Source organism: Staurois parvus, unplaced genomic scaffold, assembly GCF_062004578.1.
Source record: "Staurois parvus isolate SC_StPar_1 unplaced genomic scaffold, SC_StPar_1.0 ptg000155l, whole genome shotgun sequence".
NCBI lineage: Eukaryota > Metazoa > Chordata > Amphibia > Anura > Ranidae > Staurois > Staurois parvus.
In genome coordinates, this window is record NW_028317951.1 from 23,946,460 (window position 1) to 24,211,479 (window position 265,020).

Below are 265,020 nucleotides of genomic sequence, written 5' to 3' on the forward strand. Positions count from 1 at the left end.
AGCCTAAGGCTGGCCATACACTATACAAATTTCTGTCCAATTTCCTTTAGATTTACCTTCAACTATGTAGTGCAAGGGCCTGCCCAATTGGATACTGCTGAAAGTGTTGTTTAGGTTTGACCTCATATTATGTGGTTTTTGGTAAATGTAAAGAAAAATTCTCAAGAAAATTGTACAATGTATGGCCAGCCTTAGGCTACGTTCACACTAGCTTTGTCAGCAGGCATCAGACAGGCGTTTGGGAAGCGTTTTTAACGCTTCTCAAATGCCTATGAAAATTCTGCACATGGCAGCACACAGTGCTGTTCACACTGCAGTGTCGCGGCAAAACTGACACCTCATGTCCAGTCAGGAGTTCAAGTATATGGTGCCGCTCCTCAAATGCCTGACAGGCATTTGTGATGCGGTTGTGAGGCGTTTGGAGAGCCTTAATACCATTTAACTTCATTATAGGCGTTTGTGGTGCGGTTTTAACGCTTGGCAACACCTATCATCTGCCTCAAAACCGCGCATAGGGCATTTTGGGAGCATTTGAGGAGCGTTGAAAACGCTTCCCAAATGTCTGTCAAACACTATAGGGGCATTTGGCAATTGTTAGAAATAAAGTCAAGTGTGAACACATCCTTTGGTGTACCAGAGAAATGGCAGAATTCGCCTGAGGGGCAAATGGTTATAAAGGAGGCAGGATGTCATATCTCGGTCTATAAGGCAACACAATTATTTTCAGAGCAGAAATTCCAATAGTGACAGTACATGGAATCTCTGCGGCCTCCATTTCCATGGAAAACAGGTTTTCCTGGGTTCTAGACGTGAAGTCACCAAGATGGAGGCGGGGACGGAAATGGGGTGACCGGTTTGCCTCTTGTAACCAGACCAGAGAGCTGTGCGTGAAACACACCTCCTGTTCTGATTGGCTGGGCGCAGATCAGGTTCCCAGGGGTCAAGACGCCGGCTAGGTGTGAGTTCAACTTGTGACCGTGGGCCGGGGCGGCGGAGGAAGGTAATGTGTGTAGTGGGAGCAGAGGCCGGGTCTCCTGTTCTGTATATAGGGAGGACAGTACAGGCGTTCCTGCATGTCAGAGGAGGAGAGCCGTGCTCCTGTCATATGTACTACATCATGGGCGGAGGACTTCCTGGCATTACTTGGAGCTGCAGAGAACATGAAACTGAAAGACTGATGCAGTGCAGTGAGGGCTGAGGTGTGGATGAACGCCTGCTATCTGACTAGGGGGTTCCAATGGGGTCCTGCATATCTGCCTTCCATCACAAGGCCACCAATCAGGAGGGGTATTCCTTCTTATTTTGGTTAGGAGGTGGAGCCGTGCGATTTATTCCATCAGGTTTTTGACCATTTGTACCTCCAGGACCGGTGATTTCTAGTACAGATATTTCCTAAGGCTGCTTTCACACTGATCCACTTCTGCATTAAAAAAAGCAAAGAAAACCGTGTATTCCTATGGAACTCTTCGCACTAATCCATTGCGGGTCCAGTGCGTTTTTAAATATCCTGCTTGCTGCATTTTTGGTGCGGTAAAAAAAAGCAACTCCCTGAAATAAATGGAAAATGCTGCTAAAACACCTGTGTTGCATCTTTTGTGCGTTTTTTTTTTTTTAGTCACTTCAATCGTGGTAAAAATACATATGCATTCTTGCCTTGGATCAATGTAAAAGTAGCCTAACACTCCGGTCACATCAAGTCTGGCTTACAGTGAAGTCGCGCCATTTCAAAGTTGGGGGGCATGCCGATTTCAGGTGCAATTTGCAAGACATCTGACACAGATATCTATGCAAATCGCACCAAAAGTAGTGCATGTACTACTTTAGAGATCTGCGTGGCTCCGACCAAGTCAGAACCGCACTGATATGACCGCTGTAATTGAGGTCACTAGGGTGCAATTTGGCATGCGATTTGCAATTCACATGACATGCAAATCACATGCCAAATTGCAACCAGGGTCTAAGGCTAGGTCACACTTGTACATGTGCACCTTGCAGGTAAAACGAACCAATCATATAAAAGGAATGCTGTTCCCATGAAAAACGTGAGGGAAGAAGTCCCTGTCCCTTTTTTAACCACTTGCCCTCCAGAGGATTTCCCCCCCCCCCTTCCTGACCAGGCTATTTTTTTTTTTGGCAATACGCTCTGCGTTACTTTAACTGACAATTGCACGGTCATGCAACGCTGCACTCAAATGAAATTTACATCTTCCTCCCCCCACAAATAGAGCTTTCTTTTGGTGGTATTTGATCGCCTGTGCAATTTTTTTTTTGTGCTATAAACAAAAAAAGGCCGACAATTTTGGGAAAACAGTTTTTTTTTACTTTTTGCTATTAAAAATGTCCAGTAAAAAAATTTAAAAAATCAAATTTCATCATAAATTTAGGCCAAAATGTATTTTGCTACATGTCTTTGCTAAAAAAAATCCCAATACGTTTAAATTAATTTTTTACGTGAAAGTTATAGCATTTACAAATGGTCGTGTATATATACTGGAATTTTTTTTTTTTTTTTTTCCCTAGTAATGGCGGCGATCTGCGACTTATATTGGGACTGCGGTGGGCATTCTTCCACTGGGGGGAACTGACTTGGTGTCACTGACATCCCCAGTGACCCCAATACAGTGGTCAGTGCTAATAAAAAGCACTGACATTGTACTAATGGCACTGGGCAGAAAGGGGTTAACATGAGGGGCGATCAAAGGGTTAACCGTGTGCTTTATACCGTAAGCACACTGCTTTATATGGCTCTGCTATGTAGAGAGGAGTGTGAAGTAGCTGTCAGTGTACTGGGCCAATCATAAGTGGCTGAGGCATTCCCTGCCCCACAGCTGCATGTATATACACTCCTTGTACATGTGGCTTAGCTGGGTTTGGACCATCCTTACTCTAAGAAGAGCTTTACTCTAAAAAAATAAAGAGTTCCTTCTTTTTAGGGTATAGATTCATGATGGAAGGGAGGCATATGGATACCCAATGGGAACTTTATTAAAACTGGAGCAGCTGTGCATGGCTGGCTACCAATAAATAAGGTTGTAAAGCTCAGACATGAAATATGAACAAAGCATATCCCTCTATAGTCTGTGCTTGTCTCAATTAAGAGCACTAAGTGTCATTTCTGTCTGCTGCTTTGTTCCTCTGCTTTCAGCACGAATCACTTTTGACAAGTTTTCCTGACACCAAGAGAAAAATGGTGACGGGGAGGGAGCTCCAGCATAAGCCTGTGTTTGCTGTATGAAGGGTGTGTGTTTCTTCCCTCCAATCAGCTCTCAGAGCTCTCCTCACTGTGCTCTGAAATGTGTAATTTCAGCTCTCCACCCCCTTTTTCTGAACTTTTCAGACAAGCTTTATAAATTCAGCACTTTGGTTGTAGAGGTGAGAATACTGCAGGTAAACAGGTACAACTTATGTAGGAGGATTTGTTTCATCTCTGTGTGTCACCTGAGGCCAGTCATTTCACTGGGTGTATGTAAGGGTTTACCACCACATTAAGGGCTTGTTCACACCATGGGGCAGAGATGTCAGTTTTTCTGGACGGGCACAGAAAAACAATTGTTCTCTATATGCCCTGTTCACACCTCAGCAATAGCACAATTTTCATATTTTTTTTCTGTGCAGAAATCTGCAACTTGTATAAAGCTTACTGAAAGACCCATGAAAACTGATGTGTCTGCAAGTGAAATCTGCACATCAGTTTCCATCAGTTTTTCTACACATATGGTGTGAATGAGGCCTAAAGTAGAAGTCCCAGATAGAAGTAATTAAGCGTAACTCCTTCACACTGACCATACACAAATATGGAGCCCCGCTGGACTGGGCTGTTTTTCGTGGGGCCACATACTTGCATACCTGTCTTTGTGCTGGTAGCACGCCGCACCGTGTGCTCCCAGCACAGAGACCAGGGTCTCACTTAAAGCCCTGGGTCCCATTCTAACTATCAGGACTCGGATTTCCCGAATCTGGGTCACCTGATTGCTGTGTTATCCTCTGATTGGCTGTCGCAGTGATCAGTCACTTTGAAGCCTTCCCCGTGTTTTCTGTCTCTGAACATAGGAGAGAGATACATTGTATGTCTCTGTCCTTTTCAGAGAGGAAAAAAAAGTGTGTGTAAAAAAAAAAAAAAAAAAAAAAACAAATAAAAAAAAAATATCTAAATCAAGGTTTGATCTAGGTTAGTGTTTGGGTCAGGGTCAGTATTTTTTTTTTTTTTTGTTCAGGATCTTTTCTTTACATTTTTAAATTAGCATCTGTGTCAGTTAGTGGCAGGATAACAAAAACAAAGTGCACATCATTGTTTCTGGGCCAAACAACAACTAAGGCTACTTTCACACTGATGAATTTTTTAAGCATTTTTGCATTAAAAAAAGTGCTTGAAAAGCTCAAGAAAAATGCTTCTCTGTGTTGTCTGTGTATGTTTTCACACTGGGGTGTTGCACTTCCATTGCTGTGTAAAAACACCTGCTTGCAGCATCTTTGGAGTATGTTTGTTTATTTAAAAAAAAAAAAATGCCCCAAAAACACCTCTTCCCATTGAAATCAATGGAAAAGCGCCTCAAATACACCTCTGAGAAGCATTTTTGGTGCAGTTTTTAAACACTCAGAAAGCATGGCAAAAGCACAGTAAAAACTCCTATGCGTTTTTGTGGCAGACCAGTAGCCTAACTCACGTGGTATCGCTGCGATCGTCAGCAGCAGGAGAAATTCCTTTTGGTTATTCTTTGGTGGTAGGTTATGGGTAGTAGCAAGAAATATACAGCTACATTTTGGGCCAGTTTTCCTTTGAAAATAAAAAAAATCCATTTACCACAAAATTAAAAGCCCAATTTGTCCTGAAAAATAACGAGGTATAATCCATCTGGATGTACAAAGTAGTTGTGATGATATGTACAGTTTTGCTAACACATGTCAAAGTTGCAAAATTGTGCTTAGGCGTTAGGATTTGTTTACGCTTAGGCGTGAAGGGGTTAAAATGCTCCCACCCACCTCCTAACTCCTACACTAACTACCCTGTAGAAGGAAGGATATAAGGCTATACTTACCTATTCTTAGGGTGCTCTGGTCAGCTCACATGATCTCCTCAGTGGCCGGCTTAAAGGGGTAGAGGGACAGCTAACAACATATGGAATGTCTGGGTAGTGACGTCACCCAAAGGCTTACATTGGGTAATCTGCTGTTGGCAGTCCCTCCTCTCCTCTGAATCCAGCTGCTGGGAGCTGATCATGTGCCCACACTAGAGCACCATGAGAAAAGGCAAGCATAATCATCTTCCTTCTACAGGGGAGTTAGAAGGGGGTGGGAGCAATTTTAAGCATAGGCCTCCAGTTTTCTGACAAGAAGCTTGTAAGGGCAAGAAAGCTGGAGGATGTGTCTGCAGGAGCCTGACATTGCACCAGTGATCCATTGATTGTGGGTACAATGCTTTGGAGGCTCTTTGGGGAAAAATAATAAATGCACTTTTTTTTCCTGCCAAAATATGTGCATTTGTTATTTTGTACCCCAAAGGTCAACTTAGTTTTTTATTATGGTCAAGCACTGCAAATATGTCAACCGATAGCATTCCCCTTTTGTTACCCTTCAGTGTTCACAATATCATTATTAGGCTTCTCTACTGATCTCGATTCCTGCCATCCACCATCACTGACTGTATAGCCAACTATGAAGGATGCCAATATCAATGAGAATCAAGTATTTATAAGTGTACAGGAACATTATAGCTCATTTTGCTTACAACTGAACTCCATGAATTCAGCCACTTTATATAATGTTCTGGATTACTAGGGGTTCAGTCCAACAAAGTGCATGCCACCTCATTTACTTATTCCAATAAACATGCAGGTGCAGCGCTACAGTATCAAGGTTATCACAATAATGTATAATGCACAAAATGATAAATAAAATTATTAGACAAGTCATAAGTGATAAAGTGCAAATAATCACAATAAATGCTAATAAAGTGACAATGGTGAGCACACAATGGTGCTAATGAATCGATCAATATTGCACAAGCATCCACAAATGAACAGTGAACACCCAAAATTGGTCTCAAATAAGTGCTCCAAGGTGATCATCCAGGTGGTGTGTTGTGAATGTGTTAAGATTACGCACTCACCAGATGCGCAATCAGAATAAGCATTTGTGTATATAATATCAGCCGAAGGTCCCTCCTAAGGGTATGCTCAGCCAGGTCTGGTCAGAAAACCTCACTTCCCCTGGGTCATCTGCTTCCACTCAGTTGTCCTCCGGAATGGGCTCTGTGATGGTATTGGCTCATATAGAACCAGAAAGAAGGATGCCCATAGTGTAGTATTCTTTAAAAGTGCTCATTTATTCAGGTTAACATAAGTATAAACACATATCACACTGACCATCTGAGAATCCAAAAAGATGGCTGCCGGACCTCCTCGTGTTCTCGGTGGCGTGACATCACTGTGTACGGCTCCTCCTTTTTGGAAGGTTATTTTTGGTTGCCTTTATTGGTGCAATAGCTGCTGGTGGTTTTAGCACTTGCTTTTCTTCTTTTAGATATTTTGTGGACTTATTGCTTTTTTTTTTTTTTGCAATTTTTATTTTTACTGAGTGCTGGAAGTACAACTGCCGTTATACATCTGTCACTCTGAAGCTGGACCTTCTGGTCTCAGCTCCAGAAGCTGCAGGGTCACATACAGCCGCTATACCTGCCCAATCACAAAGAACTCATTCACAAAATACAAAGTCTTCTGTGCATGGACAGTGGAGGAGAGGGGCGGGTATGAGAAGACCGTGCCCCTCTTGTCAGAGCCCCAGAATAGCTTTACTCCCAGCAGTCAGTAAAGATGTCATTTGTAAATAGGAGAGACGTCCATGAGGTGGCATGTATCTCACTGGGTTTAACTCCTAGTAAGCCAGCAGGTGTTACAAAATGGCTAAATTCCTGGAGTTCAATTTAAATCTATCTGCAATATTCAATTTGTATTCACCTTTTCATCAAGATGATACATGTGAACATTTGCAGCAGTATATGAATTGTCTGTGACAACCAAGTGATCCCTAGTTTGTATATGCCTGAGGGCCTGTGATTGGGATTTTGTGATTGTAATCTACTGCATAAGTAGCAATTATATGGAGGGTGTAGTCAATGGAAGGCATTTTCTAGCATGCTGGAAATAGTTTATGCATAGGAGAATAGTAATTCCCTCTAACGGTGCATGTAGCACCCAGCAAAGCATGGGGCAATTTTTTATACACACATTATCAGGGTTATATGTTTTCACTTTAGCAAATGGAAAGCTAGTTACTAGGAAAAATCGCACAAAAAAACATTTTTCAGGTGCTCACTTTGACGCCCAAAAAATGCAGCACTTTTTGCATATTTGTGCTCTCAATCTTCAAGTGACACGACACTAAGGTGTGAACAGGCACCATAGAATACAATATGAATTCACATTAGACATTGAAGTGCTCCTAGAAAATTATTTGAAACTACTCAGGAGTGAGCTGAGCCTAACATTTTAATGATTTTGCAGGACAGCCTTCATTTTATTGCATTTGCTACTGTCTGCTTTTTTATTTGCATGATAATTCTGCTATGCCTGCGTAGCAAAGTAAAATACTACTTTGCTTTACTGTATGTTTACCAGTTCTTCTGAAGCATTTCCCTGATCCAGTTACTGTGTAATGTCAAGCAGTAAGTTATGTACAAACACAGATATGTGGGAATGTTACCAGGAAGTAAGTGACACCACTTGTCTGTCCTTGCCAAGGACAACCACTTGTGGAATATGCTAGCTGGTAAACAAAATCAACTGATGTTTGTGGTACCAAAACACACTACTCTGAATTGTAGTTTATGCTTTGCTTTATTGCCATTGGATTTTTGCAGACTCATTAAGAATCTTGTGCAGTTGATGATATGAATTACGCTTACATGTAGTAAGAACGAAATCTGGAAACTGCTATGTGGGAGGAATGTCCACTTCACTGTTCATTCATGCAGACATAGGACACTGCGTAGTTCATGGCAGCGTTTCAGTGAAATAGAAGATTATTATTATACAGGATTTATATAGCACCAACAGTTTGCGCAGCGATTTACTAAATGAAGGTAGGCATAAAATAGTTACAATACAATTTGGTACAAGAGGAAACAGAGGGCCCTGCTCCTTAGAGCGTACAATCTAAGAGGAAGGGTTGAGTGATACAAAAGGTAATAGCTGTGGGGGGGGATGAGCTGATGGTGGAAATAAAAGGCAGTTTACTAGATAGAAGCAGGATAGACGTTTTTTAAAGAGGACTCTTTCAGGTATCATCTAAAGGTGGATTAGGAGATAGGTGTCCGTTTATGACTCAACAGATCTCAGCTATTCTCTGGTCATTCACAGTTTATGACACTCAGGAGATCATGTCAGCCCTTCTCTGGAGATCTGTGTTCTCCCTCCAGATTCTCCAGCCCAGAGCTGGAGAATCAGAGGGACCGAAAACTAAGCAGAGATAGTTTACCTCTGTTTAGTAAACTGATCTTTTACTATAATCTCGAGAGATTATAGTAAAATGAGCCATTTTTCAGAGTTTGTAGACCGTTTTCCAGCGTTTGGAGACCGTTCTCCCTTTGTTCGGAGAACTGCTTCATAAACTGCATTCACAGGAGAACTGTGTTCTCCGAGAATGCCGGAGAACTGAGCAGCGATCTATTACCGCTGGTTCACAAACGGACACCATAGTCGGACAGATTGAGGTAGGGAGTTCCATGGGATGGGAGAAGCTCGGGAGAAGTACTGGAGGCAAGCATGGGAGGAGGTTACGCGGGAACTAGAGATTAGAAGGTCTTGAGAGGATCGAAGAGAGCGGTTTGGTAGATATTTTGAGACCAGGGTGGTGATGTAGCTGGGGGCAGAGTTGTGCATGGCTTTGTAAGTTTTTGTTAGTATTTTGAATTTTATTTGTTGGGCGAGTGGAAGCCAGTGGAGGGATTGGCAGAGAGGGGTAGCAGACACTGAACGGTTGGTAAGGTGGATGAGCCTGGCAGCAGTATTCATGATGGAAAGCAGGATAAGCGAGCGCTAAGGACCAAAAGCAGCCAATGCAACAAAAGGTAACCAAAACAACCTCCAAGGTAATCAAAATCAGAAAAAGGTGCAGCGCTAAAAAGAAAATGATAAATCAATAAAATGCGATATTATATATATCTCTGTATAAATGTACAACTCACATATAAGTGATAAAGTGACAAAGTGCAGATATAATGCGAATAAATAAGTAAAAAGTTTACATCAAAGTGCTGATAGTGACAATGGTGAGCACTTGATGGTGCTAAATGTCTATCAGAATATATAATCAGATATATAATCGTAGGAAAGTTCATGAAATTGCTAATCATGAAGATCCATCAAATGATTTCAGGTAAGTGCTCCATATACTCAATAGTTATCCAGGTGAGGTGCCATGAATATGTTAAGATTATGCACTCACCAGATGCGTAATCATAATACGCATTTGTATATATGGTGTTGTCTGCCGGAGGTCCCTTTAAGGAAATGAGCAGCCTGGTCTGGTCAGAGAGCCAGACACAGCGAGTCCAGGGAGGTGGCGGCGGCGGCCAGAGAAGCGTTTCTGAGATTAGAATTCAAGGTTCTGGAGGACGGCTTGGAGTGCTGCAGACTACCCAGGGGAAGGGGATATATCTCTCTCTGACCAGACCAGGCTGCTCATTTCCTTAAAGGGACCTCCGACAGACAACACCATATATACAAATGCGTATTATGATTACACATCTGATGAGTGCGTAATCTTAACATATTAAGGGCACCTCACCTGGATAATTATTGAGCATACGGAGCACTTACCTGAGATTATTTGATGGATCTTCACGATTAGCAATTTTATGAACTTTCCTACGATTATATATCTGATTATATTTTCTGATAGACATTTAGCACCATCAAGTGCTCACCATTGTCACTCTAACAGCACTTTGATGTATAATTTTTACTTATTTATTCGCATTATATCTGCACTTTGTCACTTATATGTGAGTTGGATATATATATATATATATATATATATATATATATATATATATATATATATATATATATTCGCATTTTATTGATTTATCATTGGTTTTTAGCGCTGCACCTTTTTCTTATTTTGCGTATTCATGATGGACTGGAGGGGGCATAGCCTATATAAAGGTAAGCCAATGAGGAGCGAGTTGCAGTAGTCAAGGTGAGAGATAACCAAGGAGTGAATTTGGAGTTTTGGGGTATCATTGGTTAAAAAGGGGTGTATTCTGGAGATGTTGCAGAGGTTGAGGCTGCATGATTTTGACAGGAATTGTATATGGGCCTGAAAAGATCAGAATCCAAGGTTACCCCTGGCATGCAGGGATGGGTTGATAGTGGTGCTTTTGATCCTGACCGAGAAATCAAAAAAAAATTTGTAAATGCATTGAAAACCAATTAATCCGTTCCGGGGTTTAGAAAAAAAGTTAAAAAGTCTTATCTGTTCAAAACTCTTTATAAAGTGCACTTTAAAGGCACGGGGCCAGCACTAAATACTCTGTGTATACACAGAACATCTCACCAGTAATAAGCTTTTTTGACTTTAAAGCTCTAAAGGCTAGGAGTCCATCATATCTGGTGAGGATTGGGATATAGATTTCTTTTTGGACTTTCTTCTTTTGCACGGATTTCTTTTTTCTTTTATTGTATCACTTAATCACGGATTATTTCAGATTGTGGACTAATATATATATATATTTTTTTTTTTTTACGGCTTTGCTAATTTATAACTGAAGGAAAAACTTTTTCTTTTAGGTTTTAGATTAGAGTGGAGAGGGATTAAAACCCCTTTTGGGTTTTTATTGCTGTCTGTGTCCCCATTAGGAAGATTCACCCTCTCTATATGTTCTGTTGACCATTATCACAAAAGGTAAAAGAGAAAAAAAATCTGATTTTGAGTGGTCATAAAATAGGAATGGAGGGGAGATCTTTCATTGAGGATGCTGGTTCTGATGACCCTGGTGAGTACCAGGGATTTTCCTTACTTTGGAGGGATTTTGTCTCAATTCCTGTTTTGGCTGTGAGACAGGAAGTTAAAGGAAGATTCCTAAACTAGGTACAGATGGCAAAACCCCCTCAGAAAACTGACAGGAGTTATAAACCTTACCTTACTATATTTAAATGAAAAAAAAAAGTTTTTCCTTCAGTTCTACCCTAATTTTATTAATATTGTTGTTTTATATTTTTGTAGAAATAACCCTACTATTGTGTGCTTAATTAGCAGTCTATTTGTTTTCTGCACAGGAAAAGACATGGAAGAAACAAGTGTGTCCCCGTTAAAGCACTTTGTGCAGGCAAAGAAGGCCATTACATCTATTTTTGACCAGCTAGTGGGATATATCGGTGATGGAGTTACCTTTGTAGAAGGTAAGAGTGGGTACTTGTTCAAAAGCCCATGTATGGAATAACTTTCAAGCAATAATTTTATAAGAACATTTTAAACAAATTTAAAAGGACCAACCCCCCCCCCCCTCAAATAAATAATAATAATTATTGAAAAAAAATAAATATATATACACACACACACATTATATTGCCAAAATGTATTGGGTGTTCCAATCACCTCCATGGCCACAGGTGTATAGCAAGCACCTGAGCTTGCAAACTGCTTCTACAAACATTTGTGAAAGAATGGGTCACTCTCAGGAGCTCAGTGAATTCAAGCATGGTATCGTGATAAGTTGCCACCTGTGCAATAAGTCCATCCTTGAAATTTCTTGCTACTAAATATTCCACACTCAACTGTTAGTGGTATTATAACAAAGTGGAAGCAACTGGGAACAACAGCAACTCCGCCATGAAGTGGTAGGCCACGTAAAATGACAGAACGGGGTCAGCGCATGCTGAAGCACACGGTGCATATAAGTTGCCAGCTGTCTGCAGAGTCAATAGTTAAATACCTCCAAACTTCATGTGGCCTTCAGATTAGCATAACAACAGTGCATAGAGAACTTCATGGAATGGGTTTCCATGGCCGAGCAGCTGCATCCAAGCTTTACATCACCAAGTGCAATGCAAAGCGTTGGATGCAGTGCTGTAAAGCACGCCGCCATTGGACTCTAGAGCAGTGGAGACATGTTCTCTGGAGTGACGAATCATGCTTCTCTGTCTGGCAATCTGATGGATGTATCTGGGTTTGGCAGTTGCCAGAAGAACAGTACTTGCCTGACTGCATTGTGCCAAGTGTAAAGTTTGGTAGAGGGGGGATTATGGTGTGAGGTTGTTATTCAGGGGGTGGGCTTGGCCCCTTAGTTCCCATGAAGGGAACTCTTAAGACGTCAGCATACCAAGACATTTTGGACAATTTCATGCACCCAACTTTGTGGGAACAGTTTGGGGATGGCCCCTTCCTGTTCCAACATGACTGCACCCCAGTGCACAAAGCAAAGTCTATAAAGACATGGATGAGCGAGTTTGGGGTGGAAGAACTTGACTGGCCTGCACAGAGTCCTGACCTCAACCCGATAGAACACCTTTGGGATGAATTAGAGTGGAGACTGCGAGCCAGGCCTTCTTGTCCCTGACACCAGTGCCTGACCTCACAAATGCGCTTCTGGAAGAATGGTCAAACATTCCCATAGACACACTCCTAAACCTTGTGGACAGCCTTCCCAGAAGCGTTAAAGCTGTTATAGCTGCAAAGGGTGGGCCAACTCAATATTGAACCTTACGGACTAAGACTGGGATGCCATTAAAGATCATGTGTGTTTAAAGGTAGGCGTCCCAATACTTTTGGCAAGTATGTGTGTGATTTTTTTTTTTTTTTTTTTTTTTTCCTTCAGAATGTAGTCAGACTCCCTTCACTTTTTTCAATTTTGTTATGTTGCAGCCTGATACTACACTGGTTTAAATTCATTTTTTTCTCATTAATCTACACTTGGTACCACATAACAACAAAGCAAAAACAGAGTATTGGAAATGTCTGTGAATTTATTAAAAATAAAAACAAAAATATTAAAATTTCATAAGTATTCAAACCCTTTGCAACAGAACTTGAAATTTAGCTCAGGTGCCTCCCATTTCTCTTGATCGTTACTGAGATTATTTTAGACCTTGATTGGAGTTTACTGGTGGTAACTTAAATTGATTGAACATGATTTGGAAAGGCACAAACCTCTCTTTAAAAGGCCTCACAGCTGACATTGCATACTCTATCAGAGCAAAAGCCATGTCGAAGGAACTGCCTGCAGAGCTCAGAGACAGGATTATTGCAAGGCCCAGATCTGGGGAAGGCTACAAAAAATTTCTGCTGCACTGAAGGTTCCCAAGAGCACTGTGGTCTCCATAATTCTCAAATAGAAGTTATTTCGCACAACCAGGATTCTTCGAAGAGCTGGTCACCCAGCCAAACCGAGCAATCGGTGAATAAGGGCTTTAGTAAGAAAGGTGACCAAGAACCTGATGAGACTGAGATTCAGAGTTTCTGTGTGGAGATCGGACAAAGTTCCAGAAGGACAACCATAACTGCAGCCCTCCACCCATATGGGCTTTGACAGAGTGGCTAGACAGAAGCCTCTCCTCAGTGCAAAACATATGAAAGCCCGCTTGGAGTTTGCAAACATATGTGGTCTGTTTGTACCCTCATCTCAGTGATTGGCAGCTATTTGTTCCTCTATGATCTCATCCATATCCCCATCCATTTTGTCACCTAATAGAACATCTAAGCCCAAGAAAAACAAAAAGGAAACAAATGTAGCCACCACATCGAAGTACATTTTCTACAAGTACAAAAAAATTCCAGTTGATCCTACTGTGCTTGTAACTTCTGTGAATTGTGCATTGAACTGAAATCTCAAACAATGTCATCTGCCTTCCCTTGTATCTTCTGTAAACTACAAAACAACTTCCTTCTATGTAATGGAGATGAAGAGAGGGTAAGGTGTTTGTAGCCCAAATCATGAGAGCAGCCTAAAATACCAGTGCTACTCCTCCATAGATATATTACGTACAGTCAGCGTTGTCATCATTGGATAGGAAGTATTTTAATGGCCAAATCACCAAGTGAAAATAAGGGGGTTTGGAAGCCTGAAAAAAGAAAACTTGCTACACATGCATTCCTAGTGATTTCATATGTCCACATTTCTTTGTGTTCTTACAGACACCTCTCAGAATTTAGAATTAAAAAACATAACCAATGAATATGACCTCAAGGAAATTCAGAGTTTCAAGAAAAATCTGGCTGGCATTGGTGAGGTTTTGTCACGGAGGCACATGAAGGTAGCGTTCTTTGGCAGGTAAGCAGTAGCTTGTAATTGTTCTTTTGTAAATGTTGTCAGGACACGGGGAAATGCTCGACATTCAGCTTGCCTAACCACAATTGTGCTATGGTTAGTAGGATCCATGGAGAGCTCCTAAGCCATGCTTGCAGTTGGAGTATATCCTACTCTAGTAGCAGTGCCGCTCATTGTACCACAGTCGTTCCGCTGTGTGATTGCAGAAATAGCAGCATTACTGATACCTGACTGAGGACAGCTTTGGCAGACAGTGGAATACTTCTCAATGCCATGGTGTAATACCCACCATGGTGAATGAATTGAATTTCCTCCACCGTGATTTAATGTTTTTTCTGTAAAAATTAATTGTCCTGTTAAAATATACTGAGCTGTAAGTTCCAGCGCCATGTAATGGTAACAATAATGGTGCTTCTGATTACAAAACCTGCAGGAGGACTCCTTGGAATTAACAAGTATAAAAATATCATGATATTTTCTTTATATATATTTTAGGACAAGCAGTGGAAAAAGTACAGTGATAAACTCCATGTTGTGGGACAGGGTGTTGCCCAGTGGCATTGGACACACTACCAACTGCTTCCTGAGTGTGGAGGGAACAGATGGAGATAAGGCATATTTGATGACTGAAGGCTCTGAAGAAAAGAAAAGTGTTAAGGTATTTATTTTCTTCCGTAAACCTGTGACTAACCTGGGCTAATCATACTGAGCATATAATAAATGCGATAGCCGGGTTTACCTGCTGGCAAAACAAAAAGCTGTGTGTAGATCCAGAGATGAAAAGCAACTGAAGTTCTAGTTTATGCAAATCTCACTTTCTAGGGCAGTCATTGTAAATCGTGAACTGCTAAGAATGAATAGGAAGTGGTAGTGTGCAGGTTCAAGCTGTGCATTTACAGAAAAGCTGAGATATAACTTAACTTCTCTCGTTTCTTTGGTAGATGAGGTGAAAATCTACCCCAGTGAGATAAAGTCAACAAGCAAAACCCTGACGGGTTTTAACCCCTGCCTATTGTAACCAAAACTGACAAAAGAAAAAAAAATTATTCTCCAGATCTATTGACTGTAGAACATTTATGTATAGATATTAAAAAAAAAACAAAAAAAAAAAAACATTATAAATACTTTTTTTTTTCCCCTTTTGTCATAAGTGATCACATTTCCTCTATTCCTTGCTGCATAAGAGCTGGGGGAAAAGAAACCACAGTAGACTGATCTTCCCAGTGATAGGCTGTGTGTGCGTGTTATAGGCTGTGTGTGGCTGGGGTTGTCAGGACATGTCTGATTATTAGAGGAGAGCACACTGAGTTCCCAGCATAGCTAGAGAACTGACCACTCTGTGCTCTCCTGCTTAGTGTAGTCAGTTTTTAATAGGAAAGCAGGGGGACTGGCAGGAACACCAGGAATTTCAAACAAGGGAAGCAATACAAAGAGAACAGGATACTTTTTTAAACAAGTGCATGGTACAGCAGTCACATATCAGGAATATGAAATGCTGGGTTTACATATTCTTTAACCTGTTGGATACTTGATCATAAGAAATCAGAGTTGAGTCCGGAATGAGCCCTGCAACTAGTATTTTCAGAAGGAGATTAGCAATGGCATTATATTTATCTTTCAGGACAGATTTCTACTACAAATGTTCTGTCCACCTTTGTACTGCTCAGGCAACTGCTGTTCATTTCTTTAACATCTGTTTACATCCTGCTGCTCAGTCCAGTGTGGTTTTAAACAAATAGGCTGTGTTGTTTTTATGCATTAATATTCTGAATGGTTCAGGTCCATAGCAATTATACAAATTCATAATGACATGTATATATTCACATTTTTTTTGCGTGCTTTTAGCAGTGATTGTTTCTTTTATGTGCCTTGTGTCAGACACATAAGACAATACATAATTTTGGTTAATTCAAACTGAATAGTCCGCGGTACATAGTGTTTAGGGCAATATGTTGGTAATTGTTTTATGCTGTAGCTCCTTCTTTTTTTTTTCTTCTTTGCTATTTGTACAGTTTCAAACTGTTGTCGGAATGGGTGGTATAGAAGGTAGCAATTTACATGAAAAGTATCAGTATTAAGCACCCCAGAGTATCCAGAAATACGCTTTTTGCTCATAGACTCCAGGGTGGTCTTGGGGTGCCCAATGTAACAAAGTGTTATCAGGCGAGCCAGATTGCCCCACTGTCTATGCTGCACGCCTCTTCCGACATCCCCCTTTGGGTCCTGTTGGAACTACCTAATTGTGCCCCTATCGCAACGTCGACGCTTCTATGGCTTCCCCCTGCCCTGCGCCCTATGGCACTGAGTCCGATGTTACTTCATGGCTTACAAGTCTGGGACTCGGTACGTTACTCTGGTGGCCTGATGTCACCTTTTTTGCCTTTGCTCCCAATTATTAACAACCCTCTTTTCCCACCGGGTTTAGACCATCCGGAGGCGTTTTCTTGGTGGGTGACTAATGGTTTTTCGCAGGTGCGACACTTTTTGATTTCTCGGTCCTTTCCCGCCTGGAACTCTCTTCGGGAATCGCGGAATGTCCCCCCGGCGGAATTCTTTCGAAACCTTCAATTGCGACACTGGCTGCTCTTGCTGCGGGGCACTTCTGCTTTCCCGTACCAGAAATATGCCTTTGAACAGCTTTGCCAACAGCGCCCGGGCGCTCCGGGCCTTATATCCCTTCTTTATGCAGCTCTGAACAGACGCTCGTCGCATAATTCTCTTTCATATGTTGTTCAGTGGGAACGCAATCTGGGAGTGGCTGTGGATCCGGAGGACTGGAATAAGGCCTGGTCATTCATAGCTAAATGCTCATTTAATATGACCACACTGGAGGCAGCCTATAAGGTATTGTTTCGTTGGTATTGGGTTCCGGCTCGGTTGGCCCGGGCTAACCCTGCCTGTAGTGATCAATGTTTTCGGGGTTGTGGCCATCGTGGAGATGTATTGCATATCTGGTGGTCATGCCCGAGACTGTTTCGCTTTTGGTCTCGTGTGTTTGGCCTCCTTTTCACCTTGTTTCATCTCTCCATACACCGGGATGCCCGGTATGCCTTGCTTCATTGCCCCATACCGGGCTTCTTGGCTCACCAGCAGAAGTTGGCTTCTTATTTGTTTTTATTGGCCACTAGAACAATTGCTCAGGCCTGGAAGAGTCCGTTTGTCCCTATTCAGGGGGTGCGGGATCGTATGACTACTATGATGCTCAACGAACAGATGTTGAGTATCCGCAACGGCTCCCACCGTAAATTTTTGAAAATATGGGAGCCGTGGCTGCAATATGCCTTTCCCATGCTCCCCCTGGCTAGCCTGGGGATGTAATGGCGTTCGATACTGGTGCTCTTGGACCCCTGCTTTTTGCCCCCCCCCCTTTCTCTCTCTCTCTCTCTCTCTCTCTCTCTCGACTGGACAGCTGCCTTTAGTTGTTAGTCAGTTGCATTAATGTTTTGTACCTTATGTGCCATTGATAGCCCCAGCGTGGGCGTACCTTTTGCCCTGTTGGCGTTAGAGCACTGTTTTTCTTTTTATTTTGCACATTTTTTTTTCTTTTCTCTCTGTGCAATTGATAGCCCCTGCGTGGGCGTGTTTTATTGCCTCTGTTTTATAAAATGTTTAAAAATTAATAAAAACCATTGGAATATATAAAAAAAAAAAAGTATCAGTATGACTATTCATGTTTGTTTGAACAGGTACAGCTAACACATTGCTTTTTTTATGTTTTCAGTAGTAACATTTGATTCGGTGTGGCTATATATGTACTGTCATTTCCTATGTTAATACAGTGCTCCTATATTAGCTGTATATGATCTTTCTAGGCTGTCGTCCTATTTTTCTTTCCGTTTGTAAGGTTTTGTAGACATTGCTCTCCTGCCTTTGTTTTACTAACTTTTAAATAAAGATGTGTTTTTTATTTTTAAAATTAAGTACTAGAGATTTCAATCGCTTTGTAAAATATAAGCATTAGTGGTTCACCAAAGTTAAAATTCTGGACTAAATCTGAAAATTTGGGATGCATTTTGCCAAAAACCCAATCTGAAACTCGCAGTTTTTAAAAAAAAATAAATATATCTTTTTATGTATAATTGTATTCAACTTTTTAATAGAGAAGGGATTTCCTTTTCTTTTTTTTTTTTAAATCCTATTTACCTAGGTGGATGCAGCATCAGTCCCCCACTGGCTCTAAGAGTGTGAACTCGGCAATCACATGACCGCTGATCACTCAGTTTTCACAGGCGCTCTGAGCAGAGACCGGTGACTTTCAGTCACCGCTGTCTGCTCGGCTCCTCCCCCACTCCCCCACACTCACTGGAGTGCTGGGCTATGGAGGGGGATTAAGCAGCTGGCTCAGGCTCTTGGCAGCTCTCTGAGAGGTTGAGCCAGGTGCTGCTCCAGACTCTGGAAGGAATCCCAACTTTAAAGTCGGGATGTTTCCCCAGCCTGGACCGGCTTCAGCCCATTGTCACTGAAAATGGGTCACAGGAGTGCAGAACTAACTGCACTCCTGTGATCCACTGGAGCAGTACAGCCAAAAGAGCTTTGGCTGTACTTCTCCTTTTTAATATCATGAACTTAAATGAATATGAATTAAAACTTTTTTAATGAATATAAATTTATGCATTGAAGTCGATGGGGGGGTCGCAATTTGCATTGAAGTCGATGGGGGGATGTGATTTCGCACTAAAGACCATTATTATTATTGCCACTTTTTTTTTCAGCAGCAAAATGCCGATAACCCTATTTTCGGTCGATATATTGGTGCATCACTAATAGGCATCATAATAATTTTGGTTGTGATGTGTAAGTTTGAGGTGGTAGTAAGGCAGATGTGGCTGTTATCCGTTTACAGTGTCATTCCTGGGAACTAAAAAGAGATGACATTACCTGTGCTTTATAATTCATCCTGATCACCTATAGGAGACAGTGTAATAATTACATTCAGTTGAAGAGATGTTTGTGGGCATCTACTCTTAACAGTATTTTTACAATTTTATATAATAACATTTCTGTATGCAGACTGTGAATCAGCTGGCTCATGCCCTTCATATGGATAAGGATTTGGAAGTGGGATGCCTTGTGCATGTTTTCTGGCCAAAGACAAAGTGTGCCCTTCTGAGAGATGACCTGGTCCTGGTAGACAGGTATGTGCTGAAAATACTGCCGCGGAGCTAGTTTGGTTAAAGATGAGGTTGGTGCATTTTGAGCATAACAGAACAAAATACATTCAAAGCTCTATACATAATGGATTCTATGCTCAATGGATTTATTGAATGGTGTTCCTGTACATGATCAGTCTATAACCACTTTCCAGGGTATTGATTTCTATTGAAAACTATTTTGTTTATATAGGCCAAACAAATGATAATTCACTGCTTTTGCTTTCAGAATGTGCATAATGCTAGTAAAGGAAAGCCTAAATACCAGTCATCTGTTACAAGTATAGACACTTATGGTAGTATCAGATGCTGTTCTCTTTTACTCCTGTTGGCCCATTAGAAGGATAAGCCACACTGCTGCTTTTAAGTCTGGTCTCAGCATGTTTCTAATTTCTGATTTAGAGAATTCAGAGGTTCAGTTTAACAACTCTAAATTTTAATTTATAAAAAAATATTTACAGAAAAATATTACAGTACATAGTAAAATGGGATTAAAAGTGAAAGTGTATTTGGCAAAGTTTTCCTGGTCTTTAGTTCTGTAAAGTAGATCTAATTTAATCTATCAGTCTCTGGCTCTCGTAACTAACACTTAGCATTCCTTGATAGTTCAAAGGTACTCAAAAGCTGAAACATGTTACACCCTAAATATGAGTGTAACATTTTCCAAAGGTAGCCTTTAATGTCTGTTTCTCTGCTGGGGATGTTCACCCTCTCTATTAGTGCTGGAGACAGTTGTTACTGGAACAGAAATGATAAGAAATGTAAAATGTTAAAGTTCAGGAGGTGAGGGGAAATCTTCTTCCAGTGGATACTTGTTCAGGTGTCAAAGAGGGGGTTTCCCAGTTATGAGCTGATTTATTTAACAACGGTCATACCTTATGATATTAAAGTGATTTGTATGCATGTAGGAGAACAAACAAGCATTTTTATTTGTTGGTTTGGTCTTTCCAAAAGTGTTTAATTTTCATATATACTGTAAAGAAGGGAACAAAATGTAAAAATGTTTTTGCAGTATGACCACTGATTGTTTTAAAACGGCTAATTTAACTATACATATATAGTAATAGTTTTCATTCTGCAATTTGCATGTATCATGATGTTAAAATAAATTTCAAATACAATTTTAAACCCAAACAGTTCTCATACAAACAATATACTGGAGCTGGGGATAGCATTTACATTTTGAGGGCATAAGGTACACCAAGATCCCCTGGTTAAACATTATTATAGAAGGTATTTGGTACATCAGAGTTTAACCACTTCCTGATCATGCTATAGCCAAATGACAGCTACAGTGCAGTTGTCCAGTTCTGGGAGAGTGCCTGTAGATGCCCTCCCAGAACCATGGCCCCAGGGGTGTGCATCTTGCAAGCTTTGTGATCTCTGTGTCCTTTGAACACAGCTGATCACATATCATGGTAAAGGGCAAATAACAGTGGCCCTTTTACAATGTGATCATCTGTGTCCAATCACAGCTGATCACATTGTAAACAGACTTGCTGGTTATCGGCAGTCCTTTCCTCATGCGTTGTCACAACGTGAGGAGAGCCAGCAACCATCAATTCTGACGGGACATTTACACTGATTATCAGGGCACTGATAAGTGCAGCCCAATCAGTGCTGCCTATTAGTGCTGATCAGTGTAGCCTCATCAGCGCACTTCACTGAAGGAGAAAAATTACTTATTTGAAAATCTTTCATTTCTTAAGCAAACAATTAAAATAACAAAGTGGTAATTATATATGACCAAAAGAAAGCTCTATCTGTCTAATAAAAACCACGCAGTTGTCATTCAAAATGCTACAGTGATCAAAGCTGAAAAATGGCCTGGGCAAGAACAGGGTGAAAGTGCCCAGTATTGACGTGGTTAAAAGATTTCTATCTTTTATAAAGCTCAAATATAGTGTTTTCCAACTCAGCAGTGCAGCAGACTCAACAGTGCTGTCATTGGTAAGACCTATTCATATAGCAAAGTGCAGCGCTAAAACAATCACGAAAGTGCCCATTTATGTGACCCAATATAATATATAAATAAATAGTAATAAATGATAAAAGTTCATAAGGTGTCAATCTGTGCTTAACATGCCAACTGCAATAATGCTTCAGTGCTTGTGCTTGTAGGTGTAGTGAAATTGCGCACTCACCAGATGCGCAATGGAAATGCGCATATAAATATATAGTCAAAGGTCCTCTTAAGGAAACCAAGGTAAGCCGGGTACTGGATTATCCTCCCTCTAGGTGGCGGGCAGCACAGCAAATACTCCTGGGTTATACGACAATCCAATCAGCCAGAGGTCCCCTTTAAGGGATGGATGGGTGTTGCAGCCTGAGTTTACAGGGTCTCCCTTCTCTGGATACTGCTGCTTTTGCTGCCAGAACACCACAATGTTCAGTAGAAATCTTCTTCCAAGGTCCACAGGGAAACCAGCACTTCTCAGACTGTTGATCTCCTGGGTCCCCCGCAGCTCTCACTAGCTACTTCTTCTGAACTCCGCTCATTACAGAATCGTTCTCCCCCGGCCTCTCCATCCGCTGTCTTCCTCCCCCTCTCACTGCCAGGCAGTCACACCGCCAGAATTCTATCCATTGGTCATTGATGTAAGATGAGAGCAATGATGGAACTCACAGAATGGGCTGCAGTATCTTTGCCATGATGTGTACATGTTACTCTGTGTCTACCAATTCCAATAGCTTAAAAGAGGAACTAATTGTTCTTCTACAATGTATCGGTGTTCTGTGCTGTGGAGTGTGCAGGGTCCTGTGATGCTTAACAGAGTAAAAGTGTCAGTTTTACCTCTTACCCTACAGGCCCCAGCGAAAATGAAATGGGGTTTTAATTCAGAGTTCTATGGCCTTTCTAATAAATGCTGCCCTCTTGATGGCAATAGTCGAGATAATGATGTTTTCTGGATGATCAATAATTATTTTAGAAGAAATAGTTTTTATAGGATACCTAGCCAATGTCAGTAACATGTTTTGTTTTTTTTTGTACCTTGTGCAGTCCAGGAACAGATGTGACCACGGAACTTGACAGCTGGATTGATAAGTTCTGCTTGGATGCTGATGTTTTTGTCTTGGTGGCCAACTCTGAATCCACGCTTATGAACACGGTAACTTACTAGTAGTGGTGTGCTTTGTGTTTGTTTTTTGATAAAGCAAAACTTTAGATAAACTGCAAATTACACAGATGATGCTTGCCATTAGAGTGTAAGCCCTGTCAAGATTTGAGTGGTCATGTACTATAAATTTACGACTACATTAATTATAAAGCTTGACAGTCAGTTAATGGTTTTTCTTTCTCTTATTTTAGGAAAAACACTTTTTCCATAAAGTAAATGAAAAACTTTCTAAACCCAATATTTTTATTTTAAATAATCGATGGGATGCATCTGCATCAGAACCGGAGTACATGGAAGATGTAAGTACACCCTTGTTTCTCTTATCCACCTTGAAATTGAGAACATGCCTTTACTTTGATTAAAAATTTCCCCTACCTAATATAGACATATATTATATATTTAATTTCAGTAATTTCATGCTTGACCAAAGAAAATGTGTTGCTTTTTTAAATAAACCAGCTTGAACGGTTTGTTTGCTGCCTTCTGATTATAATATATTAAGAAATTATTTTTGAATGGCGGATTTGATCCATTACATCTCCATGTACAGGTACGAAAACAACATACTGAGAGGTGTCAGTCTTTCCTGGTGGATGAGCTCAAAGTTGTAAATAGTACTGAGGCACAAAACCGTATATTTTTTGTCTCTGCCAAAGAAGTTCTAAATGCCAGAATGCACAAAGCACAAGGAATGCCTGAGGCTGGTAGGTGAAACGCAAGTATTTGTTAAAAATGTCTTACTTTACGTTCTGTGTTGGCAAGAGTGTGAGACCTTATCAGAGAACAGCCATACTTAGGCCAGACTACTTGTTAGGGCAAGTGTTGTTTTCTGTATGGCTATACAGGCCCCTGAATCATTATGGCAGTGCCATCTGATCTTAGAAAAGGGGCTGAGACTTAAGACAGTCCTCAGCTCTCCTGGGCTAATGTTCCACTTGCAACAATCCTGTTTCTGGCAATAACTCAGTGGCAGGATCACTTTTGAGGACACACACAGGCAATGAAACACTCACCTGCTTGCATGTGTCACTCCCTGTCTGGCTGAATGAGTAAGGCGTTGCTTTCTTTCCATCCTGTTTGTTTCAAAGCATTTGAAATAGTGAGCAATAGACACCTCGCTACCAAACCTTTCTAGAGAGCGACACAGAATACTCTGTGATCAAGCCTGTATTGGGGGACATTTTTAGAGTGGAGAGGTCCAAGGCAGAGCTGTAGTGTGCTGTCTGGGTTTAATAAAGTTGAATGTGGCACGATGTCATCAACATGCGACTTCCTGCTTTCCTGTTGAGTTCATAGAAAGCAGGTAAGTTTCTCTCCGCATTTTGTAGCAATTCTGTTGCTGGCAGTTTCTTGCTTGTGAACGGGTTTGAAATTTGATGTTAACCTTAACAGCCTACTTGAGTGTGTGCAAAGAATTTAATTTTCTCTGGAGAATCTCTGTAACAGTAGCTTCATTAACATATATTAGCATCTATCATTTCATAAGTCTCCCTTTTATATTGTCCTTTCTGAACATTAAGACTCTCCCGCCCCCCAACCAAAGTGCTGGATTACATTTGACCCAAGAAAAGCCTCTGCTTGTTGATATTCACACAACATTTCATGTTGCATTCACAATGTTTTCTGTTGTTTAAAAGGTGGTGCTCTTGCCGAAGGATTTCAGACCAGGTTTCTGGAATTTCAGAGGTTCGAGAAGTTGTTTGAGGTACAGTGAGCTCTACCTGGTTATCGTAGACTTCAGCTAAGTGTATGGTGTTATCAGGCCAGAAGTGGACCTGCGCTTTATTTTAAACTCTTAAAAGTTGCCATAGAGCAAACGAGCCTTATCTGTGCTTTCCTGTGATGTAGTTTCACTGGGTCCTGGCTGCAAGGCTAAAACCTGCAAACAGCCATCCCCCATCCAATGAAAAGGTGCCCTTATGGTTGGTCACTGAGGTAGTGGCATTGCAGTGGACAGAGCTTGGCAATGAAGTTAGGGGAAGACTGGCCTTAGAAACAAATTAGGAGGGACACAGAAGAAACTTTATTGATAATATTGCTAATAGTGTTCACCTTGTGGTGTCTCCCCTGAGGCAGGATGTTTACTTTTGAAGGTCTAAAATAAATGACAGGTTCACTTTAAAATTGTATTCTTTTTACCCCCTCCCCCTGGGTGTGCCAGCTACAGTCCTTGACAAAAAGTTAACCAGCATCCTAACCAACATACATATGCTTTCGGAATTTGTTGTAGTGTAAAACAATATCCGATAAAGGGATTTCACATCTCCATTTTACACAGCTCTGTATCCCTCTTTCCATCTTGTTAGTGCTCCTGCCACAATCCCATCCTTTCTCACAACTCACATCCCTGTGCTTAGGGCTGGTTGCTCATGATGCAAGGCCTATGTAGATATACGTTCCATATCTGCAAGTATATGGTTCTTCTTGGGGCTGAATCAGCCATGTAGTTGGACATGGGAACAGAAGGTTTTCACTGTGCTTTTGTCATCTGTGTGCATCCAGAAGAAATGTAAATTGTAAAAGTATCCCTATCTTAACAAAATGAAGAGACACATACCTGGTAATCAGATTGCATTTTAATATTAAACTACAGTGATTTTTCTCATGCCACATTGAACGAATACAAAAATAGAGTTTGTAGACTGAAGAATATCTAGTCCAAACCAAAAAACAAACCACACTTTATGGGCTCAGCATAGAAGACCCATACATTTATAAAATACAGTAAATTAATACATATTTAAAATCATAGCAAAGGCATTTAAGTTGCTGGACTGGTGTGCTTGCTTTCATTTAAAAAAAATAACTTCACAAAGTTCTATTTGTGGCTAAAATGGTAGCATCATATAACACCATCGTAGTTTTATGAAGATTACAAAGCTTTCCATTAAAGGAAAAATGTGTGGGGTTACAATACTTCCAGCAGCCAGAACCACTTGGTCAGGTTGGCAATAGAGAAAATGTTGCTGAGACTAAAAATGCATTATTATGTTTTGTAAATGCTAAATTATTTGGAGCTGTGCTTGGTACTATAAATACAGACAAACAACATTTGGTAAACGCTAAGTGCTCACAGCAGTTCCCCCACAACTGTTTAATCCATGCATTCTAAAATATAAAGCTAGCCATACACTAGTTGAAAAATCTTTTGAATGAGTCTTCGAAACACGAACACATGGTCATGAGAGCACATTATATTGCCATCATGTAATGACCAAATTTTGAACGATAAATCGTTCAATAGTAATAAAATCAGTTTTTGTCTGTTTTTTGCTTCTGGGTCACATATGCGCAGTACCAAGAGTTTGATTTTTAATTGACAAGAAACAAATTTACCGTCTGTTCGGCAGCAGTTTTTTTTGCCAAAAAAGTTACTATTTTCGAATTGTGCCCATTAACTGGACAAAAAAACGAGCAAACAGTCCAAATGACAGATTTTTGAACAATTTTTCATCTAGTGCATGACTACCATAACAGCTGCCAACTCCCTGTTTTATTTCTAATTTTGACAATGGTCAGCGCTTTTTTTTTCTTTTTTTTTTTTTTTTTTTTTTTTTTTTTTTTACATTTGATCTTTAAGGTAACCGGGTAGTGCCACATTTCACAAATTCCCGCTTTAGTCACATGACCCATAGAATGGGTGACACACATGTAATGCCCTAGTTATAAAGAATGAGGGATTGTATTCATTTTGCAGCCTAAAAAGGTTAAATTAAAAGAAATTAACTTAAAGCTGATCTCGAGCTTAGTCCTTACAAGCTATTTAAAGTGGAACTTCACTCTCTGTCATCACTGACTATTTGTAATCCTTATCCTGCTAGCATTAGTAAATAAATAAGGAAGTATATCATATTTACTTGCTTTACACTTTTTTTTTTTATTTACATTTCTTTAGTTACGTTCCTGGTTATCATGTGTAGGCAAATGATGTCATAAATCCCTAGGAGTCTTCAGGAGAGGAGGGAGGGTTCTCAGTTCAGCCTATGCTTGACCTAAGAGCAGATGGATTCCAGGAAGTAAATGCTACATGAACCATCTGCCCTTAAATGCCAGGGGGTGTTTTTCAAAGTGATTTCTCAGCAAAATAAATCATGGAGACAGACTGATGGGGGAGTTTGCTTTGAATATTAAAAGTAAATGAAATAGAATTTTGGTTTGTGCTGATCAGGTGCAGTGCAGTTCCACTTAAATCTTCACTAAAACATGGAGATCAGTCTTAACACCCCCCCAATTGAATATTTTGGACAAAAACTCTGACAATCAAATTGAAAAGTCACCATTAAAAAAAAAAAACAGTGTTGAAAAGCCAAACGTTAAAATGGGCAAATGATTTCTAAATGACTAAAATGTTGAGAAAAAAAAAGTTATTGGACTATAAATTGGTCTTTGTACGTTGCTGGTAATTAAAATGTGTAATTTCATCCTTCCTGCTATAAAATGTAGTTTTCCTCCTATGTGAGACGTTTCTTAGCAATTAATGTAGACGTTCTCTGAACTAACCTGTGACTTTCCCTGCTGTGCAGTTACTAACCTCTTTCCTGTTTTAGTCCCGTCTGAATGTCTGCTCCTTTCTAATCTAGCTCCCACAGTGTGCGGTCACTTTCCAAGCTCTTGTTCGTCATTGCTGACCTCTAGATTCACTTCTTTGGGGAACAATAATTTTTGCTTTTTCTGTGCTTCTTCCTTTTTATGTCTTTTACTTTAACATTCCATTACATACTGTAAATTTAATTTTAAAAGTTACCCTGCATTAATCTAGATTTTGGCTTTATTTTAAAGAGATTTCCACTTTTAAAGTAAGCATGTGGCAAAGCAGGTAATATATACTAAGCACTTGGTGAAACAAGTTTACCTTCAGTGAAAACTGTCAGGCTCCATTCACACTACGGCATTTTCAAATCGCGAATGGAATCAGGCGATTTGAAAACTTTAAAAAAAGGTTTGAGAACCGATTTTGGGAGGCCCGTGATTTTGTTTGCGTGATCGCGACGCCTTTGTCATGTGGAAAACCACGCCGCTATTGCGCCAAAATACCCCCCCCCCGCGCGGTTTCAGGTGCCATTAAAATTAATAGCACCTGAACACGCGAATGCAAGTTTTCACATTTTGATAGCGGGTTTTCAAATCGCGGGCCGAATCACTCCGATTCTGCCCGCAATTTGAAACGCCCTAGTGTGAATGGAGCCTCAAAGATTTAGAGATGCAGTTAGCTGATAGCAAATACAAATATAAAAGCAGAAAAGGTTATTTTTGGGCACCTCACAATAGCTGATCTCTAGGGAATAATAAATAACCCTTGCAGTGGGCATCCCTACTCAGTGCAAGGGTTTAACACTGATTTTGGGTAGGGGGGAACAGAAAAAGCAACTATACTTGCCTTGTCCCTCATTTCCCTCTAAGACGTGAAGGGTGTGATAACTAGTAGTGTGAAGAACATTGTCTGAAATGGCTTTGCTGTAGGTGATGGTGGTATATAACATCCCATCCTTCTTTTTGTTCTATTGATCTGTATGTCAAAAAGCGATTTACAGTTCCTCACTGAAACTCCACAATTTGTACTTCACTTGCTTGCACACCACCAGTAAATCATCAGTACAATATAGCAAGACTGTGATGTGATGCCAATAGACGTACACACTTCAGTCTCCCACCTATGGATGTACAGATATTTGTATTTCCATGAACTCCAAGACTGTCCTTGGCAATGCAACTGCTTAAATACAGTACGTGCCCTGAATGGCAGAACGCTTTCTAAAGTGTAAAATTGTGTGACTTTTGGTGCTTGCCTGAGAATTTATTTTACTAGAAAATCTAAAGCTTATTTACTAACCTTGTGTGGAATCGGCTTCTATAGCTATTTCTCAATCCCCCCCCCCCCCCATCAGCAGGCTGTCTGGGTCCATACCAACCTGTGCTGCATGCAGATCTTGACTACAGTTAAAAGTTTAATCTGGTCATGCTTGTGCTACCACTTTAGCCTCCTATTGGTCATTCAATGTGAGGTGTGGCCAAACTGACTAACAGGTCAGCTCAGAAAGCAGAATGCAGCCTTTCACAAAAAAGTCAAGATTTGCATATAGCTTCATGTGCCTGTATTTCTGGCTGTGAAGGTTTTGCGTGCGATTTTTTTTCCCCTGAAGCTAACCTTTTTTTTTTTTTCAGCATGTGCTAAGTTTGAATATCCTGTTTTACTTTAATTTTACTTTAGGTGAAATATGGGGCATCCACCTATTCCCATACCTGATGACCAGATTTACAGAAAATATATGAAGCGGGGTTTATAATGGTCCGCCTCATATTTAAACTGCATTTATCCCTGATTTTGTAGAATACAAATGAAAGAACAAGAAGGAAGAATACTAAAAAGTATTTTTATACATGGACCATAATGTAATAGATCTGAATTCCATACCAAGTTAAAGATGGCTATACAGAAAAACATTTTAGTTTAGCATCTAATATTTGTTATGTATCTTATTTGAAACAATTGTTTTGTAATTCTAGATCAAGCTAATGTATGTTTTTGGCTCTGCCATTGTTGCCACTAGCTTCAGAACAGCGTAGTCATTCAACAAACTAGGTTATTCTGTATTAGATCTATCTGAGCATGTTAGGCAAGATGCGCTACAATATTGCAATATCTTTTAATTGCTTTGATGCTCTGGAATCTTATCGCACGTCTCATACACCTTCCTTTCTCTCACAGTAATAGCATACCCTATTAATTTAATTGTCTCCCCTGCTTTGTTTTTTTTATTCACATCACTAATGCACATTACTGTGCTATGCAGACTGTAGGGAGGACACAGGCCTGCTGCTGCATTATTCCGTCTTATTTTTCAGTTTTAGTCACTTTTATGTTAATTTACGTTTCATTTGAGCAGCAGCAAGGCCTCTCCTCTGGTGCTGCTCGATGCCATCTACTCGTTTGTTATTCCTGACTGGTTTGGAGGGGATCACAGTAATGTGTTATGACTTGGACCCCACAGGAGTGTATCTCGCAGTCAGCAGTGAAAACAAAGTTTCAACATCACACTATCAGAGCTAAACAAATAACAGATACTGTGAAAGCCATAATGGATTCCATAAACATCCAGTCTGCTGATAAGAGGTAGGATTGCATGCACTTTATTCATTAATAAATACCATATTTTTATTTTGGTTGAATATATTCTATTTTACATTTCAACAATAAACCTTAGTGCTCTGTATCTTTTTTTGCAGTATATCTAAAATAACAAACACCTTTTAAAATTCAGTGTTCATCAACTATGATCTATAGTATTACATATGAATCAGATATGATACTATACCGGTTGTACACTATCATCCGTTGACTTGTATTGTTTGGGCATTTTCAGAGTGAGTGCAATAGAATACAGGGAGTATGAAATGGACAGGCTGGAGTTTATCCAGTGTCAGATGCAAATCCTCAGTGAAGATGTCAGGAAACGGATAATGCACATCACAGAGGTGGTAAATGCACAGGTGAGGATTACATTCTGCTGCAAGAGTAGCCACAGGCTTGCATGTTTGTTTGTTTTTTGTTTTTTTCAATTTAGTAGTGTGTATATACTGATTATTTTTCAGCTGATTAGCCTGTTTTTTTTTCAAGGTTACCCTATTATGCGGGGGGAATAATGAATGCAAAGGAGTGCTTAGTTCACTCTCCTTTCTGTGATACACAGGTTCACTGTGTTGGCTGTCACATGCCTGCAGCATTACATATTACAGGGCCTGTGTGTTATAATCAGCATGCTTTGACTGGCTGCTGGTGGCATATTGCCATTCTGAATCATCAGTGTGTCAGTAATTGTGGTCATCTGTGCACATTTATTCACAGCCAACATGCAAGCAAACCACTTTGGCTGGCATACTAGTCTGAAGGGTTTACATTATTTTCTTTGACAGGTCCTGTATGGGTGAATAACAGCTGACTGCTGAAAGCAAAGTATCTGATATATACATGTTATGTCTTCTGGAAGAGTAAGCTCTTGTTTTGTGTTTACAGGTTTCCAATGCCATGACTGATGAGATCTGCCATCTTTCCCTCCTGGTGGACAAGTTTGATGGGGACTTTCACCCATTAGCACAGTTCCTGAAACATTATAAAAATGTAAGCTGGATATTACAAGCAGGTTCTTTACTATTGTCTGTGATTATTGTAAGCATATTTTGTTATTTTTGCTCACTGATGATTTACCAGTAGTAGAGATAAATAAATGTTATTAAGGCTGCTGTTTCTAATCAAAGATAGCTTGGCTATTCTGCCAATATAACATATGGTTACGGGGCATGTAGATACCGCCGCACAATCTTAGCTCCAATGTAGGGTGAATAAAAACTGGCTTCAACTCAAATCCTAGATACAATTAAGCCCAATGTGGGTGAAACATGTCCAAGGGGTGTGACTTATGGGCTGAGATTTGAGCTGAAGGCAGTTTTCCATTCACCTTACATTGGTGCTCAATAGAGTGTGCGGCAGGTACCTCCATGCTATGTTATATTTTGGAGAAAGATGTGCTCTATTTCTGCCAGCACCTGAATATTGAGTGTAAACCTGGAAGACTGACACTGCAGGCTTGGAGCAGCACCGATCTGTTATGGTATATGATTATGGGTCTCCGATTAATATGAATATGTAAAACTTTCTGCATGATGGATGATTTTCCCTTTCAGATGCCAATGCCTCTAAAATTGCCATGGAGTGTGTGATTAAAAATTCTGTTGATAAAATATACATTCCATCTCATATATTCAGTTACTGCATGTGCGATTGTTTGATTGTTTAAATAACAGACAAGAGGCAGATTCTTCTTCTGTGTGTTTGTGTTGGGCATTGCTTATTTCTTATGTCTATACAGTGGAGAAAATAATTATTTGATCCCCTGCAGATGTTGTGAGTTTGCCCACTTACAAAGAAATGAAGGGTCTATAGTTTTATCATAGGTGTATTTTAAATGATAGAATATCAACCAAAAATCCAGAAAAAACACACGATACAAATGTTATTTTACTCACTGAACTGCAACTCAATTTATAACTATTTGATCCCCAAGCAAAACATGATTTAATACTTGGTGGAGAAACGTTTGTTGGCAAGCACAGAGGTAAGAGATTTCTTGTAGTTGGTTACCAGGTTTACACACATCTCAGGAGGGATTTTTGTCCACTCTTCTTTACAGATCTTCTCTAAATCCTTAAGGTTTCTCAGCTGTTGCTTGGCAACTCGAAGTTTCAGCTCCCTCCATACATTTTCTATTGGATTAAGGTCTGGAGACTAGCTAGGGCCACTCCATGACCTTTTAATGTGTTTCTTCTTGAGTCACCCTTTTGTAGCCTTGGCGGTATGTTTTGGGTCATTGTCATACTGGAAGACCTATCCATGACCCATCTTCAGTGTTCTGGCTGAGGGAAAAAAGTTGTCACCCAAGATTTCACAATACATGGCCTCGTCCATTGACCCCTCAATGTGGTAAAGTCAGCCTGTACCTTTAGCAGAGAAACAGCCCCAAAGCATAATGTTTCCACCTCCATGCTTGACTGTAGGGATGGTGTTCTTAGGTCATAGTCAGCATTTCAATCCATGGCGGCATATTGTGTTACCAGTGGTTTGTTTGGTGACTGAAGTCTCATTAACAAGCTCCTCCCGTGTAGTTCTGGGCTGATCCCTCACTTTTCTCATGATCACCCTTACCCCATGAGGCAAAATCTTGCATGGAGCTCCAGACCGAGGGCGATTGATGGTTAATTTGTATTTTTTCCATCTGTGAATAATCACTCCAACAGTTGTCTCCTTCTCTCCAAGCTTCTTGCTGATGGTCTTGTAGCCCATTCCAGCCTTGTGCAGGTCTACAATCTAGTCCCTGACTTCCTTTGACCGTTTTGGTCTTGCCCATGGTGTTGAGCTTTAAATGGAAACATTTGTATTGTGTGTTTTCTGGATTTTGGTTGATATTCTGTCTCTATCATTTAAAATACATTTATGATAAAAATTATAAACCCTTCATTTCTTTGAAAGTGGGCAAACTTACAAAATCTGCAGGGGATCAAATTATGTTCACCACTGTATCTGTTTACTCTTGTTCTTTGTAGGAGCTGAATTCACACATAGAGAAGGGGATGGGAAGAAAGCTGGCTGATCGCTGTTCTGCCGCAGTGAATACATCTATACAGAAAGCACAAGAGGACATCATAGGTAACAGTCACTAGTCACTGAAATGACACCTGGTGAACACTGTGAACATATGTTAGATACTGCTCAATATAATGTCTTAAAATGATGAAATGGCTGTCATTTAATCCATGTCCTGCTTCACCTGGACCTGTTGAACGGTATTGGATATAATATGGTGTCCTTTTATGGATCATTCATCAGCCAGACAGTGCAGCATGTATGAAGAAGATTCCAGTCAGTACAAGCTTTTCTATCAGATGTGTGGAGTTGAAAAAAACCTGTTTTGTGATGACTACATCTGCTCCTGTGACCCTGCAACTCTGGGGTAGAAAATCAAAGTCTTTGTGGATCTAGCCATGCTTTTCACTGGGCATTGATATGTGGATCACCTGAACCCTAACACTAAGCCTGATCTGTCAGCCTATTCTTAGCTGCTTCCCAGCAAGGTGGTAACCAGCCATGAAAGTGAAGTTACATTTTTCACTTAAGGCTCTTTAATACAGGCTTACTGCCCTCTGAAAATTGATCCATGGGTGATTTCTCTTCACGGGGCATTATGCTACTGCTTCCTACCTCCTGTGCTTTTTTTTTTTTTTCCTCTTCTTTTTTTTTTTCCTTTTTTTTTTTTTTTTTTTATTTACTGAATGTCAATTTTACATTGTGGTAGATTGACTGGTGATGGTGCATGTCAAGCTCTGCAGCCTGAGTTAAAATTGCTGTGGCACATGTACAGCCCTGCGAGGCTGTAATGTTATGTTACAATTGTACATGACACACTTTTTTTTTTTGCAATTGTTTTTTTCCATGAAAGTGGAGTTACCCTTTAAGCCTATATGTATGTCTTCTACTTGTAATCTCATGAACTGTTTCTGTCATAGCATATAGGATTTGGCAGCATTTTATGTTGGTTTATAAAGCGCTTGAAGCCTCATTTGTGAAAAGAAAATAAATTTGTGCTGTGCTCATAGAAACACTACCCTGCTATACTAGAAAAATACAATAGAAAGTGCAGGTTTCAGTTGCTGTGTTCCTCCTGGTGTCATGAGACCCTTTATTTCTGTATCTGGACAGAACACAGCCAACTCATAAAGTACTGTGGACTTAAAGTATAACTAAAGGCAAAACTTTGTTTTTGTTTTGGATGAAGAGAGATTAGAACACCTGTCAGTTTTTATTGGTGTCTGTAAGCAGATTCATCCTATTAGTCTTCTTTACCATTATCAATGGAAGAGAAAGTAAAATAAAATTCCAAATTTTGGGTTGTCTGCAGAACAGGATTAAAGGGATATTTACCAACGGGGTCACTAGTTCTGGTGACAACCAGGGATTCCCTTACTTTAGAGGGATTTTCTCTAATTTCCTGTTTTGGCTATGGGACAGGAAGTGAAGGGGAATTAACACAATGAGAGACTGATGGCAAAAACGTAACAGGTTTCTAAACCTCCCTTATTCTTCGTTATCGATATCTTTAGTTCTGATTTAACTACCGTATGTTTTTGTGTTAACAAAATTGAGTTTTACAATTGCAGAAAGCTTAAAACCATTGCTGCCATCTGCTGTTCAAAAGGAATATGGCACAGCCCTGCCATGCAAGAAATTTGACCTCAGCTACAATCTGAATTGTGAGAAGCTGTGCAGTGATTTCCAGGAAGACATTGAGTTTCGCTTTTCATTTGGTTGGACGTCACTTGTTAATCGGTATTTGGGTGCCCAAAATGCTCGCCTCCTATTAGGTTTTGCAGAACCAGTTTTTCAGGTGTGTATAGCATTCAGGATACATCAGTTCAAATTAACTTGTTGGTGAACAGTACAGCCATTATTGATTACTTTGCAGTACCAGTAATACAGTAATGGGAGCCAAGAAGGTTCAAATTCACAAAAGTCCAGCTATTATTCTACATTCTCGCTCATGGCACTGTTAGTGCTCCATACCATTAACTAGATTTTCAGTTAAGTGATTTAAAAAAGAATCACAAATATAGTCATGTACTTCATTTACTGAACATGTGTTCTGAGAGAAATACAAAGGTTATTGTTACATTATTAAAATGCTGCTAGCCTGACATTTGTGCTATTCCAATAGTTACAGTACTCTGAGTAACTGCCTTGGAACAAGTATGCATTTCGAGAGTTATGTCTTTAATGGCTGCATCTATGTTTTGGATTATAAAATGCCCTGTGGCCATTGTTATGCACTTTTTTTTTTTAATCAGATAGTTTTTATTAAAGTTTTAAAAAAAATGTTTATACATCATAAAACTAACAAATCAAAACCTTCCACAACAATTGTCTGTTATGCACTTTTAGACACTTTTAGCACACTTTGCATTGAAACAGAGATTCTTGGGTTTGCATATTTTGTAATACGTTTTCAAGCTGGCCAGTTGCTTTCTGTTGTCAGTCCCTGCTCTACCGTACAAGGTGCCAAATGCTTCCATGCACATATTGTACTTTAATGGACACTTAGGGGTTGATCTACTAGAATTGGAGAGTGCAAAATCTGGTGCAGCTATGCATGGTAGCTAATCGGCTTCTAATGTCAGCTTGTTCAGTTTTAAAGGATAGCTAAACACAAGAATAAAAATATAATATATCTTTAAACGTGGCTGCATTCATTTTAATTTTCGGGCTAAGAATATTTTCAGCATTTACAGAAAATAGCTGTTGCTAATGCCAGATATGCAGTCACCTTCTGTTAGGCTGTTATAACATTGTTGCTTTCAGTAAAAGATGGGAGAGGCCTATATTGTGTAGTATTTGGTTTTTCATAAATATGATAGTAGAATATTATGTACCACCTGGATAGGTTGCAGTAGACAACTGAAATGGTATGCTACCTTGTCATACTTCTGACCAGGCACATAAATCCGTCTCTATGCAGATAATTCTTTTGGTGGGTGGGCACACTCTATGCATAAGGAGAACCAGACCTTATTCCCTTAGGGTGGGCTATGTCTGGAGTGGCTGGTAGGAGAAGAGATGCACTAAAAAAGTCCAACAATGCTTGTGTTGCTGAAGCACTCAGCGCTGGTGGATTTTCCAATAGAGCAGGCAATCGTAAAGCCTGTGTCCAGAATAAAATCAATTTTATTTTTGTAGTTGCATTAACATTTTTTTATGTCCGTACAACAGTAAAATAGATTTCTTTTTGCCTGCTCCATTTGCAGAATCCACCAACACCAAGTGCCTCTGCAACACAAGCTGGCCAACTTTTTGGACCTTTTTCAGTACATACTTTTATATGAACGGAAAGTGGAAACGATTTTCTCTTTCTTCTGTAAACTACTAATCCTCCCACCTCTTGATGTAATGAAGAGAGGAAGACGTGTCTGAAGTCCCTACTGGGCAACAACCATGTCTCCCTTCATAGATGCAGTGGAGTGAGTGAGCATAGCTATCCAGGGCAGGAAGTGTTGTTTTTTAGATTACCAGGTGAAAATAAAGGAAAAGTGTGACTGAAAATGATTGTTGCCACTGCACCTAAGTACTCAGATTAAATGCATTTAAAAAAAATGTGCACCATTCCCAACACGTATAACATTTGAAGTGCTAGAGAGGTGTGGCCTCGTTGACACCTTAAGATTCTCTATTCACCTTTTGTGCACTGCTCTACACCCTTTAAGGATAAGTTCAGCTCTAATAACATGTTACACTTGTATTTAGGGTGTGACATTTTACTAATGCAGCAGCAACAATCCTGCATTGTCTTTCTGTACCCACGGTCACAATTAAAAACAGCATGGCTGTGCAGAGCTTCCCCCAAACAGCTGTCATTCAGGCAGATGGCTTATAGTTCTACATGAACTGTGAGGACACCATTTGGTGTCCTCATAGTTCTTTGTTCCTGTACTGAGTGCCTGCAGGAGCCTGACATTGCACCCATGATCTACTGATCGCGGGTGCAATGATTTGCAGGCCCCTAAGAAAAAAAAAATGCACATTTTTTCTTTAACTGCAAAAAATTAGCAGTGAAACATAACTTCTAGCAAACGTTGCACATAAACCGGATTTCTTGTTTGGTATGTATTGCAGTACATATTCAAGCTGGCCAACTTTAGAATGATCCCTCTTAAGTGGTAACGTTTTAAAGAGAATCACTTGACGTAATTCTGCCTATAGACTTTCAACACTTCTGCTTGTTATCCACTTGCCAATTCGTAATGGTTAGTAGTAGTAGTATGATGGGTAGTGTGGTGCACTGGGCAGAGGTCTGTCTGCTAGATGATCCTAAAATATTATGTGCTTTGCCCACTCCTTCTGAGCAGCACATTACTTTCCATTAATCTATAAATCTTTCCATTAATCTATAATGCTTCATTCTCCTGACTATACGGATTGGTGGCGAAACATGTTGGGTGGGGCCTAGCTAGTGATGTCATATACATGCTGATACTCGAGGCTTTGGTGTCTGTTTTTTTATGTGCTCCTATACTTAATGTTGTAAGTATATTTCTGTTTTATTTTAAATACAAAATTGTTTTACGATCTAACACTTTTGCGGTCCTTTGCTCTTCTTCTCTGGAGGGAATGTCTGTTTATTGCACAAGAAGATTCCTTCTGGTGTCTGTCATATTATGCTGAGGGGGTGATGAAAGCATCCCATCAGTGAGATGAGTACTGAGTACGATCACACAAGCATGTATTGATCTCTGGAAAGTGAGATCAATATTTTTGGTAAGAGGCTAATCATTTATTTGGTGGAGGAATCACTTTTGCTCACCACCTTTCAACATTTGATTGAATCTCGGAGAATATTTGTTGGACTGAGCACTTTCACTTTTTATATGGCTGGTTTCACTTTTCATATTGCAGATTGCACTTATTTATTATAAAGTTATGGTTTGTTAGCCTTTTTGTATTGTGAAGGTTCATAAGTGTATGTTGTATTGCTATAAATGTAGAGATGTGCATCAAGTGTACATTTAAATAACTTTCCATTTCTCCACTACCACTCTGTTCATCTGTGGGAAGTGAGAAAAATACCCTTCTTATCACGTGAGAGTGTTGTCAAATAGGAATGGGGAGAAACTCATCAGCCCTGTGATTCTGAACATACACAACTCCTCACTTCTGGCAGCTGGACAGAATGGTTGGAGAATGAAGGAAAGGTAAGTATGTGCTGCTATTGAGGGAGGCAAGAGCAAAGCACAAGTTTCCATTTAAGCTGGAAATTTGTTTGAAAGATTATTTCTTTCCCTGGGGATAACAAACCAGTGTTTTACATTTGATGATAGGTCACATAATTCAGACAGCAGCTTTAGGTATTTTCAGAAATCCCTGACTAAGCCTTCCCATCCAAGGCCTACTTTACTTGGCAATGAATCTCACATTTGTTTTGTTTTTTTTAATCAAATGTGCACATTGGCTTTCTTCTGTTTTAACATGTTTGCAAATTATATGGTTTCAAGTTTAGTACATATCAACTCTTCTTTTCTCAAGGTTCCCCGGCCTGTCTGCACACCAACCACAAGTGCTAACCCAGGGCAGACTCCAGATTCCAAATCACAAGATGAGATCATGGTTACAGTAATGTCTGGATTGGCATCCTTGACCTCAAGAGGTTCTATGGGAGTGATTATTATCGGAGGAATGGTAAGATGATTTCTGGTTGAGAGGTTTACTAAATTCATTGTTTTAAAGGATTTCACACCATCTGGAAATGTTTTTTTCATAAAGTAATTTTTTATTGTTAATATTCTACATCTAATAACAAAAATAGTGCCAGAAGAGGCAAATAAGGGGACAGTCATTATTCCTTGATCCCAGGCTCCAAACACCAACAGTACTATCCCTTAATTTGCAATGACAGGATGCATTAACACTTAGTACAGATACATTACAGCAAGGGTGCTTAACCCATGGCCTACGGAGCCCTCTGATGTGGTCCGCGACCTCAAACCAGGGAAGGACATGCTTGGGATCATCAAACCAGTAATCATGATCTGGGATTGCCAGTCCTCCATTCCAGAGCATCAGAGTGCAGTGAGCTGGCACCAGCAGTGGAGGGAGCAGGGCAGCTGTACCACTAGCTCCTGTCCCAGGCAGAATGATACCAAGTGCACTTCACCTGGGGCTTTTCTAGCAGCCTGAAGAGTACCACATCACTTAAGTGGCCCGCACTCTTCAAAAGGTTGAGCACTTCTGCATTATAGTGTACTACAGTAATTTGCTCCCTGGGTTCCCTGTATGATGAATTTATGGAATTCAACTTACTGTGTTGTCGCAATATACAAATTGTGGCGTAATGTAGGTTAGCCTTGTCTTTTTGTCTCCATGTCAAATAAAGTCATACGCTTTCATTTTCATCCATTGGGGCATACAGGGAAGCCATATGCTGTCAGGTTATACTGACACCTACAAGAGGATTGGATATTGGCAAGCAAAAAAATCTATAGTCCAGCCCAGGATAACCCCTTTTGTTTCCAACATGCCTCGGTGTTTTGGTGTCCTGGGAGGATGGACATGTTCTTCTGTTCTGCTGGAAAAAGTCTATAATCTAATTTTTTTTTCTAGCCTTTTATTCTTCAATCAAGTTTCTTCTCTCCATTGCTGCTTGATCTGGTCTCTTCATGGCAGCTGTCCAGAGCAGCTTTTTCTCAGCTGAGCTTTGCAATGCTGTACTCATCAGACCTTCTTGACTTGATGTTGTGGGGCTTGCCTGGAAGTGACCTTTTTGAGTATTTCTTAAGGCTTTTTTTTGAGTATTGTGCTTAAGGCTTTTTCTAGGCCCTGTTCTAGTTACTAATTAGCAGCGGAACTATCTCATTGTTGGGACTGTTTTGCAGCTCTAATTTTCCTGCTTGCCAGGTGTTTTTACCAAGGAATAGGTTAACACTAATGGACTGAGTGCAGACATCATCTGTTTGGAAGAGTATTTCACATGCATACTCTATGCTCTTTCCTACCATTCAGTGCCAAGGAAGCATCGCTATGCTGCTGCTTTTGCTTTACAAATAGCCACTTGGAGCTTCGATCTCCAGCCCATTCCTGCTGCCTGCCTACAGCGCTCTTGGTCACCTCCAGCTAACTGACCCTCATGAGCTACCAGCTGCGATAGTTTTTGTAAGTACCTGAGATCTTGTCTCATTCCCTGAACTTTCACAACCACATGGTCAAAACATGTCTGTATCTAGACACAGAGGGGACAGTCCTGCTGCAACAAGTGACCCTAGCTCACGCTGGTTCTTCAAAAGTTTGCTGTATGCCTTCTGAAAGCATTTCATAATCAATGTTCTCCCTAACGATACTGGTTAAAATGAAGTTCCCTGCTTCATCATCCAGGTTTTCTAATACAATCACACAATACTTTTTGGCCAAATTCACCCAGTTCCTCGCTGATCGGAAAGGCTGCAAACATGCTTCTGTGCCTTCTCCTGCAGAGTCTGTTTCTGATCTGCCCACAGAATTTAAGGCTGCTGGGCCACCAATTGTACTGTTTGACTTTTGATAAGAGGTTCTCTCAATCTTTCCCTAATGAGATTGTTTTTGGGAATCAAAGTCTTCTGCTGTTATATAAGATTTTAGAGACTGTTTTGGTTCTTATTGATGCAGTCCATACTTTTCTGCATTTGGCGGATAAGCCTGCTGTCTCCAGTTTTACAAAGCCCTTCTTATAACACTCATTCTAGGTATTACTCTGTGGGGATTAGAAGCTTCCTGACGGGTCCCTCATATTTCCCAGATTCTTACTGGACCTGTTTCCATTTGTGAAGGATTGTTAAATGGTGTTCTTTATCCACTGTGGATTTGCCAGTGACCCATCTTAACAGGAAAACCACTAGACCATTAGAGGGCATTCTCACATTGAAGATTCTACTGACCAACATTTAGATTCCCTCATTGAAATACAGTATCTCATTTTGTGGCCATTCTGACTGTAAGCTTAATTTGCCAAGTTGTGGCAGAATGGTTAAAATCTGTCAGAAGAGATCTCTCTACTACAGCAGTGGATCCTTTCATTATAGGTGTATAATAGAGGAGCCCTATGCTTTAGCTGTGATGGCCTACTGGAAGTATCCTAACGCTTGTCTCTCTCATGGGCCAGAAATCTGTAAAAATACACAGCACTCAAATTGAAGTTCTTGGATGTGGACACTACATCCACATCCATGGGGTGTCTCATCCACTTATTCTTTTAAAGGAGGATGTCTGTTTGAACCTACTCTTGACATTATCATCAAGAATATATCTTGAGGACTGAGCATCCACCTGCATCAGCGTAACTCTAAGGAGAGGTTGGCCAAGTCTTCTTCCTCTCCTTCACCTACTTCATGTGCAAGGTCTGGGCTAAGAAACCTGATAAAGGAAACCTTCAGCATGAATGTGTGCCCCCACTTTTTCAAGTGTGGAGATGTTTGTTAAGCCTTGTGGGTTTTTGGGTATTTTCCCTTCGGGTGTGTCGGTGCAAAGAGTGTCCTTTCAGGTTTGCAGATTGATCCCTCGCTTTCAACCCTCTCTTCAGCTTCTCGCCCTGTATCTTCCTGTGCCACCACACAAATTAGCAGACCTACCTCTGCCCCATTGGTGTCTCCAGGATGAAAGGAACCTTGCACTGGTTCCTTTTGCCAGTTTGGTCACAGGAACTGTATCCCAACCTGACCACTGCTGTATTCCCTAGAGAGAGGGACTTGTGAGGCCAACAAGAGGGACCCTCTGACTTGAGCTTGTCAGGAAGGACAAGTTCTTGCTGATCAGAGCCCTAAAGGATGAAACTCTGACTCCTCAGTCTCAACCCTGCACACTGAGCGTTCTTCAGTGGGTGAGTCTCAGTGTTTGCCCTGGGGTCTTCAAATGGCATCTGCATTGTGGGACATTTAGATAACCACCTGTGTAGAAAAATGTCAATGTAGGCCTTGGTAAATAGTTTTCCTGATGGTTCAAATCCCTCCTGCCTAATTTTCATATTGGAGTCTCCCATGTATCTTACCATATTGGTCATGCTGACTCTGTAGGATCAAACCTTGGTTCTGTAAGGAGGATTAGGGGAATGCAGAGTAATATTTTGGCATGGGGAAGAGATGGCTGCAGAAGGGAAGTGGAGGCTCCCTTTTTTTCAAGGCCTTCTTTAATGGTTTGTTTATTTACCTGGTTTGCTCTTTGAAGCTGTAGAGGTTTGATGTAGATGGTTCAAATTTTACCCCATAAACTGTTGAGCAGACTTCTTTAGGTTGGAGCTACAACACTATAACTGGTTGGAGTAAATGTATTAATTTAAAAAACGTTGACACCCTTCTGTATAATTGTCACATCTGCACACTTGTGATATTTTAAGTAATAATTTTTTTATTTTTGTGCAGATCTGGAGAACCGTAGGCTGGAAGCTGATTGCATGCTCTTTGCTGGCATATGGAAGTTTGTACGTGTATGAGAGGCTAACATGGACCACAAGAGCCAAGGAGAGGGCTTTCAAGAAACAGTTTGTAAACTATGCGGCAGACAAACTGCAGATGATTGTTAGCATCACCAGTGCAAACTGCAGTCACCAAGTGCAAAAGTAAGTTAATCTACAAAAAAAGGTTTACAATGTATGCCCTCTAAGCCCTTGTTCACACTGGATCTGACTTTGAAATCATGCGACTTTACAAAGTCACACGATATCAAAGTTGGATGGCAGTGCGACTTGATAGACTTCTGTGTGACTTTATGCAAAGATTTCTATGCCAGTCGCAACCCCAAATCCACAAAAGTAGCGCAGGAACTACTTTTCTAATTGGTGTGACTCCATCGAAGTCTCTAGTCTCATCGATTTGAACAGTTCTATTGCCAATCATTGCATGTGATTTGTCATGCTGTTTGAATGGTCAGCATGCATCAAAACAGAACCGTGAGCAACTAAAAGAAAGATAAAAGTTGCAACTGAAAGTCTGTTAATGTTTCACTCTTTATTAGTGTCACTTTATATTACTTTCTCTCTCCTTCAGGGAGCTGGACAACATTTTTACCCGACTTTGCCAGCAGGTTGATATCACTCAAAGAGATCTAATGGAGTCCATCAACAAACGGTCAGAGGAAATAAAACAGCTAGAGAAAGTTCAAAACCAAGCCAAACTTTTCAGGTAATCAATATGTAGATTTTTGCAAAAATAGTGTATCGTTCTGAGTATTTAATGATGGGGGCATTTAATGGATGAAAGGGTGTTTCAGTTCATCTCAGTTCATGAAAAGTCTCTCTTCCATCTCTTTGTTGGTTAATCTATTTGGCAGATGTGGCTTTCTATTTGGAACAGTGCATTAACCCCATAAAGACACAGTAACATATATGTGGCATTCAGGAGGATGGGCTTTAAACCTGGGTGGTGCATATACATGTTCCCATGTTTGTGCTGGGAACGTGTTTCACAGAGTGCTCCCAGAACAGAGACTGGGCTCTCACTGAGAGCCCTAGGTTTCGTAGTAGCAATGAAGACCTGGGACTTTGGGTTCCCAGTCACCTGATTGCTGTGATAGCTCCTGATTTGATCAATTACCATGCAGCCCACCCATGTGTTTTCTTTCTCCTCTGAATGGAAAGATTTATTGTATCTTTCTATCCTTGCAGGATGTAAACAAATGTGTGTGTAAAGAAAAAAATGGCTAGATTGAAGTTTGATCTAGGTCAGTGGCAGGGTTAGTGCTGGGGTCAACATTAAGGGTCAAAGGTCCAGGTCATTAAATGTTAGGATTTAAAAAAACTCCTTTTTTAAAAATTAGTATCCGTGTCTGACCAATTGAATGCGTTAACGCCCAAATGCTTTAGACAGCGTTTAAATGCGTTAAATGCATTTACAAGTGTCAAGCATTTTTTTTGCCAAAATGCCACTGCCAGGAGGAAAGGTGTCTAAAAAAGATATAGAAACGTCCAGTTTGCATGAGGCCTTAATCTAGACCTAAGATCAAATCCTACCTGCCGGGACATAGTATTCTGATGGCGGCACCTCCTGCAGATAGAAAACACTGATTGGTGGCTGCAGCAGAGGTGTGTAATGTTGTTGGCAATAAAAACAGCTCCCTTGTATATATTTAATGTGTGCAAGTAGCTCTTTGCCTTGCATTCAGCTTTAATGGAGAAATATGGGATTAAAAAAATAACAAACATACATACTCATCACCATGCTACAGCATCTGTGTGAGTGAGAACTACAGTGAAGGAAATAAGTATTTGATCCCCTGCTGATTTTGAATGTTTGCCCACTCACAAAGAAATGATCAGTTTAAAATTCGAATGTTCGGTGTATTGTAATACTGAGAGACAGAATAGCAACAAAAAATTCAAAAGAAATGCATATCTAACAAATTATGCACTGATTTGCATGTTCATGAGGGAAATAAGTATTTGATCCCCTTCACAAAACATGACTTAGTACTTGGTGGCAAATCCCTTGTTGGCAATCACAGAGGTCAGACGTTTCCTGTAGTCTCACATCTCAGGAGGGATTTTGGCCCACTCCTCTTGGCAGATCCTCTCCAAGTCATTAAGGTTTGGTGGCTGACGTTTGGCAACTCGAACTTTCAGCTCCCTCCACAGATTTTCAATTGGATTAAGGTCTGGAGACTGGCTAGGCCACTCCAAGACCTTAATGTGATTCTTCTTGAGCCACTCCTTTGTTGTCTTGGCCTTGTGTTTTGGGTCATTGTCATGCTGGAACACCCATCCACAACCCATTTTCAATGCCCTGGCTGAGGGAAGAAGGTTCTCACCCAAGATTTGACGGTACATTGCCCTGTCCATCTTCCCTTTGATGCGGTGCAGTTGTCCCGTCCCCTTAGCAGAAAAACCACCCCCAAAGCAGAATGTTTCCACCATGTTTGACAGTTGGGATGGTGTTCTTGGGGTCATAGGCAGCATTCTTCCTCTTCCAAACAAGGCGAGTTGAGTTAATGCCAAAGCGCTTGATTTTGGTCTCATCTGACAACAACACTTTCAACCAATCGTCCTCTGCATCATTCAGATGTTCAGTGGCAAACTTCAGACGGGCCTGGACATGTGCTCTCTTGAGCAGAGGGACCTTGCGGGCACTGCAGGATTTCAATCCTTGTTGGTGTAGTGTGTAACCAATTGTTTTCTTGGTGACTGTGGTCCCAGCTGCCTGGAGATCATTGACAAGATCCTCACCTGTAGTTCTGGGATGATTCCTCACTGTTCTCATGATCATTGACACTCCACAAGGTCAGATCTTGAATGGTGCACTAGACTTAGGGAGACTGACAGTTGTTTTGTGTTTCTTCCATTTGTAAATGATTGCACCAACTGTTGTCACCTTCTCACCAAGCTGCTTGGCGATAGTTTGGTAGCCCAGTCCAGCCTTGTGTAGGTTTACAGTCTTGTCCCTGACATCCTTGGACAGCTCTTTGGTATTTGCCATGGTGGAGAGTTTGGAGTCTGATTGTTTGATTGCTCCTGTGGACAGGTGCCTTTTATACAGGTAACAAAATGAGATTAGCAGCACTCCCTTTAAGAGACTGCTTCTAATCTCAGCTTGTTACCTGTATGAAAGACACCTGGTAGCCAGAAATCCTGCTGAATGATAGGGGATCAAATACTTATTTCCCTCATGAACATGCAAATCAGTGCATCATTTGTTAGACGTGCATTTCTTTTGACTTTTTGTTGCTATTCTGTCTCTGTGTTACCATACACCTACCATTCGATTTTTAGACTGATCAGCAGGGGATAAAATACTTATTTCCTTCACTGTAAACGATCATATGATGGCTGATCACTCAGCTCTCAGTCTGCTCCAAGTGGAAAGCAGTAATTATAGGCAGGCCATAGATGAGCGATTTTTCTTTTCTGCAGTTCCTCTCATGCAGCTATTGTGTTCTATCAGCAGGCAAGGCTCCCTGCTGGTAGAACACAATAATAACTGCTAGCGGCTATAGCCCCTTGCAGTAATCGCATCCAAAAAATCTGGCAGGCTGGCTGTTTAGAAGTTGATTGATAGATCGACTTCAGTACAACCAGCCTGCCCATACATGATTCAAATCTCAGCCGATCCCTGCTGAACCAGCCAAGGTTCAATCCATCTCTGGCTGGCTTTAGTCACTGCTCTCTACTCTGCTCTTCAAGTGCTCGCTGGAGCACCAGGCTTGGGAGGTACTGGCTCTGGCTCCAAGTTGCATGCTGAAAGGATATGGAGCTGTCAGTTGGGCAGCTGGGTGGATCCTGACAATATTGATTATACTGTTTAGTTTTAGCTCTGTCACAGGAAAACAAAAGTGAATGTACTCCTCTGACCCTCAAAGGAAGCACGGCCAGAAAGCTCTGGCCATACTTCTATTTTAAATATATTTCACGTGTTCTTCATTGTTTTGCCAATTTCTACGGCCTGTAAATGCTGTGAATGTTTGTTTGTACATTTTCAAATAAAAATATATTCAACCATAAATATATTTGACACCTTGTGTAGTTTATTTCTACTTGCTATATCTGAATAGGTCACAACAATTTTTGTCTAAATAATTTAGGGCAACTATGTCTATAATTTAGCTTTTCACTTTTGTTTAAGCTGCAATTTATCTTTTTTTTTTTCCAGAAACAAAGCGGTTCATCTTGAAAATGAGCTGGATCATTTCACAAAGATGTTCCTTAACCAGGACAAGTGAAAATGTTAATAGAAAGTTTCTGAACTATGTAGAGATGAGTAATATCAAGCTTTTCACTGGGCTCCACCTAACTAATGGTTACATCACTTACCAGCTGGGCCTGGAAAACAGTGTGACACTTGCCGATCAATGAGAGAGCTGCTCACTGGATACTGTACAGCGCTTTCAGGACTACCAGTGTTGGTATTACACAGTTACAGGTCAGCCAGCTGGCACACAGGTTACGTGTTAGTCATTGCTACCAGAATCTCTTTCACTCTTCTTCACCTTTTTTCTAAAGACAATTTTGGAAGTTCGTCTAAATTTAAAGTATGATTAAGCAGCATTTGAACGTAAAACATATATATTTATTTTAATATATAAAAAATATGGACACACTGTTGAATGCAAAATGCAATATTTTGGTACAATGTTTGTAACACGTTTGCTAATGGCAGATAAATCCAATATGTATTTCTGCTTCACTACACCCCACCTTGTGCCTACTTGGGTAAATATCATTTGGGATTTTTACATGTATGAGCAGCTAATTTCCATTTGTGTATTTAAACTATCTGAGGACTTTGAAGAGCAACTGTTAAGAAGGACATTGCTGAACCTTTGGAAATTCTAGGTGCTTGGCTGTTGTGATGACCTTCCAACCTTAAAGTATAACTAAAGGCAGAACTTCTTTTTTGTTTGTTTTGGATAGAGTGGAGAAGGATTTGACCTGTCAGTTTTTTTTTTTTTTTTTTATTGCTACCGGTATCCCCTTTGGGGGGATACGCCCTCTGTGTAATACCAACTTTTCTGTTCTCTTTGAAAAGTGAAAGTAAAAGAAAACCTCAAATTTGGGGTTGTCCCCAGAACAGTAAGAGGGGAAATCTTCCAATGAGGACACTAGTTCTGGTGACAACCAGGGATTCCCTTATTTTGGATATGGCTGTGCGACAGGAAGTGAAGGGAAATCTCCTTAGTCAAACACATGTGTAAAAAAAAAAAACAAAAACTGGTTTTATTACCTCCCCAAAATGTGGGGAAAAAGTTTTGCCTACAGTATACATTGAGTCCCTAAACCAGGTCATGTATGCATATCAGAAAAGTGAAGGTAAAGTCAGGTCTATATTTGTATTCTTGTTTTAGGTCAGGAATCTAGGGCCCATTCACATTCATGTGTGCTGATGTTTTTGTCACAACTTGCAGTGTTAGGTATCCATTTTTAAGGGTCCTCTGTGTGTGTATTCATGGGCTGACAAATATATCTGCATAATGTTTTCCAGTGCACTGCAAGGCACTGTTCTTGTGAATTGCTGATGGCCAGTTATGTGTATTTGGTTGGTGTAAGCACATTGGAGTGTCATTAAAATTATTGGCAATACACAAAGCAAGATACAATAGGAGACAGAATCTGGAGCAGCTGTACATGGCAACTAATCAGCTTTCATTTCCAAAGCTTAACTTGGAAGGTGATTGGTAACTATGCATGGCTGCACCAGATTGTGTGTGTGCTCCAGTTGCAGAATATTCCACCCAGTGTGAATGTACTCTTAAAGTATTAACAGAAGAAAGTCTGCATGACCAGTAGATCTTCAGATGTACAGTCAGTAGTGATGACTTTCTAATTTCTCTCATGACAGGTTTCTTTTAAAGGGTAATGAAACTTTCGAACACCTGGGATAAGTTCTTCCAGCAGTTTGTAGTCTGTTTCTCAAGCGATTACACATGTTCAGTGCAGCAGTTTATAGGTGTACTAAAAGCTGCCCCGCACAGGAATGTAGACTAGATGCCTTCATTTTTCACTGGCCTGATATGTAGCTACAGTGCAGACAGGCTAAATGTAATCAAGATAAATGGGTATGTGATGGCAGTCCTCAAAGCAGAGGTAGCTGGTATTTTTTTCAATGATGTGTAGTATACATGAATAATGTAGAAGTACCGCTATCCTTAATTGTGATTTTGTGTGCAGATAGATGGTGCTGATATGATGCTTTATTAAGTGGCGAGACGCTTTTCAGAGCATTTCACAGGTAGTGAGGGGGCGATATGTTGCCCGTTTTAAGCCTAAACAAGCTACACAGCCCCGCCATGCATTGCACAGAGTTGAGGCACAGTCCAATTCAGTTCATGCCGAATGCAACAGAGGGGATCGTTTTTGCTGTGCCATGTGTACACCCTGTCTGCTGCCTTTGCAGCTTAAGGGTGAGCAGTTGGAGGGTGGTAAAAACAGGCGGCTCAGTTGTGTAAACAGTCTTATAGTTTACATAGATGACAACTAAGGAACAGGTATGTTGGATGTTGCTCCAGTTGGAGGCCTGTTGTAGGGCTCATTTAGCCTTTTGTTCCTGACTTGATTTTTGCCCCATATAAAAATAAAAACAACTCTAAAGCACCTGAAGCATTTTACATGCTTCTGAATCATTCTGCTTCAATAGTTTGTCACTGTCCTGAAACAAGCATGTAGATTAGGACTCCTAGCTTTCTATGACTTTCTTCATCTTCACATCGGGTCATTCACTGGAAAGCATGCCTCTCGAATAGAAGTTTCTGCAGGAAGTCAGCAGTAACAGCCTCTGTGGCAGGTTTTACTTGGGATGTGAACTCTTAGATCTTGGTCTACACCTTCGCAAAGATTATCAGTTCTTATGATCACCCCCTTTAGGCAAGGCAGCTAATGTGCTGTGACTATTCATTATGAGGGTTTACCAGAAAGATGGTAGGATGACATCCTGGATAAGGTGAAATGAGGACACCACTTTGGCCAAAAAAAAAAAAAAAAAAGCTGTGGTTCTCAGGACTTTTGTATAATGCCAGCTCCGATACTCATATAGCAGAAGTGATGTCTATTATTACACATCGATTCCTGATAATTACTGCAAAAATTATAGATTTTTTTTTTTTTTAGATAAGCCACACAGAGAAACTGTTATCTGGACGGAAAATCTGGAAAGAGCTTGAATTCATAATGCATAATATACTCCATTAGACACCCTCCTAGTCTGTTCGCTTTCTTGTACATGGATCAATATAAGATATGGCTACTGTGGAAAGCCAAAAAGGTCCATGGGTAGTATGGAGCAATGCATTCCTTCCCATGGAAAAAACAAAGTTAAACTTAGATGAGCAAAAAGTTGGAAGGGCTACAAATAGTTATTCAGGTTTGATACATGTTTACAATTTCCTTTCCGTTCCTGGTATATTTAAGATGAAGGTGTCATTTTTCGATACAGTAATATATGTGTATAAATCTGTTTGTGAGCCAAAACAATAAAGTGAAGATATGTATTTCCCACATTTGTTTCTGTGTTATTGCAAAGGCGTGTTCTAATTACCGGGATTTCAATAAACTGATTTTCTGTGGTCACAAATCTCTAACTTCTTTTGGGGGGGGGGGTTGTCACCAAGGCTTGAGCTACAGCTATATAAATTTGAACAAATGACACTTAAAATTGACATGGTGTATTCTTTCTCATAATCTAAATTGGCCTTTCCCAATCTTTTTATGCCTGAGGAACCCCTGAAATAACTTTCATACCTACGGCTCATGGGACATTAGCGCGATTAGTTAGATGTAAGTCTAAAAATAAAAATAACACAAACCCGAAATGTGCATTGGGGCTCGGTAGAAACACTATGGATACTAGTGGAAAATACATATGAACAGTGTCGCAGAACCCTAGTTTAAATGCCCTTATCTATGTCTAGGAGGTGCTAAATGTGAGACTCCCTGTACAGAGTAGAAAGAAATATACAATTCCCCATGGGCCTTCAACGACCAGGAGCAATACCAAGTATATACAGTGAGGGAAATAAGTATTTGATCCCCTGCTGATTTTGAATCTGCCCACTCACAAAGAAATTATCAGTCTAAAAATTGAATGGTAGGTGTATTGTAACAATGAGAAACAGAATAGCAACAAAAAATTCTAAAGAAATGCATGTCTATCAAATTATGCACTGATTTGCATGTTCATGAGGGAAATAAGTATTTGATCCCCATCATTCAGCAGGATTTGTGGCTACCAGGTGTCTTTCATACAGGTAACAAGCTGAGATTAGAAGCAGTCTCTTAAAGGGAGTGCTGCTAATCATTTTGTTACCTGTATAAAAGACACCTGTCCACAGGAGCAATCAAACAATCAGATTCCAAACTCTCCACCATGGCAAAGAGCTGTCCAAGGATGTCAGGGGCAAGATTATAGACCTACACATGGCTGGACTGGGCTACCAAACTATCGCCAAGCAGCTTGGTGAGAAGGTGCCAACAGTTGGTGCAATCATTCCAAATGGAAGAAACACAAAACAACTATCTGTCTCCCTAGGTCTGGTGCACCATGCAAGATCTCACCTCGTGGAGTGTCAATGATCATGAGAACAGTGAGGAATCATCCCAGAACTACACGTGAGGACTTTGTCAATGATCTCCAGGAAGCTGGGACCACAGTCACCAAGAAAACAATTGGTAACACACTATGCCGACAAGGACTAAAATCCTGCAAGGTCCCTCTGCTCAAGAAAGCACATGTCCAGGCCCATCTGAAGTTTGCCACTGACCATCTGAATGATGCAGAGAAGGACTGGTTGAAAGTGTTGTGGTCAGATGAGACCAAAATCGAGCTCTTTGGCATCAACTCACCGCGTTTGGAAGAGGAGGAATGCTGCCTATGACCCCAAGAACACCATCCCAACTGTCAAACATGGTGGTGGAAACATTCTGCTTTGGGGGTGTTTTTCTGCTAAGGGGTCAGGACAACTGCACCGCATCAAAGGGACGATGGATGGGGCAATGTACCGTCAAATCTTGGGTGAGAACCTTCTTCCCTCAGCCAGGGAATTGAAAATGGGTTGTGGATGGGTGTTCCAGCATGACAATGACCCAAAACACACGGCCAAGGCAACAAAGGAGTGGCTCAAGAAGAAACACATTAAGGTCCTGGAGTGTAGCCAGTCTCTAGACCTTAATCCGAATGAAAATCTTTGGAGGGAGCTGAAAGTTCAAGTTGCCAAACAGCCACCAAACCTTAATGACTTGGAGAGGATCTGCCAAGAGGAGTGGGCCAAAATCCCTCCTGAGATGTGTGCAAACCTGGTGGCCAACTACAGGAAATGTCTGACCTCTGTGATTACCAACAAGGGATTTGCCACCAAGTACTAAGTCATGTTTTGTGAAGGGGATCAAATACTTATTTCCCTCATGAACATGCAGATCAGTGCATCATTTGTTAGATATGCATTTCTTTTGAATTTTTTGTTGCTATTCTGTCTCTGTGTTACAATACACCTACCTTTCAATTTTTTTCTTTGTGAGTGGGCAAACATTCAAAATCAGCAGGGGATCAAATACTTATCTCCTTCACTGTACCTATCTATTCACATTGTACAACATGCTACCAATTTTCCCAAGGACATACACTAGGGGACATTGTATTAGATTTATTGCTTGTATGCACTACACAACAGTCCCCATTAAAAAAAACATACACTATATTGCCATAAGTATTAGGACACCCCTCCGATCACTGGATTCAGGTGTTCCAATCACCTCCATGGCCACAGGTATATAAAAGCAAGCACCTAGGCATGCAGACTGCTTCTACAAACATTTGTGAAAGAATAGTTTGCTCTCAGTTCAGTAAATTCAAGCATGGTACTGTGATTGCCACCTGTGCAATAAGTCCATCCGTGAAATTTCCTTGCTACTAAATATTCCACAGTCAACCTAATGGTATAACAAAGTGGAAACTGGGAACAGCAGCAACTCAGCCAAAGTGGTAGGCCATATAAAATGACAGAGTGGGTCAGCGCATGCTGAATCGCGCAGAAGTCGCCAGCTCTTTGCAGGGTAAATAGCTAAAGAACTCCAAACTTAAAAAGAGAACAGTACTTGTCTGACTGCATTGTGCCAAGTTTGGTGGAAGGAGGATTATGGTGAGGGGTTGGGCTTGGCCCCTTAGTTCCAGTGAAGGGAGCTCTTAAATCATCAGCATACCAAGACATTTTGGACAATTTCATGCTCCTAGCTTTGTGGGAACAGTTTCCAACATGATTGTGCACCTGCACAAAGGACCATAAAGACATGGATGAGCAAGTTTGGGGTGGAGGAACTTGACTGTCCTGCACAAAGTCCTGACCTCAACCTGATAGAACACCTTGGGGATGAATTAGTGCTGAGATTGTGAGCCAGGCCTTCTCATCCGACATCAGTGCCTCACAAATGCACTTCTGGAAAAATGGTCAAACATTCCCATACACACTCCTAAACCTTGTGGACAGCCTTCCCAGAAGAGTTGAAGCTGTTATACAGGGTGCATCAACATAACTTCCTTTTTTTGAAATGCGTGCCATTCAGGCTGTAGCGGCCATAGCGGGGCGGGAGTGGTCTCAGGCGACAGGCGTAGTTCTAAAGTTTTTGTTCTCTTCCAGGTCAGTCATCATCATGCGTTGGAACAGTGAGCAGCGTGACAGTGAATTCAGACCAGTATGTGAACATGTTGGAGGAATTTGTTTTTCCACGACTTGATGAATTGGACTTAGGGGACGTTTGGTTCCAACAGGACGGAACAACGGCTCACACTTCAAGAGCATCAATGGCTGTTTTAAGGGAACACTTCCCAGAGCGACTCATCTCAATAAGGGGCGATTTAGAGTGGCCAGCCCTCTGCCCCGATTTGGCCACTTGAGACTTTTTTGAAATCCCGCGTTTATGTAAACCGTCCAAGGACCCTACAAGACCTGAAGGCCAACATCCGTGCAGAAATTGCCAACATACCCACTGCTATGCTGGTAATGGTCATGAAAAACGCCAGCAATTGGCTTATTCAGTGTATGGACAATGGGGGGCGTCACTTACCTGATATGATTTTCAAAACAGAACTTTACATATGTACCTACATTATTAAAGACAAAAACAATTCTGATTCATAAAATGGGTTTTATTGCATTTTGAAAAAAGGAAGTTATGTTGCCGCACGCTGTAGCTGCAAAGGGTGGGCCAACTCAATATTGAACCCTACGGATTAAGACTGGAATGCCATTAAAGTTCATGTGCATGTAAAGGCAGGCATCCCAGTACTTTTGGCAATATAGCGTATACACTTTTTCTGAGAGCTCTACAAGCTTTCAAAATTCAGCACTTTGAACAGATGTAGAAAAGAGAAAACTGCAACCAGACAGGTACAACTTATGTATGAGGATTTGTTTAATCCCTGTGTATCAAAGGGGCCAGTCACTTCACTGGGTATACAGTTAGGTCCATATATATTTGGACACAGGCACAATTTGTTTTTTTCAGGTATTTACCAGAACATATTCAAGCTATAGTTATAGAACGGATATGGGCTGAAAGTGCACACTCTCAGGTTTAATTTTAGGCTATATACATCCAAATTGGAGGAATGGTTTAGGAATTACAGCTCTTAAAGATTAGCCATCTCCCCTCTTTTCCAAAGGACCAAAAATAATTGGACAAATGAATATAATCAAATAAAATTTTCATTTTTAATATTTTGTTGAGAATCCTTTACTGGCAATGACTGCCTGGGGTCTGGAAACCATGGACATTACCAAAGACTAAGTTTCCTCCTTTCTGATGCTTTGCCAGGCTCTAAATGCAGCTGTCTTTGTTTGTGGGTCTTTCTGCCTTTAGTTTTATTTCCAGCAAGTGAAATATATGCTCAATTGGTTTGAGATCAGGTGATCAACTCAGCCATTGTAGAATATTCCACTTTTCCTTCAAAAGCTCCTGGGTTGCTTTTGCAGTGTGTTTTGGATCATTGTCCATCTGTACTGTGAAGCGCCGTCCAATCAACTTTGCTGCATTTGGCTGAATCTGGGCTGACAGTATATCTCTAAACACTGCAGAATTCATCCGGCTGCTTCTGTCACATCATCAATAAACACCAATGACTCATGCCATCACACTGCCTTTGCCATGTTTTACAGAGGATGTTGTGTGCTTTGGATCATGAGCCGTTCCAAGCCTTGTCCACACTTTTTTTCTTCCCGTCATTCTGGTACAGATTAATCCTAGTTTCTTCCATCCAAAGAATGCTTTTTCCATGCCTTTTTATGTTGCTGAGCTCACCAGTGAGTTCTTTCCTCAGAATGTACTAAACTGTTGATTTGGCCACTCCTAATGTTGCTGCTGTCTCTCTGATGGATTTGTTTCATTTTTGAAGCCTTAAAATGTCCTGTTTCACTTGCATGGACAGCTCCTTTGAACACATGATGTAGGTTCACAGCAATAGATTCCAAATGCAAATACCACACTTAGAATCAACTCAGACCTTTTACCTGCTTAAATGATGAAGAAATAATGGGGTAGCCCACACCTGGCCATGAAACAGCTTTTGATTCAACTGTCCAATTACTTTTGGTCCCTTGAAAAAGGGATGGTGGCTATTAAGAGCTGTAATTTCTAAACCCTTCCTCCAATTTGGATGTACATACCCTCAATGTAAACCTGAGAGTGTACACTTTCAGCCCATATCCATTATATAACTATAGCATGAATGTTTTTTGGTAAATATCTGGAAAAAAAAACTAAAATTGTGCCTGTGTCCAAATATATACTGTATGGACCTAACTGTATGTAAGGGATTTACAGCTTTTGATGCACTCCCTGCATTAAGGTAAAAAATGTCCCAGTATTTGTATCACACCCCCCCCCCCAAAAAAAACAAAACAAAAACCAACTCACTACTACAGTGCTGTGACCATCTGTAGCAGCCCTCTTCTCTCTCTCCTTGAATTCACAGAACAGATGCAGCAGCAGGAGCCATTGGCACCTGCTGCTGTCAATCAAATGCTTTGAGAAGGGAGAGGGGGGCAGATCCATGCCGCTTTGTGTGCGTCTATAGACGAACACAGTCCAGCTGGGGAGCGAGCCGGCAGGCGCCACAGGAAGCAGAAGAGTAGGAGCACCAGCAGGGGATCTCAAAAGAGGAGATTCAAGGCTGCTCTCTTCAATTACATTGCACAGAGCAGGTAAGTATAAACTTGTTTTTTTAAGACTTTACAATCACTTTAAGTTTTGGATGGAGTGAAAGGAGTTTTTATTAGAAATTCAGGTTTTATTGCTCTATGTATCCCCGTGTGACCTGAAGACATTGTAGTGTACAGAAATTGGACTCTCCTCTCTTCTGCAGAGTTCTTCTCTCTGTCTTAACCACGGTCATCCCAAAATGTTATAGTTGTCATCACAATAGGTATCAATACCTGGCTTTTGTACTTGGCCTATTCACACATCATTTTCCTGCTGCAAAGTTTCCCATGGGCGGGTTCGCACTTGCATACTCTGCTTTAGTATGGTTTTTTTTAAAGGAAAACTCTAAGAACATGTTTCCACATGTGTGTGCGTGGGTTACCATGTGCATGTATAGCCATCAACTAGCTCTAAAAGTTCAGGCCAACTTTGCCTTATTTACCGTTTTAAAGCAAGAAAGTAAACAAGCACAAAACTGCATGATTTTTCAGGAGCAAGAATGTACAACAGCCATCTGGTTAAAAGCACTTGTTTATTGGTTACAATATCAATTCATGGCAACATATTGGTTTCACTGAGCCACTGTACAAATACAAAGAAAAGAAATCAAATGTGGAAAAATATAAACAAAACGTTTATAGCAAGTGATTTCACAGGGAATTTTTTTTTTGTTTATACAACAGCGACCGTTAAAGGAGAACAGAATAAAAGAAATGGGAAACAAAAAAAACAAACAAAAAAAAAAAAGCATGGCATGTCCATGGTTTTTAATTGGCTTAAAACCTTTAAGACAGATTTGAATACATACACAATCCAAAAGGCAGTGCAGAATTAATTCAGAATCGATATTTATAAAGCCTTTTGTCAAAGTCAGCAACACATGAGTAAAAATGTTATAAAATGAATGTGCTAGAATTGTCAAATTGTTAAAAGTGTATATTACAGCAACCAAACAATGTTTCTTTAAAAGCAACTAAACCCTGGACTTTCAATGGATATAAAGTGTATAACTCACATGTTAGAAGATTTTTTTTTTTCCATATATATATTTTCTTTTTATTTATTTTTTTTTCTTTTTGCCTTTATTCCCCCAGAATGGAGAAACACACAGGATTAAGCACCACTATGTAAAGAAAGCAATAAAAGGCTGCAAAGTTCTAGAACTAGTCTCCACTGAAGTCCATAATATTCGAACCCTATCATACTGTGTGGTAGAAGAATTGGTGAGGCACATGTAAATGTGTTATTAGGTTATATCAATCAGTAACACTGTTTGCACATATTACCATACAACACGGCATTAAACATTCTGCATGTATTTTATACAACCAGCAATTGGATAAAAAGAGAAAAGAGACAAGGCCAGTGGTGCCTCTGAACTTCAGGAAGATATTTCACTAGCATGCATGCCAGAGAGTAGACAAGGTGCTCTATGAACCATGCTTCATTACTTGCACATGAAACGCACTCACATATTCTGTCACTCTTCTGGAAAACCTCATTGCCAATACAAATGTTTGGGGTGGAAAGGAGCCTGAGCTTCGCTTACACAGGCACGAGGATACAGTATATGAGGCCTGTAGTGGCTACAGTCCTTTATTACACCATAGTGTTGGAATGTACTGAATGGAGAGCAGGTTGTGGCAGGAGAAAGCACACTACAGTATATAGTCCTGCTCAAGGCCAAAAGTGATGGCCTGCCCCACTAGAGACTAGGAGAAGCACACACTTGTCCAATACAGATGGCTGGGTCTTATCCTCTGTAGGATCGTTCTAAATGGCTGGGTCTTATCCTCTGTAGGATCGTTCTAAATGGCTGGGTCTTATCCTCTGTAGGATCGTTCTAAATGGCTGGGTCTTATCCTCTGTAGGATCGTTCTAAATGGCTGGGTCTTATCCTACAGAGGATCTTTCTAAATAGTTGGGTCTCATCCTAGAGGATCTTTCTAAATGGTTGGGTCTCATCCTAGAGGATCTTTCTAAATGGTTGGGTCTCATCCTAGAGGATCTTTCTAAATGGTTGGGTCTTATCCTACAGAGGATCTTTCTAAATGGCTGGGTCTTATCCTACAGAGGATCTTTCTAAATGGCTGGGTCTTATCCTACAGAGGATCTTTCTAAATGGCTGGGTCTTATCCTACAGAGGATCATTCTAAAGGGCTGGGTCTTATCCTACAAAGGATCTTTCTAAAGCTAGTGCAGGCTGAAAAGAGGTCAGTTTCTGTGCTTTCCATATTGTGGCAAAGTCCAATTTATAGCTCACAGCTGCGCATTTACTATTCTGTGAAAAGTGGCCTATTTTTCAGAAACTGCTTTTCACCAGCCCCAGATTAGTCTCTCTTTAGTATACTGGCACAACACACAGACACTTGTGTATGAATGTTTCAATTCTAGTGCAGAAAGCCTCCTATACACCTAACACCCATGACTGTGCATATATAACAAAGCTGCCTTTATATGCACATTTGAAGTGTCAGAGGCTGTCATTTTATAGAATTTGGCAAAGTGAAACCCCATCTCTGGTGCACATTGAGAGGTGTGGGGGGCAACCACGTTGGCAGCATCTGCCCCCAAAATAGCTGCCACAAATGTCAGGAGTGAAACGCCCTTAGAAAAAAAGTCAGTCACTACAGTTGGCATCTTAACAGATTTCAGATATTGGCACGTTGTGGATTCCTCATCGGAAGAACCAAACTAACATGAGCTACAAATATATGAATGATTCTTAGGCATCACCATGTCACAAAACCAGTATGTGGGCACCCTGGAGATCAGGGAAGTACAATCTATCAAGGATGCAATACCTGACATATACTACACAACTGGCACAGTTAGTGTATAGAGAAATTATGAATTCAATGCTTTTTACCATAACCGTTATTTTGTGTCGAATGTCTATTCATAGTAAACTTCACATGTACTCTTATAAAATACTAGAAAATCCTGCTTACTACTCTCAATCATTTCACAGCAACACAAGCCAAAAACGCATATATTTATAGTGCTCTGGATATTCCAATTAGCACTGCACAAAGCCCAGCCAGACTGACACCCAGATATCCTGGTACTACAACAGAAACACAGCCACTGTTTTATGTAAGAAATCTTGAAGGTTGGGGACTAAAAGGATGAGGCAATGGCACGGCAGTGTGGTTAGGTATACTTAAAACCACAGAGTAAAATGCCAAAAAACACTAAATGCACAGCTCACATACAAATCGGTCAACTGTTTTACCTGCCCAAATAGGTTTCATTTTGTTCAGCCCACCTTGTGGTTTACAGCCTTGTACCGCGCTGCACAGCCAAGGAGGAGACCACTATTTCAGCTCTGCACGTTCCACTATAGCCTGTTAGACAGCATCAAAGTCATCGTATGTCTGATTAACTGTCCTATAGGTGGACTGCAATAGAGAGCTCACATAACTGGCAGTCCCTGTGCATCAGGTGTCTGTTTCAGAAGATTGGATGAGACAGATTTGTATATCTGTATGTCAGCCATGCATTTAGTGGTTTATTCCGCTTTAAAGGATTATAATCATTATGCCTAGTCAGTTTTGTGCTCAAAGGGGATCTTAAAGCTGAAGTCCAAGTTTGCAGTCACTGTTTGCCTAGGCCAGCTTTTCTACACCAACAGATGCACCTGCTGGGAACGGAACGCTGTATAAACTGAATTTACACAATTTCTTGTCTCAAACCTGGACTTCAGGGCTGAGTCGGGCTGAGTGGTACTCAGCCATTCATAGAATAAATACACCGCTTCATGTGATCAGCTTAAGTGGGCGCATGACGTCACGATCTTCAACTCAGCCAATCAAAAGGAAACTATTCATTCAGAGAATACAAAGCTGCCTATGAATGGATGAGCAGTGCTCAGACCAAATCTATTTTGTTTCAGAAGTAGGAGAGAAGTTCCCATCCCACTGCCGGAACAGTGCTGTATATGTTATGTAAGACTACATACGCTTTATACAGTGTGCCCAGTGTGGCAAACCTGTTAGTGCAGATGATAGTTTGTCTGGGCCAGCTTGGCCAAAACTAACTAAATGGACTGTAAATCTGGAACTCAGCTTTAAGAATAATTTATAATCTATTCAACAGACATTTTCAGTGGCATTGGCAGATCTAGATCAAACATGCAAAGAAAAAAAAAAAAAAAAAGCTGTGAGCTAGAAGGGGAGGTGACACTACCAGTGCACTACAATATTATGACCATTACCTATTGGTCCCTTTACAATGAATTAGAATACTTGGGCAGAAAAGTGCTCTAGAATGTAGAGGTCTGTCTGGCTGCTTGGCACTTTCTTCATTAGAAACATGGTGAGAGGCACAGTAATAATAATAAAAACAAAACAATCATTGTTTAACAAATCACACAAGAATACAAGAAAGGTAGATGTTTTGTTGGCTCAAACATTATCAAAAAGAAAACTTCATTAAAAACCAGTGACATCATTGAGGTACAGACAAATTAACATTGATGTCACAACATGCCTTCACAATACTGGTGGTTCTGCCCGCTCTGACCATGTACTGGGAGCAAAGGGCAAGCTGTTTTGGCACTGGGCAGCTTCTTCCCACCCATTGACAACTAGGTGCTTTACAACCAACGTGCTTATTCATTAATGAGGCGTAAAGAGAAATTATGATGTGTACAGTATTGGAACCTCACAGTAGCATTCAGTAATCACCTTTCATTTCTGTGATTTCTTACAAACGTCTGCACTCAACACATCATCCTCATACCTCTTTGCTGAAAAAACCCAATACAAGTCAATGTTTTTACCAGGGGTCTCCAAACTTTCTAAACAAAAAGGGCCAGTCTATTGTCCTTTCAGATACCTGGGGGGGCCAGACTATGGCCAGCGGGATTGGAAGCTTTCCTGGCATCAGCGAGTGTACATCTCCACATTTCCTATTAGGGGGAGGAATAATGCCCCAATGCTGGTGCCAGTGGGGGAAATGGTGTCCCATTGTTGGCAGAAGTCTTGTATCAATGAGAGGAAAACTGTCCCGAGGGCCAGATAAAGACAAGCAAAGGGAGTCATCTGGCCCTGGTTTGGAGACCTCTGTTTTTACTATGGTTTATTTCCAATACCAAGCTACATACCTAAATCATCTTTCAAAAAAAAACAAAAAAAAAAAAAACACTGTACCTATTTTACAGTAGTTTTGGCTCTTAGACCTTCATTTCCGGAAAAGGCTACACTTCATTTTTGGCAGATATAAGGGGTGCTGGGGAATCAGCTGTCAGTCCACTGTGCTCAGGTTTGCAGATTAACACTCTTTGCACCTTCTGAACTTTTGCTCTGGACATGCTAGAAGGACCATATAGAGGAATGTGAACAAGAACCCTGAAGCATATACCATTGGCACATAACAGGAGGGGGCCATGGTGGAGCCCCCCTCAAGCAAGCGCTCAAGCACAAAGTTGATAAAGTGAATTACTCCTGGAATGTAAGCTGAAATGGCCATCTAATAGTAACTGTGATCTTCAACATTATGGTCTTTCGCAAGCAACTCACAACGTAATAGTTTGTTTTTACAACATTTTACCAGAATGTAAAGTATATAGTAAACCTTAAAAGGTTATATATTATTATGACACAAAGCCAGCTTTAAAGTCTTAAAGATGTAAAACACCATCATACGGATCTCTGGGCATTTTGTTGCCTTTTCTATTATGGCTAATCTAAGCCAGTGCTTATGACCATACTACTCCGCTCTGCTTTATAGGAATGAAATGCATGCTTGTGACAGAAGTATTTAACATTAAAAAAGTGCACATCTACCTGACATCTAATATCTGAAGTACCTGCACATCTGTCATGAGAAAAAGCCCCTCACTGGCTGTTCAACTTAAACAATGGATGAACATGTCTATGCAATACCACCATGCTTTTCAATGGATTAGCAGGCATATATGAACAATGATAAATGGTCACACTAAAATCTAACTCCCTGGGGTGTAGGCAGCAGACAAAGGTCACCCACATTCATTAGAATAGGGTAAAGATTATCAACTGTCCAAGGGTACCACCTAGCTGAGGTTAGACCTCTATGGCAGCTAAATGCAGAAGATGATCATTTGGCACCCATGCTTGGCCTGCATCCCATCTCCACTTGGAATGCATTACCCTGAGCAGGGTGGGGTGGTGGTTGGTGGTCAATGATGAGGTCACTAGAATGTAAGTCAATGAGTTATTCTATGGTCTATCCTAAACTGGTGCAAACATGGAAGTGCACTGAGTGGAACGTATGTCACCTTTAAGAAACTAGCTTAAAATGCTTGTGTTTGGAGAAGACAGGTCTAAAATGTCATAACAGGGTACTAGAGTCTATAGATAGTCTAGGTGCAAAGGCCCGAATTCAAACCCTAATAGCAGCTTTTCAGCAAGGCAAGTAAGACCGGCCCACTGTCCTGACACCACAATACAATATCCTTAGAGGTGCTATTACAATTTATACAATTCTATTTCAATTAACCAATGGAAACAGCCCCAATACAGCTAACTGATGAACTTTATTCTTACTGAAAAAGTGCACTTTAACTTGGCCACATCAATTCAGATTTAGAAATCTTCATATTCCTTTAATCTAAAAATCCTACTGCCTTACACTGCACATACACTCCAATATCCAAAAGTGTTACAGAAGGCAAGTCAAAAACAAAAATGACAATTACAAAAAGGTTAGGTGATTTCACATCGACGTGTGCTGCTACTGCATACTAAGCAACTGTGCAGAAATGCAGTAGTTCTAATAATTATCTGGCCAGCTTTCATGAAGCCATGACAATTTAATATTAGAAATGAAGAGTTAAGGGTCATCTAGGATAGAATTTTTACATAAAAATTGTTAATAGGTGTAAACTGATTTGTTCATCTATGATTGTCACGTGAGAAGGTGAAAAAAGAAAATCACTAAAATGTATGAGTTGCTTTGAAAAAAGGACCCAAAAAAAAAAAAAAAAAAAGAAGAAGTTCAAGTCTTTTTTCAGTGCAGGTAGATGGGGATTTTAGCAATTTACATTTAGTGCATTCGAGACAGGAATTAGACTAGTGGGGTACACATTTCCTGCATATGTACTGCACAATGGGATCAGTACAGCAAATTATCATGGCCAATATGCCGCATGAAGGAAAGGGTGAGGGAACAGTGTGAAAGGATATACAAACTGGCCTGTCTAAATGTGAAGATACACTACAACTTTATGGATACAAACACAGAGCAATGATTCATCTCATCCACATCAAGTTCACAAAGAATAAAAAAAAAAAAAAATACAACAATCAAGTATATTTATCACTAAACTATTGTGGCGTACAATTCGTATTCTTTAAATAAAAAAAGGCAATATTTCTTTTTTTCTGTTTTTCTGTATTTTTTTTTGTTTTTTTTTACATACAAACATTACATGATCGGCTGCTATAGTGTGTACATTCAGGTATGTACAAAAATAATAATAAAAAAAAATAGGTACAGACTCAGCAGACTTTGAGCACAAAGCAGAAATCCTTTAACCGTGTGGCTGCTGTAAAGGTCTACAATGCAAAACTGACTTTTCTAGCAGCAAAAGGGTTAAAACAACTTAACCAAGCCACAAAATAAAGACTGGCTCCTAGGCTCTCAGTCACCATGATCCTGTGTGCTAGCCCCTTTGAAATAGTCACCAGTGCTCTTTACCCCCTTTGAACCCTTTATGACCTCAACTTGATTTTTTTTTACTAGTTTAAAGAAAGCCTTTTTTGTGTAATAATAATCAGTGAATAGAAAAACTTCACCTGCAAATACAAGGTAGAAATGTTATTTCACAGCTATAGGCTGCAGCATTGACCTCTCCAGATCTCAGTGGAGAATTAACAAGATCAGCTATCTTTGCCCAAGTTAATTCCAGATTCTGAGAAAACTGTCCCAAGACCCTGTAGCTACAGCCATGCCATCGTCGGTTACACCTAAACAGCTCACTCGGTTATCATGACCAGCAAGGACTCCTGTAGGCAAAAAAAGAAACAAAAAAGAAAAGGTATAATTCCATTGAAATAGAATTCAGCTATATACATGTGGATAGAATTGAGCAAAAGCGTCCACCACTATCCAACTCGATAATCGTAAAAGCCAACTCAAAGTTTTTTGTGAGAAATACTACACTATAGGACAGCAAGCAAAACATGCCTGTTTATTGAGTGGTGTATAGAAAGCCTTTTCTTTGTTTGGAGAAAGTAAGGAAGGTTTAGACCCATTCTCAAATTGATTTCCCTGTGTCTCTGTCAGGAAAACCACTGTCACAGATATAGAAACCGAGGTAAAATTCAGAGTTGTTAACAGAGCAAGAGGTGAAGGAAAACCCTCCTATGGGGCACCCATTCCTGAGACAAATATCATCGGAATTCAACTCACTTTGGGATTTTCTGTCATGTTCTGAAGGGAGTAAAATATACCCCACAAGACACAGGCAGCAAAAAGAAAAAAAAAAAAAAAACCTAATCACGTTATAGAGTAATTTTCCTTAGAAAAATAAAAACAAGTTTTGGCTCTACATATATTGTACTTTAAGACCTACAAAATTCCTAGCTGGAGAAAAAAAAGTTTTTTTTAAAATTTCCATGATTAGCCGTTCCAAAGTGAACATGCTCTATTCCTTTAGTATATCAATCCCACGGTATCCGTAAACTGAACACTCACCTGCTCTTTCACCTTTCAAAGTGTCCCATACGTTGCAGTTGAAGTCATCATATCCCGCTAGTAACAAACGACCACTTTTAGAGAACGCTACCGATGTGATACCGCAAATTATGTTGTCATGCGAATACATCATCAACTCCTGGTCTGCACGCAGGTCAAACAGCCTACATGTTGCATCATCAGAGCCGGTAGCAAAGGCATGCCCATTGGGGAAAAACTGAAACAAAATGAAATGGACATCATCATAATAACAGAGCTAATACATGCTTTCCTTCCCCTTATTACTGACAGAGCTCCTTAACCATCTAGATCCGCAACACAACTTATGGCCTGGTTCACACGGGTGTATGCAAGCATTACAGCTGTGCGAGGACTGTTTGCCTGCATTGAATGTAGAGGTGTTCTGCATATCCACCTGGAGGCAGTCCTATTCATGTCAACTGGAACATAGTGGCTGCACAAACAAAGCCGCTGCTCCCAGTTTGACCTTCTCTTGGGTGTGTGTCCTCGGACGCAGTGTGCGAGTTCAGGGGCACGCACCAGCACAGATGTCAATTTGGGGCAGGCAGTTTCACACTGACCAGAAGAATCAATAAGCAACCAAACCAGAGTGCTCAACAGCGTTCTGGTAGTTCATTGAGAACTACAAGGGACTTGTAGTTCATGCATTCATAGAACATTGTGAATGAATGACGCGGTCAGGCATCCGGAGCCCCGCCCACCTGCTTTTTTAAAAAATTGTGACAGCTAGAGTGGGTGGGGGAGAAGATCCCCCGCTCGCTGTCACAATGGGGGGTTGAGGGGCCGTTTTGGGGGGTTCTGTGTGTGGGGACCAGTGTTATAGTAACAGATTACACCCTGAATATGGGTGTAACTTGTTACAAAAGGTGAACTGATCATTTAATTGAACAAGCCGAAGTTAGAAGCTAATTGGGTACCATGCACAGCTGCACCAGATTTTGCACCCTTAAGTGTTAGTGTATGATCCCGTGTTTTGAAAGATCGGTAGGTAGCCAATACCAAACTACTGCTTTTTAGCATTATACTAAGAAAGATCACACCATTATCGCTCAAAGTGCCAAACTACTGCATTTTTTGTTCTAGCACAGGAAGCATTACACCCGGGTGACTGCTTGGTACAGTTGTGTATGTTATTACCTCTACCAATGTGACATCTTTACCGAATTATTAATAATGCCCAAATCCTCACCTGTTAAAATCAGACTGGGCCGATACAGATAGCCTTAACTATCTGACCCACATTGATCATTGAAGGACACAGCTTACTTCTACATAGATGGATTTGATGTCCCCACCTTCAGGAGCAGGATGCTGTGTCCATCAATCTCACAGAAAAGGAGTTTACTGTAAGTACAAAAAAATCTCATTTTCTCTACAGTTCATTGAAGGGCACAGTTTACTTTTTCCTGGATTGGATGTCTCAAAGCAGTGGCAGAAAGGCAGAGAAAAAGGGGTGGACCCAAAACAGAACAGGGACCCGAGCAGAACTCAGACTGCCACCTGCAAAACATTCCGGCCAAGCTGGTACCTGCTGAGGCAGCTACGTCAACCTTGAAAAACTAGGTAAAAGTTAACAGACGACCGAGTAGCCACCTTGCAAACTTGAACAGAAGTAGAAAGACAGACAAAAAGTCCAGCATGTTCTGAGCACCGTAAAATATTCCGTAATTGGGAATAGAGCCTTGCAGCCCAAAGGAGAATAGGCTTGGTTCACCGTAATATGAATCCAGCTGGAAAGAGTGGAAGACGAGGCAGCTTGACCTTGTTCAGAACCCTCTGGAATGATGAGCAAAGGAAGGCAAAATGGTATTCAGGATGAAAGGCTGACACCACCTGTGGCCAAAAAAAAAATTAAAAATTGCCACATGCAGCATAAAAAGGGGATGCTTACAGAAGAGAGCTTTGACCATGGGCACACGAGTAGAAGAAATGGCCTCCAAGGAGCCACAGAGTTGATAAGAGCGATATCCTGTATATTCCTAAAAGAAAACATTGCAAGGCCAACATAACTAGATTCAGGTCCCGAGGTGATAGAGTTACAGAGAAAGGAACCACCAAGTGACCCCCTGGATAAAAGGAGCAAACCAGGGAAAAAGGAGGCCAAAAGGACCCTGCAAAAAAAAAAATAAAAAATAAAAAATGGCCAAGCAGGAACCTGGCCATTAACTGTACTGAGTGCAAGGCAACAATCCACATCCCACTGAAGGAAAACCAGAATGTGGGCAACCAAAAACTTGCAGGGATGGTACCCAAAGTAGACCTACCAGGTGCGATAATAGACAAGTCGAGAAGTAAACTTTGGAGCCCAAGCAACAGCTGAGGGTATGCCCTTGTCCAACAACTGGCTCTCAACAGCCATGCCAATTAAGCCAGTGACTAAGTAGGGAGAAATATCAGATCTTAAAAGAATGTCCAGGAGAAGCAGAAGCAGCCAAGGTGCAAACAGCCAAACAAGATCCGCAAACCAAGCACTGCATAACCAAGGAAGGAAATTTCAGGGGAGGGAAGACAAAATTATGGAGTATTTGTGCCAAGGAACAAATCCAGATCCTTGGACTCTGCCATGAACCTGAGGAACTTCCAAATGTACTTCCACGAGAGGTCAACGTCTGAGGAATCCCAACACCAGCAACTCTGAAAATTACTGCAGGGTGCAAAGACCATTCTCTTGGTCCAGACTTTGGCGACTAAGAGTCTGCCTGCCAGAAGTCCGCTCCCAGAGTGTGAATTACTGAAAAGGACCAGGACACAAAGCCCAATCGAGAATTCAAGACACCCCCCCAGGACTATCAACCAAACAATTGACGTAAGCCACATGCTGTGGCAGTATCAAACTGCACCCTCTTGGGGCAACCCTCAAGATGAGTAGTCCAATGAACGAGAAAGAAATGGACCACTTGGAGACCAAGGCAATCGACGAGGAAGCTGGACTCCAAGGACCAGTGATCCTGAATGGATCTGCAACTAAAACCACCAAGTTAGCGACGCCTTGGTCAGGACAGACAGGCAAATGAAGATCCAGTGACCCTGGAACTCTGTTCCACTTGGCCAGGATCTCCTGCTAAAGAGGTCTGGTGTGATGGTGTGCATATGGGACCGCATTGAAGGATGCCACCTCCCTGCCAATCTTCTTGTAAAAGTGAATGAACGCTGTCCATAGAGAGGGGAGGAGACGACGTGTCCAGAAGGAGTCAAGTACTTCAGATTGGGAGAAGGAGCCAAGACCAACTTGAGCAGATGGAGGAACCAGTCTAGGTCCTCCAAAGTTTTTATAATGGACAGGTTGTGCATATATGACCGCGTTGAAGGAAACTGTCATATGGTCCAGAAATCTCATGCAAAAATAGATGGATGTGGTCTACATTGAAGGTTGGTGAAGCACATGAAGATGCAACTTTCAAAATTTTTCCTACGGGAACGAGAATGAGAGCCAGGTGCCCCAAATAAGAAGAAGGAAACTAAGACTGACTTGCGTAGATCCAGAGTTCATCCAAGATCTCCCAGGATCTTAACGATGACGGGTAGATTGTGTTCCAAGGCCGATGAAGACCATGCTCACAGGAGCATGTAGTCTAGGTAACCAACAATTGAAAACCAGCATAGGAGTAGAAGAGCCAAGACCACAGTTAGACTTGGTGAGACTTGTGTCAATTATGGCTGGCCAAAGGTGGGGCTACGAACTGGGACTGAAGTTCTCCTACAGCAAACCGCAGGTGGATGCAGCAAATGGGAACTTGGAGATAAGAGTCCTTGATGGTGAATGAGGCTAGAAGATAGTCCTCTAAACGTAGGGAACGATCACGAAGTGCACCATCTATGTGTGAAACTCACGCCTCACATGGTCTTGAAAATGGAGAAGAGGCCAGTTTACGACAAGTCTCCTTACTTTTCAGAGCATGAGGTGGAAAATGCGCAGTTTCCATCTTAATGCTCTTTGTTATCTCATCCAGAGTCACGCTAAATGGGAGGGGGAACGACAACCTGCAAGGGCACATCATTAAGTATCTTTGGAAATCAGATCCACAGATCAGCTCCAGTAGGTCAGCAGCCAAGGTGGATGAAACGGGTGAGTAAAGGCTCACAAACCACGTCCATATAATTACGATTCTCTCCATCTGTCTGACTGATGGGTCCAGAAAGAAGACAGACACCCACTATTGGAGAGGTAGATCACAAATTGATTAACGCATCCTTGAAAAGCTAGCCTTGGGGATGGTGGCCCCTTTAACCCCCAAAAGATGGCAAATGGACTGTTTGTCAACCCCATGAGTGCAGTATAGTAGGTATAGAATGCATATCTGTGCACGAGGAACAGAAAAGGGAAGGGGAGAAGGGGGGGGGGGAAGCTGTATACCTGCCGGTGCAGGGGAGGACAGTGAAAATTAAAGCAGGAGCAGTACTGCGTACTGTCTGGAGCCCATGACAATCACTCTCAGGCAGTGACCGACCAGCAAGACCACCCTCTCAGAGGCAGGCTCAACACTCAAAACTCAGCACCTCATCAAAAAGACCAGGAACAACTCCCCTCAGACGAAAGCCCCAGTCACATGTTCCAGCAGCTTGCTACTCCCACTGGGTGAAGGGGAAAGACTGCCCTCCCATACTGCAGGGGATGCCACTCTCGGCAGTAAGTTACAAAAGGCAGATGCCCACAATTAAAATGGTAGCTGCAGGGCTGGTAAACAGGCCACTTGTAGCTGCAAACAGGAGGGCTGTATGATTAGTGCAAATAATGGTCAGCGCACCTCAGCCCTGCACTCTTATTCCAAAGGTCCTGCAGAACCAGGGACTACCTGGAGCAACTGACTGGCAGGCCCTTTCCCCCCCTGGAACCATACCAGGCCAAATGCTTTCAACATTAGGAGGGTTACCTTGTCAGGGAGGACCCTCCTGATCTCTGGAAAGAATCTTGTCACCATGTTGATGCAATACCACCCCCTCCTCCCTTTGAGAATTATTAGGAGTATTGTGTATCCCTTACCCATTCATTAAGAAAATTCAAAAGTACATAAACACACACATTTTTGACAAGTCCTTTAGTGCCGGTTTACACATATCCGGATTGAATGTGGTTTCAATGACGTGAAAAAAAACATTGTTTCCTATGGTGCCTGTTCACATATGTCCAGTGCACTGGCTGTGCAGATTCAGTGTGGATTGAAAGAGTCCTGTACAATTTCTGAGCAGTATGGTCCAGTTCAGGTGCAGATTACAGTCTATTGACTTCTATGGGAACCATTTCTAAACCACACGTCATCAGTTGTGAACAAGATAAAATCCTAACCTGAACCTGATGTAAACCTGACCTGAACAAATACTGTATCAATTAGTTGTATTATGGATCCCCCTTTACAGGAAAATAAAGTTTTTGGCTTTTTTAAAGGTGAACTAACCCTTTTAAATGTGATGGCAGCATTTGTTTTCTATTTTCAGGCTTGCATTTTTTCCCCCCTTTTTGTTTTTGATACCGATTTAATATTCATCTGTGTTCTTACAGTTATGTTCAACTTACACAGACTGCATTAATATCAGACACATGTCCAGTAAATGACTGCCTGCACATTCCATCACGGATGTCCCACAGCTTAGAAGAAGCATCACAAGCGCCAGAGACAAAAGTCCTCATGTCGGGGCTGAGAGACAAGCTCATCACATCTCCAGTGTGTCCTGTGAAGGTTGTGGTCTGCTGCCCTGTTTCTATATCCCACAGCGCACTGAAAAAAAAAAAAAAGTCAACATTCATCACATTGTAAAACTACAATCTTTACATTTCAATTTCGTTTGTCTATTAAAAAAAATACCAATCATGACCAAGCCTATGCAAAATAATGATTACTATAGCATTTAAAAGTGGTTCTAAAGGCAGGTGTTTTTTTTTTCTACTCTAATGTATCCTATGACATACAGACTGAAAATTCCTCTTTAGTTAAAATTAGGAATGGGAACCTCCCAAAGAGATATGAGGGGACTCTACATCTGGGTCTCTGGACCTCACATGAATAAACTAATTTTGGTCCTGTGCATGGTGTGTGCTGGTCCTCTCTCCTCGTCTCATTTCCCTTCTGTCTGCCATCTTTCATGAGGGTGCCGAAAATCCCATGTGGGGTACTTACAAAGTTATGCACAAGAGATTTTTGCTGCTGTTGGGGAAAGAAGGATACTGGGTGTGAGAGGGTTGGGGGAGACCCCACAGGGGAAGGGGTAAAGCTCCAGACTCCCCACACTAGAATATAGGCAGCTTCACAGGGGAAAGACCACTAAAGATAGAAATTCTCCACTTTGCCCACACTAGAAGGAAATATCCATTCAGCCACGGAGAGGGTCTTCTGGGACTTGAACTACCAAATTTGGATGAGCATTGCTCTGGACCTGTGGATCTTCTGCTTTGCAGCTAGCTACACCATGCTGTAGCAATGTACTGAGGGTGAATGCCAAAACAGTGTACAGTACAAAAGGCAACTTTACAGGTTGGCCCAGTGTCTTCCCTGCAGCAAGCTCTGGGTACTGAGAAAGTGCATTGCTGGGTAAGATAGGGTCTAGGAGCTATCCCAACAACTTTATATGCCAGTGCTTTCATCTGAATGTGGCAGCATATAACCATAGTCAAGAATTAAAAAGGAGCTTGTGTCCTGTACTTTCCAATTAGGAAAATGTAACTATTTCATCTTCAAACACAGAAAACCAAGTATTGTCCAAAATTAAATCAGTTAGTAGGCAGCCAAAAATATTAAAAAAGTTACAAGATTTTAGGAACACGAGGCTTCTTCCAGCACTGGACAATCTCTTCTTTAAAACCCTCTGTTGTAAGCACCATGGAGTGGAGGAAGTGGCTGTACAGCACTAAGCAAGCCACATAGTGAAGATCTCAACAGAACAGACAAGTGAATACATAAACGGTCAGGGTTGACACCCACCAAGTGGAGAGTAAAAGCGTTTTTACCCTTGGGTACTGCAAGAATCCAGCCCCCCCCCACCTCTGATCAAGAAAACACCCAGAAGCATACCTTGCTCCCTATGTACAGTACTATGATTGGGGTTTTAAGAATTGTGCTTTAATGAGTAGTAAATGGTTTGTACTGGTTTACATGAGCAAGCAAGTAGTTACATGATCTGCAATGCTGAAACACTGGTAACTATTCTATTATACAAACAAAAATAATGCAATGCAATTAGATTTTAATGTTTATTAAAAAGTAAACAGGTTCACTTACCAAGTCGTGTCTCCAGAGCTTGTAACAATTTGGTTGTCATCTAGAAAACGGCAGCATGAAAGGTAGCCTGAGAACAAAAAAGAAAAAAAGTGTAAAAATAAAGGACCCAGAGAAGCAGATGTTACAAAACAATGACAAGCACTACTAATAATAAAAAAAAAAAAATATTACACACACCACATTTTGTGTCTACACAGCCACGTAGTCTACAGTTTGAACTGATCCATAGTTAAAAAAAACGCATAAACCAACACACATACTTGGCCTATCACGCTTTGTTACAAACACTGTATTCACAGAAGGTATTTTCCCGGGTGCTTCCTATTTCAGACTGGGGCTTTTCTCTTTAATTACTACTTCTTGCAGAAGTGTTGTGTCCAAGGTAATAAAATGGGTTTAGTGACAGAGCAGCAAACATGTTGCATTAAGTGGAAGGGTTCTGTACACTGTGACAGGAGAGCTATGTGACATGAATCTAAATGATAGTGTATTGCCCAAGCATAGCACAACAGAACCTGAAGATGTAAATGAAGCTCAGCAAGTACAAAGTATCAGAATTATACTGCTCTGCCTTGGACTGACATCCTAATGAATAGCAAACAAGGCCTATTTGAGATGAACGGGGTCCCAGTGAAGTCTCTCTCAAGCACAATTTAAAAAAACAAACAAACTGGAATTTATAGCAACAGTAGGGAAAGGGAGGGTGGACATAGTTGATGGGGTCAAGGTTACAGCATAATAATTCCAAGCAGACATGTAAGGGAAAAAAAAACAAAAAAACCCCACAGATTTAAGTACCAGCTGTAATTGGGTTATACTGCCGCCTTCAGGAGGAAGTACTGTAGACACTAGCAAACAAGAGACGCCACAAGCTAGTCAGGTATTACACCCCCGCCCACACACACTCCCAGGATGCTTCAGTTTTGTAGAAAAGCAGCATTAGCAGTATATCAAACACAGAGGAATGGTACCTGTGCCCATTTTAATAAACTTAAAGAAACAGATTTTACAACAAAAAAAGAATTCTGACTTAGATGTAAATTCCATATTTTAAATCATACAGGACACGGGCAACTTATTCAAACACAATGGGTTAAAAGCTTGTACCTCCATGTGACTGAACACTGGCAAGCTCTGGAAGACATGTCACGAGTCGCCTTCCCCTATAACCGTATTCCATTCAGTGAGTCCTCAGTTTTGTAGGAAGTAATGCAGAGTAACAAGGAATGTTTAGGGAGGTTGGCTTGTGTCCTGTAGTGTACTTCAAGATATGGCATTTACAGGTCAAAAGTCAAAATTCTTCCGGTTTTAAAATATTAAAAGAAAAAAAAAAGCCCAAAAAAAAAAAAAAACATAATGTCATACTTACCTGCTCTGTGCAGTGGTTAAGCACAGAGCAGCCCCGAGCCTCGTCTTCTCAGATCCCCTGCCAGCGCTCCTGGCCCTTCCCACCTGCCGAGTGCTCCTAGAGCAAGCAGCTTGCTATGGGGGCACCTAAGCATGCTCTCTCCCAAGCTGCTGCTCTGCATGTCCATTCACACACAGAGTCGTGGCTCAGCCCCACCCCCTCTCCCTTTCCTCACTGGATGATGATTTACAGCAGCAGGAGCCATGGGTCAGAGCTGAGGCTCTCGTGCACATTACTGGATCACGAAGGGGCTCAGGTAAGTATTGGGGGGGCTGCCGCACACCGGTTTTTTCATGCATAGAATTTATAACCACTTTAATCATACAGTACAAGACACAACCAACTTTTTCATACACCATGGCACCTCCCCAAGTAATGAATACAAAGTGTGAGCAACAACTAGGCAAACATAACTGTGCCAACAAAAAACAAGAGGAGGTAAAAGACCAAAGTTCACTTTGCCGCTCCAAGAACCTTACAGCCAAAAGATGCATCTGCAGAATATTTGAGAAAGTCTGGACAGAAGACAAGGTGATGGACTTGCACAGTAGAGCAACAGAGGCTTGGTACCTAAAGGTCCAAGACACTCAAACTGATCTTGTGGAGTGGGTACGCAACAGTGCAAGAGGAGGTGCGTTTTTTTTTTTTGTTTCAGTTTTCTAAGAGCATAGGGTTTTGTAACCATGTTCCTTATCTATCATGCAAAAGTGGATTTTACAGCAGGGTGTTTAGTAGAAGGTCAGAGCACAACATCCACCTGGGCCAGTTTGGTGTAATAAAAAACAAACAAAAATAATCTATCTATATTTTTCTTTCTTACTTAAATGTCCTCAGTCCCCATCCTGCGGAAGAGAGGAAACGAGCATCAGAGGAACAACAGCATAGATCAGTCTGTACGTATTCCAAGGATCCACCAGAGCATCCATGCTAAAGAATCTCTGCTTCTGGATACAAACTTGCTCAGTTTGTTACTGAATCTGGAGGCCAGGAGGCCCACATTTGCTGTCTCCCCACCTTTAGCAGAAGAAACGTCTGAATCCAAATGCTGTTGGCTCCGAAAGTCAGCTTGCCAATTGTCCACACCTGGACCATGAACAGTGGAGAAGGCTGGATCATGAAGTTTTTCTTACCACAGAATTCTTTCTGCTACGCCTTCTGCAGCAGGACCCCTGGTTCCTTCCTTATGAATGATATACAGTGAGGAACAGAAGTATTTGAACACCCTGCGATTTTGCAAGTTCTCCCACTTAGAAATCATGGAGGGGTCTGAAATTCACATTGTAGGTGCATTCCCACTCAGAGACAGAATTTAAAAAAAAAATTCAGGAAATCACATTGTATGACTTTTAAAGAATTTATTTGTCTTGCACTGCTGAACATAAGTATTTGAACACCTGAGAAAATCAGTGTTAATATTTGGTACAGAAGCCTTTGTTTGCAATTACAGAGGTCAAACGTTTCCTGTAGTTCTTGACCAGGTTTGCACACACTTCAACAGGGATTTTGGCCCACTCCTCCACATAGATCTCCTCTAGATCTGTCAGGTTTCAGGGCTGTCACTGAGCAACACGGAGTTTCAGCTCCCTCCAAAGATGTTCTATTGGATTTAGGTCTGGAGACTGGCTAGGCCACTCCAGAACGTTGATATGCTTCTTACGGAGCCACTCCTTGGTTATCCTGGCTGTGTGCTTTGGGTCGTTGCCATGTTGGAAGAACCAGCCACGACCCATCTTCAATGCTCTGACTGAGGGAAGGAGGTTGTTGCTCAAAATCTCACAATAAATGGCCCCATTCATCCTCTCATTAATACAGTGCAGTCGTCCTGTCCCCTTCGCAGAAAAGCACCCACAAAGCATGATGTTACCACCCCCATGCTTCACAGTAGGGATGGTGTTCTTGGAATGCAACTCATCCTTTTTCCTCCAAACACGAAGAGTGAAGTTTAGACCAAAAAGTTCTACTTTGGTCTCATATGACCACATGACTTTCTCCCATGCCTCCTCTGGATCATCGGCAAACTTCAGACGGGCCTGGACATGTGATGACTTGAGCAGGGGAACCTTCCGTGCAATGCATGATTTGAAACCATGACGGCGTAGTGTTCTACCGACAGTGACCTTTGAAACTGTGGTCCCAGCTCTCTTCATGTCATTGACCAGCTCCTCCCTTTTAGTTCTGGGCTGATTCCTCACATTTTTTTTTTTATCATCAGTGATACCCCACGAGGTGAGATCTTGCATGGAGCCCCAGTCCATTTTCTAACAATTGCTTCAACAGTTGATCTATTTTCACCAAGCTGCTTGGCAATTGCCCCGTAGCCCTTTCCAGCCTTGTGAAGGTCCACAATTTCGTCTATGGTGTCTTTTGACAGCTCTTTAGTCTTGCCCATGGTAGTAGTTGGCGTCTGAATGACTGTGGGGTGGACAGGTGTCTTTAAAGAGCTCAGACAGCTATTAAGTTAGATTAAGGAGTGGAGTAGAGGTGGACTTTTTAAAAGGCACAATAACAGGTCTTTGAGAGCCAGAATCCTTGCTGTTTCTTAGGTGTTCAAATACTTATGTTCAGCAGTGCAAGCCAAATAAATTCTTTAAAAACCATACAATGGGATTTCCTGATTTTTTTTTTAAATTCTGTCTCTCAGAGTGGGAATGCACCTACAATGCGAATTTCAGACCCTTCCATGATTTCTAAGTGGGAGAACTTGCAAAATCGCAGGGTGTTCAAATACTTCTGTTCCTCACTGTATGCCACTTATGTGGCATTGTCCAACTGAACCCTGATCAGATGGCCCTGCAGGAGAGAGGCGCAGTGTTAAAAAGGACAGCCAGAAACTGTTCAGAGCTCCAGGAAGTTGAAAAGAAGATGAGCTTCCACCAACGATCAAGTCCCTTTCACTGTCAGGATGGAAGACAGACTCCTCCACATTGTGTCATCCATCGTGTGAATCTTCCAGAACAGAAGGAAGAATGTTTGACCTTGGGTTTCAGACACATTGACTCCGAGATTGCGCGTTCTTGTCCCAAGCAGCCAGAATTTAAAAATTGCAACATGGAGCAAAATTAGGCAAATGCAACCATCTTGAATGAGACCACCAGAAGGTTGAGAACTCTCATGAAGAAGTGAAGAAATCGGGGCGATTCTTGGACTGTAGAGTCAGAATCTGAAGTCTGTCTGGGAAGTAAAAATTCCAGACTAAGCAGTATCAAGAAAGAAACCCAAATAACTCCAAGCCATGTGTCTGTTAAAGCAGCTGTACCAACTGTTCTTCAAACAGAAGGTTGTCTCGGTATGTTACTATGAAAATGCCTGGGAGCGCAGAAGGGCTAACACCTTGGTCAATATTCGGGACTTGGAAGACACACCAAATGGAAAGGCTTCAAAAAATGGTAGCTTTGTGTGGCCACAGCAAAAAGCAGGTAGCACTGATAAGACAGGGACATGCTAGCAAGCATCCTTGATATCCAAAGAGGCTAGAAAGTCTCTTTGATGAAGGGAGACAATCACAGTCCTAGTGGATGCCACGCAAGTACTTCTCCTATGGATCACAGGAGTGCAGTTCAGTGACTGACAGTCACAGCTCTCTGCTCACAGCGACTGTGAACTCAGCAGTCATGTGATCGCTGAGTTCTCACCCTTCGAGCCAGCGGGGTACAGATACAGCATCAGACTGATGCAGATTTAATTAAAATGTTGAGTGACTTCAGATCCAAGAGTGGTCAAAAGCCCATCTGACGGAGAACGGTGAAGAGGTTGGAGTTGAAACCATTAAACTTTTTTGCTTCTGGAACAGTAGAGGTTAGTCTTTGTGAAGACACAGGCAGGTTGGAGGACGTGAAACAGGATGGAGGCAGAGAGCGAGACTCAAGCATTTAGCTTCTAGACCGCATGTCTTTTACCCATCCATATGAGATGCATTCAAGTCCAGGTGTTCATTAATAACTTGCCTACTGGGCACTTATATTCCCTTCCTGCCCAGGCCAATTTTCAGCTTTCAGCGTTGTCGCATTTTGAATGACAATTGCGCGGTCATGGAACACTGTACCCGTATGAATTTTTAAATTTTTTTCACACAAATAAAGCTCTTTTGGTGGTATTTAATCACCACTGGATGTTTTATTTTTTGTGCTATAAACAAAAAAAGAGCAAAAAAAAGTTTTTTTTTGTTTCTATTATAAAATTTTGCAAAGAGGTAATTTTTTTCCTTCACTAATGTGCATTAATGAGGCAGCACTGATGGCCACGGATAGGCAGCACTGACTGACGGCACTACTGGGCAGCGCTGATGGGTGGCACTGATGAGGGGCACCGCTGGGCACAGGTGGGCGGCACTGCTCATCAGGTCACTGATAATCAGTCCCGATCTGTTCGCTGACAATTGCTGGTTCTCGGAAGTACTTTCCTCATGCTGTGACAGCGAAAGGAAAGTGCAGCTGATAACCGGCAACTGTATTTACCTGGTTATCTGCTGTGTCATTGGACAAAGCTGATCACGTGGTAAAAGGTCGCTGTGATTAGCCTTTTACGATATCACATGATCAGCTGTGTTCGTAGGACACAGCGATCACGGAGGTCGCTGGGTGCGTGCCCTGGGGGCACGCGGGAGGGCGTGTTTTGGGAAGACGACATGACGCCCTCCCAGAACTGGACAACCGCGGTGTAGCCATCAGTCTGCTATAGAGCAGTTGGCAAGTGGTTAAATCCAAAAGAGTCTCCCCCATTTTGGAAAGTGGGGGTGTCCCTTCATTGCAAAAAGGATTTGTCTGTAGGTTAGGAAATCCAGGATCTGAGATTGCCATGAGTCCTGGACTTGAAGGCCTGAGAAAAAACAAACTTCTTGGCTTCAGATGCAGTTTTGCTTGTTTGTGGCTTAAGTTTGCTGGGGCAAAAAGAGTACCACAAACACATTTCCATTGTATATTTAGCCAACTGATGGCAGACCAACTTGAATTCAGGTATACTAGAGAACGTCTATATTTTTATAAAAGTCAAATCCGTGATGCCCATGTGGAAGACCCAGGTAATTTACTTTAGTATCAGATTACCTGTTTAAACGTAGTTGTTACCTAGCTTGATATATCTTACCGGTGTGTCCTGGCAGCTCTCTGCTCACTCGTACGTTGCCTTCTCTCGTCTTCAAATTGTAAATGGAACAGATGTTGTCTAGACCTCCACAAGCTACGTAATTTCCAGATGGAGCATAAGCACAAGTCATTACCCAGGAGGACCGTAGAGGAATAGCATGCATCTACCGGTACAAAAAGTAGACAACAGCATTAACATCTTTACATTGTACCCTCCAGAAAGGACATTACATTGCCTGATCCTGCAGGGGCAATGCTTAATACCTTCTATAAGTGCATATCAGAGCCCTCTAGATGTGCACAGAACTTTTGACTACAGGGCTCTGTTTGACCACAATATTCAAAGTTTGCAGAGCTAGGCAGCTGACAGGACAGCAACTGTCAGAAATTAGGTGACCTCTGACTAAATAGTCAGAGAAGCACACTCCTAACAGTACTGTGTAAATTCTGCATGAACTACTACGATCATCATTTTTTAAATGGCAAGACAGAAGAGCCAGCTGCACCAGACACCTTCCCAGTAGAAGAAGCTGCTTCACATGCTAGACAGTTCTAAAAAAAGGCTGAAAATTAATTGGTGGTGATGATGACCAATTGTATGTATTCTCATTTACAAAATTAGCTGCCACAGCTATGTACAGGTGAGTAAAAACTGCATCACTGTTCGCTACACACAAATCATAGTACTCAATCATCTAAAGATTTATAAAGCAACCATTAAAAAGAAAAAAAATCAGTCTGAAATCTGGCAAGTACTTTACCTTATTTGTTGTATAGCTGTCCCAGATAATTAATTTTCCATCTTGGGATGCACTGACTAATAGCCTAAAGACAAAAGGAAACACGTTTCAAGAATATACACAATTAAAACTAAAAAGGGGATACAGGGGAGTTTAATAAGTAGAACTTAAATAAGTATAAAAGTAAAAATGAGCTATATGGGAAATCTCTGTTTTTCAAAACAAAATCACTGACTCAACTGAGATCAGTACTGAGAAGCATTATCATACATCCTGCAACAGGCACTGAAGGGTCATGGTATCTGTAGTTCTACTTTCAGATAGAAAACTACGGAACAGTCAAATGCTACCCGGTAAACTTCCTGTATGACCAATTTTGGGAAAACGTCATCAGTCTATTAAGAAGAAGAAGAAGAAGAAGAAAAAAAAAAAAAGGATGGTCTACAGTGTCATCGTAAGAAAATGCTAGGCATCTGCCCCTTCATAGTTACCTCAGATATAAGGATATGCATGCTGTAAGTGTGTCTAGAAACACTGAATTACCAGGCAGAGCAAAAGTTTATAAGATACTGTAGCATGAGACAAGATAGGATTTGATGCTACATAATAATAAAAAAAAAAAAAAAATTGTGCTCAGCAGCAATGCTATTCTAACAGCAGGAATATGAAAGCATAGCCTGATAGCAGGCTTATACTTGGATGGCAAAAAAATATATATATACATTTATTTCAAGATGATAAAATCTGAAAATTAGATACAAATCTTCTAACTGCCTGTGGAAATATATCCAAGGGTAAAATCAACAAGTTTCCTGCGAGACAGTTCGATAAGAAAATCAAACTGTAATTTTGTCATCCTCAAAGCTCAATCAATATGCCCATTCATTAAATCCAACTATTGCACAACCATCTCTTTGATTTAATGTTAACCTTTAAAAAAAAAAGTACTTCTATAGTGTCTGTCTTCCTCCTCTATTAGCTTCTGGAGTCCACCAATGACCCCTTCCAAACGTTTGTGCTTGCACAAGGCTATAAACATCTTTAAACTAGCATTTTAAACCCCTTTAAAGCTGAAATCAAGTCCCCAAAATGTAAACTTTCCTTCAACGGTTCAACGTCCCTCGCCGTCTTCATTGGCCAGTGTGGGATGACGTTACTCCAGTACATGCACAGGAGCTCAGTCATGATCACATGATCTGTGCCAGAATAAACTGAGCTGCACTGCAACTAAGCAAGGTTGGTCTTGCAACAATTTTTTTTTTCACAATCCTAAGACAATATAAAAAGGAACAAAACTCACTTTTTTAACTAGTGTTAGTTTAAAAATGAATAGTATTTTTGCATATAAAAAGTGTACATTTTATTCTGTAATTTGTCCTTTTTAAAATGACACTAAAATTATGATTCTGGTACAAAGCATTGCAAAGATGTTTACAAATGAAAAACTTTTTTAAATTTTGCGTGCTTTTAAAATGTGAAATGTGTAAATATAATGTTTAAAAATAATAAAGAACAAAATAAACATAAGATAAATATAAATGTTTAATAAAATAGAAACGAAAAAAAAAAAAACATTAGCAAAAAAATAATTGAATGGATGAGAAGGAGTGATTAACGTGAACTAAGGATTAATAAGGGGTTAAACAGAAAAACATTTTATTAAAAAAAAAAAAAAAAAACTTTTTACTTGTCAGGTTGCTTTATCATGAGCAGAGTTTTTCCCTTTGATCAGAGGTTAAATGATACAAAAGTATCAACAAGTTACAGTGTATCCTACCTGAGCAAGTGTTACTTACAAACACTGTCAGGCTGATTATTTTTTTTTATAGCTATAGCCACACCTTCTCTGTGTACGCTGCAGTGCTGGCTTTGCTTCACAAAAATGTGGGTTTTTTTTGTTTGTTCTTTTTTTAAAGTTTTACAGACAATGCAAGAGAAATGAAGGTATTACACAAAATGGAATGATAAACTGAGGCAGGAATATTAAATTCAGCTCCACCAAGGTACCCATACGTTGCTGGAGTTTGAGCCCTTATACCAGTAGCAGCCAACCGTTGGCTTTCTTGTAATAGCAATCTGAGTGGCTAACTTGATTGCTATTACAAACAGAGGGAGGGGACGCCCCCCTCTCTCGCCACTTTGACAGGATCTCCCGTCCTACCAGGACTCCCTATTGACCAGCTGATGCTACCACCAGCTCGTCTTTGTTTGGCTCCGTTATATACACTGCTCAAAAAAATTAAAGGAACACTTTGAAAACACATTAGATCCCAATGCGGAAAAATCTCATGCTGGATATCTATCCTGATATGGACTGGGTAATGTGTTAGGAATGTAAGGATGCCCCATCGTTTGATGGAAATAAAATGATCAACCTACAGAGGACTGAATTCAAAGACAGCCTGAAAGTAAGTGGAAAAATGATGTAGCAGGCTAGTCCATTTTGCTGAAATTTCATTGCAGCAACTCAAAATGGTACTCAGTTTGTATGGCCTCCACATGCTTGTATGCATGCCTGACAATGTTGGGACATGCTCCTAATGAGACGACGGATGGTGTCCTGGGGTATTTCCTCCCAGACCTGGACCAGGGCATCACTGAGCTCCTGGACAGTCTGAGGTGCAACGTGGCTGCGCCGGATGGACCGAAACATGATATCCCAGAGGTGTTCTACTGGATTTAGGTCAGGCAAGCGTGGGGGCCATTCAGTGGTATCAATTCCTTCATCCTCCAGGAACTGCCTGCATATGCTCGCCACATGAGGCCGGGCATGGTCGTGCACCAGGAGGAACCCAGGACCCATTGCACCAGCGTAGGGTCTGACAATGGGTCCAAGGATTTCATCCCGATACCTAATGGTAGTCAGGGTGCCATTGTCTAGTCTGTACAAGTCTGTGCATCCCTCCATGGATATGCCTCCCCAGACCATCACTGGCCCACCACCAAAACGGTCATGCTGAACGATGTTACAAGCAGTATAACATTCTCCACAGCTTCTCCAGACCCTTTCACGTCTGTCACATGTGCTCAGGGTGAACCTGCTCTCATCTGTGAAAAAGAAAAGGGCACCAGTGGCGGACCTGCCAATTCTGAAGTTCAATGTCAAATGCCAATTGAGCTCTATGGTGCTGGGCAGACAGCACAGATCCCACTAGGAGGACTTTGGGCCCTCAGGCCACCCTCATGAAGTCTGTTTCCAGTGGCCTGCTGGGGGTCATTTTGTAGGGCTCTGGCAGTGCTCCTCCTGTTCCTCTTTGCATAAAGGAGCAGATAATGGTCCTACTGATGGGTTAAGGACCTTCTACAGCCCTGTCCAGCTCTTGAGACTGTGCTGGGAGACACAGCAAACCTTCTGGTCTCATGCTACCAGTAGTGACACTGACCCTAGCCAAATGCAAAACTAGTGAAAAACAGTCAGAAAAGAAGAGTAGGGAAAAAAATGTCAGTGGCTTCCACCTGTACAACCATTCCTGTTTTGGGGTCTATGTCATTGTTGCACATCTAGTGCACCTGTTAATTTCATTAACACCAAAGCAGCTGAAACGGATTAACAATCCCCTCTGCTACTTAACTGACCAGATTAATATCCCAGGAGTTTAATTGACTTGATACTAAACTCTGATTAAAAAAAGTGTTCCTTTAATTTTTTTGAGCAGCGTAGTAACCCGGAAGCGATGACCTTACATCACGTCCGGTTTTCTCAGAAAACTGAAGTTTTTTTTCTGAACACTTACCTGTAAAATCTATTTCCTGGCGTAGATCACAGGACACAGAGCAGGCTTTAATCATTACTATTTGATTTTGCACCACCTATAGGTGAATGGACACTGGCAGACCAGAACAGGAAATCCCCCTCAATATAACCCCTCCCACACAGAAAGTAGCTCAGTTTTGTAGCAAGCAATGTAATCCCAGAAAGAGTGAAGGGACCTCTCTGTCCGGTGATGTACTCCAAGAAATTGATTTTACAGGCAAGTATGTAGAAAAAAATCCAATTTTCTTTATTGTACATCATGGGACACAGAGCAGGCTATAATCAGTACTATCTGGGATGTCCCAAAGCAATATACTTAAGGGGAGGGAGGCACAATCACAAAAACCACCATCAGACAAGGCCGTATCCTATGCATCCCTAACATCCACCTTGTAGAACCTTGTGAATGTATGTACCGAAGACCAAGCAGCGGCCTTGCAAACCTGAGCCACCTACGCCTCATGACAAAACACCCAAGAGGCTCCAACACCTCTAGCAGAGTGTCCCCTAACCCGAATGGGGGGAGCTGTAGGCTTGAATGATTAACTGACAGATCCAATGAGAAATAGTTGCTATAGGCGCCGCTTGCCCTCTCCTCAGCCCTTCCGACAGCACAGATAAAGAATTGGATCTTCTGATCTGTGCAGACATTGTCAGATAGAACCTGACAGCTCGTACAACATTCAGAGAATGCAGCAATCTCACTGCTGCAGATCAAGGATTCAGGGAAAAAAAAGGAGGGTAGGACAATGTCCTGATTGAAGTGAAAGCTAGAAACCACTTTAGGCAAAAAAGATGGATTAGGACGCAACACCATCTTATCATGGTGTACAATTAAAAATGTCTCCGTGCAAGAAAGTGCTGTCAACTCCAACACCCTTCTTACTGAAGTGACTGTGATAAAGAAAAAAAAACACTTTCTGGGTAAAAATAACCAGTGGAATATCTCAAAAAGGTTCAAAAGGCTGCTTCTTCAAAGACATCCAACACTAAATTTAGGTCCCAAGGACCTAAAATACAGACAAAGCTGAAAACCGACCCTTAATAGTGCCCAAGGCCAATTTCATCTCCACACCAGAATGCAAAAGGGAGGAATTCTCTCAATGACATATTTCCGAGGACACCATTTCCTGGCCTCACACCAGAAATGTAAGCCTTTCAGACCCTTTAATAGATTTTTCTAGAAACAGCAGAGTAGAAATAACCCCCCCCCCCGATCTTTCAAGACTCGGGCTTCAATAGTCAACCCGTCAAATTTAGCGACCGTAAAAGCAGGGTGGAATATTGGACCCTTGGAGAGCAGGTCCGGCTTTACTGGAAGTGTCCACAGACCATTTTTACTATATTGGCATATCAAGACCTTCTGGGCCAAGTGGGGGCTACCAATATCACTGGTGTTGATTCCTCTTGGATCCTGCGCAAGACACTAGGTAGAAGCTGAACCAGAGGGAAGGCATAGATCATGGAGAAATGGTCCCACAAGGAGTCACCAGAGCATCTACACCACTCACATGCGGGTCCCTTGTTATGGACACCAACCTGTCCACCTTCATCGCACTGAAATACAACTTGTGATCCAAAAAAAAAATAAAAAAACTTACTCTGCCAGCTCAGCATTATGCAAGTTGTAATCCAGCAATCAGCAGCTGTCACAGCCTAGAGAGCATGCTGCAACACTTAAGCTAGGTCAAAGCACACACTGGCTGCCTGTAACCACATCCCCCCCACCCACCAAGGACTCGTGTGCCCAGAAGGACATCCTGCTCTGTGTCCCTTGCTGCTGCCTAACAGGAGCTCCATGTAGAGAGAACTATCCACCTAAGCAACATGGCTGCCCACGGTCTTCCAGCACACAACCTCATGCTGCTGGAACCATAATGGAGGTTAAAAGCTCACTCTTTCTGCCAACATATATAGGCGTTATGCAGTTGGCAATAGGTTAAACAAGCTTCCATTAAACAAGCAGCCTCTAAACAAGGAAACAGCACTACAGCAGCTTCATATAAACACATACCTTGAGTCTGAACCCCAGTGCATGGCATAAATTTTAGCTAAGTGACCTCGCAATGTGCGTCGAGTTCGCATCTGGATCCGACCTACGGAGTCCAAACTGGTTGTGATCTAATGTAAAGAGTAATGTACAATGTTAGAGGGGAAAGGTTTAGAGAGCTCACATAAACAAATTACAGTGTTTTATTCATTTATGTACCTGAACAAGAGTTGTGTCGCTGCATGCCTTCCTGGCATCCTAACAGAAAAGAAAAAGAGGATCTATGATTAAGAGTTGTTAATGGACATCATTTGCTTATCCAAAGGAATAATGCTGCCTAACAGAAGAACCATGCAAACAGATGACTCACCTAACATCTCAACAGTCAAATATTTATGTTGCACAAAGTACTGACATTTTCAGTGGTTTTTAATTACCCTTTGAACTGCACACAGCAAAGCATCAATATTATTTAGGAGAAACACACTTCGAGAACACCACTAAAAGATTATCCACTTGAAGACCGCAATATATATATATATATATATATAAAGGCTGCGGTTTTCAAGTGGTTTACCGTGGCTATGGCTGAAGTTATCAGCCATAAACCTAGTATCTTTTTTTTTTTTTCAGCCAATGGCTGGCTGATGAAAGCTGTTTGAGCGCCTAATTACCGTATTTTTCGCTCCATAAGACGCACTTTTTTCCCCCCAAAAAAGGGGGGAAAACGTCAGTGCGTCTTATGGAGCGAATATAAAGCGTCCGGTCCGGTATTTCTGCCGCCACCATGTCAGAATACCGGGCCGGCCGCTCAGCTGTTCTCTCCTGCAGGGCCTTACCTGTTCCTCGCTCCAGAGCTGCACAGTCTTCCTGCGCTGGCTTCTGTGACAGCCGGGTGCCCACTGCGCATGCGCTGCACTTTGTGAATGGTCCAGTGTTTTCTGGGACACGACAGGTCCCAGAAGGCGCCGGGCCATTCACAAAGCGCAGCGCTTCTCGCGCATGCGCAGTGGGCACCCGGCTGTCACAGAAGCAGGCGCGGGAAGAAGAGGGAAAGACAACGCCGCGGAAGTGGGAGCGGGTACCTGTCAAATTCAGGTACCCGCTCCCCCTCCCTCCCCAAAGGTCAGCAGTCTCTGGTCATCCCCTGCACTGTCTGCAGTCTCTGGTTATTCCCTTCACTGTCTGCAGTCTCTGGTCATCTGTACTGTGTCCCTGGTATTTTCCCTGTACTGTGTCCGCAGTGTCTGGTCATCTCCTGTACTGTGTCCGCAGTCTCTGGCCATCTTCTGTACTGTGTCCGCAGTCTCTGGCCATCTCCTGTACTGTGTCCGCAGTCTCTGGTCATCTCCTGTACTGTGTCCGCAGTCTCTGGTCATCTCCTGTACTGTGTCCGCAGTCTCTGGTCATCTCCTGTACTGTGTCCGCAGTCTCTGGTCATCTGTACTGTGTCCGCAGTCTCTGATCATCTCCTGTACTGTGTCCGCAGTCTCTGGTCATCTCCTGTACTGTGTCCGCAGTCTCTGGTCATCTCCTGTACTGTGTCCGCAGTCTCTGGTCATCTCCTGTACTGTGTCCGCAGTCTCTGACCATCTCCTGTACTGTGTCCGCAGTCTCTGACCATTTCCTGTACTATGTCCGCAGTCTCTGGTCATCTCCTGTACTATGTCCGCAGTCTCTGGTCATCTCCTGTACTATGTCCGCAGTCTCTGGTCATCTCCTGTACTATGTCCGCAGTCTCTGGTCATCTCCTGTACTGTGTCCGCAGTCTCTGGTCATCTCCTGTACTGTGTCCGCAGTCTCTGGTCATCTCCTGTACTGTGTCCGCAGTCTCTGGTCATCTCCTGTACTATGTCCGCAGTCTCTGGTCATCTCCTGTATTATGTCCGCAGTCTCTGGTCATCTCCTGTAGTATGTCCGCAGTCTCTGGTCATCTCCTGTACTGTGTCTGCAGTCTCTGATCATTCCCTGTACTATGTCTGCAGTCTCTGGTCATTCCCTGTACTATGTCTGCAGTCTCTGGTCATTCCCTGTACTATGTCTGCAGTCTATTGGTTCAGAATATTTTTTTTTCTTGTTTTTCGCCTCTAAAACCTAGGTGCGTCTTATGGTCAGGTGCGTCTTATGGAGCGAAAAATACGGTAGCTACTGGAACACTGGTGTTTCTCAGGCTTACCAATAAACCTGGCGAACCCGAGAAATAATCTGACAGTGTGGAAGATAGATGAAAGACTCTAAATTGTCTCTGATCACCTCTATCATCATGGAGGTATGGAGCAATGTCAGATCCGGTCAGGGCAGGAAGTAAATTTATTTATTTATTTTTTTTTAAGCAAGATTTTAAAAAAATAAATCTGGGGTCTTTTTGACCCCAAATCTCTCGTTAAAGAGGACCTGCCATACTCATTTCTATTACAGAGAATATTTACATTGCTTGTAATAGGAATAAAGATGATAAAAAAAAAAAGGGACAGTGTAAAAAATAAATAAAAATTTTAATGCGCCCACATCCCTCTGAGCTTGTTCACTGAAGTGAATGCATGTGTAAACTGTGTTTTTGCAGCACACGAGGTATCACTGCGAACGTTAGAGCAAGCAATAATTCTAGTGCTAGACCCCCTCTGTAACTCTAAACCGGTATCCTGTAAAAATTTTTAAGTGTCGCCTATGAAGATTTTTTTTTTTTTTTTTTTTTTTTAAGTATTGTAGTTTGTCGCCATTCCACGAGCATACACTATTTTAAAACGGGATATGTTAGGATACCTAGCATTTACTCACCGTAACATCCTCTTTCATATTTTAAAAAACAATTGGGGTATACATTGGGTTGTTTACATTTGTGCATTTTTTCCAAAAAAATTGCATTTGAAAAACCGCAGCACAAATACCATGCGACATAAAAAAAAAAAAATAAAATGACTGCCAATTCATTCTTTGGGTGAAGACCAGAAAATGCTTGGTCTTCAAGTGGTTATAGAAGTTTGATATTTCAATTTTAATTAAGGTCCTTTTACACTTGTGCATATTTCAATATTTGCCTAATTTTAGTTTCACTTTTGAGGGGTGGTTTTGATGAATCTTCTGTTTTCCAGGAGAGGATATTACAGTGAGTAAGAATGGGGAAAAGAATCACCCCCTTTAAAATAATCACACTGTGCTGCTTTGCAGCCTGAAATGAAGACAGACACAGTTTTTGTTTTATCCATCTGTATATACTTATAACATCCAAGTAAAAGAGATAACACAAATATGCCAGAAAAAAAAAACTGCCTTTTTGTTCTGCATAAAAAAATGCATTGGTAGTAGGTTACATGGTTTTCAAAGGAATAGTTCACACCAGTGTGGTCAGTTTCAGTGCGTTCCAGAAAAAAAGCAAAGTTACACTTACAGTAACGCTTTTTCCAAGAGTCTTTCAGGACAGCACCTCGAGAGACCTCTGTTCCTCCCCACCTGAGGAAACACCTCCACCCAGAATAAAAATACGGCCTCCCCACTCAGACCTCATTTCTTGATTTAGCACCTCTGGCCACCTGGGGGAGACACAATACAAGACACACACAAAAAAAAAAAAAAGTACCATATACCCAAATGGTACAAAGGGTGAGTAACTGGCGCTGTCCTGAAAGACTCCTGGAAAAGGCATTACCGTAAGTGTAACTTTGCTTTTTCCCCTCCCAGTCTTTCAGGACAGCACCTCGAGAGGATAAACGAGCACTCACCACTAGGGCAGGACCACTGCTTGTAGAACCTTGCGTCCGAAGGCCTGCTCTTCTACCAAGACCAGGTCAAATCTGTAATGCTCAATGAAGGTGCTGTAATTGCACCAGGTAAAAGCCCTACAGATCTGTCCCGAGGTTGCACCAGTCAGCTCAGCATACGTGGCTGCCATGGCCCAGATGCCCTCCGGGACTTCCAGACCCTCAGTCAGATACACCTAATTGCCAGTCTCAGCCACCTAGCTAAAGCGCGTCTAGAAGCTTTACAACCCTTGCTTGTTCCTGAAAATGAAACAAAAAAGGGAATCCGACTTCCTGATCCCTTTAGTCCTACGTAAATAAAGAACACATCTTCTAACATCCAACGTGTGAAATTTATTTTCCTGGTCACACAAGGGGTTAGAACAAAACAAAGGTAAAGTAATTTCTTGGCCTCAATGAAATCTCAAGACTATCTCGGGTAAGAAGACCGAGTCCATCCTAAATGTCACCCTATCCGCAAAAATCTGGAGGCAGGGGGCTCTGATTGACAGGGCTTCCAACTCACTAACTGTTCTCGCTGTAGTAACTGCTACCATGAATACGGTCTTGAGGGTCAGGGTCCTGAGGGAGCTTGAATCCAGAGGTTCAAACGGGGGGCCTGTCAGCACATTAAGTACTGTAGTCAGGTTCCATTTTGGAAAGTGTCTCTCTTACAGGTCTCGGTCTGGTCAAGGAATTAAAGAATCTCACCACTGTAACATAAATGTAAGATTCGGGTAGCCTAGACGTGATCTGTAGAAATATGTAATCGTAGGTCTAGTTTAATCTCATGTTATTACAGATATTTTTATTATTATTATACAGAATTTATTTAGTGCCAACAGTTTGCGCAGCGCTTTACAATAGAATAAGTGTTTAGTATTCAGTCAGAGACATATGTTCACCAATTAGCTTCTGAAAGGACAGAACAGCTTCTAGGCTAGAGGTGACACCTGGATGTCAATAAAACCCTGTCACCTATGTAGCCAGAGTTTGCCACCTTCTTGAAATCTAAAAGAAGAGCTCTAGCCATTTCAGCTTCGGGAAGCAGCAGGAGACCAGGAGTGGCTCCGAAATGTCTGCCAGCTATGATTTATATCCACAGATCAGAGGAATATATTTCATCTCTCATAAAAGCTAAAATATTGGTTGCAGGGAGATAAAAATACTTCCTTCTGATTGGACACACTGTAGGCTCCATCTACAAGTAAAACTGAATTTGTAGCCTCTGTAGAATCCCAGAGAAATGCAGAAAACAGTTATATGGCGCCTGATTGCGACAGCTGAACCGTGATTGGTACTGTTGTGATTGGACTGATGCGCTGGTGTCGGAAATTCTATCCCTGACTTGGTAATTCAAACTGTTCCTGGTCCAATCAACTTTGGGCACTTCAGAACCCAGAACGTCCTGTGGGCTGGTACAGGAACACCCCCAGGGTTGATTGGCCAAGGGCTAATGTCCGGCCCACGTCCATATTTCAATAAATTGAGGACCCCGAGATATGGACAGTGTGATTCGTATGGAGCTGGTTCTATTTGACTGGCGAATCTCTGACTTTCTCCAGTCGCAGGATAACTCTAAATAAAAGTTTTATTTCTGTTTTTATTCCCTTTTATTTTATAGTGAATAGCCAATTGTGTGTCTTTTTGCATTTTCTGTAATTGTTTTTTCTTTGTACATGTTTTATGCACTGCCCACTTTGAGGATATTATATCATAAAATTAATAAGAGACTTCTGGGTACTTAAGCTCAGGCTCATTTCTCCGGAGAGATTGTTTTATTGCAGTGTCTATATATGCTCTGTCAAGTTCATTGCCAATCTGTATGCATTGCACTGCATGTTGGAAGATTGCATACAGATTGTAAAGTAGCAGATCTGCGAGATGGAGATCTGTGTGTGTGTGTGTGGTGGCCCAGCAGACCAGTCTGCGGACAAACTGTTGGGTGGTGGCAAGCTACCGTTTGTTGTGTGTCTGGTGTTGGGGTGTGTGGACAGTGGAAGAGTGATTAACACTGGGGTTCCAGCTTGTAGGATAGCTGGAGGAATCCTAGAAGGGTGTGCCAATTGCTAGACTGCTCCCCAACCCTTAGAGTGCACCAGACTGTATATAAGATTTGTATCTGCCTGTGTGTGGTCAGCCAGCTGGATTGGAGTCCCCCTCTTGTGGTGGCCAGTGGCAGTGCGGGCTGTGAAAGTGTATCACGGCCAGTCTTATATGCTCAAAGTAAGTCCCCCTCATTCCCTCCTTACCCCAAGTCACGGCCGAAAGTGCACGCCTCGGGTAGCTAGTCACTGTGGGCGTGTGCGTGGGTTTGGATCCGTGACAGCCACCAGCTCCTTTCTGCCTAAGGAAGACTAGGAAAACGCCAAGAGCTGACACTTGGCCCTTCAGTGTACTCACCGCTAGCCCCTTGTCATCCCCCGCCTGCAAAAATTCCAGGACTGAAACTAAGCTATATGTTTCCAAGAAAGTCTGAGCACACCATTTGTTAAAAAGTTTCCAGACCTTAAAAGGTAGATAGAACGGGTCTCCTCTTTTCTACTATTTAGGAGAGTGGATACTACCCTAGCTGAGAACTTCTTGGCTCCTCAGCAGTTGTTCCTCAGAAACCAGGCCGCTAGGTTCCACCTGTCTACCTGGGGACACAGAACCAGACCCTAAGACAGCAAGCCCTTTCGGCACGGCAATATCCAAGGAGGGTAGATGGCTAGGGAAGTTTGCTCGGATCTGAATTTCCTCAGAACTGCTGACAATAAGGAGACTGGGAGGGAAGGCGCAACACAGTGGAAAGTCCCACCGCTGTGTTAGTGCATCCACTGCCAATGCCCCGTCCCACCTATTTAGAGAGAAGAAAACTGAAACTTTGATATTTTGGCCCGACGCAAAAAAGTCTATGGATGGAGACCCCCACTCCCTTATGATGGCTTGGTAGATCTCCCCATTGAGCACTCATTCGGATTCCCTCAGCAGCCTCCTGCTGAGAAAGTCTGCCATCTGGCTCAGAACCCAATTCCTGTCTCAAGGCGATCCCAGACATTCAAAATGAACAGCTGCAGGGGCCGCAAGTGCAAACCTGCCCATTGTGCCGCCGGGATGGATGAGGTTAGCAGGCCCAATACTGACATGGATTCTCTTAGGGACACGGCTTGGTTCCCTAGCAGCTGCCTGATTCCCCTATCCAACTTTAGGATTTTCTCCTGGGGCAGAAAGGTTTTTTGAACGGTGGAATCCAGTTCGTAGCCCAGGTACACCATCCTTTGGGCTGGGCCCAAATTTGACTTGGATAAGTTCACTAGCCAGCCCAGATTCTCCAGCAGGTACTCGAATTTGACAGGTACCCACTCCCACTTCCGTTGCAATCGCCTAGGCACAGCCAGGTGCCCACACTAAAGATGCTGGCGCCTGGAATACAGGACGGCTAGTGAAACGAACTGAAACGGGGGCACCGCGGGATCGTGGGACAGGTGAGTGACAGTTTTTGTAGCTGCTGACTTATTTTTTTTTTTTTTTTTTTTACAGAGTGAGTGGAACTCCTCTTTAAGGGGAAAGTCTTTTTTCTTGTCTGCGGTGTGATCCAGCACCATCTCAAGACCCGGGCTGAAAAGGAAGTCTCCTGTGAACGGGATGCAACAAAGCTTAAACTTGGGAGGCAATGTCCCCTGCCATGTCTTGCCACAGGGCTCTGCGGGCATAGTTAGGGCTGCTGACCTAGCTGTCATCCTCTCTCCGCTGAGGCGTCTGCAATATAGCCCACCCCCTGCAGTAAAGTCTGGAAGGAAGCTAATATTTTGTCCTGCGGGGATCCCGCCACGATATGGGCCTGTGGCTGTGTAAGCCAATACTCCATGTTCCGAGCCAGCACTGTAATGGCTATGGCGGGCTTTAAAGTTGGATAGTGTAGAGTCCCAGGATTTTTTAAGAAGGGAATCTGCCCTTCTATCCATGGTCTCAGACAAGACCCCCCATGTCCTCAAAGGCAAGGTATATCTTCCTGGCTACCTGAGAAAAAGCTGCGTCCAGCTTGGGGCTTTTATTCCACACTGCGGACGAGTCTTCGTCAAACGGGAACCTGCACTTGAGAGATTTGGCAAAGAAGGGCTCTCTCTCCGGCTCCTGCCACTTCCTCTTTATGGTTTCTACGAGTACTTCCTCTGCCAATTCGCCTCTTGGACCCCCCGCCTCCCTACTGGTCGCCGGGGCACCATCGATCCACTGGGGGCGGGGGGCGCAGTCGGTGTCTGGGGCAGAGCTAAATTCTCGACTAGAGACCTAAAGGAATCAAAAAGGTAGCCGTCAGGTCCCTAACCAACTTAACCAGGTCCCCCTGAGAGGGAACTTCCTCCCTGATCACCGCCTCAATACAGGACTCACACAGCACCTTCGTCCAAGAGTCTTTGAGGGCCACCTTGCATGAGGGGCACTTCCTTTTAGCCCCGTGGTGAGGCTTGGGTTTCTCTCTGGCCTTTACCTGTAATATGCAAACAGAACCGGGGTTCCCATTAACCACAGGGACTGGCTGACCGCCCCCCCCCCCTCCTCCTGGCAGGGTGTGGAAGACTACTGAGACCCCTCCCCCCCCCAGCCCCTCCAACCACCCGGAGGGCTGGGGACACCCCCTTGGAGCTAGGGGCACAACAAGTAGGGAAACAAGGCTCCTCTGAGCCACCTACCTGAGGCAAGCTGGTGCCGCCTGGTCCGGAGCGCTCCACACCACCGAACTCCGGTCCGCGCTTCCAAGGGACACGCACGGAAGACACGTCCCAGGAGAAAGTCCCGCTCTTCCGCCGGAAGTCCCCTGTCATCCGGCCCGGCCTCTACTGCCGGAACATCGTGGGGCAGCGGTACCTCTCCCTCGGTCCCCCTGGACACTGTAGTGTAGGCGCCCCAGACTTCCCACCATTTGGGGCCAGGGCGGAGCGAGATGCAGGTAAGGGATACCCCCCAGCGCCAAGGGGTGAGCACCCTTTCTGCAAAGTGTGTGTGTGTGTGGGGGGGTGCACCTGAACAGACCGTACCCCGTCTATACGCCACCCTATTCCCCATCTTCCAGGCACAGAGCAATCCTCTGACCACCCCCGGGAGGAGTTCTAAGCCCATGTCTGCCCACCGGAGGAAACACCGTTACTGAGGTCGAAGTGGGGAGGCCGTACTTTTATTCTGGGTGGAGATGTTTCCTCAGGTGGGAAGGAGCTGAGGGCTCTCAAGGTGCTGTCCTGAAAGATGGGGGGGGGGGGGGGGGGGGGAGTAGAACATGCTGCATTTTTCGATTAACTGTACTGGAATGCAGTAAAATGCATCAAAATCACAACGGAATGCACATGTCCGTATTTAAGTTGAAGAAAAAGACAGAGGAACAAAATAAACCAGAATGCATAAAAACAGCACCAGAATGTGTCAAACACGCACACAGAAAACGCATCTGGAACACATCCGGACTGCATTTCTATGGTGTGAAGCGGCCCTGAGTTAAAAAACGGATCACCCCCCTTCTAAAAATGACATGTAAACTCAATCATGTGTAGCTAATCACCTTCTCAATGGCACAAGAAGCCATTTGACTTTCAACTGTGATCAGCTGTGGTCATTTTGATTAACACAGCATGAAAAAAACTTGAGTAAATACAGCTGGATAAAACGAAAACTGTGCCTGTCTTCATTTCAGGCTGCAAAGCAACAAAATGCAATTATTTTAAAGGGGAGTGATTCTTTTCTAAACCCACTGTATGTGTGAATGTCTATTCATAGCTATCAGCTGGCTGATCGTTTTCATTGGTGAAATCTTCTGACGCATTTTAAATGGGTAATATAATCTTCAGCACACTGCAGCAACAGGGCAGCTAAGGTAATAAACACTCAATCCCCCAAAAAAACTTCCCTTCTACCCAAAATGCTGTAAATCCCAAGCCCACTCCCCTTTCATTTGTAACAGAGTGCTGCAACACACTCAGTCACACATGGCAAAAACTTACTCTTATTTGATTCCGCAGCTGCTCCGCTTCTTGCCGTAACTGCTCCAACTCACTCATTATGATGATGTGCAACTACTACACACCTTGGCCACCAACTGCAAGAACGGGTCTAAAAAAGAAAATAAAACCAGCATGAATCTTAACTGTAATGGTTGCAAGACAAAAATAGATTTGACAACAGACCTGCACAACACTGGTCTAAAAGCACGCCAGACTTTTTTTTTGGCAAGGGAGGCATTATTGGGTACTATATTGTGCCTAATTTAGAATCCTACTGTCTATACAAAGTTAGAAGTAACCAATTTATTGAGAAAGACTACATTAATGTTAATCAAAGAAAGACGACGAGAGGAAATTAAAGGCCAAATCCAGGCACAAGAAATACCTACCGTTGCCCACCCCACCCACAAAGGTTACTTAAAATGGTAATTTTTGCCAAGGGGTAGAGAAATATATATGATGCTGGGTTAACAGCCCTGTATTGTAAGCAATGATGCAGAAGGACCACCCACAGTGCTGGAGGGAGAAGACATAGTGCAGCCTTTTCATCTTCTCCTAGATGTAAGGAGAATTTAACCCTCGCAGTGCAGAAACACTGCAGCTCATACTAGGAGTATTTCAGCAACAGAAGCAGTGCAGTCAATCCAGAATTCAGTGGGTAGGTTTTGATTCATGATGTCATTTGCTTCCACCATTTTTTTTCATAATGCACATTACACTGGCTGAGGGACTGATCTGCAAACAGTATACGACTAGGTGGCACAGTGGCTTAGTGGTTTGCACGTCTGCCTTGCAGTAAATGGGTTGTGGGTTCAATTCCCGACCATGGTGCCTCCTGCATGGAGTTTGCATGTTCTCCCTGTGCTTGCGTGGGTTTCCTCCAGGTGCTCCGGTTTCCTCCCACACTCCAAAGACATGCTGGTAGGTTAATTGGATCCTGTCTAAATTGGCCCTAGTAAGTGTATGTATGAACGTAAGTTAGGGACCTTAGATTGTACACCCCTTGAGGGTTAGATACTGATGTGAATGTGCAATATATATATATATATATATATATATATATATATATATATATATATATATATATGTATATGTAAAGTGCTGCATAAATTGACGGCACTATATAAGTACCTGAATTAAACTGCATGTGCCCAAACAGCAGAAGATGTAATGTGTTCAAATTCTTATCTATAAGCAAATCATGACCCAATTTGAGAACTACAAAATGCTCAGGCCATAAGGCCCATTTACAGTTTGTAATGCTGTATGAACACAATGTGCACAGCAGCAGAAGCCTCCTGCAGCTGCATCTAACTCTCAAGTCCAGTACACTGTGTCCAGCGGCCATGCATCCGTTCATGCATGAAGGCTGTCGAGCTTTGACATGCAGCAGTGTTTGTGCACCTGCTACATCTACTTTAACCACTTGCCCTCCTGAAGATTTTCCTGACCAGGCCACTGCGTTACTGCAACTGACAATTGCGCGGTCATGCAATGCTTCTTTCGGTGGTATTTGATCACCTGTGCGTTATTCATTTTCTGCGCAAAAAAAAAAAAAAAAAAAAGACCAACAATTTTGAAAAAAAAAACACCAATACAGTGATGAGTGCTGATCTAAAGCACTGACACTGTACTAATGGCACTGGGCAAGAAGGGGTTAACATGTGGGGCGATCAAAGGGTTAACTGTGTGCTGTTTTACACTGTGTGGCTGTGTTTGTGCTTCACTGTAAGCACACTGCTTTGCATGGCTGTTCCATGCATAGCCAAGCAAAGCAGTGTACAGGAGCTGACAGGGGAGAGAACGGTTTTGTTTACAACAGTTCTCCCCCGTCTGAGATGCTCAACGATCACCCGGCACCGATGAGTAATCACCGGCTGACTGACAGCAGCGAATGGCGGCACGGGTAGGGCGCATGCGCGTCCCCTACCTGGAAATGCAAAATCACGTATATATAAGTGATTTTCCGCTGCATGCAGCCCTGTAGCAGTACTTCTGCTCAGGGAGATGCAGATGTCAAATTACAGGTAGACTGCATGCAGTACAAGTGCTAGCCTCCATCTGAATGAGATCTTCGCAAAATGCATCATTAAGGGGTAACTCCACTCTCATGCGGAAAAAAAAGCAAATAAAAAAATATATAACATATACAATTGCGACAAGTCATATTGTAGTTGAATGTTATTTAAAAAATTACCTTTCCTTTTCATTCTACAGCACTGCAATTTTCTGTAAATTGCAATGCAATATGGTTACCTGGAGGTGTTCTGTATACAGAATGCGTACAGAACACCCCCAGAAACAACATTTCCTGCTTGAGTGATTGGCTCACTGATTTTGCAATTTGAAATTTGCACCAAGATAGATTTCAGGTATCCCCTGCAACAAAAATGTAATTTTTTGGAGACATACTTCCAATAGGAAATCAGGTCTAAAGGGATGCAGACCCTGCAATTTTCCTCATTAGAACCATGCAAGTGCAGCAGCTGATTAATAATTATGAAACCACTCCCATTAGATTCACTTTCCACATGGACAAAACAGCTCTTTTTCTTCAGAATACCAAAAGGTAGGGATGTGCAAACAAAAGGTTGGTAAAATCCTTGCAATGTACATAGATCACCCAGAGTGTAGCTACTATTTAATGTCTTATGCACAGTTTTAATACAGGTGGACTAGATAACAAAAAAAGTTGCCTCAATAACTAGGCTAGTGGGGCCCACTGGCCAAAAAATTAAAAAAAAAAAAAAAAAACCCAAAAAAACACATTCATATTACTACATACACAAAAATTTATCGATGTTGGTTTACAAAGTAGATTTATAAAAAATCATAATCATAAATGTTATTCCATAATTTGCCCTATTTAAAAATTATACTTCGGGTCTATCCGCACCAACGAGGCAGCTGGTGTGTGGTGCAATGCGGAGGGACAATTGTAGTGTCAATTTCTGCACGTGTCCCAACTGACACACATGGAGATGCACGGGTGTTCCAGGAAAGAGGGGATGATTCAGGGTTTTCCAGTCAAACACAGCCCTCCCTTGGGTGTACATTTAAGTGCATCAAGGTATACTGAGAGCAGAGAAACCCATGGGGAACCCCAAGGAGAGAAAGCTGCAGCGATGCTCCACATTCTGCACTGTAGAAGCAAGAAAGCAGCAGGAATTCAAATTCCTGCGGCTTTCTCTCCTCTCCTTGCAGGGATAACAGTACAGGCTAGACGGCTTCTGATTAGTCAGCACCATGACAGTGCTGACCAACCAAAAGTGGTTTAGCCTATACTGTGTTCCCTGCAAGGAGAGAAGAGAAAGCCACAAGGATTTCAAATCCTACTGATTTCTCTCTTCTCCTACAGCGGAGAATCTGGGGCATTGCCGCAGCTTTCTCTCCTCTCCTACTGCTGAGAATCTGGAGAATCTGCCTCCATCCTCCAATGGCCGACACCAAGGTATATATCCCCACATACCCTTCTCTCCCACTCTGCTCAGGTGGGATTGGGTGCAGGGAGGTTTCCTGTACCGCTTTTGTGTGAACTCAGGCTATGGACAGAAATAGCATTCCTGTTCAAATTGTATGCTATTCTTTGCAGTGCAATTTGCATCCATAAATTTTGTATTGGCGCAAATCGCATCCCAAAATATTGGTACTTTGTATCGGTGAGTACTTGACCAAAAGTATTGGTACTCTTACTCGCTGATCAAAAAATGGTATCAGTGCATCCCTACATTTCCCCATTCCACTTCTCCGTTTAGCCATCAGGACCTGAAAAACGGGATTTTTTGTTGCTCATCATAAAATCCCTTTCTCCGAGTTCACTGACTGACACAGCCTCTTCATATTCTTGATCATAGAGTTATACTGCCCCCTACATGAGGAGGACACTAGGCAGAAAAAAAAGAAGCTGAGCACCGCCCATGGGCAGTCCCAGCTAGTAGTAAACCTCCTCCCTGCTACAGGCAGCTCAGTTAGCCACAAATAAGTAACAGACAAGAAAAGAGGGGTGGGTGCTGTGTCCATCAATTAACTCAGAGAAAGGGATTTAACAGTGAGAACAAAAAAAAAAACTTGGTTTTCCCTTTTGTTCATTGATGGATACAGCTGCCAAACCCCGCATCGGACGATGCCCAAAACAGCAACTTCACAAAACATGGCAAAAATGTACATAGGTGACTAGCTAGCCGCCTACAGGCTCGAGACACAGATGCCTGAAATCGCACATCCAAGCATTATCCCATAGCTGGATGCGCTGTAGCAAGGAAGGGAAGAGCCCAGCTCTTAATGGTGAAAACCAAATGACCGTCTGCCTTATCCAGTGGGAATCATGGCAGATGGAGGTCACAAGGCCCTATCAGAGCCATTGCAGGCACAAAAAGAAACTCCAATCTCTGGAAGAAACTGCAACAGACCGGTAAAAACAGACCACATCAACAGGGCACGGTGCAACCTCATTAGGATCTGGAGGGTGGGGAGACAAGGGAAGCAGGACAATGTCTTCAGCAAAAGGAGATCCCAAACATTCCTATAAAGGAGACTTCCACTCAAGGCCAAATTTCAGATCCCCACCCCAAAGGAGAACAACAAAATCCAAGGCACTGAGAAGGTACGCGGTGCAGAACTTCAGCTACACACCGTGAAATGAATACCTTCCAAATACAAAAGGAAAGGCTTCTTAGAAGTGAGAATACGCACACTCAACATGGCAGGAAGCACAAGTCAGGCAACCCGGTCTCTCAGAACCCTGCTGTTAACAACCAGGCTAACAAGGCCAGTGACAGTATCCAGGAGGGAAGAGCGGTCCCTGCGACAAAAAAATCATCATGCAGAGGGAGCCGCATCGGAATTTCTGCGAGCAGATGCACCACGTTGGTGTACCAGGATCGCGGAGGTCAATCCAGAGCCACCAGAATGACTAGATACCCTTTGGCCCCTAACCTGCACAGCAAATAAGGGAGACGGTAGAGAGGTAAAGGTATAAAAATGAGGCACTAATGGCACCATCGGAGCATGCGGTATATCCTCCAGGGTATCAAACGCCTCACCAGGAATCTCAACCGCTTCCCACTGAGACCAGAGGCCAGCAGACCCATGTGCAGTCAATTCCACCACAAGCAAGTTTGAAGAAGCCATCTGGGTGCAGAGACCACCTGCCAGTTGGCTATGCAAAGAATGTAAATGATGAAGGGAGGCAGCACGAGAAAATACACCCACTGAAAAATGAATGTGGTCTCCAGTGCCACTGCCAAGCTCATGTCCTGCCCTAGCAAATAACCAAGGCCAATGCTGAGGCCATACCCGACAGGATCCTGACCGGGAGCCCTCAAAAAAGCTCCATCCAAGGACTTAAACAGTGATAGGCAGCAGAAACTCCTGCGGCGTTCAACAGCTCAGGGCCACTTTGGAACCCAGAAGTCAGCCATTCCAGCTGGAGAGGCCGGCAGCTGTAGGGACTACTGCCCGATGAAAAGGGAAAGGACTTTTTTGGAGAAAGAAGCCAAGAAAGAAAAAAGGCCGCAGGCAAGTGTCCCATGTGGATCTGGTTGGCCAAGGACACAGAAGGTTTACCCAGCTTGACTAAGATTCCAGTCTGCAGGACCATACTCAACGTGCATGGAGGCAAGAATCCTCCCTGGAGAAGGAAGGACACCACAGAGTGGACTGAGGTCATCTTGAACTTCTGCTTGTGAAAGGCAATGTAGGGCTTAGAGATCTGGATCAGACGGACTCCTGCCCTCTGCGGAACCAACAGGCAACAGCCCCGGATCTTCTCCAGCTCTGGAAGCGGAGGTATTATGCCCCAAAGGTGCAAAACCTGCACCACCCCCTAAATCACCTGCAGATGGGGGGGGGGGGGGGAGAGAAGCAAGCAGCAGACTGAAAGGAAGGAAATACCAGCTAGTAGCCAGGCAGAAACAGGCTGAGGACCCATCAGAAAGTGATGGGGGTCATGGTCCATGAGCCAGCAGAGGCAACCACCCAACCCTTGAAAACGGAGGGTCCAAGCCCACATGCAGAGGAGAAATAATACATAAACTGAGCAGCCTCAGAGACCAGGAGCGCTTGTGCCACCCATGGGAGCCTTGACAGGCTAGGATCCCCAGGAACCCCGCGTATAAGGAGCTTTCCTCGTCCTGAGTGAAAAAGGGAGAAACTCCTCCCACCTGTAAGATCCTTAAGGATGTTGTCCAGGTAGGCACCAAGGGGCCACTCACCTTGCAAGAGTAAGAGGCCAGGGCCATCTTAAGTGTTTGGTCCAGAAACTAAAACAGAGATCAAAAAGCCCGTTGAGGAACTACAGGTAAGATGGAAGGTCCAGAAGCATTGGAGCTGCATCCAAGAATGCAATACACTCGGCACTGGAGGTCCTGAACCAGATGGCCTGCCAGTTCCACAAAACCTTGGGAGACCTGGACTTCGGCAACCATAAAACACAAAGTGTTGTACTTGCCCTATGCAGTGAGAGTGCAAACAGGTATTGCAGGAATCCCCAACACAGAGATGGCAAGATGCCTGGCATGACCTCAGTATGGTGCAATTGCCCAACAGCAGGTCCACCCATGCAGAAAACAGGGGCTGGAAGATGCACAATGGAGGCAGAAAATTTTGCCACCCTAGGGGAAAATGCCCACAGAAAAGAACCAGGACCCACAAGCCATAGCCCAAAAGCATGGCAGAGCGAGAGTGGGAGCCCAGCATGTGTCCCTAATTGTCAGGGGGTAGAGCTGCAGCAAACCATAACTGAGGCTATCAAAGGGGCTGCAGGTGCCCTACAAAGACAGGGCAAGTACTTTGGGGAAGAAAGCACCCTACTGCTGCTGCTACTTCAGGTCAGCAGCTGCAGCGTAAAATCTGTTACATACTCACCACCCACTGGAGCCCTCTCAGCGTTGCACTCAGAAGAACAGGAGTCCACATTGCACTAGAACCCCCCAAGTTCCAGCAGCATGGTGATGTGCCCAACATGGAGTCATCACATCAGGCGGCCGCACGGCATCCTCAATGGCACCGGTGATGACTTGCATCAAAAATGGCCACTGGTGGCACTAGCCATCCACCTGTGCTCTCATCCAAAATGAAGCCATGCCAGACAGAAGTAAAGGCAGATGAGGCAACTAGGTGCACACACCCACATGTGCACCCAGGATCAGCACCCAACATGAGCCAGGGAAACCCCACAGCCACCAGAATGCACCACAGTGTAGGGGGAAGGCTCAGCCTGATGGGACTCGCTCACACAAAAGGGGTTGCCTATCGGACCATGTCAATATGCCAGTAGAGTGGCAGGAGACCAAAGTAATGTAGTGAGGCCTCCGGCTGTCCAGACATCCGAATACCCAGACGAGCCCTGCAGGAGGTGGGCGCTAGGCTGATCAGGAATGGCACAGAGGGGAAACAGAAGGTACCCACGCACCACACCAGTCGCTCATGGAAGAGAAAGGAGGGTGTACCATGCTACTTACCCCTAGGCAGGAAGGTACCTACCCGACAGAACACCTCTCTGCCAGAAACGGGTGCGGTTTGCCCAGTGAGACACTGTGACTGAGCTATGGGGCACTCAGTTATGTGTGTCCCCCATGAGGAACACGCACGGGCTGCCCAATAGCCATTCTGTCACCGGCGACTCACATCGTGTTTAGTGAGGGAGGGGGGCATCTACTTATCAATCCAGGCAGGCAGCGTGTGGGTAAGGCTTCCGAGACAGATCCTCCTCTCCACTGAGGTGGAGGGGGGGGCCTGTCGGCAAGGGTAGCACTGGGACAAAGACTGTAGGCACTCTGTCATATGTGTCCCCGCAAGACTTTTGAAGGGATGGACGCTGCTCAACTGACACCAGGAGTCCATTGTTAACGAATGGCCTCAGCCACCGCACTGGCCACTCCCTGATGCGTTTCACCCCGGCCATCGAGGTTTGGTCACAGAGGTAGGTCATTACCTTGGTGACCAAGCCCCGGTGGGAGGGGCAAAATGCATCAGAGGGCGTGGCCAGTGCAGGGGCTGAGGTCATTCATTAACGTTGGACTCCTGGGGTAGGTCAAGCAGCATCCATCCCTTCACTTGTATTGGCCAACACTGAAATTGCTCAGACCCATGCTCCCCTCTTCTCACTTGCCGGTGGGGTGATCCTTTTCCTTCCATAGCTTTGAGTGGTGCCATAGGGTATACTTTTCACCCCGCAATACTTCTAACTTGCTAGCCGCCCCAGGACAGGATGGGGCATGTCACAGTCGATCCAGCGTTTAGCTAAAGGTCTACGCAAGCTTGCTGGTCAGACTGGGGTGACCACTAGATCTAAGTTAAGCCCAGCCCAGCTGTTAATTGAAGATCTCTGCAGGAAAAAAATCCCAGGATAAAGGAGAAAAATTAAAAAAGCCTATGGAACCAGAGGTCCCAGCAAGGAACTAGGTCCTTACTCTTCACTAGGCAGGAAAAAAAAAAGGTTTACTACCAGCTGGGACTGCTTAGATTTTTTTATCTGCTTAGTGTCCTACGTCTGTAGTGGGCAGTATAACCCTATGGTCAAGAATATGAAGAGTCTGTGTCTGTCAATGAATAAAAGAGAAACAAAGTCCTGTGTAAAATCCAGAATGACTTGTCAGAGTTTACACAGAGCTAGAGACTCTCTCCACAAGGTGCATGTGACAGCATTGTGCCAATCAGATGGAACCTAGTGGTGCCATATGGGAAATTGCTGGGTATTCAACTTTGCTCCTTGAAGCTGAATAAATAGGGTGTGGGAGCAAAGAAAAGGCGAATGCATCCTGGTGGGGGTGGAGTGTAGGCAAACAAACCAATTATTTTACCTGACATGGACAAAGAAAAGGTTTATGTTAAGCTATTATGTTGACACAGATCCAAGTGGTATGGGTGACATTCTGGCCAATCTTTCTGCTCACTCCATGCTCAGTACAGTGCAAGGCAACAATTTCTGTGCAATTAGTGAAACATTCTTCTGGTAACCCTGCCCATAAGATGGCCAACAGCTGAAGAATTATGGGAAATGTAGTTCTGGGTTAGCACAGACTGCATAAGGATTTGATATATGTGTTAAAGAAAAGGTCTTGACCCATTTGCTAGCTCTTTGTGAAGAGGACTGCTGGAGGTGGGAGAATAGAGGCATTAGAAATATTTTTTGGAAATTAATGCAGAAAGTGAACCTTACTGTGCCTTGAAAGAAGTGACAAAAATCATACTCTAGCATTTCCCTTGAGTTAAGCTTTAAGACCATGCAAATACAAGGCTTTAAAAAGGTTAACACATACTGGTACGATTCTTTTCAAAAGGCCACCTTTCACATGTGTATCTATATTTTTTTTTTGTTAACTTCCACAATACTTTGTAATAAAACGAAACTGAAATGACTGTCCCAAAAAAAAAAAAAAAAGAAGTGTCTTTACGATTTCAAACAAAAGGTTTTTTAAGTATACACTTTTTAGAAGAGTTGCTCAAGCACATGTACAAGAACATCCCCATCAAGAGGCAAAACAGGAAACGATCTTAGGTGCAACCTTGATCTGAGGTCATTCAGCTATTGTCTCCCCCCTTCTGCAACTCTGGAAGTGTTTAAAACAGAGGTGCCTCCATTAGACATCTAGCACAAAAACAGGAAACAGTCTACCACGCCTCTGTTAAGGAAGTAAATGTTAGTTTACCCTTCACTTCCAGAGGCTCCACAAAAGGGTTACTTAGTAATACATTGTTGACACATATGTCAGCGATATGACAACTGCAAAGCAAACTCTCTTGCTGATCTACAAACTCTGAAATGAATTTCCTTAAAATCTATAGTCAATGACACAATAATAAAAGATAATCAAATGTTATAAGACTGGCACAGTTTGATACAATACTTAAGCTACTGTATATGATCTGCATCTTTACCCATGAATACTGGACAGAAAGGGCTAGATATCCCCCTCAGTTTGTCCTCCTGGCACATGCCTACCTGAATGCAGTGGCCAGCTACTGGAGACCACTTTGCTTGCCTCTGCCAACCTTGTACATGCAGTTTAGGAGCCATGCTAGTCAGCCCAGGACCACTAAAATCATTGTATTTTGAGAACATTATGTTAATACCGGTGACCTCCCTCCTAGATTGTAAGCTCCAAGGAGCAGGGCCCTCGAACCCCTCGTGTATCACACTGTATTGTTATTGTACTGTCTCATGTATTGTCTCCCATTGTAATGTACAGCGCTGAGCAAACTGTTGGTGCTATATAAATACTGTATAATAATGAAGGTATATGCTGTATTGAATCTTATGCTATTTCATGAGCATTTATTTATATATTTCAACACATTGGCATGTAAACTAAACTGACCAGCAAGTGTGACAGTAACCGGGGTTGGGATAAAATAGAACGCTGCAAGGGCTGTCACTTATCTCCACATTATGAAATATTGCTGCAACTGCTCAAGTACCTCAGTGTTTTACTATTATACAGGATTTATATGGCACCAACAGTTTGCTCAGCGCTTTACAATATAACGGGAGACAATACAGCAACAATACAGTTCGATACAAGAGGGATAGGAGGGCCCTGATCCTTGGAGCTTACAATCTAAGATAGATTGCCCGATTTGTGCACAGCTGTATTTACATAATGTTGAAAATATAAAAGCCATGAGCAAAAAAAAAAAAAAAAAAAAGATTCTTCCTCATTATGCAGTTAATGCTACACAACATAGAAAGAAGGAAGTTTCTTTTATTCCTTTCACCCATTGGTTTCTTTGTTCAGTCCCCTATGTTACTGCAGGTTTTTGCAGTGATGTAGGGGGTCCGAGGAAAGAACCAATGTCTGGTGGGGTGGACACAGGCATTCAAGGCTCGCAGAAGTTTCAAATGCCAAAACAGGTACTATTAAAGTTTCAGCACTGACATGGAGGAGAGGTAGAAGGGACAAAGCCACTGGTGGGGTATGCATGTGGTGAAGCACACTGGGCTTAAAAAATGCTGCTTCTACAGGAGTTTTGCATTTTGCCTATAGAAGCAGCTCAATGTTATCCTATGGGTCTATCCACATTAGGACATTTAGAGGCATATTTTAAGCTCAGCGCTTAAAATAAAAAAAAAAACCCCTTCTGGTTTGCGTTTTTCAGAATTTCCGGCAGAAAAAAAATGCTGAACGCTCCTAAACACCTGTACAAAAACATGCTATACAGGGGGGGACTGACAACTCAGGGGGCCCCCGGGCAATAGGGGATCATGGGGCCCCTGTGTCCTTGCCCAAACTCAAAAAAGCCTATGAAAAAAAACTACCAGGGGCATCTCATGGGGCCCCCTACTGACCCCGGGCAGTGCCCGAGTTTCCAAATGGTCAGTCCGCCCCTGATGCTATATGAGCATTTTGTTCTGCCAAAAGAACCGGTGTTTTTTAAAATGAAAGTAAATGCCTTTTTTCATATTTTACCTACAGGTAAGCATTTAATAAGGCATACCTGTAGGTACTGTCAATATCTCCTAAGTGCCAGTTACATCACCGGCGCATGTGTACTGCGCTCTCAACGGATTAAAAACCAATAGAGTAAAATACAAATAAAGCATAGAGATTGTTACAGTGTTACATAAACAGCCGTTGCCAACCCGGAATCGTGCAGCGGCGTGAAGTCAGCACTGTAAACTCCTCCCCCCCCTTGGTTTTTAATAAATACTACACTATTGGAAGTCTATTTGCTCCTGGTGAACTTTATTTTACTACAGCCTGGCTAGACAGAATGATACCCACCAACAGTCTCATGTCAAGATACATGTGCCTTTGGATCTTTGTTTAAACATATGGGTGTTTCTGCTGTTGTAGTGGCAGCCATCATTTCTGGTGAGTCTTCAATTCACTGGGAGACAGCGATGGCAATTTTGAATTGAATTGTTTTGCTGCAATCAAGAGCACTTTATGGTGGTGGATGGACATTATTTAAAAAATATTTTTTTGCACCATTTTCTTTTGATATCACGGACATATATTTGTTTTGACACATTTCAGTTTCACTATGATATGTTTGGCACTACACTTTGGGGGGGAGGGAATTGCCAGTCCCTGCCGGGAGAACGCAGTGATTATTGCTAGTGGCTATGGCCGCTGGCAATAATCACATAAAAACAAAAACCAAACAAACATTCTGGTTGTACTCAAGTCGTACAACAATCAAATTGGGTACAATCAGCCTGCCCATGGATGGTTCGAATCTCAGCCAGTCCCTGCTGAACCTGCCGAGATTTGAAAGATTGCAGCCACAAATGCCAAAATTGCTTGGGGTACAAAGAAAAACCCACAGGTAAGCTCAGGAGAAATAAAGGCTACTGTATTTTTTTTTCTTCCCAGTGTGGTTGTCTCAAGGAGCACAATATGACTACACTTGAACAAAAATGAGCTGCATTGTCGAGTTGCCAGAAAGAAGCCAATGCCACCAAACAGCCCAGTCACAATATGTCTGACAACACCTTGACAGCCTCACAGCTGCTGGCACACAAATCTGGAGTGACAAGACTAAAATAGAGCTTTATAGTCACATGGAGAGAAGTCAACAAAGCCTATATCGACAAGAATACCATCCCCGCTGTGAAGCATGGTGGTGGCTCACTGATGTTTTGGGGGGGAGCTCTAAAGGCAAGGGGAATCTTGTGAAAATTGATAGCAAGATGAATGCAGCCTGTTATCAGAAAATACTGGCAGATAATTTGCATTCTTCTGCACAAAAGCTGTGCATGGGATGCTCTTCCAGCAGGACAATGACCCTAAGCACAACACAAGGCCAAGTTGACCCTGCAGTGGTTACAGCACAAAACGGTGAAAGTTCTGGAGTGGCCATCAGCCTCCTGACATGAATATAATCAAGCCACTCTGGGGAGATCTCAAACGTGCAGTTCATGCAAGATCAAAGACTCTGCATTACCTAGAGGCATTTTGCCAAGACGAATGGGCAGCTATACCACCTGCAAGAGTTCAGGGCCTCAGACAGCTATTACAAAACAATGCACGCTGTTATTGATGCTAAAGGGGGCAATACACAGTATTAAGAAGCAAAAATATGAAGACCTCTGGGTTCATTTCATTTGTTTACTTGTTGCCAGGTTTTGTTTTAGGATTGTGCCATTGTGTTATGACCTACAGTTGACTATGAATTCCATAGGAAATCAAAGAAATGTGGTTTGCCTCCTAACAATTCTCCAAGGGTATGCACAAATGCATAACAAAAACACTTCCAAGAGAAGTTCATTGCTAGGATTTACATACACCAGGAACAGGCAACTGAAGGCATAGGCGGCAGTGCAGGCATATGCCATTTTCAGTGGCACCTTGAAGTTAGTCATGTGGCATGCATGCACACCTGAACTGGATCGTCTGGTAGGGCCTTGTTCTCTACAAATACAGAACTGATGCCATAGGCTATTACAAAGTCTGGCCTGCCACTCTCGTTCATCCACCTCCATGACGTTCAGCTGCCTCCCCTCCTCCCAGTAATAGCATAGGCATAGTGTTTTTGATAATGTAAGGACTGTGGCTGTTCTGAGGTCCAAAGGTGCAGGAACTGGGGCTGCTCTGAGGTCCAAAGGTGCAGGAACTGGGGCTGCTCTGAGGTCCAAAGGTGCAGGAACTGGGGCTGCTCTGAGGTCCAAAGGTGCAGGAACTGGGGCTGCTCTGAGGTCCAAAGGTGCAGGAACTGGGGCTGCTCTGAGGTCCAAAGGTGCAGGAACTGGGGCTGCTCTGAGGTCCAAAGGTGCAGGAACTGGGGCTGCTCTAAGGTCCAAAGGTGCAGGAACTGGGGCTGCTCTGAGGTCCAAAGGTGCAGGAACTGGGGCTGCTCTAAGGTCCAAAGGTGCAGGAACTCGGGCTGCTCTGAGGTCCAAAGGTGCAGGAACTGGGGCTGCTCTAAGGTCCAAAGGTGCAGGAACTGGGGCTGCTCTAAGGTCCAAAGGTGCAGGAACTGGGGCTGCTCTAAGGTCCAAAGGTGCAGGAACTGGGGCTGCTCTAAGGTCCAAAGGTGCAGGAACTGGGGCTGCTCTAAGGTCCAAAGGTGCAGGAACTGGGGCTGCTCTAAGGTCCAAAGGTGCAGGAACTGGGGCTGCTCTAAGGTCCAAAGGTGCAGGAACTGGGGCTGCTCTAAGGTCCAAAGGTGCAGGAACTGGGGCTGCTCTAAGGTCCAAAGGTGCAGGAACTGGGGCTGCTCTAAGGTCCAAAGGTGCAGGAACTGGGGCTGCTCTAAGGTCCAAAGGTGCAGGAACTGGGGCTGCTCTAAGGTCCAAAGGTGCAGGAACTGGGGCTGCTCTAAGGTCCAAAGGTGCAGGAACTGGGGCTGCTCTAAGGTCCAAAGGTGCAGGAACTGGGGCTGCTCTAAGGTCCAAAGGTGCAGGAACTGGGGCTGCTCTAAGGTCCAAAGGTGCAGGAACTGGGGCTGCTCTAAGGTCCAAAGGTGCAGGAACTGGGGCTGCTCTAAGGTCCAAAGGTGCAGGAACTGGGGCTGCTCTAAGGCCCAAAAGTGCAGGAACTGGGGCTGCTCTAAGGCCCAAAGGTGCAGGAACTGGGGCTGCTCTAAGGCCCAAAGGTGCAGGAACTGGGGCTGCTCTAAGGTCCAAAGGTGCAGGAACTGGGGCTGCTCTATGGTCCAAAGGTGCAGGAACTGGGGCTGCTCTATGGTCCAAAGGTGCAGGAACTGGGGCTGCTCTATGGTCCAAAGGTGCAGGAACTGGGGCTGCTCTATGGTCCAAAGGAGCAGGAACTTGGGCTGATCTAAGGTCTGAAAATGTAAAAATTGTGGTTGATCTAAGATCTGTAGGTGCAGAAATTGGGGATGAATTCCCCATGTTGAACAAATGTTCACTGTAAGATTAGTTGTCTAATGCTTGTAAACTGACACTTGGAAAAGGTTCCTAAAAACTGACATACTGTACACTTGAAACATTTTGGCTGGGGTTACACATCAATACCTTTGTTCCTATTCAGCTACCACTGTAATTACAATCCGGTAACAAGCCCAGTAGGTAGATAAGAACATAGGATCTCACTACCTTCCATGCAGAAGACAAGACTTTGCTAAATGAATTGCCCACCAAAGCATTGAAGATGCAATTGGACCTTTGACAATTTCTATGGTGTAACTGAATGAATTCCATATTCATTCCATTACACATGGCAATTAAACTGGCCACAAAGCTGGAGAAGCATCCAAAGTTGTAAAACCGATAGCAGTTCTTTCACTTACACCATGTAAACCGTTATTAAGTTTGTGCTGCAGTAATGTATGCATTACTGCAATGCACCATTCAAATGAACACACTAAAGCAATGCACCTGTGTTACAGTGCAGCACAATGCAAATTGCGATGCATTACATCAGAAAAAAACAGTGCATGTGTCGGTCCATGCTGGTGCATTGGCAGTCCATTCAAATTAATGGACTGCCTGCCTTAACTATCATGCTTCAACCCAAAGCACAGATGTGAGTAGGACCTAAATGGCAACCTACAACTGTTAGAAGAAAATCCACCTAAAAGTAAGAAAGCTGCGGTTGGGTAGAAGTACATTGGAATACCAGACAATCACTAAAATATTTTCCATAAACAGGATCTATGAGAAAGCTAACAAGAATAAATTTGCCTCCGTTTAATTAGGGGTAATTTAGGATACAGCATGCCCATATACACCCATAATACATGGTTGCAGAGTAGGTTGCCCAACCTGCCTGATGCAGGTTGGTTTGATACAAACGTCACACATAGTAATGATAAAATCTCAATATTTAGCACACTTATGACTAAGACTATAATGGTGAAACTGGTCAGAGAGGGATAATCTCCAGGTGGGCATGAGCGGTTTTGCTTGACTGGCTGAATAAAAATTTACTGAGCCAAGTGACATTATCAATCCTTTATGTATCAATATTTGGGACATTTAACACAAGGTGAACTTATGGATCAAAGGACAAAAGAGGACTTAAAGTGATACAACACACACCGTTTAATTGAAGATATCCCCTCTCTTTCTGAATGTAGATGGTGGCACTATCATTTTAATAAAAATAAAAAAAAAAAGTACCTTTTTCCTAATCAATATACAGCTGTCATACGACCCAGCTCTTACCCTTCCTCCCACTGACCCCAACGACGGGGCACCCTTCCTCCCACTGACCCCAACGACGGGGCACCCTTCCTCCCACTGATACCTGAAATGGGGTACCCTTCCTCTCACTGATACCTGAAACAGGGAACTAATTACCTCACTGGCACCAACGATGGGGCACTGTTCCTCCCACTGGCCACCAAGCCTAGGATATTGTTTACTCCCACTGCTGCCCGGGCATTTTCTACTCCCACTGGCCACAATCCGGCCCCCCTAAAGTTTGAAGGGCAGTAAACTGGCCCTTTGTTTTAAAAGTTTGGAGACCCCTGTACTAGTGTATGGCCAGCTTAATAACTAAAATACAGCTACACTCTTTAAATGTCATGTTTGGTACCCAAAATCCCTATGGGCACAACTGGAAACTACTGCTGAGCAGTGGCGTACACCCACTAAGGTCAGCTGACAATTTCCTGCTGGTTTGTACTTCAGTTTACTTTTGTTTCCAGTGAGGTATCTGTAATCAACACAACAGCTCGAGCCTGTGGCCTAAATTTATGATGAAATTTGATTTAATTTTTTTTACTGAATGTTTTATAGCAGAAAGTAAAAAATAATGCAAAATGTTTTCAAAATTTACTGTCTTTTTTTATATTTAATAAATTAAAAACCCCGTTGTGATCGAATACTACCAAAAGAAAGCTCTATTTGTGTGAAAAATTATATAGCAATTGGGCAGTCATGCAACACTGCACCTAAGTGAAATTTAAAGTAACAGTGCTGAATAGCAAAAAATGGCTGGGTCATGGAGGTGGTAAAGTCTTCTGAAGCTTAAGCAATCAACTGTAAGGCCACTTGCAATCAGAGCATCTAACTGCTATGCATACAATGCCATCATTTTAGTACACCTGAGAGGCATAGGTGCAGCATCCAGCATCGCTGTCTGCAGTCTGTTAAAGTCAGCAGCACAGTGGCAGCACTGCGGCTGGACAGGGCTGAATGAGTGGAACTTTAGACTATACATTCAGGGATGAATGCCCACAGTGCAAAATATCTGAAAAGATCAAATTTAGGTTGAGATTGTACAGAGATGATTCCAAGGTAGGCACTTTGAAGTGATCAAGGATTTCACAGAAGACACATTGTGAAAGAGAAGATGAAGGTGCCTTAGAAGGGGAATGATGATGCAGAGCACGTTTTCCAGGGAGGAAATAAGGCACCAGTGCTAAGGACAGGTTTGGGGTAAAAACAGATTTTGTAAAGTCAATAAACCATCCCAAAAATAACGCAATCATTTTATATTTCTGCCAAGATAAAAACTCATAGGATCTGGGAAAGAAGGAGAGGTGTTGTTAGAGATTCAGATCTGGAGACGGATGGAACATCTAAAACATTTATTTTGCTCTGCTTTATATAAAAGGTCACACACAATATATGTGGCACTTGCTGCATCTGACTGCAAATACAGACAGGTGATACAATCTGTATGGCACAAAGTCTTACCACCGGCTGGCTATGTGCTTATTGCCAAGCGAATGAAGTTTGCTGGAATGTCTGATTTGTAGGCGATGATGAAAAAAAAGGGGCAAATATGGTAAACGCCAGAATCAGAGTATAGTCTGTTCCTCTGCTGGATCATACTAATCTAAAAGGCAACCACACACAGGTCTAAGACTGAAACAATTGGATGGTTTTTCCCCGACATGAACATTCAGTGGAAGCTGCACTACTTTGTTTTGCAGAATCAGTAGAGAAGAGAAAGTAGGAAAAAAGGAAAACTGCCTAAATTTTCCAAGACCTCCAGTCAACATCTTAAAGTGGCACTAAACCCCCCTGTCTTTTACAGCCAAGGAAGCTCTTATAAATCACCTCTCCCCCTGCCCATGGCTTTTACCTTACAGTGCTGCAATCTCTGTAAGATTCTTCTACACTGACACTTCTGGAAGTGTCAGATGCTTGTGTCTCACACCATATGCCGTGATTCCATCCTTTGACTCCTATGTCAATACAGGACTCAGCAATGCTGCTCCATCCTCTATGGAACACAACAGTGGCAGGACAGACTTAAGAATATTTTGGTTAACTCATTAACACCACCTCCCAGCAGCCCTTTAAGTGGGATTTAAAGCCGTTGTAAAGGCTCAAGGTTTTTTTTACCTTCAGGCAATATATGCCTGAAGGTAAAAACCTTCTGTGTGCAGTAGTGCCCCCAGCCCCCTCAATACTTACCTGAGCCCCATCGAGATCCAGCGATGTGCACGACAGCCTCTGCTGTCACAGGTCTCTGCCTCCTCATTGACTCCCGCTGTCGATCACAGCCAGTCAAGCAATGAGGAGAGAGAGGGAAGGGGCCAAGCTGCAGCTGTGTGTGCGAATGGACACACAGAGCAGTGGGTGCCCCCCATAGCAAGCTGCTTGCTGTGGGGGTGCCCGACAGACAGGAGGAGCCAGGAGAGCCTGCGGGGACCAAAGAAGAGGAGGATCTGTGCAAAACCACTGCACACAGTAGGTAAGTATAGACATGTTTGTTATTTTACAAAAAAAATAAAAAATTAACCTTTAATGTCCGATGGGTGGTGCAGTTTCTATATCATATGAAAGGCTCTCACAGTGGTCACATTATCAGGTGCCCATCCCACTAGCTCTCAATCAGTAACTCTGACTGAAATCTGGTAGTGATAGTTCGGCCAGTGTGCTGAGAGCACACTGTCAGCTGACAGCCTCAAACGATGTGGACATGTGCAGCAACTGGGCAAAGACTGGTCCCCCGCTCCCCATTAAGGACTGGCACCTTTGGAGGTGAGGGGGGAGAGGGTACTTGAATTTGATAGGTACCCGCTCCCACTTCCGGTCCGATCGCCTAAGCGATTGGAAGTGGAAGGTGTCCTCCCTCCCTTCCTAAAGTCTTTTGGGACATGTGACAGGTCCCAGAAGACTACAGGACCATTCAGGAAGCGCAGCGCTACTCGCGCATGCACAGTGGGTACCCGGCTGTGAAGCTGTAAGCTGACACAGCCGGGTACCCACACTGAAGATGCCGGCGCTAAGGGAGAGAAGACAGCCGGTAAAACGGACTGCAGGGGACACACCGCGGGACAGGTGAGTGTGTTTTTAAAGCTGCTGACTTATTTTTTGACAGCGTGAGTGGAACTCCGCTTTAAAGATCACTTCTTTTGCCTATATGGTTTAAAAAGGGTAACAAAAAGTTCACATTTCCTGGAAGAGTCAGAGCTTTGCCAGTCAGAACAGCCAATTATTCTGACGTGGCAAAGATTAGGAGGCTGCTGCAGGTATATTATACAAAGCACCACTAGGCCCAGCAATTCATACCTAAACATCTGCACTGATCCTTTCCCCCTCCCAATAACAGTCTATTTAAGCATTCCAGCTTAGTCACGTCCCTGCCTGCAGCCTGTGATTGGGCAGTGAATGCACAGCAGGAGCACAGTCATAAGTCCTCTCTCTGTTCATTCCACTCTTGGCAGCACATGAATGCTGCTGCATCGCTGACTGACCCTGACTAGCCCTAGGTATGACCACCTTTATTCTATTTTAATATCTGTCTGGAGTTCTGATTGAACCCTTTTGCTGTCATGTATAATGATTGCATCCGTGGCAGTATATCCCTGTAAATCTATTTAAGGTGCAATATTGTTACCAAGCACCATGCACCCCCACCGTGACAGCATGCAGGGATTCCTCTTCCCCGCAGCAACGGTCTCTTTTAAAAGAGGTGCAGTTGTCCTGGGCTCCACACACACAGCCACATCATTTACTCAGAGACCTATGAATGAACGAACTACAAGTCCAATCTGTCACTGTAGCAGACAGCCTTCTTGTTCTCAGTGGAACAAAAAAAGTATGGTAATTATCGCACTCAATGGTCACTGACACTTCCTCCAGCTCTCCAACTAAAAGACTGCACAGAGGTACAAAGAGCAGGAGCCTGGCATTGCACCTGTGATCCACTGATTGCCGGTGTAATGCTTTGCAGAATCCTCTGAAAAAAAATTACAAAAATATTGTATTTGTTTTCAAAAATATGTGCTTTTTTTTTTCTTATAAAAAGTGAGCTTATCCTTTAATACATAATTACATTTATTTTTTTTTTTAAACACAAGTAATGCAAGTGCCTGATGGTGACCTAGTATCAGCCTTTTGTGGTCCCCATATAAGTGCTGGAGTGGGAGAGGAATAAGCAGTGCAAGGAGCCAATCTGTTCATTTGCTGACAAGCTGCATTACAGACAGTAGAAAGTGACAGAGAGATGAGCTCATCACCTTGCTGCTTCTTCTTTCACTGTCCAGTCAAAGACAGGAGGTGTGTCCAGGATGGTCTGGCCTCAGAGAAAGTGGACAGACTGTGGACATCTACTGGTAGAAAACAAGTACTGCAGAGGATATATCTGCTCTGTAGGTGAATATTGCAGCAAAAGCCAATTTTATTGCATCTTTTAATTAGCTATTCGCGCTATCTGGAGTTCTGCTTTACAGGTTTTTTTTTTGGTTTTTTTTTAAAAGGTGGACTATGGCTCTAAGTGAACCTCCAGACTGATTCAGTGTACATCTCCTATGTCATAGGACCAATGCACTAGAATTGATTCCATGTACACCTCCTCTGATCAGACTGATGTCCTGGGACTACTTCAGTGTACACCTATGATGAGACTGATGTCATGGGACTAATTCAGTGTACACCTATGTTCCAAAATTAATTCTGTGTACACCTCCACTGATCAGGCTGATGTCCCAGGACTGATTCAGTGTACACATCCTATGACCTGGGACTGATTCAGTGCACACCTCCTATTATTCTGGGACTGATCCAGTATACACCTCCTATGTCATAGGATTAATTCAGTGTACACCTCCTCTGATCAGCCTGATGTCCAAGGATTGATTTAATATACACCTCCTATGACCTGGGACTGATTCAGTGTACACCTACTATTATCCTGGGATTGATTGATCCAGTGTACACCTCCTATATCCTAGGATTGATTGATCCAGTGTACACCTCCTATGTCCTAGGATTGATTGATTCAGTGTACACCTCCTATGTCCTAGGATTGATTGATCCAGTGTACACCTCCTATGTCCTAGGATTGATTGATCCAGTGTACACCTCCTATGTCCTAGGATTGATTGATCCAGTGTACACCTCCTATGTCCTAGGACTGATTAAATGTACATCTCCTATATCCTAGGACAGATGGTCTAGGACTGGTTCGGTGGACGCCTCCTCCGATCCGACCGCCTCGGCCTGGTTCGGTGGACGCCTCCTCCGATCCGACCGCGACGGCCTCGGCCTGGTTCGGTGGACGCCTCCTCCGATCCGACCGCGACGGCCTCGGCCTGGTTCGGTGGACGCCTCCTCCGATCCGACGGCCTCGGGCTGGTTCGGTGGACGCCTCCTCCGATCCGACGGCCTCGGGCTGGTTCGGTGGATGCCTCCTCCGATCCGACCGCAACGGCCTCGGGCTGGTTCGGTGGACGCCTCCTCCAATCCGACGGCCTCGGGCTGGTTCGGTGGACGCCTCCTCCGATCCGACCGCGACGGCCTCGGCCTGGTTCGGTGGACGCCTCCTCCGATCCGACCGCCTCGGCCTGGTTCGGTAGACGCCTCCTCCGATCCGACCGCGACGGCCTCGGCCTGGTTCGGTGGACGCCTCCTCCGATCCGACCGCCTCGGGCTGGTTCGGCGGACGCCTCCTCCGATCCGACCGCCTCGGGCTGGTTCGGCGGACGCCTCCTCCGATCCGACCGCCTCGGGCTGGTTCGGCGGACGCCTCCTCCGATCCGACCGCCTCGGGCTGGTTCGGCGGACGCCTCCTCCGATCCGACCGACCGCCTCGGGCTGGTTCGGCGGACGCCTCCTCCGATCCGACCGACCGCCTCGGGCTGGTTCGGCGGACGCCTCCTCCGATCCGACCGACCGCCTCGGGCTGGTTCGGCGGACGCCTCCTCCGATCCGACCGACCGCCTCGGGCTGGTTCGGCGGACGCCTCCTCCGATCCGACCGACCGCCTCGGGCTGGTTCGGCGGACGCCTCCTCCGATCCGACCGCCTCGGGCTGGTTCGGCGGACGCCTCCTCCGATCCGACCGCCTCGGGCTGGTTCGGCGGACGCCTCCTCCGATCCGACCGCCTCGGGCTGGTTCGGCGGACGCCTCCTCCGATCCGACCGCCTCGGGCTGGTTCGGCGGACGCCTCCTCCGATCCGACCGCCTCGGGCTGGTTCGGTGGACGCCTCCTCCGATCCGACCGCCTCGGGCTGGTTCGGTGGACGCCTCCTCCGATCCGACCGCCTCGGGCTGGTTCGGTGGACGCCTCCTCCGATCCGACCGCCTCGGGCTGGTTCGGTGGACGCCTCCTCCGATCCGACCGCCTCGGGCTGGTTCGGTGGACGCCTCCTCCGATCCGACCGCCTCGGGCTGGTTCGGTGGACGCCTCCTCCGATCCGACCGCCTCGGGCTGGTTCGGTGGACGCCTCCTCCGATCCGACCGCCTCGGGCTGGTTCGGTGGACGCCTCCTCCGATCCGACCGCCTCGGGCTGGTTCGGTGGACGCCTCCTCCGATCCGACCGCCTCGGGCTGGTTCGGTGGACGCCTCCTCCGATCCGACCGCCTCGGGCTGGTTCGGTGGACGCCTCCTCCGATCCGACCGCGACGGCCTCGGGCTGGTTCGGTGGACGCCTCCTCCGATCTGACCGCGACGGCCTCGGGCTGGTTCGGTGGACGCCTCCTCCGATCCGACCGCGACGGCCTCGGGCTGGTTCGGTGGACGCCTCCTCCGATCCGACCGCGACGGCCTCGGGCTGGTTCGGTGGACGCCTCCTCCGATCCGATGGCTTCGGACTAGTTCGGCGGACGCCTCCTCCGATCCGACCGATGGCCTCGGGCTGGTTCGGCGGACGCCTCCTCCGATCCGACCGACCGCCTCGGGCTGGTTCGGCGGACGCCTCCTCCGATCCGACCGACCGCCTCGGGCTGGTTCGGCGGACGCCTCCTCCGATCCGACCGACCGCCTCGGGCTGGTTCGGCGGACGCCTCCTCCGATCCGACCGCCTCGGGCTGGTTCGGCGGACGCCTCCTCCGATCCGACCGCCTCGGGCTGGTTCGGCGGACGCCTCCTCCGATCCGACCGCCTCGGGCTGGTTCGGCGGACGCCTCCTCCGATCCGACCGCCTCGGGCTGGTTCGGCGGACGCCTCCTCCGATCCGACCGCCTCGGGCTGGTTCGGCGGACGCCTCCTCCGATCCGACCGCCTCGGGCTGGTTCGGCGGACGCCTCCTCCGATCCGACCGCCTCGGGCTGGTTCGGCGGACGCCTCCTCCGATCCGACCGCCTCGGGCTGGTTCGGTGGACGCCTCCTCCGATCCGACCGCCTCGGGCTGGTTCGGTGGACGCCTCCTCCGACCGCGACCGCCTCGGGCTGGTTCGGTGGACGCCTCCTCCGATCCGACCGCGACGGCCTCGGGCTGGTTCGGTGGACGCCTCCTCCGATCCGACCGCGACGGCCTCGGGCTGGTTCGGTGGACGCCTCCTCCGATCCGACCGCGACGGCCTCGGGCTGGTTCGGTGGACGCCTCCTCCGATCCGATGGCTTCGGACTAGTTCGGTGGACGCCTCCTCCGATCCGACCGCCTCGGGCTGGTTCGGTGGACGCCTCCTCCGATCCGACCGCCTCGGGCTGGTTCGGTGGACGCCTCCTCCGATCCGACCGCGACCGCCTCGGGCTGGTTCGGTGGACGCCTCCTCCGATCCGACCGCCTCGGGCTGGTTCGGCGGACGCCTCCTCCGATCCGACCGCCTCGGGCTGGTTCGGCGGACGCCTCCTCCGATCCGACCGCCTCGGGCTGGTTCGGCGGACGCCTCCTCCGATCCGACCGCCTCGGGCTGGTTCGGCGGACGCCTCCTCCGATCCGACCGCCTCGGGCTGGTTCGGCGGACGCCTCCTCCGATCCGACCGCCTCGGGCTGGTTCGGCGGACGCCTCCTCCGATCCGACCGCCTCGGGCTGGTTCGGCGGACGCCTCCTCCGATCCGACCGCCTCGGGCTGGTTCGGCGGACGCCTCCTCCGATCCGACCGCCTCGGGCTGGTTCGGCGGACGCCTCCTCCGATCCGACCGCCTCGGGCTGGTTCGGTGGACGCCTCCTCCGATCCGACCGCCTCGGGCTGGTTCGGTGGACGCCTCCTCCGACCGCGACCGCCTCGGGCTGGTTCGGTGGACGCCTCCTCCGATCCGACCGCGACGGCCTCGGGCTGGTTCGGTGGACGCCTCCTCCGATCCGACCGCGACGGCCTCGGGCTGGTTCGGTGGACGCCTCCTCCGATCCGATGGCTTCGGACTAGTTCGGTGGACGCCTCCTCCGATCCGACCGCCTCGGGCTGGTTCGGTGGACGCCTCCTCCGATCCGACCGCCTCGGGCTGGTTCGGTGGACGCCTCCTCCGATCCGACCGCCTCGGGCTGGTTCGGTGGACGCCTCCTCCGATCCGACCGCGACCGCCTCGGGCTGGTTCGGTGGACGCCTCCTCCGATCCGACCGCGACCGCCTCGGGCTGGTTCGGTGGACGCCTCCACCGATCCGACCGCGACCGCCTCGGGCTGGTTCGGTGGACGCCTCCTCCGATCCGACCGCGACCGCCTCGGGCTGGTTCGGTGGACGCCTCCTCCGATCCGACCGCGACCGCCTCGGGCTGGTTCGGTGGACGCCTCCTCCGATCCGACCGCGACCGCCTCGGGCTGGTTCGGTGGACGCCTCCTCCGATCCGACCGCGACCGCCTCGGGCTGGTTCGGTGGACGCCTCCTCCGATCCGACCGCGACGGCCTCGGGCTGGTTCGGTGGACGCCTCCTCCGATCCGACCGCGACCGCCTCGGGCTGGTTCGGTGGACGCCTCCTCCGATCCGACCGCGACGGCCTCGGGCTGGTTCGGTGGACGCCTCCTCCGATCCGACCGCAACGGCCTCGGGCTGGTTCGGTGGACGCCTCCTCCGATCCGACTGACGGCCTCGGGCTGGTTTGGTGGACGCCTCCTCCCATCCGATGGCCTCGGACTGGTTCGGTGGACGCCTCCTCTGATCGAACGGCTTCGGACTGGTTCGGTGGACGCCTCCTCCGATCCGACCGATGGCCTCGGCTGGTTCGGCGGACGCCTCCTCTGATCAAACTGCTGAGATGTGTACTATGCCAGGCCAGGGGTCAGATGGAGGAAGGAAAGTTTGAGGGAGACAGGAGAGGAGCAGCCCAGTGCAGGCAGGGATGTCAGGCTGGAGGAGGTGGATGATGAGGGGATGTGGAGGAGGAGGAGGATGGTGGGAAGAGGCAGGGTGCAGCAGTGAGGAGGAAGATGATGGAGGAGGAGGAATGGCTGGATATACGAGGCCTATGTTGACCAGCACAGGGTCACATTACCGTTCCTGGCCCGCGGCCTCGTCTGTCCTCCGCTCTCGCTGCCTCTTGAGCCCGGATCACGTTAGTAGCGGCGGCCTCCGTCAGCCTGTATCACACGGCCCCGCGATCCGCCACACCCAGACCCCAACCAACGGCACCGGGGAAAAGGGGGGATCTCTTCCAATGGTTCGCTATAGGAAATCTCAGCCTCGCCCTCCCAGTCCGCACATCTCGGCTCTGCAGCCTTCTCCGAACCGTCCGTGATCCGCCACCTCCACCGCTCCCAACCCGAGTGCAGACAGGCGACGCGAGTGCCTGACGTCTCAACACCCCTCTGCGTACCAATGGTATCGTCCGTACCAAGAGCAGGACGCTACCAAGTAATGCGGAGTGGAGGAGAACATACACTACACAGCGCTTCCTTTATCAGCTCGTCCTGCCTGCCGAGGAAGACGTGTGCTCATAGCAACTGCTACAAGGGGGATTAGTCCGAATGCCATGTATTACATGAACATATATTCATGTCACTCAGCTCCGAGAGGATGCAGAATAAGCCCCAAATCACACATCAGCGGAGCTGGGCGAGATTGGCCATTTTTGTTTCAAGCGTTTCTGCTAGTCAAGCCCAGGGCAGCGCAATTCACTTGAATACAACCCGAAAAATGCCCCAAAGAAGCTCTAGAACCTTTTTAAGGCTACGTTCACACTAGCCTTGTGTGCAGGCGGCAGAGAGGCGTTTGGGAAGCGTTTTTACCGCTTCCCAAACGCCTCTGCCAATTCTGCACATTACAGCACATGGTGCTGTTCTAACGGGAGCGTTTGCGTCGCGGCAAAACGGATGCCTCTGGTCGAGTCAGGAGGCTTTGAAGCCTCCTATTCTCGTCTATGGTGCCGCTCCGCAAACGTCCAGCCGGCGTTTGCGGTGCGGTTGTGACGCGGTTGCGGGGCGTTTGCGGAGCGGTAACACCACTCAAACTGCATTATAGGCGTTTGTGGGGCGTTATTAACGCTCAGCAAACGCCTAGCAACCGCCACTAAACCGCGCATGCGGCGTTTGCCGAGCGTTAAAAAACGCTCCGCAAACGCCAGACCAACGCTTGCCAAACGCTATAGGGGCGTTTGGCAAGCGTTGGTAAAACAGCCAAGTGTGAACGAGCCCTAAGGCTCCATGCACACTAGTGTTTTTTTAACCACTTGCCCTCCAGAGGATTTCCTGACCAGGCAATGTTTTGACCATGCTGCATTACTTTAACTGACAATTGTGCGGTCGTGCAACGCTGCACCCAAATGAAATTTATGTCCTTTTTTTCCCCACAAATAGAGCTTTCTTCGGTGGTATTTGATCGCCTGTGTGGTTTTTATTTTTTACGCTATAAAAAAAAAAAGCCCACCAAATTTGAGAAAAAATTTTTTTGTAGACTTTTTGCTATTAACTACCTGCCGACCGCAGATAGCCGAATGACGGCTACACTGAGGCCGGCCAGTTCTGGGTGGACGTCATATGACGTCCTCCCAGAACGCGCTCTCCTGCGCGCCCCAAGGGGGCGCGCACCCGGCGATCTCCGTGATCGCTGTGTCCTACGGATACAGCTGATCACGTGATGTGGTAAAAGGCCAATCACAGCGGCCTTTTACCACGTGATCAGCGGTGTCCAATGACACGCTGATCAGAGGAAAATGCAAGTGCCGGTTCTCGGCTGCACTTTCCTCACGCTGTCAGATCGTGAGGAAAGTACTGCCGAAAACCGGCAGTTGTCAGAGCGGGGATCGGCACCGATCATCAGGGCACTGATGATCAGTGCCCTGATGATCGGTGCCCAGCAGTGCCACCCGCAAGCTCCGCCCACCTGTGTCCAGCAGTGCGCCCACTAGCCCCGCCCACCTGTGCCCAGCAGTGCACCCACCTGTGCCCAGCAGTGCACCCACCTGTGCCACTCTGCAGTGTCACACACCTGTGCCCAGAAGTGCCACCCACCTGTGCCCAGCAGTGCCACCCACCTGTGCCCACCCACCAGTGCCACCCACCAGTGCTGCCAGTCAGTGCCACCAGTCAGTGCCCAGGGGTTGTGCCAGTCAGTGCCACCAGTCAGTGCCCAGGGGTTGTGCCAGTCAGTGCAGCCAGTCAGTGCCCAGCAGTGATGCCAGTCAGTGCCGTCTATCAGTACCCATCATCAGTGTCACCTATCAGTGCCGCCTATCAGTGCTGCATATTAGTGCCGCCTATCCGTGACACCTCATTAGTGCTGTCTATCAGTGCCGCCCATCCGTGCCACCTCATTAGTACTGCCTATCAGTGCCCTTTAGTGCTGCCTATCAGTGCTGCCTATCAGTGCCCATCAGTGCTGCCTCATCAACGCACATCAGTGGAGAAAAATTACCTGTTTGAAAAATTTTATAATAGAAACAAAGAAACTTTTTTTTTTTTCAAATTTTTTGCATTTTTGTATTTATAGCGCAAAACGTAAAGCGCCCAGTGGCGATTAAATACCACCAAAAGAAAGCTCTATTTGTGAGGAAAAAAATGATCAAAATTTCATATGGGTACAATGTTGCATGACCGCGCAATTGTCAATCAAAGTGCGGCAGCTGAAAGCTGAAAATTGACCTGGTAAGGAAGGGGGTATAAGTGCCTGGTAGGCAAGTGGTTAAACATGTCCAGTATAAAACAATTTTCAAAAATCACATTTAATAAATTTAGGCCAAAATATATTCTGCTACATGTCTTTGCTAAAAAAAAATCCCAATACATGTAAATTAATTGGTTTACGTGAATGGTATAGTGTTTACAAATGGCGGAATATATACTGGGATTTTATATATATTTTTATATATGAGATAGACTCATTACATGCAAAGCAAGATAGTTCAAGCCGTGATTTGTCATAATTGTGATGATTATGGCTTACAGCTCATGAAAACCCCAAATCCACAATCTCAGAAAATTAGAATATTACATGCAATCAATAAAACAAGGATTGTACATAGAACAATATCGGACCTCTGAAAAGTATAAGCATGCATATGTACTCAGTACTTGGTTTGGGCCCATTTTGCAGCAATTACTGCCTCAATGCGGCGTGGTATGGAAGCTATCAGCCTGTGGCACTGCTGAGGTGTTATGGAAGACCAGGATGCTTCAATAGTGGCCTTCGGCTCTTCTGCATTGTTCGGTCTCATGTCTCTCATCTTTCTCTTGGCAATGTCCCATAGATTCTCTATGGGGTTCAGGTCAGGCGAGTTTGCTGGCCAATCAAGCACAGTAATCCCACGGTCATTAAACCAGGTTTTGGTGCTTTTGGCAGTGTGGGCAGGTGCCAAGATCTGCTGGAAAATGAAGTCAGCATTCCCATAAAGCTCGTCTGCAGAAGGAAGCATGAAGTGCTCCAAAATCTCCTGGTAGACGGCTGAGTTGACCCTGGACTTAATGAAGCACATTGGACCAACACCAGCAGATGACATGGCTCCCCAAATCAACACAGACTATGGAAACTTCACACTGGACTTCAAGCATCTTGCAGTGTGTGCCTCTCTATTCTTCCTCCATACTCTGGGTCCTTGGTTTCCAAATGAGATACAAAAGTTGCTCTCATCAGAAAAGAGGACTTTGGACCACTGAGCAACAGACGAAGTCTGTTTTTCTTTAGCCCGGGTAAGACGCTTCTGACGTTGTTTGTTGTTCAGGAGCGGCTTGACAAGAGGAATACGACATTTGAAGCCCATGTCCAGGATCCGTCTGTGTGTGGTAGCTCTTGATGCACTGACTCCAGCCTCAGTCCACTCCTTGTGAAAGTCCCCAACACTTTTGAATGGCCTTTTCCTGACAATCCTCTCCAGGCTGCTGTCATCCCTGCTGCTTGTGCACCTTTTTCTTTCACACTTTTCCCTTCCACATAACTTTCTATTAATGTGCTTTCATACAGCACTTTGGGAACATCCAACTTCTTTTGCAATTACCTTTTGAGGCTTTCCCTCCTTATGGAGGGTGTCAATGATGGTTTTCTGCACAACTGTGAGGTCAGCAGTCTTTCCCGTGATTGTGATTCCTACTGAACCAGACTGAGAGACCATTTAAAGGCTCAGGAACCCTTTGCAGGTGTTATGGCTTAATTAGCTGATTAGAGTGGGACACTTTGAGCCTAGAATATTGCACCTTTTCACAATATTCTAATTTTCTGAGATTGTGGATTTGGGGTTTTCATGAGCTGTAAGCCATAATCACAATTCTGACAAATCTATCTTGAACTATCCTGCTTTGCATGTAATGAGTCTATCTCATATATTAGTTTCACTTTTAAAGTTGCATTATTGAAATAAATTAACTTTTGCACGATATTCTAATTTTTCGAGTCACTGACACACGGACATCCCCAGTGACACCAATACAGTGATCAATGCTAATAAAAAAGCATTGACACTGTCCTAATGGCACTGGGCAGGAAGGGGTTAACATCTGGGGCGATCAAAGGGTTAACTGTGTGCTTTACACTCTAAGCATACTGCTTTGTATGGCTCTGCTATGCTATTCCCAATGCCATTAGTACAGTGTCAGTGTTTTTTTTTTTTAGCACTGATCACTGTATTGGTGTCAGTGACACCAAGTCAGTTCCCCCCAGTGTCAGAATGCCCACCGCAGTCCCGTTATAAGTCACCGATCGCTGCAATTAGTAGTAAGAATAAGAACTTTTTTTTTTAAATCCCAGTATATATACCACCATTTGTAAACACAAAATACATTTTGGTCTAAATTTCTGACAAAATTTTATTTTTTAAATTTTTTTTACTGGACATTTTTAATAGCAAAATTTAAACAATATTGTTTATTTTCTCAAAATTGTTGGGCTATTTTTTCTATAGCACAAAAAATTTAAATCACACAGGCCATTAAATACCGCCAAATGAAAGCTCTATGTGGGGGAAAAAAGGATGTAAATTTCATTTGGGTGCAGCATTGCATGACCGCGCAATTGTCAGTTAAAGTAATGCAGCGCTGTAACGCAAAAAAATGGCCTGGTCAGGAAGGGGGGTAAATCCTTTAGGAGGGCAAGTGGTTAACAGTTTCAAAAAACAGTTCCACTCCCAGCACGTTCCGAGAATGGAACTGACACATTTGCTTGTGTTCTCAACCACACTGTCAAACCATCAAATGGCTGGTGTCATGTGCAGCATCATGGCAACTGCAGATCAAACAGAGGCCAAGATGGCAGCTTCCTTTGCTGAAAACAATAGGAGGGATTAGTTCTGCTTAACCACTTCCAGTCCGGACACGTTTACCCCCTTCCTGTCCAGGCCAATTTTCAGCTTTCAGCGCTATCACACTTTGAAAGACAATTGCGCGGTCATGCAACACTGTACCCATATGAATTTTTTACCATTTTTTTGAGACAGATAAAGCTTTATTTTGGTGGTATTTATACACCGCTGGGATTTTTATTTTTTTTGCTATGTAAATGAAAAAGTCCAAAAATTTAGAAAAAAAGTTTCTTATAAAATTTTGCAAACATTTCATCATAAATCTTGGCCGCAATTTATTCCGTTATCTTTTTAGTAAAAAAAAAAAAAAAAAAAGCCAAATTAGTTTATAACCAAAAATTATAATTTTTAAACATTTTTTTTACATTTTTTTTTTTTTTTTATATATTATTATTTATGTTTCTTTTTTTTTTTTACATACTGTCACCCTAGCAGTAGTGTCAGCATGGTGACACTGTACTACTTGTGGGGGGTGATGAAGATTTTTTTTTTTTTTAAACACTGATTGCTTATACACTCATATCTTTCTCTCTGTCTGCATTCTTGCAGCCATTGAGAACTACTGAGTGAGCAGACAGACGGGCAGACGGGAGGTGGTTAAAGTGGTGGTAAAGGCTCAAGAATGCATGAAGGTGAAAAACCTGTGTGCAGCAGCCTCTCAAGCCCCCTCGCAAACATTGGCTGAGACAGCAGCGGGAGCCATTGGGTCAGCAGTGCCCCCAGCCCCTTCAATACCGATCCATTGATGTGCACAACAGCCTTGGCTGTCCCGGGTCTCTGCCTCCTCATTGGCTCCTGCTGCTGTCAATCACAGCCAGTGAGCCAATGAGGAGAGAGAGGGGCTGGACTTTGTGTGAATGGACATGCAGAGCAGCGGCTTGAGAGTGAGCCTGCTTGGGTGCCCCAATAGCAAGCTGCTTGCTGTGGGGGCACTTGGCAGGAGGGAGGGGCCAGGAGAGAAGGATCGGGGCTGCTCTGTGCAAAACCACTACAAAAGCAGGTAAGTATTATTAGTTTGCCTTTAAAGAGATACTAAAGGTTAATTTTTTTTTGTAAAATAACAAACATTCTTACCTGCTGTGTGCAGTGGTTTTGCACAGTGCAGCCTGGATCCTCCGCTTCTCGAGTCCCTGTTGGCACTCCTGACTGCTCCTTTCTGTCAGGTGCCTCCATAGCAAGGCAGCTTGCTATGGGGGTACCCAAGCAGGTGCGTTCCCAATCCGCTGCTCTATGTGTTCATTCACTGCTGCTGCTTGGCCCTGCCCCTCTCTCTCATTAGCTGACTGGCTGTGATTGACAGCAGCAGGAGCCAATGAGGAGGCAGAGACCCGGGACAGCCAAGGCTGTTGTGCATATCAATGGATCGGTATTGAAGGGGCTGGGGGCACTGCTGTACACAGAATGTTTTTACCTTCATGCATAGAATGCATCTAGTGCATTTTTGCTACATTTTTTGTTTTAAATCTGCCCAGCAACAAGAAAAAAAAAGAAAAGCAAACGCATCAAAAACGCTGCAAAAATGCAATACGCAATGCAGAAACGGGTCAAACGCAAACTGCATAGGTGTGAACCTAGCCTAAATGTTGGTAGAAAACTGGGAATAAAATAGAGTTTAAGGCCCCCTTCACACGGAGGTTTACGCACATACCTCAGCATCTGACTGCATCCAACACCTCTTGGTGTGCGGCTACACAGCTGCAGTCTGCCTGTCATTACTTTCTACCTGTCCTCTCCCTGACGTGTCTTTCGGAGACCATCCTCATTCAATGTCATACGAATATTTGTTGTCCATTATTCAATGTAGTGCATTTTGCAAGTGTTTGAGCAAACAGCTTTTTATTCACATATTTTTAAAGTGATATTATGTTGTTCATATTTGTTTGATATGTCTCCTAGATTGTAAGCTCGAAAGAGCAGGGCCCTCAATCCCCTCATGTTTTGCATTGTATTGGTATTGTTCTGTCCCCCTTTGTAATGTACAGCGCTGAGCGAACTATTGGCGCTTTATAAATACTGTATAATAATAATAATAAATGTTGTTATGTTCTAGACCTGACATATTTATTCCCTGAAGAGGAAAACATGAGTTCCGAAACGCGTTGGATTTATCTGGACAATATCACTGTACAAGCTCCTTTGGGTTGTTAGCCCATTTGTCAGTTGACGTAATACAGACTGTCAGGTCTTATGCACTTATAAATGTATATGTTATGTATGTGAAGTATAAATCATTGTATTGCAAATTTACATTGAATCTTTTGATTTGTTTTATCGCAACGATTTTTTGTAATAAACATTCTTTTATGCTTCTGTAAACTCCCTGTGTTTTTTGCCATACAAAGTCCCAGGGGGATATTTCTAAATTTTTTCTTGGTCTCTATATGTTGGGATGTTGGTAAAAACAGTATGAATGGTGGGACATTTTACCATTTTTTCCAATATTGTATCATTACTTTCTACAGGCTGAGCGGCCCCTGCTATTTGCATGCACCTGTGATTCCAGCCGCAAGATTCCATGCATTCCTACTGCTGTAATCTGGTGTATGCGTGTTGGGTAAGTGCAGCGGCCAGGCAAAACACAGAGTCCCGATTTGCCAGAAACAGTGCATTGTAAAAATAGTAAAATCAATACAAACAACCCGCTGGGGAGGTTCACCCGACCAAGGGAACTCACAACAGTTTAGAGTAGAGATAGATGGATGCAGGTTCTGAGTTGCAGACAGCATCCTTCATGAGGATCAGGGTGGGACCTGGCCGGTCCACCCCAATGGGGAGCCCCCTGAGAAGGTAGCATAGTCCCTGCTCTTTCCCTACTACACCAGAACGTTTCCCTGACACACGGGAGACCTGTCCCTACACTCCCCACTCAAGAACACCAAAACCAGGGATCAGAGTCTTAAATAGAATCTGCCTGAACCAAGATGGCCACCAGGGTCACATGGGACCAGATCATCCAACCGGATCACTGCCCTATGTGACCGAGGTAGACTCATAGAAACCCAGTTTCCCTCCAATTCCTCTCCACACTGCCATGCCGCTGTGGTCCAGCGCCACCCGCAGTGGGGAAAACAGACTGCACCTGCATACATGCAGGTAAATGCTCCTGTGAAGGCCTTAAGCTCAGTTCACACTTGCGATAAGGGGCAGACTAGAAATTCCTGCTGCAGGCGTTAAGCTCTATACAAATTAATGAGAGGCTGACAGCATCTACAGCTGTACGCAAGTAATTGGACATGCAACTATTACCCAAAAAATGACTGAGCTTGGACACAAAGGGGGAGATATACTAAAACTGGTGCAGCTGTGCATGGTAGCCAACCATTTTTTAACTTCAGCTTGTTCATGTAAGCTTTGGCAATAAAAATTGGAAGCTGGCTGGTTACTATGCAGAGTTGCACCAGATTTTGCACTCTCCGGTTTAAGTAAAAAACCCCCAAGCTAGTCAGCTGCAGGAAATTGCTGCGCATCCGATTACATACGAACAGACGCAAATTGCTGCAGACACTCTCAGCCCCTCATTGCTTTGTATAGGGCTTCCCACTTGCAACTGTCACATAAACCCCACTGAGCCTCTTGCACAAATTCATAGTCTGCCCCTAATAGCAAGTGTGATTGGGGCCTGGAAGAGAGAAAGAAAAAAAAAACACTACTGATATGAAAATAAATGAAAATACTGTAAATCACTAACATCAGAGAGAATCACAACAGCACAAAAATACAGAAAACAAAAAAATATTGAGATTTGTAACCAACAAGATTCATTTTTTTGGTTTATTTGCCTGACCAGTATGGTGACTTTTTTTTTTTCTTTTAACAATCAATCGTTAGAACAGCAGCTATCAAATTTTCTACTGATTGCTAGTCTGCCATGTCTTGCCAGGATCATCTGCCATTACTCTGATACTACTGCGCAATGCTGCAGTTGAGTCTAATTAGTTGCAGACAATCTTGGCAACACATAAGTGTCTCGTGATTTTTATAGAAGGCAACAGCTGCTATATTTAGTGATTGATTGCCGAAATCCATAATCAAACAAGAGTGATTTTCCGTCACACGCACCCAGAGTTGTATTTAGACATTATGTTGTCCTTTGTACACATGAATGACACCCCTCTATGCAAGCCCCACCCCTTGTGTTCAGCATTAGGTTAGTAAATACTAACGGTAGCCAATTGCTTTACTGTATATATTCACAGCTACATTAGAGAGCAACAAACAATGGAAAGAAGAAATGGTTTTATATTTCTTGAGCTATTGTGAAACTTCAGACTCCTCCAAAAATCATAACAACACAATTATCCCTGAAATTAATTTGCTGAATCCATCCTCAAATGTCCAGAAGAATAAACTAGACTTTTTGAACTTTGACGCTGCCGCCCCTTTCCCTGCAAACCTAGACATTGGCCCATTTGAAATGAACTAAGCCAGTGCCAGAAACTTCTGTTTGGCTGCCTCCTCTCTGATTTGCAACCACTTTGGCCAACTAAAGGGCCCAAATCACTCGTACTCATTTTAGCACGTTAATATACACATGTTGGCAAATTTTTTTAACATGATGCTAGCTATCATCTTTGTAATGCTTTATTGTGTATTGTCCTTTTTTGTTGATACACATTATAGGGCCTGATGAGGACAACGGCAGTGATTAAAATGCAGTGAAAAAATGCATTCTCTGTTTTATCCGTTTTATCTGTTCATTATCTGAATGGACCTTCCTAAAACGACTGCACTGAATACAACCCTCCCTGCTGACCTGTTTGAGCGCATATAGGTACAGTTCCCAAACCATTGGGCATCCCATTCTATAGATTACTTGGGAATTAAACCAACTACCTTATACATTCAAACTACAAGGTGGTTTGGGAGTTCCTAATGTTTCCTAATATTATTTGGCAGCCCAAATCTTCCAACTGTCCATGCTCCATCTGATATCCCACTATGGGTACTCCTGGAACTGCCCAACTGCTCCCCGATTTCCTTGCATGCCTTGTTTTGGCTTACACATGAATTGCACCGCTGGACATTGAGCCCTATCATGCTTCACAGTCTGTGGACGTGGGATTCTGTTAGGTATTCAGGCAACCCTTTGTTTCCTTTTCTATCCCTTCTGCCAATTACTCATAATCCCTTTTACCCCCAGGATTAGACCATCCTCACTCCTCCTGGTGGACTTCATGAAGGTGCACAGTTTCCTAACCACCCATTTGTTCTCATCTTTGAAAGTCCTCCAGGAGACACATGAGATCCCACAAGGGGAACATTATCGGCAATTGTGGCATTGGATTTCATCTCTCCACCACACTTCCACACATCCATATCGCAAGACACCTTTTGAGCACACTTGCCAACATTTGCTGGAGACTCCTGGTCTCATCTGGACACCTTATGCCTCTCTGAACAGCACTACTTCCTTAACATCCTTTTCCTATATGGCTCAATAGGAGCGAGATATTGGTTCATCTATTAAGGGAGAGGACTGCAGCAAGGCCTAGAAGATGGTGGCGAAATGCTCCTTCAACACTACTACCCTTGATGCCACCTATAAAGTTCTCCTGCAGTTGTACTGGGTCCTGGCTTGGATTGCTCATGCCGATCTAGGCAACAGTGCTAGGGGTTTGAGGATTTGCAGTCAGCTTGGGGATGTTCTGCACATTTGGTGGTTGTGCCCACAACAAATAGGCTTTTAATCTAGAGTTTTTGGCCTGCTGCAGACTTTGGTTGATGTGATGGTGTGCAAGGATGCCAGGTGGGCCCTTCTGCATTGCCCCAGAACAGGAATCCCAACAGAAATTGGCTTCCTATCATGTTATCTTTGCCAACCGTACTATAGCTCAAGCCTGGAAGACTCCTTTGGTTGCCTTCCAGGGTGTGAAAACCCGGATGAATGACATGGTGATCAATGAGCAGGTATCCAGTATTCTTAAGGACTCAAACCCAAAAGTTCCTTAAAGTAAAACCCTGATCCTTACCTCCAACTAGATATGGTTTCCTATTCCCTCTGGAGAAGTCCAGAATGGAAAAGGATCTGGGGGTCCCAGTAGATGCTAAGCTGCAGCAAGCAAATCTAGTAGAATATTAGCATGAATAAAAATGGGTATTTACTTCAGAGATAAAACTATAATCCTGCCACTTTATATAACTCTGGCTCGACCACATCTGGAATATGCCATCCAGTTCTGGTCACCAGTACTCAGGAAGGATGTGCTTGAGCTGGAGAGAGTTCAGTGAAGGTCAACAAAGTTAATAAGGGAGCTGGAGGACCTCATTTACAAGGAACAACTACAAACATTAAACTTAATCTCCCTGGAAAAGAGATGCTTGAGAGGAGATGTGTTAGCAATATACAAATACCTCAATGGTGATTCTAACATAAGGAATAAACTATTCAGACTCAGGCAGTATAAGATGACACAGGGCCATTCAATGAAATTGGAGGAAAACGGTTTACCCTTAAACTGCGTAGAGGGGTTTTTCCACCATCAGGGTGGTAAGGATGTGGAACTCACTTCCACAAGCAGTAGTGTTTGCATGAAATATTGATAGTTTCAAAAAACTCTTAGATGGGCACCTTAACGAGCACAATATACAGGGATATGGGATTGGCCTTTTGATGTGATCATACCCACATACTGTATGTTGAACTGGATGGACTGGTGTCTTTAATCAACCTTACTAACTACGTAACTAGTTCTTGACTTTTTCTTTCTTCCTTGTTTCTCTCTCCTCTACGTTTCCCTTTCCTCCTTTTTCAATCTTTGTTCTTCCCTTTTTCTTTGACAGATACTGGTCAGCGGGGAGTGTTACCTCAGAGGACAGCTTGGCAATGATAGCAATATTGGCATTGACCTTCTTACTAGTCCTCCTTGGTTATGGCTAGAACGCTGCTTATTTAATATTATACATCACCTACTTATACTAGTTTTTACATGTGACTGTTTAGCTCCACTCCTGCGAGGGTGAACTGTGAGCTTGACATGTTTGCTCTGTAAACTTCAATATATTGAAAGAAAAAGAAAAAAAGTGCATGTTATAACGTGTGAGGATTCTGTCATTCAGCTGTTGGATATCAAAAGCTTCTTAGCTTTAGGATTTGTGAGCTGCCAAAACATGAACTGGTTATTGGCAGGAAAGATCTAAAACAAGTTGCTGAGCACGAGTAGCCATGACTGTGTTTACGTTAGTTCTGTCCTGAGTACATTATGCCTCATCTCTAAGGTACCAATCAGATATCACATTGTGGCAACAAGTGTTCCTGCTTGCGATTCTGAAAGCACAATTTACACGCATTTACACATGTCGCGCATAGGGCACCCCATTCACTTGAATGGGCTTCCCTTATGTGCATTTGTTGCCCAAAAGAAGCTCCTGCTCCTTTTTGGGCGACAGTCTTAGCACAATATTTAAACACTCATTTTGCTTTCCTATTCTGCTGCATGACGATCACGGCAGAATCATACCACATTTGGGGAGCTATTAAGAATAATGGTACCCAAACACACTTTATGCGTTTTGCCGCGTTTGAACTCGCCTGATGTGAATGAGGCCTAAGAGCTACTGCAGACAAAATCAAACACTTTTCCCATTGCAACCAGAGGCTAATTTCCTATAGCAAATTAAAAGAATAAAAATGTTACAGTGGACCAATTTCAGAAAATATTTGGTGCTTGCTTTTAGTGGTATTAAACCCAAAACCAAAAATGTAATATATTGCAGCTTACCAATCATTAGATGTGGTGGCTAGATTATTTTTTTTTAGGCTTTTCTCACTTGGTGATCTGACCAGTAATACTACTGCCTCCTGTAGTATTAGAGTGCCTACTCTATGGATGAAGGAGCAACAGGGACACATTTGGACAGTAGGAGATTTAAACTAGCAGATTTAAATACAGTAACAAATTGAAGTAGAACTCCAGCTAACACCAGAAGTTGCGGCAAACATATTTTTTGTGATAAACGTTTTACATAAATAAAAGCTGATCATTGTAAGTACCCTGTCAATGGTAAATGGTTTGTCCCAGCCCTCTGCTACATCTGCAGGACAGCTTGTTATTTTGAAAAACAACAAACTACTGACTAGAAAAGACACAGGAGGGCACCAGACTAAGTGCAGCATAAAAACACCAATTTATTAAAAAGTGTGACAATTGGCAACTCACATATAGATGGAGATAAGCAGGTATGTAAAAAAAATCCACAGCTGATTGTGAACAGTTCCTGGTATTGTCCTTAGTTGTCATTGGTGCTGGCGAAGCAGGGCGGCTTAGACATGGTGACCAGGAAGGATAAATGGTGCTATCCTAAATGTCTGCTTTAGGACTTAATACCACTTTAATGTGCATCTTTACCCCATTCACTAAGAACCGCGTCAGCATGCAGCTCTCCATGCCGATACAAAGTGATCTTATAGTGATTTGCTGAATTAATTTTTTTTTTTCAGTTACTTACTTTTAATGTGATCCCACTTTCCGGTTTCTTGAGGCTTTGGTGACATTAGACCCAGCCTCACAGATGCACCCTGGGAAGGTTATCTCACTGGTGCCTTCCATAGAGATCTAGTCTCTAAACTGCGAGATATTACAAGACATTGGAAAATGTCATGAAAACTCGGAAAGGGCTTATTCCACTGTTTATTCCACTGATCTCAAAACTGCAGCCCTTTGGCTTGTCTTTATCCAGCCCTTGGAGCACTAGTCCTCTCGCTTGTACATGGCATGAGTCTTTCCACTGATACCAAAGAGTGGGACATAATTCCTCCCTTTGAGACCAACAGTGGGGCTCTTACATGCATAATTCCACTCACCAACACCAACAATTGGGCACGGTTCCTTCCAATGACACCAACAATGGGACACTATTCCTCCCACTAATACCTGTGATGGGGCATTATTTCTCCCCCTACTGACCACGGCTGAGAGCGGAAGTAGTATTGATCTGCAGATTTGGAACGCAGATGTTTTTATCGATGTGAGTGTAATGATCTTTTACTTAATAAACCTTATCTTTATTACTACACTATGGGTGTCCATCTCTTCACTATCTTTTCTTTGGAGCATCCATTGACCTATATGAAGGACTGTTTTTGCCATCCGATTGGGAAGTGTATAAGAGGGGAGAGTCTGTTACCCAGATTGAGGGGCCTTATTTCAGGAGCATTTGACCTGTATGTGAATATGGGTCCCGCCTTAAGGTGAGCAGCCAATTTGCACATACGGTGGAGCACAATTTCCTTGATGACACAATTGGTGATATCGCTCTGGGACCAAGATATTGTACAGCACAGATTTGATTTGAATGTGGACTGGTTGCAAATGTATATTTTTATTTAAGTATACAGTTTGACAGCATGGATCCTTGTGCACCTATATGGACTTTATATTGTCTGGATCACTCATGATTACACACCTTTATTTTTATGTTTTCCAACATTGATGGTTTTCTCTCATATACTACATAATGTAGGTTATCAATTGTGATTTTATTTGATCATGCACTGTTGTGATGTTTGAGTTGTATTTACATGGTGCAGTGTGTGATGTGTATGGTATATTTAGCATTACTTTTTTTATAAATTCTATACTAGGATTGCGCTGCATCACTTTTACTTTATTTACACCCAGTGAAAATCTTTGTAAAACTACTGAAAGAAATCATTCATCTGCATGAAACACATTTAAAACAAGTAATTTGAGATTTCTGGTACATTAGAGCTACCAGGAGAAAAGCGGTGTGCACAAGTATCTGCCAAACCACTAACCTGTCCCTTATACTAGCTATACTGGAAGTCATTTTGTGGTCATTTGATGATTAAAAGTTAGCTTTTATTTATAATCACTTCCCAGTCTCCAGCAAACAAATAAAGATGGTGTGAGAGCCGACTGAAATAACCTTATTGGCATTTTAAAACTTTTATAGATGCTACCTGAACAAGAGGTCAGCAGACATTGTTCATTAGGCACACCTGTTTCCAGCTGTGTCTCTGAAATAGGAAGTGAAGTAATATCTTCCCAATGGGACAGAGACTGCCCAAAAAAAAATCAATATAGTATATAAAATAACCTTTTCAATCTCTTAAATGGTCTTTTTTAAGACTGTCAATGCAGTATAGAAGCATTCCATACAGTAATTTCATTGTTGCTGAGAGACCGCCTAAAGTTTGTCTGCTAAAGGGATGCAGAACTGCAGCTTTATTAGAACACCGAGATTTGCTTAGGTGATTATAATGAAGGCTGACCCTTCCTGGAAAGGACATGGTAAAAACAGGCGGTTGAGCTACAGTTTAGCACTCCCCTGGGTCGGAAGGGGTTGTTCACCTGCCATGGCACATTTGTCATGACATGTCGAGCCAACAGGAGGCACCAAAAAGCTCAGCCATTCAAGTCAATGGAGTCAAACGTGGTTGCAGTGTATTAGTCTCATTAACCGCTTCCCGACTGCCCTATAGCAGATATACTGCTACAGGGAGGCACAGGTGCGCAAGAGCAAGATCACACATTATATATATATATATATATATATATATATATATATATAGTGATTTTGCATTTCCGAGTAGGGGGCACGTGCACCCTACCTGCGCCAGTGATTACTCGTCGGCGCCTGGTGATCACTGAGCATTTCCGACGGGGAGGAGAACTGTTTGTAAACAAAACAGTTCTCCTACCTGTCAGCTCATGCACACTGCACAACACAGCCATCTGAAGCAGTGTGCTTACAATGAAACACTAACACACGGCCCCATAGTAAAAAAAAACACCCCCAACACAGTTAATCCTTTGATTGTTCCTCATGTTAACCTCTTCCTGCCCAGTGCCATTAGTACAGTGTCAGTGCTTTTTTTTTTAGCGCTGATCACTGTATTGGTGTCACCGGGGATGTCAGTGACACCAAGTCAGCTCCCACCCAGTGTTAGAATGCCCGCCACAGTCCCTCTATAAGTCGCTGATTGCCGCCATTTCCAGTAAACAATACAAATCTCTCCCCTGTCAGCTCCTGCACACTGCTTTGTATGGCTCTGCATAGCAGAGCCATACAAAGCAGTGCACTTACAGTGTAAAGCACACACACAGCACACAGTAAAACAGCATACAGTTAACCCTTTGATTGCCCCAGATGTTAACCCTTTCCTGCTCAGTGTCATTAATGAAGTGTCAGTGCTTTTTATTAGCACTGATCACTGTATTGGTGTCAGTCAGTTGCCCCCCAGTGTTAGAATGCCCGCAGCAGTCCCGCTATAACTTGCTGATCGCCACCATTACTAGTATTAAAAGAAAAGAGTTCCAGTATCTATACCGCCATTTGTAAATGCTATAACTTTCATGTAAACCAATTAATTTACACCTATTGGGATTTTTTTTAGCAAAGACATGCAGCAGAATACATTTTGGCCTAAATTTATGATGAAATTTGAATTTTTACTGGACATGTTTAATAGCAAAAAGTCAAACACTTAGTTTTTTCCTTAAAATTGTCGGTCTTTTCTTTCATAGCCCACAAAACATAAATCGCACAGGCAATCAAATACTTCAAAGAAAGCTCAATTCGTGTGATAAAAGGACAGAAATTTAATTTGTGTGCAGCGTTGCATGACCGCACAATTGTCAGTTCAAGTAACGCAGCGCGGTAACACAAAAAATGGCCTGGTCAGCAAGGGGGGTAAATCCTCAGGAGGGCAAGTGGTTAAAAATTGACATTCAACAAAAAATAAATAAAAACAGGCATTCAGAGGGCAATAGGATCCTCTCCTGAACACCTTCTAGCGACTGCTTAGGTGCTCAGATCCACCGCGGATCACTTTTTACAGAACGAACCAGTGTGTAGTAATCTGGGTGAGCACCAAAAAGTAATGAAAACCATTGACACAATGAGAACTAACATTTTCAGTAAAAGAGCTCAGCAATGGCAGCTCACATAAAACTCTATTTCCTTGAAATTTAACCACCACCTGATCCCAATCTGGTGAGTCACTGACCCATGACAAGCAAGGAAGGATAAGGATGATAGCTTCAGAGCCTAAAGCTGGCTATACACAATTAGATTTCTTTCGGAAAGAAAGAAATTTAAACATATTCTTCATCCAACAGCACAGATGAATGATTCTCCCCTGCAGGGTGTTGTATTGTGACAACTCAGGTTATCAGAATACCTGAACAGTGCCTATATCGGATAGGATGCAGGGACTGTTCAGCCAATAATCTTCTGATAAGCCCCTTCAACAAAAGTCGATTGAACTATCAACTTCTGTCAAATAGAGCACTGACAGCAGAGCCATACACTGTTCGAATTGTGGCCGAGCCAGCAGGAACACTATGAGGTCTGCCTGTACCCAGGGGGAGACTGACCGATTGGAAACTAGGGCACTGCCCGAGGGCCCAGGGTCAGTAGGGGGCCCCATGAGATACCCCTGGTACCTTTTTCATAGGCTTTTATGAGTTTGGGCAAGGACACAGGGGCCCATAATCCTCTATTGCCCGGTGGGCCCCATGAGTTGTCAGTCCGCCCCTGCCTGTACCATTAGTTGAGCACTGTGGATCTAGAGGTGGTCTTGTTCACGTAATTTTATACGCTAGTTCATGTCATGCATTTGTAAGGATATTACTTGTAAGATTTGTAATAAATTTGTGTTATGGTACGCCCTCGCTTTGTTGTTTTCTGGTACGTGAAGGGATACGATTTGTGCAATACCTACGATTTGTGCTATTCATCAAATACGCAAGCGCCACACACAGGAGGCTATTCTTTGGTTCTTCTACTAAGTATACCTAAACCTACTCCCACCCCCACTCTAAGTGTCAGGGATGCGGGTGTGACCAGAAGTGTGTGGACTGACACAGGGAAACGCAAGCTTCAGATATGGTATAAATAAGACAATTTATTAAAGACTAACAATACAAACATAAACGCAGTGCACCAAACCCCAAGCTAACACAAATACATACAACAAGGTGAAACAAACCCAAACCTAAACTGATACAGATACACAGGTACATACACATATAGAGCACAACGTAATCAGGCAGGCCAGGTCGATAACTATCGGGCAGGTAGGTACAGGAGGAGCAGGCGGAGAGAATGGTCGGGGTCACAAGCCAGGGATCAAAACAGGAGAAGTCAGCAGAGGTCAGGATCAGGCAGGGTCGGCAACAAGTCAGGCAGAGGCAGAAACAGGAACAGAAACAGGAACGCAGGTTACAAGATACAGGGGTCCATGGAAAAACACACACCAAGGCCCAGACTGCAGGTCTGGCCATCCCTTAAATACACCTGCAATCAGCCCCAGGTGATGGCTAATTGCCGAAGTGAACCTCTGGTTGTTGAGAGCACCCGCTGGCCAGCCCTGGTACTGCAGCTCACAAGGCAGGTGAGTCCCACCACTATTAGCAAGTCCATTCCTGACACTAAGCCTATTCTATCTACCCCGATATGTCTATACGCACCTATTCTGAGGGCTCTCCAGTCCGGTCACATGATAAACTCTTCAGTGACAGTCGACAACAGATGGTGATTATCTCTTATTTTCACTGAAGCCGGCGCTGGAGAGATCATGTGACTGGACCGGAGTGCCCTCGGAATAAGTATAGGCATTCTTTCTTTACAGAATAGTTAGAATATGCTTAGAATGGAGGTGGGAGCAGGTTTAGGTATAGTTCGTATTTGCCGTGAATTTTACCCCCCTTCCTGACCAGGCCATTTTTTGCAATACGGCGCAGTGTTACATTGTCAATTGCACGGTCATGCAAAGCTGCACCCACATGAAATTTATGTTCTTTTTTTCCCCACAAATGGAGCTTTCTTTCAGTGGTATTTGATCAAATTTTTTATTTTTTGTGCTATAAGAAAAAAAAAGACTGCCAATTTTGAGAAAAAAAGAACAATAGTTTTGACTTTTTGCTATTAAACATGTCCAGTAAAAAAAAAAAAAATATCAAATTTCGTCATAAATTTAGGCAAAAATGTATTCTGTTACGTCTTTGCTAAAGAAAAAATCCCAATACGTGTAAATTAATTGGTTTACGTGAAAGTTATAGCATCTGCAAATGGCGGTATAGATACTGGAACGTTGTTTTTTAATACTAGTAATGGCGGTGATCAGCGACTTCTAGCGGGACTGCAGTGGGCATTCTGACACTGGGAGGGAACTATCACTGACATCCCAACTGACGCCAATACAGTGATCAGTGCTAATAAACACTAACACTGTACTGACACTGGGCAGGAAGGGGTTAACATCTGGGGCTATCAAAGGGTTAACTGTGTGCTGTTTTACTGTGTGCACTTTACACTGTAAGCACACTGCTTTGTACATACAAAGCAGTGTGCAGGAGCTGACAGGGGAGAGATTTGTATTGTTTACATACAGGTCTCTCCCTCGTCGGTGATACACGGTGATTGCCAGTTGCCAGCGGGGAATCACCGGCCGGGACCCGGTGATTGACAGGTGAGGCTGCCAGTGGCGGCATGGGTAGGGCTCGTGCGTGCCCCCTACACAGAATTGCAAAATCATGTATATATACACACTGATTTTGTGGACCCCTGCTGCCCTGAAACAGTATTTCTGCTATAGGGCGGTGGGAAAAGTGGTTAAGATCAGGCTGTATAGTATACACCAAAGTGCAGACTTATCCAAGCAGCATTTCTTCTAAGTGCTGCCCACAAGACCTTGTGCATTTACTGGGTTTTTGAAAGCCAGTATTTGCATAGGCTTAGGCATTCTCCCTCCCACCTCCATGTGATATTGCTCGAACTAGAACCATAAAGTTTCAAAAAAGATCAAAAACTCAGTTACCTAGGCGCATATTCTTAAAGCAACAAATAATCACTGCTTCAATTCCGGTTTAAAAATGTTGGTAGCGTTAGCTGTATAAAATCCCGTTAAAAATGAGAGTTTTTCCGCATTTGCGTTTTTTAGCGTTTTTTTTTTACACACACAAACAAAACGCCAGTTTGACACATTTTTCAGTGTTTACCATTGTTAGAGCATTTTTACAGCTTTATCGGCTTTAGCAGACAGAAGTGAGGGGAAAATCTGCAGTAGGGACACAGTCCACAATAAAAAGTTGACAGGAGTTCTAGCGTTCCGCTACTTAAAGAGTAGGTTACCCCAAAATTTCCTATTCCTGATATACCTCTGTTGTACTATGTGCTAAAAAAGTATCCTGTTGTTTTGTATTGCTTCCTTTGTGTGAAATTCCTGCCAGTCCCCCTGATTTCCTAGTTCAAACTGACCACACTAGATTTGAGAGTACATCCATCCCAGTGTGGTTAGTTTTCTGGTTGTGCTGGGAAAACGGCCTGCCTGTCCTCCAATGGCCTAGGCCTGTGCTGACACCCCCCCCCCTCCCCGGTATGGATTGGGGGTGTATCTGCCTTGGATTTTTAATTTTGAAATGCAGGCAATTTTTTTGTTTACATTCTGCTGACAGCAGATGAGTCATGGTTGTTAAGGATGCCTTGGTCGCCTGCTCCTTCACAACCATGATATTTACAGGTTATTAAGGCCACTGGCGGCCGCCTGTTCCCTAATTACCATGTTGTTTACTGGTTGTTAAGGATGCCAGCTACTGCCAGCGTTAAAATACAGCTAGTTTCCTCTACTAAAATACTGTACCACTTCATAAAATAGCTCAGCTGGTATTTTAGTAACGTTTTTTAGTGAATTGCAAAAACATTTTTGAAAAACCCTAAGAGATACACTATATTGCCAAAAGTATTGGGACGCCTGCCTTTATATGTACATGAACTTTAATGGCATCCCAGTCTTTGTCCGTAGGGTTCAATATTGAGTTGGCCCTCCCTTTGCAGCTATAAAAGCTTCAGCTCTTCTGGGAAGACTGTCCACAAGGTTTAGGAGTGTGTGGATTTGTAAGGTCAGGCACTAATGTCATACGGGAAGGCCGGGCTCGCAGTCTCCGCTCTAATTCATCCCAAAGGTGTTCTATCGGGTTGAGGTCAGGACTCTGCAGGCCAGTCAAGTTCCTCCACCCCAAACTCGCTCATCCACATCTTTAGGGACCTTGCTTTTTGCACTGATGCACAGTCATGTTGGAACAGGAAGGGGCCATCCCCAAACCGTTCCCACAAAGTTGGGTGCATGAAATTGTCAAAAATGTCTTAATATGCTGACACCTTAAGAGTTCCCTTCACTGGAACTAAGAGGCCAAGTCCAGCCCCTGAAAAACACCCCCACATCATAATCCCCCTCCACCAAACTTTACACTTGGCACAAAGTAGTCTGGGAAGTACCGTTCTCCAGGCAACCGCCAAACACAGACATGTCCATCCAATTGCTAAACAGAGAAGCACGATTCATCACTCCAGAGAACACGTCTTCACTGCTGTAGAGTCCAGTGGCGGCATGCTTTACACCACTGCATCCGACGCTTTGCATTGCACTTGGTCATGTAAGGCTTGAATGCAGCTGCTCGGCCATGGAAACCCATTCCATGAAGCTCTCTAAGTAATGTTGTGCTAATCTGATGGCCACACTAAGTTTGGAGGTCTTTAGCTATTGACACTGCAGACAGTTGGAGACTTCTGCGCACTGTGCGCTTCAGCATGCACTGACCCCACTCTGTCATTTTATGTGGCCTACCACTTCGTGGCTGAGTTGCTGTTCCCAGTTGCTTCCACTTATAATACCACTAACAGTTAACCGTGGAATATTTAGTAGCAAGGAAATTTCATGGATGGAATTATTACACAGGTGGCAACCTATCATGGTACCACACTTGAATTCACTGAGCTCCTGAGAGTGACCCATTCTTTCACAAATGTTTATAGAAGCAGTCTGCATGCCTAGGTGCTTGATTTTATACACCTGTGGCCATGGAGGTGATTGGAACACCTGAATCCAATGATTTGGAGGGCTGTCCCAATACTTTTGGCAATATAGTGTATTTCACCACAGTTCTTAAAGAGGTAGATACTGCTTTGTGCATTAAGCCCATTCCCTGAAATTCATAAAGGCTGGTACAGAGAGATTTTGCAAAAGTGTCTCTCGTTTTCTAAAAGTGGTACAGCATGTGTCAAATTCATTCACCTGTTTAGAATTTGCACTTGAATTTGGCTTATGCTGCCCCACTTTTAGAATGCACATGAGACACTTTGGTACTGTTCTTTTTTTGAAGGTTTACACCAATTTTTTACCACTTGCCCTCCTGAGGATTTATCCCCCCTTCCTGACCAGCCCATTTTTTGCGATACGGTGCTGCATTAATTTAACTGACAATTGCGCAGTCATGCAATGCTGCACCCACATTAAATTTACGTTCTTTTTTTCCCACAAATAGAGCTTTCTTTTGGTGGTATTTGATCATCTGTGCGTTTTTATTTTTTGCGCTATAAAAAAAAAAAAAAAAAAAGCACTGACAATTTTAAGGACTGATAAATTTAGGCCAAACTGTATTCTTCTACATGTCTTTGCTAAAAAAAAATCCCAATACGTGTAAATTAATTGGTTTACGTGAAAGTTATAGAGTTTACAAATGACGGTATATATACTGGGATTTTTTAAAATTTTTACTAGTAATGTCAGCAATCAACGACATATATCTGGACTGCGGCAGGAATTCTGACACTGGAGTGAACTGACTTGGTGTCACTGACATACCCAGTGACACCAATACAGTGGTCAGTGCTAAGAAAAAGCACTGACACTGTACTAATAGCACTGGGCAGGAAGGGGTTAACATGTGGGGCGATCAAAGGGTTAACTGTGTCCTGTTTTACATTATGTGCTGTGTGTGCTTCACTGTAAGCACACTGCTTTGCATGGCTCTGCTATGCAGAGCCATGTAAAGCAGTGTGCAGGAGCTGGCAGGGGAGAAAACTGTATTGTTTACAAACCTTTCTCCCCCCCGTCGGAGATGCTCGGCAATCTCCAGCGCCAGCAAGTAATCACCGGCCGGGACCCGGTGATTGACAGCTGAGGCTACGAATGGCGGTGCAGGACCCCTACTTGGAATTGCAAAAGTGTTCTCTTCACTTCTTGTCGTAAAGGGAAAGGAAGCGAGGGGAAACCTCTATAACAGAGCCCTGGATGACAAATCGTGACAGGGGTTCTAATCCTTCTCCACGGTGTCCAAAACTAAAAGAAACTATAAATACAATAAAATCTTTAACATGGTAATGTAATGCTAACGTAGATGCTTCTAAACCTACAGATTTAATTAGTGCTCAGGCACTTCGTGTTAGAAAACTATAATGCTGTCTCCCAATTGCTCTCTTGTGTAGTCACTCTGTCACATGCCCTTCCAGTGAGGATTATAACAGCTACATTGATGACATACAGGGGAAAAAAAATCTCCTTAGCACCAACCATTAAAAAAATGCTTTAGCTATACATACAATAGCTCTAAAAATGGAGTGCCTATGGGGTTCCAAAGTATCAGTGCCAAATCCATGCAATTTCGTGTTTAGTAGTATGTACACAAGAACCTCTACACTTAAGGTTTATAAGTTTATGTTTGTATAGAAATGTACATACATTATGTTAGACCAAAATCATATGAGAACAATGTAAAATGTAATTCTTGTAGTAAGTTATATTTTACCATTTGCTGCTCAGGCCAATTCTGACACTCCTCACATACAATACATGTAAAAATCACTATTTTTTTTTTTTTGCTAGATTATCACTTAGAACCCCCAAACATGATATTTTCTGAATGCAAAGGCCCTGGAGAAAGAAAAGGTGGTGCTGCTTTTTTTAAATATCACAGTATGTTTGTGCAGCGCTTTATCAAACTCTAAGCTGTCACACTTTAAAACTGTGCACACCATGTGTGTGTAGCACAAGGGCACCATACATATTTTTTTAATTATTTTATTAAAAAATTATTTGTGACACTATCTCTAATGTTTTTTAAATTAACTTTACTGCCATCACAAAAGATGAGCATCATATGTAAGAAAGCTTTCAAAATTAATTCTATGAGACATACAGTTGTGCTCAAAAGTTTGCATACCCTTGGAGAATTGGTAATTATTATTATTACAGGTACTTATATAGCGCCTTCAATTTACGCAGCACTTATATTGTACAATAACATATTCCTAACCCTCAAGGAGCATACATTCTACAGGTCCCTAACTCACATTCATACATACAAACACTAGGGCCAATTTAGACAGGAGTCAGCAAACCTTCTAGCATGTCTTTGGTATGTGTGAGGAAACTGGAGTACCCAGAGGAAACCCATGCAGGCACAGGGAGAACATGCAAACGCCATGCAGGTAGTACTGTGGTTGGGATTCAAACAGATAGCCCTAGTGCTGCCAGGTGGAAGTGCTAACAAATTAGCCACTGTGCTGCCCATCACTTTCTTTTTTTTTTTTATTTCTTATGGGATTCATATTCAAGTGTAGGTCATAGCAGAATGGCACAATTCTAAAACAAAACATGGCAACAAATAAACATACGAAAAATGACCCCTGTTCAAAAGTCTGCATACCCTTAGTTCTTGATACTGTGTATTGCCCCCTTTATCATCAATGACAGTGTGTAGTCTTTTGTAATAGTGGTCTATGAGACCCCCTATTCTTGAAGGTGGTATAGCTGCCCATTCGTCTTGGCAAAATGCCTCCAGGTCATGCAGAGTCTTTGGTCATCTTGTATGAACTGCACGTTTGAGATTTCCCCAGAGTAGCTTAATGATGATTCTAAGGTCAGCAGACTATGATAGCCACTCCAGAACCTTCACTTTGTTCTGCTGTAACCACTGGAAGGGTCAACTTGGCCTTCTGCTTAGGGTTGTTGTCGAGCTGGAAACTCCAAGAGTGTCCCATGCGCAGCCTTGGTGCAGAAGAATGCAAATTGTCTGCCAATATGTTCTGATAACATGCTGCATTCATCTTGCCATCAAATTTCACAAGATTCCCTGTGCCTTTAGAGCTCACACACCCCCAAAAATTTCAGTGAGCCTTCACCATGCTTCATAGTGGGTATGGTATTCTTGTCACTATAGCCCTTGTTGACCCCTCTTCAAACATAGTGCTTATGGTTGTAACCATAAACCTCTATTATGGTCTTGTCACTCCAGATTACAGTGTGCCAGAAGCTGTGAGGCATGTCAAGGCGCTTTTTTGTGGCATTGGCGCAGTAAAGGCTTCTTTTTGGCAACTTGACCATGCATCTCATTTTTGTTCAAGTATTGTTGTATTTTATTCCTTGAAACAACCACATCATCTTGTGGTTTCTCCTGAGGTTATCTGTGGGTTTTCCTTTGTATGCCGAACAATTCTTCTGGCAATTGTGGCTGCAATCTTTGTCTACCTGACCTTGGCTTGGTATCAAGGGATTCCTGAAATTTCCATTTCTTAAGTGATTGAACAGTACTGACTGGCATATTCAAGGCTTTGGATAACGGTTTATATCCTTTTCCATCTTTATAAAAAGTTCCATTACCTTGTTACGCAGGTCTTTGACAGTTCTTTTCTGCTCCCCATGGCTCAGTGTCTAGCCTGCTCAATGCATCCATGTGAGAGCTAACAAACTCATTATACACATTTTTATACACAGACACTAATTGCAATTTAAAAAGCTACAGATGTGGGAAATTATCCTTTAATTGCCATTTTAACCTGTGTCTGCACCAAAGCCAAATATTCCAGGGTATGTAAACTTTTGATCAGGGCCATTTAGGTAATTTCTGTTATCAATATGATTTACAAAGGAACAAAACAACTATGTGATACTAAATGGCTTCATATGATCACTATCCTTGAATAAAAAGACAGTTTTTGACATGATCAGTCATATTTTCATTATCAATGCCAAAATTTCACGACTTGTGCCAGGGTATGCAAACTTTGGAGCACAACTGAGCATGCCTTCATCTTCCAAATTTGAATGGTTATTTAAACTTTTCAATTGTGACCTTTTTTTTTTTCACATATCAAAACATTATTTACATCTAAATAAATCAAAATAGAGTGTGTCAGAGTACCCATTGGACACCCAATACAAAGCTCTCAAAAGCATAGTAAGATCAATCAACCTATGTGTGAATAAAGTCCTCAAATAATGTGAAAAGCAGGACCCCAATGGTGCACAAACAGTAGTACCCACAAAAAATGCTCTCTTCCTACAACTTCTCCCATTGACATAGCTTGTACTACCTCTGCAGAGAGACCACTGCTTTCATGACAAGAGCAAGGGTCCTTTTCTGCAGGCATTGGACAGGCTTTTCTACTCCATTTGTGACTGCCTTTTGTAGAAAATGAACTATGAGACTTTACAAACCTTTTGTTTTGATGCAACTGGAATGTATACAGCAAATTTAAGTTGTAAGTTAAGTTTGGCTTTAAATTAGTATAAGTGAATTTTCAAAAATAAGCATGACTGCAATGTTTGTCGGTTTGCATTAGTAGCTTATTGATAGGTTTCACTTGTTGCCTGTAATTGATATTTAACATGCTGTTACTTTACATCAGTCCTCTGAAAACAAAGTTTAGCAGCAAATGCATCACTGAGAACATGTTCTACCATAGCCGACATCCATTTATTCTTTTAAAACGTTTTATTTCAGGGAACAACTATAAAAGATACTGTCACTTCCCCATTTAAAGTGAAAATGTGTTTCTAACGGGTCCCCCCTGGCCCCAGTCAAATTCATATCACCAACAATACAGGTAGTCTGGGGTGTGCTTGAATCTATGGGCCTCCAGTATAGTATGCAGTTTCTACTGGAAATGTATCTGCTCTTGATTGCTATGCAGAGTAAAAGAGATTGTAGGCATCGAGAAATTCAAGTAAGAATGAAATGCTGCTAGTTACTCCTGTGAGCCCTTCCAAATAAAACTGTCTATGCATGTCAGCCACACCACTATCTGGATGAGAAACATAGGATTTGTGTGAACAAAGGTACTTTCAAAATCGGCAATAGAAGGAGTCAAAGCAGGTCTACATCTAGAGTCTGCAGAGGGGTTGATATTTGATTTCACAGTCTGTATTTGTAAGCAATCTAGAAATGGCATATTCTGCAATATAAGAATCAAATGGGTTTTTATTTCTGTATTTGAAAATACTGTAGATCACGTAATACCCTTCCCCATCCTTAGAGGGATCAAGGCCTGCATTCTCTAAAAGGCCCATCATTCATGATCAGATATTGCTTCAGATCAACAAAATTGAATTTGTGTAAAGTGTGTGTGTGTGTGTGTGTGTGTGGGGTGTTAACAGGGGAGGAGATGGGGTAACAAATACCAATTTGATCTCTCAGAAATTAAAAAAATTGAAAATTGAAACAAGATTTTAAGCAAGTCAACACAAGAAAGGCTGCACACTAATGATATCAGTCCTCAAAGATAAGTTTATTCAGGACAGGTACACTGGCATGACGGCATGAGGGACCATTTACCAAATATTAGGACATCACATACTATAATGAATGAGACCTTCTCTCCTTTTTTCTTTCTTGCTTCCTTTTCTCCACCCCCCCCCCCCATTTTTGTCTTTTCTTCGCTCTTTTTTCCCGTTTCAGTATTTTCTACTGCCTTTAGGAATGTGAGCAATATAGTATGATGTGGGAAATATAGCAAGCATTGTATATTGTAATTAATTACCACCACCTGGCCCCCCCATCTCTATAACCGAGCTCAACCAGGAAGAAACATCAGAAGGGCATGGCTACAGGCAAGGACTGCAAGGGTAAATGTTCTGAATAAATTCGGGTTCACATCATTAGTGTATGGCCTTACTTCTTGTATTGACATACAACACACCACAACAAGGGCTCCAACAGCCAGCACCTTTTTCAGCCAGGACCAAGGAAGCTGAGCAGAGATTGGAGCTGCGATCTACACAGAGAATGCTGAAAAAAATAAAAGATTCTCTGCAATTTTGAACCCAAATAGTGGACAAATCAACTTGATGTGTCAGATGACAAGTAAGTAACATTGACAGTAATTGTACCTTGATCCCATGTTTTGGTTTTACAAAATAGAAAAATTCTCACGATTTGTAGCTAGTTTATATATTTGTGATTTAGTGCATGTGGTATGCACATGACAAATCCTTATGGTTTTCTTTCAGCTATTCTATTCCTAACTATCCTTTGGTAAAATGAAACTAAGTTATGTAGGTACCTGATCGGACTGGTGATGAAGATAATTTTTACACTCTGGCCAAGAGGAGATTATTGGCAATTCAAAGAGAAATTTGGGATTTAAAATAAAAAGCAAACATTTATACTCACCTACAGTAGGTGGATGCAACTTCAATCCCATGCTGCATCTGTTCCCCACTGCCTCTACACTGAGAACCAAGTGATCAAAGACCGCTGATCTTCAGAGAACAGAGAGTTGATGACTGTCAGTGCCAGCTCTCTGCTCTGCCCCTACAGCATTCACTGTGGTGGGGGTGGGAATGGCTTGCTGAGAGGCTGAGCCTGCTGCTGGTCTTAACATTACTGTCAGGAACTCTCCAGAGTCTCGACCAGCTGAGTGACATAAGCCAACAGTGGGCTTTAGCCCGCTGTTGACTGAATACGGGTCACAGGAGTGCAGAACGAAGTGGAGTCCCGTGATCCCCAGGATAAGTAGGGCCAAAAAAGCTTTGTCCCTACTTCTCCTTTTATTTAGGGGTGTAAAAGAAAAAACACATGAAAACGGAAGTTTAATCTTTTTAATCCTGCTTATATTTTGCCTTCCCTGGTCCCTTCCTTCCCCTTCAACTGGCTAATGAAATGTATAAATAAAACCTTCCCAGTTTCATTACGTACCCTATCTTAGTCCCAATTATATCATCATTATGTCTCTCTCTTCTTCCTTGCAATCCACCAAGCTATGCAAACCTATTCATAGCAGATTTTGAAAGTACCATTGTGCACACTCATCCTGTGTATCTTAGCCATGTACTGGCATGGCTCAGGTACAAAAACAACATATTCTTTATTTGACAGGGCTCGCAGGAGGAACTAGAATCATTTTATTCCTATTTAAATTCCTGTATGTCTGCAATCTTTTACTCTGGATAGCAGTCAAGAACAGATACATTTCCTTGATGTTGAAATTAGCCAACACAATGGGTGCCTTCCAACTGAATTATTTTGCAAGTTGATGAACAGAAATAACCATCTAGTTGCTGACAGCTTTCCCAACTTTCTGAGAAGGGAAAGGGGGACACCTATTAGCAAAAAAGTATTTAGGCAAAAGACATACCCCTGCAACACCACTTCACATGGAGAATTATTATACAAAAAAAGATCAGTTAACCCCCAAATGCTTTTTTTACCACTACCCTTAATACTGTTTTTTGTACTATTGCAACAATTTAGAAGTTGGATGAAAGATTTAGCATTGAAAAACACTTATAGTTAAATAGTAAATGTTCTCTAGAGATTCATGCATCAGACCAAAATAAGGGACAATGAGGAGGAAAGCGGGACAGAGGCACTTTGTTCCAAAAGAGGGACAGTGTCAGAGCCTGGAATTGAACCTGGGCCTTCTGCGGTGGGAGATGGTGTTTCTTCTCGCTGAGCCACCTGGAATGCTGTACAGCTCCCTTGACAATTCTTTGGATGATCCTGCCTTTTCCCTGTTTTGTCTTGAACCTTGAACTCCTTGCTCCTCCCATGAACTTCCTATAAAAGCCATGTCTCTGCACTTCCTGGTTGCCAGATTATTGTGCCTTACCAGCCAATATCCTGCTTACTGTTCCTGCTGCCGTCTTCATCTACGTTACCGACCTTTGGCTTGCTACTGACTACGATTCTGCCTCATCCTATCTACTACCATTGGTGACCGACCCTTGGCTTGTGACTGACTCCGCTTCTGTTTGATCCCTGAACCATTTGATCCGCTTTTGGTTTCCAGCCTACTCATTCCCTGGTGGGGTGATCCTGAGATCTGCGACCTGGCATTCACACGCAGCCAAATCCATCTCCACCATTAGGAGCTCTGAGGTAGACCGGTGGATGCTTAGACCCCGCACCTCAGGTGAGCCTGCGTCATTCCCAGGGTGGGCCGCTGGTGTACCAATCCTGCTGGTTTCAGGTAAGCCTTATAACTGCTGTAGCAACTGGTCTCTGAACCTGACCCAGATCGTGACAGACAGTTCTTCCACATTAGTGACAGCTAGGACCAATGGTTTTCCTCCAGCCCCTCTCATACATCCATATAGTCAGTTTTTTGTCTATATTAAGACAATATATAGAGCTCAAAGGACCAATATGAAAAGAGTTCAAGACAGCTGCTCTTTTGTCAAAGAGCTACCCTAGGAATACATTAGAAAGGGCAGCAAATAAAGCTAGGTCATGTGAAAGAGAAAACTTGTTGGAATTTAAGCATAAGAAACATACTGACCACATACCTGTTGCTTTAACGTTCACTGCACGTTCTAGGAAAGTCTATTCTAAGTAGTGATGGGCTTTATGTTCGAGTAGAATGTAAGTTCGACTCAAACTTGGGCTGTTCCTGTGTTTGTTGAACACAAGAACGGCAAGGGCGTTCGGCAGGCTGTTCGCCCGCCACACCCCACAGTGCACTGAGCTCTGACAGTGCATTGTGATTGGCCAAAGCAATGCACCAACAGGGGTTGTCCAGTGATAGTTCCACCACACACATTGGCCTAGACAAAAGGCAGTTTGAGTGTGCTGTGCATGCATACCATCTCTTTGCCAAGGCCTTCCTGGATGTGCTTGTGCATACCAGATTGATTGGCAAAACTGGCTTAACAGGTAACCCCTCCAGTTGTACGTATAGTTAATTTCCCCTGCCTATGGCACAGTCACCCAACAGGTTAGTAAGGTGAAAGTCCTGGTGTATGGCACAGTGGAACAGAACCTTTTTTTTTTTTTCTTTACTAAAAACTGTGGGAGCATATGAGAAGTGCTCTGTATAGCCCTGCGAGAAAATTGTCCCCAGTTCCTGCAGATTATGAGAACAATGCAGAAATACAGACACAAAACGTATGATGACGATGACGACAACATTCCAGGCCTGCAGACAGAGTTGACCTTTAGGGGCAGAGGAATGTTTTCTGCAACAAAGTATATATGAACCCTCACAACCCATTCATTTTAAAATAGAAATGAAAGGCAAAACGTGTATGTATAAATATCATACATACATACATACAGTTGTTTTCAAAATAATAGCAGTGTTGAAAAAAAGTGAATAAAGCTTAAAATCCTTCTAATAGCTTTTATTTCCATACACATAAATGCATTGGGAACACTACACATTCTATTCCAAATCAAAACAGAAGAAAAATATATCAAAATTTGTGTTGTTCCTCTAAAAAAATTGAAGAAAAGTGAATATTAGACTGTTCAAAAAAATAGCAGTGTTTGTTTTCTTCTTTACAAACTCAAACATTCACTATATAAACTGAAAAATGTTTGAAGATTTTGCTTTCCTTTGAATCACTTAATTAATATTTAGTTGTATAAGCACTGTTTCTGAGAACTGCTGTACATCTGTGTTGCATGGAGTCAACCAACTTCTGGCACCTGTGAACAGGTATTCCAGCCCAGGATGATTGGACTACATTCCACAGTTCTTCTCCATTTATTGGTTTTGCCTCAGAAACTTTGATGTCACAACCACAAGTTTTCTATTGGATTAAGATCCGGGGATTGGGCTGGCCACTCCATAACGTCAATCTTGTTGGTCTGGAACCAAGATGTTGAACGTTTACTGGTGTGTTTGGGGTCATTGTCTTGTTGGAACACCCATTTCAAGGGCATTTCCTCTTCAGCATAAGGCAGCATGACCTCTTCAAGTATTCTAATGTATTCAAACTGATCCATGATCCCTGGTATGCGATAAATAGGCCCAACACCGTAGTATGAGAAACATCCCCATATCATGATGCTTACGCAACCATGCTTCACTGTCTTCACAGTGTACTGTGGCTTGAATTCAGTGTTTGGGGGTCGTCTGACAAACTGTCTCCGGCCACTAGACCCAAAAAGAACAATCTTACTTTCATCAGTCCACAAAATGTTGCGCCATTTCTCTTTAGGCCAGTCAATGTGCTCTTTGGCAAATTGTAACCTCTTCAGCACACGTCTTTTTTTCACCAGTGGGACTTTGCGGGGGCTTCTTGCAGATAGCTTGGCTTCACATAGGCATCTTCTAATTGTAACAGTACTCACAGGTAACTTTAGACCTTCTTTGATCTTCCTGGAGCTGATTGATGGCTGAGTCCTTGTCATTTTGGCTATTCTTCTATCCATTTGAATGGTAGTTTTTCGCTTTCTTCCACGTCTTTCAGGTTTTGGTTGCCATTTTAAAGCATTTGCGATCATTTCAGCTGAGCAGCCTATCATTTTCTGCACTTCTTTATATGTTTTCCCCTCTCCAATCAACTTTTTAATCAAGGTATGCTGTTCTTCTGAACAATGTCTGGAACGACCCATTTTCCTCAGAATTTCAGAGAGAAATGCACTGTAACCAGCATGTACAACATTTGCTGCCTTCCTTCCTTAAATAAGGGCAATAATTGCCACCTGTTTTTCAAAGAATGAATGACCTCACTAACAGAACTCCACACTGCTATTATTTTGAACATGCCCCTGTCAATTAGTGATTCAATTACACAGAATCAGCAGCATGCATGTCATGACTGTTGGGTCTGTTGGATTTCTATTACTCTACTACACCTGCTAGTAAATTATTTGCCATGTAGAAATATCATTTCTACCAAAAACAGTGATTGATCAGGTTAGTGATGTCTGACTGCTATTATTTTGAACACAACTGTACATACACACCCTTTTTTTTTTTTTTCCTTAAGTGATCACATTATCTCTGTTCTCAGCTGTTAGAGAGGTGGTGATGGAGAAGCTGCAGTACACTGATTTTCCCAGTGCGTGGCTGTGCAGGGAGGTGTGTCAGCACAAGTCCGACCACTGGAGGAGGACAGGCAGGCTGTGCAGGAGAGGAGCCTGTATAACTGTGCAAGACTGAGGTTAAAGCAGCAGTAAACCACCGGAAAAAAAAATGAGCCCCCTGCAGGTTTATCCCATAATGTGCTCATATGCACCACATACTAGCACACTGTGACAGACATACCTGCAAACGGAGCCCTCTGGCACAGAGCTGTCCTGGCTCCCCCTGGGCTTCCATCTTCACCTAGTCTTCCATCGGGTGGGTTCACGGGCTCCAGCTGCTTGAATGGCCGGAGCCGATATGACTGCACTCCCACGCATGTATGCGGGAGCTCCGGCCTCGGAACGGCATTCTGCATCCACAGCATACTGTGTGCCCTGAATGCTATTGCCAATGTGAATGTTTCCTAAAAAGTGCATGTTTAGGTATTCATTGTATCTACAGGTAAGCATGATTATAAGCTTAAATGTAGGTACAAGTTAAGATTGGGACTTTACAATCACTTTAATGCTAGAGTTCAGCTTTAACCTTCCTAGTGGTAAACCAGAGTGTGACTCGGGGTTAATTTGCAGTACCAAAAGCAGTAACCCCGAGCCACACTTGGGATTGCACTGTAGCGCTTGTCCTGCAATTTCTTGATCCTTACCTTGTCCTGCGATCCCGCGATGTCCTCCCGTTGTCTCCTCATGCCGATGCCGGCATCCGTATTTCGGGTTCCATTCCCTGCGAGCGTCGGGACGCAGCGGGGTGGAACTGGCAGGAGATTCAAAAAAGTAAAAATATGACATACACACAATACATTGTAATCTGTTAGTATTACATTACTATATCAAACCATTTCACCTAAATTTTGTCCCTAGTGCTTTGTCCAGTGCCCTGCCTGCACTTTTACCATTCTTTCTGATTGGAAACTGAGAAACGTCCATGGCATCCAAAAAGCATCTCTTTAGGTAAAAAGCGGTTTTAGAGCAGCTAGAAAACAGCAATAGTGAATTAGAACCACTTGCAGAATTGAGCAATAGTGATTCGTGGGGAAATTCGTCAACAGACACTGAAAACGATTCTGCGACTAAGCTCAGTGATGTGTGAACTTGGCGCTCTATTTCAAATCTTAGTGTTTTTGGTTTGATTACATTATTTCCCTCCTAGATTGTAAGCTCCAAGGAGCAGGGCCCTCAAACCCCTCATGTATTGAATTGTATTGTTACTGCACGGTTTCCCAGTATAATGTACAGCGCTGAGCAAACTGTTGGCGCTATATAAATCCTGTATATTAATATAATAATAAATATTGAATTAAATTTTTTATTATTATATTATTTTTTTATAATTATTTATATTATCATTTATTATTTCGTGTTTCAAACTTTAACATACCCGGGATGTTTACTAGACTCTTGTTTGGACAGATTTAAGCGAGTTATTCCTAAGAATTACAGGCCTACAATATAAAACAACAAATTTCCATGCAAAACAATGTACCGCTTTGACATTCAAAAATGTTGAATAGTTAGACCGCCAAGGAGGTTAAAGAAGACGTTTGGGCATTATAATAATACATACCTTATAAATGCTGCCACCCCCACTGCACCCCATGTGGTTCACTGTATGCAGCACAATGAGAGGCAAACTATGTGGCAGCGTCAAAAGGGTAGGAGTTATAGTGGCTACATTGCGGGCTCATTTATACTAGCGGCAGCCCTTGCCTCCCCTCTGAAAAGAGATCCACAGTGCATCACTTTTCCAATTGACAGGTGGCTGTGATGCAATAGGTTGCCTCCTCATCACCTGAAAAGCCAACACCACCCTGCCACAACTGCATACATTGTACATGGTTGCAGCATGGACTCATTTACCGTACTTGAATGGGTCATATTCGGTAGGTTACTGCTCACCGAACAGATGAGGGGATATCAGTTTTGCTGCAAAACATTGTGATATGTGTCTCCTAGATTGTAAGCTCCAAGGAGCAGGGCCCTCGATCCCTTCATGTTTTGCATTGTATTGGTATTGTTCTGTCACATATTCTGTCCCCTTTGTAATGTACAGCGCTGAGCGAACTATTGGCGCTTTATAAATACTGTATAATAATAATAATAATAATAATATGTGTACAACTCCCTCTGGTCGCCATGTTGAGTTGAGGTGAGGTGCAGTAAAACTGAAGCTTAACCACCTGCTTTTACTGCCCCTGCCTGAAAGTCCCAAGACCCCTGGTGTTGTGTATGGGCTTAACCAAATAATCTGTTTAATTTATAGCCAAATTGGGTACATCTTAACACCACAAAGCTGATGGTCCACCTTAACAAACTGACAGATGAAATCTGGAACAAAAATATCACTGTGTGTGGGGAGTGCTACAATTTGCCATATGAAAATGTATGTAATTATGACTTCATACAGCTTGAAGGACTGAAGACGACTATTGAACTGTAGCTGAAAGCTTACTTTCAAGAGATTAATCTTGCAGCTGCATGAGTAGCACAAGAAATAGCCAACGCTCTAAATCACATGATTAATCGCCTGTGTAAAGTTTTTAGAGTTCAACAGCAGGATCATACAAGACTGACTGCTGGCCTGGAATAACATTTGATTGCAAGTAAAAAAGCTCCTTTTATTGTTATTCTTTCACTTCTAAAAAGCACCAACAAAGTCTACAGCGCAGTACACTAGTAAAAGGCTGCGAATTGTGGTGTCCACAGAAAAGCAAGTACAAAGCCAAGGCACAGGAGGGGTAGCAGCCCTGTCATATGATTGCAAAATGGGAGATTTCTCCTTCTAGGCACACTCAACTCTGCGTTTTTTTTGTTACCGTAATTAAATAAAAGAAGACCTTTTATTCGAAGGGTTAAACCTTCTGCTTCCATTTGAAACGCTTTTTACAACTACTGACAAGATTGGTGATGCAAAAGGAAAGAAGAGATTTTTGCCAGTAACAGCAATACTGTGGTTGGATACAGATCCCTGTACAATCCTCCTCCAACATGTTCACATTTCATGTTCCTAATATTTCCAGGAGCCGTTATATGTGATCTAGTCCTCCACACTTCAGTTCCCGTTCTCAAGAAGCAGCCTGGGTCATGACTATTAGGGACCGAGCCGCCCCCTCCAGGATGTTACACTAAAAAGGGAAAACATGCAGACAAAATTGGGGAGGTCATCTGAGCAGTAAGAGATTTTCCATGCTACTTACACTGAAGCCTAGCAACTCCCAGCAGCAGGAAGCTTCTTCTTCTGCAACACAGGCTGAGCCCACATGACAGACAGTTGCCATGGGATTCACAGGCCTGCGTCACTAAAAAAGGAAACTTAACCAGTTCCTTGCCCACAATGCCGTACGGTGCATTAAATACAGTCATTCTTGGGAATGTACATTTCGGTGCTTAGCTTGCTACGCAAAAAAACTAGATTAAGACTGAAATCCATTTGAAAAGCTATCAAGCAATAAGTCTAAAGGTTCATTTACACTTAAAAATAAAATAAACACACACAGGAAAGAAATGGCAGCAATTCCTTGTGCTCTACTGGCTAGAGAATGCGATCTTCCATTGTAGAGGGAGAATGTCTGTGTGTGGTTTAACCGGGTTTGATCGCAGTGGTCTCCTAGATTGTAAACTCCAAGGAGCAGGGCCCTCCTAACCCTCTTGTATTGAACTGTATTGTTGCTGTATTGTCTCCCTTTATTATTATTATACAGTATTTATAAAGCGCCAATAGTTCGCTCAGCGCTGTACATTACAAAGGGGGACAGAACATGTGACAGAACAATACCAATACAATGCAAAACATGAGGGGATCGAGGGCCCTGCTCTTTCGAGTTTACAATCTAGGAGATTATATTGTAAAGCACTGAGCAAACTGTTGGCGCTATATAAATCCTGTATAATAATACTCTACAATATCGCTAAAGCAAAATTTGTGCCTGTTGCTCTGTAATTGCAGTATATAAGTCATATGGACAAATACTCTCAGATAACAGCTGACGAACCACATTGTTGTGTGTTTTTACCTTGAGGAAAGAAAGCCTGACTGCTGAGAAACATAGTTGTACAAATACATCATAGCACCTTTCAACCACTTAGGGTGTGACCTTGCTTTTTTAAAAAAAATACAGTCAAGACAAACTCTGTTCAAAGGGCAAGGCCACAACATTATTGGATTTCAAACCACATTTTTAAAAACACACCTTTTTAAAGCGGAGTTCTACCCAAAAGGGGAAGTTCCGCTTTAAAGACTGGTCCCACTCCCTAATAAGGATTGACACTTTTGGGGAGAGGGTACCCGAAATTAACAGGTACCCACTCCCACTTCCGCTGTGATCGCCCAGGCTATTGGAAGCTAAAGTTGTGCTACTACCCTCCCCATAGCCTTTTGGGACAAGTGACAGATCCCAGAAGACTACGGGGCCATTCAGGAAGCACAGCATTACTCGTGCATGCACAATGGGCACCCGGCCGTGAAGCCGCAAGCTGTCCCAGCCGGGTGCCAACACTGAAGATGCCGGCGCTTGGAACGCAGGATGGTCGGTGAAACAGGCTGCGGGGAGGACACCGTGGGATCATGGGACAGGTGAGCGGCTGTTTTTAAAAGTCATCAGCTACAGTTTTTGTAGCTGCTGACTTTTTTTTTTTTACATTTGTGAGTGAAACTCCACTTTAATGAAACAAATTGATTGTAACGTAGGGCCAGTACACAGGTATACTGTGAGCCCCCAGTATTCCCTTAACGTTCTAACATCACCTGCACCATAGGTTCCAGGTAGGCATCCAACAAACCAATGCACTTATAGGGCTTATGACCTGAACGATTTACCGTTGGCCAGGTAAGGCCAATTCTACAAAGAGGTCAGTGACTCCCACCCTTCCCCCTTTTAAGGTCTTAAACATCTTTTTGGCCTTGTCCAGTCTTGACCTTTTTACCTTCCTCCTTTGGGCAGGCATTAAGGAGGGCAACTCCCTAAGTCTTCTTGCTACTGCTGTACATTGACCTCAAATGTCTCAAAAAGGTATAGAACATATACTGTACATTCATACTGTGGATTATCACATATTTATGTATGAAAATCCATTTTCTTTCCAACTTTTTATCCAATGTCTTATAGTTAAGAATAGTCTAAGCATCGTATGGTGCAGACAAAGACTTGTGTTAGTCTTCAAATCAATCTTCCTGTGGTTCCCCTCGGACTTTAGGCTTAGGTTGTAAATGAGGCCTCAGTATCTGCCCAAACTGATAATCTTCATTTAGCTATCAAATGCTAACTCTTCAGCTATCAAAAGCTACAGAGTCTAACTGCCCACTGTTTCGGGCATTTGACAGTTTAAAAAACACAGGTAGGGTTGAGTTCCAGGAGGGGCTAGAGCCTAATCATAAGTAATGTTCATACAGCCTGAGATTCAAGGTAATCCACAGGATCCCTAATGCAAAGGCTTTAATGACCTGAAACTAAAATTTAGATTAATTTTGCTTTCCATGACTTCAAAGCTAGCATCAGATACTAAAATGGAAAAAACAGGAAAGGTGGCATTGTAACCTTACTGGGGGAAGGGTGGGGACATTCCAAGCCAATATCCCACCCCCCAAGATGCCAACCTAAATGCAGGGCTGTATTTATTCTAAGGCATGCACCGATAATCAGCAAAAGTAAGCAGTGCCTTTTGAATGTAAAGTTTCCTGTTACACATTTTTTCAATCAGTAAACATGCAGTCAACCTTAGGTTCTGGCGATGTGGCGTATTGGAGGGTACCATATTGTATCATTGGTCAATGAATTAGGCCCTTCTGCTTTAGGTTGTGTCATCAGATCACTGGTCGAAACATTGCCGGGAAAACTCTAGAGGTGACTCTTCTGTTATACAAGGGTCAATTTCTGGGCTCAAAAAGGAATCCTCGGTTTTCTCCTGTTGGCAACACATGTATGTATCCCTATACACTGGAAAAAGACCACCACCCCTACCGGTAGGGAATGGATGGAGGAACTTAAAGAAGTAGGTCACAGGAGTGTACTTAGTTCTGCACTCCTGTGACTGAGATTCAACTGATAGCAGGCTAAAGTACGCTGTTGGCTGAGGTCATTCAGCTGGTACAGGCTCTGGAGGGATCCCAACTTTATTGTCAGGATCTACCCAGATGCCTGACCAAACAGCTGGCTCAGCCTCTCATGGCTCCACTGAGAGCCTGTGCCAGCTGCTTCTGCCCCCTCCCCAGCCTAGCGCTCAAGTGAGGACTGGAGAACAGAGCAAAAAGCCACTTTCTGCTCAGTAAAGACCAACAACTGAGCAATCAGTGTTCAATTAAACAGTTCTCGAGCTTAGAGGCGGCGGAGGACAGACGCTGCATCCACCTAGGCAAGTATGAATGTTTGTGTTTTTTTCAAATCCCACACTTCTCTTTTAACTCAAATTATGCAGATGGCGGAGCTAACTGCTAGATCACATTATAAGATACCAGAAATTTGTGTAACTGTGCTATTCCTGGTTCAACTTTTCCACATCATCCAAAATTTCATAGTTTCTCTGACAACCTTCAATAGCCCATTGTGCTGGAGCTTCGGTCATCGGTTCTCTTCTCTAGATTACTTTTTTTACCTTGTATTATTGTTCTTGTTGTCTTTTTCCTGTCTATGGCACTGGTCCTAAATGTGCAGATGCTGCAGATACGGATACTGGTCGCATGGTGATTCAAATAGTATCCCTAGCCTGCATCCTACATTTTCAAGATATGTACAGCATGAGAACGTGGCCTTTAGGCCACAGTGTGGGTTGGATATTTCTAATGCGCACACACGGATTGTATAACAGAGCACCAAAGTGCCCTTCTTCTGTGAATCTGTAATTTCTGTCTTTTTGGAACCTTTGTACAGGTATATGTTTCAAAACTCAATAAAAATGTATGATTTAAAAAAAATGCAGTCAACTGGTATAAGCTTAAACTATCAAAAAATTCTGGACCGGGTTAAGGTCAGTAAAACAATATGTGTTGTCTGAAAAGGATTATTCTAGTAAAGAGGTATTGCTTCAGGCACAAAAGCTTATAGTCTCCAGTAATGGAAACCTGGCCCTGTATTTTTCACTTTACTAGCTGTACACTTGGTCTGGGTTAGTGATTGTAATGAAGTCAGAAACAGTTAGGAGTCGAGGATTTTCAAATGGCAGTCTCTGCATTAGTACAGGTTTCCTTTAAGTGATGCTTCTCTACTGATGGTGATCATCAAGCATACTAATGACATAGAAATGAGGTTTATGTCAATGGCATTAGTTTGAGACATTTATGAGGTAATTCAGAAGTCACTGATGGGTGTATCTAACCTGCTTTAAGCAGGTTTAGAATTCCCATAGACTTGTATAGGAATGAAAAGTAAAACAAGTCCCTCAACACAAGACCAAACACATCTGTCTGATGTACAGTTGTGTTCAAAATAATAGCAGTCAGACATCACTAACCTGATCAATCACTGTTTTTGGTAGAGTTGATATTTCTACATGGCAAATAATTTACTAGCAGGTGTAGTAGAGTAATAGAAATCCAACAGACCCAACAGTCATGACATGCATGCTGCTGATTCTGTGTAATTGAATCACTAATTGAAAGGGGCATGTTCAAAATAATAGCAGTGTGGAGTTCTGTTAGTGAGGTCATTCATTTTTTGAAAAACAGGTGGCAATTATTGCCCTTTTTAAGGACGGAAGGCAGCAAATGTTGTACATGCTGGTTACAGTGCATTTCTCTCTGAAATTCTGAGGAAAATGGGTCGTTCCAGACATTTTTCAGAAGAACAGCGTACCTTGATTAAAAAGTTGATTGGAGAGGGAGAAATATATAAAGAAGTGCAGAAAATGATAGGCTGCTCAGCTAAAATGATCGCAAATGCTTTAAAATGGCAACCAAAACCTGAAAGACGTGGAAGAAAGCGAAAAACTGCCATTCGAATGGATAGAAGAATAGCCAAAATGGCAAGGACTTAGCCAACAATCAGCTCCAGGAAGATCAAAGAAGGTCTAAAGTTACCTGTGAGTACTGTTACAATTAGAAGACGCCTATGTGAAGCCAAGCTATCTGCAAGAAGCCCCCGCAAAGTCCCACTGTTGAAAAAAAGACGTGCTGAAGAGGTTACAATTTGCTAAAGAGCACATTGACTGGCCTAAAGAGAAATGGCGCAACATTTTGTGGACTGATGAAAGTAAGATTGTTCTTTTTGGGTCTAGTGGCTGCAGACAGTTTGTCAGATGACCCCCAAACACTGAATTCAAGCCACAGTACACTGTGAAGACAGTGAAGCATGGTTGCGCAAGCATCATGATATGGGGATGTTTCTCATACTACGGTGTTGGGCCTATTTATCGCATACCAGGGATCATGGATCAGTTTGAATACATCAGAATACTTGAAGAGGTCATGCTGCCTTATGCTGAAGAGGAAATGCCCTTGAAATGGGTGTTCCAACAAGACAACGACCCCAAACACACCAGTAAACGTGCAACATCTTGGTTCCAGACCAACAAGATTGACGTTATGAAGTGGCCAGTCCAATCCCCAGATCTTAATCCAATAGAAAACTTGTGGGGTGACATCAAAAATGCAGTTTCTGAGGCAAAACCAAGAAATAGAGAAGAACTGTGGAATGTAGTCCAATCATCCTGGGCTGGAATACCTGTTCACAGGTGCCAGAAGTTGGTTGACTCCATGCAACACAGATGTACAGCAGTTCTCAGAAATAGTGCTTATGCAACTAAATATGAATTAAGTGATTCAAAGGAAAGCAAAATCTTCAAACATTTTTCAGTTTATATAGTGAATGTTTGAGTTTGTAAAGAAGAATACAAACACTGCTATTTTTTTGAACAGTCTAATATTCACTTTTCTTCCATTTTTTTTTAGAGGAACAACACAAATTTGCTATATTTTTCTTCATGTTTTGATTTGGAATAGAATGTGTAGTGTTCCCAATGCATTTGTGTGTATGGAAATAAAAGCTATTAGAAGGATTTTGAGCTTTATTCACTTTTTTCAACACACTGCTATTATTTTGAACACAGCTGTATATCAGACTGCCTCTTGTTACAAAAAAAACATATTCCAACAGGTCTTCCATATGTGTTTGAGATTCCTGTGCCCACAATCCCAGACGCCTGACTGTGACAGATTTTCAAACCTCTGCAAAAAATTGACCATTGCATTTTCCGCACACCTAAGAAGTGGTCAGAGTCATATTTTACAATGGCACAGTGCTACTTTTCAGCAACAGGACATAAGCTGTGATCTTCAAGGAGCCAATTCTATAATATTTCATAGGACTATGCAAAAAAACAATGGTAATGGCTGATTGTTTCTAAACTGTAACTTGGTGAAGGGTACGGGCAATCAGAAAATGCTTGATGACAACTGATTGGTTGCTATGGATGCACAACAACATCAATTTACGAATCCACATGAGTAATCAATTAAATAAACATAAACCAATAGGTTAGGTAATGCTTCTGATTCTCACAAACATTTATGCTAAAGAGCAGATTTTTCTCCAAGCAACAAAAGGGTTAAGCATTCATCAAGCCCCCATTGCCCCTCCTGGAAGGCTGGCACTGGCTGACTGAACTATACTGGGAATAGATCTGTGTCAGCAGTATAACATGTTATATTGCAGAAGAGATGTTTTACTCTCTCTGAATCTGTATTTCATTGTATGGAAATAACATGCCTTGCCAGTGCAAGGAATGCACATGTGATCCTAAATACTTTACATATTTTGCATATTTTTTCGGATGAGATAATTAAAACACACATACAATCAAACAGAAACATACATAATGGAAACCATTATATAGGCCCTTTGATTTTAACTGCCAGCAGACTTGTAATTTAACAATGTCTTTCATTCCAAACCCTCTTGTTGTGCTATATAGCTCAACAGCATGCAGAGCTTGTAGTTAGGGGCTGCATCACTCTTGCCTGCAATCTGGGCTATTACTAAATATCACCAGAAAGGTGACCCAGGGGCGGACTGACCATTTGGAAACTCGGGCACCGCCCGAGGGCCTGGGGTCAGTAGGGGGCCCCATGAGATGCCCCTGGTACCTTTTTCATAGGCTTTTTTGACACAGGGGCCCCATGATCCCCTATTGCCCGGGGGCCCCATGAGTTGTCAGTCCGCCCCTGAAGTGACCCCAAACTGATCACCAATATTCCATTTATGTATCTCCCCATCAGCTTAGGCTACATTCACACAAGCGATTTAGGCAGATGCAATTGTAGCAGGAATCTTCTGATTCCAGCTGCGGCTGTGAGCAGCTAGGTGTGGATGATGGCCCCGTTCACTATAATGATAGGTCACTGGTGGCAGATTGCTTGCAGTGATCTCTGCTGGACACACACAAAGTGTGGCCAGCAGCAATGACTGCAGGTAATTATTGGCCGTGTGGACAGCTATGAATTGCTGCCACCGACAGCGACCTTTTAGCGAACAGGGCCAGGGGCCACACCTAGCCATTTACAGCCGCAACAGGAATCAGATTTGGACCGGAGTAAATCGCCTGTGTGAGAGCCTTACTGTGCTGCAACCAACTCATTGAAAGTGACACTACAGACATAAAAATATGCAACAATCCATGTCACGTCGTAGGATCTGCCTCTATAGCTCCACCTAATAATGAAGCAGTACATCAGTTTAGACTGAAAGGGTCTGTAAAAAGAATCTCACCAAATTAAAAACAATTCTATTGCTTGGAATGCCTATAGTTTGACATCCAGCTCTGTACAGTTTGCTAGGAAAAGCAATAAGCCAAGCATACAAGCAGGTAATGGGACATTTTAGCTACATTACAAATCAGCTGAAGTTATATCAAGTTATAGCTTAGACCAGGGGTCTCCAAACTACGGCCCACAAGCCAGATGTGGCCCTTTGCTTGCTTTTATCTGGCCCTTGGGGCACTCCATTGATACAAGGCACTATTCCTTCCACTGACACTAAAGACAGGGCACTATTCCCCCCACTGACACCAACAATGGGGCACTATTCCTCCCACTTACATTAATTATGGGGTACCATTCCTCCCCCTGACACCAACGATGGGACTCTTCCCACTGACACTAATGATGGGGCACTATTCCTGCCACCAACACCAACAATGGGACACTATTCCTCCCACTGACACCAATGATGGGACACTATTCCTCACATTCCTCACACTGACACTAATTAAGTAAAAAAATGTTTACCCCCATTTAGTAAACCAAGCCCATGGAATTTTCTACTCCCACTGGCAACAGTCTGCTGCACCCCCCCAAAGATTGAAGGGCAGTAAACTAGCCCTTTGTTTCAAAAGTTTGGAGACCCCTGGTTTAGACCAATTAAAATTCTATGAGCCCTGGCAAGAATACAGTTTGCCTTTGAACATATAGATAATATCCAGACTTTCTGGAACAATGCGGTGCGGGGCAACCTAAAAATAGCATTTCATGGTAGGGAACTTAAAACATGGAGATGGGAATGTTGTGGACTAGAGTTGCTTTGCAATTTCAGGATCTAAATAGCTTGCAGTCATCAAGTACAATATGAATTCTGGATCATATCAAAAGATGTGCTTGATGAATGTGTAAGGTCCAAAAGCTGAATTTGAACTGGAACTGAAAGTGGTTGTAAACCTCAGATATATAATATGAACAAAGCATATCCCTCTAAAGTGTGTACTCAGTCAAAAGCATCAAGTGTGTAATTTCTCTCTGCTGCCTCCTTTCTCTGCTATCTGCATGAATCACTTCTGGCAAGATTTCCAGACACCAAGAGAAACAAATGACAGGGGAGGAAGCTCCATCACACAGCCTGTGATTGAAAGCCTCAGCTCTGTTCCCATGTGCTGTGTAAAAGGAAAGGGGGGGGTCCCTGCCCTCCAATCAGCTCTCAGAACTCCCTTCAATGGGCTTTCCAGAGTGTAACTTCAGCTATCAACCCCCTACTTTCTGAAAGCTCAGACAAGCTTTATGAATTATATACTTTGAACAGATGAAGAGAAGAATTCAGATAAACAGGTAGAACCTATGTAGGGGTATTTGTACAATCTCTGTGTATCACCTGAGACCAGTCACTTCACTGGGTATATGTGAGGGTTTAAACACTTTGATCTTTCAACATGATAATAAGCCAAAGGATACTTGCAAATATACAGAGGAATGGCTCATAAGGAAAATGGAGGGTTTTGGACTTGCCTAGTCTGAACCTCGATTCTAATCCCATTGAACTGTGGTGGGAGGATTTGAAACAGGAAGTTCATGCAAGAAAACACAAAAAACATCTTGCAAGTGAAGCAATCCTGCATGGAGGAGTGGTTGAACATGTCACCAAGATGATGTAAGAGACTGGTGGGCAGAAAACACCTACAAGAAGTTATTTCTGCTAAAGGAGGCAATACCAGCCATATACAGTAGTTATTGATATTTTTGTCTAATAAATGATTGAAATATATTATTTTCCATGTATTTTTCTTCAAGCCAATCACCTTTATCTTTAAGCACTGTTTAAATGAAGATCTAATGTTTTCCTGTTAAAATATGTGGAAAAAGTTAATAAATTAGTGCATAATTTCCATGGGGTGCACTTACTTTTTTTACATCACACACACATAATATTACCACAGCTTAGTGGTACAGTGTTGTCCTTGATAAAGGGTTTGCTATTTTGGGGATCCAAAATAGCTCAAATTAAACCCACTAACCAAAAACTGCAAGTCACTTTCAAATCATATCCCTAAAACACTAATATTTTGGACATTCTTCTAATTGGGCACAAATTGCTATTTTATTTATTATAGGTACTTATATACCGCCTTCAATTTACGCAGCGCTTTACACACACACACACATATATATATATATATATATTGTACATTCACATCAGTCCCGAACCCTCAAGGAGTGTACAATCTAAGGTCTCTAACTCACATTCATACATACATATACTATGGCCAATTTAGACAGGATCCAATTCACCTACCAGCATGTCACACACACACACACACACACACACATCTGAGAGCCCAGCTACAGGAAACCAAGAAACCATGTGAATTTTTGTTTAGTACAAAACACCTTTAGTACTTGAACCTCTGCTCTTCCAGCAGATGGCACTCCCCCATGTTGAGGCAGTGGACTGTTTCTCAGCATCCTCACATTTAATGCAGGGCCATGTTCCCTGCAAAGGTCTTGATGACATCAGGGGACCTTAGACTATTAAAATATAGGGGTGAAGAAGCTGCAGGGTGTTGCTTAACCTTTCTACTTTTTTGAAAAAAGGTGAACCTGCACTTTAAAAATTCTACTAGGCTAGCTTTACTCCCCTTCTGTATGTAGAAAGATGAAGGGATGCGAGGAGTAGATCCTTGGTACAGAGAGTAATTAGACAGTTCCAGAAGATGAAAGGGCTATGACCTGCAAGGAGGGGGGAGCTGTGCAAGGGAACTGACTATTCCTGTCGTATTAAAAGTAGTAGTAGTATTTGTTATCAAGTTCAAAAGAAACATAGTAAGTTAATACAAAAACATTCATGGAGGGGCTATTTCATACTGGTGGTAATGCTTACCACCTTCAGAAAAGGGATCTGTAGTGGATCACCTCTTGATAACATAAGCGAAGCGCACCACTAGGTGCAATAAACATTTTGTTTAACATATAATAATTTAAAAACCAATATGCACTCACATGACCCCAGCTGGGGAGTGCACCTTTCACAGCCTGTCACAGATTAATGGCTATACCAGCTTTTCTCAACCAGGGTGCCCAGGCACCCTGAGGTGCCTTCAGGCTTCAAGGGTGCCTTGGCAAAATGCCCAAAAATTGTATACAAGACAGCAGGTGGATCAACAACCTAACCTAACAACCAACGACATCATCAGTTGATAAGGAGGACATCAGGTGCATGCAAATCATCCTTGTTTCCCCCACTCTGTCAGCACTGGGGTCACATTAGCAGAGGGAGGGAGAGAAAATGAGAGAGACACACTGGAATACTAGTCAGTACCAGTGTGCTAAGGTGTATTTGCTTTGGAAGAATAAATCACTCTAAAGTTGGGTGTACTGGATGGGTGTAAAATAGTTTTAGATTGGGGTGCCTTCAGATTGTGCAGAATTTTAACAGTTTCCCCACTGCCCTATAGCAGATATACTGCTACAGGGTGGCAGGGGTGTGCAAAATCATGTATATATACGTGATTTTGAATTTCCGGGCAGTTGGCGCGCCCTACCCGCGCATGCCCTACCCGTGCCGCCATTCGCGGCCACAGCTGTCAATCACCGGGTCCCGTACAGCGATTCCCCGCCAGCGCCCGGTGATTACCGAGGATCTCCGACAAGGAGGAGGGCTGCTTTGTTTACTAACTGTCCTCCTCTCTGTCTGCTCGGGCACACTGCTCTGGATGGCTGTGCACAGTAGAGCAGTGTGCTTACAGTGAAGCACCAACACACCGCCCCCCAGTAAAACACTCCCAGCACACAGTTAACCTTTTGATTGCCCCTCATGTTAACCCCTTCCTGCCCAGTGCCATTAGTACAATGTCCGTGCCTTTTTTAGCACTGATCACTGTATTGGTGTCACTGGGGATGTCATAGCACAAAAAAAAAAAAAAACGCAGGCGATCAAATACCACCAAAAGAAAGCTCACTTCATGGGGGAAAAAAGGACAGAATTTAATTTGGGTGCAGTGTTGCTTGACCGTGTAATTGTTAGTTAAAATAACAGCGCCGTAATGCAAAAAATGGCTTGGTCAGGAAGGGGGTAAATCCTCAGGAGGGCAAGTGGTTAATGGGTGCCTTGTATTTATCCATAGTTTTAAAGGGTGCCTTAACTGAAGAACGGTTAAGAAACACTGGGCTATAGTCCTGGCCAGAGACACAGCCTGGTAAATGCCAGTAGAATCCTTCCTTTGCACTTTAACCAACAACCTTGCACCTTGTCTTCCAATCTCTTCCAGGTTCTGAGCAAAGATATTCCAACGTCCCTTTGACAGAGTGAATGATGGATCACTCCCACACCTCACATAGCAAGTTGCCGTCACACGTTTCCGAAGTGTATCCCCACTTTCTCCCCTGAACACTAACATACAGCCACTAATGGCTGTACCCAAAACGTAAAGAGCAAGTTGGACAAGAGCTAATTGGCCGAGTGCCGTCACATGGAACAAGTCACATGGTTCTCTGTACCAGAAGTACCAGGTACTGCTGGCTTGAGTCAAAGAAAACATTTGCTTTTACTTAAATGGGCAAATTACAGGTTTGCTTAAAGTAATTTGTGATGTGTCTTTTAAACTCACATTTGCAATACAAGCTCTTTGATATTTGTGTTATATTGCATTATATACAAAAAATGCCTCTGCTTGGAGACAGTCACATTGAGCTTGCCACAGTTTCACCAGATACAGTACCTTGAAAAAGTATTCATACCCATTGACATTTTCCACATTTTGTCATGTTACAACCAAAATGTAAATGTATTTTATTGAGATCTTATGTGATAGATTAACACAAAGTGGCACATAATTGTGAAGTGGAAGGAAAATGATAAATGGTTTTCAAAATGTTTTACAAATAAATATCTGAAAAGTGTAGCGTGCATTTGTATTCAGCCCCCTTTACTCTGATACCCCTTACTAAAATCTAGTGGAAGCAATTGCCTTCCAAAATCACCTAATTAGTAAATAGAGCCCACCTATGTGTAATTTTATTCAATATAAATACAGCTGTTCTGTGAAGCCCTCAGAGGTTTGTCAGAGAACATTAGTGAACAAACAGCATCATGAAGGCCAAAGAACACACCAGACAGGTCCGGGATAAAGTTGTGGAGAAGTTTAACCACTTGCTCCCCAAAAGGATTTACCCCCCTTCCTGACCAGGCCATTTTTTATGTTATGGCGCTGCGTTACTTTAACTGACAATTGCGCGGTTATGCAACGCTGCACCCAAATGAAATTTACGGCCTTTTTTTCCCACAAATAGAGCTTTCGTTTGATAGTATTTGATTGCCTGTGCATTTTTGCACTTTAAAAAAAAAAAAGACCGACAGGTTTGAGAAAAAAAAAACCTATATTTTTTGACTTTTTGATATTAATCATGTCCAGTAAAAAAAGTAAAAAAAAAAAAAAAAATCAAATTTCGCCATAAATTTAGGCCAAAATGTATTCTGCTACATTTCTTTGCTAAAAAAAAATCCCAATAAGTGTAAATGAATTGGTTTACATGAAAGTTATACCATTTACAAATGGCAGTATATATACTGGGATTTTTTATTTTTATTTTTACTAGTAATGGCGGCGATCAGCGACTCATAGCGGGACAGCAGCGGGCATTCTGACACTGGGGGGAACTGAATTAGTGTCACTGACATCCCCAGTGACACCAATACAGTGATCGGTGCTAATAAAAAGCACTGACACTGCACTATTGACACTGGACTGGAAGGGGTTAACATCTGGGGCAATCAAAGGGTTAACTGTGTGCTGTTTTACTGTGTGCTGTGTGTGTGTGTGTGTGTGCTGAAATGTAAGTACACTGCTTTACATGGCTCTGCTATGCAAAACCATGCGCAGCAGTGTGCAGGAGCTGACAGGGGGGAGAACTGTTGTCAGGAATGGATTCAGCACTGGTGGTGGGACTCTCCTGCCGTGTGGGCTGCAGTACCAGAGCTGACCAGGCGGGTGCTCTCAGCACTGGTGGTGGGACTCTCCTGCCGTGTGGGCTGCAGTACCAGAGCTGACCAGCGGGTGCTCTCAGCACTGGTGGTGGGACTCTCCTGCCGTGTGGGCTGCAGTACCAGAGCTGACCAGCGGGTGCTCTTAGCAGCCAGAAGCTCACAATCAGCCAAACCTGGGGCTGATTACAGAAAGGTGTATATAAGGCATGACCAGGCCTGTGCTCTGGGCCTTGGTGTATGGTTTCCCATGAGCCCCTGTATCCTGTTCCTAGTTCCTGTGAGAAGATACCTTGTTGCCGACCCTGCCTGATTCCTGTTGACCGTCTCCTGTTCTGACTACTGGCTCATCCCTGACCATCCTTCTGCCTGATCCTCTGTACTGCGCTGTCCGTGAGTTACTGAACCCGGCTTGTGACCTTGACCATTCTCTGCCTGCTCCTTTGATACCTTGCTGCCCGCACGTTGCTGACTTGGCCCGTCTGACCACGCTCACTACTCTGCCATCCATCCATCCTGCATGGATCCAGCCGTACCTGCACATACCTCTGGCGGATCCCTCTATCACTAGCAGGTGTACTCAGGGGCCGCGACCTGGTTCCTGTCTGCTCCAAGTCCATCCCCACCATCAGGGGCCCTGGTGAATAGCAGACTGGGACTTAGACTCCGCGCCCTGGGGAATCCTGCCCTGAGGACCGCTAGAGGTACCACCAGGCAGTCGTTACAGAACCCTACGGCCGGCCTGACCATTCCACCTCTCCAGCCCTGACTACGCCTGTGTTCCTGCACCTCCTAAGATTAGCAGAAGGTTAGTTTGCTCACTGTGCGTTTATATATATATCTGGGTGGCTAATAATAACCTGTATTATACTATACCTGAAACCTGCGTTTCCCTGTGTCAGTCCACACCTTTCTGGTCACTCCTTGATTCCTGACATCACACCAAGGCCTTTCCTGACCAGAAGTGGCTGCACAGGGAAGCCATCTTGACTTGTCGTGAAGGATGCATCCTGATGAGGTTATATATTTGTCTATGCTAGTCTTTGATGACAGAGAATATGCCTATAAGACTCTGCGGGAGTATACCCGGGATCAGCTGCTAGAGTCCATACGGGTCGCTCATTCCCTAGTAGGTCAGGACCTAGAGCTCTCTGAGGTGCAACCATTGATTCAGGCTTGTATTGAGTTGGCTTCATCTAGTACCCCTGAAAGCAGGGATGAATTTCTTCCTCCATTCAGGGCGAGTCAAATAATATCACTGGTATGGTTGTTGGAGGATGATCCGGATTGCTTCTTGGAGCATTATTCAGCATATTCACCACAGGTGCTAAAGAAGTGTATAAACGCAGTGCAAACTTTGATCAGACAGGCCTTGTGTAAGCTGAGCGTTGTCCAACCCTTACTGCAGACATGGTCAGACTTGTTACACCCAGCCTCAATCAGCTTGCAACGAACCAGTCCTGTTTCTCATCATTCCTCTGCTCAAAGCTCTTTTCCTGCATTCCCGACAGCACCCCCAGTGACAGCCCCACCAGTGACAGCCCAGTATACCCAGCAATCTGCCACATGTCGGTACCCTACTCCCACTCACTGTACCATCCTGCCAGTTGACTCGGTGCCAGTTGACTCGGTGCCCGCTGTCGTACCAGTTGACTTGGTGCCAGTTGACTCGGTGCCCGCTGTCGTACCAGTTGACTCGGTGCCAGTTGACTCAGTGCCCGCTGTTGAGCCGGATGACTTGATGCCTGATGACTCGGTGCCCGTTGTCGTACCAGTTGACTTGGTGCCAGTTGACTCAGTGCCCGCTGTTGAGCTGGATGACTTGATGCCGGTTGACTCTGTGCCCGCTGTCGTGCCAGTTGACTCGGTGCCAGTTGACTCTGTGCCCGCTGTCGTACCAGTTGACTCGGTGCCAGTTGACTCGGTGCCCGCTGTCGAGCCAGATGACTTGATGCCTGATGATTCGGTGCCAGTTGACTTGGTGCCCGCTGTCGTACCAGTTGACTCGGTGCCAGTTGACTCAGTGCCCGCTGTTGAGCCGGATGACTTGATGCTTGATGACTCAGTGCCCGCTGTCATACCAGTTGACTCGGTGCCAGTTGACTCGGTGCCCGCTGTCGTACCAGTTGACTCGGTGCCCGCTGTCGAGCCAGATGACTCTATGCCAGTTGACTGGGTGCCCGCTGTCGTGCCAGTTGACTGGGTGCCCGCTGTCGTGCCAGTTAATTTGGTGCCTGCTGTCGAGCTTGGTGACCCGGTACCCGCAGTTCTGCTAGAAGGCTTGGTGCCCGCTGACGTGCCCAGTGACTCTGTGCCCGCTGTCGTGCCAGATGACTCGGTGCCCGCTGACGTGCCTCTGCCCGCTACACAGCCCGACATGCCAGCCCCTGATGTCCAGTTAAACTGGCCGATAACTGATACCCAGCCTGCTCCTGGAAATCCTGTGCCCAGTGACCTGCCTTCCTTGATTCTCCTACACAAAGAGAAGTCTACCAGCAGGAAACCCAGCCAGCCGGTTTACTCCGGCAGTAGGATATTCAGCCAGTTACCGGACCCAGGCGGTGGAACATTTTGCCCACTAAGGACTGTTTGGAGCGTCCTGAAGCCGCTCCTTGAGGGGGGGGGTTCTGTCAGGAATGGATTCAGCACTGGTGGTGGGACTCTCCTGCAGTGTGGGCTGCAGTACCAGAGCTGACCAGCGGGTGCCCTCAGCACTGGTGGTGGGACTCTCCTGCCGTGTGGGCTGCAGTACCAGAGCTGACCAGCGGGTGCTCTTAGCAGCCAGAAGCTCACAATCAGCCAAACCTGGGGCTGATTACAGAAAGGTGTATATAAGGCATGACCAGGCCTGTGCTCTGGGCCTTGGTGTATGTTTTCCCATGAGCCCCTGTACCCTGTTCCTAGTTCCTGTGAGAAGATACCTTGTTGCCGACCCTGCCTGATCCTGATTCCTGTTGACCGTCTCCTGTTCTGACTACTGGCTCATCCCTGACCATCCTTCTGCCTGATCCTCTGTACTGCGCTGTCCGTGAGTTACTGAACCCGGCTTGTGACCTTGACCATTCTCTGCCTGCTCCTTTGATACCTTGCTGCCCGCACGTTGCTGACTTGGCCCGTCTGACCACGCTCACTACTCTGCCATCCATCCATCCTGCACGGATCCAGCCGTACCTGCACATACCTCTGGCGGATCCCTCTATCACTAGCAGGTGTACTCAGGGGCCGCGACCTGGTTCCTGTCTGCTCCAAGTCCATCCCCACCATCAGGGGCCCTGGTGAATAGCAGACTGGGACTTAGACTCCGCGCCCTGGGGAATCCTGCCCTGAGGACCGCTAGAGGTACCACCAGACAGTCGTTGCAGAACCCTACGGCCGGCCTGACCATTCCACCTCTCCAGCCCTGACTACGCCTGTGTTCCTGCACCTCCTAAGATTAGTGGAAGGTTAGTTTGCTCACTGTGCGTTTATATATATCTGGGTGGCTAATAATAACCTGTATTATACTATACCTGAAACCTGCGTTTCCCTGTGTCAGTCCACACCTTTCTGGTCACTCCTTGATTCCTGACAACTGTATTATTTACTTACAGTTCTCTCCCTCTGTCGGTAATGCTCCTCGATCACCAGGTGCTGGTGAGTAATCACTAGCCGGGACCCAGTGATTGACAGCCGAGGCTGCGAATAGCGGCATGGGTAGGGCTTGTGCGCGCCCCCTACCCAGAAGTGCGAAATCATGTATAGATACCTGATTTTGCGCACCAAAGCCACCCTGTAGCAGTATTACTGCTATAGGGCGGATGGGATGCAGTTAAAGCAGGATTCGCTTATAAAGAAATATCCCAAGCTTTGAACATCTCACAGAGCACTGTTCAATCCATCATCCGAAAATGGAAAGAGTATGGCACAACTGCAAACCTACCAAGACATGGCTGTCCACTTAAACTGACAGGCCAGACAAGGAGAGCATTAAATCAGAGAAGCAGCCAAGAGGCTTATAGTAACTCTAGAGGAGCTGCAGAGATCCACAGCTCAGGTGGGAGAATCTGTCCACAGGACAACTATTAGTCGTGCACTCCAAAAATCTGGCCTTTATGGAAGAGTGGCAAGCCTTTGTTGAAAGAAAGCCATAAGAAGTCCCAACTGCAGTTTGCAAGAAGCCATGTGGGTGACACAAACATGTGGAAGAAGGCGCTCTGGTCAGATGAGACCAAAATTTAACTTTTTGGCCTAAAAGCAAAACGCTATGTGTGGTGGAAAACTAACACTGGACATCACCCTGAACACACCATCCCCACCGTGAAACATGGTGGTGGCAGCATTATGCTGTGGGGATGCTTTTCTTCAGCAGGGACAGGGAAGCTGGTCAGAGTTGATGTGAAAATGGATGGAGCCAAATACAGCTCAATCTTAGAAGAAAATCTGTTAAGAGTCTGAAAAAGACGTGACTGGGGCAGAGGTTCACCTTACAGCAGGACAACGACCCTATGCATACAGCCAGAACTACAATGGAATGGTTTAGATCAAAGCATATTAATGTGTTAGAATGGCCCAGTCAAAGTCCAGACCTAAATCCAATTGAGAATCTGTGGCAAGACTTGAAAATTATTGTTCACAGACGCTGTCCATCCAATCTGACAGAGCTTGAGCTATTTTGCAAAGAAGAATGGGCAAAAATGTGGAGCTGGTGGAGACATATCTAAAAAGACAGCTGTAACTGCAGCGAAAGGTGGTTCTACAAAGTATTGACTCGGGAGCTAAATACAAATACACGCCACACTTTTCAGAGATTTGTAAAACATTTTTAAAACCATGTATCATTTTCCTTCCACTTCACAATTATGTGCCACTTTGTGTTGGTCTATCACATAAAATCTCAATAAAATACATTTACGTTTTTTATTGTAACATGACAAAATGTGGAAAATTTCAAGGGGTATGAATACTTTTTCAAGGCACTGTATGTATACAATCTCAATCTGATAACTTTGTTTTCATAAAACGATTGGAGAGCTGCATCTAAACCATAATCATCCATCTATTCTCTTCTTTCTATTCCTACTGGTTTCTACTGCTGCCCCACCCTCTCCCAAGCTGAGTACTGTTGTACAGGGTACTACAAGAGGCAAATGTCAAAACAGTTTCAGGTGTCTGGAGGGACTGCAATTTAAGAAAAAAAAAAAAAAATGAAAAATGTTTTTTTTTTTAATACATACTTACCTGCATTAATCTATGTCTTATAGTCTGCTTGAAGATTAGGTTTTCACTCATTTCTGATCAAAAAGACATCTTCATCTGAAACGTGTTATGGAATCTTCTGTGCATGGTTTTAGTCAGCAAAGCTGCATCTCTGCTACCGAGAGGATGGAAGCACATTCTATATTCTATTCTTTATACATGATACTATTCTTAGGAACTGATAATTAGCACCATAGGAAGTGTGATGTCACCGCACCCTGCATTTATGGAGATTTGGCAACCAAACAAGATATAGAGAAGCAGCTGCTTACATGGGAAGGTTGCTTATTAAAATATGCTGTCAACCACACTTTATTTTGGGGAAGAAAGAAACCAGTAAAAAAAAAAAAAAAAGCGTTTGATAACAAAGCAACTTAAAATAAAAATGAAAGAACCTACACAAAAGGGAATCTCTTCTTTGGAAATCTGTTTCTGATCTGAAGATCCAAAACAGAAATAAAAACATAAAATTACATCTTGCAATAATGGCCTGTTGTCACGTGGGTACCCTATGCACCCCAGTATAACTATTTTCACCTCTGCCCAGATCACATCGTCGAACCCAGGACAACTCATGTCTTGGGACTAGCACAGGGAGGCATCTGGACAGTCTCCCCCTCACACCCGATCATGACATTGTTTTTGTGGGCACACCAGAGAAGGTGAACGAACCTGGGCATTTAGGTATACCTGCAAGATTGGAGGACCTATCCTTATCTGCTCCTATATATTGAATAACAACAGTCATGTAAATGGGAGATTGGACATCTCCTAGCTATGATTAACTGTATTCTCTCACTTTCACTAAAGTGCTAGTCACATGGCATAAGGAGTCCTCCTGGGTCCTTTGATGTGGGCAGAGGTGAAAAGTATCATATTATGATGCTTCATATAATGGTAGTAAGTTTCCCTTTTCTGATGTCTTGGAGGTACCCCCACCTTGGATCCCTGAATGCCCCATGCCTGCTTTTTTTAGGGGATATCTGACCACATTTGTGGTAACAGGCATGTTGAACAGACAATCACAGGCAACACTAATTTTGTGACTTTACCTCCAATCACATTTTTGATGAAGCAGTGTTAATAGACTGCAAAATGCATCCAATGAAGCTATCCCCGTTTGATCACGAAACAAGCAGTATGATTTTGTGAAATTAAATTTAAAAAACACACACACACACACATTTTTGGACAGGGAGGAGTAACAAATGGAGGCTGTACATTACTAAAGTATCCAACATAACACAAAGGCTATCCCGTGGATGTTTTGTGGGTGTTTTATATACATGTAGCTATTTTTACAGATATTGAAATTCATTTTTTTATCAAAAATTCCATATATGATTCATGTGGTGCCTCAAAAAATCCTGTTTTCCTTTTTATTTTTAGGAGTATCCCAAATGTAATCACCAATGACGTCTTCTTAGCAAATATCCCTAAATATTTTATAAGTGCATTCTGTTTTTATGCCTGAAATGTTACACTAATAACAATACAGTAGAGGGCCAATATCTGGACCTGGGATACCACAGTGGAAACATTTAATAAACCCAGCCCTTCCTTGCTATAAACTCACAAGGAAATAAGGAAATAAAATGTACGATAAATTTGATACTGGAACTCTGGATTGCATTGCCATTCATAGTAGATAGCTCCACAGATATGTTCTCTGTTGACTTAATAGTTTGATTAAAATTTTGTATTATCACTGGAACTAGAATTAATTGGAATGAATGTATGTGTGTGTAAACTTAAAGAAAAAAATCTTTTAAAAAAAGAGAATTAAAAAAAAAAAGTTTTCCCAACCAATACATATTGGCCATGGGATCTGGCCAAGTCATGCTGTGTTTATGAACACACACAGCCTGGTTGTGAAGCATGCCCACATGGGTGCCCTAACAGAGAGGAAGGACAGAAAGATTAGGACAAATGTGGCAGGGGCCCCCCAAAAAAGGTAAGGGGCCGCTCTGTGTAAGATTGCTGTACAAAACAGGTAAGTATAAACCTATGTTTCATTTTATCTTTAAAAAAATGTGCCTTTTGTATCACTTTAAGAGGTCCAGCGCTACAGGGACAACTGAATTGCTCTGAGCTCCAGAAGAATGATTGAGAGGCAAGTTTCCTTCGATGACCAAGTCCCCTGAACTGAGAGAGTATCTAGCACTCAGTCACAAGAAATTTCCTGACTCTAGTGTCAGACTTGTGAACCACCATAGCAGCGCAAGGCTGGTTTTGAGGGTCAGGCATATGTTACATTCCAGAAGCTGAGCCTAACTGTCCTACACAGCCAGAATGTTGCAATGGTCTCAGCCAGAATGTTGCAATGGTCTGGGATGAAACTGAGCATAAAGAACTGCCTTGAAGGAGGCCACCCTTAAGTCTAGAACCATCATGCAAAAGATGAGGGTCTGTAGTGCCAAGGACTACAGAACGTGAACATGGGAGCAGAGGGTCTGGGGTTTGTCCTGAGGAAGGAAAACCTTAAACAGGGTCATATCCAGGATCCTGCCCAGACATTACAAGAGATAAGAAAGTTCCAGTGCTGACTTCTGGAGATTTAGAATCCACCTGAATCTCCACAGGGTGTATAGAGAGTCCATTGGACATTGGCCAACAAAGCTTGTGATGACTGTTATCCAAGCTGGAGATAAACTAGATCTCACACTATGAAGATGCCTCAACAGTGAAATAAGGCTAGATCAGAGGCTAACACCTTGGAGAAGACCTGACGTGCAGTGGCAGGGCAAAGGGAAGGGTGACAAACTGGTAATGTTGCAAGCCCACAGCAAAAAACAAAAAGTAGAGTTGATGTGTTGAGAAAATAGGGATATGCAAGCAGGATTCCTTGATGTCCACAGGGGTCAAAAGGACTCCCACATCAAGGGAGGCAATGACTCAGCTAGCAATCCTATGCATAATAACTTTTAAAATTTCAATCTGAGTTCTTTCACCATACAATCTACAATATGTCTATAGAGGTAGGTCAGTGGAATAAAGATGATTAACAGTGTATACAATACAAAAAAATTTAAGAAGTTTTAAATTATTTGTGTCTGATCATAAAAAACACACAAAGAAATTTTGGGAGATTTACTAAAACTGGAGCACACTGGTGAACATAGCTGAAGTTAGAAGCTGATTGGTTACTATACAGAGCTGCACCAGATTCTGTGTGCACCATTTTTAGTAAATCTCCCCCTTTGTGTATACAGTCATTAACCAAGTCAAGTTTGTCTATCACTAACCAAGAGGGGAAGTTAGCACATTATAAAACACATGGTATAACACTCATGTTCACTATACTGTATTTAGAGAGGAGAACCACATTGTAAAAGACAAAAGACAACATATTACCCTAAAATGTAGAAAAAGATGAAAGTAGAGGAAAAAGAAAAAGGGTGTAAAGGGCAATTGAAGAGATGTCTCACTCATTCACTCCATATATTGCATCTGTCACAATTTAACCTGCAGTTTTCAGCCCTACTCCCAGTTTGCTTGCCTATAAAAGACATGCTCGGTGTAGTCTGAGCAACTTTCCAGTTCTTTTAGCTCCTGTTTGCCTTTTATTAGTATATTCAGTGTTTGATTTCCAGTGTACCGATACTGGCTTCATCTACCATCTGTGCTTGCCTGCTGCCTGCCCTGCTCTTGGCTTGTTTCCTGGATTTCTGTCTCCTGCCATTTTGCAAGTGGTATTTGTATCCTCAGCTGGGCATATATGGGGGCTGCAACCTGTTTCTAGCTTGCTGCAAGTCCATCCTCACCATCAGGGGCTCTGGTGAAGAAGCAGGCTGGGGCTTAGACTCCATGCCCTGTGGAACCACAAAATAGCAATCAACAGAGCTCACTATCACAGACACCTGACAGTATCTATGGTTGTCATGTCGTATCAGACTTATTTTTGTTATTTTGGAGGGTACATGAAAGTTTATCATTAATCATGATCCAATTCAGTTTTTGTTTAACATACTCTAACATTATTACCAATCGATTCCTACACTGCGCAGTTGCTATCCTTGCAGCCAAAATCATATATATGGGATCAAGCATTTAGTCTTTTACCCTAGGTTCACATCTGTGTGGGTGGTGCCACTGCGGATCCGCATGAAAATCCGTGCAGCCGGACAGAGAAATGTGGACAAGCAGGCGGTTGCCATTAGTTCTAATGGCACGCCGCTCGCACTGGAAAACACATTCGTACTGGGAACGGAGGTTCCCGTGCGGGCTGGGTTTCCAAAGAAGTGCAGGGACTTCTTCCCTGCATGTCATGGGCACAGGAGTCCATTCAAATGAATGGGCCCTTGTGCCCGTGCAAAACGCAGCCCGCAAGGGTGCATATATGTGAACCGGGGGTTAAGGAATATCATTATCCAATCTCTGGTGCTCTGATAATGTTCATGCCTGTTACCAAATGGATTACATTGAATACTCTAATCCCAAACCTAGTCACATTAGGGCATTGACACCAAATATGGAACATGGTACCCACCTGTCCACAGCTTCAGAAGCAATAAGAAGAATCCTGTGAGTTCATCTCCCCTATCCTAGTCGGAACCATATACCATCTCAATAGGGTTTTGTAGTTAAATTCCACCAGAGCCATGTTAATAGAAAGTTTAGACAAATTATTTGCTATGTCTTGCCACACTGGTAGGTCTAAATGTAAAATATAAAGTCCCTTTCCCTGTGTCTATTTATGGAAGTTTACAATCCTAGTTCACTAAATGGCTATACAAGATTGAAATACGGCCTTTCACGGAGTCCCTAGTTTTTCAAGAACTTTCAAAACAAACAGTGTCAAAGATAGTAGACAGATGGTCTGTTACAGTTTAACCCTCAGGTAAGATGTAATCTTGTTATATTGGAACAGGAAGTAATTGTAACTTAGTTTTATATTAATACAAAGAGTGCATATAATTTCCAGATAAGATTTCCAGATTTCCTGTTGTTAACAAGCCTTTATTTTCTCACCAATGAAAAAGATGTGGGAGTAGTCCTGGAGATATCTTGGGTTTATTTAGTATACGTGTTAGTGGAGTATGAAGTGAGCAAAGTTTCTTCCTCACTCTTTGTCTGTCAGGAAAAATGACAATGTAGGACATAAAATAGGAGGACATGCTTACTAGGGATCCATATCAGAGTTGTTCTAGATCCTACAGAGCAGGATAATGCTTCCATAACAACCCACTGTGGAGTCCAATGCTGCCCGATGATAAACCATAAGACTGGGGATTCCCAAAGTCAGTCTGTTGATCCTAGGCCTTTTGCTGACCCATATAAAAAAAGAGGATTCTATTCTGAAACATAATCAGCTCTCTTTTGGGGACTACAATGGGAAGTAATGTAATTGTAGACAAAGGTGATGAATGTTTAAAGCTATGGATTTATTCTTATACGCAGCAAGTAATAAGCAGAGGAAAGAGCCAAAACCCATGGACGCCAAGACCAAAAACAGGTATTCCCAAAAGATCTCACAAGGGTTTTGACGAGATCTAATGAAAGTAGCATAGCCTGTCCGATTAAAGGTGAGTCCCATTGTGAGTGAACTGCTGATTTAACACTCTACATACAGTATATGATCTGATTCTTCTCGCAGGATATTTTTACCCACAGGAAGGTATTGAAGACCTTCATATTCAGAACAGGGCAACTGCCTCCTTTTGCTCTGGGGAATGTAAACAGGTTTGAATAGAAACCCTGAAATCTGTCTGAGAGAAAGATTATGACCCCTCTGCAAAAAAGAGCTCCGTGGAGGTATGTTATATGTTTCACAATGTGGCGGGCAGTGGAGGTAGAGACCAAAATGTCTGCTTGTTGCCTCTGGATACCACATTCTTGAATCAAATTCCCATGACCAGATGGTCACAAAGGCCAGCAAACATCCCCTCACTTTTATAAGTGGGGGCACACCCTCACTGAGAAGATGACTTGTTCATTGTGCTGGAGGATTTGGGGGCCTACTGTATGTCTTATGGCAGAGTTTGCTTTGGACTTGGAGGCCAAGGCCAAGAATTGAAAGGAACTCTTCAAAGGCTCCGAGGGTTTCCCAGAAGGAGGTTTTGCCTTTTTTTTTTCTGGGGAAAAAGGGTGCAGAAAATTTACTAAATAGGTGCTCCCTGTTTTAGGGCATATACAAGAGACGTTTCATGCTCCGCAGAGCAACATTTAAGATAAAGGGTCCCTTCACATATGTAATGGAAGGAGGACCATTCTGGATTTCTGGCAAATAACATCCCTTAGTGTATCCACACAATATACAGTAGAACCACAGGCAAAAGCTCCAGTTGTTGGAGGGCAGAAGGTTCCATCAGGATAGAAACAGAATCCAAAAACATGTCCTGGGATCAAACAACCTCTATGTTGAGATAATGCTCGACTAAATGTTTGAAGGGTGGGAGGTGAAGACTTTTTTCAGAATTAAGCTAGTCAACATACAAAATGGGCTGCAAAGGCAAATGCACAGCAAATATTTTGGAAAGCCAGGGACTACTTAAAGAACCTAGGCTACTGACCTTTGGCATGGCTGACACAGGTCAAGGCATAAGCACACTACACCAATGATATTTGTAAGTTTGGTAGAGATTTCAGTAAACAGACTCCTCATGTACCAGTTCTTCAAAAATAGATAAGTTACAATGGACAAATTACAATCCTCAGCTGAATGTGCAGAAGCATAAACTTAGACACAGTATCAGAAAACACTTTTCTGGATAAGCAGGAGAAAGGAGCCACCCCTGAGGGGTTAAAGTGTCCTCTTGGGCCTCATTCACATGGCATTACTACAGTGTATGCCCATGAGAGGGCCATGAATACCTGCACAGGAAGCACAAGTGTTCCGTACATCCCCATGCAGGCAGTCCCATTCTTGCCAACTGGGACTCAGCAGCTTCATGGACACAGCCACTGCTCCCAATTTGACATCTGCGTGGGTGCATAGTCCTGAACAAAGACAGTGTGCATTCAGGACCGTCTACTTGCACGGATGTCAATTTGGGACCAGTGGGTGTGTCCATGCAGCCACAACATACCAATTGACATGAATGTGACTGCATGCAGGGGGATGTACAGAACACCTGTGCATCACTGTGTAGGTAAACATGGCTCTCACACTGGCATACACTGTATGTTGAATGTGGCCTTAAGAGGATAGTGACTCAGGCAGGCAACAGTGGTCTGGGCTTTCAGTGTCAAGACCCCTGTGGGTGGGTACTGCAAATCACCTCTGAACCATTAGCTGATCATAAGCCTGCAAAACCCACAGGGTCACACCCTTGTACTTATGATTCGCTGTTGTATCACTGCAAATGAGAGATTCCCACAAGGGGTACTCATGATGCACTGCCAGTGCCTGAAGTGATAATACCATCTGTAACTTGTCAATGGACTTAACAGGGAGCCTGATCATGTCCTGGACGGTGTTGGAGAAGCTGAGTAGATGGCGAGGGATAGTGAGACGGCACCTGTGTAGATCAAAATGGCATGTTCATGCACAGTACAAACAAAGAAAAAGAGGCTGCACAGGCCAAGCTGGGGTACACAGGTAGTAAACCTGTACAGCGGCACCAAAATTGCATCACAGAGCAATTTTTCCCAGGTCAAAAAGTGTAACAGCTGTCTCTCCTGAGCTGTAACCCCTTAGGGGACTCAGACAAGCACATATAGGACACCTGATCCAATGGTACATCTGTCCTTACTGCAGGTAATCAGTCCATGTGCAATTACATGCAGACAGCTGTGGCCTCTGTCAGACTGTTATTCATTTGCACAGGCATCCTGACGTCAGCTGTATATACACGATTACAGCAGCAAAGATCCACTGATTCTTGCCACAGGAATCCACTGTATGCCCTTATCACCTGTGTGAATGCAACAGAAACAGGAATTTGCACCGAGGCTTTAATATTACTTACTATGTTATCTTAGGTTATATCTATTTATAAATCACCTTCAATGCTGCTTTACAGCTACCCATTGCCCTGTTCCAACAGTTGTGTAGGGACTTCACTGCTAATCAACCAGCAGTATACTCTTCACTCCCAAATCACGTAAAAATATGTTAATTACGAAGCCAATTCTAAAACAAAAATGGTTACTGAGAAATTATTATTAAATAATATTTAATATGATAATCAACTGAGAACATATTATTAGGGGACTGAGAAACAAACTAAGTAATTATTGCGCACAAATGTAGACTTGCTCCTCATGGCGTCTAATCCGGTTCCTTGTTTAAAATAGATCAGCAGATTGGTTTTGCTTTACATATTAGTAGCTAGAAACAGAGCAGTTGAAACAATCACAGGGATTTTAAAATATTTAGTCTACCTATTAGCAACAATTGACTCTTTTTGTTGTTTCTGTGCAATCAAACAAGGAATGGAGGTACAGTTATTTAAAATATTACTTGCATATCATTGGAGCCATTAAGTCAATTTCAATAATGCAGAAAATTCTGTTTCATTTGTTTTTAGTCATTTCAAGATCTAGTACCCCCCCCCCCCTCCCCATTATCTGCTTCCATACCTTCAAAGATAGAATACCCCAGGTTAAGAACCTCTCCAATACATAATCTGCACTGGTTATCACAGATCTCACTTCCAACCTTTATAAAATGCTGTTGCAGCAATACAGAGAATACCACATACTATTTAGTCCTCATGTACACTGACTTCTTTCTTTTAACTCCCCTAGAGGCCTCCTCCTGGCAGCAGTGTTTTGGCCAAAAAAAGCCAGACACTTGTAAAAGTGTGTACTGTGTTTACACACGTCAAGATTTGGACATTAATTTTATTGGCCAGAATAAATAAATTTATGCTCAAGAGCTAACACACACCTAGCGTTTAGGCGCATTTACGCACTTCAAGCGTTTACACATAGGACACATAGGATAGCATGCAGGGGAGTTTAGAGGCAGGTAAAAAAATGCCTGAGCCCTTATTATCATTCTATTTTCTTAATAAAAGATCATTTAAATCAGCGGTTCTCAACCTGGGGGTCGAACGACCATTTCCCAGGGGTCGCCTAAGACCATCGGAAAACACATATTTCCGATGGTCTTAGGAACCGAGACACCGCTGCTGTCTCCGGCGATGTGTGGGCGGGATGATATGCTGCCCCTGTCACCGCCTCCTCGCCGCTGACACCAATGATGGGGCACTATTCCTCCCACTCATACCAATGATGGGGCACTATTCCTCCCACTCATACCAATGATGGGGCACTATTCCTCCCACTCATACCAATGATGGGGCACTATTCCTTCCACTGACACCAATGATGGGGCACTATTCCTCCCACTCATACCAATGATGGGGCACTATTCCTCCCACTGACACCAATGATGGGGCACTATTCCTCCCACTGATACTAATGATGGGGCACTATTCCTCCCACTGACACCAATGATGGGGCACTATTCCTCCCACTGACACCAATGATGGGGCACTATTCCTCCCACTGACACCAATGATGGGGCACTATTCCTCCCACTGACACCAATGATGGGGCACTATTCCTCCCACTGACACCAATGATGGGGCACTATTCCTCCCACTCATACCAATGATGGGGTACTATTCCTCCCACTCATACCAATGATGGGGCACTATTCCTCCCACTGATACCGATGATGGGGCACTATTCCCCCCACTGATACCGATGATGGGGCACTATTCCCCCCACTGACACCGATGATGGGACACTATTCCTCCCACTGACACCGATGATGGGACACTATTCCTCCCACTTACACCAATGATGGGACACTATTCCTCCCACTGACACCAATGATGGGACACTATTCCTCCCACTGACACCAATGATGGGACACTATTCCTCCCACTGACACCAATGATGGGACACTATTCCTCCCACTGACACCAATGATGGGACACTATTCCTCCCACTGACACCAATGATGGAACACTATTCCTCCCACTGACACCAATGATGGGACACTATTCCTCCCACTGACACCAATGATGGGACACTATTCCTCCCACTGACACCAATGATGGGACACTATTCCTCCCACTGACGCCAATGATGGGGCACTATTCCTCCCACTGACGCCAATGATGGGGCACTATTCCTCCCACTGACGCCAATGATGAGGCACTATTCCTCCCACTGACGCCAATGATTGGGCACTATTCCTCCCACTGACGCCAATGATTGGGCACTATTCCTCCCACTGACACCAATGATGGAGCACTATTCCTCCCACTGACACCAATGATGGGGCACTATTCCTCCCACTGACACCAATGATGGGGCACTATTCCTCCCACTGATACCAACGATGGGACACTATTCATCCCACTGATACCAACGATGGGACACTATTCATCCCACTGACATCAGTGATGGGGCACTAGTCCTCCCACTGCAAAATTACAGTTATGAAGTAGCAACGAAAATAATTTTATGGTTGGGGGTCACCACAACATGAGGAACTGTATTAAGGGGTCGCGGCCTTAGAAAGGTTGAGAACCACTGATTTAAATGATGATCTGTTGATGCAAGAAGACCTATAAGACCTTTGCATGGAATTATGAAGGATTGATAATGGCAGCACATAGTGTTAACCAGTAAAAATTTTAATATGTGGGGAAGCTGTACCTATATGAAGTAAAATTAATAGAATGTGTAAATATACTCTGATTACCTTTCTCTTAAAAGTGGTACTGAACCCTAAAGCAAACATTTATTATATTGCAGCTTAACATTTCTTAGTAATGGCTTCATTAATTTTCTTTTTTAGGCTCTTTCTTTTGTCACCTGGTGATCCAGAAAACAAGTCTGTTTGCCAAAAGAGCAAGCTCTCTTGCAAAATATATTAGTTACAGAGATCAGACAAACCATTTAACACCGACATGGGTGCTTACAATGATCAGCTTTAATTTATGTATGTAAAACATTTATCCCAAAAGAAAAGAAAACTGTTTGCTGTAACTACCGGTAATTATAAAGTGTTACCTGAAGTTTGGCTTTAATATGTTAGTGTATTTTAATCTTCTAGTCCACAGGTGTCAAACACAAGGCCCGGGGGCCGAATCTGGCCCTCCAGGCCATTTCATGTGATCCTTGCACCTCTCCTGCAGGGAACTCCTTGTCTCCGCCCCCACCTTGTCTAATCTGCCAAATCCTGGCACCTCTCAGTGCAGCTGTAGCGCCCCCTTATCTCTGCTTCCCCTGGTCTCAGCATTTAGCAGACTCTGATAACTGACTCTACTCCTCCTCCAGACCCTGCACTTTCTGCTTTCCAGCTCTGTCTCCAAAGGGGGTGCATGGTGATGTTAGGGAGGTGTGGGATTCTTGACATCTGATGTAATGGGGGGTGGGGTGCTCTGGACATCCAGTCTAACAGATACAACCGTCCCTTTAAGGGCAATCATAATGCTGATACGGCCCGCGATGACATGGAGTTTGACACCCCTGTTCTAGTCCATCTAACACTTCCATCCCCCCCAGACTAACAATGCTGCTGTCCAAAAAGTGCTCCCTATGCTCATTCATCTAGAGTGGAGACCAGAGGCGTCCCTAGGGTTAATGTCACCCGGTGCGGTAACACTTAGTTACATCCCCTCCGACAATCCCCGCAGAATAGATTGGATCTGCGGATTGAGCATAATGGATCGGACTCCTATCCATTATGCTCAATCTGCAGATCTGATGCATCCTGCAGGGATCGTTGGCTTTCTTTACAACTTTCCTTTTCTTGGAGCGGGTCCGTTGTCACCCTGTATAGGTTGCATGCCGACGAGGATCGTCGGCATGCAACCTATACGGAATGACACCGGACCCGCTCCAAGAAAAGGTAAGTTGTAAAGAAAGCCGAAGATCCCCACAGGATGGATCAGATCCATCCTGCGGGGATCGTCGGCTTGCTTTACAACTTATTTTTTTGTGGAGCGGGTCCGGTGTCACCCCATGTGGTCGGTGTCACCCGGTGCGGACTGCACCCCCCGCACCTGCCTCGGGACGCCACTGGTGGGGACACTCTAATGCAGGAGATGTATTATTGGCCAGATCACCAGGGGAAAAAGCCTGAAAAAACAAAAAGAAATCTAATGCAGCCACCACATTTAAATGACTGGTAAGCTGCAATATTTCCTTTTTGTTTTGGGTTTAATACCTCAATGCAACATGTAAGTGTTGTGTATGTGGGCTCTATGAATCTCAGAAATGCTACCCTGTTGAAAGTAGACAGCGGGAACAAAAACTGGCAATACACCAACGAGTCATGGACATCTGACAAAACTTGGTTCATCCTTCAGCTTGTCTGGTTATACTTATGGACAGCAGAGGCAAGCCATGTTATGACTTCATACAGCAGAATAATACAATCACTGTTGGGTTTGTATATTCATCTAAGATTTATATAGAACTATCAGCTCCTAAATACAATTGGTGAGTCTGTATGACTACCTTAGGAAAATTACACTACAAGCTTCTCCAGCAGCAAAAACATATGCAACCAGTCTGATTTTCTCCATAAAACCCTGTGACTACGTCTACATTTTCTACACAAAATGGATTTTACCCTACTCTGGTCATTTGGTATACCAGTGAGAGTCAGTTATTATTTTTTTTTTTTTTTTATTCTTGGAGCTTACTGGCAGACTAATTAAAAATGGCAAACAGTCTGCATATGTAGAGTATTACAAAGATTTTTTTGTGCGTCGTCGCTGGCTTATCTGCTACGCACACATGAAAAGATTTACAGTGTACAAGGGGAATGTACCCGAGTCTTTTCCCTTCTAAACCTCTAGGGAGAACGTGAAATCTAGAAATAAAATAGAACTTCAAGTGGTTGGTTTCTAAATTAAGCCTCAGCTGTGTCTAAAAATAGTTCTTCAGCCCAGAGAAGCTACCCAGCCTGAATTTAAATTGCCTGTTTTTCCCCTCATGCACAGTACTCAGTCATCGTTCTGCAGCAAATCTTGCTGAATTTGAGATAATAGATGTCTGACCAGTCTGCATTTCTCTTAGGGAAAAACGTTGTTTTCTTCTGGTATGTTCTGCTATTATTTACTTGAATTATCCACCAAGGAAACATTTGAATGATCAAAATGATTTGCGCCTTAAATGATCATGGATTGCTGGTGACAGTATATCTCCAAAAATTAAATCTGAACTCCAAACAAATATTAAACATAACAGTCAATCTAGTTATATATTAATTAAGCACAATGTTTACATATAACAAGCATTCATATCTGAAGCTTTCATGAGATCAGCTTCCTGTATTCCCCTGCACAAAAAGGAGAGGCAGCACCCTGAACTCTATTGCTTTGCCCAGTGACTGTCAACCTCAGGGCTCTTTTACAGTGGTAGCAGCCCTTGCCACCCCTCTGAAAAGCAATCCATAGTGGATCACTTTTCAGATGGTGGTTGACAGACAGATATGTCAACTCACAACCTCTTAACCCTGGAAAGTTGACATCACAGAGCATGCTGTTGCAGGCCAGTTGCGTCAAGGCCCCATTCACTTGAATGTGTCGTATTTGGTGGCAGTACTGCCTGCCAAATGCAACAGGGTTTATAATTTAAGGCAGTATATATACAACCCACCTGAAAGTGCTGTGTTGGGTTCGGAGGGGTGGTTAGAGAGCAGTAAAAGCGAGGCTCAGATGCCAATTTTTACCAGTCTTGTGAACAAGTCCCAACATCGAACATGATTACAGTAGGGATGACCTCATCAGTGTTCTGCTGCTCCTTTGTTTTCCAATCACAGGCATAAGGATCCTCAGACTTGTAAAATCAGAATGGCTTTTCACAGAGGGGCATAATGGAAGCAGGGAACAAGGAGATAATAAGGACAATAAACAATCAGATTTGGTTGGCATAGGTTTTAAAGGACATATTTTGCCTAAGCCCCTGTTACTGGAGGGCCAATAGGGCCTACTTTTTGACAGTGAATAGGCTTTTTTGGTGGTATGCAGGGTTTTTGACATTATGGGGCTACTTAATAGCAGACAGAAGATGACAGTATCTACTCTTTCTGGGGCACCACACTGTTTATTTCACACTGCATCTGAATTTCACAGACCCAAAATAGGTGTAGGTCCATTGAAAATGTGTGTTGGTAATCCATCAAAAATTAATTACCATTGTCAGGAACTGAATCTGACCTTTTCCCTGAATTTCAGGAGGCACGGCAGCCCATTCAAATGGGACTGCAACCTGGTACTGACATTCAGCAAAAGCCATCTCTATCGTCAGGAGCTCTGGTGAATATCCGTTAGTATTTAGACCCCACACTGTGGGTGAACCCATGACATCCACCAGGGTGACCTGCTTGTATACCTGTCCTGCTGGTCAGTGGGAGCCTCTCTACTCCTATAGCTACTGACCTCTGATCCTGACCCCTGACTGTGACAAACATACTGCAGGGAGATTAGTAAATAGTCTGTATGGATTTGTACATATTCCTATAGACATTTTATGAACACATTGCCCCAACTGGATACAAGTACTGAAGGTGGGGAATGTGGTTATGGGAAACAGTGGTTTAAAGCATGATTACAATGCAAGGGTTATAGATAGACAATAATGCAATCCATGTGGTGGACAATTTATTAACTAATGAATTTCCAGCAGAATGCAATAGGAATAAACAAAAAAAACCCAAACAATTTGGTGTATGTGGGCACATTTAATGACGCATTCTTAAACAGCCAAGCTAAAAAAAGGCAGCAACCTAAAAGTTAGCAGCAGAGGCTAGCAAATCCAATATTCCTCTTGACAGATGAAACAGGTCACCACCCAGGGCAAATATAGTGACTTAGCATCCCATAAGATAGCCCATTATACAGTGGATATAAAAAGTCTACACACCCCTGTTAAAATGTCCGGTTTCTGTGATGTAAAAAAAATGAGACAAAGATAAATCATTTCAGAACTTTACTGTAACCCTTTAAACTGTACAACTCAGTTGAACAACAAACTGAAATATTTTAGGTGAAGGGAAGTAAAAATAAAAAAAACTAAAATAATATGGTTGCATAAGTGTGCACACCCTTAAACTAGAACTTTGCTAAAGCACCTTTTGATTTTATTACAGCACTCAATCTTTTTGGGTATGAGTCTATCAGCATGGCACATCTTGACTTAGCAATATTTGCACACTCTTCCTTGCAAAAACACTCCTAATCTGTCAGATTGTGAGGGCATCTCCCGTGCAGAGCCCTCTTCAGATCACCCCACAGATTTTCGATCAGATTCATGTCTGGGCTCTGGCTGGGCCATTCCAAAACTTGAATCTTCTTCTGATGAAGCCATTCCTTTGTTGATTTGGATGTATGCTTTGGGTCATTTTCATGCTGAAAGATGAAGTTCCTCTTCATGTTCAACTTTCTTGGTTTTTCACTTTTTTCGTGTTTGAAGAAATAACAAAGTACAGCCATTTAGAAAAGAAGGACCCTCGCAGGGGACCAATTGTCAAGTATATAGTACAATCAACAACATATAAACAGATTAGCATTCAACAAGAACATGCCCTAATTAGAGCCAGATGAACCTGAGTAAAATACTCAGCTGAGGTAAATCGCGGTAGAGAGCTGTGAGAAGGCAAAGAGGAAGGGGGGATAACATTTCAGAGGAGCAAGGAAAAAAGAAGTACAGTTAGGAAAAGAAAGAGAGAAAATATCAAAAAGATAGAAACAGTATTAAAGTGGAGCTCCACCCAAAAGAGGAAGTTCCACTTTAAGGACTGCTCCCCCGCTTCCCATTAAGGATTGGCTCCTTTGGGGGGTGGGGGGGAGCGGGTGCCCGAATTTAACAGGTACCCGCTCCCACTTCCGGTCCGATCGCCTAGGCGATCGGAAAAGGAAGGTGTCCTCCCTGCCTGTAGTCTTTTGGGACATGTGACAGGTCCCAAAGACTGCAGGACCAGTCACAAGGCACATGCGCAGTGGGTACCCGGCTGTGAAGCCGCAAGCTATCACAGCCGGGTGCCCACACTGAAGATGCCGGCCTCCTAGAATACAGGACTGCGGGGGACACACCGCGGGACCGAGGGACAGATTAGTGGCTGTTTTTTAACAGACAGCAGCTACAGTTTTTGTAGCTGCTGACTTTGTAGCTGCTGACTTTTATTTTTTGTCAGGGTGAGTGGAACTCCGCTTTAACAACTTGCCTACCGGGCACTTATACCCCCTTCTTTACAGGCCAATTTTCAGCTTTCAGCGCTGTCGCACTTTGACAATTTTGCGGTCATGCAGGATTGTACCCATATGAAATTTTTATCATTTTTTTCTCACAAATAGAGCTTTCTTTTGGTGTTATTTAATCGACTCTGGGCACTTTACTTTTTGCGCTATAAACAAAAAAATGTACAAAAAATTTGAAAAAAAAGAAAAAGTTTCTTTATTTCTATTATAAAATTTTTCAAACAGGTAATTTTTCTCCTTCACTGATGTGCGTTGATGAGGCAGCACTGATGGGCACTAATAGGCGGCACTGATAGGCGGCACTGATCGGCAGCACTAATGAGGTGGCACGGATAGGCGGCACTGATAGGTGGCACTGATAGACAGCACTGAAAGGTGGCACTGACTGGCATCACTGCTGGGCACTGACTGGCGGCACTGCTAGGCATTGACTAGCGCAACCGCTGGGCACTGACTGGCAGCACTGCTGGGCTGCATTGATGGGCACAGGTGGATGGCGCCGGTGGGCACAGGTGGGTGGCACTGCTGGGCACAGGTAGGTGGCACAGGTGGGTGCACTGCTGGGCACCAATCATTAGGGCACTGATCATCAGTCCCTGATGATCGGTGCCGATCCCTGCTCTGACAACTGCCGGTTCTCGGCAGTACTTTCCTCACGCTCTGACAGCGTGAGGAAAGTGCAGCCGAGAACCGGCAATTGCATTTCCCGGTGATCAGCGTGTCATTGGACACAGCTGATCACGTGGTAAAAGGCCGCTGTGATTGATACATCACAGCGGCCTTATACCACATCACGTGGTATAAGGCCGCTGTGATAGGACACAGCGATCACGGAGATCGCTGGGTGCACGCCCCCAGGGGAGCGCAGGAGAGCGCGTTCTGGGAGGACGTCATATGACGCCCTCCCAGAACTGGCCGGCCGCAGTGCAGCGTCATTCGGCTATCTGTGGTTGGCAAGCAGTTAAGAGAACCTGAGTGCAGGGACCCCCCCTTAAAATTGGTACAAACCCAAGCTGTATTTGGGAAGTGAAGGGTGAGCGTAAGACCACCAAGGGCTCCAAATTTTCTGGAACCGAGGATGAGAATCATTAAGGATACTCGACATTTTTTCATGAATCATGTGGGTGGTCATAATATTCCTCATCTCCGCAATCTGAACAGTTGGTTTCTTCCAGGCCCTATCATGTTCAGCTTTCTAGCAGAAGCCTGAAGGTTTTGTGCCAATATTGACTGGTATTTGAGACTGTTCATAATTCCCTCTACCTTGACTAACACCCCAGTTCCAGCTGAAGAAAAACAGCCCCAAAGCATGATGCTGCCACCACCATGCTTCACTGTGGGTATGGTGTTCTTTTGGTGATGTGCAGTGTTGTTTTTGTGCCAAACAGATCTTTTGGTATTATGGCTAAAAAGTTCAACCTTGGTTTCATCAGACCATAGCACATTTTCCCACATGTTTTTGTAAAATTTAGCCAGGCTTGGATGTGTTTCTTCACAAAAAAGGCTTCTGTCTTGGCACTCTACCCCACAGCCCAGACATGAAGAATACGGGAGACTGTTGTCACATGGGGCAGCACAGTGGCTAAATGATTACCATTTCTGCCTGGCAGTACTAGTCATTGTTTCAAATCCAAACCACGGCACCACCTGCCTGGAGTTTGCATGTTCTCCCTGTGCCTGCGTGGGTTTCCTCCGGGTACTCCTGTTTCCTCCCACACTCCAAAGACATGCTGGTAGGTTAATTGGATCCGGTCTAAATTGGCCCTAGTATGTGTATGATGAATGTAAGCTAGGGACCTTAGATTGTACACTCCTTGAGGGTTAGGGACTGATGTGAATGCAAATACATGTACCACACAGCCAGTACTTGCCAGATATTCCTGCGGCTCCTTTAATGTTGCTGTAGGCCTCTTGGCAGCCTCCCAGATCAGTTTTCTTCTCGTCTTTTCATTAATTTTGGAGGGACGTCCAGTTCTTGGTAATGTCACTGTTGTGCCATATTTTCTTCACTTGATAATGACTGGCTTCTCTGTGTTCCATGGTATATCTAATGCCTTGGAAATTCTTTTGTACCCTTCTCCTGACTGATTGCTTTCAACAATGGAGATCTCTCTGATGCTTTGCTCTGTGGACCATTGCTTTTGCTGTAGGATGTGACTAAGAAAATGTCAGGAAAGACCTACTAGAACAGCTGAATTTTATTTGGGGTTACTCAGAGGCACTTGGCCTGTGATGGCAGGTGTGTACTGACTCCTATTTAACATGATTTGGAATGTGATTGCTTAATTTGAACAGCTACATCCCCGGTTATAAGAGGGTGTGCACACTTATGCAACCACATTATTTTAGTTTTTTACGTTTGCTTCCCCCATATAAAAGATTTCAGTTTGTTTTTCAATTGCATTGTACAGTTTACTGGGCACATTAAAAGGTGGAAAAAGTTCTGAAATTTTTTATCTTTGTCTAATTTTTTACATCACAGAAATCTGACATTTTAACAGGGGTGTATAGACTTTTTATATCCACTGTACATACGCGGTACAGTATTATAGGACAGCATTGTGTCTGGCAATCCGTGAATATTTCTCACATCAAATCTGATCTCTAAAAGTGCTGAGCACTGCAGTACAAATATTATGGATTACTCCTGTGCCCACAATGGGCATATCTATTTGCACACATTTACAGCACAAAACCTAATCATTATAAAATGGAAAATTAAATACATTTATCTTCTTTACTAACAGCTAAGGTTTTACTTTACCAGGTATCTTAAAGTGTCTGCATATATCTTGACTTACTTTCAAAGTCAACATTCCCTCACATCTCACAATTTGAGGCGTGCATCTCCCTTAGACAGATGTGTGTTTTGATATTCAGCTACATAGGACACTATGTCTGTCCTTTCCACCCAACATTCTCCATTTCTTAAATGCTGTACTATAGCTTCTATGCATGAAAAATGATTTATGAATGGAGAATACCAATCTTTCATTCATCCACCCATCCTCCATTCATATAGTACATATAGAAACTATAGTACAACTACTATGGATGAAGGAGGTAGGCAGAATGGGTGGCAAAGCCGACAATTTTGATGAGAGCATATAACAGGTCTCTCACTTTTATGAGCCCCCACCACACCAGAAGATAATGGCTGTGGGGGTAGGGGGTATATTAGGGGATGGAACATTTCAAGAACTTCTGCAGGCATCAGCACAAGGGACACATCACACAAAGTAATATTCCTCATGATGATTCTTTAAAAAAAATGTTTTCTTTTTTTTTTTTTTTACTAAACCCAGCCTTTAAAACTAAAGGAAATGAATCAGAATGCTTAAAGTTTGCAAATTAAATTTAATGATCAGGACAATAAATGGTACAACTTTAAATGACTTATACACACTAGCATAGTATTATAAAAAAACCTGTACTTTGCACATGCTGGGCAACGCAATAAGTTCTCTGTATGCCTACATCTCTAGCAACACAAACTGTAACCTCCTATCCTTCACTCTCCTGTCAACTCAAGAAGCCATAGCAAAAAAAAAAAATATAACTTCTAGACATAGAGGAGCATGAACTTCACGCCCTTTTCACAAATTAATAGGTTCACTTTAATGTGCCCCCCCCCCCCCAGCAACACTTTCTGACCTTTTCTTCTCTCCCCTGTTGCCCCATTCAGCAGCCAGGAGTTAGCAAACAAGGTCTGTATAAGCTTTAAACGGACCATACACAGGGCTTAATGCACTGCATACTAGCACGTTATGACAGACTTGCCTATAAAATGGATCCCTCCAGCAGCGCGTTGTCACTAGCTTCACCCAGTCTTGCTTCCAGGTTTGCGGGCCCCAGCCATTTGAATGGTTGAGCAGCGATGATGTTGCAGCACAAGCACTTAATGGACAGCGCACCTGATTGTGCCATCCATTCAGAGTTCAGTGCGCATGCGTTGGTGACATCACTGGCTGCTTCACATCTGAATATCTTCTAAATGGTTCAAGTTTAGGAGATATTCACTGTACCTATAGGTAAGCCTTACAGTGGGGAAAATAATTATTTGATCCCCTGCAGATTTTGTAAGTTTGCCCACTTACGAAGAAATGAAGGGTCTATAATTTTTATCATAGGTGTATTTTAAATGATAGAGACAGAATATCAACCAAAATCCAGAAACAATCCCACGATTCAAATGTTATAAATTGGGTTGCAGTTCAGTGAGTAAAATAAATATTTGATCCCCTACCAACCAATAATAATTCTGGCTCCCACAGATTGGCTATGTGCTCATGAGGTACACAGATTAGTCCGGTCAATTTAAGAAGGTGCTCCCAATGACAACTTGTTATGTGTACAAAAGACACCTTTCAACAGAATCTCTTTCTTCCATTCAAACCTCACCATCATGGACAGAGAGCTGTCAAAGGATGTTAAGGACAAGACTGTAGACCTGCACAAAGCTGGAATGGACTACAAAACTATCAGTAAGAAGTTTGGTGAGAAGGAGACAAATGTTAGAGCGATTAGTCGCAAATGGAAGAAATACAAAAATAAACCATTAATTGCCCTTGGTCTGGAGCTTCCTGCAAGATTTCGCCTCATGGGGTAAGGATGATCATGAGAAAACTGAGGGATCAGCCCAGAACCACATGGGAGGAGCTTGTGAATGATCTCAAGGCAGTTGGGACCCAACAAACCATTGGTAGCACAATACGCCACCATGGATTGAAATCAAGAAGGCACATGTACAAGCCTGTCTGCAGTGCTGTGGTCAGATGACACCAAAATTGAGCTCTTTGGCATTAAGTTGACTCACCGTGTTCGTAGGAAGAAAAATGCTGACTATGACCCTAAGAACACCATCTCTAGAGTCATGCATGAAGGTGGAAACATTTTGCTTTGAGGCCGTTTCTCTGCTAAAAGAACAGGCCGATTTTGCTGCGCATTGCGGGGCCAATGGACCGGGCCATGTATTGTAAAATCATGGATGAGAATCTTCTTCCTTCAGCCAGAGCACTGAAAATGGGTCGTGGATGGGTCTTCCAGCATGACAATGACCCAAAACATACCACCAAGGCAACAAAGGAGTGGGTCAAGAAAAAGCAGATTAAGGTCATGGATTGGAGTAACCAGTCTCCAGACCTTAATCCTATAGAAAATTTATGGAGGGAGCTGAAACTTCAAGTTGCCAAGTGACAGCCAAGAAACCTTAAGGATGTAGAGAAGATGATCTGTAAAAAAAAAAGTGGACCAAAATCCCTCCTGAGATGTGTGCAAACCTGGCAACCAACTACAAGAAATGTCTTACCTCTATGCTTGCCAATAAGGGTTTCTCCACCAAGTACTAAGTCATGTTTTGCTTGGGGATCAAATACTTATTTTACTTACTGAACTGCAACTCAATTTATAACATTTGTATCGTGTTTTTTCTGGATTTTTGTTTGATATTCTTTCTGTATCATTTAAAATACACCTATGAAAAAAATTATAGACCCTTCATTTCTTTGTAAGTGGGCAAATTTACAAAATCTGCAGGGGATCAAATAATTTTCCCCCACTGTGTATTGTCTTACCTGTAGATACAAATTAAAAAGCAGAGTTTACTTCCACTTTAGGTTGTGTGTGGTGTATTTTTCGCCACTTCTGGCATTAAATATTTTTTGTATTGTAACTCTGTAACTTTACATTTATCGTAGCTTAAAATACGTCAAATTCCCAAATCTGATTCATTACAACTTAAAAATAAAGGCTTTTCTTTACAAATTTAAGTTTATTGACACAAGGCAGCAACCATGACAGTTAACAGAAATGTATCCAGACACAAAGATTACAATCAGTGCAACATCAGAATATAAAAGGCAAAAGACAAGATAGAACGTCTACAGTGAGACCATCTAGGACAATATACCAATCCCGAGAGCAAGTCTTAGTAAAAAGAGAGACAATTAAGTCCGATAAGTAACTATATTATAAGAGAAGGTCCACATGCATGACTAGAACCAACAGAACTTTGTTTTCACAAAACATGGAACTGTATGTTCCTGGGGGGGGGGGGGGGGGATATGGTACTGCCTCACAGCCATTTTATTGTGTATTATGAAGGAACTAGAATGGGGGAGCAAATGAACACCCTCAGTTGGCAGGACCCGGTTCAAAGAGAGCTTTACCCTCCTCGCAGTAGACAAACATATTCCGCAAACCCCACGTCTTGGAGTATGCCTCTCCTCTGTGTTGTGAGGTCAGGAACAGATCCTCCATCTGGTTCAATTCTTCCACTTTCATGAGCCACAGTCGGATGGACAGAGGGCTTGTACTTTCCATCTGGCACCACATAGTCATGTAGTGAATAGTGAATTTTTGGATCAAGTGGTGAACCTCTGTCCAAAAACCAGTCAATTTAGGATAGGACCAAAAAATAATTAACAATGTACCTCGATCCATAATTTGTCTGTGGTGTCTGGGAAACATTTACACAAGAGGACCGGGGTACGGTACCATCTAGAGATGAGAGAATTATTAAAAAATTCGGTTCGGCTGATTCGCCGAATAAATTTGCTTCGAGCCGAATATATTCGCTGCGAATTTAACTTATAAAAAGGGTGTTTCTAGGCTTCAGAGAGCCTTTATATTAGTGCAGAACACTGTACCTTTAATTTAAATGCCCTTGGAGTCTGCTGGGGAAGAGAAATAATACTGTCAGTCAGTATGACATGCAGATGAGTGCCGTCGATCTTAGAATCACCGCACACTTCACTCATTTGGGCAGTCACGGGGCCAAAACCAGAGTGTGGAGCCACAGTGTGGCGGTGGAGGCAGCAGCAATGGGAGGCCATACAGCACCCTATGACAAAATGGAACCCACCAGCAGTGTGAGGAGACCTGAAAGTGGCACATGGCAGAGTGTGGCGATGGAGACAGCAGCAATGGGAGGCCGTACAGGGACCCATGACACACTCTGGACCTGGCAGCAGCATGAGGAGGCGGTACAGGGGCCCATGACAGATTACGGGCCTGGCAGCAGCATGAGGAGTCGGTACGGGGGCCCATGGCAGATTACGGGCCTGGCAGCAGCATGAGGAGGCGGTACAGGGGCCCATGGCAGAGTGGCGGAGCGTAAGCAGCTAAAATTGAAGGCCATACAGAGGCCTATGTTAAAAAGTCCCCCCAGCAGCAGCGTGGGGAGACGACTATCAAGAGTCCAATGGCAGAGTGGCGGAGCAGAAGCAGCTTCAATTGAAGGCCATACACAGGCCTAGGTTTAAAAGTCCCTCACAGTTAATTCCAATAACGAACTCTACTCCTCCGTGCAATCTACTTACGAGACCCTGTGCAGGTCTGGGTCCAATTTGTGGTAGAGACTGGTTTTGTTCAGCCATGCTTGAGCGAGTAATAACAGGTCTGTGCTGCCCTTTGGTGTCTGGCTTAATGCGCACAACACTGAACGTCCCAGCGTTTGTCAACGATTTGCCGTTAAGTGATGCAAACCCGCTGAACCACGTTCATGAGGAGCCCGGTACAGGGGGCCATGAATCAGTATGGACCTGGCAGCAGCGTGAGCAGACGACAGAGGCACATGGCGCAGGGTGGCAGTGTAGGCAGCATTATTCTGAAGCCATACACAGGCCTAGGTTAAAAAGCGGAAGCCGTCAGCAGCGTGAGCAGACGACAGAGGCACATGGCGCAGGGTGGCGGTGGAGGCAGCAGCAATGGAAGGCCATACAGCACCCTATCACAAAATGGAACCCACCAACAGTGTAAGGAGACCTGAAAGTGGCACATGGCAGAGTCTGGCGATGGAGACAGCAGCAATGGGAGGCCGTACAGGGACCCATGACACACTCTGGACCTGGCAGCAGCAAGAGGAGGCAGTACAGGGGCCCATGGCAGAGTGGCGAAGCGTAAGCCGCTTAAATTGAAGGCCATACAGAGGCCTATGTTAAAAAGTCCCCCCAGCAGCAGTGTGGGGAGACGACTATCAAGAGTCCAATGGCAGAGTGGCGGAGCAGAAGCAGCTTCAATTGAAGGCCATACACAGGCCTAGGTTAAAAAGTCCCCCCAGCAGCAGCGTGGGGAGACGACTATCAAGAGTCCAATGGCTGAGTGGCGATCCGGGAAGTCAGCGTTGTGATTGCAGATGCAATGCAGAGATTCTATGAGGTGATGCCGTGGGTGCGAAGAAGATCATATACCGTCGTACTTCCATCCATAAGACGGAACAACCTGCGAACCGGGAGCTTTATTGCCCTGACCCGCTGAGCAGCTTCTGGGATACCCAAGAGTTTGGCTTCTGTGGGGAATATGGTTGAAAACTGAAACTTGAAACATGGTTCCGATTTTCAGTTTGCGCGGAGACAGCCATCTGTCGATTTCTCTGTTCATTACACTCAGAAGTTCCTCCCCTGTGTGACTACGTTCGCCAAGGCATACCAGGTGCAGCACAGCGTGACACCGTTGCGCCCTGCACATGTGATATGCCGGTCGGGTAATGGGACTTGGCACGGGGGTGGCGGCTGAGGACACGGCGGAAGAAGAGGTGGTAGAGGCGGACATCTTTGCTGGACCAAGGACGTGCAAACGTGGAGGCAAAAGCGGCGTGACCTGTCCAAGTTGCTGGTGCGGCTGTGCCGGCACCACGTTCACCCAGTGGGCCGCAAATGACATGTACTGTCCCTGACCGTAGTTACAGCTCCACACGTCGGCGCTGCCGTGCACTTTGGCAGAGACCGACATGCTCAAAGACTGGCCCACCATCTCTTCTACATGTGAATGCAGGGCTGGCACTGCCTTTTTGGCGAAGAAATGCCGGCTTGGCACTCTCCACCGCGGCTCGGCACAAGCCATCATTTCTCGGAAAGGTGCTGAGTCCACCACTTGGAAAGGGAGGGACTGCAGCACCAGCAACTTGGACAGGAGGACGTTCAGCTTCTGCACCGTCGGGTGCGTGCTCGCAAACTGTTGTCTCTTGGAAACGGATTCCAAGAAAGACTGCTGACGGAATCCGTGAAGAGGAGTAGCAGGAGAGGGAGCATCTGAACGAGCGGAAGATGCCAACGAGCGACAACTCCCCTCAGCAGAGGTGTTGGAGCTTTGACTGGCTGATAGAGGGCGATTGACGTCGGGTGACGGAGCGGGTGATGGAGCGGGGGCTGGGGCAGGCAGAACCGCCGTATCTTTATCACGGTTTTCCCAGGCCACCGAATGGCGACGCTGCATATGCTGACGCAACGCTGTAGTCCCAACATTGGCCCCCTGGCCACGCTTGACTTTCTGGCCACATAGTAGACATACGGCTACGTTTACTTCCCCGGAAGGCTTGACGAAAAATTGCCACACCGCCGAGTAGGAAACTTTGCCCCCGCTACTCCTCACTGGCTGACTGCTACTTCCTCCGTGCACAGGCACCACTACTGGCCGTGGTGGTAGGCTGCAGTGGAGCTGGTGCTCTACTCCGTGGCCGTTTGCCTCCACTGACACTGCTGCGACCCTGCTGCCTCCTGGGCAACCCACCGACTGTTTTGCTCGCTGGCAAGCTGGCACCCTCTTCTCCTGATGATGCGGAAGCAATAGCCTGATGACGACGAGGCTGCCAAGTGCGATCAGCCTCATCATCATCAATTAGGGTCTCCGCGTCACTACTAGCCCCCTAGGCTGCGTGTGGGTCAGGAGACAGACCTGTCTCTAGACCGGCTACCGAGCCACTCTCCTTGCCAGTACTTCTTCGCCTGGCTGCTGAAGAGGCGGATGTCTCCCCCCGTTCCTGACCGCTCTTTGTTAGCTCTTCCTAACTGTACAGTGGGGCTGAGCCCACAGCATGCGATACTTCGCTTGGTGAGGGAACACCAAAGGACAGGGGCAGGTCGAGGACACGTGATTTCAGTGGGCTTGCTCCCGGGCCATGCCAACTAACGGTTGTGTCTGACGTACCCACCGACAGTTGGCTGTAGGTGTCAGAGGTGACCTGGGAAGAGGAAGACGACCGAGTCAACCAATCGATGATGGCAGGGTTGTCGGTGGAGACACGACCACTGGATGACACCGGGAGAACTGGCCTCTGGCTGCGACTAGTGCTGCCTCGACCCCTTCCTCTGCTGCCACGTCTGCTCGCTCCTGAAACATTGCCTCCTCTGCCACTCCTCTGCGTGTTGTCTGACATACTCTTTAATTCAATAAGCACCCCAAAAATAAAACCGGATTTAACTCTTTGAACGTACAATAGTGGTTGTGAAGCAGAAAGTCAGTTTATTTAGCACAATCGGTGAATTGCAGCTTGCCGTTGGCTAGAAACTGTACGTTTATGTCACTGGAATGCACTAATCACCCAAAAAATATTACCGCCACCCGGCGTGTATATGGATTTAACTCTTTGAACGTACAATAGTGGTTGTGAAGCAGAAAGTCAGTTTATTTTGCACAATCGGCAAACTGCAGCACCAACTGTGCACGACAGCCACCAAAAAAAAAAAAGGGTGTATGTCACTTTAAATTTTCGATTCTTTGATAGCTGTGGCCCTAAGTAACGATTCTGTGTCCCTGAGTAACGATTCTGTGTCCCTGAGTAACGATTCTGTGTCCCTGAGTAACGATTCTGTGGCCCTAAAGTCTCTGTGGCCCTAACTCTGTCCCTTAATACACACAGGTCTGTCTCTCTTGAATGACCGGAGGCTAATGGAGAATTCTAAGATGGCCGCGATTTATAGCTCCACCATTACACAGTGCTGGCTGGCTGCTGATTGGCTAATGCGATCACGTCATGAATGCATTATGGGTCAGCGCGCCTTGTCTGCGCGCCTTCCCAGAGATCCCCGCCCCATCTTCTCTGTCAATTTTCTCCGTCGCCACACATGTCGCCGCCATTTTTGGGAAAATTCGATTCGTGCATCCTAAGTTTGCTAATCTTCAGATTCGTCGCGAATAGAATTTTTCCAAATCTTTGGAACGAATTCCACTTCGTCATGTTCGATTCGCTCATCTCTAGTACCATCTAGTGAGAATCTTAAAATTTGTTTCTTGAAACTTTGTACATATGGAAGATTTTAATGCAAATCAAATTACGTTCATCCTCTGAGAGTGGATAAAGGAATGACTCAGGTCCACTTTCCATTTGTCCAGAAAGGAAGGCCAGTAATCTGCTGGGGAGCGCGATCAAAAGAGCATTTTAGAAAACGTAAGAGGTAAGGTGCCTTGTTCCAAACAGACATCCTCAAAAGAAGTCCGGTCACATCTGAAGGCAGTGGAGGGAGGCAAAGAGCATAGGTAGTGCTGCAGTTGCATCGCTCTCCAGGAGTCCAGCCTAAAAGCTCCCCTAGGATCAGTGAGAAATGAAAAAGAAGGCCAATCTCCGGCAATTAAAAAGTGGGAGGCCTGAAAACGCTTGCATGCCAAAAGCACCATCTCGCACACCCGATACAAAGCCAGGATTCCCCAAAATTGGGAACAATGGGGAATGCCAGAATGACAAGTTCATGGTAGAAAATAATTGAAGGTAGATTTGAGCAGTAGTGCCCACCAAAGGATGCGTCCTGAAAGATGACACCAGCTTCCAAAACCACCACCACAGGTGACAGAGCATCAAGTCACCTTGGGCCTGTTCTAGTCGTGGACAAAGTTTAATCTCTCCATGGCGGCACCAATCTATAAGGCAGCCCAGATACACTGCCTGCTAATATTTAAGAAGGTCAGGAACTGCTAATCCTTCAGTATGTTTGGGGAATGTCAAGAGATGACATCGAAGAAAAAATAAAGGCTTTTATAGGTAGCTTTGGCTGCTACACCTGATATTTATTTTTTTTTTTTAAAGTGATTTTAAAGGTTTAATTTTTTTTCTAAAGTAAGGTAAGGTTTCTAAGGTAAGTACTTCATACTTACCTGCTCTGTGCAATGGTTTTGCATAAGCAGCCCGGATCCTTCTCTTCTCCCTTGCTGCAGCTCCTGGCTCCGTCTGCCTTCTGATTGTCCCCATAGCAGGCCACTTGCTATGGGGGCACTCATGCAGGCTTGATCCAGAGCTGCACTGTGTGTGTGTCTATTGACACATGCAGTGCAGATAAGCACTGCCCCCTGCTCCCTCATCATGATTTGAGTGACAGCAGCAAGAGCCAATGGCTCCCACTGTTGCCTTGCCTCCTGTGAGAGAGGGGGGGAAAAGAGTAGCACTGTGCACATCTGGATCGAGATCAGGCTCAGGTGAGCATTTAGGAGACTATAAATGTAAAAAACCTTTACAACAACTTTAAAAAAACAGCAATAATAAGTAGCTCACAGCCTTTGTGCATGAAGCAGGCTTTCACATCATATTAGGAGACACCATGCATGGGGGTTGCTTAAAGCAGAACTAAACTCAGCAATACTTACCTTACTTTCAACTGTCTTCTTCTGTCTGCCGGTCTTCAGTCATCGTGATTGGCTGGCGTGTGATGAAATCACCCCCTCACATGCACAGGAGTGCAGTCATCTGGCACACACAGGTACTACGTCGGAATGTAAATGGAGATGCACAGATCAGTGTACATTCCTTAAAAAACTGAGCAGGCAGGTAGATTTATCTTATTGCAGAAGAGACATTGCATGTCTCTTTTGCATGAAAGAGCCCTTCTGCTCACAGTTTTTAAATATTAGTTTTAATTTAAAGTTCATGTAGAGACAAAGGGGCCCTATCAGATAGGTTGTATGTGGCCCCATGATTTCCAATGGCGGGCACAATCACAAAGAATTAATCTGAGTGGAAGGCAGGAAATAAATAAATCAGGGCCAGTGTAATAAACTATAAAAATGCAGTATGTTGGCAGAACAATTCAGGACTTTTTTCGACAGACTTCAGAACATCAGTCAAAACATTATATTAGGTTTTAAAGAACATTGGCGAGGCATTTCCTGACACAAAATAATTAAGATTACCATCTACTTAAAGCTATAATTATTGATGAGGTCCCTGAATTTAAAGATTTATAGAATTAGATAATGTATAGAACAAGTTACATAAAACGTTTTGAGTTTATAGGCTCAATGTTTCTTGATGGCCTTAATGAAGCCACTGAGACTTTCTAATATCCATTCCAACACCTCTCCAATCCCAATGTACTCGCTGATCCACTCATTCAATTCCTTTATGTCCACCTTTAAATATATTTATATCTACAGTAAAAGGTCTCACGTTCGCACACCAATGTAGAGAAGCTAATTTTTCTATTTCTTATGTCTTAATTGTTCAGCTGTGATCCCCCATAAAATTAGCCATTGGCTCCCACTGCTGTCAAACACTCAGCAGGCAAGGGGGGGGGAGCCAGGAGCTCCAACAGGGGCCACAAGAAGAGGAGGTTTATGGCTGCTCTATGCAAAACCATTGCACAGAGCAGGTAAGTATAACATGTTTGTTATTTAAAATAAATACATAAATAAAAATGTACCTTTAACCAGTTGCCGACCACAGATAGCCAAATGATGGCTACACTGCGGCCGGCCAGTTCTGGGAGGGCGTCATATGACGTCCTCCCAGAACGCGCTCTCCTGCGCTCCCCCGGGGGTGCGCACCCGGCGATCACCATGATCGTTGTGTCCTACGGACACAGCTGATCACGTGATGTGGTAAAAGGCCAATCACATCGGCCTTTTACCACGTGATCAGCCATGTCCAATGACACGCTGATCACAGGGAAATGCAATTACTGGTTCTCGGCTGCACTTTCCTCACGCTGTCAGATCGTGAGGAAAGTACTGCCGAGAACCGGCAGCTGTCAGAGCAGGAATCAGCACCGATGATCAGGGCACTGATGATCGGTACCCAGCAGTGCCACCCACCACTTCCGCCCACTTGTGCCCAGCAGTGCAACCACCTGTGCCCAGCAGTGCAACCACCTGTGCCACCCAGCAGTGCCACACACCTGTGCCACCCAGCAGTGCTATCCAGAAGTGCCACCTACCTGTGCCAGCAGTGCCACCCACCTGTGCCCACCCACCAGTGCCACTCACCTGTGTCCACCAGTGCCACCCACCAGTGCAGCCGAGCAGTGCTGCCAGTCAGTGCCCAGCAGTTGCGCCAGTCAATGCCTAACAGTGCCGCCATTCAGTGCCCAGCAGTGATGCCAGTCAGTGTCACCTATCAGTGCTGTCTATCAGTACCCATCATCAGTGCTGTCTATCAGTGCCATCTATCAGTGCCCATCAGTGCTGCCTATCGGTGCTGCCTCATCAACGCACATCAGTGAAGGAGAAAAATAACCTGTTTGCAAAATTTTATAATAGAAACTTTTTTTTGTTTTTTTTTTTTAAATTTTTGCAATTTTTTTGTTTATAGCGCAAAAAGTAAAACACCCAGCGACGAGTAAATACCACCAAAAGAAAGCTCTATTTGTGAGAAAAAAATGATAAAAATTTAATATGGGTACAATCTTGCATGAATGGTGTGAACCTCCTGCGCTAATGAATAACCAAAAAATATAAAATATGAAAAATAATATGAACCAACAGGGATGGTGTGAACCTCCCACACTACTAAACACCAAAAAATTGTATTCAATCAACTAAAGAGAGAAGCCGCCAACACTACATCAAATACCCATGATCTAAAAAAAAATACAAATCAAAAAAATGTGGCGCTACTCATAAAACTTAAAAAATACTAATCAAAAAAAATATATATAACACATACAATACACCTCGTGAGATGAATATACATATAATAATCAAGTGGTCATCGTGATCAAAAAATATATATTAAAACTAATATCATAAAAAACATAGTTTATAAATACTGTGTATTAACAATCTTGTGAAAAATTCTAACACATGAAAGCAATAAATGATTGTAATAATTAAACTGTGATCAATCATGCAAATAAGGTGCAAAAAATGTCACACTAAAACACAAACAAAAATAAAAAATGTGTAGACAAATGTCCAATGGGTGGGTGACACCACTACTGCAATTGCAAGCACGTCATAGGCCTGACGTGGTGACGCACTTCCGGCGTGGTGGCCATCTTGGTGCACATTTTTGATTCCTGTACACCCATGCAGATTACACCCAAAAGCATAGGGTTGTAAAGCTGTCATCTTTGAGGACGGATGTGAGTTGTCTCCATATGTTTATGGTTTGATTTTCATTAAATTTACCTGCTACACTATGGGAGATTGTGTTTATTTTTTTGGCACATACCCATACCCCATAAGAGGAGCCACTGCTTGATTATCGACCCCTAGAGAAGGATATCTATGGATGGGGAAAGTGGATCAGTGGATATCAGTAGATCCTGAGAGGATTTGAGGGTTTGATCCCACTATACGCTTTGACCTTCACAGGTCGAAGCCTGGAGGTGAGAGGCTAATCTAGCCGTGTGTTGGAGTTTCTGCACCTGAAGTCACTTTATGATCACGTGTGCTTGCAATTGCAGTAGTGGTGTCACCCACCCATTGGACATTTGTTTACACATTTTTTTATTTTCATTTGTGTTTTAGTGTGACATTTTTTGCACCTTATTTGCATGATTGATCACAGTTTAATTATTACAATCATTTATTGCTTTCATGTGTTAGAATTTTTCACAAGATTGTTAATACACAGTATTTATACACTATGTTTTTTATGATATTAGTTTTAATATATATTTTTTGATCACTATGACCACTTGATTATTATATGTATATTCATCTCACGAGGTGTATTGTATGTGTTATATATATTTTTTTTGATTAGTATTTTTTAAGTTTTATGAGTAGTGCCACATTTTTTTGATTTATACAATCTTGCATGACCACGCAATTGTCAAAGTGCGACAGCGCTGAAAGCTGAAAATTGGCCTGGTAAAGAAGGGGGTATAAGTGCCTGGTAGGCAAGTGGTTAATATCAAAATAAAAATATAAAAGTGCAGCGCTAAACATTTAACGAAAATCACAAATAATCAATCAGTATAAAAAGTCCTCCTGCAAATAGATGTAAGAGAATGGGTGCTCAGGTGATCAGGTGACTTGGTCCTGGTATTCGTGCACGTATGTGATAAAGCAATGCGCACTCACCAGACCCGCATAAAATATGCGCCTTTGTATGTATATGATCCAGATGTCATCCGGTAATGGGTGGTCCTCCCTCAGCTGTATGTGAGGCTGATGATCCTCTCCCCTTTAGGGATCCCCCTAGTGTAAGGTCTGGTCCAGGTCCCTCCGGTGTATCCAGGAGTAGGTCTGCAAATTAGAGTGCTCCCCCAGGGGGTAACAAAGATACTCCCATAGTGTAGTAGTTGGTAACAAAATAGGGTTTATTGAAGATAGGCATAAAAACGTTGCAGACAGTTATTGATCACAACTAACCGTCTGAATAGTTAAGATGGCCGCCAGAGCTCCGCGTTGCTCTGACGACGTGACTTCACGGTGTGTTATGGCTCCTCCTTACGTGTGTCGTGCTCCAGCACGTCTTCAGAGGGGGGTTGCCAAACACGCCATGCCGTTCGTCGCTCGTACTTATGTGGAAGTACGCACATGCGCAATAAGGTGTAGCCTGACTGGCGACATGCAGAACGAACTGCGCAGGCGAGGATAGACGCGCGCCATTTTCCCTTGGTCTCCCCGGGTGAATGAACAATACAGGCATAATGTCTGTATATTCACTGCTAGAATGTACTGAAAATGTACAAAGCAAAGGATATAACACCAGTGCTATAGAGCAAAAAATGGATAAGGACATTCTATGTTTCCGCTATGATAATAAGCATACCGTAGCAGAAATAATGGGTTATTATGAATAATAGCTTAATCTATAAGCAACAAAGAGGGAGTTTTAAGGATGATAATTATTACATATGGAAAACACAGCTAGGGTTAATGCGCATGTGCGAATCAGAAAATCCATAATAGAATCACAATCAAATAAAATCCATGTATATCAATACAAATGATAGATAATAAATAATATGTATCAACCAATTTCTAGTACAACATATAGGCTAAATGCTACATAGAAGTGGTATAACATCATATGGCCCACGAGGATGTAAAAATGAATAAAAACAGTTCCTTACATATGAATGTGAGGTATTGGATAGAAGACAAAAAGCCAGAAAACAAAGTATCTGGTTTTCTAAAAAGACTCAAAACTGCTCGAACCATAATATAAAAACAGTATAAAACCATTAAAAATGTATTGTGAATGGATGAGCGAAATACATATATATGTATAAAAATACACACATATGTATAGCACTGACATAACCGTAAAATGATAAAGATGATGTGAAGAAGAACTATAAATTGTGCTCATTCATCATAGAGAACAACAGAGGATTGGTGATTAGGATAATGAATGAGTAAAATGTGTAATGACTCAACTAGCTGTTTTCTATGAAACAGTTAATGTCTACCTCTATATTGAGTCCGTTAGGTTGTAAAGAATGGAGTTCATATATCCATTTCATTTCTAATTGTGACACAGCTCTTTTTTTGTGCATTCCTCTCCAGTGAGGTTTGATTAGGTCTATGCCTTTAAATTTAAGTAAGGTAGGGTCTTTATTATGAAACCTCCTAAAATGATTTGAAACCGAATGTTCTCTGTATCCACGTTTTAGGTTATTGACATGTTCCCGTAGCCTATCTTTTAGTCTCCTGGTGGTACGTCCAATACATTGCAACTTGCACGGACATTCGAATAAGTCGACGACAAATTTACTATTGCAAGTAATAAATTTGTTAATATTATAGGTATTCCCCGTTATGTGTGACATAAAGGTGGTTTGTTTATATTTTCTAGTATTATCACATCTACAAGCTATACATTTATTACATGGATGGTAGCCATTCAGGTCTTTAAATAAGGAGATCTCTTTGGGAGGGTCTATTACGTTTGGTGCAAGATAGTGGCGTAGGCTGGTCGCCCTACGGAAAACAATCTCTGGTTTTTCTGGTAATATATTGGCGAGTACTGGATCAGCTTTTAAAATCTTCCAGTTTTTATAAATGATATGGTTAATTTCTTTATATGGTCTCGAAAATGTCGTAACAAACGGACATACGTGGCTTTTTTTAGGCTTCTGTTTATCAATCAGGAGGTCATTCCTGTTTAGATGTGCTACAGAGTCAATAGTGTTCTCCAGAATTTGTGGTTCATAACCTTTTTCTAGAAATCTGTTTTTTAATATTTCGGATTGTTCATGGAACGTTTCTAAATCAGTGCAGTTCCTACGTAACTGAATGAACTGCCCTTTAGGAATGTTAGCCAGCCATCTGGGGTGATGGCAACTATTCTTGGGTATGTAACCATTACGGTCTGTTTTTTTAAAAAACGTTTTAGTCACTATTCCACCTTGGTAATTGACCAATGTTAGGTCAAGAAAACTTATTTCCTTTATACTGTAGCTGTAAGAAAACTCAATATTAAGGTCATTGTGGTTAAGAGTGGAAAAGAAATTGATCAGAGATTGTTCTTCCCCATTCCAAAGTAGGAAGACGTCATCAATGTAGCGTCTATAAAAAGCGAGTTCAGGCCATTCCCTGGAAAAAATTAACATCTCCTCCCAATGTGCCATGAACAGATTAGCAAGGCTGGGGGCAAATTTTGCCCCCATCGCTACGCCCTTTATCTGAAGGTAATATTTCTGGTTAAACCAGAAGTAGTTATTGTTAATGGCGAAATTAAGTAAAGTTAAAATAAAATCTATATGTATAGAGGATAAAGTGCTGTGTGTGCGTAGATAGTATTCTGCGGCTTCTAATCCATCCTTGTGTGCTATATTACTATACAGGGAGGATACGTCAGCAGTTACCAAAAAAGTTTGAGGAGTAGTGGACAAATCCCTAATATCATTAAGCATTTGTTTGGTATCTCTTAGAAAAGCTGGCATTTGGGATACTAATGGTTGAAAGAAAAAATCGATGTATTGTCCAATTCTTGAACATAATGAACCTATGCCACTCACGATTGGCCTCCTAGGAGTAGTGAGATCCTTATGAATTTTCGGAAGAATATATAAAACCGGGAGCTTAGGGGCTATGGGACATAAAAAGTCCTTTTCTTTCCTATTGATAATTCCTTGAGTAAAACCATCTTTGATGATGTTTTTTAAAACTCGTTTAAAAGAAAAAACGGGGTTTTTTGGTAAAACAGAATATGTTGTCACATCTTCCAAGATATTGTAGACCTCTTTAATGTAGTCAGACTTATCAAGTATGACTACTCCGCCACCCTTGTCGGCAGGTCTATTTACCAGATCTTTATGTTCCAAAAGAGTTTTAATGGCATTTGTCATTTGTGTCCGTGGGGCAGGTTTAATGGTCATTCTATCAAGATCTTTCAAAGTTAGGTCCTTAAATAATTGCACATAAGATTGTGCCTGGGGTGGGGGATTGTAAGTTGATGCATTCCTTAAATTGGAATGTACTGAACTGGTTATGTCATTTTGGATGATAGGGTTAGATGTAAAGTACCTTTTTAGTGACAATCGTCTAGAAAATTTCTGAATGTCTATATACGTTTGGAATTTGTCTAATTTTTTACTTGGCGCAAATTTAAGACCATTATTCAGTACTTGTAACTCCTGTTGAGAGAAGGTAACCTTACTGAGATTGAAGATCCCATCCTTCCTTATACCTTCCTCTTTTTTCCTGTATCTATTGATTTTGGTTCCTCCCCTCCTTCCCCTGTGGAATTGCTTCTTTTTCGGGTTTTCTTTCCCCCTAAAAAACGAACCTGAGGGTTGAAGTTAGGTTGTGAATTGTGAGGGGGGGGGGGTGGTTGTACAGGAACAGGTCCATAATTATAAGGGTCTGTAGTATTGGGCTGTTTTTTGCGAGGTGGTTGGTTGTAGGGAACAGGACCGTAATTATAAGGATCTGTAGCATTGGGCTGTTTTTTGCGAGGTGGTTGATTGTAGGGTTTATAGTAATTGTTGTAGTTGTTGGAAGGATGCTGATATCCACCATAATGTGAATTATTTGGTTTGTTATAATAGACATTAGGTTGGTAGTGTGATCTGGGCGACTCCATATAGTGGGGCCCATTATTGGGGTGCCAATATAAGTCCCTTGCCCCTATATTTGGATCAGAGAGGGGTTCGAATCTATTTTGTGTAGGGACATTATAGGCAGATTTATTTGGATAATTATTCTCATTGTAGGTTTTAGCATTAGTGGGGGGAATGTAAGGCTTGAATTTTTTAGATTTCTTAGGTTTTGGTGTAGGGTAGAGTGTTCTCTGTACAGGTGCTTCTATTACCTCATCTTTCAGTTGCCATTTTGAAGACAAGCTGATCTTGGTAATCTCTAGCATCCCTGTTATATTTCTTTCTTTTTTTATTACGTTGTTCTTTCTCAATACCTTCCAGGTATAGTTTGAATTTTTCTGATTCAGCCTTATATTCCTCACCACCTTTGTGTGGACTGAGCTTCTCCCGTATCAGGTTTATCTCAGAGTCAAGGTGTATCAATTTCTTCTTCTTGCGGGTAATGAGAAATTTAAGTAAATCATTTCCAGCATTGTTAAAGAAATCAAACCATTCAGATAAATCAGTAGTATCGTTTGTATCCGGAGGTATACTCCATCTAAGTGATCTGGGGATCATATGTTCCCTGACATACCTTTCCAAGAAAGATATGTCCCAGAGAGTCCTAATCTCAGCTGATAATAGGTTCTGTAGATGGAGAAATGATCCTCTCAGATCATTTTTTACCTCTTCCTCCAATGAAAACACATCATCTGATATGGTTGTTCTTGCTAATCTAAGTTCAAAAATCTCTCCCATTATGGAACAGTATAGTCATGTACCAGGCAGCTTCTGAAATATTGGTAATACAGAAATATACAAGTGGTGGGGAGAAGCGCCTTAGTACTTTATATTGTAAAGCTGCTAAGCACAAATGAGGTACCAATAACCCCTAAAAGTCCATAATAAAAATATAAAGTGCAGCACTAAACATTTAACAAAAATCACAAATAATCAGTATAAAAAGTCCTCCTGCAAATACATGTAAGAGAATGGGTGCTCAGGTGATCAGGTGACTTGGTCCTGGTATTCGTGCACGTATGTGATAAAGCAATGCGCACTCACCAGACCAGCATAAAATATGCGCCTTTGTATGTATATAATCCAGATGTCATCCGGTAATGGGTGGTCCTCCCTCAGCTGTATGTGAGGCTGATGATCCACTCCCCTTTTGGGATCCCCCTAGTGTAAGGTCTGGTCCGGGTCCAGGTCCCTCCGGTGTATCCAGGAGTAGGTCTGCAAATTAGAGTGCTCCCCCAGGGGGTAACAAAGATACTCCCATAGTGTAGTAGTTGGTAACAAAATAGGGTTTATTGAAGATAGGCATAAAAACGTTGCAGACAGTTATTGATCACAACTAACCGTCTGAATAGTTAAGATGGCTGCCAGAGCTCCGCGTTGCTCTGACGGCGTGACTTCACGGCGTGTTAAGTGGTTAATATCACGTTATCCCCTCATAATGCCCTCAGTTTCCCGGGGCTCTCTTTTCTAACATTCAGACACCACCTTATTGTCATTCAACACCAACCCCATCCAAAACCTTGATTTGGTTCCTGGTCCACCTCCACTATAATTATGGAGGCCATTAAGCAATTTAAACCTGCTGCTCTCCCAACCTGCAGGTTTTGCTGATGGATGGTCCCTGATGTGCCTATTTTTATACAGCAAACAGTAAGTTACACTTTATTCACTAGTTGGTTTCTCTGCATATTTTGTAGTTTATTGCTCCCTGTCCTCATATATTTATATCCTGTCTTCCTCTCAGATTAATTTCTGGCAGGTGTGCCATATCTATAGTATACATAGTTGCAACTTTGATTTGTAGTTACGTAATAGTACTCTCTGCAAGTATTGTATATCTATGATATCCTTTAACCTGACTTCGTTACACAGAAACCTCTGTTATCAATCTTGTAGTGTTAATTATGTTTTATTATTGGTCACTGTATGGTTTTATTATTCAGCAGTTCGATGTTTCATGTTGTAGGTTATAGTTGAGTGTACTGTGGATTTGCTTGGTTGCTAGTCATTACAGCCATTGGAGCCTATGCAACTTATATCGTGATCAGTTCTCTGGTTTCCACGTATCTGCAATTCATATTTGTTTTCTAATGATTCCCAAAACATTTTAGGTCGCAATTTAATATTTGGGACAATGCAATCCATTACTGCTCAAATGCTTGACTCCATAAATACGCATGCAATACATGGCTTTAGCTGCGTTTTTTAACCACTTCAAGTCCGGACACTTTTACCCCCTTCCTGTCAAGGCCAATTTTCAGCTTTCAGCGCTATCACACTTTGAATGACAAGTGTGCGGTCATGCAACACTGTACCCATATGAATTTTTTTGAGACAGATAAAGCTTTATTTTTGGTAGTATTTATTTATCACTGGGATTTTTAGTTTTTTCCTATATAAATGAAAAAGTCCAAAAATTGTGTAAAAAGGTGTTTTTCTTCTAAAATTTTGCAAATAAATAATCTATCTTCATAAATCTTGCCCAAAATTTATTCAGTTATCTTTTATTAAAAAAAAAACCCAAATTAGTTTATAACCAAAAATTATATTTTACATTTTTATTTTATTTTTTTATTATTTATGTTTTTTTTAATATACTGTCACCCTGGCAGTACAGTGTCACCATGGCGACACTGTACTACTTGGGGGTTATAAAGATTTTTTTTTTTTTTAACACTGATTGCTTTTTACACCCATAAAGGCTGTAAAAGCAATAATTTCTCCTCTCTCTGGCTGCATTCCTGCAGCCATTGAGAAATACTGTGTGAGCTGTGATTGGTCACAGCTTGTCACATGGTACAAGGCTGTTGTGAATGGCCCTGTAGCATGTGACCTCGGTGATCATTCACAGATTTCACAAGTAGTAAGCAATGATGTCCGTGACATCGTGTTTACTACTCTTCATGTGATCACTGATTGGCCAATCAGTGATCACATGATCGGGACCTCGCACAGAGATCCTGTACAATGATCAGTGTTCCACTTGGTCCGGAGGACACAGCGGGCACAGGATCGCAGTGCTGCGCGCTCCCAGGGAGCTCGCTCAAGCAGGGGGCGGGGAGGTCGTTTATAAACAGCCACCTGCCAACGGCCGGGCGGAAAGTGGTTAAGCAGTTTTTCTCCAGCCAGGAGTAAAAAGTGTTTCTAAAAATATTTTATTTCATCCAAATTTAAATCAGATGTCCTTTTCAAAATCTTTACTAATCTTATTGGTTACAATTGAACATTCTCTGTTTTAAAGGATTCCACTGAGATTTTTATATTTATATAAGAGTTGATGTACCCAATAAGTACTGACACAATACAGGAATTAATGTTTTCAACCATTTTTATATCCAATTTGTAGCCATGAAGAATGGGGAGTTCTTCAAGACCCCCTTTGAGACATGAGGTTGTCTTGTTATGAATCTATATTTAACGATTTTGAACTCTTAGACCTTGCATTTGACACTCTCATTGAACTTTGTACATGTAATAAAAACCTGACATACTTTTTAATCCTTCCTCATTCTGCCCAAAACAAAAAAAAAATGTTTTGGCTGGAATCAGGTTTTAAGAACAGCAGTCTATGTTCCTTTTCAATTCCTTCCTCTTTCATATCTTCCACCTGTTTGGGATGGGAAAGAGGAACACCCTTTAGCACCAGCAGATGGACCCTTGCCATGTTCCTGGTCATATTTCATGATCAAATCAAAATCAAAATGGCAGCCTATAGGGAAATTTTACTACCCGTCTTGTGGCATTATTTATTTTTTTTAAAGCGGTTATAAAGGATAATTTTTTTTATTAAAATAACAAACATGTTATAAATACCTGCTCTTGTGAAGGCCCTGCCGGTGCTCTACACTCCTCCTTTACTGTCTGTGCCCCCATAACAAGCCATATGCTTTGGGGGCACACATGCAGGCGATTCGGCCCCCCCCCCCCCGCTACCTCCTTGAAGGATTTGATTGAGAGCAGCAGTTGGTAGCGGCTCCCGCTGCTCCCAGGTCTCCTGTGAGACTAGGAGAGGGTAGAGAAGAGCTTCAGCCGGGCACCATGCTGGTTTATTTAGCTTAGTGCATCAGTCTCCAGGCTATGGCCCGGGATCTGGATGCTGCCCTTTGCTTGCTGTTATTCGGCCCTTGGAACATTATTCCCCTTACTGTCAGCAACAGAGGGGCATTGATCCTGTCAGTAATACTGACAAGGGGGCACCACTCCTCCCATTGACACCAACAATAGAGCACTATTCCTCCCCCTATTACCAGTTATGGGGCATGGTTTACTCCCACTGATGCCAGGACATTTTCTTTTCCCGACCGCCCTCCCGTAATGTACTGCGGACAGCAGCAGCTACAGGCAAAAGCAGCGTATGGAAACATCACTCTGGCTTTACCAACACAAGGGGGCACTGTGCGCCCAAGCGGGCGCGCAGCGTTTCCCACCTGTGATCGCTGTGTCCACCGGACAAAGCGGAATGAAGATCCCGGTGATCATGTAATCGCTATGCGATCACTTGATCACAATGTTAGCAAAGCTGTTATGAATCAATCTGATTCCTAACAGCTCTGCTTCTCTTCCTGGTGAGCTGTGATTGGCCCACAGCTCTCACATGAAACATGGGGCCAATCACAGCGACCTGTGCCATGTGACCAGCTCTGGTCAATCACAGATCACTATTATATTGAACTGTCATGAACTTAACTCATTCATGACAGTTCTGCTCTTCCACAGAAAAGTGGGGGAAAAAAATCCCTGATCACCCCCCCCCCCCCAGAGCAGTACAATGTTACTATGGTAATATTGCACTACTCTGTAATTTAATAAATAATTAAAAAATACTGTATTGAGAATATTTTTGAGGGTTTTTTTTTTCAATTACTTGCTGACCGCCTGCCTGCATTGTGCAGGAGAGCAGGAGCTCTGAGCAAAGGAACGTAACCTTACATCACTTTCTATTTCGGTTTGTGAATGCGCCTGCGCCCCCCGTCGGTCCAGGGAGAGAAGAGAGAACACTGCACTGTGAGTAAAAGCACTACGACTTACACACGTTACATTAGCACATTTAACCCTTTAATCGCCTCTAAAAACCCTTTGATCACCTGGCCAGTGCCATTAGTACAGTGCCCGTATATAGAATTTTTCCCTGATCATTGTATTACTGCCGCTAGCAACATCAGACAACTTCAAGGTCTGTAAGCTCCCCTCCCAGCCAGGGTCAGCTAGCATTAGATTGCCTGCACACTATAGCACTCACGTTATAGGTTGCTGAGCACCGGCGTTACTAGTATAGTGTTTGTACGGATCAATATGTTGATCACAAACAGAACTTTACTAGTACCTCCTTTGTATAGTGTCCCCAAAAACGTAGTGTTAGCAGGATCGGCCCTACTCGCTGCCAGCACTAGCGTTTAGCCCCTCTGCTATTTTTCACCAATAGATTGTGCGCCAAAACAATTTATACGCACAACAATACATCGCCACCCACCCAAATTTAGCTCTTGCAGACAATTCACATGGAAACCTATCACGGTTTCTGAATTTAAAATTTTTTTGGGCATAACCCTCAACAAGGACATTACAAAAAAGAATGAATGAATTGCGGTCATATTGATTCACAGAGCCAATTCATCGTATGCCCATGTTCTCTGCTGTTACATATATGCCCAACAAGGACCAGCAACATACTGGTACATTAATGGACTTTGAGTGGTTATACCAGGATGATGCCTGCAGCTACAGGCATCATCCTGGTATTATTTTTTTCAGCTGGTGGTCGGCTGTCGTGTAAAAGCAATCCTAGCAGCTAATTAGCTGCTGGATTGTTCTTACAAGCAGTGGGAGGGACTAACCCCCCCTTCCTCCGCCACCTTCCACGGCTTTCTTGGGCTCTCCTGTCCCACAGGGGAATTCGAGAATGCTGCCGGCTGACCATATAGCTGATCAGAGACCAGAATGGCTCCGATCATCTCTATGGTCTAAAAAACGGGAAGCTTCAAGCATTTCATCATTTCAGTTTTGCCGGATATTAACAGCACCATTTTTACATTGGGAAAGCATCTGATCACAGCAATCTTGGTGTGATCAGATGCTTTAACGGCAGAGGAGAGATCTACAGTCTAACAGACCCCAGATTTCTCAGAAAAAAGAGTACCTGTCATCACCTATTGCTATCACAGGGAATATGTACATTCACTGTGGTAAAAATAAATGTGATAAAAAAAAAAAAAAAACACAGTGTAAAAAAATCACCCCCGCCCCCCTTCCCGTGCTCATGCACAAAAGCGAACACAAGCGTCGGTCCCGTGTCGGTATGTAAACAGAGACTGCATCATGCATATGAGGTATCACTGCAAACGTCAGTAATTCTGGTACTAGACCTCTTGTGTAAAATATAAAGTGGTGAACTGTAAAGGCTTTTAATGCATTCTCTATAAATATTAAAAATGTACGCAGTTTGTCGCCTTTGCATGGTGCAATGTTAAAGCATGTCATGTTTGGTATCTATTTATTCGACATAACATCATCTTTTATATCTTATCAAACAACTGGGCAATATATTGTGTTTTTGTGCATTAAGATTTAAAAACAAAAAGAGTCATTTTTAAAACGCTAAGTGTATTAGCGTTTGAAAAATTGCTGTTCAAATACTGTGTGACATAAAAAATTGCAACACCCACCATTGTTTTTTCATGTAAACAAAAAGTGTCAGAAAAGGCTTGGTCTTCAAGTGGTTAGAAGAATACGTAACGTGTGGCATAAGCTTCTAACGTTGGCCCTGAAATGCCAGGATAGTAGAAGCATCCCCCAACCCCCCCCCCCCCCCCCCAATGATCCCTTTTTGGAAAGTAGACACTCCAAGATATTTGCTAAGGGGCACAGAGAGTATTTTGCAGATCTCGTTTGTTGCCGCAAATTTTTGGAAAATGAAGAAAGAAAACAAAAATGTGTTGTTTTTTTTTCAAAACCCTGTGACAAAAATAATATCTGCAAAATACTCACCATGCTTCTTTGCAAATTCCTTGGGTTGTCTACTCTCCAAAAAGGGGTAATTTGGGGGGGGGGGGTGTGTTTGTACTATCCTGGCATTTTAGAACCTCCAAAACGGTGATAGGTAGTGAGGAAGTGATATGAGGAAATATGCCCTTTGAAAGCCTGGAGGTGGTCATTGGATTTTGGGGGCCTGTATGTGGATAGGCTCCCAAAAAGTCTCTCACATGTGGTATTACCATACTCAGGAGAAGTCGCAGAATGTGTTTTGGGGTGTTATTCCACATATAGCTATGGCATACGTGAGCAGTACATCATTTAATTCACAACTTTGTGTAAAAAAGAACCAAACAAAAAAATTAGTAATTTTTCGAAAATTTGTGTAATAAAAAAAAACAATCTTCCATGGACTCAACAGGTCTCTCAGCAAATTCCTTGGGGTGTCTACTTTCCAAAAATTGGTTGTTTTGGGGATCTTTGTACTACCCTGGCATTTTAGCACCTCAAGAAATGTGATAGGCAGTCAGAAAGTAAAAGCTGCATAAATTCCAGTATATACAGTGAGGAACAGAAGTATTTGAACACCCTGCAATTTTTCAAGTTCTCCCACTTAGAAATCATGGAGGGGTCTGAAATTCATATTGTAGGTGCATTCCCACTCTGAGAGACAGGATTTAAAAAAAAAATTCAGGAAATCACATTGTATGGTTTTTAAAGAATGTATTTGTCTTGCATTTCTGAACATAAGTATTTGAACACCTAAGAAACAGCAAGAATTCTAGCTCTCAAAGACCTGTTACTGTGCCTTTAAAAAGTCCACCTCTACTCCACTCAATCTAACTTAGTAACACCTGTCTGAGCTCTTTAAAGACACCTGTCCACCCCACAGTCAGTCAGATGCCAACTACTAACATGGGTAAGACCAAAGAGCTGTCAAAAGACACCAGAGACAAAATTGTGGACCTCCACAAGGCTGGAAAGGGCTACGGGGCAATTGCCAAGCAGCTTGGTCAAAACAGATCAACTGTTGGAGCAATTGTTAGAAAATGGAAGAGGCTAAAGACGACTGTCAGTCTCCCTCAGACTGGGGCTCCATGCAAGATCTCACCTCGTGGGGTATCACTGATGATAAGAAAGGCGAGGAATCAGCCCAGAACTACAAGGGAGGAGCTGGTCAATGACATGAAGAGAGCTGGGACCACAGTTTCAAAGGTCACTGTCACTGACTGAACACTACGCCGTCATGGTTTCAAATCATGCATTGCATGGAAGGTTCCCCTGCTCAAGTCATCACATGTCCAGGCCCGTCTGAAGTTTGCCAATGACCATCTGGATGATCCAGAGGAGGCATGGGAGAAAGCCATGTGGTCAGATGAGACCAAAGTATAACCTTTTGGTCTAAACTTCACTCATCGTGTTTGGAGGAAAAAGAAGGATGAGATGCATCCCAAGAACACATCCCTACTGTGAAGCATGGGGGTGGTAACATCATGCTTTGGGGGTACTTTTCTGCAAAGGGGACAGGAAGACTGCACTGTATTAAGGATAAGATGAATGGGGCCATTTATTGTGAGATTTTGAGTAACAACCTCCTTCCCTCAATCAGAGCATTGAAGATGGGTCGTGGCTGGGTCTTCCAACATGACAACGACCCGAAGCACACAGCCAGGATAACCAAGGAGTGGCTCCGTAAGAAGCATTTCAAGGTTCTGGAGTGGCCTAGCCAGTCTCCAGACCTAAATCCAACAGAACATCTTTGGAGGGAGCTGAAACTCTGTGTTGCTCAGCGACAGCCCCGAAACCTGACAGATCTAGAGGAGATCTGTGTGGAGGAGTGGCCCAAAATCCCTGTTGCAGTGTATGCAAACCTGGTCAAGAACTACAGAAAACGTTTGACCTCTGTAATTGCAAACAAAGGCTTCTGTACCAAATATTAACACTGATTTTCTCAGGTGTTCAAATATTTATGTTCATCAGTGCAAGACAAATAAATTCTTTAAAAATCAAATGGGAATGCACCTTCAATGTGAATTTCAGACCCCTCCATGATTTCTAAGTGGGAGAACTTGCAAAATCGCAGGGTGTTCAAATACTTCTGTTCCTCACTGTATACCATAGTTTGTAGACGCTATACCTTTCACATAAACTAATTAATATACACGTATTGGCATTTTTTTTTTTACCAAAGACATGCGGCAAGACATTTTGGCCTAAATTTATGACTAAATTAGTTTATTGGATATTTTTTGTAACTAAAATTAGAAAATATCTTTTTTTTTTCAAAATTTGCGATCTTTTTTCATTCATATCACAAAAAAACCCAGTGGTGATCAAATACCACCAAAAAAAGCTATATTTGTGTAAAAAAAAAAAAAAAAAAAAAAAAGGGACAAATTTTGTTTTGGTACAGTGTTGCATAACCATACAATTACCAGTTGAAATAGAGCCATGTTGAATAGCATAAAATGACCTGGTCAGGAAAGGGGGGTAAATCGTCTAGAGGGCAAGTGGTTAAAGACCTCACATATACACATGCACAGGCGCATAAACACATAGAATTGCTTTTTCATCCTCCTCTACCTACCAGTGTTTCAATTCATGCAAATAATCTCATATATACTTGCACATACACACAAATTACTGCACTCGAGCGTAGCATTTTCTATTTTAATTTTTAATGCAGCTCTTAATGCATCGCTGCATTACGGATATTTATGTACCCATGTGCATTGTCTCAGACAAAAATGCACCTGTGTTCAGATATGTAAAAAAATAAATAACTAATGCAATATGGCTACAAACACAGCAATTGTCCAGAGGTTGGACATAAAATATACAGCACTATAATTAGTAGCTAGTATATCTAGATAAGGGTTTCTCAGCCAGGGTTCCATGGAACCCTAGGATTACACCAGGAGGTTGCTAGTTGTTCCTTGAGCAATGAGCAATTTCTGCCTCAGATGAGTTCCCACTGACACCAATGATCTCTTTAGTTATCGGAAGAGGGTAATCCTTTCCAGTGCAAGAAGCATTTTTCCCACTATCACTATAATGTATCAGAAGTTGAAGATATAGTAACATTTAGCCGGGGTTCCCGGAGACCAGAAAGTTATTTCAAAGGAGGGTTCTTCTGTGTTGAAAAGGTTGATAAAGGCTGATCTAGATGGATAGTTGTGTAGGAAAGATAAATGCAAAATTTGATACCAAAAGAGGGACTAACCCCAATGGAGGAGGAAGGTATGTCCACTTCTATATCTATCAGGGGCGGACTGAGCATTTGGAAACTCGGGCACTGCCCAAGGGCCCGGGGTCAGTAGGGGGCCCCATGAGATGCCCCTGGTACCTTTTTCATAGGCTTTTTTGAGTTTGGGCAAGGAGACAGGGGCTCCATGATCCCCTATTGCCCGGGGGCCCCATGAGTTGTCAGTCTGCCCCTGATATCTATCATAGTTTATCTCTCTACTTTTTTATTTCTATTCTTTTACTATGGATTTGTGATCATATTTCCAACATAAACAAATTGTTAGTCTGCTTACTAACTTGATCTACAGGGGTCCCAGATAAATTTGCAAACATCAGTCTGCAAAACACAAAGAGTATGAGATGGAACAAGGATGGTTAAGACCCTTAGTACATATAAACGTTTTGGTAAATAGTTATTTTGTACTGCATTGATCCTACCCATCGATGAAAAATAAAAGTGTTGCTAGGTTTATAGAAGTTGCTTAAATTTGTGCATCAGGAAAGGAAAATTAGCCTGGTAAAGGGTATAATATGTCAAGATTATGGGGTTTCCAAGATTGGGAGGAGAAGGGACTCAAGGAAAGGAGAAATTCTGATTCAGGTGCATTATGGTTTGGAGAGCAAGAGAAACACTCATTGCTTTGGATTTTACTTGATTTTTAAGCCCAATATAGATGAAAAGGCATGTAACGAGGCCTGAAGATTCAGTAAGGAGGCATGTGGTGATGTGACGAATGATAAATTGTCACCACCTAAAAAGTACAATTTATGTCCAGTACCTGCCAACTCAACTCTGATATTTACATTAGAGAGGATATCTGTCACAAGTGGTTCCCATATAAGGAAACCATCACCAACCTTCCAATTGCAAAGAACCGCCAAAATGTAAGGCTGATTTGTTTTTTCAATGTGGATGTTGCTCCAGGACTGTTATCTTTATCTTTGACTCACTCACTGCCTTAGTGGGTCAATAACTCTGACCAAGCATACGTAGTTTAGGTATCCCAACACCTAACATGCACTTGCTTGTTTAGGGCGAATGTCTTGCAAAGTAGTAAAGGTGGGAAAATTCTAACATCTTGCATAATACATGTCACGGTGTAAGGTCAGGTTCAGAGACCAGTTGCTATAGCAGTAAAAGGCTTACCTGGAACCAGCAGGATAGGTACACCAGCGGATCCCCCTGGGAATGACGCAGGCTCACCTGAGGTGCGGGGTCTAAGTATTAACCGGTATTCACCAGAGCTCCTAATGGTGGAGATGGATTGGGCTGCGTGTTAATACCAGGTCGCAGATCTCAGGATCACCCCACCAGGGAATGAGCAGACTGGGAACCAATAGCGGATCAACAGGTTAGGGATCAGACGAAAGCAGAGTCGGTCACAAGCCAAGGGTCGGTCACAAATGGTAGCAGATCAATCGTAGTACGTTAGGATCAGACGAAATCGTGGTCAGGAACAAGCCAAAGATCAGTAGCGGAGGTGTAGACAGCAGCAGGAACAGTATCGGGATATTGGCTGGAAAGGCACAATAATCTGGCAAGAAGGAAGTCCAAGGACATGGCTTATATAGGAAGTTCATGGGAGAAGCAAGGAGTTCAAGGTTCAAGAGCAAACAAGGAACAAGGCAGGATTATCCAATAGAAGAGGCAGAGTGTTGTCCAGCATCCTAGGTAGCTCAGTGAGAAGAGTTACTGCCTGACACAGTAGAAGTCCCAGGTTCAAGTCAGGCCCTGACAATACACCTTCACAACTGGTCTGCAATTGCAGCTCCCATATTTATGTCTTTTAATTCCATACAAAGCAAGCCATATATTTTGTAAGGGAGTTAGATTACTAAAAGATTGGTATGCAATACCTCCATGTTTTGAATAATAGCTGCTCAACACATCACATACTTGCCACAAAACTAATGCAGAGCTTTAAGTAAACCTGTTTTTATTGCCCATATACCCACAGTATATGCTTACCATTAATTTGCTCTCCCTCTATTCCAGTGGTTCTCAACCTTCCTAATGCCGTGACCCTTTAATACAGTTCCTCATGTTGTGGTGACCCCCAACCATAAAATTATTTACCCAGTAATTATAATTCATGAGTGTCGTTTTACCTCCAATACTGCTGCTTTCCACACAGTAGCTGCTTTCAACACAGTAGCTGCTTTCAACACAGTAGCTGCTTTCTACACAGTAGCTGCTTTCTACACAGTAGCTGCTTTCAACACAGTAGCTGCTTTTAACAGAGTAGCTGCTTTCAACACAGCAGCTGCTTTCTACACAGTAGCTGCTCTTTACACATCGGAAATATGTGTTTTCTGATGGTCTTAGGGGACCCCTGTGAAAGGGTCGTTCGAGCCCCAAAGGGGTCGCGACCCACAGGTTGAGAACCACTGCTCTATTCCATGTGGCAGCACTGGGCAAATCAGCACTGCCAAAGGAAGAGTCCATAGCCTTGTGTGAGCTTCAACTTTTGCAAAATAGATTTATAAAAATAAGAATTTTCATTTGCTGCTGCATTAAAAATAAGCCTACTGATTTACCCCAGGTAGGCAAAGCACAGGTTCACTTCAAAACAGTGTCATGTAATTCAGCTAATGAATGGGGTATCTGAATGCGCACAAACAGGTGCAATGCAAAAAAAAAAAACAGTTTGAAACTGAATGCAATTTTGAAATTGCGCTACTTCACTTTAAGTAGCATGATTTCAAAGCTGCAGATCAGTTGGATTTGTAAAGAAAACACAAGAGGGGTGCCAGACTAAGTGCAGTATGGGACAATTCCATTTATTAAAATTTAGCAAATTGGAAACTCACTATTGAGCAGATAGAATGCGCATATAAAAACATATCAGGAAGTTCCACAGGGTGATCCGGCTGATATTACGTGGCCACTGTAGTCGAGGAGTGAAGCAGTAATGCTGGGACCAACGTGAAATGCAAGATGGCAATGAACCATAAATAATGACACCAAGGAGACGTCACTCCGTAAAGTGGGCGATAACGCGTTTCTAAGCTTCTGCGTCTTCATCAGACCTGACTGGCACCCCAGATGGAATAGAGGTGGAATAAAGATTCAGTATGGATCACAGTGACTGAGACTACAGTGGGGACAGTGCGGCGCCATGCAGCAGGAGAAGCATAAATCAAAAGAGGACATCTGGAATTCCCCCTGTATTCCATCTAGGGTGCCAATCAGGTCTGACGAAGAAGTGGAAGCTTTGAAACGCATTACCGCCCACTTGCGTTCCACGCTTCGGCCACTCATCACCGCTTCACTCCTGGACTTGGACTTTAATAAATGGAATTGTCCCATACTGCACTTAATCTGGTGCCCCTCTGTGTTTTCTTTACAAACAGCAATCAGAGCTTCAGCTTCACTCTGGAGGGTACTGTCGCTGGTGCCTAAATATAGTTTAAGTTATGGACATTTGATGGACTTATCATGGACTTTTGTTTAATTTATGGTTATTTTTCCGCATGGTCTTTGGCAATATTTGCTTCTTAAGTGCCCAACTCCCCCCCTTTTTTCTCTCAGTGCAATTTGTGCCTCCGATTTCACTGTGTCTTACAACTTCATTTAAAAGAAGTCAATGCAAGTCACTGTGAAACTGGAAAAAAAAAAAAAAGTAGTGCAGGAACAGTTTTTGAAATTGAGCTACCCCAAATTGCACTGATTAAGACAGTGCCATAGAAATACTTTAGATGCGACTTCAGGTGCAAATTGTAAAATCACATGTCGCACCCGAAGTTGCCCTGGTGTGAACCAAGGCTGAATTAGTAAAAAAAAAAAAAGCAAGTTTCCTGAAATCTAGGTCTTTTCTTTATAACAGGATAACAAACCGCAATTTCCTGCATTAGACTGCACAAGCAGATTGCCTGATGCCAGCCATATTTGAAAAAAGGAAGACAAATACATTATACGAGGGGCCAGAGTGCTAGAAATTTTAGGGAGAAAAATCAACAAATTAACTAGGGAGTGGCTACATAAAGAGACAAGCTTCACTACACAATAGCACACTTTGTAATAATGTTTTTTATGTTCAATGCCTTGTCTCTCATAAAGTATGCAAACTGTGGTTTCTTAGAAAGCCATTATAATTACTGGCGGTCCTAAAGCATTCATGTTTGCTCAAAAACTGGAGTCAAAAGATAAAGCTCACTGGATGCTGTAAACCACAGTACTAAGGCTAAGTAACATTTAAAAGTTTATGCTACAGAACCATTGAACTACTTAAACTCAGCAAGCAATCAGTTCAGTTGCACCACATAGATTTCTTTGTTTGGCAGATTACATCATTGCAAAACAAGAGGTTAAAGTCCCCCCCCAGCTAGAACAGGACAAATAGGGTGAATCTTCCTAACACGGTTAAAGATGGCAATAAAAACCTGACAGGTGTTCTAACCCTACTCAAACCTACATAAAACACAAAAAGGTTGCCTTTAAAGTACACCCATGGTCAAGTTATCATAGGCTAACCAGTTACAGTGGCAGATGTGCAGGCATGATCCAACTGCCCTAAGACATCTGTGGTGGCAACTAGGTCCTTAAAGCGATACTAAAGGTTATTTTTTTTTTGTAAAATAATAAACATGCTATACTTACGTACTCTGTGTATTGGTATTGCACAGAGCAGCCTGGATCCTCCTCTTCTTGGGTCCCTTGCCAGCGCTCCTGGCTCCTATTTTCTGTCGGGTGCCCCACAGCAAGCAGCTTGCTATGGGGGCATCCAAGCAAGCATGTTCTGAAGCCACTGCTCCATGTGTCCATTCACACACGGAGCCACAACTTGGCCCCACCCTTCTCTCTTCTCATTGGCTGACTGGCTGTAATTGACAGCAGTGGGAGCCAAAGGCTCCAGATTGCTGTCTCAGCCAATGGGGAAGCAGATTGCTGGATCACGATGGGACTCAGGTAAGTATTGAGGAGACTGCTGCACACAGGTTTTTTACCTTCATGCATAGAATGCAGGAGAAAAACACAAGTTACAGGACAGTTTTTTCCAACTTGTCTGATCACTATTTTGCATAATAAGCCTCAGCTGGTCCCAGTGGATGCCTCACAGACAGACAATTTTATCCCAGTCCTTTTTTTGAGCCAAATTGGCATGCAGCCTATTGTTCATGGGTATTGGGAAACTATCAGCCAGGGCCAATGCTTTCACTAAGCAACTAGGCAGCCACCTAAGGCACACTGCCACCTAGGAGCGCCTGGGAGCAACACAAGCCAGCACTCTCTCTGTGTAGGATGCCACCATGTCATAAATGATCCCCCAGTTGAGGGGAGGGGCAGCAGAGGGGAGGAAGAAAGGACAGAGGAAGATGCCGGGTGTCTGGGGCCAGTGTAGCAGCTGAGCTGCTGCACCTTCCAGTGTTCCTCTCAGACTCAGTCCCTTACTGCAAGCTGGCTGGCGACTGCTGATCACAGTGCAGTCCCAGCTCTTTTCCTCCCATTCATCAGCAGAGGCGGAGCTGCACCTGCGGAGGAAGGTAATGTCTAACTCCGATGTCTCGTGTCTGTGTGTGGCCCAGCCGGCTGGCCATACATCACATGTGCAATGTTTCAGTGAGTGATGACATCATCACAGTCCCAAAGGTTGCTCTTCTAGTGCCTGCTGATCTGTGTCAGATCTGTCACTGTGTGGGATCGCTCAGTTCAGGTGTTCTGTGTGTGTGTGGGCTGGGCTGCCTGCTGTCACAGCGTTTTATCTCCCCCATTGCCTGGGGAATACCAACCTGGGATCTGTCAGAGTGTGGATCTATCATCCTCCACTCACTGCAACTGTCACCCTGCCACAGGGCACTGATTTTGTCTTTAATATTGGTGCTGGTGGCATCTTATGGCACTTATTTTTGCAAATGAAAAGAAAGTTACCAGTTTCAGGTTTTGTTGATTTAATATTCTGTTTTAAAAGGTTTTTATTCTTTTTTTTCTTGGGGGGGCACAAGTAGCTGGTCTTGCTTACGGCGCAAAATATTCTCGCACCAGCCCTGCTAACAGCATACAGTATATACAGTTGTGTCCAAAATTATTCAACCCCCAATGCTGTAAAGGGGTTTAGGGACTATAGTGTACATTTGGAATTGTATTCAGAATCAAATCCTACAAGGACGTTGTAACTACCCAAATGCAACTAAAATGACATCAATTGTTTATGTAATACAGTAGTAAATGGTTCTTATGTGGTTTCTTCATTGCCACAATTATTCAACCCCTTAAAGACTACCACTCTGAAGAACAGAGGTTCATACAGGTGCTTTCCATCAGGTATTGAAAACACCTGTGGATGTCACCGAGCAGCAATCAAGCATAATAAGCACCAATTAGGCAGCTTTAAAATGACTGTGATACTCAGCTCCTTCTAGACATTTACTGGTGTGGTTACAAACATGGTGAAGGCAAGAGAATGGTCCAGGAAGACAAGAGAAGAGGTGATTTCTCTTCACAGGAAGGGCAATGGCTATAAGAAGATTGCAAAGATGTTAAACATACCAAGAGACACCTTAGGAAGCATCATTCGCAAATTCAAGGCAAAGGGCACTGTTGAAACGCTACCTGGTCGTGGCAGAAAGAAGATGCTGACTTCGACTGCTGTGCGCTACCTGAAGCGTAGAGTGGAGAGAAGTCCCCGTGTGACTGCTGAGGAACTGAGAAAAGATTTGTCAGATGTGGGTACAGAAGTTTCAGCCCAGACAATAAGACGCACACTGCGTAATGAAGGCCTCCGTGCCAGAACTCCCAGGCGTACCCCCTTGCTGTCTCCAAAGAATAAGAAGAGTCGACTGCAGTATGCCAAAAGCCATGTGGACAAACCACAAAAGTTGTGGGATAGTGTTCTGTGGACTGATGAAACAAAATTAGAACTGTTTGGGCCCATGGATCAACGCTATGTTTGGAGGAGGAAGAACAAGGCCTATGATGAAAAGAACACCTTGCCTACTGTGAAGCATGGTGGAGGGTCAATCATGCTTTGGGGCTGTTTTGCTTCTGCAGGTACAGGGAAGCTTCAGCGTGTGCAAGGTACCATGAATTCTCTTCAGTACCAGGAGATATTGGATGGAAACGTGATGCAGTCCGTCACACACCTGAGGCTTGGGAGACGTTGGACCTTTCAACAGGACAATGATCCCAAGCATACCTCCAAGTCCACTAGAGCATGGTTGCAGAGGAAAGGCTGGAACATTTTGGAGTGGCCATCGCAGTCACCAGACTTAAATCCGATTGAGAACCTCTGGTGGGACTTAAAGAAAGCAGTTGCAGTGCGCAAGCCTAAGAATGTGACTGAACTGGAGGCCTTTGCCCATGAAGAATGGGCGAAGATACCCGTAGATCGCTGCAAGACACTTGTGTCAAGCTATGCTTCACGTTTAAAAGCTGTTATAACTGTAAAAGGATGCTGTACTAAGTACTAAGATTGAATGTCACTTGGGGGTTGAATAAAACTGATAATGCTGTGAGCACAGAAAAGACATTTGTGGTTATTTCATTATAACTGTTATGTTATATTTGTCTGACCTACAAGTGCCTCTTTAATGTAAATGTAAGCAAGATGACTGAATGATCAAAAGCAATGTCAAACTGGCCAAAACACTCAATTTCAGTGGGGGTTGAATAATTTTGGACACAACTGTAGATAGCCTATACCAAGTGCTCTCCACAAGCTATTGGCTTCTAACTGCAGCCTGTGTATAAAGAGAATCTATACTGCTGTCATACTTAAGTTTTTGGCTTTCCCAGAAAGTAGACATTAATCTCACTGAGTTTAGCTGATCCCGTTAGAACCACACAGCTGTATTCCACATTCCTAGTGACCAACAAAAAGCTAGTTTAACGTGGTGTCTACGTTCTCCATGATGTGTTTGCCAACCTGATCCAGGTCACCATGCGGACATCAGAGAACAAAGATGGCAGCTTCCAAAGTCATTTTTTGATTTATAGCCGTAGCAACCAACCATGAGGAAACGTTTGATGACATTTGAAAGCAGGATATGTTAATTCTTCCACTTTAGTCCTCATGCACACTGGACATTTTTACAGCTGCTGTTTTTGGCTTTTGGCTTTTCTTTTTCTACAGCCAGTAAACTCCCCAGATTATTATTCTATGTGTCCATACACACATAGACTGCAATCAACATTTTTTGGCAGCGGCATCTTTTTGGCTGGAAAAAAAACCCTGAACTAGTGGGTTTCTAGATGAGTTTTTAGCTGAAAAAACACTTTAATGCTGAAAAACGTGGTAAAACATGGTACACCGGCGTTTTTGGGCAAAAAAAAAAGCTAAAAAATGCAAACGTGAAAAAACGTGGCTAAACACTAATGCAAAAACCTCACACTTTTAACGTGACTTTACACAGCTAACGTTACCAGCGTCATTAAAACGCCCAGTGTGCATGGAGCCTTACAGTTGTGCTGGATACAAATACTGCTAAAAATGGCTCAGTAGCACAAGATAAAAATCAGCTAATGTGGTTTCTCACAACAAATAGATACATTGTAAATTTGTTACTCTGTAAATATCTGCATTCAAAAATAAACATTCACAGTAGCGTTTTTTAAGCTCCTAGAACAGTGATGGCGAACCTTTTTGAGCCCGAGTGCCCAAAACTGCAACACAAAACCAACTTTTTTATTTCAAAGTGCCAACACTGCAATTAACCACTTGCCTACCGGGCACTTCTACCCCCTTCCTGCCCAGACCAATTTTCAGCTTTCAGTGCTGTTGCACTTGACAATGACAATTGTGCGGTCACACAACGCTCATTTTTTCACACAAATAGAGCTTTTTTTGGTGGTATTTAATCACCACTGGGTGTTTTATTTTTTGCATTATAAATGAAAAAAGAAGAGCAAAAAATTAAAAACATAAAAGGTTTTCTTTGCTTCTATTATAAAATTTTGCAAACAGGTAATATTTCTTCTTTGATGTGCATTGGTGAGGCTGCACTGATAGGCAGCACTGATGGGCATTGATGAGGCGGCACTGGTGGGCATTGATGAGGAGGCACTGATGATGCACTGATATGCAGCAATGATGGGCACTGATAAGCGGCACTGACTGATAGCACCAACTGGAGGCACTGACAGACGGCACTGTGATCACCGGCAGCACAGGGTGTGTGCCACTGGGTTCGCATTCTGGGACGCCCTCCCAGTATCAGACAACCACGCTGTAGCCATCTTTTTGCTATAGCATGGTTGGCAAGCAGTTAATCTCACCTCTGGCAGTGTCGGTGTGGCTTCCAACCCAGCAGCTCATTCCCATCCACGCTGAACACGTCGCCCCTGGCCCCCAGAGCAGTATGGGAGCCTCTTCCTCTCTTCCACGCCCATCCCCAGCTACATCACCCCTGATGCCAGATCCGCATAGGAGCCGTTTCCTCTCGTCCACACCCACCCGGGCCCCAGAGACATGTGGGAAATGTAGTTTGATGGGGGTCCAGTGTGGACGAGATCTGGATGGCCGGTCAGTGTACGTGGTCTGTGTGCGCTCATCTTCCTCTTCTTCCTGGCGTGCCCACTGAGATGGCTCTGCGTGCCAGCTCTGGCACGCGTGCCATAGGTTCGCCATCACTGTCCTAGAAGCTGCTATCAGCATTTTTTATGCTCCAAGAAGATAAATAATGTTATCCTGCACCTGTTCAGTTGCTTGGTAATACAAATTGCTAATCAGCCAATCACATGGCAGCAATTCAATGCATTTAGGTCTCTAGACGTGGTGAAGACAACTTGCTGCAGTTCAAACCAAGCATCAGAATGGGGCAGAAAGGGGATTTAGGTGGCATGATTGTTGATGCTGGTCCTGGTTGGACAGAGGCTGCCATCTTGGTACACCTGTTCCTATGTATTTTATTACCAATGCTTGTATGGGTCTGCTGGCCTAATTTTAAAAGTTGAGTATTCTATTAAATATCTTCACAGTACACAGTCAATGGCGCTGTGTTTCTTTGTTTCCCTTCTGCAGAGTTATGCTTCGCTCCTTCGCAGCTTGCCCTTAGTGCCTACTGGACTACCCTTGCCCCCTTGGATCTCATTAATACATACATGGAGTGCCACACCATGCGCCTGTTATCCCTTGAGCATTCTATACATTAAACATGGAAGTATTACACTATGAGATGTCCTTTTGAACATGGATTTCTGATGAGGAATTGGAGAAGGAGCCAGTGAAGTACGCTTACAGAGGAGAGCTAGTTGGATTTCAGGTTGATATTAAAGCACATTTGACCTTATTCCCTATAGGTCAAAATGGGAGGTGAGCGTGCATGCTAGCTGGTGGAGGATTTTTAAGGGTGATCACTGTTTAAGTCATGTGTGGAATATATGCTGATTTTAATATTTTGCCGCATTATAGATGTTTATTTTTACTACATTTACAGACATTTTTTTGCAGCCTGTCACTCGGTTGAGGACTCAGCTGGGTGCTTTATTATTCAACTTTTTTTTTTTTGTGTTCTTTGTTATATATATATATATATATATATATATAATTATTATTTTTATTTATGCCTTGATGTATCAGATTGGCTATTTGCACATATGTTGAAGTTTCACTTTGTAATTTGTTCATATTTGGTATTGCCTAGCAGGGCATCTAGTCTGGACATTTTCACTCACTTTTGTTTGGTTATTCTCTAGGTATGCACTTATATCACCATAGTTAGGGGCTGTGTCAGGTGTTTACTTTATGGTTAGGTTTAGTGAGTAGCGCAGCACTATTTATCTATTCATTGTTTTTAGTGCTGTGGGAACACAATTTGGTGTTTGCAGCCACTCTTAGTTTATCATATTAGGTTTGGCAGCGCAAGAGGGTGTTTTTCCTTTATTTACATGTTAAAATAAATCTATTAAAAATTACTATAGAGCTTTGCTGGAAATCTCAGATGTTAGAAAGTTGAGAGCTTTTCTCCCTTTTCACAAAAGAAAAAGTAAAGCAGAGAGTAAAGAAAGAAAATATTAATTTAAAAAAATAATTAAAGCCTGTCTTTACGGAAAACGAAAATACTGCCTTGAAGTGGGTCTGCCCTCACAATACAAGAGTTTAATGCTCATTTGTGGACTTGATGTCTTCATGTCCAGGCCTTTTGGTTCTACATGTACATGATAACAGCCTGTGACTGCCAAAGAGTAGGGGAGAGGGGGCTGCCTGCACTGGTTTTACAGCCTTGAAGAGCAGGGGATCAGGTACAAAAAAGGGTTTTTACGGTTTTCTTTTTTTTTTGTCTGGAGCTCATCTTTAGGGCAATATTCACATCAGCTCCAGTTATCAGCAACCTGAGTTACGGAGGACTGGTCAGCCAGTGTTCACTGCATACTATCAGACCTGGCATTTTTTAAGACTGCCTGCCATACTCCCCATTTAACCACTTGCCTACTGGGCACTTATACCCCCTTCCTGCCCATGTCAATTTTCAGCTTTCAGCACTGTTTCACTTTGAGTGACAATTGTGTAGTCATGAAACACTGCACCCATATGACATTTTTATCATTTTTTCACACAAATAGAGCTTTCTTTTGATGGTATATACTCGCTGCTGGGTGTTTTATTTTTTGCGCTATAAACAAAAAAAAAATTTTTCTGTTTCTATTATAAAATTTTGCAAACAGGTAATTTTGCTCCTTCACTGATGTGTGTTGATGAGGCTGCACTGATAGGTAGCACTGATGGGCACTGATAGGCGGCACTGATGAGGTGGCACTGATATGCTACAATGATGGGCACTGATAGGCGGCACTGACTGACGGCACTGATGGGTAGCCCTGATCATCAGTGCCCTTATGATCGGACCCGATTCTTCCTCTGACAATTGCCGGTTATTGGCAGTACTTACCTCACGCTGTAACAGCGTGAGGAAAGTGCAGCTGATAACCGGCAACTGCATTTACCAGTGATCTGCTGTGTCATTGGACACGGCTGATCACGTGGTAAAAGGCCGCTGTGATTGGCCTGTTACCACATCACGTGATCAGCTGTGCCCGTAGGACACAGCAATAACGGAGATCACCGGGAGGGCGCGTTCTGGGAGGACGTCATATGATGCCCTCCCAGAACTGGCCGGCCACAGTGAAGCCGTCATTCGGCAAGTGGTTAAGCACTTATCCAAGAAGGCCTACATATGTTATTTATTACTGGTATCTATATAGCACCAGCCATTTATACATGCTTTACATATTGTACAGTCACATCAGTCCCTGCTTTCAAGGGTACTTAAAATCTAAGGTCCCTATCACACATGTATACATACATGTTAGAGCCAGTTTTAGACAGGTACTAATTAAACTGGTATTGAAAATATTAAAAAAACAAACAAACATGTTATCATTACCTGCACCGTAGAGTGGTTTTGCACAAAGCAGCATCTTCCTCTTCTCAGGACCCCTTCACCTTGCTCCTCCCTCCTGCTCACTCCCGAGCCTCTGCTCTGCTTGTCCATTCACACACAAAGTCTTGGCTCGGTCCCGCCCCCCTCTTCTCATTGGCTCACTGGCTGGGATTGACAGCAGCGAGAGCCAAAGGCGAGCGAGTGTCCTCAGAGAGCTGAGGCTCTCCTGCACATCACTGTATTGCAATGGGGCTCAGGTGAGTACTGCAGGACGGGCAGCTACAGCCTGAAGGTTTTTTGCCTTCATGCATAGAATGAAGGTAAAAAACCTTGAGGCTTTAAAACCACTTTAACTTACCAGCATGTCTTAGAAAGTGGGAGGGAACCTGAGTACCTAGAAGAAACTCAACAAGCACAGAGGACATGCAAACTCCATGCAGGTAGTATGCTGGTTGGGATTTGATTATAGACCCTAAAGTCAACCACTATGGCAGTGTGCTGCATATTTATCTAATTTATATAGCGCCTACAGGAACTGAACTACTCACATCAGCCCCTCTAAAAACCTACAATCTAATTCTTTACCACACTCAAACTGCAGTCAACCTGGTCATAAACCTTTCCACCAACTATAAATGTTTTTGAGTTGTAGCAAGGGAAAAATCACAGCACCCAGAAGAAACTCAAATGAAAATAATAAATCAATGCAGACAGATTCCTGGTAGAAAATGAGTCCAGGGCCTCAGCGCTTCAAGACAAGAGTCCTACCTACCATCATGGTGCAGTACAGAAAAAAAAAGCAAAATATCTTGTACATACAGTAGAAAAATTAAATAACCTCCACATTCTCTTAGGAATTCTCCTGCTTTCCGGTAACAACATAACTCTTACCATTAAATATTCATTCCTGGTAATGGCTATAGTATAATGCATTTAGCTAACAACCAGTCTAGAGTGATTTTAACTGTTTCACCTTTTATTATCTAGGTTTTTACATGCACACCCCCAACAGAACAGCAATAAAATGGATGTAAATCTAACAATACATTTGCCTTATTTGCTCTGTTAAATATGCCATTAAAAAAAAAAAAAAAAAAAGAGTATTTTTATAAAACTTTGCTATATATATATATATATATATATATATATATATATATATATATATATATATATATATATATATATATATACACACACACACACATACATATATATACACACACACACACACACATACACACACAAACATATTCACACACATACATACACCGCTCAAAAAAATTAAAGAAAATCAGAGTATAGCATCAAGTCAATTAAACTCCTGGGATATTGATCTGGTCAGTTACGTAGCAGAGAGGGTTGTTAATCAGTTTCAGCTGCTTTGATGTTAATGAAATTAACTACAGGTGCACTAGATGGGCAACAATGAGACGACCCCCAAAACAGGAATGGTTTTACAGGTGGATGCCATTGACATTTTTTCTCTACTCATCTTTTCTGACTGCTTTTCACTAGTTTTGCATCTGACTAGGGTCAGTGTCACTACTGGTATCATGAGGCAATACCTGAACCCTACAGAGGTTGCACAGGCAGTTCAACTCCTCCAGGATGACACATCAATACGTGCCATTGTCAGAAGATATCCCCCAGCAGTCTCAAGAGCATGCAGGAGATTCCAGGAGACGGACAGTTACTCTAGGAGAGCTGGACAGGGCCGTAGAAGGTCCTTAACCCACAGCAGGACCGGTATCTGCTCCTTTGCGCAAGGAGGAACAGGATGAGCATTCTCAGAGCCTCCAGCAGGCTACTGGTGTGAATGTCTCTGACCAAACAATCAGAAACAGACTTCATGAGGGTGGCCTGAGGGCCCGACGTCTTCTAGTGGGCCCTGTGCTCACTGCCCAGCACCATAGAGTTCAATTGGCATTTGTCATTGAACACCAGAATTGGCAGGTCCACCACTGGCACGCTGTGCTTTTCACAGATGAGAGCAGGTTCATCCTGAGCGCATGAGACAGACATGAAAGGGTCTGGAGAAGCCGGGAGAACGTTATTGTGAGGGACCGCCTAGCGGCCCCCCTTAGCACTCCACTGGTCAGGCGTGCCCAGAGCACGGAGTCTAAGTCCCAGGGTACTTGTTCACCAGAGCCCCTGATGGTGGGGATGGACTTGGAGTACCCCAAGACCAGGTCGCAACTACTGAGCACACCCGTCAGTGGTAGGGGTGTTCGCCAGGGGCTCCAACTAGGGAGAGCCTGATATTAGGAGGTCGGGTGACCCCGATGGGATGGATGGCTGAGCAAGTGCGAAGTCAGACGGGCCGAGTCGGTAACGTGGAGGACGGTATGGTACAAGGGAGCGGGCAGAGAATCGTCGGGTCACACGCCAGGTCAGCAACAGCAGGTCAGATCTAATGAGGGGTATTCAGAAGAGAGGTCAGGCAAAGCAAGGGTCTGGGCAGGAGAAATCAGCAGGTCAAGAACAATCCGGGTCAAATAACTTACTAAGTACAGGTTCACAGGATACAGGATGCAAGTAAGACCAGAAGGCACTGAATGACAGCTCAGGGCCATTTAAATATCCCGCCCTGCGCTGCCATTGGTGCCCAGCGGGCGGCCGCGGCTTCTACTGCGCATGCATGAACTCGAACGCCGGGGCCGGCCCGGACCTAGTGCCCGAGTCCCTGCACAGGGCGGCGCACTGCGCCGGGACCATCGCTGCGGGGATCGAGGAGATCCCGGACAGTTATGCTGCCTGTAACATCGTTCAGCATGACCGTTTTGGTGGTGGGTCAGTGATGGTCTGGGGAGGCATATCCATGGAGGGATGCATAAACCTCTATAGGCTAGACAATGGTACCCTGACTGCCATTAGGTATCTGGATGAAATCCTTGGACTCATTGTCAGACCCTACACTGGTGCAGTGGGTCCTGGGTTCCTTCTGGTGCAGGCAGTTCCTGGAGGATGAAGGCATTGATACCACTGAATGGCCCCCACGCTCACCTGACCTAAATCCAACAGAACACCTCTGTGATATCATGTTTTGGTCCATCTGATGCCACCAGGTTGCACCTCAGACTGTCCAGGAGCTCAGTGATGCCCTAGTCCAGATCTGGGAGGAAATACCCCAGGACACCGTTCATTGTCTCATTAGGAGCATGCTCCGACATTGTCAGGCATGCATACAAGCACGTGGGGGCCATACAACTACTGAGTACCACTTTGAGTTGCTGCAATGAAATTGCAGCAAACTGGACTAGACTGCTACATAATTTTTTCACTATGATTTTTTGGGGGGGGGGGGGTCTTTGAATTCAGACCTCTGTAGGTTGATCATTTTCATTTCCCCATTCAGAGAGAGAGAGTGTGAGTGTGACTGTGTCGTGTGAGTTAATTTGTACCCTACCTCTGGAGAGTTATAACTTAGCGTTGTTCTCTAATATCTTAGTGGACTTAAAACCTGTTATGAAGAAAAGAGGGGATGTTATATAGTCTTATCATTCTCCCTGTCCTAAGGTGACAACATTGATCAGTACAGTTGTCACCCTAGGATAGGAAGTTAATGGCAGGTAAAATTAATTTCCAGGTTAAAATAAAGGAAAGAAAATTGTAAAAGAGAAAATGAATGCAGCTACCACATCCAAGTGCTGGTAGGTTGCAATACCAGTTTTTTTTTCTTGGCTTTAGATATGGTATAGGTAGAATTCAGGGCTTCTAACTAGTTTTGAAAACATTATCTCCCCCCTTCTAACTCAAATTCTGTCTAACCTGTGTAAAGCTGTTCGCAAATGGATCGAAGTCAGCAGGGACCAGCTGAATTTATATCCATCTACTGATCGACTGCTCACGAATGAGCTTGCTGGTAAACTTTAGTTCATTCAGCGCTGCAGCCAATAGACTAATACGTTATTCCTGAGAGCAGTGACATCACCTATAGGCTCCTATGGCCCATCCATTGTCGGTGCTCTTTCCTCTCCCCTGCAGCCGCTGCTGACTGACACAGGGGAGCCGGATCATGTAACCAAACCAAAGCTGGTGTAAAATAGGTAAGTATACATATCTTTCTTACACAGGTTAAAGAATATGCAAAGCCAACATTTCATATTCCTGATATGTGCCTGATATGCCATGTACGTGTATAAAAATATATACTGTTGTCTTGCTATTGCTTCCTTTGTGTGAAATCCCTGGTGTTCCTGCCAGTCCCTCTGCTTTCCTGTTAAAAACTGACCACATTAGCCAGGAGAACATACCTGGTCAGTTCTCTAGCTGGGAACTCAGCCTGCTCTCCTCCAATAATTAAACTTGTCCTGACATGCCCCCTCTGCACAGCCAATCCCTGGGAAATTCAGTGTGATGCTGTTTATCCTCCCTCAGCTCTTATGCAGCTGAGAACAGAGGGTATGTGATCACTTAAAAAAAAAGAAAAATGTATTTATGTTTTTTTTAGATTCACACACAAATGTTTTTCCTTTCATTTATATGTCAAACTGAATGGGTTGTTTTACAAAGTGAGGGTTTACAATCACTAATTTTCATAGGTGTTTGGGGGGGGGGGGGCATTTTTAAGACTAATTAGCTAAAGCCTGGAATTCTACTTTAATTATTATGAAAGATCTGTACTTTAAGCTTAAAGTGTTACTAAACCCAGGACCCTGCGTCCACTATATCTGGTCTCCCACAGTACACAAAACACTAAACTGCAATTATTTTAGTAAATATAAACTGATAAATACCTTTTTTCGTCAGCAGTTAGAGCAGTCTTGTGACTTCTATCAGTGTCCAGCAGAGCACAGGTTAAAGCTTGTAGGAGGAGTTTTGATTCTCCCCCGATTGTCCTATGAGGCTGCATAACTCTTGACCCTCTGGACAGCGCTGATTGGCCCTCTGCTGATCACATGCACTCTCCCAAGAAAAAAAAAAACTAACAATACACACCAAACTGAGCATGTGCAGTTTGCACCCAAAGCTCTGTTCTATCAGCAGATGGATTGGGGACAGTAGAAGAAAGAGGGGATCAGAGAAGAAAGGATCAAACAGCCTTTTTACACAATATGGAGGATTAACCCCTGAGTTTCCACAGTGAGCATAACAAGCATGCTTTACTGCATAAATACACTGATGTTACTGTTGTGGGTGTAGTAACACTTTAAGAAAGATCTGAATATTTGCCTTATTTTCAGCCAGCCTCGATCTGGTCCCAGTACCTCCCCTGTGTCAACCAGCAGCAGCTGCAGGGGAGAGGAGAGACCTTGACAACTGCAGGTTATGCCTAGGAGCTGTGACATCACCCAGAACTTCCTATGGCCCATCTATTGTTGGCACTCCCTCCTCACCCTGGCTGGCTGACACAATGGAGACAGATCACGTGACCAGACCAGATCTTGCTGAAAAAAAGGGAAGTATACAGATCTTTCTTATATGGGTTAGTCAGCATAGGTGTTTGGGAGGTGGGGGCATTTTTAAGACTAGTTGAGAATTTTACTTTAGTCATTGTCAGTTCACACAATTAAAGCGATTCTAAAGGTTCATTTTTTTTTTCTTGGAAAATAACAAACATGTTATACTTACCTACTGTGTGCAGTGGGTTTTGCACAGAGCAGCTTGGATCCTCCTCTTCTTGGGTCCTCCACTGGCTCTCCTGGCTCCTCCTTCCTCTTGGCTGCCCCCACAGCAAGTAGCTTGTTATGGGGGCACCCTCTGATCTGTGTGTCCATTTACACACGGAGCCAAAGCTTGGCCCCACCCCCTCTCTTTCCACATTGGCTGAGATTGACAGCAGCAGGAGCCAATGGCTCGTGCTTGCTGCCTCAGCCAATGAGGAGACAGAGACCCCGGACAGCCGAGGCTGTCATTCATATCGCTGGATCATGATGAGGCTCAGGTAAGTATTAAGAGGGCTGCTACACACAGAGGGTTCTAACCTTCATGCATAGAATGCACAAAATACCTTGAGCCTTTACAACCACTTTAATTGTATAATGTGCAATTAATTGTATAATTACTTTTTATACCCTGTAAAAACAGATTCAGCCTGGGTTCACACTGATGCGGTGCTGCATATCACATGTGATTCGCACAGGAATCCACACTGCATTCCTGTGGAAATCGCAGGTGAATTCTGTGCGGTGTGATTTGAGCCATACATTTTGTATGGCTCAAATCACACCGCATCTGCATCAAAAAGGTACCCTTTTTTGGTCCGCACTAAAATCGGATGGCATGGGTATTCACACCCATGTGATCCCATTCTGCACATCGCACTGCGTTTTGCGAACCGATTTCGGGGTGTTGTTAACATACACACACGCAGTGGTTCGCATGAACGGGGTTCAATTGTGATGCGGTGTGGAATTCGCACAGAAACCATTGCGAATTCCGCACATTATCAATGTGAACCCAGGTTCAAAGTGAATGAGAATGAATGTTAAGTTGTGTGTGTATAAATACAAGAGAACTAAGTTATTAATACAATAATATTTATTATTGAATGGGAAATGAATAACATCACCAATAATGCGATTATCCTGAACCATAAAGCTTAACCTATTTAGCGCTTAGTTAGCCTGGCAACAAAAAGGATCAGCGTATGACTCAATATGTATTTCTCATTCAGGGATGTGTTCCAGCCTCCTAAAGTGGCACCATCCACAGAAGGCACACCCACAGCGACACACAAATATAGAGCATCTTCATGTGTCGCCACTGTGTCACTGTGATAAGCAGCAGGAAAGATCTCTTCCCTCTCCCCCCTGTGAGGATATCCTCCCCATTACATAAATCAAGCCCAGCACTGCAGTCCCTCCCTGTGGAACATTTCCTGAAGCCTCAATGCAATCGATAGTATTACTGTGTAATCTGAATATCAGCGATAGGACAGAGATTAAAAAAAAAGGGAGCACCGAGATATGCATATGCCTATACAGACTATAATGCATCAGAAGAAATCAGATTAAATAGATACCAATGCTAATCCTATGACATGATCAGTAAATTGGTTGATTCATTAGCACCAGTGGATTAAAAAAAAGGTAAGAGGATTGTAAAAGAAAAGCAGTGTAATGAAAGCACTTACCTACAGGCTAAAAGATGGGCTGTGGATCGCATGTAATTGTATTTTTTCCAGCTGAGATCCTTTTGTCCTGTCTCCCTGTCTGCTGAAGGGAAGCTGATGGAGGGAGGCTGTGGCTGGGGATGCTTTCATACTTCAACCCACCCATGCTGCAAAGGATGCTGGTCTTTGTAGTCTCAAGACACATTCTATTGATCATTCTGAAGCTACATGGTTTTCTTTAAAAAGGAGGTGAAAGTTGCACGAAATGAATAGCTAGCATGTTACCTTCATATTCCAACTATGGATTGAGAAATACAGTATATTACAATCACCCAACTGATTCTCAAAGACGGCACCACCTGGCTGGAGTTTGCATGTTCTCACTGCCTGCGTAGGTTTCCTCCAGGTACTCCGGTTTCCTCTCACACTCCAAAGACATGCTGACAGGTTAACTGGATCCTGTCTAAATTGGCCCTTGTATGTGTATGTATGAATGTGAGCTAGGGACCATAGATTGTACAATCTATGAAGGCAGGGACTGATGTGAATGTACAATATATATGTAAAGCGCTGTGTAAATTGACAGCGCTATATAAGTACCTATAATAAAAAAATAAATATGGGTTTTCTATCAGGACACATAAAAAAACCCTAAGGTTCTATCCCTTCTCTACACCTCCCAAAACAAACACTTTAGTTGGAGTTCCACTTTAAATTACATTTTTTTTTATGATAGGTCAATTTACACAGCGCTTTACATATACAGTCAGGTCCATAAATATTGGGACATCGACACAATTCTAACATTTTTGGCTCTATACACCACCACAATGGATTTGAAATGAAATGAACAAGATGTGCTTTAACTGAAGACTGTCATCTTTAATTTGAGGGTATTTACATCCAAATCAGGTGAACGGTGTAGGAATTACAACAGTTTGCATATGTGCCTCCCACTTGTTAAGGGACCAAAAGTAATGGGACAGAATAATAATCATAAATCAAACTTTCACTTTTTAATACTTGGTTGCAAATCCTTTGCAGTCAATTACAGCCTGAAATCTGGAACGCATAGACATCACCAGACGCTGGGTTTCATCCCTGGTGATGCTCTGCCAGGCCTCTACTGCAACTGTCTTCAGTTCCTGCTTGTTCTTGGGGCATTTTCCCTTCAGTTTTGTCTTCAGCAAGTGAAATGCATGCTCAATCGGATTCAGGTCAGGTGATTGACTTGGCCATTGCATAACATTCCACTTCTTTCCCTTAAAAAACTCTTTGGTTGCTTTTGCAGTATGCTTTGGGTCATTGTCCATCTGCACTGTGAAGCGGCGTCCAATGAGTTGTGAAGCATTTGGCTGAATATGAGCAGATAATATTGCCCGAAACACTTCAGAATTTATTCTGCTGCTTTTATCAGCAGTCACATCATCAATAAATACAAGAGAACCAGTTCCATTGGCAGCCATACATGCCCACGCCATGACACTACCAACACCATGCTTCACTGATGAGGTGGTATGCTTAGGATCATGAGCAGTTCCTTTCCTTCTCCATACTCTTCTCTTCCCATCACTCTGGTACAAGTTGATCTTGGTCTCATCTGTCCATAGGATGTTGTTCCAGAACTGTGAAGGCTTTTTTAGATGTCGTTTGGCAAACTGTAATCTGGCCTTCCTGTTTACATCTTGTGGTGAACCCTCTGTATTCACTCTGGTGAAGTCTTCTCTTGATTGTTGACTTTGACACACATACACCTACCTCCTGGAGAGTGTTCTTGATCTGGCCAACTGTTGTGAAGGGTGTTTCCTTCACCAGGGAAAGAATTCTTTGGTTATCCACCACAGTTGTTTTCCATGGTCTTCCGGGTCTTTTGGTGTTGCTGAGCTCACCGGTGCGTTCCTTCTTTTTAAGAATGTTCCAAACAGTTGTTTTGGCCACAGCTAATGTTTTTGCTATCTCTCTGATGTGTTTGTTTTGTTTTTTCAGCCTAATGATGGCTTGCTTCACTGATAGTGACAGCTCTTTGGATCTCATCTTGAGAGTTGACAGCAACAGATTCAAATTGCAAATAGCACACTTGAAATGAACTCTGGACCTTTTATCTGCTCATTGTAATTGGGATAATGAGGGAATAACACACACCTTGCCATGGAACAGCTGAGAAGCCAATTGTCCCATTACTTTTGGTCCCTTAACAAGTGGGAGGCACATATGCAAACTGTTGTAATTCCTACACCGTTCACCTGATTTGGATGTAAATACCCTTAAATTAAAGCTGACAGTCTGCAGTTAAAGCACATCTTGTTTGTTTCATTTCAAATCCATTGTGGTGGTGTATAGAGCCAAAAATGTTAGAATTGTGTCAATGTCCCAATATATATGGACCTGACTGTATACTGTATTGTACATTCACATCAGTCCCTAACCCTCAAGGAGCTTACAGTCTAAGGTCCCTAACTTACATTCATACATTGACATACTAGGGCCAATTTACACAGCGCTGTACATATATACAGGTGAAACTCGAAAAATTAGAATATCGTGCAAAAGTTCATTTGTTTCAGTAAAGCAACTTAAAAGTGAAACTAATATATGAGATAGACTCATTACATGCAAAGCAAGATAGTTCAAGCTGTGATTTGTCATAATTGTGGATTTGGGGTTTTCATGAGCTGTAAGCCATAATCATCACAATCTCAGAAAATGAGAATATTGTGAAAAGGTGCAATATTCTAGGCTCAAAGTGTCCCACTCTAATCAGTTAATTAAGCCATAACACCTGCAAAGGGTTCCTGAGCCTTTAAATGGTCTCTCATTCTGGTTCAGTAGGAATCACAATCATGGGAAAGACTGCTGACCTGACAGTTGTGCAGAAAACCATCATTGACACCCTCCATAAGGAGGGAAAGCCTCAAAAGGTAATTGCAAAAGAAGTTGGATGTTCCCAAAGTGCTGTATCAAAGCACATTAATAGAAAGTTATGTGGAAGGGAAAAGTGTGGAAGAATAAGATGCGCAAGCAGCAGGGATGACAGCAGCCTGGAGAGGATTGTCAGGAAAAGGCCATTCAAAAGTCTTGGGGACTTTCACAAGGAGTGGACTGAGGCTGGAGTCAGTGCATCAAGAGCCACTGTGCACAGACGGATCCTGGACATGGGCTTCAAATTTTGTATTCCTCTTGTCAAGCTGCTCCTGAACAACAAACAACGTCAGAAGCGTCTTACCTCAGCTAAAGAAAGACAGACCTGGTCTGTTGCTCAGTGGTCCAAAGTCCTCTTTTCTGATGAGAGCAACTTTTGCATCTCATTTGGAAACCTAGGACCCAGAGTATGGAGGAAGAATGGAGAGGCACACACTGCAAGATGCTTGAAGTCCAGTGTAAAGTTTCCACAGTCTGTGTTGATTTGGGGAGCCATGTCATCTGCTGGTGTTGGTCCACTGTGCTTTATTAAGTCCAGGGTCAACGCAGCCGTCTACCAGGAGATTTTGGAGTACTTCATGCTTCCTTTATGGGGATGCTGACTTCATTTTCCAGCAGGACTTGGCACCTGCCCAAACTGCCAAAAGCACCAAAACCTGGTTCATTGACCGTGGGATTACTGTGCTTGATTGGCCAGCAAACTCGCCTGACCTGAACCCCATAGAGAATCTATGGGGCATTGCCAAGAGAAAGATGAGAGACATGAGACCGTAAAATGCAGAAGAGCTGAAGGCCGCTATTGAAGCATCCTGGTCTTCCATAACACCTCAGCAGTGCCACAGGCTGATAGCTTCCATGCCACGCCGCATTGAGGCAGTAATTGCTGCAAAAGGGGCCCAAACCAAGTACTGAGTACATATGCATGCTTCTACTTTTCAGAGGTCCGATATTGTTCTATGTACAATCCTTGTTTTGATTGCATGTAATATTCTAATTTTCCGAGATAGTGGATTTGGGGTTTTCATGAGCTGTAAGCCATAATCATCACAATTATGACAAATCATGGCTTGAACTATATCTTGCTTTGCATGTAATGAGTCTATCTCATATATTAGTTTCACCTTTTAAGTTGCATTACTGAAATAAATGAACTTTTGCACGATATTCTAATTTTTCGATTTTCACCTGTATTGTACATTCACTCAGTCCCTAACCCTCAAGGAGCTTACAGTCTAAGGTCCTTAACTTACATTCCTACATACACATACTAGGGTCAATTTAGACAGGATTCAATTAACCTACCAGCATGTCTTTGGAGTGTGATAGGAAACCGGAGTAACAGGAGGAAACCCACGCAGGCATAGGGAGAACATGCAAACTCCAGGCAGGTGGTGCCGTGGTTGGGATTTGAACCAACGCCCCTAGTGCTGCCAGGCAGACTATAAGGATTTATATAGCGCCAACAGTTTTAGTGCTTTACAAAATTAAGGTAGACATTATAGTTACAATACAATTTGGTACAAGAGGAAACAGAAGGCCCTGCTCGTTAGAGATCTAACCACTTGAGCTCCTGAACATTTTACCCCCTTCATGACCAGGCCATTTTTTGCTAATTGGCACGTGTTACTTTAAGGCCCCTTACACACCGTTGGTCCATTTTTCATCAGACACAATGCTTCTCTATGTAAAATTGGATGTATACGGATGATCATCCGTTTACATCCATTTATGTCTGCTTCTGTCAACATCTGTTTTTTTTTTTTTAACAGATCAAAGCCCTATTTTTGATCCGTTTAAAAAACATAATGGACGAAAATCGGATGTAGACGGAGCGACAGTCTGTTTTTGCAATGTTGGTGGATGTAAAAAATTTATGAAAAACTGATATAAACCTCATCCGTTTTTTCTTTGACAAAATGTGACTGAACTGAAACGAACGGTCCATAAGTGTGAAAGGGGCCTTACTGACAATTGCGCAGTCATGCAAATTGTACCCAAATGAAATTTATAATTTTTTTTCACGTAATCAGAGCTTTTTTTTGGTAGCTTTTGGTCATTAATGGGGTTTTTCTTTTTTATTATATAAACAAAAAAAAGGACTGAAATTTTTGAAAAAAAAAATACATTTTTTTTTACTTTCTGCTATATAACACATCCAATTAAAAAAAAATTCAATCTAATTTCTGCATAAATTTAGATCAAAATGTATTCTGCTACATGTCTTTGGTAAAAAAAAGAAAATCCCAATAAGTGTATATTCATTGGTTTATAGCGTCTACAAACGATTATATATATACAGTTTGTTCAAAATAATAGCAGTGTGTTGAAAAAGTGAATAAAGCTCAAAATCCTTCTAATAGCTTTTATTTCCATACACACAAATGCATTGGGAACACTACACATTATATTCCAAATCAAAACATGAAGAAAAATATATCACATTTGTGTTGTTCCTCTAAAAAAATTGAAGAAAAGTGAATATTAGACTGTTGTATAAGCACTGTTTCTGAGAACTGCTATACATCTGTGTTGCATGGAGTCAACCAACTTCTGGCACCTGTGAACAGGTATTCCAGCCCAGGATGATTGCACTACATTCCACAGTTCTTCTCTATTTCTTGGTTTTGCCTCAGAAACTGCATTTTTGATGTCACCCCACAAGTTTTCTATTGGATTAAGATCCAGGGATTGGGCTGGCCACTCCATAACGTCAATCTTGTTGGTCTGGAACCAAGATGTTTCACGTTTACTGGTGTGTTTGGGGTCGTTGTCTTGTTGGAACACCCATTTCAAGGGCATTTCCTCTTCGGCATAAGACATCATGACCTCTTCAAGTATTCTGATGTATTCAAACTGATCCATGATCCCTGGTATGCGATAAATAGGCCCAACACCGTAGTATGAGAAACATCCCCATATCATGATGCTTGCGCAACCATGCTTCACTGTCTTCACAGTGTACTGTGGCTTGAATTCAGTGTTTGGGGGTCGTCTGACAAACTGTCTGCGGCCACTAGACCCAAAAAGAACAATCTTACTTTCATCAGTCCACAAAATGTTGTGCCATTTCTCTTTAGGCCAGTCAATGTGCTCTTTGGCAAATTGTAACCTCTTCAGCACGTCTTTTTTTCAACAGTGGGACTTTGCGGGGGCTTCTTGCAGATAGCTTGGCTTCACATAGGCATCTTCTAATTGTAACAGTACTCACAGGTAACTTTAGACCTTCTTTGAACTTCCTGGAGCTGATTGTTGGCTGAGTCCTTGCCATTTTGGCTATTCTTCTATCCATTTGAATGGTAGTTTTTCGCTTTCTTTCACGTCTTTCAGGTTTTCGTTGCCATTTTAAAGCATTTGCGATCATTTTAGCTGAGCAGCCGATCATTTTCTGCACTTCTTTATATGTTTTCCCCTCTCCAATCAACTTTTTAATCAAGGTATGCAGTTCTTCTGAACAATATCTGGAACAACCCATTTTCCTCATAATTTCAGAGAGAAATGCACTGTAACCAGCAGGTACAACATTTTCTGCCTTCCTTCCTTAAATAAGGGCAATAATTGCCACCTGTTTTTCAAAGAATGAATGACCTCACTAATAGAACTCCACACTGCTATTATTTTGAACATGCCCCTTTCAATTAGTGATTCAATTACAAAGAATCAGCAGCATGCATGTCATGACTGTTGGGTCTGTTGGATTTCTATTACTCTGCTACACCTGCTAGTAAATTATTTGCCATGTAGAAATATCATTTCTACCAAAAACAGTGATTGATCAGGTTAGTGATGTCTGACTGCTATTATTTTGAACACAACTGTGTATATATATATATATATATATATATATACTGGAATTTTTATTTAATTATTTATTTTATACTAGTAATGGCGGCGATCAGTGACTTATAGAGGGACTGTTATAATAAGGCAGGCAATCTGACACTAACTGATGCTGAGTGGGAATTGACTAAATGACACTGACATCTCCAGTGACACTAATACAGAGATCAGTGCTAATAATATACAGTGTGACTGTACTAATGACACTGGCTGGGAAGGGGTTAACATTCAGGGGCACTCAAAGGGTTAAATGTGTGCCTACCAATGTTTATTGTGTGTGCTGTTTTACAAAGCAATGTGCCAGTTTTTATTCTCTGCTTTGCAGAGAGAAAAAAAAATGGCACATTGCTGTTCTCTTCAGAGAGCCCTGTGTTCACCAGCACAGGGCTCTCTTCTGTCATTTGCTGAGCTGATCAGTGGGTTCTGGCCATAAATCATTGGCCAGGACCCATTGATCGGCATGTGCTGTAGCAAATGACAGCGCAGCTGAGAAGAACCAGATCACGTACATGATCTGTCACAGGATGGCCGCTCTGTCGCAGTATATCTGCGCTAAGTGGTTGCCAAGTGGTTAATGTAACCATGTACATTTTTTTTAACTCTACCCTTGCAGTGGAGCCCCCTGCAATGTAATTATTAAAGTTGTTGTAAAGACTGCACCTTTTTACTTTAAAGTGTTAAACCCAAAACCAAAAGTGTAATATATTGCAGCTTACCAATCATTGATCATTAGACGTGGTGGCTGCATTTGTTTTATTTTTTTTCCTTTGTTTTCACTTATCTGGTCAGTAACACACCTCCTGTATTAGAATGCCCTCACTCTGGATGAATCATCACATGCCTGACGAAGTGGGCCTGTGAGGCTCTGAAACTAGGGATGCACCAAAATTTCGGTGGCCGAAACCTTTTGGCCAAAAACACCCCTTTTGGCCGTCGGCCAAAATGAAAAAAAAAAAAGCACCGATACAGGTTCCGAAAAAAAGACGCCTCCTCGGTGCCGCCCGCCTTCCATTGCTACCGCCCCTTGCCGCTGCCACTTGGTAGTTCTCAGCCTTACCTAAGAAACCATTGAACAATCCCGGCGCTGGGCATAGAGATGAGTGAAGGAAAAATGGCCTCCACTCATCTCTATGTCCTTGGAGGACTGGTGCGATGTCACTTCCGGTTCCGGGCATTTTTTTTTCTTTTTAAAGCACTAGATCACTGCTTTTTTTTTATTCAATGCTTTACCTGTCACTAATTATTTCTATCACAAGGGATGCATACATTTTTTGTGATAAGAATAAAAGTGATTAAAACTTTTTTTTAAAGGGACAGTGCAAAAGAAAAGAGAAAAAAAAATAAATACATTTTTAAAAAAGTTTAAAGTGCCCCAGAAACCCCGTGCTTGCACGTAGTGGTGAACGCATACGTAGGCCATGCCCACATATGTAAACGGTGTTCAAGCCACACACGTGAGGTATTGCCACAAACGTCAGAGCAAGAGCAACTGCTAACCTGTAGAAATTTTTAAAGCATCACCCATGGAGATTTTTCGGTACCACAGTTTCACGTCATTCCGCGAGCGTGCACAATTTTAAAGCGTGACATGTTGGGTATCTATTTACTCGCTGTAACATCCTCTTTCATATTTTACAAAAAAATTGGGGTATATATTGTTTTTTTTTAATCAAAGTGTATTTTTTCCAAAAAATATATATTCATTTTAAAAAAACTGTGCATTTCGTTTTCGGTTTTCGGCCAAGTGCATTTTGAATTTTTGGTTTCAGCACCAGAATTTTCATTTTGGTGCACCACTATCTGAAATGTTTGACTTCTTTGCTCTGAAGCGATCTCTCTTCAATAAAAAAAAGGAATTTGGACTTTGAGGCTGTATGGTGTGCTGGTAAATATGTACACCACTCTGGATGAAGGAGCACAGTGACACCTGGGGAGTGTAAGATGTACCAGCAGATTTAAATACACTGACAGATTGAAGTCAAACTTCAGATCACACTGCAGTTGCACAAGCAGTTACACCACACAGTTTTGTTCCTTTTGGAATGAAGGTATTACATACATAAATAAAAGCGGATCATTGGAAGCACCCCTGTCAGTAGTAAATGGTTTGTCTCATCCCTGTCATTGGTACATCTGCAGGACAGAAAGTTATTTTGAAAAACAGCAGACTTACTGGTTAGATCACCAGGTAAAAATAAAGGAAAGACAGTCTAACAAAGAAAACGAATGCAGCCATTGATTCTAAGAATTGGTAAGCTGAAATATAAAAAAATGTTTGCTTTTTGTTTTATTACTGCTTTAAAATGGAATGTTATTAAAGGCTAAGTTCACCTTTCCGGGCTGAATTTCACTTTTCATAATAGATAGAGTCCTTTTGTAATATAATTTCTGGCCCAGCCATCCCAATGTTCTTATCTCATCCACAGAAGGTTTGAAATGTCATGTTTTTGTCTGCGTTTTAAAAATATGTGTCTGCTTGCATCACCTGTAGATCATCTCCCATCATTCACTGTGTTGTTGCATCACAGAAAAGGGTGTGATAGGGCGTGTATTACCAGTCTGGACCACAACTCCCTTTTTACTATATCACCACCTCTTTCTACCCATTTTCCTACTTCTTTCCTTCAGGTGATCATATACATTACAATCGGATTGTACAATCTCTTTTAGATCTACCATTAGCTAGTAGCGCAAGGGCCTGCTTGATTTAATACAAATTGAATGGGTTGTTTATTGTATTCCATAGTACTGGTAAATCTAAAGGAAATTGTACAGATGTTGTATAATCAGATTGCATAGTGTATTGCCATCTTTTTCAAGTACATAGGAGCGAGCCAATGGAGACACTGTCAGGCCCTGCTCACACCTTCACATACTCACGTACCCATGCGTGTTTTTTTTTTAGTATTTCCATTCATCATGCATAGGGCAGCCCATTCTCTTGAATGAGATGCCCTACGCACAATAGCTCCGAAGAAGCTCCAGAACTTTTGTTTTAGAGTGCAACGTGGTGCGTTTTTAACCGTGCTTTGTTGTTCGTTTACAGCTTGTTTCTAAAACGCAAAGCATGCATTTTCTGTGTGGTTTGCCATGCATTCAGAAACGCAAAGATGTGAATGGAACCTAATTGTTCTTGTGTAAACACACCAATCTTTTTTCAGGTCCTGTTCACATCTGGCGTAGGGGGAGTGCACGTTTTTTTGCCTCGATTTTCCCATGACAGACATAGGGCTGCGCATTGATTTCAATGGACTGCCGTACATGTGGCAAAGTAGCTCACGGGACATTTTGGTGTGCTGCGGGTTGCATGTTTTTTACTGTGCGTTTTGCTGTGCTTGTCGTCCTTTTTATCAGGTGCCAAAATGTGTGTATGCTTCTGTGTTTGGTGTGCCATTAACAATTAATGGTACTGAAAGCGCATTTAGTGAATTTTAGGTGCATAAAGGTAGCCATACACACTACAATCTGACTGTACAAGTTATGTACAATCTCATTTAGATTTACCAAAACTAAATATTAGGTGTAGACACCATGTATGCAATTACTCTGTATCCAATCAGGCAAGCCCTTGCACTACATAGTTGATGGTAAATCTAAAGGAGATTGTACAATCAGATTGTATAAAGCATGGTGAGCTTTACAGAGCCCAGGACTTCTCCTGATTTCAAAACTACAGCTCTATCCACATATACTGTTATGTGATTGCTCAGCTCCTGCACACTCTGTCAAATGAAAGATCTAATGGTATTCACTGATTGCATTGAAAAAACATGCACCTGAGGAGGTTGGTGGCAGTGATCTGCTGGAAGGGGGGAGGGCAGATGCAGAGCGTGTGCACTAATGAAGTCAGCTGGTGAATTGTTTCTTATGTCGCATCCTAAGGTCTGTCCATGTTTGGCCTCTTTCAGACGGGCGATCCGTATGTCCATTTTTCATCTGTCTGTTTACGGATGAAAAATGTACCCCCATGTATTTCTATGGACTTGCGGATGTAAATGGATGAACATCTCTTTTCATCCGTTAATGTCCGCATCTGCTAACATCCGTTTTTGTGAATGGAAGAAAACTCTATAAAAACGGAACGGATAAAAAATGGATGTCAACGTTTTGTATGCAGCCCAGCAGGTCAGGAAGGGGCTGAATGAGCAAGTTATTATCAAAAAATAATTTAAAAAAACGACGTGGGGTCCCCTCCTCCATCCATACCAAGCTCTTCGGATCTGGTTTGGATTTTGAGAGGAACCCCAATGCCAAAATTAAAAAAAAATGGCGTGGCGTCCCCCCCAAGATCCATGCCAGACCGTTATCCGAGCATGCAGCCCGGCAGGTTAGGAAAGGGGGGGCGAGCGAGTGGAAGTGCCCCCCCCCTGAACCATACCAGGCCACATACCCTCAAAATAGAGGGGTGCTTTGAGGCGGGGGGCTCTCCCCCAAAGCACCTTGTCCCCATGTTGATGGGGACAAGGACCTCTTCCCCACAGCCCTGGGCTGTGGTTGTGGGGGTCTGCGGGCAGGGGGCTTATCAGAATCTGGAAGCCCCCTTTAGCAAGGGGGTCCCCAGATCACGCCCCCCGCCATGTGAATGAGTATGGGGTACATGGTACTGCTACCCATTCACAAAAAAAAGTGTAGCGTGAAAAAAGACGATGCCCACCGCCGCCGCCACCACCAGAAAAAAGAAAAAAAAAAACAAAGGCTCCGCTCCCGACGCTAGCTCCCGCCATGTGACTGCTCCAATGGCTTGACAGTTCTTAAATATGTAAGGGGCGGGGCCATCTTGTATGTGCCCCCACTCCCGTGTGACATTGACCCAGCATGCCCCGGTTGATGATGTCAGATGGGGGCAGGGTGATGTCACCAGGTGGCCCCACGCCTTACATATTTAGGAACTGTCAAGCCACCGGAGCAGTCACATGGCGGGAGCAAGCGTCGGGTGCGGAGCCTTTGTTTTTTTTTTCTTTTTTTGCGGGTGGTGTAGCGGCGGGCATCATGACTGACATTGGATCTATTTCAGGGGACATTCTTTTATTTTTCTTCTTTTAATAATGGACTTGTGAAAGACTGTGTCCTGTCTTTTTTCACACTACACTTTTTTTTGTGAATGGGTAGCGGTACCGTGTACCCCATACACATTCACATGGGGGGGGGCGGGATCTGGGGGCCAGATTCCGATAAGCCCCCTGCCTGCAGACCTCCACAACCACAGCCCAGGGTTGTGGGGAAGAGGCCTTTGTCCCCATCAAGGTGGGGACAAGGTGCTTTGGGGGGGAGCCCCCACCCCAAAGCACCCCCCATATTGAGGGCATGTGGCCTGGTATGGATGACCTGCCAGGCTACATGCTCAGATAAGGGTCTAGTATGGATCTTGGAGGGGACCCCATGACATTTTTTTTTACATTTTTTAATTGCCAGCAATTTTCAGCTGTCAGTGGGGAATCCTGCTGACAGCTGATGACTAAAAATGGATGAAAAAAAAACCAGATGTAAACGAATGAAAAACCGGATGTAAACTCATCCGTTTTTTTCTTTGAAAAAACGTGACTGAATGGAAGAAAAAAAATGGAACGCCCGTGTGAAAGGACCCTCTGGCTACTTTCACACTGATCCACCGCAAAAACACATAGGCATTTTTGCTGCGCTTTTTACCGTGTTTTTTAAAGGACGCGTGACTTAAAACTTCTCCAAAAACGAGGCGTTTTCCATCGATTTCAATGGAAAGAGGCATTTTTGGGGGCTTTTTTTAAACTCACCAAACATGCCCCAAAGATGCTGCAAGCAGGAGTTTTTACACCACACCTCAAGCGAAACGCCTCAGTATGAAAACATACATAGATATACATTCACATACATAGGGAAGCAGCTTTCTTGAGCTTTTCAGGCACTTTTTTAAAGCAAAAATGCTTGAAAAACGGCTCATTGTGAAAGTAGCCTAAGTAATGGAGAAGTAATAGAGAAGTTTTTTATAAAGTCAGTTGGACACTGTAAGATAAATAGAAAGCTTTTTTATTTCTGCAAAAGAACTGAATTAGCCCCCTTGGAGGTATTCCCGAGTGTAGCTAGGGGTTAACTTTCAGTACCAAAAGCGGTAACCCCGAGCTACACTCGGGAATACCTGCAGCGTTGTTCCGGGATCCCTGTATCACTTACCTTGTCCTGCACTCCCGCTATGTCCCCCCCCCCAGCCTTCCGTTCCCTGCAAGCGTTGGGACGTATGGGACATACGGGGGACGGAACCGGCGGGAAATTCAAAAATGTAAAAATGTGACATTCATTCGATACAATAAAATCTGACAGTATTACATTACTGTATCAAACCATTTCACATACATTTTGTCCCTAGTACTTTGTCCTGTGCCCTGCCTGCATTTTTACTGTTCTTTCTGCCTGGAAACTGAGAGGTCCATGGTGTCCCTTTTGGTCAAAAGCGGTTTTAGACCAGCTAGGGAACAGCGATAGTAAATTAGAACCATTTGCAGAATTGAGTGATGATTCGTGGGGAAATTCGTCATCAGACACGACTGCGACTTTGCTCAGTGATGTGCGAACTTGGTGCTATATTACAAATATTTTTTATGATTATTTTATTATAATTTATGATTTCGTGTTTCAAATTTTATCATACCTGGGATGTTTACTAGACTCTTGTTCGGACAGATTTCAGTGAGTTATTCCTAAGAATTACAGGCCTACAATAAAAAAAAACATATTTCCATTGAAAACAATGTACCGCTTTGAGCACAGAAATCCTGACATAATCAAACCGCTAGGGAGGTTAATGGTATATAGGTACAAAGGGGAGCTGGAATTCAGAAAAAAAGAAAGGTGAACTTAGCCTTTAATAAAAAGAAATTGTGAACAGACAGTTTTTTTTGGTGTAAAAGAAATATGCTTTGGGGCATGTTTACTAAAGCTGGAGAGTGCAAAATTTGGTACAACTCTGCATAAGAACCAATCAGCTTCCAGGTTTTATGGCCAAAGCTTAATTGAGCACAGTGGCTAAGTGGTTAGCACTTCCACCTAGCAGTACCAGGGGTCATTGGTTCGAATCCCAGACATGGCACTACCTGCCTGAAGTTTGCATGCTCTCCCTGTGCCTGCGTGGGTTTCCTCCCACACTCCAAAGACATGCTGGTAGGTTAATTGGCTCCTGTCTAAATTGGCCCTAGTATGTGTATGTATGAATGTGAGTTAGGGACCTTAGACTGTAAGCTCCTTGAGGACAGGGACTGATGTGAATGTATGTTATACTGTATATGTGTAAAGCACTGTGTAAATTGATGGCGCTATATAAGCACCTGTGATAAAAAAAAAAGCGGACGTTAGAAGCTGATTGGCTACCATACACAGCTGCACCCGACACAAATAAATTGGCAGATTCCTGCATCCGCAAAAGCGATATGGATGCAGGGATCTTCCCTGCTGGCTCTTGAATTCTGACAGGGAAGTGCCAAGCTATTTATATCCTGTGTACATGTACCTCTGGTCTGGCCGTTTATGAGCAGCTGAACCGTTGTTAGTAAGTTCTTTTCTGATTATTTACCTACTTTAATAAACGATATCACACTATTTGAGACCTTTTTCCACGGGCTCTTTATTTCTGGGGAGCCTGTAACTCTGTAGGTCCTGGGGCTGTGCTGAGCAAAGGACACATCTGCAAGTGACATCCCTGGATCCATGACACAGCTCCTCCTGGAACGGATGACATCTAGTGGTCGCCCTATAGATGACATCCGCATGATCCTCTAATACAGTGGCTGGACTCAGCTTCCATCCGGATAGATGACATCTAGTGGTCACCCTATAGATGACATCTCCTGGCTCCAGTGATACAGTGGCTGAGCACCAGGGGCAGGTCTTAAATGCTCCATGCGCTTTAATATGCGCTATCTGGTTAGTGCATTATTTGGCTATTATCATTTCTGAAAGTCACTACTTTTGGTTTTTTACATACTGGAGACTGTATGCATTTTCAGCACATCTGATGAACTTACACTGACATTTTACTGATCCACTATCATATGTGGTCTATCATATGTTTAATCGCTATTTGGGTTAGCGCTGCACTCTCATTCTTTATCAATTACTTTGGAGGTTCCCGAGGTGCCTTTTTGTGCAAGCAGCTACCGTACTTACACCTATACACTGCGCTCGATTTTATATATAGATTTTATATATAAGTTTATTTTATTCATACTGGGTTAATAGCCCTGAACTGTGCATGATGATGCCAAGGGACTGCCCACAGCCCAGAGCTTCCAGCAAAAGAGCACAGCCCCGGAGCAAGGGATAATGTAAGTAATACGTTAAGGGCTAATTCACACTACATGCATTTCAGATGTGTTTTTTCTACATCCAAAATGCACAGAAAGTAGGTTATATGGTTGTCAATGTCATAGTTCACATCAGTGCTTGCAGTTCCATTGTGTTCCGGTTGCAGAAAAAAAGTAGAACATGCAGAATTTTTCTGCACAGAATTGTAGTGGAACGCAGTAAAATACATAAAAAACGCACTAGAACGCACAGGTCCCTATTTAAATTGAAGAAAAAGAGAGGGGAAAACATTAACTGGAATGGATAAAAACCGCCCTGGAACGCATCAAAAATGCATCAAAAACACACCAGACACATCAAAAACATGCATGTGGAAAAGCAACCGGAAAGCATCTGGACTGAGTTTCTATAGTGTGAACCGGCCCCTAGAGCTAGTTCTCACTAGATGCAGTCCAGTGTGTTTTTTTCTGCATCAAAAATGCATGCACAGTGTTTTCCCTATATTCCAATGGCTCTAGTTCACACTAGCACAGTCAGTTCCAGTCAGTTTCCTATGCAGAAAAAAAAGTAGAACATGCTGCATTTTTAATGCACAGAACAGTAAAGGAACATAGAAAACTGCATCAAAACTGCACCAGAAGTGCGTGTGATGTGAACTTTAAGCAAAAACGTATAGTGTGATTGCTGTTCTTCTCTTTTTGATAGGTGTAAAGAGTCAGAGTCCCCACATGCTGTTACTGTATATATGCTCGAGCCACAAACCTGCCAGTATGTTCTTGGGGTAAGTACAGCTTTCTCACTTCATCCTAAACGATCAGTGAAAAGTTAGCTTTTAAGAGGCCTGATCATATAGATTGTGTAGAAAATGGAACTAGATTTAAAGCGAACCTTTTCTCACTTTTACATATTTATTGCATGCTCACCCCCCCCCCCCCCCCACTCCCACTCCCATTATCCTTTACATTCCTTCAGTAAATCACAAAATATAAAAAAAATATTTGGGGGATACCCTTTTTTCAGCCTTAGCTTCTGCCTTTCTTGACTAGATGAGAATGACATCCCCCCACCATTCCTGGTATTCCTGGGATACCTATGCCATGCATCCCAGTAGGCTTTGGGGCTATTTAGAAGACACTGCACATGTGCAGTGTCATTAGGGGGCTGGCTGCTAGGACCTTTCAATAGACAGCTTCCTGATTATGTCAGCAAAAAAAGATGGTGTGGGGCCCAGCCTGCGTGGCAAACATGACCCCCCCCTCCCCATAGATACAATGAAAAAAAATAGTGTAGACATGAATACATACATTTTTGTGAATTGCTTATAAATTTACTCTACTCGTGATTTTTTTTAAATGTTATGTCGGTTATTAGTAATGCCATTGGTAGGATAATCTACCCAAAACCAATTTTACCGGATTCTACACCCTAAATTACCTGCCACCTTGTTTTAGGGTATTCTAGTTGTCCAGGAAAATATTCTTATAAATGTCTCTTCTAAAATCTTCTAGTTTATGGGCAGCAGAACTCTTCCAATTAAAGGAAACCTGCAATAGTTGCCTGTCTCTGCCTTCAGTATTTTGTGACGAACTGGCCATGAACATAAATTCTAACTATAAACTCATATTTGAATCAGAACTTTAAAGTAATAAAGGCATTGAATCAATATGACAGCCAGGCAACTGGCATTTTCATGTTAGCTGGGATACCAGAGTCAGATTGCCATACCCAAGCTTTTTAAAAAAAAAAAAAAAAAAAAAAAAAAAAAGGTCCTAAAAGAAACAATCATTTGCAGAAGGATTTCCCCTTTTAACCCTTGCTAGTACTATATGCCAACATATTTGTTGTCTGAAGTGCCATTCAGTGTGTTTTTATACAATGTCTTCAGGTGGAATCTCCGGTGATATGCAAGATTCTGGATACTGCTGATGAAAACGGCCGCCTTTCAGTTCCTAACTGATAATCAAAATCATACTGAAAAATCTTCTGGGATTGTGATGGGTTTATGAGATTTCCCTGGGACCTGAATCAGCGGGAGCAATACTGTACAAAGGAGAACTGTTCTAAGATTTTGTGTATATGTGTGTGTATATATTGGAAATACAGATTTTAAATACAAATGGCTTTTTTTTATCCACTAATAGGTTTACTAAAGAGGTACAACTCTAATTCCAAAATAGTTTGGACACTGTGTAACATAAACACAGTATAAACCCACATTTATTCACAGACTGCATCCAGAGTGCGTTTTGTAGTGTAAACTGGCCCTCAATCCTTGCACTCTCAGCATTTAACCCTTGTAGTGCCCCAGACTTCAACATTAAATTACCTATTTGCTCTCTTCCCAGAGCCCAGTGTACAATTGTAGTGGTGATGTCAAACGGGTGTCTGAAGCATGGATATAAGTCCCCATTTACATTTATGCTGACCATGCATTATACAGTCTGGTTAAACAATCTCCTTTAGATCTGCCATCAATTATGTAGTGCAGGGACTTGCTTTATTTGAGAGTGTCTGAATGGATTGTTTAAATCTGAACTCATATTACAAATGTTTGGTAAATCTAAAGGAGATTGTACAATAAGACTGTATGAACGAGAGCTGGATCTAGCCCATCTGGTCTGGGGATGCAGAAAAAAAAAAGTCAGGGTGCATAATGCCAACACTGAGTCACTGAGAGAATGTCACACAGTGTCACGGCCTGGGAAAGACTAATATGCAGGGGCGGACTGACCAGTGGGGAACTCGGGCACTGCCCGAGGGCCCGGGGTCAGTAGGGGGCCCCATGAGATGTCCCTGGTACCTTTCATAGGCTTTTTTGGGTGTGGTTTGAGTGTGGGCAAGGGCACAGGGGCCCCATGTTCCCCTTTTGCCCGGGGGCCCCATGAGTTGTCAGTCCGCCCCTGCTAATATGTATTAGGCTGATGCAGAACCTGTCCTCCTTATATCAGACGTTCCCATCATAGTCCCTCTTTAAATCAGGAGTCCTCATCAGCGGCCTCCTTTACATTGAGTTCCCATCAGCTTGCCCCCTTACATCAGGTATCCCCATGGGAGTGCCTCCATCAGAGTTCCCCCTTACATTAGCTGACCCTAACAGAGTGACCCCTTACATCAGGGTCCCTATCAGACTGCCACCTTACATCAGGTGTCCCCATCAGAGTGAACCTTTACATCAGATGTCCCTTCAAAGTCCCCATCAGAGTACCTCCTTACATCAGGTGTCCTATCAGAGTCCCCATCAGAGTGCCTCCTTACATCACGTGTCCTATCAGAGTCCCCATCAGCGTGCCCCCTTACATCAGGAGTCCTATCAGTGTCCCATCAGAGTGCCCCCTTACATCAGGTGTCCCCATCAGAGTGCCCCCTTACCTCAAGTGTCTTCATCAGAGTGCTCCCCTTATATGGATTGTACCCACCTGTGTGCCTCCTTACATCGACTGTCTGCATCAGACTGGCTCATGGATTAGTGGATGCATTTTTGGAGATCGGGGGTGGGCACCCCCCTAGATCCGGCCCTGGTATGAACAGCTTTAGCATAACCAGGCGACGTAGAGGATTTGTTTTGTATATAAGGTGCAAAGCTGAGTGTAACTGAACCCAACAACAGTCCACACAAAGGCTGGACCAGAGTGAATTGTGTGGACTGTTGTTGGGTTCAGTTACACTCAGCTTTGCACCTTATATACAAATCCTCTAGTTCGCCTGGTTATGCTCATGCTAAAGCTGTTCATACCAGGGCCGGATCTAGGGGAATGCTGGGGTGGGCTGTGCCCCACCCAGATTTTAGCTGTGACCCCTCCCCCCCACCCCCGATCTTTCTACGTTCTGTATGATCCATATATCAATCTGAGGATACTATATCTGTGTGGCAGCCAAGAGCAATTGATCTCTTTCTTTTGAGATCAACTGCATCTGGTAAGGTGCTTTTGAGCACTGGTAGGACACCATGAAGAAGTGAACCCTTTTTTGCTCTGTGTTATCGTGGGCACTATAGTTCCATCACAATATCCCATCACAAAATCTGATATCTGAATCACTGCAGGATTTTCTTCACTTTATTAGTGGAACTTGCACTATTTATTGGTTACACTATATTAATTTCACTTATGGACAAGATTTACATAATATAAATAATTTATTTTTGTGTCAGTGGTTGCAAGTACTTAATTTATATTTAAAGGGATAGCACACCTATTTTTTTATTTATAATTTTTATCAACATTTGAATATAATTAATGTAATAATTTAGACGCTAAACATAAAATCTAGAATGCCCCTAATATATATTAGTATATAAACAGATAAACTATTTCTATAAATATGACCTAAATATGGGCAGTAGTGTAAGAAAGTAGGACAAGGAGGGACAGTTAGGAGATATGTATCCTACAGCAAAAACAATAAAGAAAATGAGTCTACAATGAGAGACTGCAAACAGTGTTGCTAGTCTCGGCTCGGACTAATTTAAATATGCTGCCCTCTTGTGGACTGCATAGAGATGCATATACAGTAGATCATCCCACAGTACATTAATTATAAAGGGTGTAGAATATACACAATGTATGTAAAACATATGTTTAGTTCATATATACTGTGTGTTTGTGTATATATATATATATATATATATACACACACTATATTGCCAAAAGTATTGGGATTTTTAGTCAGTTTTAGTCTGTACGGTTCATTATTGAGCTTCAACTCTTCTGGGAAGGCTGTCCACAAGGTACAGGAGTTTATCTATGGGAATGTTTGACCATTCTTCCAGAAGCGCATTTGTGAGGTCAGGCACTGATGTAGGACAAGAAGGCCTGACTCGCAGTCTCTGCTCTAATTCATCCCAAAGATGTTCTATGGGGTTGAGGTCAGGACTCTGTGAAGGCCAGTCAAGTTCCTCCACCCCAGACTCCTCATCCATATCTTTATGGACCTTGCTTTGTGCACTGGTGTGCAGTCATGTTGGAACAGTAAGGGGCCATCCTCAAACTGTTCCCACAAAGTTGGGAGTATGAAATTGTCCAAAATGTCTTGGTATGCTGGCACTAGATTGAGCGAATCGAACCAGGCGAAGTGGAATTCGTTTCGAATTTCAGGAAAAATTTGATTCGCGTCGAATCCGAATATTTGCATACTTCGGGTGCGCGAATCGGATTTTTCCCGATCAGCCGGCAAAAGTGTCCCTGCAGAGAGCTCCGCTATTTCTGACAGTTCTCTGACAGTTCCTTCACATGTACAGCGGTTGAAACATTGTATCTATTTGTTTCCATTTAGGATACAGATGTTTTTATTCGGAAATAAATAGATACAATGTTTCAACCGCTGTAAATGTGAAGGAACTGTCAGAGAACTGTCAGAAATAGCGGAGCTCTCTGCAGATACACTTTTTGCTGTACTGGAATACTTCTTCTTTTCATTCTTCTTTTCATTCTTCTCATTCTTCTTTTCATGCTTCTCATTCTTCTTTTCTTCTTCATGAAAAGAAGAATGAGAAGAAGAATGAAAAGAAGAATGAAAAGAAGAATGAAGAGAAGAATGAAAAGAAGAATGAAGAGAAGAATGAAAAGAAGAAGAAGAATGAAAAGAAGAATGAGAAGAAGAATGAAAAGAAGAATGAGAAGAATGAAAAGAAGAATGAAAAGAAGAAGAAGAAGAATGAAAAGAAGAAGAAGAATCTTTTCATTCTTCTCATTCTTCTTTCCATTCTTCTTTTCATTCTTCTTCTTCTTCTTTTCATTCTTCTTTTCATTCTTCTTCTTCTTCTTTTCATTCTTCTTCTTTTCATTCTTCTCATTCTTCTTTTCATTCTTCTTCTTCTTTTCATTCTTCTTTTTCTTTCCATTCTTCTTTTCATTCTTCTTCTTTTCATTCTTCTTTTCATTGTTCTTCTTCTTTTCATTCTTCTTCTTCTTCTTTTCATTCTTCTCATTCTTCTTTTCATTCTTCTTTTCATTCTTCTTTTCATTCTTCTCATTCTTCTTTTCATTCTTCTTCTTTTCATTCTTCTTTTCATTCTTCTCATTCTTCTTTTCTTCTTCATGAGAAGAAGAATGAAAAGAAGAATGAAAAGAAGAAGAAGAATGAAAAGAATAAGAAGAAGAAGAATGAGAAGAAGAATGAAAAGAAGAATGAGAAGAATGAAAAGAAGAATGAGAAGAAGAATGAGAAGAATGAAAAGAAGAATGAGAAGAATGAAAAGAATGAAAAGAAGAAGAAGAAGAATGAAAAGAAGAATGAAAAGAAGAAGAAGAATCTTTTCATTCTTCTCATTCTTCTTTTCATTCTTCTTCTTCTTTTCATTCTTCTTCTTCTTTTCATTCTTCTCATTCTTCTTTTCATTCTTCTTCTTTTCATTCTTCTTCTCATTCTTCTTCTTTTCATTCCATTCTTCTTCTCATTCTTCTTCTTTTCATTCTTCTTCTTCTTCTTTTCATTCTTCTTTTCATTCTTCTCATTCTTCTTTTCTTCTTCATGAAAAGAAGAATGAGAAGAAGAATGAAAAGAAGAAGAAGAATGAAAAGAAGAATGAAAAGAAGAAGAAGAATGAAAAGAAGAATGAAAAGAAGAAGAAGAATGAGAAGAAGAATGAAAAGAAGAATGAGAAGAATGAAAAGAAGAATGAGAAGAATGAAAAGAATGAAAAGAAGAATGAGAAGAAGAAGAAGAAGAATGAAAAAAAGAAGAAGAAGAAGAATGAAAAGAAGAATGAAAAGAAGAAGAATGAAAAGAAGAATGAGAAGAAGAATGAGAAGAAGAATGAGAAGAAGAATGAGAAGAAGAATGAGAAGAATGAAAAGAAGAATGAGAAGAATGAAAAGAAGAATGAAAAGAATGAAAAGAAGAATGAAAAGAAGAATGAAAAGAAGAAGAAGAATGAAAAGAAGAAGAATCTTTTCATTCTTCTCATTCTTCTTTTCATTCTTCTTCTTCTTCTTTTCATTCTTCTTTTCATTCTTCTTCTTTTCATTCTTCTTCTTCTTCTGAGGATGAGGATGAGGATGAAGAAGAAGAAGAAGAAGTAGGATGAAAATAAGAAGAATTCCAAGCCGGCAAAAAGTGTATCTGCAGAGCTCCACTAAGTGTATCTGCAGAGCTCAGCGGTTGAAACATTGTATCTATTTGTTTCCATTTATGGAAACAAATAGATACAATGTTTCAAAAGCTGTAAATGTGAATGTCAGAGAACTGTCAGAAATAGAGGAGCTCTGCAGATACACTTAGCGGAGCTCTGCAGATACACTTTTTGCCGGTTTGGAATTCTTCTTATTTTCACCCTACTTCTTCTTCTTCATCCTCATCCTCAGAAGAAGAAGAAGAGGATGAGGATGAAGAAGAAGAAGTAGGATGAAAATAAGAAGAATTCCAAGCCGGCAAAAAGTGTATCTGCAGAGCTCCTCTATTTCTGACAGTTCTCTGACATAGAACTGTCAGAAATAGAGGAGCTCTGCAGATACACTTTTTGCCGGCTTGGAATTCTTCTTATTTTCATCCTACTTCTTCTTCTTCTTCATCCTCATCCTCTTCTTCTTCTTCTGAGGATGAGGATGAAGAAGAAGAAGTAGGATGAAAATAAGAAGAATTCCAAACCGGCAAAAAGTGTATCTGCAGAGCTCCGCTAAGTGTATCTGCAGAGCTCAGCGGTTGAAACATTGTATCTATTTGTTTCCATTTATGGAAACAAATAGATACAATGTTTCAACCGCTGTGAATGTCAGAGAACTGTCAGAAATAGAGGAGCTCTGCAGATACACTTAGCGGAGCTCTGCAGATACACTTTTTGCCGGTTTGGAATTCTTATTTTCATCCTACTTCTTCTTCTTCTTCTTCATCCTCATCCTCAGAAGAAGAAGATGAGGATGAGGATGAGGATGAAGAAGAAGAAGAAGTAGGATGAAAATAAGAAGAATTCCAAGCCGGCAAAAAGTGTATCTGCAGAGCTCCACTAAGTGTATCTGCAGAGCTCCGCTAAGAAATAGCGGAGCTCTGCAGATACACTTTTTGCCGGCTTGGAATTCTCCTTCTTCTCATCTTTCTTCTTCTTCTCATCCTTCTCCTTCTTCTCATCCTTCTCCTTCTTCTCATCCTTCTCCTTCTTCTCATCCTTCTTCTTCTCATCCTTCTTCTTCTTCTCATCCTTCTCCTTCTTCTCATCCTTCTTCTTCTTCTCATCCTTCTTCTTCTTCTCATCCTTCTCCTTCTTTTCATCCTTCTTCTCATCCTTCTCCTTCTTCTCATCCTTCTTCTCATCCTTCTCCTTCTTCTCATCCTTATCCTTCTTCTCATCCTTATCCTTCTTCTCATCCTTATCCTTCTTCTCATCCTTATCCTTCTTCTCATCCTTCTCCTTCTTCTCATCCTTCTCCTTCTCCTTCTTCTCATCCTTCTCCTTCTCCTTCTTCTCATCCTTCTCCTTCTTCTCATCCTTCTCCTTCTCCTTCTTCTCATCCTTCTCCTTCTCCTTCTTCTCATCCTTCTCCTTCTTCTCATCCTTCTCCTTCTCCTTCTCATCCTTCTCCTTCTCCTTCTTCTCATCCTTCTCCTTCTCCTTCTCCTTCTCCTTCCTCATCTCCAAGGGCATTTAAATTAAAGGTACAGTGTTCTGCACTAATTTAAAGGCTCTCTGAAGCCTAGAAACCCTTTTTATAAGTTAAATTCGTAGCGAATAAATTCGCATCGAATCAAATTTCTTCCTCAAATTCGGCGAATCAGCCGAATCGAATTTTTGAATAATTCGCTCATCTCTAGCTGGCACCTTAAGAGTTCCCTTCACTGGAACTAAGGGACCAAGCCCAACCACTGAAAAATAACCCCACACCATAATCCCTCCTTCACCAAACTTTACACTTGGCACAATGCAGTCAGGCAAGTACTGTTCTGCTGGCAAGCGCCAAACCCAGACATGTCCATTGGATTTGCCAGACAGAGATGCATGATTCATCACTCCAGAGAACATGTCTCCACTGCTCTAGAGTCCAGTGGTGGTGGGCGTTACACCACTGCATCCGATGCTTTGCATTGCACTTGGTGATGTAAGGCTTGGATGCAGCTGCTTGGCCATGGAAACCCATTCCATGAAGCTCTCTACGCACTGTTGTTTTGCTAATCTGAAGACCACATAAAGTTTGGAGGTATTTAGCTATTGACCCTGCAGACAGTTGGCGATTTCTGTGCACTGTGCGCTTCAGCATGCGCTGACCCCGCTCTGTCATTTTATGCGGCCTACCACTTCATGGCGGAGTTGCTGTTGTTCCCAGTTGCTTCCACTTTGTTATAATACCACTAACAGTTGACCATGGAATATTTAGTAGCAAGGAAATTTCATGAATGGACTATTTGCACACGTGGCGACTTATCACGGTACCACGCTTGAATTCACTGAGCTCCTGAGAGTGACCCATTCTTTCTCAAACGTTTGTAAAAGCAGTCTGCATGCCTAGGTGCTTGATTTTATACACCTGTGGCCATGGTGGTGATTGGAACACCTGAATCAAATGATTTGGAGGGGTATCCTAATACTTTTGGCAATATAGTGTATATATACTTCAGCACACTAATAATAATAAAAACTTCCACTACACTTGGTTTTGTACACACTGAAAATATACGGAGATATAACACTTTGTCTGAGCTTACCTTATAGAAGAAATTAATTAAAATAGTCAGGGACTGCATAGCATCCAGCAACTGCTGAGAAAATGAACACTTGGTGAGATGTGTATAATGTAAAGTATTGTGTATATAGTTACTATTACACATATACACTATATTGTGTATATAGTTACTATATAAACAATAGTATAGTGTATATAGAGTGCTGCAGTCAGGTGGGGTTTAAGATCCATAACACAAAATGCAGGGGTCCAGGTTTTGATGCAATGCGGTAAAGTGTAGGGATAAAGAGAGTACAAAATCCTCACGCAGCCCCCATTCCCCCCCCCCCCCCCGCAAGCAATACTCTTCCCCGTTTTACCCTTCAAGCAAAAGTCCCT

At 43.1% G+C, this 265,020-nt stretch overlaps 2 protein-coding genes and 1 long non-coding RNA gene across 5 annotated transcripts; 2 read left to right on the forward strand and 1 right to left on the reverse strand.

Annotated features, from left to right (window-relative positions):
- Nucleotides 1-881: 881 nt before the first annotated feature.
- MFN1 (mitofusin 1) lies at nucleotides 882-49,558 on the forward strand. The gene is made up of 18 exons (XM_089675544.1): nucleotides 882-1,000; nucleotides 11,277-11,399; nucleotides 14,131-14,266; nucleotides 14,759-14,921; nucleotides 19,274-19,398; nucleotides 22,415-22,523; nucleotides 22,724-22,831; nucleotides 23,083-23,236; nucleotides 24,170-24,237; nucleotides 29,522-29,643; nucleotides 29,894-30,020; nucleotides 30,544-30,648; nucleotides 32,628-32,730; nucleotides 34,239-34,465; nucleotides 38,149-38,301; nucleotides 42,006-42,202; nucleotides 42,630-42,764; nucleotides 46,221-49,558. The coding sequence occupies exons 2-18, from the start codon at nucleotides 11,285-11,287 to the stop codon at nucleotides 46,288-46,290; spliced, it is 2,217 nt and encodes a 738-aa protein (XP_089531670.1). The 5' UTR covers nucleotides 882-1,000; nucleotides 11,277-11,284; the 3' UTR covers nucleotides 46,291-49,558.
- A 6,204-nt stretch (nucleotides 49,559-55,762) lies between these two features.
- On the reverse strand, nucleotides 55,763-240,158 carry GNB4 (G protein subunit beta 4). Of its 3 annotated transcripts, none has more exons than XM_089675545.1 (10): nucleotides 240,029-240,158; nucleotides 93,846-93,954; nucleotides 84,356-84,394; nucleotides 84,161-84,267; nucleotides 78,414-78,477; nucleotides 77,654-77,816; nucleotides 71,164-71,230; nucleotides 69,465-69,666; nucleotides 63,932-64,148; nucleotides 55,763-63,240 (listed from the first exon to the last, which is right to left on the reverse strand). In XM_089675545.1, exons 2-10 carry the CDS (start codon nucleotides 93,900-93,902, stop codon nucleotides 63,134-63,136), a joined length of 1,023 nt encoding a protein of 340 aa, XP_089531671.1. In that variant the 5' UTR covers nucleotides 93,903-93,954; nucleotides 240,029-240,158; the 3' UTR covers nucleotides 55,763-63,133. The 3 variants fall into 3 exon arrangements, with proteins under 3 accessions (XP_089531671.1, XP_089531673.1, XP_089531672.1); XM_089675547.1 differs by having other exon boundaries at nucleotides 240,033-240,128; XM_089675546.1 differs by lacking the exon at nucleotides 240,029-240,158 and adding an exon at nucleotides 119,312-119,602.
- Nucleotides 240,159-255,736: 15,578 nt separating this feature from the next.
- Nucleotides 255,737-257,151, forward strand: LOC149463337 (uncharacterized). The gene is made up of 2 exons (XR_016312491.1): nucleotides 255,737-255,815; nucleotides 256,920-257,151. It is a non-coding gene; the product is annotated as an uncharacterized LOC149463337 (long non-coding RNA).
- Nucleotides 257,152-265,020: the final 7,869 nt, after the last annotated feature.

Bases quoted from the DNA above. Each gene is read 5' to 3' on its own strand.
- GNB4 (XM_089675545.1), bottom strand. From the start codon at position 93,902: ATGAGTGAGTTGGAGCAGTTACGGCAAGAAGCGGAGCAGCTGCGGAAT. The intron at 77,817-78,413 runs GTAAAGTACTTG...TTGTACCGGTAG, and splicing joins ACAGCTATACAACAAATAAG to ATGCATGCTATTCCTCTACG. The intron at 71,231-77,653 runs GTAAGATATATC...TTTTGTTCTCAG, and splicing joins AGAGCTGCCAGGACACACCG to GCTACCTTTCATGCTGCCGT.
- MFN1 (XM_089675544.1), top strand. From the start codon at position 11,285: ATGGAAGAAACAAGTGTGTCCCCGTTAAAGCACTTTGTGCAGGCAAAG. The intron at 22,524-22,723 runs GTAACTTACTAG...CTCTTATTTTAG, and splicing joins AATCCACGCTTATGAACACG to GAAAAACACTTTTTCCATAA. The intron at 30,021-30,543 runs GTGAGGATTACA...TTGTGTTTACAG, and splicing joins CAGAGGTGGTAAATGCACAG to GTTTCCAATGCCATGACTGA.